Source organism: Lactuca serriola, chromosome 1, assembly GCF_051521515.1.
Source record: "Lactuca serriola cultivar US96UC23 chromosome 1, Lser_US96UC23_V15, whole genome shotgun sequence".
In the NCBI taxonomy this organism is placed as follows: domain Eukaryota; kingdom Viridiplantae; phylum Streptophyta; class Magnoliopsida; order Asterales; family Asteraceae; genus Lactuca; species Lactuca serriola.
This window is the reverse complement of record NC_136408.1, coordinates 114,747,178-115,035,535: the sequence shown is the minus strand read 5'-3', so window position 1 is coordinate 115,035,535 and position 288,358 is coordinate 114,747,178. Positions and strand designations below refer to the sequence as shown.

General features: G+C 37.4%; 6 protein-coding genes and 1 pseudogene across 16 annotated transcripts; 2 read left to right on the top strand and 5 right to left on the bottom strand.

Annotated features, from left to right (window-relative positions):
* Window positions 1–55,877: 55,877 nt before the first annotated feature.
* LOC145097620 (F-box/kelch-repeat protein At3g23880-like) lies at window positions 55,878–60,070 on the top strand. The gene is made up of 3 exons (XM_079035223.1): window positions 55,878–56,095; window positions 58,380–58,937; window positions 59,240–60,070. Exons 2-3 carry the CDS (start codon window positions 58,407–58,409, stop codon window positions 59,837–59,839), a joined length of 1,131 nt encoding a protein of 376 aa, XP_078891349.1. The 5' UTR covers window positions 55,878–56,095; window positions 58,380–58,406; the 3' UTR covers window positions 59,840–60,070.
* Window positions 60,071–76,891: 16,821 nt separating this feature from the next.
* On the bottom strand, window positions 76,892–210,039 carry LOC145097550 (putative receptor-like protein kinase At5g39000). 6 transcript variants are annotated; one of them, XM_079035134.1, is made up of 5 exons: window positions 209,058–210,039; window positions 206,553–207,485; window positions 206,391–206,459; window positions 205,815–206,092; window positions 200,452–200,916 (listed from the first exon to the last, which is right to left on the bottom strand). In XM_079035134.1, exons 1-3 carry the CDS (start codon window positions 210,000–210,002, stop codon window positions 206,406–206,408), a joined length of 1,932 nt encoding a protein of 643 aa, XP_078891260.1. In that variant the 5' UTR covers window positions 210,003–210,039; the 3' UTR covers window positions 200,452–200,916; window positions 205,815–206,092; window positions 206,391–206,405. The 6 variants fall into 6 exon arrangements, with proteins under 6 accessions (XP_078891287.1, XP_078891260.1, XP_078891253.1 ...); XM_079035127.1 differs by lacking the exon at window positions 200,452–200,916 and adding an exon at window positions 205,220–205,575 and having other exon boundaries at window positions 205,815–206,117; XM_079035122.1 differs by lacking the exon at window positions 200,452–200,916 and adding an exon at window positions 205,220–205,575.
* LOC145097583 (putative serine/threonine-protein kinase PBL28) lies at window positions 121,629–128,101 on the bottom strand. 3 transcript variants are annotated; one of them, XM_079035173.1, is made up of 11 exons: window positions 127,084–128,101; window positions 126,408–126,570; window positions 125,833–125,942; window positions 125,692–125,734; window positions 124,987–125,078; window positions 124,514–124,562; window positions 124,348–124,418; window positions 123,643–123,762; window positions 122,808–122,896; window positions 122,001–122,046; window positions 121,629–121,841 (listed from the first exon to the last, which is right to left on the bottom strand). In XM_079035173.1, exons 1-11 carry the CDS (start codon window positions 128,011–128,013, stop codon window positions 121,812–121,814), a joined length of 1,743 nt encoding a protein of 580 aa, XP_078891299.1. In that variant the 5' UTR covers window positions 128,014–128,101; the 3' UTR covers window positions 121,629–121,811. The 3 variants fall into 3 exon arrangements, with proteins under 3 accessions (XP_078891299.1, XP_078891306.1, XP_078891311.1); XM_079035180.1 differs by having other exon boundaries at window positions 125,833–125,939; XM_079035185.1 differs by lacking the exon at window positions 122,808–122,896.
* A 2,954-nt stretch (window positions 210,040–212,993) lies between the features above and the next one.
* On the bottom strand, window positions 212,994–225,942 carry LOC145097597 (uncharacterized). Of its 4 annotated transcripts, none has more exons than XM_079035214.1 (20): window positions 225,713–225,942; window positions 224,808–224,892; window positions 223,081–223,316; window positions 221,943–222,012; window positions 221,551–221,628; window positions 221,383–221,442; window positions 220,877–220,981; window positions 220,693–220,803; window positions 220,323–220,364; window positions 219,581–219,774; window positions 219,342–219,463; window positions 218,560–218,666; window positions 218,403–218,445; window positions 216,801–216,892; window positions 216,278–216,326; window positions 216,089–216,159; window positions 214,240–214,359; window positions 213,641–213,729; window positions 213,352–213,397; window positions 212,994–213,218 (listed from the first exon to the last, which is right to left on the bottom strand). In XM_079035214.1, the coding sequence occupies exons 3-20, from the start codon at window positions 223,194–223,196 to the stop codon at window positions 213,186–213,188; spliced, it is 1,548 nt and encodes a 515-aa protein (XP_078891340.1). In that variant the 5' UTR covers window positions 223,197–223,316; window positions 224,808–224,892; window positions 225,713–225,942; the 3' UTR covers window positions 212,994–213,185. The 4 variants fall into 4 exon arrangements, with proteins under 4 accessions (XP_078891340.1, XP_078891331.1, XP_078891314.1 ...); XM_079035205.1 differs by having other exon boundaries at window positions 218,560–218,669; window positions 224,798–224,892; window positions 225,713–225,941; XM_079035188.1 differs by having other exon boundaries at window positions 218,560–218,669; window positions 225,713–225,941.
* Window positions 225,943–227,502: 1,560 nt separating this feature from the next.
* Window positions 227,503–229,949, bottom strand: LOC145060345 (pentatricopeptide repeat-containing protein At2g17033-like; annotated as a pseudogene).
* A 36,370-nt stretch (window positions 229,950–266,319) lies between these two features.
* On the top strand, window positions 266,320–274,197 carry LOC145097539 (AMP-dependent synthetase and ligase family protein). Its single transcript, XM_079035117.1, has 16 exons — window positions 266,320–266,711; window positions 267,106–267,534; window positions 267,638–267,834; window positions 268,512–268,715; window positions 268,833–269,519; window positions 270,412–270,980; window positions 271,150–271,225; window positions 271,327–271,413; window positions 272,726–272,769; window positions 272,894–273,002; window positions 273,073–273,132; window positions 273,251–273,335; window positions 273,417–273,481; window positions 273,605–273,709; window positions 273,773–273,885; window positions 273,971–274,197. The coding sequence occupies exons 1-16, from the start codon at window positions 266,408–266,410 to the stop codon at window positions 274,158–274,160; spliced, it is 3,324 nt and encodes a 1,107-aa protein (XP_078891243.1). The 5' UTR covers window positions 266,320–266,407; the 3' UTR covers window positions 274,161–274,197.
* A 9,874-nt stretch (window positions 274,198–284,071) lies between these two features.
* On the bottom strand, window positions 284,072–286,699 carry LOC145070557 (epi-cedrol synthase-like). Its single transcript, XM_079017498.1, has 7 exons — window positions 286,579–286,699; window positions 286,113–286,389; window positions 285,638–286,019; window positions 285,287–285,505; window positions 285,068–285,206; window positions 284,540–284,788; window positions 284,072–284,380 (listed from the first exon to the last, which is right to left on the bottom strand). The coding sequence occupies exons 1-7, from the start codon at window positions 286,663–286,665 to the stop codon at window positions 284,087–284,089; spliced, it is 1,647 nt and encodes a 548-aa protein (XP_078873624.1). The 5' UTR covers window positions 286,666–286,699; the 3' UTR covers window positions 284,072–284,086.
* Between the last annotated feature and the right edge of the window lie 1,659 nt (window positions 286,700–288,358).

Sequence of the window (288,358 nt, the reverse complement as noted above, 5' to 3'; positions counted from 1 at the left end):
GTGACTTCTGATTCATTATTATATTGACCAAAAGCAGGTGTCAACATTAGTTGTTCAGAATCTTGTGAATCATAACCGAATTTTAAACTTTTTATACTTAAATCTTCAACTGCAACAATAATTTCCAATATTTCAAATTTTGACTTTCGAGAAACTTTAGCACTCCATCATCTATTTTTACAAACAATTCTTTTCTCAAATTCTCAAATTTGTGATACATATCAGAATTTTAGTTTCATATTCCTAAATAAGAAAAAGATACTTTAACATGAATACTTAATCATAAAAATGATGTATGAATACACTAATGAAATCATAAATGAATACACAAGAAAATTACCTCTATAGAACTAACTTTGTGAACATCAAATTCTTCTTCATCCTCATCAGATAATTCCTCATCGCCTTTAGATTCCTCCTTATAGACATCAGATTCTTCCTCATCATAGTTAGATTCTTGTCATTCTTCTTTAACATATGATTCGTTAATCTATCAACAACCAAATCCTCCATCTTCTTGTAAAACATCCTCAAAAAACCTGATCTTTTCTGACGTCCAATAAAAAATTATTCGACGTTTACACGTGACTAGCAAATGATCAAAATTAAAACTATCCACATACAACAACTACAAAAAACATATATGTCATATAAGTTAACTTTTTAAAAAGATATAGTTATATAGTCTAATATAGAATTAATCATAAATAGATGTGTAATCGTATATGATTAATTAAATATTACATTGCATAATCATATATGATTATTCATATGTATTTGTACAACGTAATATATCATTAATCATATATTAGTCTGTATAATCATATATATTATTTTAAAGTCTTCTATATGATTAATAATAAAAACAAAACATATATATTACAATTGAAAAAATATTTAATATTAAAAACTAGTTCACATACTATAAGATATGCTGATGGTCTATAAAAAAAGATGATTCTTTCTCTGGATTATAAACCTTCTTCATCCTTATCAAAAAATCGACAATAAAGTCGCACCAATCAATCAAACTAAAATATTTATCTATTCTGATTACATACAATGCACTCAAATTACATTTTCCCATTCTTGTAGACTCACAAAATGTATTAGTAAATAGAACCAAAGAAAAATAATAATAATTTATAATCTGTTACACTAGTCAAGACAAGTTCATTCTTTAGTTGCTTCAATTTAATTTATCAATATTTCCATACTATTTCTTCCACTAAAAAATACAACTCTCTTCATCATATTCTGAAATATAATCCAAACTTGAAAGTAATGTACCACCAAATAGTAATCGTAACATCTCAAGAATAAACTTGCAATTAACTCTCACTAGACAATTCTCAAACTCCAAATTTAAACTTTCAAAATTAAAATGATCAAGAACATAATAAACAATCTTCATTGGTACATGAATCATCTTCATCCGTAGCAAAATCCCAAATCCCATAGCCCTAACACACACCTTTTGTTCTCTACTTAAACCCTAAATAACAACCAACATTGACCCGTCTAAGCATATGTTCTTCAATGAAGGAAATTCTTTTATCATATCATTTTTTTTTCTTTCTTCACGACTTTAGCTTCTCTCTTTGGTTTCTTTGAAGATACAAGACAACTCTTAAAATCAGAAGCATATCAGATAGCTCAAGTTTCTTACTTTCGGTTTTAACCTTTTGCAAAACTAACTTCTTTCCCCAAACTGTCAGTTCCTCTTTTGGTTGTTCAATATTTCCTTTTACAGATTTCTTTGATCGGGTTTTTTTTTAAGATGATCTTGTCTGCCTTGAGCTTTCTATTGATACCTTTATTATCTTTTTCAACTACAAATATTTTTACACACATTGTGTTAGTAAAAATAATCACTTATGATTAAAAGACATACCCTTATCATTTTTAATCTTGGACTTTTTCTCTAAAATTTCTAGACCTTCATTTTTATCAATAGAAGGATTTACTAGAAACAAAAACAAACATAATTAGTTATTAATACCATATCACTAATGATTATATATATATATATATATATATATATATATATATATAAGTTCATAGAATAAAGTAAGATTTTAACACACACAATCACTAATGATTATAAAACATACATCATTATATTTAGAAATTCACAAAATCAATTATGATTACAACATATACCTTTATTATTTCTTTTCTTTGACCTTTTCTCTTTATCTTTAGAAGAAACATCTTCATATTAACATTGATTACATAGAAATACAAAATGACCAAAAACAAATTGACTAAAACATAACATAAACCTTTTGGAACATCAATTTTTTTCAACTGTATTTTTCCATACAACCCTACTTCTGCCGCCTTCGAGATTTTTTTTTGAACTTTTCCTAAACATATTTTGTTTTGAAATTCCTATGTGAGAATAAAAAAACAACTACTTATAAAAAAAATCACCATAAACATAAACACTACAAAACAGATGAACTGTAAAACGAATAGATCATCAAAATCAAGTAACAATGATGAAAAAACTACAAATCAAAACAAAAATCATTATTATAAACAAAAAAAAACTATAGTTAACTAGGTAAAACAAACATGCATTATAAATAAAATAAGAAAAAAATCGCATTCTAACCTTTCATTTCGATTAACGAAGACGTGATTTCCTTTTGATGTTCTTCTGAAAACATTACTGATATTTTGACTAATATGAACAACTAACAACCGATATCTGGGCTTAATGCGATAAACAAAGAAAAAAGGGTTCTCGTGTGATTTTTTGAACAAGACATGATGTAGAGGGTTTTACAGTGTAACGTCCAAAAAATCAAGACCAAAAATTTCATTTTCAAATCATACATCGAGCCATAATTATCAATCATAAACATAAGTAGTCATATCAAATCAGAGTAAACATCTAAGGCTAAAAATTCTTAGTGTGTGCGATGTAGTCAACCCGGGCTCCTCCCTCCGCTACCAGAAGTACCTGAAACAAAAACTGTCACACCCCGCTAAAGCGGAAATACGGGGCGTAACAGTACAAAGGGTTTCATAGCAAAAGATAAAGACAACACCAACCATAGTATTAAAAAAACATTACAAATTTACAATGGGTTTGAACAACTTTTAAAAGAAATTACAATGTAAATTGAAATACAAAACATGCGTATTCTCCTAAAACTGATGTGTCCCAAAGTGCCACTTACTCGATGATTCCTGAAAAAACATGTAAAACGAGCGCCAACTATAAAAATAGTTGGTGAGTACTCACATGTTTATAACATAATATAATTTGAAATCATGATAATCAGAATATTGATAACAGTTTCCATAAACAATGTTCATTTTTAAAATAAGTAAATAAGTTTTCATGAATAGACGTTCGTTGCTAAAGCGAGTAATAAAGTTTCCATAGATAGAAATATATTGCAAAAATGAGTAAATAAGTTTGCATAAACAAAGTTCGTTGTCATCATGAGAGATAAAGTTTGTTGCCAAAATGAGATGCAATGTTCATATTCTCATGGGAAATAGAGTTTCCATAAATAGATATATATTGCAAAAATGAGTAAATAAGTTTGCATAAACAAAGTTTGTTGTCATCATGAGAGATAAAGTATGTTGTCCAAATAAGATGCAACGTTCATATTCTCATGGGAAATAAAGTTTGTTACTAAAACGAGTAAACAAGTTTCATTGCTATAAAGAGCAACTAAGTTCGTTGCTATAAGGAGCAAACAAGTTTGTTACTATAAGGAGTAACCAAATTTGTTGCTAAAACAAGTAAATAAGTATCTAGTAACAAAATTTCGTTGTTATGATGAGATACAAAGTTTATTGCTATAATAAGTAATGATTTTGTATGCGTATGAGCAAACAATGAGTTCCCAACCAAGCCTATGACTGATGCCCTATTAAGATCGATGCTTATCATTCCATAGATTAATATGGTATCATGCACTCAAGCAATCGAGCGAGTTAGGAGTTGTCAATTCCTAATAGTGCTATCCATAATGACCATTGGATCAAAGAGTTAATGGTTGGAGTAAAGTGTAAGGGAAGGGACTTAAGATGATAAGGCCTCATGTTTCGTATTGCATAGACATACATAGAGAAATATAGCAATAAAGTAGCAATCAAGTTTGATACAAATCAATTTAAATACAACGAACAAATAATAGTTTTTCGGACATGCTTTTCCACCCCAATACATAAAAACCGAAAATAGGGGAGTCGTGAATACTCACATGCATTGAGATGATGCAAATGATGCCTTGATCTAAGTTCCACTTGTACCACTACTAAATCCTACAAAAATTGTATACACTAGTGAGTCTTTAATCGAAATCTAACACTAGTATCCCTACTACTACAATAGAATTATTCCAATATTGCGTCGAAATTTAATATTGTTAAGTTACAAACATTTTTCTGAAATGGTAAAACTTTATAATTCATGTGCTTAAGATAATTTTGGATATTATTTTCCAGATTTTTGTAATATTAATTGGGGGTATTTCAATACATTTAAATGTGTTTTAAACTCCTAAAATCCAAAAATATTATCAAACAGTTTCCAAAATTCATCAAATTTTACATTTTCGTTCCAATTACAGTAAAGGTCTTCCATAAATTTTCCCTTCAATTTTTGATGTGATTAACTATTTTTCCAAAATTTTAAGCCTTCATAACAATATAAATTCGTGAAAAATAGTATCTAATGATAAAAATTCCCAACCTTTTTATAATATTTCCATTAAACATACAAAGCTAGAAAAAATATAAAAATGGGTTTCTAAACAGTTTAACCTGATTTTATGATTTTTGTACATTTAATCTAACAAAAATAAAAATAAATAGAAGACAGTTTCCAAAATTTCCCAAAATTTTTGTAAGACCTTTATTATACATATAGAAGCTATGAGAAATATAAAAGATATTTTTCAATTAGTTTTGCTATTTTAATTTGTTTTATTCTCTTGAATAATCATTATTTGGTGAATAATTATCAAACAGTTAAAGTAAATTACCAAAAAAATTTTAAACTTCATTTACCCTGTACATAATCTAGGAAAAATACTAATGCTTATTTGTATATATTGTAATCCGATTTTATGGATTTAAGTGCATTTAATCTTAGAAAAATAGAAGAAAAATACAATACAGAAGATAAAAATCATCCAAATTTTTATTTAGCATCCTAGTATATCATAATATCTTCTGCTAAATTTTCATAAATTTAGGATGAGTAGAACTATTTTTCCCATTATTAGTCCATTATAAATACAAAAATCGGGGAAAAATATTTATGCATTATGAAAAATTCTGCAAATATTTTTCTAAGTATTCCACATGAGGTAGGATCTGCAAAAAATCTTAGATAGCCTTTTCAAATTCCCTAAATTGGTTGTATGATTTATTTCAATTAAATAAAAGGAAAATTCAAAACCATAACAACCAGTAACAAAAATCGATGAAACTCACTGAGATTTCATAATTTATTTTAGGAGTCATCCAAGAATTTACCTAGGATTTATAGACCTCGGAAATTATTTTAGATTATTTATTGCCATATTTTATTGCAATAATTATAATAATTCGATAAAAATGAATTAATTTCTAAAAATTTATAGACCATCTTATTTTGTTGGTGGAATTCTGGGAAAAATCGGATTTGATCAGAAAAGAAGTTTTAGATATTTATTTGCGAATAAATCCTTTATAAACCTATCTGAAAGCTTTTAACAATTAACTTTGATCATCTAGCATCTAAGCTTGAAGCTCTTCACATGCACGTTGGTTTTAAGACCATTCATGAGTTTGAAATGGTGAAAAATCGTTTTTGAAATAAAACTTAGGGTGCATGTGGTGATTTTCCCCCAAAACTTGTAGAAAAGTGCATTATGTTTATTTTGACTTAGGTTTTGATCCTTGGATTTCACCATTTACAAGATGCATGTTGTTTTTGGGTGAAATCCTACCACCACCATCATCAAAACCGTGAGTGTGAGCAAGTGTTCATGATTTTATAATAGAATTGAGTAGAAGAAGGAGAAAGTGCAAGAAAATAGCAAAACTTGAAGGAAAAGTGAAGTAAAATGAAAGAAAATTCATGATTACCTTCAAGATTACTTCAAATGATGAAGATTTAGAGTCTAATGAGTGTTTTTGGTTTCATTTTCTGGAAAAATTTCATGGTTATAGAGAGAGGAAGAGAGAAAATGGTGTTGGGGGAATTAAAGAGTGTGTGTGTGTGTGTGTGAGAGAGAGAGAGAGAGAGAGAGAGAGAAAAGTGAAGAAGATGGAGTGTGTAGGTTGGAAAATTGATTGTGTGTTGGGAGGAGGAGCAATATGGGGAGAGATCTGAAATTTTCAATGAGGAGAGAGACTCCCATCTCTTCCATTTATTTTATATAAATTTCCCTTAATTTTTATTAAACTTTCAATATTTTTATAAAAGTTGCATTTGTCTAGTTTTTGTTTATAAAAATCTTTGATTTTCTTTTTTGCCTTATAAATTAGGGATAAATGTTAATGTTATAAATTTTATTTTCCTTGAATGCATTTTCATAATTTTAATTATTATAGGATCATATTATAAGGTTCATAACTATTTTTATATAATTTTAAGGTTAAATTTCATAAATTTTGGTTCTTAGGGCATTTAGGATTTTTGAGAGTTTGTAAATCTTTGGATATCAAAATAAATTGAATCTTTGAGACTTCAAATTATCTTATGGTATTATAACTCTTTTATAATTATAAAGAATGTTTGTAATTCCTTTTTTTGGGTTTATTGGCATTTATATGTAGTGGTTCCGAGATTCAAGTGAACTTGAAGAACCAAGTATACTAGTCATAGTTTCAACTTTGACTTAAGTTCCACGAGACTCCGACCTAATTTCTACTACTTGGTCAAGTGCATAATGTGTGTATATGATTCATGAAAAGGTGTTCGAGTCAAAGAGTGACCCGAATATGGATAGTCTCTACAGTTAAGTAGTTGAACAATTCACATAACAATGTGAAATCTAAGTACACTGTCCATCGTTTCTTGTTGTTTCCAAGTTTCTAGTAGATTATAACTTAGCTTGTAGTTACTAAGTCTAGTATGTGTCGTGCCTATATGTGCAGCTAAGTTTAGTCAAATCTAAAACCGACTCAAATTTTGACAGTTGTCATAAAAACTGAAAACCGTAAGCACGAAGCTTACTGAGTTCCCCAATCTACCACATATCATACATATAACCACATATTGGGCCCCGCCCGCTGCATCAAGACTTGACCGGCATCGGACTCGCTTCGGCATCGGGCCCCACCCGACATCAGCCCCTGCCTGGCACAGAGCCCTGGTCGGTATACAGATCTGTCTCACATAGGCCCCACCTGTCTCTGGGCCTCGCCTACTATACACATGCAAACATATAACACACTAGCACATAAAGAAACATACTCTACTGTACTTCTTTTCGAAGGCCTAGCCTTACTTAGGCCCCACCCTTGGTCTACTACTGATGAGCTATGCAACCCTGTCCACACTCCTGTTGTCAGTGAGATACGGGCCCCCGCCCAAACTCACTACTCTCGGGCCTCGCTCCTACTCTGCCATTATTGAGATATGAAACCCCATCCATACTCCGCTAGTGATGAGATACGGGACCTCGCCCACACACACCTCCCTACTAGGCACATACAAGTATCACAAAGACAACAAGTATAATCTAACATGCCCATATAAATCTTCCTCGGGCGTGCCCCGACATCGGACCCTATTCCGGAACATACTACCATATAAACATACTTCAGGCTTGCCCCGACATCGGACCTTGGTCCGGAACCTATCGTACCAACACATGCAAGAATCACAAAGACCTCTAGCATACTAACATTCCTCGGGCCTTTCCCGACATCGGATCGTAATTCGGAACATATAACATACGGTGCCTAGGGCTAACCCCCGAGTCTTCCTACTATACAAATATAATGGGCCAACATTGTGGCCTTTGACCCATGCACACAGTGAGGAAACTCATGTTGCACTGTTGAAGTCCTACTGATAACCCTCTGGCTGCTATCTGACAATCCCCGAACTGCTGATTCCGTGGCTCCCCAAGCTACCAATACCAAAATATCACATAGACTGAATCAATAATCCTTCTTAGGGTAAAATGACCGTTCTACCCCCTAGTCCAACTTGGTCCATCACTAAGGCTCAAGGCATAATATGAAAAGGCCTAACACTAGGTAGGCTTCCCAAGCCCACTAATGGCCCAATTTGCTAAATTGGGCCCAATCCCTCCAACAGGACTTACCCTAAGCCCAAACATCTTCTTGGCCCACATTATCTAACTTTTGATAGCCCAAAAAGGCCCAAAGAACCAAATCCCCTTGCATGGCCCAAACTGAGGCCCAAACCCATATCTGATGAGTATGTTCGGCATACTCCTATGTACGTTAAGCATACAAGCTAAATGGTGCATACGTTGGGCGTACCTACATGTACGCTCAACGTACTCCCCTATTAAATCACTTTCCCATTAACTGCTTAACACTCTACTCCAGAAGCTACAAACATAGATCCAAGTCCTTTTCAACGTCTAAAACCATAAAGTCCCTCACTTGGTGGCTTACAACCCACCAATAGAGCCCAAACTTGAAATGTGACAACTAACTTCCATGGAAATGGTCTTAACTCATGCATGAACCTATTAAACAACCAATATGGCAACTTTCTGCCTTAGGGACTCATTTAGAACTGAGAGTAGCAACTCTAAGTCCTAGAAATTGGACTGGACCACAAAGCTTCAACCTTTGGACCAAAAATGGTCCAAAAACTCAATATAAGAGATCTAAGGAGATAATCACCAAGTTTAGATCTTTATACCTTGAAATGGTCAGAAATGGAACCCCAATCCTATATCTACTGCTTCCCCTTTGATCCACCACCTTGCTATATTCTTCACTTGCTTGAAAAATGGCTTCACAACCCCAAAATGCTCTCTAATGGCCTCCAAAGCTCCAAGAACAGTCATGTGAGGATTAGGGTTTCGTGGTGGCTGACCAAAAATGAGAAGGAGGCTGGTCCTTGAGGGTATAATATTCTTTATATTGTGACACACCCTAAAAATTAGGGTTTGGGAACTCTGAGCTTATGTTGGGGGTACGCCTCTTCGCACCCACGAACATGCATCCTTATACGATAGGCGTAACCTAGCTTACGATGGGCGTACCCAGCTAAACTCACACATGCATTCCTTGCATGCATGGGCTGCCTTGTCAAAAAACTCCATTAGGGGCTAAAATTGACAATAAAATTCAAAGTGCCATAACTCCTTTATTCTAAGTCCATTTCCGACGAACTTGATATCCATGAAAAGGTGGAGGGAAGCCCTACGCTCCTAGCCACACCCCCAAGCCTAAAACCTTCCAGATAAAACTTGAGACCCCATAAAATAGGGAATCGCTTATACCTTGCGCCTCCGAAACCACAACCGAAGTATTTTTCAAATGGGGTGTTACAACTCTCCCCACTTAAACTAAACTTTGTCCTCGAAGTCTCTCCTTACTAACACCCATCTCCCAAAAACTGATCTGAGGAACGCAACCAGTGATTCTACTCGTGAAACAATATTCCCAAGATGACCGAAAGCCAAAACGGTTTTCCATTCTGAAGAAAACGAACTTCAAACTTCCGCAAACCGCATTTGTCTTTCTAGAGTCCGAATCCGAAACTGGTCCGTCTCTCTGAATGACTACTCCTGCATAACCATCTACAGGTCAGTTATACTTGACAGAAGGCTCAGATAATCCTTCGAGTAGAAGATTCATCCCTGCAACAGTTTGACTCCGACAAGAGCTACGCAACAGGGTCGAATCCATTACTCTTAGATTATTTAATCCCGCTACAAGTGGCTTATCACTTCCGATCCACAAGCTACTTCGCACACAAGAACCCTCATGATAGACACTTTTGCTCGAACACCATGCTGCCTCTTGCCTTCTTTCCAAAAGAACTGCGACCTCCCAGGTCCGAACCTATCTGTCCATTATCCGGAATACCGAGGATTTCATCCGGTTACTGAACCCAAGCTCAAACTCTTAGTCACTCCCAGTGACTTCCGAAGAAACTTCGACTATCTAAAACTCCTTTATCTATCTTGCCACTCTGGCTCCCTAAGTCCTGGGATCCTCGATCCCCTATATTGACCCTAAGGTCTCTACCAGGTCCCACCTACGCTGCTATAATCACACGGGACTCGCCCATGGGTCTCACCCAAACTATATCTCGGAGTGGCCTCCCCCACAGATCCCACCTATCTAGGGCTATGCAAGACCAACTCCTTCCTGAAACTCAACGAAATATCCTTTCTCAATCTCTATCATGCTATCTAGGAGGACGGGCCTCGCCCACACTCCGCTAACTAGGAGATACGGGCCCTCGCCCACACTCCTTTAACTAGCTGCTAGCGAAATGCTATAGCTATCTCGCAACCTTACTACTCTTCCCGCTCTACCTAAATGTTGGGGAATGCTACGGCGACCATGTAGTCTTACATCCTAACTAAAGTCGCATCCTGCCGAGAAAATCCCCCACTTGGTTCCCAACCAGTTATCATCTACCGTGAATACACGAACTCAATGTTGGGAAGTTTCCCAAACTCCCAACTTGCACGCTCCTCTATCCAAACAGCAACTTGGGCTGCTTTCCTTCCCAACAAGGTTGCGAACTCATCCCACTTTTGCGCTTACTCCTGCTCCTAACCTCTGGGATAGTTCTCCCCCACTTTGATTCGACTATATCCCTACAGCTCCCAGCTTGGGAAGGATCCCCAATCCTTCTCTCCATCTAAAGGGTCGATCTGCTGACAACCAATGCTTACCACTGCTAGTGCTCAAAAAATAACCAATACAGAATCTGAACCACTCCTGAAGACTAACAGAACACCTCTGAAGCCCCACTCACACTTGCTACGGTGACTGCATCCTGAGAACCTGATTTTAAGGGAAACATCTTCGAACTACCCCTCTAACATCCATTATATGCAGATGAAATATAACATAATCAATCACAAATAAAAGCTGATAGGAAAGTTAAAGATACGCACCTGTCACATCAGGGGCTGCTTGCGTCTCCTCTACAACCAAATGGAATGCCTTCGAACTTGTGGGTTAGGGAGAAAAATTGGAGGAGGTGGAGGAAGCGAAGCATGATCTCTTATTCCTTGATCATATCGTGGAACATCATCTTCATTTAGAAAGCTTTTTCCATGGGATTTGGGAAGACCACGATTGTTAGAACTAGACATCTGCAAAACGGGAGAAAATTCAAGTTAAGTTGATTAGAATTCTTGATGTAACACCCAAATGAAACATCAAGGCTAGGATCCAACACAATACTCTACAACCTAGAAGAGGCATGCCGTAATCTAGTCGCAAAATATTTGAAGGTAGGTAAATGACGATTTACCAATTTCCACCATGAAAAACGAAAAGGAAGTTTAAGTTTTAAATGAATTGAAACTCCTAGATATTTTGAGATTCATTGAACTTTTCAACGACATGTTTAAATCTCGATTATTCCCTTCTATTTGTGACTGGGATGCCGAGGATCACAAATAAGGTGTGAATAACCATGCGAATCACGTGGTGCACTCAATGCTATTATCACCTAATTAGTGTGTCGGTTAGCCACACATGCTCCATTGATCTATGATAAACATCGAGCTACCCTTCGCTACCAATGCCAAACCCAAATTAGTGTGTCGGTTAACAACACACGCTCTACTAACGTCTCGGCAAGGGTTCAAAGTGTCATTCCATGGATTAGCATACAATTTCACATTTTGCCAAAAGTAACTATGATTTGGGAATTTGTAAAAGCATTTAGTTGCTTTGTACTTCATTATAATAATAATGGAGGGTTTCTGTCATATCCTACCCATTCGGCTAACGACCCTCCACTAGTCAAGAGTGCGGTGGGTAAGAGTTGATACCCATTCAATCGCCATTTTATAGGCAATTTCCGTAAACACCCCTTACAGACCAGCTTCGTGAATGAGGCCTACTAATGGTAAGACTGACTGTTTACTCATACATATATATATATATATATATATATATATATATATATATATATATATATATATATATATAATATTAGACTTTTAAAGTTATATATAGTATAGGGTGTATTTTACGCTTTTAAAGTACTAGGTGGTTTAATTTAATAAATTATACTTTTAATTTAATTAAATGTAAACCAAAACTTTATGGGTTTATTAAGTCTCTTTTAATTACACACTTTAATTAATTAATAAAACCATAAGGGTGTGATTTGAACTTTTCAAATTACTAGGGTTTTAGAATTTAAAATTTAAAATTAAGACTTTTAATTAATTTTAAAATCCAAAACTTGAGGGCCATTTTTGAAACTTTTCAAAACATTAGGGTTTAACTTATTTAAATTTCAAAAACAAAACTTTTAAGTTCAAATTTAAACTATAAAAGGGAGTAATTATAAATTTTTACAAACTCTATCAAGAACATTCTAGATCAAAAATCCAAATAAGGCAATTAACAACTAATTGGTGGTTATCTAATTTTGACCTAGTCCAATTTCTTCCAAGATAATTCACCAAATAATTCAAATAATTAAATTTAATCATATAAGGAAGTAATTATTCAATTAATATTAAGATATCTTTTATTCTGGCAAGGATAATCACCCAATATTATAAAATCTGATTTTTATCAATAAAAAACAGTTTGGTAACTATCGCACAGCCAAAGATGCACAAAATCCCGAAATTACCTCTTTCTGACCGGCTGACTCGTCGAGTCAAGCATGGACTCGTCGAGTTCACCATGGACTCGGCGAGACCATCCCCTAGAAACCCTAATTTTCGATTTTTTTAAAGCAAGAATAATCCATTAAGGCATCAAATACATCAAACAAACAGCCTTGGCGCTGATACCACTGATGGGTTTTGAGCAAAACATCATTCTTATGGTGTACATGCAAACCTTAATAGCTTTTGGATATAGTTTGTCTAATGAACATGCAATTGAATATCCAAAGCAATAAACCCTAGATCTAGCATACAATTAATCATATTAACATAAAATAGGGTTTAGATCTAACCTTTGATTGTTATATAGCAATAACAATCTAATCCTTGGCTTTAGAAAGCTTAGTGCCTCAAGTGTTGCACCTCTAATGGAGTCACAAACACCACTAATCAACTTGGATGAAGAGGGAAGAGAGGGGATGCACCAAAAACGGCTGGAAACCCTAAAGGAAGTGTTAGCCACGTTTTTGGTACCTAACGGCTCCTTATATACTTAGGCAATTAGGGTTATCTAACAAGGAAACCCTAATTTGACTGCTTAATCCCTAAGCAGCCCATGGACTCCTTCTTTAGAAGCCTTGGACGACTTCTAATGGGTTTCCCCCGTAGAATTCGTCAACTCCACCTTGTATGGAGACCATAAGCCCATCTATGTAATTATCTTATAATTACACAATAAGTCCGTTAAGTTTAATTAATCTCTTTTAGCCACATAATTAATTCTTAATTAATTCTTGACTAATACTAATTAAACATTATGATTTCTCCTTTAATATATTATTCTTGTAATATATTAATAAATCACAATTAAACCTTTCTCTCCTTAATTCATCCTACATATTGCTATGGTGAAGGTAACCCAAAAGGACCATGCTCATAATCGGGTCAAGTATATACCAAAATAGTAATGGACTTAGACACTAATCCAACAGTCTCCCACTTGGATAAGTCTAATAACTATTTTCCGTATGACTTCAGAACATGATCAGCAATCGTAGCTTTCAAAAGTCGTTGTCAACTCTGATCTTATCAGATACGCGTGTCCTTTAGATAAGGGATCATATATTCCTCCATTCTCAAGATATCGTATAGACATAATACATGAATTTCAATCATTCTCTCTATACTGTTTCTTGACTTCCGATTTATGACGACTGACAACAGACTACAATTGAACACATCAACTTAGTCCCGGCTTGGCCAAGCGCTTAGGTGTCATCACTAAATCATCGAGGGGTCCACAAATATCGCTTTTATCCCACTTTGGGCAAAAGGAATGGATAAAGTTTGACTCATATGCCTTCTGGCATTCACTGATCGAATCACACACAACAATAAGTTTTATAACAAAAAGTTACTAGTGCGTTTTCTTATTATCAATGTGCAACCGACCAACAAATAACAACTCACACGTCTCAGTTTCAAGAATATACAATATTATCGACTCACAATCACTCGTGATAAAATCCATGAAGTGATTCTTGTGAGTGCGGGTTTAATCCAATACTCTAATCTTATTAAAGCACTCATGAACTCTGCAGCAAACTTGTGCTATGTCTAAAGATTTCAGACAATCTACAGACAGATTCATGACAGTCTTCCTTCACACCTACTTCCAACGTATGACCGACTGTGGAGGTTCGAATAACCCAGTTATTCTGGAAGTCAGAACATGCAAAATTTAAACACAACAATAATACTTAATCCTATATGGCCCCAAACTTGTTAGAGTAAATAAAACACTTCTATTTAACCACCATATTGATTACTTATTATTTATCATTTAATGTTTCGGATAATCAACTCATTACTTGAATTACAACAACAATTGTCCCATGCTCCAAGCATGCACACTTTGTTTCCTATGGCCCATGCTTTGTGAAATAGATCAATTGAAAACTTTTCCAATGATGCTCATTTCACAATTCCGTATCCTTACCATTAGTGTAAGAATACAAATTTCTAACCACTATTAGAATATGTTAGATTCTAACATTTTATGCAACAATCCTTTCGTAAAGTCATAGCACAAAAGTCACCAAGACTTAGCCAATGAAATTACTAAGTACTCTATTAGAAATTGTTACAAAACAATTCTATAGACGTGATGTCTCTCACTCAAAGTACATTCCTTTGAACATCCTTTTTACATAAAATTTTCTAATCTAGACATAAATTCTTAATTTCCATCTCCCAATATGGAAACTTTTCCATATTTTCCATACGACAACTCATTCTTAATAGAATCTTATCTATTTACAATATTGTCGATATGGTCCATCCAACACTATACTTCCAACTACTCACAAGCAACAAATCCTTGGCGAACCTTAGATCGTCCTTTGATAGTTTTTTAATAATTTCAGTCAAAAACCGTTCTAGTCCCTTTTCTCTCTTAATGCGCTAAGCATTTGGAAAATTTTAGAACGATCTAACATTATAGCATATGCAATAAATCCTATACCCGAAGCGTATAGGACACGATTCATAATGTCTTACATAAAGACGTGATACTTTACCAGTCTTTTGCTACAAGATTTCTAATTGCCATGTTCTCACAATTTTGATTATGAAAAGGGATGCCGTAATCATAACCAAATTTTGAGAACGCAATTATCCTTATAGAATTTCCTCATGTTGAACCATTCCAATACAACATTCATATATATTTGACTAAATTTGATTAATATTCCACAATCTAAGCCTTTAGATTTGAAAGGAAGTATAATATTCTCTCCCTTAATTATAGCAAAACAACTTTTCAACCCTTGTGACTTTGCAAAGTATAACTCTTGTTTTCTATAATTAATATTGATAACTTGCAATACTTACCATAATAATCATGCTCCCACTAACATGATGATTATTTCCTTATTGGCATAACACTTATGCTCCCACTAGCTTTGACATGTTTTCTTAACTTCATACACTTTTGCCTTAGAAAGCTTACATGTGTGTCTAAACAAATTCAGAATTTATGTTACTAAGTCCCAAATGTTCAGACTAATTGCCAAATCTCACAATTCGAACTATGAAGAGGGATGTCGTAATCATAATCGAATTTGAGAATACAATTTACACAACTGCTATCTCCTTAAAATCTCTCTTAGTGAAATCATTTCCTCACAATCATTTTCATGAAGGAGGGAAACCTTATGTCACTTAGATTTTATAGTGTATGTGTTCCTATCCATGTAAATTTTTCATAACAACAATCATAAGACAATGTTTGTGACAAATCCAACTCATATGGATTGAACTTGTTCAATCTTAATTTCTTGCCTCATGGTAGCACAAGTGCCCACCATTGCTTCCAAGTAGTGGAGCAACTCATCCTTACATATCAATGTACCCTCCATTGATCAAGGTTCTTGCCTTTATACATACAAATGAGAGCTCATAGAACTCACATACATACTTAGCTCAACTGGAATGGCACAAAAACAAGAGTATGTAAGCTACGATAGGTTATAAACCTCAAGTCATGCACTAGTGATGATCAACCATGTTTATTCTTGATTTGTTCTTGAAACCTTTCAAGACCATTAAGGCTCCCACTTACTCCTTGAGATATAAGATTATCTTGTCAAGAAACTTTTCTTGACAAATAAATATTCAAGAGTTAGTGTAGCTTTTATCAAGACAAAACACTTCACATAGTTGGTCCTAGTTGGTTTTTGTCTTATCCAATACATCACAACTTACCAATTTCAAATGTGTAGGAATAAGAAGACCTTTTCCAATTCCACATTTGTTGAGTGTTTATACCTACTAAAAACGTGTCACTCAATTTACAATCTTGGAGTATAGCTCTAAGACTTGATATTGGAATGAAGTATGATTGACTTCTTGACTTAACCATTTCCACAATTCTTGATTCCTCTTCTTAGACATACAAATGCACTAAGACTCACTTAGAGGTTCAATTGAGATATGGTTCTTAATCATTAAGACTTATCATAAAACATAATAAAAGGTACTCTCCCTTCTTCTTAAAATAGAGAAACTTTTATCTTTCTGCCTACTTGATTCTTCATTATTCGTTCTGCTATTCATTGAAAATCGTTCAATTAACTCAGAATTACACTTAATCTTATAAGTACAATCATATTTACTAAACATTTACTAAATCATGACGAATATCTTATCTCTCTTTGTTGTGGACTTGATCAACGCACAACCTAGTGTACTCGATCTCCTAGTCCTTCACCTGACACTTTATCAAAGAATTAGTCTAATTTCCAAATATGAAAGTTTTCATTCATCACGCAACCAAGTTGCATGATTCCAAGTTTTGGTCTAATTGAAACTTGGGCGATGAGAAACTCTCCCTATTTGGTAAATTCTTGACATTTCACAAACAACATAATTAATAATCAAATCCATGTTTGCTAATAATAGAAACTTTCAAACATCAATTTTTTCATACACGCCATTGCAAGGATAAATAAATAAGATACAATCAAAAATTCATTTTATTGCAGAAAAACTTTGTCCTTACAATGCAAGCCAATTGAAAAACTATGTTATTACATATTTCTTACCAATCTATTCTAACTCCAAGTAGTAGCTCAAGAATCTAATCTTCAAGCAATACGATCAAAATCCATTTCTTCACGACTAGATTCAGCTCACTTCTTCCCTTAAGCTTCATCTGTTTTCTTCGATCCTACAAAACATCAAAATGTAATCTTATCATATCATGTATTAAGAATCTAGAATAGGAACTTAAAAGAGGTAGATAATGGATTTTACCTGAAGTAGAGCCATACGTCTTGACTCTCCCATCTCTCTGATCTTTCAGGTAAATAGGCCAGCTTCGTCTCCAATGCCCCTTCTCTTGGCAATAAGAGCAAATGGACTCTTTTGGAATGACACAAGGAACTATCTCAGAGTTTACCTTTTCTAGATCTTCAATGTCATCATTTTCAATGTCCATTGAAGTTTGGGAGTTTGATTCAACAGACAAATTTGCTTGACCAGCATGCCAAATCATTGCTGATTCAACAGCTATAAGCGAATATATGAGATCAATGAGGGTCACGTCATGATCCATCATATAGTACTCTCTAACGAACTCACTCTATGATTCAGGAAGTGACGGAAGAACCCAGTCAACAGCCAACTCCTTGGGGATGACAACACCCAACATACCCAACCTGTCAATGTGTGACTTCATCTCTAAGACATGTGCACACACAGGTTTCCCATCTTCGTGTTTACTTATCAAAAGGGCTTGAGTGAGCTTGAACTTTTCAAGCCTTCGAACTTGTGGGATAGGGAGAGCAATTGGAGGAGGTGGAGAAAGCAAAGCAAGATCTCTTGTTCCTTGATTATATCGTGGAACATCATCTTCATTTGGAAAGCTTGTTCCATAGGATTTGGGAAGACCACGATTGTCAGAACTAGACATCTACAAAACGGGAGAAAATTCAAGTTAAATTGATTAGAATTATTGATGTAACACCCAAATGAAACATCAAGGCTAGGATCCAACAAAATACTCTACAACCTAGAAGAGGGATGCTGTAATCTAGTCGTAAAATATTTGAAGGTAGGTAAATGATGATTTACCAATTTCCACCATGAAAAACGAAAAGGAAGTTTAAGTTTTAAATGAATTGAAACTCCTAGATCTTTTGAGATTCATTGAACTTTTCAACGGCATGTTTAAATCTCGATTATGCCCTTCTATTTGTGATTGGGATGCCGGGGATCACAAATAAGGTGTGAATAATCGTGCGAATCATGTGGTGCACTCAATGCTATTATCACCTAATCAATGTGCCGGTTAGCCATACACGCTCCATTGATCTATGATAAACATCGAGCTACCCTTCGCTACCAATTCCAAACCCAAATTAGTGTGTCGGTTAACCACACACGCTCTACTAACGTCTCGACAAGGGCACAAAGTGTCATTCCACGGATTAGCATACAATTTCACATTTTGCCTAAAGTAACTATGATTTCGGAATTTGTAAAAGCATTTAGTTGTTTTGTACTTCATTATAATAATAATGGAAGGTTTCTGTCGTATCCTATCCGTTCGGCTAACGACCCTCCCTTAGTCAAGAGTGCGGTGGGTAAGAGTGGATACCCATTCAATCAGCATTTTATAGGCAATTTCCTTAAACACCCCTTATAAACCAGCTTCATGAATGAGGCCTACTAACGGTAAGACTGACTGTTTACTCATATATATATATATATATATATATATATATATATATATATATATATATATAATATTAGACTTTTAAAGTTATATATAGTATAGGGTGTATTTTACACTTTTAAAGTACTAGGTGGTTTAATTTAATAAATTATACTTTTAATTTAATTAAATGTAAACCAAAACTTTATGGGTTTATTAAGTCTCTTTTAATTACACACTTTAATTAATTAATAAAACCATAAGGGTGTGATTTGAACTTTTCAAATTACTAGGGTTTTAGAATTTAAAATTTAAAATTAAGACTTTTAATTAATTTTAAAATCCAAAACTTGAGGGCCATTTTTGAAACTTTTCAAAACATTAGGGTTTAACTTATTTAAATTTCAAAAACAAAATTTTTAAGTTCAAATTTAAACTATAAAACCTAAATGGAGTAATTTGAAATTTTTTCAAACTCTATCAAGAACATTCTAGATCAAAAATTCAAATAAGGCAATTAACAACTAATTGGTGGTTATCTAATTTTGACCTAGTCCAATTTCTTCCAAGATAATTCACCAAATAGTTCAAATAATTAAATTTAATCATATAAGGAAGTCATTATTCAATTAATACGAAGATATCTTTTAATCTGGCAAGGATAATCACCCAATATTATAAAATCTAATTTTTTTATCAATAAAAACCGTTTTGGTAACTATCCTATAGCCAAAGATGCACAAAATCCCGAAATTAGCTCTTTCTGACTATGACATCCCCAAAATCTCGGCCAGAAAAGACCGTTTTCATTTATGCTTTTTAAAATAAGTTCAGAGTAAATCGTTTTGATTTTAAAAGAGATGCGGAATTTGTTCCCAAAAACAAAACATGATAAAATAGATCTTTTATCAAAACATTTCATAAAGAAATATAATTTCATTTCATAATCAAAATCGGGATGTCATGTTCCGATACAGACCATAAAGCATAAACGATAACATTACAAGTCATTCAACAAATATATACATATACAGTCTTGTAAACAAAACAAGTTGATGATTCATCCATATTTATGCTCTTGCGCCACTTCCTGTAATACAAATAAACTGAGTGGGTCAGGCTTGGGAGCCTGGTGGGCATATAGGATTTTCAACCCACAATAAATATTTATATTTAATTCAACAATCAACAATAACCCGGTTACCCATTCCCGTTATCCTCACTTTACGTCCCTAAAACAACATCTATTATAAGGGACCTAATCTAGGATTTTCATCGAGATGGACATTACTGTAAAGGGGCTTCCTTAGCAATAAATATCCTAAAGGCAACCATGAGGGGGATAGAGTACATCGGTGAACACATCGTTCACAACACCTACAGGTTATGAGCCTGCTAGTGTTCCACATGACCGTCTAGAAAGAGTCTGTGCTCGTCATTCATACTCTGCTGAATGACTAGATCAATGACAACAACATCGAGGCCTCTCATCTGTTTATTACACACCAACTATCTACCCATGTTCTACCCAACATATTAGTAGATAAAAATATACATTTTTATACATAGTTTAAAACCTGTATAGCATGCTCAATCAATACATTTTTCCACATAACAGATGAGGCACACACACATAACACGTATTTCATAGAGAATAAATCAGATCTATGAGATAGAAGAAAGTGAATATACATGCACACATATAATCAAAAAAGTATACACGTAACACGTATTTCGTATAAAATACTTCATAATAATGTGTTGGAAGAAAGTAACTACACACTCACTTCCCGTATTCTTAAATACGTTCAATGATTACTTGTATAATATCGCGTATTGAAAGGGACTATACACTCACACGATCCAAAGATGATCGGGCAGCACTACTGTAAAGCCCGAAAAATAGATCTACCAATGATCAAAGACGAATAACAGAAGCAAAGATGAAACAATAAGCAATATAACAAAACGAACCAAGCTTGCATACGCCTTAAAGCAATAAAACGTCATATACAACTTGGAGAAAACATGAAGGCATCAACAACGTTTAAAGTCTGACACAACGCCCTATTTATAGCCAAGACTTACAACCGCAAGGAGTTTACGGCCGTAAACACATACCAACCGTAAACTAGACAAAATTGACTTTCTACACAATCACTACCACTAATCAGTATACCTAGACCAAACCATTAGACAAGGTCTTTCAATATCCCCCTTGGTTTGGACTAGCTCGAGCCCATTCCTTTGTTGACAATCATCACGTCCATCTGGCCCATCGCTCCATTCCACATTCTCTTGCTTAAAATCTCCGCGATCATCGTTGTGTACACCTTGGCTCCTTCCTCGTAAATATCTTCAACAACTTTAATTTGAAAGTTGCTAAGATAGTGAATATCCCATTTCCTGAACTGCAGCAAGTCTCTGCGATCGTACAAACGAATACACCCATTCTTAAGCTTGATAACAGCTCCCGATGTGTTTTCATCATAGACCCAACATTCCAAAGAACTGAGAGATCCATCTTGAAAGCGTTGAAGTACAGGAAACTGCTTGACTTGTTTAGTTGCTGGCCACAGCACTACCTGCAACGGCTTGTCAGTAGACGGTTCCAAGACATCTGGGTGTTCAATTACAACTGACTCTGCTATCGGCATCGATGGAAATCCTTGCTTCACTTGATCATCCAGAAAGTGTTTAAACTGAGTAACCTGAGGAGTGTTAAAAAGATTGATAAACGGAGCTTGAGACAATTCCGTTAGATCAATTCTCGTGAATGACCTAAACGCATGAATATCCTTATACAATTCTGAATTACCACTCTTACGAATGACAATCCACATTCTGAGAGCATCATGAAATCCCAAGGCAGCCACTCCTGATCTGTCTCCAAATGTATCACGGAACCTAACAACCTCAAGATCAGTAACAATTATTAAGGGTTCACTCCGAAATGTATTCTGATTAACATTCCGTTTAAACAACAGTTGTCCTTTCTGAACATCATCTTCTTGATTACGACTAATAAGTTCTTGAATGTGTGGAGCCAATGGAGGTTCAACAACAACACGCTCAGCAGTACCAGAAGACTGACCGACTGGTAGGTCAACCGGAAAAGCTTGTACGTGAAGATTAATCCTTTGTTCTTCAATGGATGTCTGATATTTCTCACCAAAATCAGCTTCAAGTTTCTTCTTTAACTCAAAATAACTCGAAGTCAGCAGATTAAAATGATCTTGTAAATCGGATATCTGTTTGCTTTTCACCTTCTTATCCTTCTTAAGTCCAGCCAGTTGTCCACGAAGATCGATATTCTCGACACGAAGCTCTGCCACCTGAATATCAAGCTCAATATTTATCTGGCTGAGAATCGAAATTTCTTTCTGCAGACCAGCAAGAGTAAGATTGTCATCCCTCGAACCACCTTCTTCAATGGAAACTCCCTTTCCTCGAGGATCTGGCGATGCAATTTGTTCTTCAGCCATGTGCAACGCCAGCCTTTCAGAAGCAACATCTCGACGATATCTAGGGACTGAGAAACCAGGCGGTGCAGAAGAACCACCAACATCAAATGTTGAACTCGGACCAGTTGGAAACATCTTTGTAGTGGTTAGCCTTGTAGTAGTAGTAGTGAAAGGTGGGGTAGGAAGACCACTCACCAAACTTGTGATTAGTTCAGATTGTCTTGCATCAAGTCTTCTTCTTTTAGATTGTTGTTGGTCAGCTTCAGGAGAAAAAACACTCACAAACGGTTCGTGAGTAGGAGAAACAGACACAGGAGGGGAACATCCCATAACCATCTCCATAGGAATAGAAGTTGACACCATTTGCTTTGAAGTAGGAGTTCGCGCATCAAACGTCTCGCTCGATTTCCTTGTCTCAGTTGTGTGAAGACCAAAATCATCGACATTATAGAAAATTGTGTCAAGATTTTCATGAGACACACCATTAGCACTGCTTGCCAACGAAGCTGCAATATCATCACGATCAAAACCAGTCAAATCTAGATCATCAAACGAATCATTTCTCTCTTCACCAGTACTCATTTCTCCACCAACTTGATCATCACTTAACTCCTTTTCATGTTCTGAGACAGTTTGAACTTTTGGAGTTGGAGAATCTTCCTTTTCGGTTTCCTCATCTTCGGACACATCTATAACAATGTTGTTTGGCGTTGATTTTTCAGCAGATGTCTGCTCTGAGGAGCTTTGCTCAGACGACTCAATTGACTCAGGAGTCTCATCCAGTTCAGTGAATTTACCAAACTTTTCAAGAGGATATAGTCCTCGAAATATGACTTTTCCTTTTCGATTTTGTTTGATGAGTCCCACCGTGTGGGGACCTAAGGACTTCATATCCATTGTCTCTCCCGTCTTTCTCACGTTTGGAAATTGAATGTTGATGAACAATTGTATGAAGCGGGGATACAACAGAAAAGTATCCCAAGTAGAAGCTCTGATGTTAATAACAAACTCCTCAAGGATGAACTTTGAGAAATTGAATCGAAACCCAGCAGCAAGAGATACCAAAGCACCAGTTGTGCGCTGAGAGATCTCGTCTGCCCCAGACCTCCTTCCCGAGATGCAACTCACAAAAACATGGCCCAAGAACCTCCAGTATGGGTGTAGCAATTTTTTCAATGTTGGCGGAAAGGTTCCCTCGTAACTCATTCTTCGTAGAACCCTTTGAACGTCTTCGATTCCAATCTCAGTCGGGAAAATGGGTTGATCATCAATTAGCAGCGTCTCACGAATAAAGCCTTCATCAATGACGATTTCTCGATCCTGCACTTTCGCCTTCACAGTAAAATTGCCATCATCATCATCCATTTTTGTCTCTGCAGTCGCCCAAAACTCGCGTATCAGACTTTGATAAACGACCGGATTGATAGTGATTGCGGATGCTAAGCAGCATTCACGCAATCGATAAATCATCGAACGCATATCCGAGTGAGCAGCTGGAGGGTCCGCGAGTACAATCGCCAGGTTGGGCATATCTGCAAATTTTAGGTTCGCCATTTTCTGCACTCAAACACAACTGTAAGAAACCAAAAAAAAATAATTTTGACCAAAACAACATCTCATAACATTAAGTTTACTGCCAAAATGTTAAAGGAAATTGAGTGATAATGTGTTTACAGCCGACGATTGAAGAACCTGTTCTTGGGCCGTAAACTCGAGGTTTATGGTCTAAGAATTATTTTGAAAATCAACACACGATATTTCTTTAATTATTTTACTCGAAACGAAGGCAGTAAACACATTGTTCCTGGGCCGTAAACTCGGAGTTTACGGCCTAAGAACTCTCAGTGGAAAAACCCCAAAAATCGATTCTACACTTCGAATTAGCTCATAGGACTTGAAGATATGTGAATGTACACGACTATGGCACCAATATAAATTAAGAACAAGCCCAAAATTCAAGTGCTCGGAGTTTACGGCCTAAGCTTACGGCCGTAAGCTCCGTCGAATCGTTTTTTGCGATTTCCGGCATGATGACACGGTGAAACACAAAACAAATTACATATTTGTGATCTAGAGATGATTACCTTTGCGATGATGTAAGTGGTTTTTCGAAAATCAAAGAATTTTTTTTTTGCCTTTTTGAGAGGGTTTAGAGAGAGTTTGCGGCCGGAAACTCGTGAATGAGGAGATTCCGGCAGTGAACTCCTTTTTACCCCTTTTACCTTCACTTACCCTCTTACCTGATAATTACCCAGTATTTCCAAAAAAAACTTTGAGGATTAATTTAATTTTTGAAAAATAGAATAAAACAAAATAAAATAAAATAAAATAAATAAAAAAAAACGAAATAAAAATAAAATTAAAAATTGAGATAGCAAAAGCCACAAGAATAAAATTAGAAATTAAAAATTAAAGTTAAAATGAACATTTTTTCAAAAATAAAATAAAATAAAAATTAAGACAAAATTAAATTAAAAATAAAAAAAATAAAAATTGAGAGAAAAATATTTTAACTAAAATAATTTTTACACACCAAATTTAACCACTTTAACCTTTGTGATGCTTGGATCAAAGTTGTTGGACGGCCTTATTCCGCTTGTCGGTACCCTTATCTTCACATCTTCGTCTGACCGATTGCCAGTATTGTGGTCCACTTAAGCACGCAAGATTTGTGACATTTTTGGACATTTTACCATTGACATAATTCAGGCATATACCTAATTGTAAATTTCTGTAATTATGATAACTCCTAAATTTTAAATAAATTCACCTTATGACCATTTAACTGACTACAACCAGGGATATTGTTGTCCACCTAAATCGAGCAGCGAGATCTACAGACAATCTGTATGAGTTCAATTTTAAATGTACTGGAACGTGTTTCCCGCTTCCTGATATGCCCCAGCCATCAAGAACTTCCAAAGTACTCCTTACACCGGGTGAGCAGACAACCATTCAGAGAGAGAAGAGATTTAGAATTCTACTACTTCAGAGGGGTTGAGAAGAAGAAGGTTGTATATGCTGTGTACCAGGTCAGATTAGAAGTCGCGCAAAGGAGACAGCATATGGCTAACAGATGAGAAGTATTTCACACATACATTTCACACACACACACACACATATATATATATATATATATATATATATATATATATATATATATATATATATATATATCCTACAGAGAAATAGAGTCGCATATGTTGTGTACCAGGTCGGATTAGAAGTCGCGCAAAGGAGACAACATATGACTAACAGACGGAAAGAAAGAAAATGTTATTCTACAGACCTAATTTATCGGAATTTACCAGTCGCCCCATCCAACCGGAATTAAGGACAAAATCCGCACATCGAGGAAAAGTTAAGCCACGGTTCCAAGTATGGGTTCAATTAATGTGACGAGTAGATTCTCTTGTTTATCTCCCTGCTCAACCTATCCAAGCGTCGTGACATCAGGTTAAACAGATCTAACTAGGTCAAAGTTTGTCGAGTCCTCAAATTCATTAGGTTCAACTTTCCTAGTCAAGTCCATTTTAAAATCTTTCATGCCTACCAGCACATCGAGTACAGAGCGTAGACGATTCAACTTAGGTACGTTACGCCGATTCAGGTTGCCCTTTATCACTTGTTAATATCATTTCCCATCACAGTACTTACAACCGAGGTTGTCAACAATAATTTTTTTTTTAAAAATTGAACAGAAATGACACTATTTTTGGATTTTTGTAATTTTTGTTGTTTTTGGATTTTTATTTCTCCCCCTAAATTTGTGCATGGGTGAGAATACGAAACAAAATAATGCGCAAATTTTAAACCATCCTGAAACAGAAATTAAAAAAAAATAAACTAAGACAACCAAAAATAAATTGAGAAGAAAAAGAAAAGGAAAAAGAAAAAACTTTAAAAAAAACTTAATCCTCAAAACGTATCATTTTCAGAAATCCAACAAGCACATCGAAACGAGCTTTGTTAAAAGGCTTTGTGAACAAGTCCGCCACATTGTTCTCAGTGTGGACTTGTTCGATTCGAATTAAAGATCGTTCATAACAGTCTCTGATAAAGTGAATTTTAATGTCGATGTGCTTGGTTTTAGAGTGTTGGACTGGGTTTTTATCTATTTGAATTGTCGCTTCATTATCACAATAGATAGGGGTTTCTATGTAATTCAAACCGTAGTCCAACAGCTGATGTTGGATCCAGATAACTTGAGAGCAGCAAGCTGATGCAGCAACATATTCCGCCTCTGCCGTTGAAGTCGAGACAGTGTGCTGTTTCTTGCATTGCCATGAAACTAATCTGTCACCTAGGTATTGACATCCTCCTGAAGTTGATTTCCTGTCGAGCTCACATCCTCCATAATTACTGTCAGTAAAAGCATAAACATTAAATTCAGAATTCTTCGGATACCAAAGACCCAATTTAGGGCTTCCTTTGATGTACCGAAAAATTCTTTTAACAGCAATAAGATGAGAGAGTTTAGGATTAGCCTGATATCGAGCGCATTGACAAACTGCAAACATAATGTTAGGTCGACTTGCAGTAAGATACATCAGCGATCCGATCATCAATCGATAGAGAGTTTGATCTACGGGTTCGCCTTCTGGATCTGGAGTCAGGAGAGGTCGTTCAGCCATCGGTGTAGAAGCAGATTTAGCATCGTGAAGTGCGAACTTCTCAAGAATATCCTCCACATACTTGGCCTGATGTAGCAAGATTCCGGTTGAATTCTGTTTAACCTGAAGCCCCAGAAACATGGTCATTTCTCCCAACGAACTCATTTCAAATCTTTTCTTCATTACACTTTCGCACTCTTTGCAAAGCTTTTGGCTTGTTGATCCAAAGATTACGTCATCGACGTATATTTGTACGAGTATCTGGTCTTTGTCGACATGCTTTATGAACAATGTTTGATCAATAGTGTCGCGAGTGTAACCGTGTTCGAGCAGATGCTTTGTTAGGGTTGCATACCATGCTCTAGGAGCTTGATGCAACCCATATAACGCTTTGTCCAACTTGTAGACATGATTAGGATACTTTGAGTCGACAAACCCTGGAGGTTGATCAACGTAGATTTCTTCCTTCACCTTGCCATACAAGAAGGCAGTCTTGACATCCATTTGAAAGACAGTAAAGTTCATATACGAAGCATACGCTAGGAAGATACGAATGGCCTCCAAGCGAGCTACTGGAGCATAAACCTCAGTGTAGTCAAGACCCTCGACTTGTCGAAACCCACGTACTACCAGTCTGGCTTTGTTTCGCACAATAACCCCTGAATCGTCCTGTTTGTTGCGATAGACCCATCGTGTATCAAGAGACTACTTGCCCTTCGGTAACTCAACCAATTTCCAAACACCGAGCTTTTCAAATTGATGCAATTCTTCATGCATTGCATCCACCCAGCTAGGTTCATTTAGAGCCATTTCTATATTCTTGGGCTCAATTTGAGAGATAAAGCAAGAATACAGACATGTATTCACGTCTCCACTTTGACTTCTAGTTTTAACACCACCATCTAGCTGGCCGATAACGTTTTCGATTGGATGATCCCGTTGAACCCTAGAAGGTATTTCTTGGCTGATGTCATTGATAGAGACAGGTAGAGTGTGAATGTTAAGACCTCCTTCATTTGCTTGTTGAGTAGTACCAGTTGGTTCTGCAACATACTCATCTGCAATAAGGTCAGGAAAGAGTAATTCCATCAGGGTTGAAGAGACAGCGGAAGCACCATTTGGAATGAACTCTTTCTCTGAAGATATGTGAGGTCTCGATTCAGCATCAGAAGAATCAGTGTGGTTTGATTGAGGACTGTCATGTTCCAAGAACGGCCTCCCCTGAGGAGTAACAGAGGACTTTTCCGAAGATGTTGCAGAAGACTCCCCCTCAATTGCAGCAGAAGGCTCCCCCTTAGATGCAGCAGAAGGCTCCCCCTCAGATGCATCAGAAGATTCTCCCTTGCGCGAGTCAGAGGACTCCCATTCGGGTGAAGCTTTAGACTTTCCTTTCGATGAATTAGAAGGTTTAGATACAAGCTTGTATACGACTTCTTCGTCTTCATCTTCAGAGATACTCTTCCAATGCGAATCAGTTCTAGATACATCATTTGAATACACGTTTAAGGATTTGAAAAGTGATGTATAATCAAACAACCAGTCCGGACCCACTCTTGCGTCTATCTCATTCTCTTCCAACCAACGCACATCATAGGATTCCACAATCTGTTTGGTTTTCTTGTTATAGACTCTATAAGCGGTACATGCAGCATACCCAACAAAATAGCAGTCGTCGGCTTTGGCATTGAACTTCGGATTGGCATTTAGGTTAAGTAGGGTGCAAGGACAGCCAAATACTCGAAAATGACTGACAGATGGCTTGTGACCATAGTAAATTTCATACGGGGTTTTCATTTGAGCTTTGTTGATGAGCACTCGATTCTGAACATAACAAGCAGTATTTATCGTCTCCGCCCAAAAGAAAACAGGTAGCTTGGAGTCAGACAACATCGTTCTTGCAGCGTCTTTGAGTGTTCTGTTTTGCCTTTCAGCAACACCATTTTGTTGAGGTGTATGAGCTAAACTAAATTGATGCAGGATACCCTTTTCAGCACAGAAGTGATTGAGAACAGAATTCTTAAACTCTGTTCCATTGTCGGTACGAAGTGCCTTCACCCTTTGATTGGTCTGATTCTCAACAAGTATGATGAGCTTTTTGATCAATTCAGTGACGCCAGCTTTGTTGGATAGAAAGAAAACCCACGTGAATCGAGAGAAATCATCAATCACAACTAAACAATAAGAACTTCTGTTGATACTTAGCACGTTCACTGGACCAAATAAATCCATGTGAAGTAATTGGAGAACCTGACTGATTGAGTTAACCTGTTTTGGCAGGTGCGGCTTTCGATGGTGCTTTCCTTGAGCACATGACACACATTTTTCAAAAGTAAAGAAGTCCTTGACGGGCAATCCACGGACCATCTCATTTTTCGCAAGACGATTTAGATTCTTGGTGTTAGCATGACCTAATCTTCGGTGCCACATCATTGCAGTTTGCTCGGAGATCTTGGAGACTAGACAAGTAACTTGTTCTGGGAGATTGTTATTCATATCAATAATATAGGCGTTCCCATCCCTTTTTGATCTTACGAGAATCCATTCTTTAGGGATGAAAAAGCCTGGCTTTAAGACCATGCATTCCTTGTCAGTGAAATGCGTAGAATAGCCCTTGTCACAGATCTGAGAAACACTTAACAGACTGTGTTTCAACTCGGGAGCGAAATTTACATTTTCGAAACTTAGAACTCCATTTGACACGGTTCCCCTTTGAGTGATTTTCCCTCCATCTCCACCCGCAAAAGAGACATACCCCCCATTAAATGATTGAATGTTGCGCAGTTGGGTGATATCTCCCGTCATATGTCGGGAACAGCCACTGTCGACAAACCAGGGTCTGACGACATTTCCCCGCAACTGTCCCTGCAAAATGTGTGGGTTTAATTAGATTTGGGCACCCAGGTCATGATCTTCCTGGGTGATCCCGATTCCTTTTCACATTTATTGCACTTAAACTTCTCTGAGGATACAGATGATGTATTAGGAGCATATTTGGGCCTCCATTTATAATTAGGTTTTCTGAAAAATTCAGTCAACTTTGTCATTTTATGTTTAACAATCTGCTTAAAGCATGTGTTACTTCTACCAGAATTGGTTGAAGATCCACTATTGCTTTGGGATGAGCTTGACCTTGGCATGGCTATGCTCCTTTTTGGCAGACTGCTTGGGACAAGGTGATTAAAAACCTTTTTATGTCTGTGAAAAATATCCCTTTTTCTATTTCTTTCATCTGCCCAATCATCATTTCGAGAGCGACTTCTAGAGGAATTTCTTCTTAAAGACATTCCTCTGAACTCGTTCTCCCCTCTTGGAAAATTATGACTCACAAACATTCGATTAAGACAATTTTTTAGCAATATGACCACTAGTACCACAATTAAAACAAATCTGTTTGTTATTATTAGAACTTGTGCTACATTTATCAGATTCGTTTTCCCTACAAACACCCTTGCTTGTCTCACAGAAACATGCAACATTATTAGGTTGTGAGGCAAGTGAGGGTGCTATACTTATTGAGGGTTGTGAAACTAGTGGTGTCTCAACATTTTTATCACAAACATTCAAATTGTCAACCAAATTGTTCAAAATTTTATCAGACATATTAGAAGCACTCAAAACTGTATCAGAGGTAGCAGCTACTGTATCAGAATAATTAAAAACACCACAAGAAATATTGTCACTTAAAACATTTGAAAAAGAATTGTCTTTATTTAAAATGAAAGCTTCAGGTTTGGACTCGATTTTATTTTCAGAAACACATCCTTCAACTTTGTGCTTTGACTGATTCAAGGATTGATCTGCAGGAGAAGTAGAAATGTTAGTACTTTCAACATTAATAAATCATCCCGAAACAAAACCGGAGGGCTTGCCATAAATCATAAATGATTCATTGACAATCTCTTCTTTGGACAAAGGCTTGGACACATATGAATGATTGAAAGGAGGGGGTACATGATTATACCCTAGACCTTTTGATTGATTCCTTTTAAACTGCATACTTTGGTATATCATATTTGCAACCACCTCACTTGAGAAATCATATTTTCTAACATCAAGTTTGGCGGTCTCAAATTTTCCTTTCAAAGATTCAACTTTAGCCACTAGCTTAGCATTTTGTTTGACTACATAATCATAGTTTTCACATTTGTTACTGTAGTCTTCCTAGAGTCTCCTAAAGTCTTTAATTTTTTATTCTAGTTGAGCTTTAAGTGGTTTTTGTCCTTTTCGAAGTCGGTACCCTTCATATCTAAGGTCTTCTACGTCTCTTATTAATTTTTCATTGAGTTCACGAAGAATCCTAAGATTTTCTACTTCATTGCCTAATGTCTCAATTTTATCCTGTAAAGTTTTCACATAATCTATACAAGCCTTAGAGCATGATGGGAGACTTACCTTGGACGAATTAGGTTCATGGGAAGAGGATACCATCAAGCCAAATTATAGCTTCATCACACTGTCTTCAGCTGCTACAATCCCTGCTGGAGAGTCATCCCTTACTTGTGCTAGATGAGCATTTTCTGGTCCAGACAAATTGAGAGCTTGTATTTGATCATCCCAGTCGAAAGATTGTGCAACCATAGCCTTTTCATTGTTTGCTTGACCACTGCTTCGGTTGTTCCCAACTGCAACCATTGTTCTGTCATTATTAACCCTTATATCGGGGTGTGGGCAATCACGAGCAAAATGCCCTGGCTCGTGGCAATTGAAACACCGAAGCTTTCCTTTGTTGAATCCAACCTTCTTGTCAGCACTCATTCCCCAATTGTTCTTCCCTGTCTTTTTGGCAAACTGTTTTGCCCTAAATACAACAATGGCAATTTGCCATGTGATGTCCATTTCCTCAACGTCCTCCGGATGGATTTGATCAAGATCTGCAAATGACAATTGAGGCGGAAGTTCCCCAGCTACAAGAGCATTGTAGCAATTCACAAGCCCTGCTGCAAAGACAAGGTTTTCATCACCCTCCTTTCCTTTTGAAGAGGAAGCCACATTTGAGGATGGAGCAGTTTGGGTAGACACGAGAGGTTGACTTTGTGGGTAGGGAATGACCGGTGCAGAAGAAGATGAACCTGCAGGGGTATAAGAGAAAGAAGAAAGAGCACTATTAGTTGAAATGCCAAGATTGGCAGCTGAGTAGGAGTTCACATGATTGATCTCTCGCTGCTTGTCATCAATATCACACGCTTTGATGACAGCCATCACTTCAGCTAGAGAAAGGCTATTGAGATCCTTAGTCTTCTTAATCACAACTACATTCATGTCCCAAGATTTTGGGAGAGCATTTAGGAGCTTCTTATTAATTTCTGACTTTGTATAGAAGATCCCTGCCACAGTCATCTCTGTGTTGAGAGTTGTGAATCGCTGCAGTTGAGCTTCGAGAGTCTCTCCGGGAACATAATTAAACATGTTGAAGCATTGCCTCAACATATCTTGGCGGCTTTCTCGCATGTCTTCATTTCCCTCATATACTTCAATAAGGGCTTCCCACAGTGCTTTAGCAGAAGTATACTCTCTGAATCCTTGAGCAATGTCTGGAGATAAGGCCATAGTCAAAATGGACAATGCCTTTTCTTGTTCTTCTACACACTCAAAGTCTTCATCAGTGTAGTTTTCAATTTTCTTGTCAACCACCTGCCCCCCAACTGTAGTGGTGATTCTGATTGGATCCTTTATAACACATTTCCAAATCTTGAAGTCCTTCATCTTTATATATTTCTCAATTCTATATTTCCACTCAGGGAAACCATCAGCGGACATGAGTCTTGGAATACGCGTGGTTGTTCCCATCACAGCATCGAGTTCTTGATATTGATTAGGACTTTGTGATTCCATATTTAAAGTTAAATATTTATTTAATAAGACAAAAAATTTTAATTAATTAATTTACTATTATGAACTCCGAAAATTAATTAATTAAGATTTTAAAAAACGAGTTTACTGCCGAGAAAAGGTTTACTGTCGAGAACTGTTTATGGCCGTAAACTCCTTGTTTACGGCCCGTGAAAAATTTGAATTCTGGAACAAAGAAATTGATGATGCAATTTTTAAAATCGATTATCTGATAATCAATTTACGGCCAATGATTTTTTAAAGATCTCCGAGTTTACGGCCAATGATTACGGCCAATTATCTGTTAAAAATTTATTTTATTTGAAAATTTGAATGCAATGAAATATTATTCTGAAAGCCTTAAGTCAGGAACTCGATGTGCTGTAGAATAGATTCGATTGCGGTGTATGAACCTTGAATAGCTTGCGGCCGTGAACTTGGCGTTTACGGCCGTAAACTCGGACCGTGAACTCTTAAACACACGAAAATCGACCGGAATAAAACCCTTCTTTCGCTGCGAATATCGTTTTGAGCAAAAACGCAACTGTAGGACGTCTTTGACACTGGTCGTGCTCTGATACCAATTGTAAAGCCCGAAAAATAGATCTACCAATGATCAAAGACGAATAACAGAAGCAAAGATGAAACAATAAGCAATATTACAAAACGAACCAAGCTTGCATACGCCTTAAAGCAATAAAACGTCAGATACAACTTGGAGAAAACACGAAGGCATCAACAACGTTTAAAGTCTGACACAACGCCCTATTTATAGACAAGACTTACAACCGCAAGGAGTTTACGGCCGTAAGGAGTTTACGGCCGTAAACACATACCAACCGTAAACTAGACAAAATTGACTTTCTACACAATCACTACCACTAATCAGTATACCTAGACCAAACCATTAGACAGGGTCTTTCAACTACAGCTTGCAGAAGTAGTGTTTCTCCGTAGATCTGGAAGATCTTCAAAAAAACCAAGCTCCTCGCGGGCAGGGCTTCGGCTCGGAAATCTCACTTCTCGGGATCCTCGGGACTTCGGATCTTGCTTCGGGGCTCGAGAATGATACCGAGGCTTCAGGATATGATTGGCATGCAAATCGAGGAAAAAAGTAGAGAGAAGAAAGAGTTTGAACAAGAGAAAATGGTTGATCTCGGTTTCTATTTATAGGCTGTTGGGTCTGGGATTACGCTGGGCGTAAATTCCAAGTACGCTAGGCGTACTCAGTACGCTGGGCGTACTTTGACGTCACTGCATGCGTCAATTGGTGGCACTCGAGTACTAGTCAGGCAACTTGCACCCCTCTGAGTACGCTGGGCGTAATTTGACTCGTCAAACTTCTAAATTGTGTAACTTTCGCATACGAGCTCCGTTTTCGATGTTCTTTATATCCACGCATAGGTGAGACCATACTCTGCAACTTTCATTTAGACTCCATCGGCTAATTTTGACTTTTATTTTTATTATTTATTTTTAGTAGGCCGGGACAGGAAAATTTCGTTATAAATTCATAACTTCTTCGTCCGATGTCCGTTCTTGCCTAACTTTTCATCGTTTCGCTAGTAACAACGAGATCTTCGATTCTCGTTTAGATTGTTTTGGCTAAAAACCGCTCGATTTCAAATCGAGTATTCGGGCTGCATACTGCCAAGTCGAAACTTCAGAAAATCATAACTTCCTCATACGAAGTCAGATTTGGGCGTTCTATATATATTCGGAAATCTCGTTTCGGCCACTACAACTTTATGCAAAGATATCGAGTTTATTTTACACTTAAATTTTGATGCTCATTTTATTCTTAATTCATTAAATTATAATAATTAAGAAAATAAACACATGATTCACATAATTCACATAATTCACAAATAATACATTTTTATTATTTCAAATTGGGTTACAAAGGTTAACCTAGATTATTATATTGCTAAAAATGGCAAGCCCAGAAACACAGGCGTTACAATTCTCCCCACCTTAGAATGATTCCGTCCCCGGAATCACACATCAACAAACAACTGCGGGTAACGACTCATCATGTCACTCTCCGTTTCCAAGGTGAGATTCGGCCCATTCGTGTGTTTCCATCTGACAAGCATTAACTCAACCATCTAACATCGCAATTTCTTAGTCTTTCGGTCAACGATTGCCTCTGGTTCTTCAATCAATCTCTTATTTTCATCGATTCTCAACTCCGTAAGTGGAATCATGTCGGGAACTTCTCCCATGAATTTCCTCAAATAACACACATGAAAAATGTTATGAATTTCATTCAGTTCTTCTGGTAGTTCGAGCTTGTAAGCTTGGTTCCCAATTCTCTGAAGAACTTTAAACGGTCCAATAAACCTTGGACTTAACTTTCCCCTTTTACCAAATCTTATAAGTCCCTTCCACGGCGAGACTTTAAGCAAAACCGAATCTCCAACTTCAAAAGTCATTGGTCTTCGCTTTTTGTCAGCATAGCTCTTTTGACGATCCTGAGCTGCTAACATTCTCTCCCTAATTATTTTCAACTTTTCAGTGGTTTGATGGACTATCTCCGGTCCCATAAACTGCTTTTCCCTAGCCTCAAGCCAACAAGACGGCGTACGACACGTCTGTCCATACAAAGCTTGATAAGGTGCCATCTTTATGCTCGAGTGGAAACTATTATTGTAGGAAAATTCTACCAGTGGTAAATGTTCATCCCAATTACCTTGGAATTCTATGGTACATGCTCTAAGCATATCTTCAAGCGTTTGTATCGTTCGTTCGCTCTGACCATCAGCCTGTGGATGGTAAGCTGTACTCAAACACAACTTGGTACCCATCTCCTCTTGTAGACTTTTCCAAAACCTTGAAATGAAACGGCTGTCACGATCTGACACAATCGTTAACGGAACACTGTGAAGCCTCACAATTTCCTTCACATAAGAATTCGCAAGCTTTTCCATAGACCATTTCTCCTTGGCTGCCATGAAATGAGCACTCTTAGTTAATCGATCAACGACCACCCAAATCATGTCGTGACCACTTTTCGTTCTGGGCAGTTTAGTGACAAAATCCATAGCAATGTCTTCCCATTTACCCATAGGTACAAGCAAATGTTCTAAACTCCCGTATGGTTTCTGATGTTGTGTCTTTACTCTCGCACAAGTCACACATTCAGCCACATACTTTGTAACATTAAGCTTCATCGTCGGCCACCAGTAGTAGGGTTTCGGGTCCCGATACATTTTATTGCTACCGGGATGAATCGAGTACATGGTCTTATGAGCTTCTTCCATCAGAAGATCTCTGACTCCTCCTGTCTTAGGTATCCAAATCCAATCTTGGAACACCTTCAGTCCATGACTGTTCATAACGAACACCAACGTTTTGCCCAAACGTTCCTCCTTTCGGTCATTCTTCTCAGAAGCTTCCTCTTGAGCTTTCTTTATACTTTCCGTGATGGTCGAGACAACTTCAATTCTCAACGCCCTTGGCCTTTTCTTTTCGGGATTGACTTTCCGACTGAGAGCATCAGCAACAACGTTAGCTTTCCCGGGATGGTAAAGTATCTCACAGTCATAGTCTTTAAGTAATTCAGCCAGCGTTGTTGTCTCATATTCAATTCTTTCTGACTGAAGACATATTGGAGACTCTTATGATCAGTGAAAAGTTTCCACTTCGTGCCATAGAGGTAATGCCTCCATATTTTCAGAGCGAAAACTACCGCTTCCAACTCCAAATCATGAGTCAGGTAGTTCTTTTCGTGCTCTTTTAGCTGTCGAGATGCATACACAATCACCTTATCTCTTTGGGTCAAAACACAATCCAATCCAACCCCAGAAGCATCGCTATAAACAGCAAAGTCTTCAACTCCATCGGGTAGAGATAGAATTGGTACCTCACATAGCCTCTTCTTTAGCAACTTGAAAGCTTCTCTGTGCTTATCATTCCAAGCATAAACAACTCCTTTGTGGGTCAAAGCTGTTAATGGACTAGCGATCGAAGAAAAGCCCTGGATAAACCTTCGGTAATATCCGGCTAATCCCAAAAGATTCGGATCTCCGTGGGATTCTTCGGTTGCTCCCATTTTGTTACAGATTCAATCTTTGCTGGATTAACCATTATCCCTTCTTGGTTGACCACGTGACCCAAGAATTGGACTTCTCGAATCCAAATATCACATTTGGAGAACTTCGCATACAACTTCTCCTTCTTCAAGACTTCCAACACTTCTCGCAAGTGTCTGCCATGCTCTTCTTGGCTTTTTGAATAAATCAGAATGTCATCTATGAACACTATCATAGATTTATCAAGGAACGGGTTACACACTCTATTCATCAAACCCATCAATGTTGCTGGAGCATTAGTTAGTCCAAACAACATAACCAAGAACTCGTAGTGTCCATATCGCGTTCTGAATGCAGTCTTCTCTATATCCTGCTCTTTCACCTTCAGCTGATGATATCCTGACCTTAGGTCGATCTTTGAAAAATAACTTGAACCTTGTAGTTGATCGAACATGTCATCAATCCTCGGCAACGGATATCTATTCTTTATTGTTGCTTTATTCAGCTCTTTATAATCGATGCACATTCTTATACTTCCATCTTTCTTCTTCACGAATAACATCGGAGCTCCCCAGGGTGATGAATTAGGTCTAATGAAACCTTTGTCCAATAACTCCTGAAGTTGCATCATCAGCTCCTTCATCTCTGCCGGTGCTAGTCGGTAAGGTGCTTATGCAATCGGTGTTGTTTCGGGCAACAAGTCAATACGGAATTCTACTTGCTGATCGGGCGGTAATCCAGGAAGATCTTCGGGAAATACTTCCATATAATCACATACAACAGGGATATTCTGCATCACCTTCTTTTCCTTCTTAGCATCGATCACGAATGCTAAGTATGATGTACACCCCTTGGTCAAACATTTTCTGGCTTTCATTAAAGAAATGATTCCAGAATTTACTCTGCGTTTATCTCCATACACCATAAACGATTCCTTCCCAGGCGGGTTCACTTTCACTATTTTCTTCTTGCATAAAATTTCGACATCATTGGCGCTAAGCCAATCCATTCCCAAAATGATGTCGAAACCGTTAAGTTCTATAGGCAATAATTCCTCGTGGAACTTATTCCCATTCAGATCAATTAAGATGTTTTTCATACGATAGCTAACAGGTACAAACTTGCCACTAGCAACTTCGACTAATAAAGCATTATCTAGTCTAATAACAGGAAAAGCTAGTTTTCTACCAAATTCATGCAATATAAAGGAGTAGTTGGCTCCAGAATCAAATAAAATTTGGGCAGACAATTCATTTACAAGAAAGGTACCTGAAGCGACATTAACTTCTTCTTTGGCAGCTTCCAGTGTCATCTGGAATGTTCTCACCTTCAGCTTTGGCAGAATGTTGGGTTTTGCTGCCTCCTTCTTCTTTGGACAATCTCTCGAGATGTGCCTGTTGGATTAGTGTCTAAGCCCGTAACCATATTTGGTAAGTACTTGACCCGGTTGTGCATGGTCCTTTTGGGTTGCCTTCACCAAAGCAACTTGACTGGAGAAATTAAATAGAGAGAGAGAGGTTATTATGATTTATTAATATGTTATAAGAATAATATATTAAATGAAAAATCATATTTGTTTAATTAATATTGGTCAATAATTAATTAGGAATTAATTTTGTGATCAAGTGTAATTAATTAAACTAGAGGGGCTGAATTGTAATTATAAGATAGTTGCAAGATAGGGCAATAATTATCCTTATTAAAGGATGGACGAATTCAAGGATAAGGATATCCTTAAAATCGTCCAAGGTCCAAGAGATAAGGGTTTTTCAAGGCTTATCTTGTGGTTGCTTGGTGGGCAAGCAACTGGATAAGGATAAGGACTGAAACCCTAATCTAAACCCTATATAAAGACCCCTAGGCCTTGTGAATTCGGGTACATGCTTCTAAGGGGTCCCAAGGACGATTTCCACCTCCTCCCTTCTCTCTCTATAGCCTCTCCAATTGCTTGTGGTGTTTGTGAGCCATTAGAGGCATTACACTTGTGGTGCTTGCTTTCAAGACTTAGGGTTTGAAGATTTAAGTTGTTATTGCAATATAACAACAAGAGGTATGTAATCTAACCTTGTATATTAATTTCAAAAATAGCATTGTACTTCAGGGATTCATTCTTGTGTTCATAATGTTGTGTATCTAATAGCAAAACATAGATCCAAATCTAGGGTTGCATGCACACATAGAATTGTTTGTATAAAACCCATCAGTGGTATCAGAGACATTGCTTAAATTGTTTTCAATTAGCATTATACAATTGTATGAACTTGACAAATTAGGGTTTATAGCCAATAAACCCTAGGAGGTATGAAAATTTCAAGATTAGGGTTTCCTAACCCTAATTTGCGAAAATTGTAGAAAGGTTTTTTGAATCCTTGCTTTTAATCCAAGCTTTCGAGATCTAGGGTTTGCAAACCCTAAGATTTCGAGATTTGCCTCCTTCCCCAAGATAAGATCCTAAATTTTAGGGATTTGGATAATCCCATATCTTGTAATTATCCTTTAATAGTTAAATATGTTAATTAAAGATCTTGAATTATCCCATCCCTATTTTTCGAAATTAAGAAGGGATTTAAGGGATTAGGATAACTTAAATGTTTAAATGGTAATTATCCTTATGATTTAGATAATCCCTTATGATTTGATAATATAAATTAATAGTTTAATTTAAGATAATTATTAAATCAAAAGTTTTAATATTTAAAATTTTAATTTAAATGGTTTTAAATTTTGAAAATTTTAGTAGATTAAAACCCTAGTATTTTGAAGTGTTTAAAATACACCCTATACTTTTATATTATTAAAAGCTTAATAAATAAATAAATAAATAAATATATATATATATATATATATATATATATATATATATATGTATAATTAAAATGCTAGTCTTACCGTCAGTATGCCTCATTCACGAAGCCGGTCTATAAGGTGGGTATAAGGTTGCTGCCTATAAAATGGCGCTTAATGGGTGTACACTCACACCCACCGCTTGCTTGACTGGTGGAGGGTCGTTAGCCGAACGGGTAGGATAGGGCAACCTCATCTCCTCATTAAAAGTATAATATAAGAATACAAAGTAACTACATGTTTTTCAAAATTCCCAATCCTAGTTACTTTAGGAAAAGTGAATTGATGCAATCCCATGAAATTACACTTTGCACCCTTGCTAAGAAGTTAGTGGAGCGTGCGTGGTTTACTGGAACACTAATTGGTTCTAAGAAAAGGTGGTAAAGGGTGATTCATTGTTTATCATAGTTCGTTGGAGCGTGTGTGGTTTACCGGCACATCGAATAGGTGATTGTTACAATGAAGGCACCGTGTAGATTTGCATGGTTATTCACACCCACTTTGTGATCCTCGGTATCCCAGTCACAAACGAGAGGGGAATATCGAGATTTAATCATGCCATTGAAAAGTTCAATGAATCTCATCGTAACCTAGGAATTCTCAATACATTTAGAACTTAATGTTATGTTTTTCATGGTGGAGAATTAGTGAATCGTCATTCACTTACCTTCAAATTGTTTGCATGTTGGATTACGGCATCCCTTTTCTAATATGTAAATATTGTTGTTGGATCCTAGCCCTAATTTTCTTATTGGGTGATAATTAGGGATTCAAATTCTAATCTATCTTTGTCCTTTCTATTTGTAGATGTCGAACGCAAACAACGCTGCTGCTAGTTCATTCACATTGATGAGTCTTTGCCAAAAGGTGACTTTCGATGGAACGAACTTTAGCGAATGGATAAGATACATTCGCACAATTTCTCGATACGAGGACAAGGAGTATGTCCTTGATGAGAAGCTCGAGAAGATCAATCAAGAAATCGCTACTCCGGCTGAAATGACTGCTTTTGAGACTCATGAGCGTGATACGACGAAGGTTCATTGCATCATGATAGCCACAATGAACTCCGAATTCCAAAAGTCCTACGAGGACATGTATCCGTACGAAATGCACCAAGACTTATTGGAGAGATACCATCAAAACGCGAGGCAGGAACGTTATGAGATCTTCACTAACATGATCTCCGCTAAGATGGGTCATGGAGAATCTCTAACCGTGCACCTGCAAAAGATGCAAAGGTATGTCGATCGTCTTCGCAAGTTGAATGTCGAATTTGGGGAAGATTTGGCTATCGACATGGTGCTTCATTCCTTACCTCTGTGTTACAACCGATTTAGGATGACCTACCACATGAACAAGGAAGAGGTCACCCTAAGCAAACTCCAAGGTCTCCTAAGGGTTGCTGAGAGCAACCTCAAGGACAAGTCTATTGCACCAACTCCCAATCCACCCGTTGCTCTTGTTTTGGCCATTGAGCAAGGAAGAGGAAAGAAGAGGAAGGCTTCGTCTAAGAACCATCGCAAGGTTAAGTCCCGAGATGGTGCCTCTTCTAGTGGGACCAAAGTTGATCCTGCTAAACCCTGTCCTAACCCAAAGGAGGCAGAGTGCCACCATTACCACAAAATAGGGCATTAGAAGAGAAGTTGCCCAGAATACCTGCAAGCTATCAAGGAAGGAAAGATCAAGCCATCTTTCGCAAGTATTTATACAATTAAATCTAATGATTCATCTCATGCTATTTCTTGGGTTCTTGATATCGGGTGTGGTTACCACATTTGTTCTGAATTGCAGGGACTAAGAAGAAATAGGGATGTGGAGCATGGAAGAATAAATCTAATCATGGGGAACAGAAGATCGTCGCCTGTGACCAAGATTAGAGTGTATTCTTTAGTGCTTAGTAATGGTTTATGTTTAGATTTAAATAATTGTTGCTACTCACCAGAAATGGCAAGAAACATCATTTCGTTTCATAGTTTGTTTAGAAAAGGATTTAGATTTTCTTTTAATAATGAGAATGGTTCAATTTATGCTTATCTGAATGGTGTCTTATATTTTGAAGCAATGCCATGTAATGGAATTTATGAAACTGTTATGATTGTAGATAACCTAGGAAATGATGTTTTATGCATCGATTCATCCAAAAGTATGGATAAAGCATGTTTGTGGCATTGTCGTCTTGGACATGTCAACAAGAAGCGCATAGCCCAACTCCAAAAGGATGGAGTGTTGGAGTCATTCGACCTTAGGGAAGATGACACATGTGAGTCTTGTTTACTTGGAAAGATGACCAAGTCACCCTTCACTAGTTCTTGTGCAAGGGGTGAGGGTGTGTTGGATCTCATACATACTGATGTATGTGGACCCTTTAGATCCACCACAAAGGATGCAAACCGCTTCTATGTGACTTTCACCGATGATTATAGTAGATATGGATATATTTACTTAATCAAGCAAAAGTTAGAAACGTTTGAAAAGTTCAAAGAATTCAAACATGAAGTGGAGAATCAATTGGGCAGGAAAATCAAGATGCATCGATCCGATCGAGGAGGAGAGTACCTAAGTCTTGAATTCCACGATTATCTTAAAGAATGCGGAATCGTTTCGCAGTTGACGCCACCTAGGACACCGCAGTTGAATGGTGTGGCAGAAAGGCATAATCGAACCTTGTTGGACATGGTTCGTTCTATGATGATTCGTTCTTCACTACCTATCTCTTTCTGGGGGTATGCCTTAGAGACTTCCTCCCATATCCTTAACCTAGTCCCTACGAAGAAGGTTGCCAAAACACCTCACGAGATGTGGACAGGGAAAGCTCCCTCGTTGGCACATATCAAGGTTTGGGGTTGTGAGGCTTTCGTAAGACGAGATACTCACGACAAGCTCGAACCTCGTAGTGAGCAATGTATTTTCATCGGCTACCCGCAGAAATCCTTTGGATATCTCTTTTATAGACCGAGTGACAATGTTGTCTTCGTTGCAAGGAGAGGGGTTTTCCGAGAGCGAGAACTCATAAGCCAAGGAGACAGTGGGAGGCAGATCGAGCTTGAAGAGATTCAAGAGTCGAGTGATGAAGGAACCTCTACCGCTGGCACTCAACCCGAGGAGGAAACTCCGGTTGAACCAATTGACAAGTCCTTACCTCTAAGAAGTTCTGAAAGAGTTAGAGTTCAACCCCAGTTATATGGTTTTCATATTACTACCAAAGGGGACACGTATATTAGTGATGGTACACTAATAAATCTAGATGAACCTAAAAGCTATAAGGAAGCCATGGTAGGCCCGGAGTCTGAGAAATGTAAAGAGGCAATGGACAGCGAGATTCAATCCATGTATGATAACCAAGTTTGGAATTTGGTTGATAATGTGCCCGGACGTAAGACCGTTGGGTGCAAATGGATCTTCAAGAAGAAGACTGACGTTGATGGAAATGTACACACATATAAGGCGCGATTGGTTGCGAAGGGGTTTACTCAAACTCCTGGAGTTGACTATGATGAGACCTTCTCACCAGTTGCGAAAATAAAGTCTATTAGGGTGATGCTAGCCATTGCTGCATTTCATGATTATGAAATATGGTAGATGGATGTCAAGACCACTTTTCTTAATGGGAAGTTGGATGAGGATGTTTACATGGCTCAGCCAGAGGGTTTTGTCGATACGAAGCATCCGAATAGAGTGTGCAAGCTTGAGAAGTCCATTTATGGGCTTAAGCAAGCGTCTCGCAGATGGAATCTTTGTTTCGATGAGAAAGTCAAAGAGTTTGGATTTGTACGAAGCGAAGATGAATCATGTGTATATGTCAAAGCCAGTGGGAGTATAGTTTGCTTCCTCGTTTTGTATGTCGATGACATACTACTCATAGGAAACGACGTCCCGACACTACAGGAGGTTAAGTCTTGGCTCGGGAGGTGTTTCGCTATGAAGGACCTCGGAGAGGCTTCCTATATTTTGGGAATAAGGATAGTAAGAGAACGAAGTAAGAGACTAATAGGACTTAGTCAGAACACTTACTTAGATAAAGTACTAAAACGTTTTAGTATGGAAAATTCGAAGAAGGGAGAATTACTGATACAAAGTAATGCCAAGTTGAGTAAGACTCAAAGTCCGAGTACCGAAGTTGAGATAGCAGAAATGAGCCGAGTTCCATACGCTTCCGCAGTTGGCTCAATCATGTATGCTATGACTTGTACTCGCCCTGATGTAGCCTTTGCTTTGAGCATGGTCAGTAGATATCAAGGGAACCCTAGCAGAGCCCATTGGATTGCGGTCAAGAATATTCTTAAGTACCTTCGGAGGACAAAGGAATGGTTTTTAGTCCTCGGAGGGAGTGATGACTTGAAGGTGCGAGGGTATAGTGACACCAGCTTCCAGACCGACAGAGACAACTACCGTTCGCAGTCGGGATGGGTCTTTACCCTTAATGGAGGAGCAGTGACTTGGAAAAGTTCCAAGCAGGAAACCGTAGCTGATTCAACATGCGAATCAGAGTACATTGCAGCGAGCGAAGCGTCGAAGGAGGCAATATCATTGAAGAACTTCATCAGTGATCTTGGAGTTGTACCTGCCATACAGGAGACTATGGAAATTTTCTGTGATAATGAAGGAGCGGTTTCCTTGACAAAGGAACCGACGGATCATGGTAGATCTCGTCATATCGACAAGAAATATCACTTTATTAGACATCGTGTAGAAGAAGGACAACTCGTGGTTAAGAGGATAACATCAGAAGATAACCCAGCAGATCCGCTTACGAAGGGACTGAGCAGGGTTAAGCACTTGCAGCATGCTAGGAGTATTGGGCTGAAGGATGATATTAGTTTAGATTAGATAGTATTAGAAACGTGTAATAGATAAATGTAATTAACATTTGATGATTAAATAAAGGGGTATTATTTATGAGTATTGTTACTGTCTTATGTTAATTGTTTAGCTATTGTTTCACTTTGCATGTTTTGACTTCCAGAATAATTGAGTTTATTAAGAATAATCGAATTATTCAAACTGTCCACAATCGTTCATATGTTGGAAGTAGGTATGAATGAAGATTATTATGAATTGGTGTGTAGATTGTCTAAATGGTATTAGACATAGCAAAAGTTTGCTACAACGTTCATGAGTGCTTATGAAATAGTTTTAAGCATTGGAACAAACCCGCGCTTGTTGGGATCACCTTATGGAATGTGATAAAAGGGTGATCGCAAGACGATAATATCATATGGTATTAAAACCTAGATATATGGTTTGTTATTTGTTAATTGGTTGTACATTGATAATACGAAACCGCATCAGTAACTTGATGTTATAAAACGCATTGTTGTGTATAGTTGATTAATGAATAATTAAATGCATATAGGTCGAAGTTTATCTGTTACTTTTATCCTAAGAGGGTAAAATCGATATCTCGGCTGCTCGATGATTTGATTTGACTTATGTGTCGGGCCCAGTCAGAACTAAATTGATGTGTTCGATTACGTTCTATGTCGAATAAATCTGAGATCCAGAAACCAACTGTTGCACAAAAGATTCCATAGAATTGTCCGCATAATATCTAAACAGAGGACTATACGATCCCTTATCTAAAGGACAGGTTACTGATAAGATCAGAGTTTGACAGCGTCTTTGAGAGCTACGATTGCTAATCGAGTTGCACGTTACATTTGTGGTTACTAGACTTATCCAAGTAGGAGACTGTTGGATTAGTGTCTAAGCCTGTAACCATATTTGGTAAGTACTTGACCCGATTGTGCATGGTCCTTTTGAGTTGCCTTCACCAAAGCAACTTGACTGGAGAAATTAAATAGAAAGAGAGGTTATTATGATTTATTAATATGTTATAAGAATAATATATTAAATGAAAAATCATATTTGTTTAATTAATATTGGTCAATAATTAATTAGGAATTAATTTTGTGATCAAGTGTAATTAATTAAACTAGAGGGGTTGAACTGTAATTATAAGATAGTTGCAAGATAGGGCAATAATTATCCTTATTAAAGGATGGACGAATTCAAGGATAAGGATATCCTTAAAATCGTCCAAGGTCCAAGAGATAAGGGTTTTTCAAGGCTTATCTTGTGGTTGCTTGGTGGGTAAGCAACTGGATAAGGATAAGGACTGAAACCCTAATCTAAACCCTATATAAAGACCCCTAGGCCTTGGGAATTCGGGTACATGCTTCTAAGAGGTCCCAAGGACGATTTCCACCTCCTCCCTTCTCTCTCTATAGCCTCTCCAATTGCTTGTGATGTTTGTGAGCCATTAGAGGCATTACACTTGTGGTGCTTGCTTTCAAGACTTAGGGTTTGAAGATTTAAGTTGTTATTGCAATATAACAACAAGAGGTATGTAATCTAACCTTGTATATTAATTTCGAAAATAACATTGTACTTTAGGGATTTATTCTTGTGTTCATAATGTTGTGTATCTAATAGCAAAACATAGATCCAAATCTAGGGTTGCATGCACACATAGGATTGTTTGTATAAAACCCATCAGTGCCCTTCCTCACCACAACCATAACAAACTTAATGGTGAGGGTGCAGTCATTGGCATAATGCCCTGGCTTTCCACATTTGAAGCATGTGACCACTTCCCCGTCACATTTCCCATGATGCTTCTTCTTACACTTGTCACACCATTTCGCCTCTACCTTTCCTCCACTTCCTCTCGAACCAGATTTCGAGAATTTGCTTTTCTTGTTGGACCCTGAAGATCCCTCGAATTTCCTCTTTTCACCAACCTCTGACCTTTCCAGACCTTTTTCCCTGATCTGGGTCTCACCATTTCTAGCAGCCCAGATGGCGGCTTTCAATGTGGTTGCTTGCTTAACCATTGGACCATAGTCCGCTGGTAGTGCGTGGGCAAACTTGTTGACCTTAGAGAGTTCTGTTGGTACCAAATATGGGATAAACTTCAATTTTTCTATGAAACTTGCAGCGTATTCAGTAACGCTCAATTTCCCCTTCTTCAAATTCTGAAACTCATTACTGATTTGCAGAAGGTCCTGCTCGGAGCAGTATTGCACTTTTAGTTGTTCCACAAATTCTTCCCAAGACATTTTGCTTGCTTCTCCCTTGGGCATAGAGTCACTTAACAACTTCCACCAACTCAACACGCCAGATTTTAGCAGAGGGATAGCAAGAGCGGTCTTCTGCCGGTTGCTGCACTCGCAACTTTCAAACATTGTCTCCATTTCGGAGATCCAATTAATCACTTCCATTGCCGTCGGGATTCCAGATAGACATGGTGGTTTGGATGCCATGAAATCCTTGTACTTTCACCCACGACCATCATTACCTCTATCCTGGTTATTCTGCCTAACAATAGGTGGGTCGGCTTGACCGATAACCCCACTGAAATTCCCTCCTTCCGATGGTCCTCCATTTACTTCGGGTTCTTCCACGTGAATTGACAGTTCGTCACGATTTTTCCTAAGCAGACGTCTTGTTTCTTCCATCTGACGATCCAACATCGTTTGAATCATCAATTGCACACCAGCCATTGTTATCAGCTCAGGTGTTGCTGCTATTATAGGTACTCGCTCATTTGCTGGTGGTTGATTCCTATTTTCATCCGCATTTCCAACTCTGCTTCTTGATCTCACCATTTTTGATCTATACACCGAATAAGGCGAAATTAGATCCTCATTCACGATAGATATTCAAATCATCCTTATCACTCCGAAACATTTACATGCTAGATCTAATAACATAGACATATGCTTAAAATCCTACACACATAAGGTTTCCAGATCCGGTCGGCAACAGACCATAGATCCGAACAAATAATATCATATATGGCAACATATAACATTTAGCACATAAAAGCATTTTAGGCAACTTTCCTAAAATAAACAAGTGCTCGTGTCTGAAAGACAACAAGCATACATCTAACAACCTTTACTTAGCATTCTAAGTTTAAGTCTAGAAATCCTACAAATTCCTAGTTCGCTTAAACTAATGTTCTGATACCAACTGTGACATCCCCAAAATCTCAGCCAGAAAAGACCGTTTTCATTTATACTTTTTAAAATAAGTTCAGAGTAAATCGTTTTGATTTTAAAAGAGATGCGGAATTTTTTCCCAAAAACAAAACATGATAAAATAGATATTTTATCAAAACATTTCATAAAGAAATATAATTTCATTTCATAATCAAAATCGGGATGTCATGTTCCGATATAGACCATAAAGCATAAACGATAACATTACAAATCATTCAACAAATATATACATATACAGACTTGTAAACAAAACAAGTTGATGATTCATCCATCTTTATGCTCTTGCGCTACTTCCTATAATACAAATAAACTGAGTGGGTCAGGCTTGGGAGCCTGGTGAGCATATAGGGTTTTCAACCCACAATAAATATTTATATTTAATTCAACAATCAACAATAACCCGATTACCCATTCCCGTTATCCTCACTTTACGTCCCTAAAACAACATCTATTATAAGGGACCTAATCTAGGATTTTCATCGGGACGGACATTACTGCAAAGGGGCTTCCTTAGAAATAAATATCCTAAAGGCAACCATGAGGGGGATAGAGTACATCGGTGAACACATCGTTCACAACACCTACAGGTTATGTGCCTGCTAGTGTTCCACATGACCGTCTAGAAAGAATCTGTGGTCGTCATTCATACTTTGCTGAATGACTAGATCAATGACAACAACATCGAGGCCTCTCATCTGTTTATTACACACCAACTATCTACCCATGTTCTACCCAGCATATTAGTAGATAAAAATATACATTTTTATACATAGTTCAAAACCTGTATAGCATGCTCAATCAATACATTTTTCCACATAACAGATGAGGCACACACAGATAACACGTATTTCATAGAGAATAAATCCGATCTATGAGATAGAAGAAAGTGAATATACATTCAAACATATAATCAACAAAGTATACACATAACACGTATTTCGTATAAAATACTTCATAATAATGTGTTGGAAGAAAGTAACTACACACTCACTTCCCGTATTCTTAAATACGTTCAACGATTACTTGTATAATATCGCGTATTGAAAGGGACTATACACTCACATGATCCGAAGATGATCGGGCAGCACTACGGCTTGCAGAAGTAGTGTTTCTCCGTAGATCTGGAAGATCTTCACAAAAACCGGGCTCCTCGCGGGCAGGGCTTTGGCTCGGAAATCTCACTTCTCGGGATCCGCGGGGCTTCGGATCTTGCTTCGGGGCTCGGGAATGATACCGGGGCTTCAGGATATGATTGGCACACAAATCGAGGCAAAACTAGAGAGAAGAAAGAGTTTGAACAAGAGAAAATGGCTGATCTCGGTTTCTATTTATAGGCTGCTGGGTCTGGGATTACGCTGGGCGTAAATTCCAAGTACGCTGGGCGTAATTAGATTACACTGGGCGTACTTTGACGTCGTTGCATACGTCAATTGGTGGCACTCGAGTACTGGTCAGGCAACTTGCACCCCTCTGAGTACGTTGGGCGTACTCAAATTACGCTGGGCGTAATTTGACTCGTCAAACTTCTAAATTGCGTAACTTTCGCATACGAGCTCCGTTTTCGACATTCTTTATATACACGCGTAGGTGAGGCCATACTCTACAACTTTCATTTAGACTCAATTGGCTAATTTTGACTTTTATTTTTATTATTTATTTTTAGTAGGCCGGGACAGGAAAATTTCGTTATAAATTCATAACTTCTTCGTCCGATGTCCGTTCTTGCCTAACTTTTCATCGTTTCGCTACTAACAACGAGATCTTCGATTCTCATTTAGATTTTTTCGGATAAAAACCGTTTGATTTCAAATCGAGTATTCGGGCTACATACTGCCAAGTCGAAACTTCAGAAAATCATAACTTCCTCATATGAAGTCAGATTTGGGCGTTCTATATATATTCGGAAACCTCGTTTCGGCCACTACAACTTTATGCAAAGATATCGAGTTTATTTTACACTTAAATTTTGATGCTCATTTTATTCTTAATTCATTAAATTATAATAATTAAGAAAATAAACACATGATTCACATAATTCACATAATTCACAAATAATACATTTTTATTATTTCAAATTGGGTTACAAAGGTTAACCTAGACTATTATATTGCTAAAAATGGCAAGCCCAGAAACACAGGGGTTACACTGACCGGCTGACTCGTCGATTCAAGCATGGACTCGTCGAGTTCACCATGGACTCGACGAGTTCAGCTATGGACTCGACGAGGCCATCCACCACAAACCCTAATTTTCGATTTTTTTTAAGCAAGAATAATCCATTAAAGCATCAAATTCATCAAACAAACAACCTTGGCTCTGATACCATTGATGGGTTTTGAGCAAAACATCATTCCTATGGTGTACATGCAAACCCTAATAGCTTTTGGATCTAGTTTGTGTAAAGAACATGCAATTGAATATCCAAAGCTATAAACCCTAGATCTAGCATACAATTAATCATGTTAACATAAAATAGGGTTTAGATCTAACCTTTGATTGTTATATAGCAATAACAATCTAATCCTTGGCTTCAGAAAGCTTAGTTCCTCAAGTATTGCACCTCTAATGGAGTCACAAACACCACTAAGCAACTTGGATGAAGAGGGAAGAGAGGGGATGCACCAAAAATGGCTGGAAACCCTAAAGGAAGTGTTAGCCACGTTTTTGGTACCTCAGAGCTCCTTATATACTTAGGCAATTAGGGTTATCTAACAAGGAAACCCTAATTTGACTGCTTAAGCCCTAAGAAGCCCATGGACTCCTTCTTTAGAAGCCTTGGACGACTTCTAATGGGTTTCCCCCATAGAATTCGTCCACTCCACCTTCTATGGAGTCCATAAGCCCATCTATGTAATTATCTTATAATTACACAATAAGTCCCTTAAGTTTAATTAATCTCTTTTAGCTACATAATTAATTCTTGACTAATATTAATTAAACATTATGATTTCTCCTTTAATATATTATTCTTGTAATATATTAATAAGTCATAATTAAACCTTTCTCTCCTTAATCCATCCTACATATTGTTATGGTGAAGGCAACCCAAAAGGACCATGCTCATAATCGGGTCAAGTATATACCAAAATAGTTATGGACTTAGACACAAATCCAACAAATCTCCCTCTCCCTGGCTCGAGCAATCATATCCTCCAGCTTCTTGTAGCTAGACCTACTCACAAACTCCATGATGTCAGCCCTCAGCATCTCGTGATACCGAGCCTTCTTCATTTCCTCGTTCGCGACACATTGCAGAACAAGAAGATCCCTCTCCCTAAACTTGGCGGTAATCTTCGCCACAGTCTCAGTCACCTGCAGGAGGTCCTGAAAATCCCACGCTAGCTGCTTCACCTCAATCATCGGTGAAAACTCGGCCTTGAACCTGGCCGAGAAATCACTCTATTTCATTGCGTCCAACGCGACATTATCCATCATGGCATGTCCAACCTTCTCCTACCAATCCCGTGCTCTGTCCTTCAGAAGACAGGAGGCAAGTCGGACCTTGTCCACCTCGGGACACCGGCTCGTACGGAAAGCGTTGGCAACATTGGCCAACCACCTGCTGCTAGCGATGGGGTCCCGAGCCCCATGGTAATCTGGAGCTCCACAAGCTCTGAACTCTCGGAATGTCAGGGTACGTGCCCCCATCATGGCCATCATCTCAGTACAGAAAGCTCCCAGCTTCTCAGCGGAGTCTGGTCTAGAATACTACGCGTAACCTCTGCTGAAATAAACTCTCTCATCTGCTCCTCGGGCTGCTCGGCTCCTGAGCCTGAGTTCGATCCCTCACCGACGCCTAATCGCCAACTGGTCTACCCCGTAGCGTCACCATTCTGCAACATATCATAATAATCATCTGAAAACTTATCACTACTGAGGGATCACACACGCCTTACAAGTTCCTTGGTTTTATCTCAACCCTCTTTGATTCGAGTACAAATCCTCTGCTTTCAGTAGTATGGGCCCCTACTACCTTCCACATCTATCCATACTTTCCTCAAAGATTGCCTTGACTCCACCAAGTCCCTCGCACTACTACTATTGCTCCCAGCACTAATCTCATCCTAGGCTTACCCTAGGGAAATCTATAACCCAACCCAGTCCTTAGCTGCTGAAGGACTCTTCATAATGCGAATTAACCACTATGTGAATACCATCACATGTGACGAGGCTCAGATAATCCTTCGAGTAAAGGACTCATCCCTACAATGGTTGGACTAAAGAAAGAGTTGCGTAATAGGGTCAAATCCAATACTTTGAGATTATTCAACCCTAGTCACATGTGACTTAACGTATTCACCTAGCAGTTAACTCCCATCACTCAAAGTCCCACCAAGCACAGAGAAAGCATCATTCAGACCAACAGAAAATCTAGCCATGAACATAATCAAGCACTTCTGTCCACATATCAGGAATTTGTACTAGCATGCAACTCACAAAGCTCATACACATATAACGGGCACATAAGGCATCCTCCTAGATCCTCAATCCTAATCTAGCATGCAGTTCTTATAAGCATATCATATCTAAACAAACATGTATGGGTAATTTGGGGGAACTTACTTGAGCTCGGCTGATTGCATGCACCACACACTTTTTTTTTCCTTTTTCAAAGTTCTTTTCTCTTTTCAAAACTCTTTTCCTTTCCTCAAAACTCATTTTTATAAAAATGATTTTCTTTTGAAAATTTTCATACCAAGTCCTTAGTTTGAGTTCAGACACACCCGAGAGTGTGCCTGAATCCCTCAAACCAAGGCTTTGATACCAACTTGTAACGTCCTAAAAATCAAGACCAAAAATTTATTTTTCAAATCATACACCGAGCCATAATTATCAATCATAAACATAAGTAGTTATATCAAATCAGAGTATCATTTCAAAACATGTTCATTTTATCAAAGTAAACATCCCAGGCTAAAACTTCTTGGTGTATGCGATGAAGTCAACCCGAACTCCTCCCTCCACTACCGAAAGTACCTGAAACCAAAACTGAAAACCATAAACACGAAGCTTAGTGAGTTCCCCAATCTACCACATACCATACACATAACCACATACTGGGCCTCCTCCCGTTGCATTGGGACGTGCCCAAAATCGGACTCGCTCCGACATCAGGACCCGCCCGACATTAGGCCCCGCATGGCATCGAGCCCTGCTCGGTATACAGATATGTCTCACATAGGCCTCGCCTATCTCTGGGCCTCGCCTGCTATACACATGCAAACGTATAACACACTAGCACATAAAGAAACATACTCTACTGTACTTCTGTTCGAAGGCCTCTCCTAACTTAGGCCTCACCCCTAGTCTACTACTAATGAGCTATGGAGCCCCGTCTACACTCCTGCTGTCAGTGAGATACAGGCCCTCTCTCACACTCACTACTCCCGGTCCTCGCCCCTACTCTGCCAATATTGAGATATGGAACCCCATCCATACTCAGCTAGTGATGAGATACGGACCTCGCCCACACTTACCTCCCTACCAGGCACATACTAGTATCACAAAGACGACAATTATAATCTAACATACATATATAAATCTTCCTCGGGCTTGCCCCGACATCGGACCCTATTCCAGAACATACTACCATATAAACATACTTCAGGCTTGCCCCGACATCGGACCTTGGTCCGAAAACTATCGTACCGACACATACAAGAATCACAACTACCTCTAGCATGCTAACATTCCTCGGGCCTTGCCCGACATCGGATCGTAATCCGGAACATATAACATACGGTGCCTAGGGTTAACCCCCGAGTCTTTCTACTATAAAAATATAATGGGTCGGCATTGTGGCCTTCGACCCATGCACACAGTGAAGAAACTCACCTTGCACTGCTGAAATCCTACAGATAACCCTATGGCTGCTATCTGACAATCCCCAAATTGCTGATTCTGTGGCTCCCCGAGCTACCAATACCAAAATATCACATAGACTGAATCAATAATCCTTTTTAGGGTAAAATGACCGTTCTACCCTCTAGTCTAACTTGGTCCATCTCTAAGGCTCAAGGCATAATATGAGAAGGCCCAACACTAGGTAGGCTTCCCAAGCCCACTAGTGGCCCACTAATGGCACAATTTGCAAAATTGGGCCCAACCCCTCCAACGGTCCTTACCCTAAGCCAAAACAACTTTTTGGCCCACATTATCTTACTTATGATGGCCCACAAAGGCCCAAAGAACCAAATCCCCTTGCATGTCCAAATCAAGGCCCAAACCCGTATCTGATGAGTACGCTAGGCGTACTCCTATGTACGCTAAGCTTACAAGATAAATGGTGCGTACGTTGGGCGTACCTGCATGTACGCTCAACGTACTCCCCTGTTAAATCACTTTCCTATTAACAGCTTAACACTCTATTCCAGAAGCTACAAACACAGTCCAAGTCCTTTTCAACATCTTAAACCATAAAGTCCCTTACTTGGTGGCTTGCAACCCACCAATAGAGCCCAAACTTGAAATGTGACAACTAACTTCCATGGAAATGGTCTTAACTCATGCATGAACCCATTAGGACACCCAAGATGGCAACTTTCTGCCTTAGGGACTCATTTAGAACTAAGAGTAGCAACTCCAAGTCCTAGAAATCGGAGTGGACCACAAAGCTTCAACCTTTGGACCCAAAGTGGTCCAAAAACTCAATCGAAGAGATCTAAGGAGATAATCACCAAGTTTAGATCTTTATACCTTAAAATGGTCAAAAATGGAACCACAATCCTGGATCTACTGCTTCCCCTTTGATCCACCACCTTGCTATATTCTTCACTTGCTTGAAAAATGGCTTCACAACCCCAAAATGCTCTCTAATGGCCTCCAAAGCTCCAAGAACACTTAAGGGAGGATTAGGGTTTCGTGGTGGCTAACTAAAGATGAGAAGGAGGCTAGTCCTTGAGGGTATAATGTTCTTTATATAGTGACACACCCTAAAAATTAGGGTTTGGGGACTCTGAGCGTATGCTGGGTGTACGCCTCTCCGTACCTGCGAACATGCATCCTTATATGCTGGGAATACCCAGCTAAACTCACGCATGCATTCCTTGCATGCATGGTCTGCCTTGTCACAAAACTCCATTAGGGGCTAAAATTGACAATAACTTCAAAGAGCCATAACTGCTTTATTCTAAGTCCGTTTCCGACGAACTTGATATCCATGAAAAGGCGGCGGGAAGCCCTACGCTCCTAGCCATACCCCAAGTCTAAAACCTTCCGGATAAAACCCGAGACCTCATAAAAGACCGAATCACTTATACCATGGGCCTCCGAAACCACAACCGAAGTATTTTTCAAACGGGGTGTTACATATAGTATGATAGTACCCTTCATCATAATCTCTGCAAACACGATTTGATATGTGTAAAATGACGATAATAACCTAACGCTAACTGTAACGCCGTTAAAGTTATGAAATGATCTAATATTAGAATTATTTCATTGCATACATTTGTTCATTTAAAATCGGATAATCAAATGGCCATGTGACAATCTAAACATCTCTAATTATATTTTAATCTCAAATAAACCAATATATATATATATATATATATATATATATATATATATATATATATATATATATATATATATACTATTTGTAACGTTTTGAATTTTTTTTTTCAAAATTTAAGAATTGTTTGTCGGGTTTCAAATATATTTTTAGAAGTTTGAAATACATTTTCTGAAAATCATAAATATATTTTTCTATTAAAAAGTAGAAATTTATATGACATAAAGTTATTTTAAATATAAGAAAATAGACATGATGGTGTGATTTTGTAAATGACTCAAAAGGTTGTAACTTTGTTACCATGAACTTCATATAAGCCTAAATTTATAACTTAACATATCTTTTATTATATTTAAAAAGGTGCTTGAAAAAGTAAATAATAACGAGGTTATCTCCATATATTTATAAAATACATATTTTATGTATATAATAAACTTTAATAATATAATATGTTATAACAATTACTAAAATATTAATATAAGAGAAAAAATATATATAATAAACTCACATTGGATGAGGTTGATGATCTGTAATTATGGAACCTATCAAAGCCAGTTGGGTGAAGAAGAGATATATATATACACAATAACTAAGCACCTTTTCCAAAACACTAAAGCCGCTGCCCCCCAATAGACGCCTCCAAATCAAACGGCTGCCACTGTACTCACCTCCCCATTTCTCCGGCGACGGTGTTCATCACCGTCATCTCTATCCCCTCCCTCCTCCTCGCCGACCTTTCCCACCGACTTACTTCCAGTGAAACGAGTGGTTCAGTTCGTTTCCCATCCCCATATCATATCAGGTTCGATTTCTCATCACCATATCATATCTATTGTTGCTTGATAAAGTATATGATGAGTTGTTATCAGTTTCTTATTGTTTCTACTGAACGATAAATTCCCATTTGTAGTCTGGATTTCTGTTTATTTTTACATGTTGATTTTGCATAAATCCCCTAAAGAATATGAACACCCATTTGTGGTGATCGATTATAGTATATTTTACGAAAAGAAACACTTTTATTCGTATAAATGATAAACCTTTTGGTAATCTTTTTTACACCAACTGATATATAAAGAATACGTATGAGTATTTATATATGTTTTATCAATTACAACTGCTAATTACTAAATATTATTCCGACCGTTTTGTTTTTTGTTTTTTCTTAGATATTTTTTTTTAAATTATTCGGACGGTTTTGCCGGTTTTGGTTTGGTTTCAAGTCAAGTTAAAATGACCGATTAGTCCCTAAAGACTTTATTTTGGTTTCAAGTCAAGTTAAAATGACCAATTAGTCCCTGAAGACTTTATCTAGACTACCCCTGTTTGTTGGGGTTGTATGTGAGCCGCTCATTACTTTTATTTAAGAAAAAAAAGAAAATTTGATAAATGTTTATGACCCAAGCCACAAGCCACCCACACGACTTAACTTTCTGACTAGGTGACATGTGTATTTTTAAAAAGAAAAAAATAATATTTAGATTATATATTTAAAGAATCAAGTTTGTTTTTGGAAACTGTTAATATAGAAAAAATACTATAATTGGTAAAAAAAGTTGTAAAAAAAGTATAATACTAAGATCCTTTATATTTAATATTAACTGTTCATTTTTAATCCCTCTTGATTTCGTATCCAAATTTCACTTTATTTTATTTTATTTATTTTTTTGAAATCGAAAGGAGATCTAATTATCATCGTATAAGAAATCATGTAATATTTAATATAATTATTAAATAAATAATTGTATATACGTAACAATTGCCGCCAATTGCGATGAATTAGGGATGAGCATAGACAGGTACCCGCCTCATTTGGCGAGAATCGGAACCGGAATCGGAACCGACGGTTCCTAGAAAGTTAGAACCAGAACCGGAACCCGTGTAGACAGTTCTTAAATTTTTGGAACCAGTCCCGAAACCGGCGGTTCCGGTTCCCGGAGCGGGTAACCTGGTTACATCAACTTTATTAAAAAATTTCAATAAAACCACAATTTATTTCGGTCAGAATCGAATAAATTCGTATAAAAAAACGGACAAAATCAGACCAACATTTTCTAATTTGGTCAAATTAACACACACACACACACACACACACATATATATATATATATATATATATATATATATATATATATATATATATATATATATATATATATAACCGGTTCCGATGGGTACCCAACGGGTAGCGGTTCCTAAAAAATGAGAACCGGAACCGGAACCGGAACGGCTTAAGGTTGTTCCGTAACTTAGGGAACCGGAACCAGAACTGCTTAAGGCAGTTCCAGTTTTGGAACCGAAAGTTTCGAGACGGTTCCTGTTCTGAAAGCGGGTATCCAGTTCTAATGTTCATCCCTAGTGGAAGGGTGCTAAATGCCCAAACTAAACTGTTTACAAATATGGCACCTATATTATTTTTTATTTACAAAAATGGCCACTATATTATCTTTCCTTATTCATATACGATGTAAGTAACAAAATTGGTTCCCAAAATCTTCCTCTTTTTTCACAAACATACCCAACTTTCATTTTTTTTTTTTTTAAATTTGTTGTTTTAGAAAGCTACATGTTTAATCTCAAACTTTCATCATTTATATATATTTTAATTTTATTTAACTTATGGTTTTCTTTTAGCCTCTTATTTTAATATGTATAAAATAGAGTAAAAAACCATAAGCAACACACAAATATATATATATATATATATATATATATATATATATATATATATATATATATATATATACTCAATGAGTGAAAAATTAGTTTAAATTGGATTATATAGATAAAAGAGATAAATTAGTTTTCTAATAGAGTAAGGAAAATAGTCATTTCATGTCTTGCCTGAAGAAAAAAAAATACATAGAGATGGTCCAAGTGAATGAAACAGGAGATAGGGACAAAAGTAGTAGATCAGATCAAACCACATGGACGATTTATGAAAATTGCTCTAATATTAATTTCAAAACAAACACAAGTTCTATAAAAATATTTAATGTCTACTTTCTCATCTTCAATTTGATTGGTGTTGTTCTATACTTTTACATATATGAAACCATTTAATATGATGTTTTGTAACATGACAGCTACCACCTTCACTCTACACATAAAAAATGGCAAAGTACCTCCCTCCTGAACTCATCATCAACATCCTCTCAATGCTACCATCAAAATCACTTCTTCGTTTTCGATTAGTGTGCAAATCATGGCATTCTCTCATCTCTTCCCCCGAATTCAGCCAAACTCATCTTCACAATTTCAACAAATTAAACTCTCGCAATCTTGTTCGATGTTGTCTATGGACAGAAAAGAAGGAAGTATACACTATCCATCACAATGACCAACATCTCACTCTCGATGCCCCCATTGATTTCCCCTTCAATCTTCTCCGTGATGAATATGGAACCATATTTTATACACTCATCGCGAGTTGCAAAGGCGTTGTTTGCCTCTACAATGAAAGATCACCAAAAAATGAAATCCTACTATGGAATCCATCCATTAGGAAGAAAATTACCCTAACTCCTCCTTCATACATGCCAGAACTTACTCTCGTTTTCGGGTTTGGGTATTGTGAGAATTCTGATGATTATAAGGTAGTGAGACTTGCATATGATCGAAATAACTTGATCGATAGACCCGAGGTATGTTTTTATTCAACATATATAATATTATACGAATTAATCGATTGGAAGTGATTCGTATACAAAAGTTTTTCTCCATACACAACAATTTATGCTTAGTTGTACAATACAACATTTGAAAACATAAATTGTTGTGTACGAATCACTTCCTTAATCGATAACATTGTTAGTGATTAAGGTTTACGCCCAAGCCCTTTAGGGTTTAGATTAGGTCTCTTATTGGCTTGGGCCTAAACCCGAATCACTAACAAGCATGTCTTAAACTAATTATATTGCCACTTTTTTTTTTTATGTTATTTCAGGTTGAGATTTACACTGTGAAAACCGCGATTTGGAAACCGATCGTGTTCCCTCAAGATTTTCCTTGCTACCATATCCTTAGCGACTGCTCACAAGTGTTTTTCAATGGATCTGTTCATTGGTTAGCAGCTGATTTGGGAGTTTCACATTGCTCAATACTAACAATGGACATGAGTAAAAACGTTTTTGGAGAAATCCAATTGCCTGAGTATCTGGTGCATTATTCTTCAATGGGTTTAACATTAACGGTTGTTGGGGATTATTTGGGTGTGATTTATTCAAACCGTTGTACAGTTGTGGGTTCAAGCACTTACAAGATATGGGTTATGAAGGAGTACAAGAAACCGATTTCATGGACATTGATATATGATGTGCATTATCCGGATACGGATTTAGGGAGACCTTTGAAGTTGAGACATAATGGGGATTTGATAACTGAATCACGTAGATGCAATTTAACAATCTATAATCGTGAGGCAGGGTGTTATACTGTTGATGGATGTTGTAGCAAAGGTGTTGTATTATGGTCGTTTTCTATTGATAGATATGAAGAGAGCTTAGCATTGTTGGATGTTGAAAGTGATGGCAACAATGAAGAGTGATTGGTAAGGTTTGAAGTGATTGTATATTTTGTGTGTGTGTGTGTGTTTGCATATATGGTTATTATTATATTCTAATGATTGTGGAATGTAAGTAGGTAACATGGTTTGTTTGTGTAAGAAATTGAAGTCATTTGGCTAGTGTTTGAAGGTGGCTTGACTTTGTACATTACACATTTTTATGTATTATATCTGTGTATATATCATAAACAAATGGGATATTTTCTTTGTTGATGAGTTGATTGCATAATAGATGTTTTGATCGATACTGTTCTAAAGATGAAACATGTGAGGAAGGTACATTATTAAAGCCTCACAAACGATTAATGTATTTTTAGGATGAGGGTAGTTAACATTTATCTGATTAGTATATTGTGTGGAATCAGAAAATTTGAGTTGGAAAAGTAATAGGTAAATTGACTTTCATTAAAAATAAACTCTCTCTATAACGTATCTCAAAAACACTAACCGAAAAGGAAAAAAAAATATTAAAAAAAAAAAATACTTCATGGCACAACTCACGACCCAAGCTGGTTAGTTGCCAAAAATGTGGCCAAAATTTACATCAACTTAATGTAGGTTATACATGAAAAAAGTAAATAAAAAATTTGATTTTAGTATTGATTTTTAACTATTAGGTGTGAAATCCATGTATTACATAGGTTTATTTAAAAGAAATTAAATATAAAATTTTAACAATTTAAAAAATTTTGAATTTATAAGAAAAATGAAAAAAAATTTTAATTATTAAAATTAATGAAGCTTTAATGTATTGAATACATTACATATATAAACCATTTCTAATAAATACTTTACATATATATTACGTTACATATTAAATGTTGAATTTTAATTTAATAAAATGAAAAATACAATAAAATGACAAGTGGAAAATAGAAAAATTTAAAAATTCTAGAAAATGTCATGTGTCTAAATGAATGAGAAGAGGACATGTGGCAAAAAACATTCGTTTATTATAGTAGATTATTAAAGTTAGTTGGTATAGATAGATCTTTTATACTCATTTTATTTTAATAGTTTCCAATAGTTACATCAATTTATTATTTTTTTAATTATGTTCAAACTATTTTAATTTAAATTAATGATTACGGATTTAAAAATCCAACTATCTCTGAAAATAACCTACTGCAAATCGATGATTAGTTTTATGTTTTTTAAAGTTTCAATATTGTTTGACATTGTCAACTTATAACAAAAGAATAAATCTCAAACCACTATACACAAATTAATTTATTTGACTATCACTTGTATCATTTGTCCTCACATATGTAGGCACTAGAAAATCTGTTACTTGTTTTTGTCTAAGTCTCCTAATTAATCTTTAGTTGCCCATGTCCTCGTTGATTGTGGAAATATGTAGGCACTACAAAATCTGTTACTTGTTTTTGTCTTTTTATGGGAGAGTCGTGTATCTCTTGAAAAGTTAGAAATAACCAACATTTTCTAGATCTTCTATCAAGTTTGAATATCGTTCTTTGGCATCGGTTACATATGAAGGTAATAAATTGTGAAGAGACTTACATATTCACTATAATTTTAGCGGTTGATAATTTTTATGATAATATTTATGTTGTTTAGATTGATGTCAAAAATTCGGAGATAAGGTTTTGGATGGTTTTGTAAAGGTTTTGGAAACCCGTTCACAAGAGTATGTTGGCTATAATATTTTTATAAAATCCTTAATTATATGGAATGCAACAAGAATATTTTGAGTAAAAAGTTAAAGTTGTTGGACCTGTTCCAAGTTAAGATTGGGGGAGGGGGTAAAAATATATACCTTTGCTAAATCAATCTTAAATTTGAATATTAATCTATAAAATTAAAAGAATAATAACTTGTTCTAAATGTTGTAGTCAAATGTTGTACTTGTAATAAGTTGATTTTGGGCTAAACTAGATAATGGGCTAAAGAATTGTAGCGGACTTAGATATTGGGCTAAACTGTATCCCGTTGGACCTGGGATTGAAGTGAAAAACGGTCGAAAGTTAATGATATGTTTTTGTAAATATTGTCAAAAGAGTTGTTTTATCTCGTTGATCAGTCAGGGTTACAATTCACAGTGTTTATATTCAATGAGATACACGTCTCTAAAACAAAAAGTATTGAAACTGTTTTTTTTATTCAACATGTTTGCAGATTTTTATGCCAACTTTGAAACTGTTTTTTCTTGTTCAACATGACTTTTTTATTATTTATTGGATTTGTCTGATTTTTTTTTCCAACATCTAGTTCACAATTTAACATATTGTTTACATTTTTTGGTTGTATATTCAAACACATGCATTTTTTTTCCTAAATAAGGGGTGTTAAAGCTGTATTTTTTTTTTAATTTACACTAATTTCTTTTGTATTAGATCCTACATATGTTCGAGATGTTGTATCCCTCGTAGAAGAATATTTCAAAATTTGTAGAGCTATGGTTGGATTTCTCGAGAAATTCAAGGTAAAAACTGACATAATATCGACATCAACAAAACTTATGGCACATCGTTTTTTTACAAAAATATGCGATGTGTACAAACATATTATGGATTAGGTGTCAACTCCCCAATTTTTCTTGAATGGGAAGGATATGATTTAGAAATACGATAAGTATTGGGATGACCTTGAAAAATTAAACGCCTTTTTGTACTTTGTGGTCGTATTAGATCCACAGTTAATGTTTGAGTTTCTTCAACAAACCTTTGAGAAGCAGATTAAGTTAAAGAATATCGGAGAACCTCTCATATTCAACTAGGAAGTCACTTTGAAGGCTAAGACCTTAATACGAGATATTGAAAAAAGATTTGAGAAATTTTCTAATTTCTACAAAGGAAAGTTTGACAATATCGAGTTTTCGCAAAGTCAAACACGTGCTCATGAAGATGTCGTTATGGTTGATAACGAAAATGACTTAATGGGAGATTTAATAGTACAAGCAGATTACCCATCAACATAAACAGAAACAGAGTTGACATGATATCTAAACGAGCGGTCAATTAAATACAATAAAGATTTTGATATTCTACTTTGGTGGAAACAAATTGCATCTCTTTATCATATTCTATCTTGTATGGAGAAAGATATAACTTTATTTATTTGTATACTTTTTTCTAATTATATTTTAACACTTTGCTTGTTTATGTTGATAGATATTTTGGGACTACAAATTTCTACCGTTACGTCCGAGGCAGCTTTTAGTACAAAGTGGGCGGATATTAGATCCATACCGAACATATTTGTCCGCAAATATATTAAAGGCTTTGGTTTGCACCAAAAATTGGGTAAGGAAATCAAGAAATCCAATTATGGACAACATTGATGAAGTTCTGAAAGAAAATAACATCGCGAAAAAGTTGGAAAATGTGATAAACAATGAAGGTGGAAAAGAAAAACAACCAATTAATATTCTTGAGTAGTTAATTTGTATTTGTTCATTGTTATATTGGAAATAAAAACTTAAGATTAATATTTTAATTTGGATGTTTAATGCTTAATGTTTAAATATGAATTATGGATTTTTGGAATATGAATTATCAATGTTTAATATATATATATATATATATATATATATATATATATATATATATATATATATATATATATATATATATATATATATAGAACTACATATAGAATTTCCTTATTTTGGTTATTCAGGTCATTTTGGTTTATAGGTCATTTCGGTTCAAAAGCGTAGTGTACATGTTATTTTGGTCATTTCGGGTTAATAACAAAACCGAAACCTGTACCACCCAAACCGAACCGGTCCCGTATGTCACACCCCCAAACCAAGGATGATGGAAACGTCCGGGGGTGGAGGACTTCATGTATAGTATCACAACAACAAGTATAATAGTGCTCAAAGTAAATACAATCAATCATAAATATAATCAGAAACGAATTACATGGTTTCAAGTATTACATATTTCAATGATTGATCACGACATGATATAAAAATAGTTGTTAACGCCGTAGCGTTCCATCCTCAAAAGCTTGTGGTTACTTGGTTTCGTTGACTTCCTGAGAATATAAGTAGTTTTGAAAAGTGTCAACAATTAAGTTGGTGAGTTCATAAACTTTTTAGATAAAGAGTTTGGAAACCGTTCTTTGTAATGTGTTGTGTGTTACCAAGAAAAATCCAATATTTTCCTTATAAGAGTTATGTGGTCCTAAATCCCAGGACCAAGAATAAACATGTATTTTCCATACTTAAAGATATAAAAGTGGTTTTAAATCGGCATAAAACCCTTTTTGATTTGAGGAAAATCCCGTAATAAATGATGTGTAGTCTTAAATACCAAGACCGAAAGTGTACAGTAATATCCGTACTTATTGATATAAAAAGTGATTTTAAATTAACATAAAACCCCCTTTTGATTTATAAAAATCCCCATAAACTTTATGTGTTGTTAACTCCCTATGTGAGTCGCTATAACCATACTATGACTGAATGAACCTGCCACGACGTTTCTCAGGCGTCGAAAACTGATATGACACTTCTCACCCATAGACTTGCAGGTCCTACTGTAGCTAGCAGCAAGGTGTGGGATGTCAAACCCAATATAGATCTATACACAACTATAACGTTCTCCCTATAAGAGACTTTGGTTATAACTACCAGGAATTTTAACCCGTACTCTAGGAGTACTGAGAAGAATATCTCACAATTTAAGTTAACAAGTTTACGTGTAACGACCCGTCTCCGGTATGATAATTTCTTGGTATTTATTTTGAAGTTTTGCAAGAGGGACTCGGCGAGTTCATAGCCTGACTCGCCGAGTAGGGTCGGGATTTCGAGCACGTGATTAGCTGGCGACTCGGCGAGTCTGTCCGTCTGGGAGAAACCCTAAATCCCCGGGTTGCCCACTATTTAAGCCACCTTATAGCCCCCAATCTCGCCTCCTTCACCCTCTGAAGCTGTGAGAAAACCCTAATTCGATCTTGAGTGTTTGTTTTAGTGATCTTGTGTGCATTTGTGAAGGCTTGAAGAAGGAGAAGAAGAAAGGAGCAAGGAGAAGGACTGTAAAGCAGAGATTCAAGGGAAAGCAAGAGCTCTTTGAGGTATTCTTCCGTTTTCCTTCTCTTTTATGCCTTAAAACCCCTTTCTAGATCTTGTTAATGCCTCTCTCAAAGCTTTATGTTGATATGGAAGCTCTCTTAGGCCGAGATAACCTTAGATCTGTTCCTTTAGGAGTTGTAGAGCCCAGATCTATTGCCTTTATGGAGCTATTTTGCATATTAACCCTAGATCTACCCCTTTTAAGCATCTTTTAGCCTTTATTCCCTTGTTCATGCGTTTGTACACGTAAAGTTGGAAACTTTACGTGGTAAATCAGCTTATTGGACTCAGATCTATCATTTGGATGTATTGGATTCGAGCAGAATCGAGTGTAGAATAGTTGCATGGCGGTGACTCGGCGAGTCGGAAGAACGACTCGGCGAGTCTAGTCGCGAGTCCCCGATTTCTTCCTTTTGAGCGGTGTCGAGTGGGACCAGTGAGTAGTAGAGTGGACTCAGCGAGTTTGAGGGTAGACTCAGTAATGGAGGGACTCGGCGAGTTGTTCATACAACTCGGCGAGTCCAAGGCAATCTTCTTAAGCTCAAGAACAACTCGTCGAGTTGTTCATAGGACTCGGCGAGTCGGATGAAGATTGTCTGAATTCTTGGATCAGGAGAGTACTCGTCGAGTCGATGCCATACTCGACGAGTAGCAGCGAGTAGAGTCGAGGAGTGAGAATAAGGACTCGGCGAGTTGGCGGCCCAACTCGGCGAGTCAGGTCAACTGTGGGTTGACTTTGACTGAGAGTTGACCTTGACCGACAGTTGACTTTGACCAAGGGTAAAAGAGTCATTTTACCCAGTGCAGTGTTTAGTATTTGATTGAGTGTATTTATGGACTTGCAGCCGGGGAGATACCGGAGCAGCAGCAGTTAGCCCTCAGAGCTATTCACTCAGTAGCCAGTTTACGAGGTGAGTTTCTTTTCAGTAGGAACGGGTCTACGGTCGCTATGCCGGCCCGTTTAATTATCAGTAGTCCCGGACTTCGGTCTGATGCAGTAGCTAGAGTGCTTGATGTCTTTGTGATTCAAGCATGTTTGTGTTATGTGTTCCGGACTCTGTTCCGATGCAGTATGCAGTTTATGTGTTTATAATAGTTGTTATGTTTTATGCTATGCCATGATCAGTCAGTTCCGGACTTCGGTCCGATGCAGTTAGTTCCGGACTTCGGTCTGATGCAGTTAGTTCCGGACTTCGGTCCGATGCAGGGGACAAGGTCCCAGTCAGTTCCGGACTTCGGTCCGATGCAGCTAGTTCCAGACTTCGGTCTGATGCAGTGGGCAAGGCCCAGTATGTGCTTATGTGTATGGTATATGGTAGTTTGGGGGAAACTCACTAAGCTTCGTGCTTATAGTTTTAGTTTTGGTTTCAGGTACTTCCGCTAGCAGAGGGAAGAGCTCGGGATGATGGCATCGCACACACCACAGCTTCAGCTTTTAGCCTGGGAGTTGATTAGTTTTTGATTTTTATATGACATGGATATGATACAGTTTCACCACAGTGTTGTTTTTATTATGGTTGGGATACATCACTTATGGTTTTTATGATATGACACTCAGATTATGGTTTTGGTTATATTATAAAAATGAAATTTTTGGGTCGTATTTTTGGGTTGTTACAAGTTGGTATCAGAGCCCTGGTTTGAGGGATTCGGATGCACTTCCGGGTGTATCTGAACTCAAACTAAGGGAAGTAAAAAGATTTTCTAAAAAGGAAATGTTTTCTAAAAGAATTTTGAAAGCACTTAGAAAGAAAGAATTTTTTTTTAAAAAACAAGATAAGGGTGTGGTGCATGCGATCAGCCGAGCTCAAGTAAGTACTCCCAAATTACCAATACGAGTTTTATTATTATGATTAATTGTTCCAGCTTCAGTAGAACAGCATGCTAGTATAGGACTATGGATCTAGGAGGATGCCTTATGTGCCTGCTTTATGTGTTACAGCTTTATGAGTATTGCATGCTAGTATTGACCAGACAGCAGTAGGATAGCCTGTTTAGGTTATACCTGATAGTATGAGCTTAGCACTGTATGCTAGTACAGTTTCGCGTTATGAGGGTAGTTTTGCCTGAGTATGTTTCCCTTATCCGAATGATGCTTGCTTTGCGCTTTGTGGGACTCTGAATGATGGAAGTTAGCCATTAGGTGAACACGTCACACCACATGTGATCAGAGTTGAATAATCCCAGAGTGCTGGAACTGGCCCTATTGCGCAGCTCTTGTTTGAGTCCAACCGTTATAGGGACGGGTCTTTTACTTGAAGGATTATCTGATCCTCGTCACATGTGATGGTGTTCAGGTGGTGGCTAATTAGCATTATAAGGAGACCTTCAGCAGCTGAGGACTAGTTGAGTTGAGTTTGAGGTTTCCCTAGGGCAAGCCTAGGATGAGAGTAGCAGAGATTAGCAGTAGTAGAAGTAACTTGGTGGAGTCAAGGCGGTTCTTGAGGAAAGTACGGATAGATGTGGAAGGTAGTATGGGCCCGTACTACTGAAAGCAGAGGATCCGTACTCGAATCAAGGAAGGCCGAGACAAGGCCAAGAAGCTAGTAGTAGTATCAATGATCCCTTGAGATATTTCGGTTTTCTGATGTAGTTGTGATATGCTTTAGAATGGTGGTTTTACGTTCGAGACCAGCAGCCGGCAGTGGAGGTGCCGGGGAGGGATCAGGTTCAGGCTCGGGGGGTGAGCGCATCGATGAGCAGACCCGAGAGTTTCTTTCTTCGGAGATTACGCGCATCATTATAGAGCAGACTCCTGTGATCTTCGGTTCGATCAAGGAGGGGATTCTAGAGCTGATGGATGAGAGATTGGGCACCTTCCGCGCCGAGGTGGCGGCCATGATGGGGTCGCGCACCCTTACTTTCAGGGAGTTCAGGGCATGTGGAGCTCCGGACTATCATGGGGCGCGAGACCCCATAGCGAGCACCAGATGGTTGGCGGATGTGGCCAACGCTTTCCGCACTAGCAGATGTCCCGAGGGGGACAAGGTCAGATTGGCGTCCTGTCTTCTGAAGGACAGGGCATGGGATTGGTGGGAGGAGGTCGGACATGCCATTGGGGATGATGCAGCATTGGATGCCATGACCTGGGTTGATTTCTCTACCAGGTTTAGGGCGGAGTTTGCACCGGTCATTGAGGTGCAGCAGTTAGCTAGGGAGTTTCAGGACCTCACCCAGACTACAGAGACAGTGGCGGAGATCACCGCCAAGTTCAGGGAGAGGGCTCTTCTCGTTCCTCAGTACGTGGCTGATGAGGAAATGAAGAAGGCCCGTTATCATGAGATGTTGCGGAGCGATATCCGTCAGTTTGTGAGCCGATCCAGCTGTAAAACGCTGGAAGATATGATTGCTAGGGCTCGGGAGAGGGAGATTGATCTCGAGATGGAAAAGAAGAGGAAACTGGAGGCGGTTTCAGGTTCAGGCGGTTCGGGCAAAAAGCCCAGGGTTTCGGATCACAGATCTAGGAGTCAGCAGAGCCACGGTCGATGTGGCAAGTATGGGAGATTGCACGAGGGAGCGTGCAAGGCAGGGAGTTCCGGCTGCTACAAGTGCGGTCGGATTGAGCATTTGAGTAGGGATTGCACGGCCCCTGCTACTGCCGTCGCAGCATCAGATCTGATTTTCTTTCAGTGCAATCAGAGGGGACATAAAAAGTCCCAATGTCCGAGTTTAGCTACAGCAGGGAAGGTGGTTGCACCTGCCCCTGCTACCTTGAGGATTACAGATGGCCGGCAGGGCCGAGCCGAGACGCCAGTGGCGAAGAGCAGGGCGTTTCAGATGACAGCAGAGGAGGCACGAGCGACTCCTGATGTGGTGACGGGGTCGTTCTCTGTGAACGGCATTTTTGCTTTGGTATTATTCGATTCGGGGGCTACCCGATCATTCGTATCACTTGCGCTTAGCAAGAGATTTAGTAGAGCTCCAGGGGAGCTGGATTGTCCATTAGAGGTTGAGATAGCAGATGATAGGACCGTGAGGGTCGACAGAGTGCATAGAGGGTGTTCTCTTCAGTTATTTGATGAGCAGTTTTCAGTGGACCTGGTACCTATTCCCCTGCGAGGGAATAAGGTTATTGTGGGCATGGATTGGCTAAGCCCCAATGGGGCGGTGATTGATTGTGAGCTTCAGCTAGTGAGGGTCCGCACTCCCAGTGGGGGAAAGTTAGTGATTCAGGGCGAGAGGCCACAGCGGGGACCGACCTTTTGTTCCGCCGCAAGGGCGAGGCGCTATGTTCAGCAGGGTTGCGCCGGTTTTGTAGCTTACGTTTTGGATGCCCGGGAGAAGGGCAAGGCGACAATTGATGATGTTCCCATTGTTCGAGACTACCCGGACGTGTTTCCCGAGGATTTGCCGGGGATACCTCCTGAGAGACAGGTCGAGTTCAGGATCGACCTAATTCCTGGTGCGGCTCCGATAGCCAAAGCACCGTATCGACTAGCTCCCCCTGAGATGCAGGAGTTGTCTATACAGCTGCAGGAGCTGTTAGACAAGGGTTTCATTCGGCCGAGCAGTTCACCTTGGGGAGCGCCAATCCTGTTTGTGAGGAAGAAGGATGGGTCGCACCGTATGTGTATAGATTATCGGGAGTTGAATAAGGTAACGGTGAAGAACCGTTATCCACTTCCGAGGATAGATGATTTGTTTGATCGGCTTCAGGGAGCGTCTTGGTTCTCCAAGATCGATCTACGCTCCGGTTATCATCAGATGAGGGTTAGAGATGAGGATGTACAGAAGACTGCTTTCAGGACCAGGTATGGTCATTATGAGTTTGTGGTGATGCCATTTGGGCTCACCAATGCTCCAGCCGCGTTCATGGATCTCATGAATCGCGTGTGTAGACCGATGCTGGATCGGTCAGTGATAGTGTTCATAGATGATATCTTGGTATATTCCAAGACGCAGGAGCAGCACGAGGAGCACCTGTGGGAGGTGCTGGAGGTTTTGAGGAGGGAGAGACTTTTCGCAAAGTTCTCCAAATGTGAGTTCTGGTTGCGTGAGGTGCAGTTCCTTGGTCACCTCGTCAACCAGAAGGGTATTTTGGTAGATCCGGCCAAGATAGAGGTCGTGATGCAGTGGGAGGTCCCGAAGTCTCCATCTGAGATTCGGAGCTTCCTAGGGTTGGCAGGGTATTATCGGAGATTTATTCAGGATTTCTCCAAGATAGCAGTGCCGCTCACCCGACTGACCAAGAAGTCGGTGGTATTTCGTTGGGGGCCTGAGCAGCAGACAGCGTTCGAGACCCTCAGGCAGAGGTAGTGCGAGGCTCCGATCCTTACCTTGCCAGAAGGAGTAGAGGACTTCGTAGTCTATTGTGATGCCTCGATCACCGGTATGGGAGCAGTTTTGATGCAGCGAGGCTAATTATCCTACCCATGATTTGGAGCTGGGGGTAGTTGTGTTTGCCCTCAAGATTTGGAGGCATTACCTCTATGGGGTCCGTTGTACTATTTACACGGATCACAAGAGTTTGAGGTACCTTATGGATCAGCCGAGTCTGAACATGAGGCAGAGGAGGTGGTTGGATGTGCTAAAGGATTACGATTGTGAGATCCTTTACCATCTAGGGAAGGCCAACGTGGTGGCCGATGCCTTGAGCCGCAAAGTGTCGGCGGCCCCCATCAGAGATTTATGTTGAGGATGACAGTGATCACTCCGTTGTTGGAGCGGATCAAGGAGGCTCAGGTGGATGGCCTCAAGGAGGAGAGACAGAAGTGTGAGAGGATCGTGGGCCGAGTAGCCTCGTTTGATTATGATAGTCGTGGTTTGCTGACGCTTCACGGGAGAGTGTGGGTACCGTACTGGGGTGGAGTACGGCAAGTGTTGATGGATGAGGCTCATAAGTCTCGGTTTTCTATTCACCCGGGGGCGACGAAGATGTATCGAGATCTTCGATCTGATTATTGGTGGCCCTGCATGAAGCGGGACGTCGCCTGGTATGTTGAGAGATGCCTGACCTGCCGGAAGGTCAAGGCGGAGCACCAGAGGCCTCACGGCAAGATGCAGCCGCTAGACATTCCCGTGTGGAAATGGGAGGACATCACCATGGATTTTGTCACCAAGCTTCCCAGGACCACACGAGGAGTGGATTCGATATGGGTAGTAGTGGATCGGTTGACGAAGAGTGCCCATTTTATCCCGATCCAGGAGAGTATATCGGCGGAGAAGTTAGCCGATATCTATGTACGAGAGATTGTGGCACGTCATGGAGTGTCGGTATCGGTGGTGTCAGACCGAGATGTCCGTTTCACTTCCAGATTCTGGAAGCGGTTTCACGATGAGATGGGTACTCGTCTCCTTTTCAGCACCGCTTTCCACCCTCAGACAGACGGGCAGAGCGAGAGGACGATTCAGACTCTTGAGGAGATGATTAGGGCATGTGTTCTTGATTTCGGTGGCAGTTGGGATACGTATCTTCCGCTGGCGGAATTTTCGTATAACAACAGTTATCATGCGAGCATTGATCGACCTCCCTATGAGATGCTGTATGGGAGGAAGTGTAGGACCCCGATTTGTTGGGGCGAGGTCGGTCAGCGGGTCATCGGGAGCACGGAGGTGGTGCTCAAGACGACTGAGTTGATCCAGCAAGTCCGTAGTAGACTGCAGACTGCTCAGAGTCGGCAGAAAAGCTACGCCGATAGGAGGCGTTCGGACTTGGAGTTCCAGGTGGGGGATATGGTCCTTCTGAAGGTCTCACCTTGGAAGGGTGTCATCAGGTTCCGGAAGAGGGGCAAGTTGGGCCCCAGATTTATTGGTCCTTTCAGGGTTTTGGCCCGGGTGGGTCGGGTTACTTATCGGTTAGATCTTCCTGAGGAGCTTAGTCAGATCCACAACACCTTCCATGTGTCTCAGTTGAGGAAGTGTTTGGTGGATGAGTCAGCAGTCGTTCCCCTAGAGGATATTCAGGTTGATAGCAGCCTGAATTATATTGAGAGACCGGTCGCGATTCTAGACCGGAAGACCAAGACCTTGAGGAACAAGGAAATCCAGTTAGTGAAGGTGCAGTGGCAGCACCGGAAGGGGTCTGAGTGGACGTGGGAGGCGGAGGAGGAGATGAGGGAGCACTACCCAGAGATATTTGCAGATTCAGCCGTAGCAGACTTGGAGGACGAAGTCTGAGATAAGTGGGGGAGAATTGTAACGACCCGTCTCCGGTATGATAATTTCTTGGTATTTATTTTGAAGTTTTGCAAGAGGCACTCGGCGAGTTCATAGCCTGACTCGCCGAGTAGGGTCGGGATTTCGAGCACGTGATTAGCTGGCGACTCGGCGAGTCCATATTCTGGACTCGGCGAGTCTGTCCGTCTGGGAGAAACCCTAAATCCCCGGGTTGCCCACTATTTAAGCCACCTTATAGCCCCCAATCTCGCCTCCTTCACCCTCTGAAGCTGTGAGAAAACCCTAATTCGATCTTGAGTGTTTATTTTAGTGATCTTGTGTGCATTTGTGAAGGCTTGAAGAAGGAGAAGAAGAAAGGAGCAAGGAGAAGGACTGTAAAGCAGAGATTCAAGGGAAAGCAAGAGCTCTTTGAGGTATTCTTCCGTTTTCCTTCTCTTTTATGCCTTAAAACCCCTTTCTAGATCTTGTTAATGCCTCTCTCAAAGCTTTATGTTGATATGGAAGCTCTCTTAGGCCGAGATAACCTTAGATCTGTTCCTTTAGGAGTTGTAGAGCCCAGATCTATTGCCTTTATGGAGCTATTTTGCATATTAACCCTAGATCTACCCCTTTTAAGTATCTTTTAGCCCTTATTCCCTTGTTCATGCGTTTGTACACGTAAAGTTGGAAACTTTACGTGGTAAATCAGCTTATTGGACTCAGATCTATCATTTGGATGTATTGGATTCGAGCAGAATCGAGTGTAGAATAGTTGCATGGCGGTGACTCGGTGAGTAGAAGAACGACTCGACGAGTCTAGTCGCGAGTCCCCGATTTCTTCCTTTTGAGCGGTGTCGAGTGGGACCAGTGAGTAGTGGAGTGGACTCAGCGAGTTTGAGGGTAGACTCAGTAATGGAGGGACTTGGCGAGTTGTTCATACAACTCGACGAGTCCAAGGAAATCTTCTTAAGCTGAAGAACAACTCGTCGAGTTGTTCATAGGACTCGGCGAGTCGGATGAAGATTGTCTGAATTCTTGGATCAGGAGAGTACTCGTCGAGTCGATGCCATACTCGACGAGTAGCAGCGAGTAGAGTCGAGGAGTGAGAATAAGGACTCGGCGAGTTGGCGGCCCAACTCGGCGAGTCAGGTCAACTGTGGGTTGACTTTGACTGAGAGTTGACCTTGACCGACAGTTGACTTTGACCAAGGGTAAAAGAGTCATTTTACCCAGTGCAGTGTTTAGTATTTGATTGAGTGTATTTATGGACTTGCAGCCGGGGAGATACCGGAGCAGCAGCAGTTAGCCCTCAGAGCTATTCACTCAGTAGCCAGTTCACGAGGTGAGTTTCTTTTTAGTAGGAACGGGTCTACGGTCGCTATGCCGGCCCGTTTAATTATCAGTAGTCCCGGACTTCGGTCTGATACAGTAGCTAGAGTGCTTGATGTCTTTGTGATTCAAGCATGTTTGTGTTATGTGTTCCGGACTCTGTTCCGATGCAGTATGCAGTTTATGTGTTTATAATAGTTGTTATGTTTTATGCTATGCCATGATCAGTCAGTTCCGGACTTCGGTCCGATGCAGTTAGTTCCGGACTTCGGTCCGATGCAGGGGACAAGGTCCCAGTCAGTTCCGGACTTCGGTCCGATGCAGCTAGTTCCAGACTTCGGTCTGATGCAGTGGGCAAGGCCCAGTATGTGCTTATGTGTATGGTATGTGGTAGTTTGGGGGAAACTCACTAAGCTTCGTGCTTACAGTTTTAGTTTTGGTTTCAGGTACTTCCGCTAGCAGAGGGAAGAGCTCGGGATGATGGCATCGCACACACCACAGCTTCAGCTTTTAGCCTGGGAGTTGATTAGTTTTTGATTTTAATATGACGTGGATATGATACAGTTTCCGCACAGTGTTGTTTTTATTATGGTTGGGATACATCACTTATGGTTTTTATGATATGACACTCAGATTATGGTTTTGGTTATATTATAAAAATGAAATTTTTGGGTCGTATTTTTGGGTTGTTACATTACGTGTGGTGTGCGTGAGTGTAAGACCTTTTTCTGTGGGAATAAAACCTTCCGAAATGTGTTTGTTGTGTTAATGGAAACATAAACCATACCTATTATAGTTTATCAAAACGTTTAAATGTAATAGTTATAACTTTGTTTACTATGGTTAACTACTGTATTTGTGAAGGTAAAAACCCTTTTGTTTACCGATATGTATATATATACCTTTTTCTAAAGTGAAATAACATGCAATATAACAACTAATTGATTACCATACTTATGAAGGTAAAAATCCATTTGTTTTCTGATGTACGCCAATACACCAAGATGAAATGAAATGTAACGTAAAAACATATATTCACATAACGATACACACCTTGCTCAACAAGTTACAAGGTGTAAAAGAAATTGATAACATTTTTCTAGTATTAACATTTCTATTACTGTTCTTAGAAAATTTATAGAAAGATCATCAAAGGTCCAAATCAAAATCCGTAAATTCTGAGAGTTTGGGAAATGAGTCTAGTTTGTTCATAAATTTTTTTATAATTTTTAATGACCTCCCACTTGTGTGAAAAAGTCCATAATCACAGACTGATCCGAATTTGCTCTTGAAATGATAGACAGTTTTGTAAAAATCACCATAAATTGTAGAAAAATCGTATGGAGGTGTGCAAGTAGCCATTTTAAATCTAAGGACATGAACTAATTGCACCTTGTACAGTTTTGAAAACTAAAATGTTTAAGTTGTTCAAAACAGTCCGTGATTGAAGTCCAACTTTTCTGATGAAAGCTGTTGGAAAAGTTTAGTTGTGTTCTTGATGATTTAACTTGTATTCCCCCCCCCCCTCTTAAAACTTAAGAAAAATATGAAAAGATATGGGTATGAAGTCACCTTATATGATTTCAGTAGATGGATGATGGATAAAAGTAGTGTTCCACTCAAGAACACTAAGAAGATGCCTTGAAGGTTCGAAGATCTAACATGAATGTGATGATGTTTGTGTAAAATATCTATGATTTGAGTAGAAGGAAGTGAAATAATTATATGGAGGATGAATATACTTACCAAAAGTAGAAGGAAAGCCTTGGAAAATGCCTTGGAAATCTTGAAATTGAGAGAGAAGAGTTGAGAGAAAAGTGTTTGATCTTTTGGTGGAAATGAGAGAAAATGAGTGAAGTGAGGAGAGAGGGTGAGTTTTCCCAGCTCTAGAACGTGAGAATGGATGGAAATGATGATAAAGTAAAAGGATGTGACTAGGTATGGTGGGAGGAGTGTGGCTGGTCATGGAGTGGGTGTGGGGGTGGTTGCTTGTGTCATTAACTAAAGGAAAGTCAACACTCCACCTCTTGTACTTCACCCACTCTACTTGGATAAGGTTTATCCCCAAAAACGTGATTAATTAATAAATATGGGGCCTTATATGTTAATAAAGTTTTGGGTGAAAATCTCGCGTTAAAACAATTAAAAACGGGCCTAAAACGCAAAACTAGTCGAAAACCGGGTGAAAAAGGGCTTCCTGCGAGACCTCTTGGTACTGGGCCGAGGTTCGGTCCCTTCTACTGCTGGGCCGAAGGCGAAATGGAGCGAAAGGGGGGGTAGGAGGCGAAGGCGAAGGTAGGGTTCGGTCTATGCAAGGTTCGGTCCGAAGGGACCTTCGGGTTCGGTCTACTGAGCCTCGGTCCGAGATGGTGTATTTCGCTTCTGATGCCTTCGCTTCTGACACCTTCGCTTCTGACAAGTTTGGCTCCTTAAGAGGGTTCGACTCCTTAAGAGGGTTCAGCCCTATAGGGTGGGTTTCGGGTCCTTAAACCTATTTTACTCGTTTTTACCCCGTTTCAAGCCGTTTTTGACCTGGTTAAGGGTCAGAATGGCCCGAAAGACTATAAAAAGTTTAAGGAACTTTTGAGAGAGATTTCGGAGAGATTTCACATTCTTGGAGAGATTTCTCATACAAAGAGAGATTTGGGAGAGATTTCACATACTTAGAGAGATTTGGGAGAGATTTCACATACTTGGAGAGATTTGGGAGAGATTTCACATACTTGGAGAGATTTGACATACGAGGAGAGATTTGGGAGAGATTCTAAATAGAGAGAGATAGAGTGAAAACGATTGAGAGAGGTTTCGTGTGTGACATTTGTGAGTGTCCGGCTTTGCAACGCAAGGTCCGTAAACCCCGTTAAGCCATGTTTAAGGATCTTACACACTCCCGATGAGTATGCAACATTGTTTTATCGGTTTGGTTCATTAGTTAACGCCGTTTTAGGTTAATGAAATCGAGATATACGAACTTTTCAAATGATGATTTCTCATTATCATAGCGATTTGAATATTAGTTACCTAACGTAAACCCTAGTACCCAAGGGTTAATTGAGTCGACCGGTTTGACTTGTTGACTTTAGTTGACTTTGACTTGACCGGAAATTGACGGTTGTCACATTGTATTAGTATAATTGGTATGGGTTTCAGTTCCAACTTTTCATCCAATTCGACTTTCAGGTTATTCAGGTCCGGTCCGGTACGGGTCGGTTCCGGCCCGAAGCACATCCCTAATTTACACATTGTGGATCTCAGGATCTGCATTCATTAGAATTCTTATTTGTGTCATTGTAAATAGAGTGTTGAAGGGTGGCTACAAAATCCAGCCATAACTTCTTTGACATTGTAATTTTTTTTGGTTCCAAAAAAATAGCGTTGTAGTGTGTTTCATTTGTGTTAGAGATTTCGGTTTGTATAACTTTTGTAAATTAATCTTCAAATTAATCTTTGTTTTCTAGTTCAAACCTGATTTTGTTTATAGGTTTTGTTGTTTTTATAGCAACACAAATCAAAATGTAAACAATTATATATGTATAGGAAATACTCTTATAGAAAACATAAAGAACACACGTACAAAGCATGAACCTTCATCAACAACATTAACACCGGCTACAAGTTATCGACTCTTATTCTTTTACACTTCAATTCCCTGAAAAGAAACGAAACATGAATATATAGTGAAATTCATCTATAATCCCTTTAATTTCCATCCTTTTGTTTGCAAACAAAATTCTACAAAATAATTAAGTAAAATTACTTTCTTGAAAATCTGCTACAGGCAAAGATGACCTTTAATCCAATTTTTTTATGGTTTAGACTCTTTTTCTGAAAAAAAAAAATATACATCAAGGACCATTTTTGCAGTTTTTTCTTATAAATATTAGTCAGATATTTTTCTTTAAGGAAAATGACCTAAAAGCCCAACCAAGTTTTCAAATCTTTTAAAAAGCCCCAATATTGTTTTGGTTGTTTAAGAGAACCCAACAACGTAAGATTTCATTCAAAAAACAGCATCTAACTTCACTTTTTTTTCTTATCTAACTATGTGGTAACCTGAGGGCAACCGGAGGAATAATTGAATAGATGACTTGGCAGTATTTTGACATGTGGATTGCTTTGTTGGCTTAAAACATGACATGTAGGATATATTCATCGATATAACCCATCTTTACTAAAACAAATTAGGGCACACATCTCCTCCTTAACGGTTTTGTCCTTCTTCTCCCATGACTTCTTCTTCTTCCTCTAAATCTGTGATCTCCAAGTCAAGCACCAACATTTCAAAATCAAAGGGGACACTTGATGATGGGAAGCATTGCGATTGTGGGTACAGTGCTCAAATTTGGACATCAACCACCAAAGCTAATCCTAGAAAAAAGCTTATGAGTTGTCCCTGTTCTTTGGTAAGTCTATCTGAAAGCTGTTTATATCCATTTTGTAATAATTTCTTGGTTATGTGAGTTAATTTTTTCTGAACATGAAGGATCGAAATACGAAAGTTGTAACTTCTGGAAATAGGTTGATGCTGATGAACCAAAAAACAAGACTAGGATAAATGAAGAAGAACCAGAAGCAAGCTCAATGGAAGTGAAAATTTTAATATTGGAAATGATTTGAATTTTTACAATTTGAAGACAGTTGAGGATCCTATGCTTTTTAGAAAGAAATCCGATGAATTGACTAGGAAGAACAAACACCTTTGTGGTAGACATCAATGGTAAGGGAGTCACCAAGTCACATCTCTTGACATGGTTGTTGCACACTCTTTGAGTTCTGTTTCACCTTCTGTAAAAACAATTTCACCTTCTGTAAAAACGATTTTAATTTCACATTCACCTCCTTCCTTAAGCCACAGCCACAACGATTTCACCTAGTAAGAGCCCTAGATCGCATATGTTCCAATTTCACTGAAAGGTAAGTCTTTGTGATAGTGGGAGTCTTATTTCCAAGTAATAAACGATAATTAGCCATGTCATCTTTTCTTGTGGTTCACTTCCATTAGCCGGTAAACAAAGAGTTTTAACCCACAAATGGCGATTACCTTTAATGAGAAGCCTAAGTTAGTTTGACTTTTTTTAGAAAAATGTTTACTTCATTGGGTTTTCTTGAACATCCAAAACAATATTGATGTTTTTTGAACTATTTGAAAACTTTATTGGGCTTTTAGGTTATTTTCCCTTTTCTTAAAGACTAAACTGCAAATTTGGTCCTTGTCGTATGTAAAAAAAATGTGGATAGAGTCCAAAATGTTTTCAACTTGCACCACTGGTCCAAAATCAATTCTTTTTTGTGGTTTTGGTCCCTGAAAAAGTTGAAAAGACTGTTTTACCCTTTTAGCTTCTTTTTCTATTTTTTTTTATATTTTTCTTAATACTTAAATAGTTAAATAATAAAGAAAAGACTCAACCAACCCCCCCCCCCCTCTGAAAATAGGTATCAAGAAACAAATACGCCATCTTTTTCTCTCAACTTTGCATCTCTCTCCTAACTCCTCATTTTAGTGATCCCACCACCGCTGCTTGCCCGAAGTCTGTGTCACGACCCCCCAACGTTATGGAATTACAACGAGCAACAATTTCACTATAATTGCGATGTTTTTCTTTGATACTAGATTCAACCCGGTGGAATTCTCTGTCGTCCTCCTTCAACCCCCATCTGTTATCCTTTATTGAAAGAGGAAGTAATCGATTGTTAACTTGTTCATCTAATCTTTACTGTAAGCACATATGACTAACGAGAACATTGCAAAATTCTAGGGTTTATTTTCGGGCTAAGATTACTTTATGTGTTGATGCAATTGGAGTTTCTTTATTCCTACTATGGTTACCTCTTTATCTGCAACAACAGCGACGAAATCTTCCATTTTCTTCTACTTTTGTGGTTCAAGTTAGGTATGATTTTAATTTCGAGTGGGGCAGTCGTTGGTTAAAATTTACTCTGTTATTTGGTAGCAAACATGTAAATTTCATTCTTCGATTAAGTATCTGGATGTTAACAAATCATATGGTTCCGATGACATCAATTGGGATTGGGCTTTGGAGAATCATAACAAGTTCTAAAATAAATCCTCAAATTAATTTATCTGTTGTAAATTTTCTCTATCTGTTTTGTTTTTAACTTTTTAGAGAGTATGTGTGAGGCATGTGTTTGAGTTGTAGGTATCAACTGGTAATTATGTGCCTTTTCTAATTTCCAGTATGTAAGTAGTGTGAAGTATCTGTGGTTTGAGTTGTAGGAAGAATATAGGATGAAAAAGGTGATCAGATAGAGTAGGAAGGAGGGGAGGCGCATCAAACTCTTCGATTTTACTTGTAACTACTTTGGATCGTGTTTCACTTTGGTGAATTTGAAACCATCGGAGCTTCACCGCATATGTATGTCTGTATGAGATGTTTGATTTGCAGGTGAAAGGTGATGAAGAAGAACACTGGAGAGGGAGTCAAACTAAGAGAGAGGGAGTCAAAGAGAGAAAAAGAGGGTCAAAGAGAGAGGGAGAGAAAAGGGGGCAGTGGGGGTAAGGTGGGCGGGGTCTTTTCTTTATTTTTTTTACTATTCAAATATTAAGAAAAATAGAAAAAGAATCTAAAAGGGTAAAACAGTCTTTTTCAACTTTTTCAGGGACCAAAACCACAGAAAAGAATCGATTTTGGACCAGTGGTGCAAGTTGAAAACATTTTGAACTCCATCCACATTTTTTTTGCATACTACAGGGACCAAATTTGCAGTTTAGTCTTTCTTAAATGTTCTTGTCAACGTCAACCGACTCTATTCAACAAATATCTTTCCTGCTATTCTGTTCTTGCTTATCTGCGCCTCAACACTCCAATCATCTTTTCAATATTTAGTAATCTAATATGTCTCTTATTCAAGAACTCAACCACCTTAAAATTCAACTTGAAGCCATCAAATTAGCCACAGAAAACTTTTTCGACTGTAACGTCATCGGTCATGGTGGATTTGGGAGGGTGTACAAGGGTCAACTCCCAGTCGTCTCCGCCTCTTCCACCGGTCCATCCACCACCGTCGCTGTAAAAAGGTTGGACGTGAAGTGTGGGCAGGGAGAAAAAGAGTTCTTGATGGAGATCGTGATGCTCTCAAGTTACAAACACGAGAATCTCGTCTCTCTTGTTGGATTCTGTGATGAAGATGATGAAAAGATCATTGTGTATGAGCATGAGATTCATGGAAGCCTCGATAATCACTTAGCCACTAATCTTACATGGCTGCAAAGGATTCATATATGTCTTGGTGTTGCTTGAGGACTAAATTACCTGCATAACGATGTAGGAGAGGGGCATAGTGTCACGAGTCGGTGTTTTAGAATCCTCCAAACCGATCAAGATGATAGTAGAACAAGTAATAATCTACCATAAGTCCCTAGAACGATCTAGAATTCTCTAGGATACAAAAGTATAGAATAGAATTGTGTAGAACTTTGTATAGATAAAGATCTTGTAAGAACAATCTAGAATACTCGAGAATATATGAAATCTAGAAACTTCCCTTTGAGGAGGTGTAGGATGCCTATAAATAGGAGGAGGACTCATTTGTCCAAGGCATCCAAGAAGTTCTCTTGTAAAAAGTAAAGTTGTATAAAGAAGCTCTTTTCTTAGAAGTGTTCCTTGTCGTTTCTCTTGCTTCCTTTAATCGTTAATACATCTAAGCCATCGAAGTTGGCCTGACTTAGTCGAAGAAAGTACTAAGTGGCGCACGGTGATTAAAGCATCCCGTGACACGTGGTATCAGAGCCGGAGTTCGTACAAGCAAGAGATCATGACTATGGAAGCAGGAAGTAGTGAAGTCGCAAACGTGCCCCCTGTTGTCGAAGAGAAAGGAAGAAAGTTCAGGAAGAGGGACCAATCGATAGATGCCTTGGCAAGCTTAGAGAACAAGCTTACAATGACAGAGATTAATGTCGGTGAGATCCTTGAATGGAAGGATACCGTCGATCAGTTCGTTGCCGAGATAAGTGACACGAGCGATGGATTGAAGGAGACCATCGGTGTCATCAAGGAAGAAGTCCTTGGACTTATTAACACCCTGCGGAATGAGTTCCGTGAAAAGGTAGCTACTCTAGAAGCTGAAGTAAGCTTGTGCAAAGCCGCAATTGCTGGAGGAGCAAGTATAAAGATGACACCACATGTCGATGCACCTAAACCCCTGAAGTACGAAGGTAAGCGTGACCCTAAACTTCTTGAAGAATTTTTTTGGTCTATAGAATGTTATTTCAATGCAATCGGGGTAAAGGACGATAAGCCCAAAATAGACACGGCTGTCCTATACCTATGTGAGAACGCTGCCCTATGGTGGAGGCGGAAGCATAACGACATAGAAAAAGGGTTGTACACCATAGAGACCTGGGATGAGTTCAAAAGGCAACTCAAGAAGCAGTTTTGTCCCCATAACGCCGAAGATGTAGCAATGAAGAAGCTTCGGGGACTGAAACACGTTGGGTCGATTAAAGATTATGTGGCAGAATTTACTGCGTTAATGCTGGAGTTGCCTGAATTACAAGAAAAAGACAAGTTATTTTACTTCCAAGATGGACTACAATATTGGCCCTATAACGAACTCAAGCGAAGGAATGTCCAAGACGTTGACGAAGCTATTACTGTAGCGGAAGACCTTATGGACTTCCGAAGAGATGCACCGATTAGAAGGACTAGTGGGGGTGATAAAGCTGCACCAAGGCCGTCAACCAAGGGACGATAGTCCCGCTGTCAAACCCTCAACTTTCAAAGGAAAGGCGATCGAAGGAGGGACTCGTAAGGAGGTGAAGTGTTATTTTTGTGACGGTCCCCATCTAATAAGAGATTGTCCCAAGAAGAAAAGTTTCAACGCCATGGTCTTTGAAGATGAAAATGAAGAAAGGGACGAATAACAACTAAGCTCGATGCGTCTCCTCAACTCGGTGGCTAAGGAAGAGACAAAACCAAAGAAGGGAGGAGGTCTCATGTTCGTGAAGACTAAAATAAATGGAGAGACAACTAAAGCCCTAGTCGATACAGGTGCATCACATAACTTTCTTGCTGAAAATGAAGCCAAGAAAAGGAATATTCAATACACCAAGGAGATAGGTTGGCTGAAAGCAGTAAATTCCCCATCCGAACCCATCCTTGGTGTCGCCCACAATGTGCCCATCGAGATTGGAGGATGGACAGGAACCATAGACTTAACAGTAGTCCCTATGGATGATTACTGCATGGTGCTTGGGATGGAATTCCTAGACGAAGCCCGACCTTTTTCATTTGAAGATCAAACCATGCGCCTCACCAAGGGATCCACGATTCACATCGTTCCCTTAGAAAGAAGCAAGGTGAATTCCCGTATCATTTCAGCCATGCAACTTAGCAAAGCCCTTCGGAGGGGCGAGGTGACATTCCTAGCCACATTAAAAGAAGAATTCGATTTTCCGAAGATAGAGGTACCGAACAAAATCAAGAAGGTACTGGAGGAATTTAAAGAGGTAATGCCACCGGAGTTACCCAAGAAACTACCACCACGAAGAGAGGTAGATCATGAGATAGAATTAGAACCAGGAGCAAGGCCACCGGCGTTGGGACCGTGCCGAATGGCACCACTGGAATTAGAAGAGCTAAGAAAATAGTTGAAGGAGTTACTAGACGCTGGCTTCATCAGACCTTCCAAAGCTCCGTTTGGCGCCCCGGTAGTGTTCCTGTAACAGCCCGAAATCCAGGTATTCTTCTTTTGGCCTTACATCTTGGTTAAGTTGATGATTTAGGGTTTTCATGGTAGGCGAGTACGCTGGGCGTACAAGGTGTACGCTGCACGTACTCGCGCGCCTCATTTGGACGCGTTTCCCCTCAGGTACGCGGGGCGTACCCAAGGTTACGCCCGACGTAACTTATTCAGACCCAAACCCTAAATTCCTTTGATGGGGCTATAAAAGGAACATGTGGCTGGTCTTCTCAGCCACCATCCCTCAGAGTGAAACCCTAAAAAGAGTGTACCCTCGTTCTTAGGCCATTGTGTGTGTATTCTAAGCTTGGTGGTGTCATTTCAAGGTTGCAAAGGAGAAGAAGAGCTTGTTGGAGAGGCTAGAAGTGGTGCTCAAGTGTAGATCTGAACCTTGCAAGGGCTAAAGCTTCATTTCCAGGTATAAAGTTCGGATCTTGTCACTTGGTTCATGTTGTATGCTTAAAAGGTCATTTTTTAGGGTTTAAGTCCCAAAGGTGGAGACTTTTGTGCAAATGGCCTCCATAAGCTTAGATACTTCATATTTCTGATCTATTGGAGTTGTAGACTCATAAAAATGGCATCTTGGACGTGGGGTTTGCACCATGCATGAGATCTAGGTCCTTGAGTTTGAATAAAGGGTTGTTATGTGATGTTGGAGCCTTTACAGCCGTGCCAAGGCTTAAAGGTCTCGACTTTATGGGTTTAGACACACTAGAAGAGTCGGATCTAGAAGTGGAAGTAATGGCTTAACCGATTAAGACCAGAAATGGAGAGTGGCTGATTCTGGGGATTACGCTGGGCGTAACTTCCAGTACGCGCAGCGTACTGGGTGGAGACCCCGATTAGGGAAGGGTTGGCGACGTACGCCCTGCGTACATCTAGATTACGCCCCGCGTACTCTCAGGGTTTGACTTTTGTTGACTTTTAGGGTTTTGGTCAACTTGAGGACTTTAGGTCAAGGAAGGGTAAAATGGTCTTTTACCCTCTGAGGAATGATGATAAGGAGTAAAGTTCTAAGTGGTGGAAGTCCTTGTGTAATAAATGATATTTTTATGTTTAGGCGAGGTTGAGCCGTCGTTCGGGGTCGGTGTTAGCGAGGACACGAGATCTTAGACTTTCCACGAGGTGAGTCTTCTCACTATACTATACCCGGAAGGGTTTGACTGTGTGACCGGAAGGTCGGATATGGTATGAGATATATGTGTTGTGTGTGATAAGTAAATCGTTATATGTGCCATGTATGATATGCTTGATATGGGCCGGAAGGCATTATGTTATGGGCCGGAAGGCGAATACGTTATGGGCCGGAAGGCGTTGTAATGTGGACCGTAAGGTTGGCGTGGGTAGGACCGGAAGGTTTACCTAGTCGGGACGGAAGTCCCCGGAGACACATGGACCGGAAGGTCAGGGCCTGGAAAGGCGTATGTGCGTAGGTTGTATTTTGGGGAACTCACTAAGAATTTATGCTTACAGTTGTTGTGATATGTGTTTCAGGTACCAACGAGGACTGTGGGAAGGCGCCGGCGTGATCTGTACACACTGATGGAGGATTTATGATCTTGGGATTTATATGATTTGTATTATGACATGATACATTGGATCCTTATGATTTATTTTGGATGGAAATATATTTTTAAGAAATGAAAATTTTGTTTTAAAAATTTCCGTTGTTACAAGTTGGTATCAGAGCCTAGGTTTGAGGGATTCGGGTGCACCTTCGGGCGTAACTGAACTCAAACCGAGGATTTGAGGAAATCTTTCAAAAAACAAAAGCATAAAATTTTTATAAAGGATTTTGTGATAACCAAGGATGAAGCAGTGTGTACGATCAGCCAGTGCCCGAACGGTAAAAATCCCCAAAATACCCTTACAATATGTGTTATGAAATATGATATGATATGATACGCATGCTAGAAGACTAGGTATTCATATTAGGACTAGAGTGGCCTGATTTGTGATGCCTCAGTCTAGGGAAATCTGTTGCTATGAGGTGCTTTGAGAGCGAGTGGGTAGCTAGTGCATGGCAAGAATAGAGTACTCAGGATTCGAGGTGTGGGGAGGAGGACTTGGGGTGAATGCTGATGCGGTGTAGTCGGTAGTATTGGGCCCGTACTACCGAAGACACCGGGTCAGTGGCAACCCAAGTAAGAATCCCTGGGTATCGGAGACTGAGTAGGGTTGCGTTATCGAGTGCGATTATGCTCGATAGAGTCTCTGATATTTCTATGTTGTATTTCAAAGGCATCATGGTTGGACCACGCCACAGACCCAGTACGAGCAGTGTGAGTGACGAGGAGATTCGTCAGATGACTCATGAGGAGGTGGCTGCAGCGATCCGGGCTGAGAATCCGGAGATGTTTGGGCATATTAAGACCACATTGATGGAGACATTTGATGAGCGGTATGCCGCGTTGACTGAGGCTGCAGCCGCTGCAGCTACCGCAGCTGTGGCCGCTGCCAGACCACAGGGAGGTGACTCGTTGCTGTTCCGGGAGTTCAGCAACACGAAGCCACCTGAGTTTGACGGGACGCAGGATCCGATCGCTGCGATGAGATGGATTGCTAATATCGAGGGATGCTTCTACACTTGTTCATGTCCGGAGCATTTAAGGGTACGGTTCGCCTTAAACCAGCTCCGCCTGGGAGCCAAGGATTGGTGGAAGTTCGTGACGGCGAACTTCACTTTGGCAGAGGTTTCAGCTGTGACATGGGAGAGGTTTACCACTATGTTCAGAGATGAGTACGTTCCCCCGGTAGAGAGGGAACGGTTGGTTCAGGAGTTCTTATCCCTCAAGCAGGGTAATGATTCTGTCACAGTGATCACGCGGAAGTTTCATGAGAGGGCGATGTTCTGCCCCGAGCAGGTGTCCACGGAGCAGGCTCGGATGAGCCGGTATTTGGGTGTGCTGAGGAGGGATATCCGGGAGTTTGTATCGAACTCATCATACCAGACTTTTGCTGAGCTTCAGGCGAATGCCAGGAAGCGCGAGATCGAGTTGGAGACCTAGGCCAGGGAGGAGGCCGAGTCTCAACGGGTGGATCGGTGGCCGGCTCAGTCCCAGCCGGCAGCCAAGCGGACCAAGTCCGCCGATTCGAGGACGGGAGGTCAGAAGGGCCACACTTGCGGAAAGTGCGGCAAGGGTCACGAAGGGACATGTCGATCAGGTGCTTGCTACAAGTGTGGGAAGGAGGGGCACATTGCTAGGGATTGCCCCAAGGGGTTTATGGTTTACTTTCATTGCAATCAAACCGGCCATCGGAAGGCCGAGTGCCCTCAGCTTCTCCAGGGATCTGCACCTGCTGCCAGGGCTACTGAGACTCGACCAGTGAAGGCTGAGGCCCCGAGGGCTCGTGGGAGAGCTTTCCAGTTGACTGCGGAGGAGGTCCGCGCGGCGCCTGATGTTGTGGCTGGTATGTATTCTTTCATGTATTTATTGTTCTTTTATGAGATGTTGTGCTTATTTCATGATATGCGTAGGTACTTTTCTTGTGAACTCTGTACCTGCTTTAGTATTATTTGACTCGGGTGCGAGTCGGTCTTTCGTATCTCTGGCTTTTAGTCAGCACCTCGGTATTGATCGAGAAGTGATGAGTCGACCTCTAAGGGTTTCCATAGCTGATGAGAAAGTGATATATGCCGCAGACGTGATTCGAGGATGTGTGCTCGAGATTTTTGGTGTCAAATTCCCTATAGACTTGGTTCCTATAGCGATGGGGGATGTCTGCGTTATCGTGGGCATGGACTGGTTGAGTAAGTTTGGGGCAGTCATTGACTGCGAGAGACAGTTGGTGACGATTCGAGACCCTAGTGGGGGAGTGCTTACAGTGTATGGCGAGGGGACCCAGTGTGGGTCGGCGTTTTGTTCGGCTGCCAGGGCGAGGCAGAGTTTGCAGCAGGGCTGCAATGGATTCATAGCCTACGTAACGGATACTCGAGTGGCCGCGGGAAGGCCCAAATCAGTGGATGACGTTCCTGTTGTATGCGAGTTTTCGGATGTATTCCCCGAAGAGTTACCAGGTGTGCCTCCAGAAAGGCAAGTGGAGTTCTGTATCGATTTGGTTCCGGGAGCGGCGCCCATCGCCAAGGCGCCTTATCGTCTCGCTCCACCGGAAATGCAGGAGTTATCCTCGCAGCTTTAGGAGCTGTTGGGGAAGGGGTTTATTCGACCGAGTAGTTCACCTTGGGGAGCGCCGATTTTGTTCGTCAAGAAAAAGGATGGTTCACACCGGATGTGTATCGATTACCGGGAGTTGAACAAGTTGACGGTTAAGAACCGGTATCCGTTACCTAGGATCGACGATCTGTTCGATCAGTTGCAGGGGGCATCTTGGTTCTCCAAGATAGACTTGAGGTCGGGTTATCATCAGATGAGGGTTCGGGATGAAGATATTCAGAAGACTGCTTTCAGAACTCGTTATGGGCATTATGAGTTTGTGGTGATGCCTTTTAGGCTCAGCAATGCCCCAGCTGCGTTCATGGATCTCATGAGCAGGGTGTGCAGGCCGATGCTGGATCGGTCGGTGATCGTATTCATTGATGATATTCTGGTATATTCGAGGTCTAGGGAGCAGCACGAGGAGCATTTGAGGGAGATTCTTGGAGTTCTGAGGTCGGAGAGGCTGTATGCCAAATTCTCCAAGTGTGATTTCTGGTTACGAGAGGTCCAGTTCTTAGGGCACCTCGTTAACCAATTTTGGTCGATCCGGCCAAGATAGAGGCGGTGATGAGATGGGAAGTGCCGAGATCGCCCACAGAGATCAGGAGCTTTCTGGGTTTGGCTGGATATTATCGCAGGTTTATCAAGGATTTCTCCAAGATCGTCGTGCCACTTACTAGGATGACCCGAAAGGGTGTTGCATTTTCGTGGGGACCGGAGCAGCAGTCCTCATTCGAGACCCTTCGTCAGAAATTGTGCGAGGCCCCGGTGCTTGCACTCCCGGAAGGGATGGAGGATTTTGTGGTGTACTGTGATGCATCTATATCGGGTTTAGGGGCGATGCTTATGCAGAGGGGGCATGTGATAGCGTATGCTTCGAGGCAGTTGAAGCCTCATGAGTCGAGATATCCCACCCACGACCTGGAATTGGGGGCTGTGGTGTTTGCCCTCAAGATCTGGTGGCATTATCTTTATGGGGTTCGGTGTACCGTCTACACAGACCACAAGAGTCTGAAGTACTTGATGGATCAGCCAAACCTGAATATGCGACAGAGGAGATGCTTGGACGTGGTGAAGGATTACGATTGTGAGATCCTGTACCACCCGGGTAAGGCTAATGTGGTAGCCGACACGTTGAGCTGTAGGGCGGAAAGCGCCCCGATCCGAGATATTTGTATGAGGTTGACGGTGATGACCCCGATTTTAGATACCATTCGAGGAGCTCAGGCTGAGGCTGTGAAACCAGAAAACCAGAAGAGGGAGCGGGTTGTGGGTCAGGTATCAGGATTCGTTACGGATGGTCGAGGGCTTATGACTTTTCAGGGTCGGATTTGGGTACCGTTTGTGGGCGGTACGCGTACTATTTTGATGGAGGAAGTGCATCGATCGAAATTCTCGATTCATCCCGGGGCTACAAAAATGTATTTGGACCTAAGAAAGGAGTATTGGTGGCCCTGTATGAAAAGGGATGTTGCATGGTTTGTTGAGAGATGCCTGACTTGTCGGTAGGTTAAGGCCGAGCACCAGCGTCCGCACGGTAAGTTGTAGCCGCTAGAGATTCCCGAATGGAAGTGGGAACAGATTACCATGGATTTTATCACCAAATTGTCGCGGACTGGGAGGGGAGTCGACGCGATTTGGGTGATCGTGGATAGATTAACGAAGAGCGCTCATTTTCTAGCCATCAACGAGAGCTCTTCTGCGGAGAAGTTGGCGGAATTATACGTGAGGGAGGTGGTATCGCAGCATGGGGTTCCGATGTCGATTGTTTCAGATCGTGATGTGCGTTTTACTTCCAGGTTTTGGAAGAAGTTTCGTGAGGAGTTGGGTACGAGACTGCATTTCAGTACCGCATACCACCCGCAGACAGACGGACAGAGCGAGCGGACGATTCAGACGCTTGAGGATATGCTCCGTGCATGTGTTTTGGATTTTGGAGGGAGCTGGGACACCTATCTGCCTTTAGTAGAGTTTTCGTACAACAACAGCCATCATTCGAGCATTGGTATGCCACCCTTTGAGCTGTTATATGGTCGGAGGTGTCGCACCCCCATCTATTGGGGAGAAGTGGGGCAGAGGGTGATGGGTAGCACGGAGATTGTACTCCAGACGACCGAGCAGATTCAACAGGTCAGGCAGAGGTTGTTGACTGCGCAGAGTCGCCAGAAGAGTTATGCGGACAGGAGGCGGTCCGAGCTCGAGTTTCAGGTTGGCGACCTTGTGCTCCTAAAGGTCTCTCCTTGGAAAGGGGTGATACGATTTAGGAAAAGGGGCAAGTTGGGACCCCGGTATATTGGAACCTTCAGGGTAATTGCTAGGGTGGGCCGGGTAGCCTACCGGTTGGAGCTACCTGCTGAGTTGGGGCAGGTTCATGATACCTTTCATGTCTCGTAGTTGAGGAAATGTATTGCCGACGAGTCGGCAGTGGTGCCATTGGATGATATTCAGGTGGATGCAGGCCTGAACTATGTGGAGAGACCAGTAACGATTAGGGATCGGAAAGTTAAGGTTTTGAGGAACAAGGAAGTACCTCTGGTACAAGTGCAGTGGCAACATCGGAAGGGGTCCAAGCTGACATTCATACGAAGCTGGTCTCACCATGTATCATGGTTGATCTGAATGGTCCATTAGTGAAAACTAATTCCAATAGATATTCACATCACCCAGTGATGTGTTCATCATTTATCTTGATAAACAAGATTTTCATTTAACATAAGACTCGAGGTCGAATGATACAAAAAATCTGAACCAACTGGATATTTGATAATACATTTCTCATTTATGTATCCAAGACTATGATTCCACAATCGTCAATCTGAACGATCCATTAGTTGAACTAACACCAACAGATATTCATAATAATACACCTTATTCAAATGTTCGAATCAATTTTGAACTATTGCTACTATACTAGTTTCATAGATTTCATGACTTTCTTTTAACATGTTAAAAGGCTCCACATTTAAATAAGTTAGAATTATCTCATGAATCATAATATAAACAATTTCAATTATAATACCATAGACTAAACATTTGAAGAGAATTGTCCTTTGATCCTATGAATGTAGCAAGGGCTTGGCATTCATGATAAAATTATGTTCTCCATGTTTCAGTCTTCTTACTTCATTTTAGCAAATGTCACTTCTTAATCCTTAGTAAAATACTCAAGGTTTAGAAGTAATGTTTTGATGGCATTATAAATCCATATATTTGATTAAATACCAAACATGGAAGAACTAGTTTTCTTTTGATCCAATGGAAAGTAGCACGGGCTCATGATCCATGATCAAATTTAACTTCTTCATGTTTCACTCCTTTCACCTCAAATATACATCTGGGCAAGTTTAGTCCTTTTCTTGTTATGGAAACGAGCAACTATCAGAACATGTCTTAGAGTAAGCCTTCATTTGTCCTATGTATTAGGGCCTAGATTAGGTATACTAATCGCCTTTTAAACCATGGGTAATTGGCTTCATGATGTGTAAAGGGATGCTGTAAACACACCATAAATTTATTTAGGTAGGCAAAGCCCTTTGCCAATTTCGATCACCACGAAATTCCCAGATCTTTGAGATTCATTGACTATCAATGGCATGTTAATCTCGAATTATGTCCATCTCAAATTCAATGACGGGGTCGCCGCGGATCACTGAACAGATGGTGAAACGACCATACAAAATCGCATGGTCCCCGACTCAAGTTACGCTTGAGATTCGCGAGTTCCATGTCATTCTCTACCTACACTCTCAAATTGATGTGTCGGTTAACCATGCGAGCTCCATCAACAAGTTGTAAAGAGAATGTGCTAATTTTATGGATAACATAAGATTCACATTAAATAGATTGAGAATTAACCTTGCAAAATCGCATGGTCGCCGACTCAAGTTACGCTTGAGATTCGCGAGTTCCATATCATTCTCAACTATATTCTAGATTGATGTGTCGGTTAACCACACGAGCTCCACCAACAGAATATAAAGAGAATGTGCAATTTTCATGGATAATATAAACTCACATTCTATTAATAAAACAGGATTTTGTTTTATACTTGTATTTAGAATACTTTTAGATTGACAATTATCACTATCAAACCCTTTTGGTAACTCCATTCTCAAAATGCAATAGGGCGGTGAGGGTGGTAAGCACGAAACATATTAAAAACCGACCTCATTAGGAATCAAAGAGACCTCCTTAAACCCTTACATTAGAACGGGTGAGCCTAGTCGAGGTAAGACTGACAATGTCAATGTTTAAACACGCGAGGGCGCATGTTGTAACTTTCTTATACATATAGTAGACACAATTCTAATATATATATATATATATATATATATATATATATATATATATATATATATATATATATATATATATTTACAAGGGGTAAATTTAAAGCTCTTTAAATTTAGTTGTCTATTATTAATTCTAATTAGTTGCGAGGATGCAATGTAACAATTAATAAATCATGAGAGGTAATATTCAAATTTATAAATCAGTATTACAAATAATATTAAATATTTAAATTCACTATTTAAATAACAAATAAATATTCAAATTCAAATAAACACATTTAAATAATATATATCAATTAATAAATATTCAAATTCAAATAAACATATTTAAATAATATTTATTAATTTTGAGATTCAAAAACAATTTAAATTAGGTATTTATCCATATTTAATAAACCTTCATATTTGAAAAGCGGCAAAAATCCGAAAACCCTAATTATGCCGAGCTCACGTCATGACCCCCTTGTTCACGTCATGAGCTACGACTAGGGTTTTTATCGATTATGAATTTTTCATCTAATTTTCTTCCATTCAGTTTCAAACAAGTTTTTACAGAAAACATGGATCTAGGGTGAAAGTAACCATGAACCAAAGGCTCTGATACCACTTTTAGGTTTTCTACACATCAAATACACTCTAAAACTAGGCAGCGGAAAAATTGAAACAATGATATACCTAAGTGTACATGCATCCTATGCATATATGGTTTCATGCTAACTACATCAACCCAAACTAAAACATAGGTAAGAAAACATACCTCTTACGTAGCCCTTGATCTCCATGCTTGAGATCTTGAACCTCCATGAAGTTGCTTGGATGAAAGGATCCAAACCAGAATCCCTCTAATGGTATCACACCCAATGACACCAAAAAGTAGAATAAAAATAACTAGGAGAAGGGTCAATTTCACAAATATGAAGGGGTAAGAAATCGTCCCTAAGAGGGGAAGGAAGAAGGGTTGGCGAATACCTCAAGCCAAGGTGCCAGGAGGAATGAAATCCCTAAGGCCCTATTTATAGCCTTGGATGCCTCCTAGGGTTTTGTGCTCCTTTCCATGTGGGATGGAGGCATAACCACGAAATTTCACTCCTTTCCCATGTGGGATGGAGTGAATTTCATCCAACCCTAATTCCATAAGGGTTCTGGAACATTCCTAATTAACCAACTATCGATTAATGAACACTCAACCCTTTAATTAATTCCCATAATATATTTCCAAAATATAATTCTAATTAGTTTCTAATTAATTATTAACCATACTAATTAATAAACCAATTTCTCCTTTATTTATTCTACTCAATTTGGGTCTTGAGGGCAACCTAAAAGGACCATGATATTATTAGAAATATTACCAATAGTTAATGACCTTAGATGCTATTCCAACATAACCTAACTAACTTAACTAACTAAATTGCACCTAGGCAGTGTACCTAGTCAAATTATAGAATAGTCGGGTAAGTCAGGTGTCGATCACAGGGAACGATTTTGACTAATTAACCTATCTACTATTAAATTAACCTAATTTTCTAGCAAATATGGGGGTTTTATCTAATTTTGCAAGTTTAGATGAACTTAATCTCTTAACACAAAATTCAATCACTTACTAAAAACACTCCTGTTTAGTTCGAATCCACTTCTTCTTTATGGTTAGCTAACAATTATGGATTATCAAAGTTGGTTATCTATTATTATATTATATTAGTAATTTAAGTCCAAATTTACCAATATTTAACTAATTCAAGTAAAACTATGCATAGTCGCACACAATCAAACACAGAATCAGTTATGGATTATGAATGGGCTATGTAAGATTTATTATGCAAACATAATTATGGTCATAACTTATGTTCTCCAACACAGCTAAATTTAATTACTTCAATCACTTATCTAAGATTGGGTCGATCCTAGCTCTAGCAATTCAATATTCACTAAATCACTAGGTGTCAAGTTCATGTAATTTAATAATCACTAAGCTAAACAGAACATGAATTCAAGCAACTAACGAACCAAATATTAGCATGCTAGGTATTAACAATCAAACACAAGCACAATACCAACAAGTCAAATCCATAATAAATTAAACTAATCCATAAGTTGAAGCTTCATCTAACTAAATAGGAGTAACTGAATTCAGCTACTCATAGTAGAAATCAAACTCAAACAAATCATAATCATAAGCATGATTAAAATACCAAACTAGATTAAGCTAATATGAACTTCTTTTCTCTTTTGGTGTTGAAAGCAAATACCAGACCTCTTTTCCTTCAGAAATTCGTCTCCAGGAACTATCTCAATCAGCCAAAAGTCTCCAAAATTGTAATGAGCTAGAGTATATATAGTTTCTGATTTTTCCGCACTCACGTCGTGAATGGATGTGTCTCACGACATGAATATGAGATATACATGTTGGACAAGCACTCTTCTTCGCGTTGTTTATCTTTTGGAAGATTCGTGCTCACGTCGTGAATCTAGAAACCTCACGACGTGAATATAGCAGATTACATAAGCTTCCTTCTCTTTTATTCTCTAAGCCTCCAAAGTTCCATATTTTGTCAAATTTAGTCCTTTTCTCCAAAAAATGATTCTATTTGGCTGCAAAGTATAATTTAAGCTTATAAGTATCATTATTCAATGCAAATAACCAAAAGATTAATAAAAATGTAAATAAATATTGCCTAAAAACATGTATAAATATGTCAATATCAATAATATGGATTATTAATATATTATTAGAATAATATATTAAGGTAAAATCATATTAATTAATTAATATGTTGGTCAAGAATTAATTTAGTGATCAAAAGATATTAATTAAACTTAGGGGACTAGAATTAAAATTATAAGATAATTGAATTATGGGCTATGGATCTTAGGAATGGAGGTGGACGAAAGCTAGAGGGGAAGCCCACTTGAAATCGTCCATGAAGCCTTATTCTGGAAGGATCTATTGGACAGCTTAAGGCTTAAGCTATCCAATTAGGGTTTTGACTGAAACCCTAATAGGAAACCTATATAAAGAACCCTAGGGCTTAGAATTTCGGCTACCCTTGCTTCCCATAGATCACAAACCCAAAATTAAGCCTTCATATCCTCTCTCCAAGATCATTCAACTTGCTTTGGTGTTTGTAAGCCATTAGAGGTATTACACTTGTGATACTAAGGTCTAGAAGTTGAAGATTCCTACTACTTGGAAAAGGTAATCATCTAAATCTGATTTTAGTTGTTAGCTTCGAATCTTATTTGCTAAATCTAGGGTTTATAACTTTGGATGATTTGCATGTACAATAGAGAAACCTAGATCCAAAGTTTTAGGGTTTTGTATGCGCACATAGGATTGTTCTTATGCTCAAAACTTATCATCTCTCTCTTCTGCAGAAGTAGAATACATATCTATGCGACGAGTTTGTGTTGACTTAGCTTGTCTCTCAAGATTTCTACATGAGTTTCAAGTTTCAAACATAACTCCAATTCCTCTTAAATGGGATAACATGGCTGCTATCTATATTGACACAAATCCAGTCTTCCACGAAAGGACCAAACATATGATGGGTTTTGAGCATTCTAACACTTCCTAAGTGTACATGCAACCCTAATAACCTTGGATCTATGTTTGTCTAATTATCATGCTAAGTTGAATTCCAAGGCTATATTCCTATCTAGCATACATGGGGAACAATTTTAACTTGAATAATAGATAGAATAACTTACCTTGTTGTTGCTTGTGTTCCTTGAAACCTTGTGAGCCTAGCACCCCAAATGTGATGCCTCAAATGCTTCACACAACACCAAATGCTCTTGGAAAAACTTATGAGAGAACACACACTTCTTGAAATCGGCCAAGCCCTCTTGTTTTCTTAGTGTAGCCGATTTTGGTGGAGAATATGATTCTTATATAGTGTTGACACATCTAGGGTTACACCATGTAAACCCTAATGTGTCATGACTCTTCATTTCCATGACCCATGGGTTTGTAACTCCCATGGAGCATCCATGGAGCATCCTATGGGTAGAACCCAACTTGATAATCCATGGAGCCTCTTAGCCCACTATACAAGATATGGATGATTTACATAATCAACCCATATATTTAATTAGTTCTCTCTTGACCACTTAATTAATTCTAAATTAATTATTGATCAAACTAATCAAATAATATTATTAATATATTAGAACTTATAATATATTAATAATCTCCAAGTGTTATTTCTCTCATTTAGTCTATCCAATTGCATGGTGCCATGCAACCCAAATGGACCATGCCGGGTCGGGTCAAGTACATACCAGAAATAGTTATGGACTTAGACACCTTATCCAACAGTCTCCCACTTGGATAAGTCTAATAACTATTACTGCAAGTATGACTTCAGGAAGTGATCGGCAATCGTAGCTCTTTTCAAGGTTTCTCGGAACTGAGAAGATGATGGTACGCCATTTAAGATAAGTGATCATATAATCCTCCGTTCTAGATATCAGCTGGACAAATACATGGAACACTGTCTTGCTTATTGTCCAGCATTTGTTTCCCGATTTCCGATTTGTTTGACAAAGAACTTAATTGAACACATCAACTTAGTTCTGACTGGGCACGGTACATAGGTCAAAACAAAATCATCGAGGGGCCCAGATATCAGCTTCTAATCCAAGAAGGAACAGATAAACTTCGACTCATATGTTTGTTCTACCACTCATTGAATTACACACAAGATCACGATTTATAACATCGAGTTACCAATGCGTTTTCATACAATCAATGCATAACCAACTTGTAAGTAACAAATCATATCTCTAGGTTTGAAGACTTATACGATATTACCGTCTCACGATCACTCGAGATAAAATTCCATGAAGTGATTCCGGTGAGCGTGGGTTGAGTCCAATGCTCAGAACTTATGAGCACTCATGATTGTTGTAGCCTTGTCCAAGACCTCTACAACCAAACATGACAATCTTGATTCATACCTACTTCCGACATATGACTGACTGTGGAGGTTTGAATAATATGTTATACCAAACAAAATTATTCTGGAAGTCAAAACATGCAAAAGAAATATAGTAAACGATCGACAAGAGATAGCAACACCTTACTCATAAATAAAACAATTTTTATTCATCATCAAATGTCAATTACACTTTACAAATTTCGAGGTTATCTAACTACTAAATCTAATATCATCCTTCAGCCCTATGCTCCGAGCATGCTGAAGATGCTTAACCCGAGTCAGTCCCTTTGTGAGAGGATCTGCCGGATTCTCATCTGATGATACCCTCTTTGCCACGAGGAGTCCTTCTTCGATCCGATGTCTGATGAAATGGTATTTTTTGTCGATGTGTCTGGATCTCCCGTGATCCCTTGGTTCCTTGGCTAAGGCAACAACACTTTCACTATCACAGAAAATTTCCATTGGCTCTTTAATAGCTGGTACAACTCCAAGGTCTCCAATGAAGTTCTTCAGCCATATCGCCTCCTTTGCTGCCTCGCTAGCTGCAATATACTCTGATTCACAAGTAGAATCTGCCACTGTCTCTTGCTTGGAACTCTTCCAAGAAATTGCTCCTCCGTTTAGGGTAAAGACCCAGCCTGACTGAGAGCGGAAATTATCCCTATCAGTCTGGAAGCTAGCATCACTATACCCTACTACTCTCAAGTCATCACTCCCACCGAAGGTAAGGACCCAGTCCTTAGTCCTCCGTAGGTACTTGAGGATATTCTTTACCGCAGTCCAGTGTGCCTTGCCAGGGTTCGCCTGATACCTGCTAACCATGCTCAGGGCAAAGGCTACATCGGGTCGAGTACACGTCATAGCATACATGATCGATCCTACAGCCGAAGCATAAGGTGTTCGACTCATTTCTGCTATCTCAGCCTCAGTGCTAGGGCTTTGTGTCTTACTCAATCTGGTGTTACTCTGGATGGGTAACTCTCCTTTCTTGGAGTCCTGCATGCTGAATCTCTTCAGCACCTTATCCAAGTAGGTACTCTGACTAAGTCCAATTAGTCTTTTACTCCGATCTCTCAAGATCCTTATTCCTAAAATATAGGCAGCTTCACCAAGGTCCTTCATAGCGAAACACTTCCCAAGCCAGGACTTTACTTCCTGCAGGGTTGGAATGTCGTTTCCTATGAGTAGTATGTCATCCACATACAATACCAAAAAGCTAACTATACTCCCACTAGCCTTGACATACACACAAGATTCATCTTCACTCCTAGTAAAGCCAAATTCCTTGACCTTCTCATCAAATCAAAGATTCCATCTGCGAGGTGCTTGCTTTAATCCTTAGATGGATTTCTCAAGCTTACACACTCTATTAGGGTACTTGCTGCTGACAAAACCTTCTGGCTGACTCATGTAAACATCTTCAGCCAACTTTCCATTAAGGAAAGCGGTTTTGACATCCATCTGCCATATTTCATAGTCATGAAATGCAGCTATGGCTAACAGAACCCGAATAGACTTAATCTTGGCTACCGGAGAAAAGGTCTCATCATAATCCACTCCAGGAATTTGAGAGAAGCCCTTTGCAACCAGTCTAGCCTTATAAGTGTGTACTTTACCATCCATGTCGGTCTTCTTCTTGAAGACCCATTTGCACCCTACTGTCTTACGACCTGGTACATTTTCAACCAAGTTCCAAACTTGATTGTCATACATGGATTGTATCTCGCTATCCATAGCCTCTTTCCATTTAGCAGACTCGGGGCCTGCCATGGCTTCCTCGTAGCTGTTAGGGTCATCTTGACTTACTAGTGTCCCATCACTAATAAGTGTCTCACCTTCTGCAGTAATATGGAATCCATAGTAATGCTCAGGTGCACTCCTAACTCTCGTGGAACGCCTCAGAGGTACAGATTTGTCAATTGGCTCAACAGGAGTTTCCTCCTCAAGTTGAGGGCTAGAGTTTGAAGTTCCTTCACCACTTGATTCTTGAATTTCTTCAAGATCAATTTGCCTCCCACTGTCTCCTTGGCTTATAAACTCTCTTTCTCGAAAGACTCCTCTTCTTGCTACAAAGACCACATTGTCACTAGGTCTGTAGAAGAGGTAGCCAAAGGATTGTTGTGAATAACCGATGAAAATACACCTCTCGCTTCGAGGTTCGAGCTTATCATGATTCTCGTGTCTCACGAAAGCCTCGCAACCCCAAATCTTGATGTGGTCTAGTTTAGGTACCTTACCAGTCCACATCTCGTGAGGAGTTTTGGCAACTTTCTTTGTAGGGACTAGATTAAGGATATGGGCGGCAGTCTCTAAGGCATACCCCCAGAATGAGATTGGTAGCGTAGCTCGACTCATCATGGAACGAACCATATCTAACAAGGTTCGATTACGCCTCTCAGCCACACCATTCAACTGTGGTGTCCTGGGAGGTGTCAATTGTGAGACTATCCCACATTCCCTAAGATAGTCGAGGAACTCTGAACTAAGATACTCACCTCCTCGATCGGATCGAAGCATCTTAATATTCCTGCCCAATTGATTCTCGACTTCCTGTTTAAATTCCTTAAACCTCTCGAAAGTCTCTGACTTATGCTTGATCAAGTAGACATATCCATATCTACTGTAATCATCAGTAAAAGTCAAATAATAACGATTAGCATCCCTTATGGCATGTTTGAATGGTCCACACACATCCGTGTGTATAAGGTCCAACAAACCTTCACCCCTTTCACACAAGCCTGTGAAGGGTGACTTTGTCATTTTTCCAAGTAAGCATGATTCGCAACTATCATCTGACTTAAGGTCAAACGACTCCAAGACTCCATCCTTTTGGAGTTGGCCTATGCGTTTCTTGCTTATATGTCCAAGGCGACAATGCCATAATGATGCTTTATCCAAGTTATTATTAGTAGTAGAATCAATACACAAAACATTATTTCCTAAGTTATCTACAACAGACACAGCTTCATACACACCATCACAAGGTAATGCTTTAAAATAAAGAACATTATTAAAGAAAGCATCAATAGAACCAACTTCATTATTAAACGAAAAGGTAAACCCTTGTTTGTACAAAGCATGAAAGGAAATAATATTTCTTGCCATTCCTGGCGAGTAACAACATTTATTCAAATCTAAACTAAACCCACTACTTAACGATAAAGTATAAACTCCAATCTTGGTGACAGGTGAAGCTTTCCTATTCCCCATGATCAAGTTTATTCTTCCTTGCTCCACATCCTCACTTCTTCTTAGTCCCTGCAAGTCACAACAAATATGAATACCACAACCGGTATCAAGGACCCAAGAATTAGAATGGGGTGAGTTATTAGAAATGATAGTGTAAATACCTGCATGGTTGGGTTTGACTTTTCCATCCTTCACATCCTGCTGGTACTTTGGGCAGTTCCGCTTCCAATGAGCCTTTTCATGGCAATAGAAGCATTCAGCCTCTTTTGGGTCAGAAGAAGGAGTAATGAAACCTTTCTTGGTTCCACTTGAAGAAGAGCCATCAAGGGTCCGAGCCTTGGTACCCTTCGAAGATCTCTTTCTCTTCCTCCCTCGACTTTTCCCGATTGCCAAAACCGGAGTTGAGTTTGGAGTAGGAGTGATAGCAACCGACTTCCCCTTAAGACTTGATTCTGCGGTCTTGAGAAGTCCCTGAAGTTTGCTGAGGGTGACTTCTTCCTTGTTCATGTGATATGTCATGCGGAATTGATCATAGCACGATGGTAAGGAGTGCAAAATGATATCTGATGGGATTAAACAACTTTTAATCTATGAAGATCGATTAGATCTTGAACAAGTATATGTATAAGAAACAGTAAGAACGCAATAATAATATCAAACCAGAAAACAAAATTAAGAATGCAACAGCTTGAATCAATCGTGTTGAATGATTAAATAAAATCCTTAGAAGAGCTCGATTAAGAACATCAACTGTAAAGGATTGGAAGATTACAAGAGAGCAATATCGTAGAACTCTGGAATGTAAAAACTCAAATCTTGAATCTTAAATCTTGACCTAATATGCATGCAAGCATTAACTTATATACAATACATAAAAGGCTCTCGGTTGGACAGGCCCAAACCGGAGAATATAAGGCTAATCTATGAGCCCAAAAGACGCAACATAAAACAAAACTTCAGCCCAACAATCTCCCCCTTTGCGTCAATTTGGAGCGAGACCTTCACTTCGTACTTGGGCCGGCGGCTGAAGCTGGTACCTTCTTCTTCACGGTACTAAACAGACATTTGGTTATGGAAAGGATGGTCTGTCTAAACCGGATGTACCAATTGATCATATCTTCAAAATACTTGATGTCATCAGCCGAATTGTCCTTACACCGCTTGACGATTGATAGGACGTGTTCCAAGCAAGTTGTGGTGTAGAGGTGCTTGTCAGCTAAAGCGAACAGACATTTCTGTCCTTCGGCTCTGGTGAACATCATAGAGTTTCGCCTCGAATCTATCTTGCCCATTTTCATCGTGTTTAGATCACTGGCCGATCCCACAGGTTTGACTTTCGGTTTCTTCTTAAACACTGTGGCAACCTCCTGATCCATTAGGGCCACCTCCATGATATAGCATGCCAGCATCCTTTTGACATGGTCTAAGATGGGACCATATTCGGCTTCGTTTGTCAGCAAGATGTTGTACAAGACTATCCAATCATGAGGGTTCAGATTGGGCAGATCCGCCAGAGAGATCATGTGAGCAGTTCTTGTAGATCCTCGGATAAGCTTGAACTTGACGTTTGTGAATCTCCCCACGGCAAACGGCTTCAACACCCGAACATTGACAATTTTCTGGGCGCTCCATGTAAGGTATTGAGGGCGAGCGGCCTCCAGGTAGAAGTCAATGAGCTCCCTGTCAAGCTCATCGTTCGGATGCGGGACTTCGAAAATGTTGGAGAAGGCGTGGAAGATGAACGCCTTTCGAGTCAACGGCATATCAAATTGCGAATCGACCGAGTTGTTGCAGTCGAACGATATCACCGGCTCGAGCCATAGTATGCTTGGCGTCTCTATGGCCTCCTTTATCAAACGATCCCTGGTCCAGGCAGGGAAGAGCAGCTTTCAGCTCTCAAGGAGATCGTTGGCTTCTTTCTGTTTACGTTCGGCTTCTTCAGCTTCACGTGCCACACGACTGACATCGTCATCAGTATTGCGACTGTTCTTTCTCTTCAACATGTCCGCAATAGTCTCCTTGTCTTCATCTTCATCTTCATTGTCATCTCCTCCCTCTGCTATGTTTTTGCCTTTGTTCTTCACACCCGAACCCGAGGCATGACCAGTTGGGGGTGGTTCGGTTGTGTGAGTAGCTTTGGAGGAAGGAGGGGGTTTCGATCCTTTCTTCTCATCTCCCCCTTGTTTCGGAATGGACACGAAACTGGGTAGACCTTCAATTTTGCTTAAGAGGTCCATGGCCGGAGAGAGTTTCTCTGCGAGGGTACGCCTCACGGAGTGATTGAGGATGGGGTCGTGTGCTTCCAGGATGTTGGATAGAGCGGCGTGGACATCCGAAACACACGTCTTGATGACTTCCCTTTCGGATCGAAGAGCTTCCAATTGTTGTTCGGAGTTGGAAAGTTGGGTGCTCTTGACCTTGAGGGCAGTAGTCTTACTCGCCAGGACGTCCATCAGGGAATTTTCAGCCGCAAGATCTTCTTGTAGCTTTGCCAAGCGGGCATTGATGGAGGCATGGAGTGCCGAGTTGTCGTCGCTAAGGTTTTGTCTGAGGGTAGCGAACGAGGATAACTCCGTCTTTACAAATTGGGCCAATTGATTAACAAGTGGTTCCAGAGTTGTTTTGGTGGCTTCGGCGCTTTCCTGCATAGACTGCAGCAGGATAGAAGCGTCATGGAATAGTTTATCGACTTTTTCGGTCGCAGCCTCACAAGCTCGGGTGGAGGCGTCTATAGCAGCATTTGCTCAGGCCATTGAATCATGTTGCGCCTTGGAGAAGGCATCAACGATCTTTTTGAAGTGCGGCTTCAGATAAAGAAGACTGCTGGTTGGAAGAAGAGGCGAGAAGTTGATCAACCTTCACGTTAAGCTCACGAAGATGCTTCTTTGTCACTGGAGCATCATCCTCCTCATCACTTTGAACTTGAAACGGACTATAATAGACCGAATCATAGTTCATGTGATCACCACCAAGGTATTGATCATCGCCGTCGGAGGCGTCTTCTGGAGATTGAGGTAGTGGTGAAGCTGGGGGTGTTATTGGTTTAGTTGGTTCAGGTTGAGTGGGTGGGGGATTAGTTTCGGGTGTTGGTGGTGTATGGGTTTCGATTTGTGGAGGTTCGGTTACGGGTGGGGTTTCGGTAACAGGTGGTGTTTCGGTTGATGTGGTGAATATGGGTGGTGGTATAGGGAATGAGGTTGGTGTTATAGTAGGGTTTATGGTGGGAATGGAAATAGGTATTGTGGGTGGAGGGGAAGGAACTGGGGATTGGTGAAGTTCCATCTCCGGGGTTGGGGACCGAGGAGGTGTGTTGCCTCGTTGTGGAGATTCGTCTCCTTGTGATCCCTCAGAGTCCGAACTCCCACCTTCGGATTCACTTGATGAGGAGGGAAGGACTAGCTTTCGCTTGTGTTGGGTCTTCCTCCTTTTCGGTTTTGGTGACGAAGCAGCCTTCGGTTGTTTGCGCTTCTTGGGCGAAGGTTTTGGGGCTTTGGATGGTTTCTTCCCCTTGTCTGCCTTCTTACCCCTAGCCACAGGTTTGTCGGCATCATGGATTGAGCGTAGCATGTCCGGTGTCAGTTCCCTCGGACCAGATGGCCCTAACTCCTTGATCGCCTTGATCATACTGCTGTCTGATGGCACACTTCCATACATCGACTCCGGGATAGAGCCAATGAAGGAGAATTTCGATGCATCGGATACGATGATCTTCTTGGTGTGGAACGTACCCACAGAAGACATCGGTGCACCGTCAGCAGTTGGGACCTCAAACCTGTCCCTGGCCCATCTTGTGATCAGAATCCAGAACCGGGCCAACGACACTTCAGAGTGTCGAGAAGTGGAAGAAAGGCTCTGAATCAGCTGTTGCCAGAGGACAAACCCATAATCGAGGTTGATCCCGTTGTACACCCCATACATGATTGACAGGAAAAGACGGCTGGCCCCGTCCGATCCTGAGCTCCTCTCAGACAGTCCCTTAAAGAGAACTGTAAATAATCCATTCCACAGGGGCGGTAGGCATGACTTCTTGAACCTTGCGACGGAGGTAAGAACTTTCGTGTAGCCCATGTTGTAGAACATGCTGTATAACATGCCAACCGGAATCGTCTCCGGGTTAACATGTGATGGGTCTGCAGCAAACCCAAGCATGGTGCAGAAGCGGGGACGAGAAATCGACGTCTTGTGTTCCGCGACTTCGAAAAATATCCTGTCGACGCCCTTGTCGTAGTAGGCCGTCGCATAGACCTGAGATAGTGCCACCATTGGCACCGTTTCAATTCTGGACAGGGCCGGAGCAAGCTGGGAGAACTTGAGGCATTCGATAACCGGCGACATGTAGGGATCATAGGCTAGTGGGTTTAGATCAATGACAAGGCATTGTTGAGGTCTGATGGGAAGAATCTGGGAAGTGGCATGAACGGATGAAGATTCAGCCATTGTTGCAGGTGTGGAGAAGAAGATGACCGGGAGAGAGTTTTGGGAGTTATTTTGCTTTGGGAATTATGGGGGCAGTAAAGAGGTAAAAGGTGGTGTTGATGGCTTTTTATAGTAGGTGATAGGAGAGAGAAAGATCGTTTCAAATCTCTTATTGAAATACGGAAGGGTTTTTGTGTGACTGATTGGTGACAGTTGGGACGTGCGATGATCACGTAGGAGAGAGAGTGTCAGATTCCTAGGATCACGCCGCCCAATAAGCGTCGGTTCAGAGAGAAAAACCGTTTCCATTTCCACACGCGCCATTAATGCCGGATGGATGACGCTTCAATACTGCACACGCGTCCAATAAATGTCAGAAAAAGTGCGGCCTCTTCAAATTCACGCGCCCTCCTTTTGTACCGTCGTTTGAATATCTATCCTTTGAACTCCCGCCGCGTCAGCAACCTTTTGAACTTATCCCTTTTCTTTTAAACGCCACTTTTTGAATAAAATGCCCACGTGGATTATCGGCAACCACAACTTTATTATGAACCATCCATGATTCATCCAGCCTGTAAAATAATTAGTAACGGAATTTTGAAAATCGTGGATTTTCGTGCAAAGAGTGTAAAAGATAAAGAAATAAAGCAACTCTTTTTGGGATTATCTGTGATGTCAATGATGACATAAAACTGATGATCCCGGGCACGAATCTCTTCCTTCAAGGTCAAGAGAGACCTCAAAGTGTTAGTATGGAATCCCGTTGAATTACGATCAAACATTTATTAATAAATGTTGAAAGGCTTCTTTAAATTAGGCAAATTAAGGGTGGTTTCGCTTTAATTCAACAATGCAATTCCTGATATAAGAACGAACGTGAACAAAGTACTTGTGAGACCAGTGTAGTCTGTTGAACAAGTAGGTTGGAGTTAATTTTGTAGTGGCTTGGATTAATATGAAATCTCAGATGAAAATTTAAAACTGGATCCCTTGGGAAGAAATGTCATGGTGTGTAACAATTTCATTGGAACCACACAAAAAGAAAAAAATGAGATTTCATGAAGATACATTCGTTAATTCATTGGTGAAAACTTGATCAAGTTAATTGGTCACCGTCAATTCGTTGGTGTTGAATTTTGGGTTTCATTCAGCTCGTAGTGGCACGAAGCTAAGATCATAAACACAGATGTTGTGTAACCATAAACCTCAGTGGTAGTTGCTGAGAATCTCAAGGGTTACAGTGATGAAACGAATGTTATGGAGAAGTATAATGGGGATGGTGAAAGAAGACATAGTACCTCTGCTGCGAACATAAGGACCAAGCAGGAGACTCTGAACTCATGTGAGAAAAGAGTGAGGTAGCTCACGATTAGAATAAATGAGTTAGCCTTATTGGGAAGACAAGGTTTGTGTATACCAGGTCATGAAGGCTATTATTCAAAATCTTATGAGGCTTGGGACACATACAGCAGCATGCTTCTAGGGACACTTAAGTAAGTCATCAAATATATATCCCCATAGACGAATGAGCACACAAAAAAATCAAAATATTTTTGGAGTTTTTTTTGAAATTGAGAGAAAAAAAAATTAAAAGTAAAAAAAAATAAAAATAAGACAAAAAAAAATATTATAAAAGAGTTAAAAGGAAATAAAAATACGATAAAAAAAACTTTGGAGAAAAAATGAAAAACCGAACCCGAACGTTCGGTTGATTTGGGTTGGAAAAAGTTGAAAAACCGAACCCGAGCGTTCGGTTGGTTTCGGTTCAGAAAATTTTGGAAAACCGAACCCGAGCGTTCGGTTGGTTTCGGTTCAGGAAAATTTTGAAAAACCGAACCCGAGCGTTCGGTTGGTTTCGGTTCAGGAAAATTTTGAAAAACCGAACCCGAACCTTCTGGAGGTTTCGGTTTTGGAAAAATTTTTAAGAAACCAAGGAGTTTAGATAAGCAATAAAAAAAACTTTTTACATAAAGAAAAATAAATTTTTGCACCAGAAATATACAACTAGGAGAAACTACCTTTGAAGTAATGAGCGAGTGAAATGGTTGAACCGAACCCGAACGTTCGGTTGGATTCGCTTCTTACGTTTGAGATCGAGAGGTAGTGTGAGGTACTGACTCTGATTCCATCAAACCTAGCCCTTGCAAAATTTTATTGAATGATGCTTCTGGAAGAGCTTTGGTGAAGACGTCAGCCAGTTGATCAGTGGTTCTTACGAAGTGAACTTCGACATTTCCATCTTCCACATGATCTTTGATGAAGTGATACCTCAGTGCTATGTGTTTGGTTTTAGAGTGTTGCACCGGGTTATGACAGATCCTAATTGCGCTTTCAGAGTCACAATATAGAGGGATCTTCTTCATATTGAGTCCATAGTCTCGAAGTTGACTTTGGATCCAAATCACTTGTGATGTGCAGGATGCAGCGGCAATATATTCCGCTTCAGCAGTAGACAGCGACACACATGTTTGTTTCTTGGATTGCCAGCTGACCAATTTCCCATCAAGAAATTGACAGCCACCAGTTGTGCTTTTGCGATCGAGTCCACATCCTCCAAGGTCAGCATCAGAATAGGCTTGAACGAAGAAGCCAGAGTTGGATGGATACCATAGACCTAAGGAGGCGGTTCGCTTGAGATAGCGTAGGATGTTCTTCACAGCCAGCATGTGAGGTTCGCGCGGGTTAGCCTGAAATCGAGCACAATAACATACAGAAAACATGATATCAGGCCTGCTAGCAGTTAGATACATCAATGAGCCTATCATTCGACGATAGAGCGTGATGTCCACAGCCAGTTTATCCAGTGAAGGGGTAAGTTTGGTGCCGAATGCCATTGGGACTTTGACTTTTGAGTCTCCCATCATTCCAAACTTCGCTAGGAGAGTCTTCGTGTAAGCTTCCTGGTTGATAAAGATGCCTTCGGGTCCCTGTCTTATATTTAAACCAAGGAAAAAATTAATAGGACCCATTGAGCTCATTTCAAACTTAGTCTCCATCAACTTTCTGAATTCAGCTGTTAAGCTGGGATTCGTAGAGCCAAAGATGATGTCATCGACATAAATTTGAACTATCATAAGGTGGTTACCTTCCTTTTTGCGAAAGAAGGTTGGGTCAACCGAACCTTGTTTGAATTTGGACATCTTTAAAAATTTTGTAAGCGTTTCATACCAGGCTCTCGGAGCTTGTTTGAGGCCATACACGGCTTTATCCAGAATATAGCAATGATTTGGATATTTTTCGTTCACGAACCCAGGAGGTTGCTCCACATACACAGTTTCTTCAAGTTCTCCATTGAGAAATGCGCACTTGACATCCATTTGGAAGACCTCAAAGTTTTTGTGAGCAGCATATGCCAGAAATATTCTAACCGATTCTAGCCTAGCTACTGGAGCGAACGTCTCTTCGTAATCTATCCCTTCCTCCTGACAGTATCCTTTGACAACCAGACGTGCCTTGTTCCTTATGACATTACCTTCCTTGTCCATCTTGTTTCTAAAAACCCATTTGAGACCAACAATTGAAGCATCCGGAGGAGTTGGAATGAGGCGCCAGACTTTGTTTCTTTCAAACTCGTTTAGTTCGTCTTGCATTGCTTGAACCCAATCAGAGTGATCGAGGGCAGTGTTCACTGTCTTCGGTTCAACTTTTGATATAAATGAGTTAAACATACAAAACTCAACCTTTGAGAATAAGGATGTCTGTTTTGCCTTCAGTTGAGATCGGGTCAGAACCTTTTCAGATACATCACCAACTACTTGAGAGATAGGATGATCTCTGGTCCATTTTGTAAGAGGAGGGTAATTCGGATCGAAGGTTGGATCTAGTTCAGCGTTGATCATCTCTTCAGGCTCAGATTGGCTATTGAAATCAAGCATCATATCATCATGCTTCCCCTCAATTGATGAGTCTTGAGAAACATGAGGTTCAGGGGTTTCTTGTGGTGCTGAATTTTTAGGCATTGAAGCACCTTCGTTTGGAGGGGCACCTTCGGTTGGAGCGTTACCTTCGGTTGATGAAGGACCTTCGGTTGAAGTAGTAGAGCTTGGCTCCCCCTGGACATGTGAGCTTGGCTCCCCCTCGACTGAAGTATTGTTGTTTGGAGATTCATCAGCAGGTGATTCTCCTTCATGCATTCTTCTTGCAGCATCTTCGACAATCTGCTTTATATGATCTATTTTGTTGTCGGCTGCACCTGCTTCGGAGAGAGAAGCTTTTTCAGGTTCGTCAAATAGTTCCAGAAAATTTTCGTACAGATTGGCGATTGAGACAGTGACTTGGCCAGTTTGAGGAAAGATTTCACTGGCAGTGTCATCTATGGCCTGTAGCTTCTTGACATAGTTATCGTCGAAGGTCACATAGTATGTCTCTTCAATTCTTCTTGATCGTTTGTTTAGGACCCTGTACGCCTTTGAAGTGAGTGAGTAACCCAGAAAGATTCCCTCGTCGGCTTTGACATCAAACTTGTTGCGGTGTTCTTTAGAATTAAAGATGAAACACCTTGAGCCAAAAACGTGGAAAAATTTCACATTGGGCTTCCTGTTGTTTAATATCTCATATGGTGTGAGCGTGAATCGCTTGTTGAGATAGGACCTGTTTTGTGTATAACAAGCAGCAGAAATAGCGTCAGCCCAAAAATAAAGAGGTAAGGAAGCGAAACTTAACATAGTTCGGGCAGCTTCACACAGAGATCGGTTTCGTCTTTCGACTATTCCGTTCTGCTGTGGTGTGTAGGGAGCTAAGAAATTATGGCTAGTTCCCTTTTCTGCAAGAAACTCTTCAAACTCCCTGTTCTTGAATTCGAGACCATTGTCACTCCTGATGTTGCGAACGACCTTCTTGAGCTGAACTTCAATTTGCTTGATAAACGCTTTCAGCTTTTGAGTCGCTTCAGATTTGAGCTTTAGAAAGAACACCCATGTAAATCGAGAGAAGTCATCAACGATAACAAGAATGTACTTGCTACCACCGATGCTTTCAATAGATGAAGGACCACACAAATCAATATGAAGCAATTCGAGTGGTTCAACAACTTTTGTGTTAATTATGGATGGGTGACTTTGACGACTCTGCTTTCCCATTTCACATGCAGCACATAAATGCTCTCTGTCAAACTTGAGCAATGGAAGTCCCCTAACATGACCTCCAGTGACGAGTCGGTTGATATCTTTGAAATTGAGATGAGAGAGTCTTCTGTGCCACAACCAGCTTTCGTCGGATTGAGCTTTTGATAGCAGACATATTGCTGGATTTCCTTTGATGGGTTTCATGTTCAGCGGAAACATTTCACCCTTTCGCTCTGACTTCAGAATCACTTTCTTTGTCTTTTTCTCTATGATTTCAGAACCTTCATCATCGAATGAAACTTTAAGACCTGTACCTCCAATAAGCTGAGATACACTGATGAGGTTGTGTTGAAGTCCTTCCACATAGGCCACCTTCCTAATGGTAAAATCACCATTCGTTATCATCCCATATCCCTTTATGGTGCCGAAAGAGTTATTTCCAAACTTAACGTTGCCACCATTTGCTAGAGATCTGTATTCCCTGAGTTCCTCTTTTCTCCCTGTCATGTGACGCGAGCAGCCACTGTCGATGTACCATTCTTCGTCAAACTGCTCGTCACTTATAACCTGCAAAAATTAAGCAGATTTAGGAACCCAAAGTTTCTTGGGTCCATGTGAGGTTTTCATGGGAACAGGAATAGTTAGAGAGATGTCAACAAGATAGGTTCTTTTAATTAGAGTTGTTTCATCTTTCCTTTTAATGGTGAATACTTTTATTTTGTTAGGATTGGGTTGGTTTCCTGTGGGCTCTGGCTTGGATTCATCGACCTTTCGCTTTCCCTTCTGTTCAGCTGATGAATGAGATTTTTGAGGAACAGTGGGATTAGCTTTAGAGCAAGATGGAGATGAATGAGTAGAAGTAGAATGACGAGAAGAGTTAGAACGAGAGAATTTGGATGGGGAGGACTTTCTGGCTGATGACTCTAGGTGACCCTTTTGCTTTCGATCATTGGTGGGGTAAACCTTTGAGTCTTGTTCTCGTCTGACTTCAGAGCCGAACCTCTGAGTTCGGTTGGAGTTGTTCTTGGAACCGAACCTTTGGCTTCGGTTGAAATCCTTTTCAGAACCGAACCTTTGCTTTCGGTTGGTATCTTCTTGCGAACCGAACCTTGGCTTTCGGTTGGTATCTTCTTGCGAACCGAACCTTGGCTTTCGGTTGTTGGAATTATCAGGCTTTCTTACGGGATTGTTTTCATACTTCAGATTCTTGTCTTTGTGTGAATAGTATGCATTCTGGGAGTGCCAGAATTGTTTCCTTTCAGAAAGGTTTTTCCTGTATCTTAGGTTCCTTTCTATCTTTTTATCCCTCATCTGTTTAGGTTGATGATGAACGTTCGCTTTCGCCTTTGATATCACCTTGGCTTGTTCCTTTTGAACTTTAGAAGTTTTTCTTTGAGCCGAGGGAGCAGCTGGAATATCTGAAGAAGATTCAGTTTGCCCTGAGAAAGTGGAAGGAGTATCTGATGAAGTTTCACTTGGAGTTGTTGGCGTTGAAGGAATGTCTTCTTTTGCTGAACGATCAACCTCTTGAGGAGTATCTTTTGTACCACTTGTGCTTGGTTCACTGAAATTATCAGGCTTGTTCAAGGGTTCAGGTATGTATCTCCCTTTCTTCATCCAAGAGGTTCTTTCAGATAGGCCAACGGTTTCGTTTCCATTGTCAATAGGAGCTTCCCAGAAGAACTCATCACAGCCATCAGCATTGTCTTCGTTAACAATAGCCATGAGTTCAGCTGTTTGATGTTCGGTTACTCCAGTCACTTTGTATACCTGATTCGGAGTGGTTCTGACTCTTTGATACACAACAGCCTTTTCTACTAATTTCGGGGACTTTTGTTGGGACAATCTAGCGAATTCCACAGAATTTTTAGAAATGAGATTTTTGTGGTTTTTAGATTCGTTTTTAACAAATTCTGAGCAGTCAACCGTATCCTCTACAGAAATTTCACTCATGTTTTCGTCCTCGTTAAGCTCAGATGCATTTTCAACATCGATTTTATTTTCTGAGCTTACTTTGGCATTTAGAGAGTCAAACTTTTGTATGGTTTCGGTTCTCAGTTTAAGTCTGTCATTTTCGTCCAAAAGATTTTTGAGCATGTCCTTATGGTCTTTGGATTTAATGAAGGACTCAATTTTGTCCAGTCCAATCTGATAAGTTGGGTTGATATCATCAGACGAAATCACACTCTCACAATTGTAAGCTTCGGCATCGATTTCATCCTCCTTAAATTCTAGGAATGGTAAAATCATACGGTGGATCTTTTTGCCTATCTCACAGTCTAAGTGAAGCTGAGTAATATTGGAATATAAACGTTTAGCTATTAAACAAAAAACATTTCGTTGTTTTAACAATTTCAAATTGTCTCTCTGCAAATAAATATTTTCGTCTTTGACTTTAATTAATTCCGACTCTTTTAACTCAATCCACATACGCCGCTCCTCACTCTTCGACGCCACCCTGCTTAATTGATCAGTCAGGTTAGAATTGGTGACTCGAGTTTGAGTTAAGCTACTATCTAAATGAGAAATTCTTGTGTTAACGTTTTTTAATTCTTTCTCATATGAGGATGATGGTACTTTAGATGAAATAAAAACAGATTGTACCTTCTTTATCAGTTCATCAAGCTCATTGAACTGTTGGCTGAGTGGTTTGGCCGTGAAGCACATATCTTCCTGCACTTTCGGTCCATTGCTTCCTCCATCGGTATTGTATACCCTCATCTGAGATGCGCTTGACACCATGAAGCATTTTCCACCACTGCTTTCCTCCTTAGCCATATAAGCCTTTCCATGAGTAGGCTTCCTCACTTCTTCGTCTTCTGAGTCAGTAGACCAAACTTCGGTGCTACCGAACTCATCATCATTAACCGAACCCTGCACAATAAGAGCATTAATAGAAGGGTTAGCGGTAGACTTTTTCTTTCTCAACTCATCCAATCTCTTCTGCAGCACGGCTTCCTCATCCTTTCCGTCATCCTTTTCAGCCATCTTTTTAAGAACACAGTCCTTAGCATAGTGGTTCTTGCCGCCACAGTAAAAACAGCTTACTCCAGAGTCGCCATCTGCCTTTGGTTCCTTCTTGGACTCCTCAGCCTTCGGTTCATTGTTCGCCTTTTCAGAGCTGTAACTCCCCTGCCAGTTTCGGTTTTTGTTGTTGGGGAATTTCTTCTTTATGAACCTCTTAGGATTGGATACCATCATGGCATAATCCTCAGTTGATAGGTCATATTCTTCTAAATTGAGCTCTTCATCCTCCATCACAGCTTTACTTTTAGATAGGAGGGCCAACGAACCAAGACTAGAGACCACATTTTTCTCTTGAACCACAATTTTCTCTTGGGACTTTAAAATACCCACCAGTTTTGCCAAAGAGTATGATTTAAACTGTTCATGGGCTTTGACGGTGGAAACAACTGCTCTCCATTCAGATCGCAGTCCGTTCAAGAAAGTAACCTTTTGTTCGATGAGCTTCCTTTCAATGTCGTGTTTGATCATCTTGCTGAGAAGATGATTGAAGCGATCAAACGTCTGGGTCACAGTTTCTTCAGCCCCTTGCCTAAATTCTCCAAACTCAGATAGAAGCAAGGTTTGGATAGAATGTTCAAGATCTTCGTCTGTGGAATACAGTTCGCGAAGTCTATCCCACACTTCCTTCGCCGTAGTGCATGAGCTGACCAGTCTGAATGTGTCGGACTGAAGGGCGAATCTGATCAACCTTAGTGCCTTAATGTTGCACTGGAATTTGTCTTTTTCATCTTGCGCAATATTCGTCACGTCCTTAAGCAGATCGTTGTATTCTTTTTGCGTCTTAATAACTCTGGATGTTGCGGAATGAGAAAACGGTCCATTGATAATGGCTTCCCATATGAGAAAACCATTGTCCTCCGATCCAATCACGTAATCTTCAAAATGATGTGCCCATACTTCATAGTCATGGGTGTATAAGATTGGAATCTTTGTCGTCGAACCAATGCTGTTGGAGATATTAATAGGGTTTGATTGCGTCGCGTCCATTATGATCGTAATAACCTGTTCAAAGATCAGACTTGTAATAAAGCAGATTAGGGCAAAACAATAAATACTAAGATACGTCAATAATGATGACGGCTCAATAAATATCGATGATTGCGGAAAACCCTAATGGAAATCTTTTTCACAGAAAAGATGTGTATCGATTACACAGCCTCCTGCTCTGATACCAATTGATGGGATTAAACAACTTTTAATCTATGAAGATCGATTAGATCTTGAACAAGTATATGTATAAGAAACAGCAAGAACGCAATAATAATATCAAACCAGAAAACAAAATTAAGAATGCAACAGCTTGAATCAATCGTGTTGAATGACTAAATAAAATCCTTAGAAGAGCTCGATTAAGAACATCAACTGTAAAGGATTGGAAGATTACAAGAGAGCAATATCGTAGAACTCTGGAATGTAAAAACTCAAATCTTGAATCTTAAATCTTGACCTAATATGCATGCAAGCATTAACTTATATACAATACATAAAAGGCTCTCGGTTGGACAGGCCCAAACCGAAGAATATAAGGCTAATCTATGAGCCCAAAAGACGCAACATAAAACAAAACTTCAGCCCAACAATATCTATTGCAAGATCCTCCGGGAAGTTCACATTAAGCTTCAGCAAACAATCCACATACCTTTGCATTTTCTGCATGTGGCTCGTGACGGATTCCCCGTCCTTCATCATGGTTGTTATCATGGAGCAGATGATTTCATACCTCTCTTGTCTTGCACTTTGATGGTATCTTTCCATCAAATCTTGGTGCATTTCATAAGGGTAGAAATCCTCATAAGACTTTTGGAGTTCCGCTGTCATCATGGCCATCATGATGCAAGCTACTTTTGTAGCATCCCTTTCATGTGCCCGAAAGTCAGCGATCTCCTGAGGAGTTGCAGTGGTCTCATCAATCTCCTTAAGCTCCTTGTCAAGGACATATTCTTTGTCCTCGTAGCGGGTAATCATTCTGATGTTTCTGATCCATTCATTGAAGTTGGATCCATCAAAGGTGACTTTCCCACACAAGTTCATAAGGGTAAAGGAGCCATTAGGATTAGAGCCAGAAGCATTGTTGAAAGACATCTAAAGAGAAGAGAACAAGGTTAGTTTAGATATATAAGAGAGTCCTTAATAAAACACCCAAATGTAATATTAAGGCTAGGATCCAATCACAATATAATATAACTTAGAAGAGGTATGCCGTAATCTAAGCTATATCATATTTGAAAGGTAGGTGAATGACGATTCACCAATTTCCACCACGAAAACCGCAATATTTTAGTATTAGGTTTTTGAATGGTTCTTAGAAATTCCTAGATTCTTTGAGATTCAATGAACTTTTCAAAGGCATGTTTCAATCTCGAGTGTGCCCTCCAAGTTTTGTGACTGGGATACCGAGGATCACAAAACGAGGTGTGAAGTAACCATGCAAATCACTTGGTACCCTTAAAGTTTATCACTCAATCGATGTGCCGGTAAACCACACACGCTCCATCGATACTATAATAAACCCTAAGTCACCCTTTACCTACCTTGTTAAGTCCAAGTTAGTGTGCCGGTTAACCACACACGCTCCACCAACGACTTAATCAAAGTGTAAAGTGTAATTTCATGGAATAGCACCTTATTCACATTTTTCCTAAAGTAACTAAGATTGGGAATTTAATAAAACATTTAGTTACTTTATAATATTCATCATACTTTGAATGAGAATTTGTAAGTCCTTGTCTTACCCGTTCGGCTAACGAACCTCCACCGGTCAAGCAAGCGGTGGGTGAAAGTGGACACCCATTAAGTCACCATTTTATAGGCAACAACCTTATACCCACCTTATAGATCGGCTTCGTGAATGAGGCGTACTAGCGGTAAGACGACTTTGTTCTTATACATATATATATATATATATATATATATATATATATATATATAATTATTAAATCATAATAATATAAGTATAAGGGTTGAATTTTAACTTTTAAAATTCTAGGGGTTGGAACTAAAGTTTTAACTTAACTTTACTTGTTCCAAAACTTGAGGGCAAGTTTTGTAAACTTTCAAAACTTTTCATTTCTTGTAACTTATGAGTTTAATAGAGTAATAAAATGAGGACTTTTCATTTTTCCTAACTCTTGTGTTCTTTTAATGGTTTTTTAATCCAAGAGACTTTTGGTTTTCCATAACTTGAGGACAAGTTATGGACTCCATTAAAACACATTATGATCAAGAATTAAACTACCACATAGGTTACAAATAATTCCTATGATCATCTAAACATCATAAGAACAAGAATATGAATATGAACACCTTCAAGAATCAAAATCACATTAAACTTTGTAATTTTGATAACTAGTTGTTGTAAATGAGTTAGAAAAGACATTACACCTTCTAAAACAAGTTTTCAAGTACCAAAACAATTTAGGGTAATGTTTCTAATCCATTTCCAGCAACTAAAGTCGAAAACCTGCACTCTGTCGACCCTACTCGCCAAGTGCATAAATCTACTCGCCGAGTAGGTTGAAGATACAAGTGAACTCGACGAGTCCCCCCATGGACTCGACGAGTCCAGCAGTCAGACAGCAAGTTTTTCGACTTTCTTCAACTTTTAAGCACAAATAACAAACAAACAAGCCTAGGCTCTGATACCACTGATGGGTTTTGAGCATTCTAACACTTCCTAAGTGTACATGCAACCCTAATAACCTTGGATCTATGTTTGTCTAATTATCATGCTAAGTTGAATTCCAAGGCTATATTCCTATCTAGCATACATGGGGAACAATTTTAACTTGAATAATAGATAGAATAACTTACCTTGTTGTTGCTTGTGTTCCTTGAAACCTTGTGAGCCTAGCACCCCAAATGTGATGCCTCAAATGCTTCACACAACACCAAATGCTCTTGGAAAAACTTATGAGAGAACACACACTTCTTGAAATCGGCCAAGCCCTCTTGTTTTCTTAGTGTAGCCGATTTTGGTGGAGAATGTGATTCTTATATAGTGTTGACACATCTAGGGTTACACCATGTAAACCCTAATGTGTCATGACTCTTCATTTCCATGACCCATGGGTTTGTAACTCCTATGGAGCATCCATGGAGCATCCTATGGGTAGAACCCAACTTGATAATCCATGGAGCCTCTTAGCCCACTATACAAGATATGGATGATTTACATAATCAACCCATATATTTAATTAGTTCTCTCTTGACCACTTAATTAATTCTAAATTAATTATTGATCAAACTAATCAAATAATATTATTAATATATTAGAACTTATAATATATTAATAATCTCCAAGTGTTATTTCTCTCATTTAGTCTATCCAATTGCATGGTGCCATGCAACCCAAATGGACCATGCCGGGTCGGGTCAAGTACATACCAGAAATAGTTATGGACTTAGACACCTTATCCAACAACATATAGAATTAGACTGCCATTTTGTTTGAGAAAAGCTGCAAGAGGGATTGATTTCACTCATAATTGTTTCAACTCAATGTCAATAAGCAGATATTTTGACCAAAAATCTCTCCTCAACACAACATCAAATTGCAATTTCCAAGCTGCATCTCAATCCTTTCCCTCCAACTTGAGGGGGGGGGGGGGGTTAGCTATGGTTATTTCAGTTAGACAGTTAGAGGGGTATATTAGTCTTTTGTTTGAAAGTTTGTTAAATAGTTGTTAGTCTTAAATGATTGTTAAGCTTATATATATATATATATATATATATATATATATATATATATATATATATATATACACTCTCTGATCAATGAAATAAGTTTACACAGAATCACTTTAATCTCTCTTAATCTTCATCACAACATCTAGTATTGAAATCGCTCAAATTCAAAGTTAAGAATAAACCCAGAAGGCATTTGAAATAATCAGGATCATGTTTGAAAACCTTAAAAGAAAGATGTGGTGTTGAAATCATGACAAAAATAGAGATAATCAGAGTAAATTCATGTCTAGAAGACCCAAACATTAGTGCCTTTCTCTTTCTCAATTCACTAATTTACTCTCATGATCGAACATCGTTAGCACTTAGCAGCTTCTTATTTGTGTATGAAAAGGGCATGATTCGGCTGGAAGTTTAAACACAAACACACACAGCCGGTGGTCGAGTGATGAGAGTGACGGCGGATTCCAGCGAGAGAAGAGAGGAACGACAACGAGGGTGTCGATGATGAGAGAGTAGATGAGGTTAGGTACTTTTAAGAGTAAATTACACAAATCGTTTTTCGTGTAAGTGTTAAAAGATACGTTTAGTCCTTATTTTAAAAAATTAACACACACCTTCTCTCGTTTGTTTAAAACTTTCATGTTCTGTCCCTAACAGATATGAATGACCATATTACTCTTTTCTATTTCGTTTTTCATTTATTTTGTATTCATTTGTTATTTATAATTATTTATTGATTTGTTTATTAATAATAAAAATATTTACTACCTTCAAAAAAATGAGAATGATCCCCAAGCACAGGTAGTTAAGCACCTTCGTAAGTTCCCCCTTTTTCTTAAGTAAGCATCCTATTTAACATCACCACCCACACCGACGACCTGCATCTCTGCCGACTCCAGTACTCCCGCAACTCTAAGAAATCTCCGACCACTCCAAGAAATCTCCGACAACACCATCAAACCATCTCTCTCTCTCTCTCTCTCTCTCTCTCCCTCTCTCCCCCCCCCCCCAAGAAATCTGGTGCACCTGGACAAAAAGAAGAATAGATCGGTATACTTGGACATAAAAGACAATCGAAGAGGGGAAGGAGATGGTAACAGAAGGGGATGGGTAGACCCCAAACCCTAAATCTTCCGACATCTGAAGCGTCTAAATCGAAACGCTAGATCGACGACATATCCCCTCATCTTTTTTGCAATATGCATCTGGAAGAGTCATAGTCACCGGAAACCCCTCTTGACCGTATCCATCTTTATGTAGAACTCTCCAGAAACCACCTAACCACCTAACCCCCTCTGAGTACATCTCTATCAATGACTTAGATTCAAAGAACGATGACGACCTACGTAACAGATCCAGTGAAGCTTTTGATGGCAATAAAGATGGATATTTAGATGGTTTCTTTAGAGGTTTAGACAAAGACGTGAAATGGTGGTAGGTGATGGCGACACACCGGAGGAAGTGAAGATGTTTCCGGTTTAGATATCGGGCGGTGGTGATGCCTATTAGGGATGAGAATTTGGCCCAAAAACCCGAACCAAACCGAAAACGAACCAAACCAAACGGAATTAGACCTGAATAAGCAATTCGATTCGGTTTTCAGGTATCTAAGGCTTATTCGGTTTTCGGGTTATTTGGTCTGGGTTACCCAAATAAGGGCTTATTGGGTCCAAAAGGACCGAACCGAATATGAAAAGTCACATTTTTCCCCTTGCACGATTGCTTATTCGGTCTTGTGTTCTATTGATCGTTACCCAAAATACCCACGTAATGTTTAATGTTTAACTTATATACTTATAGATAGATTTTTGGGTGTTTTGGATGTTTAATGTTTAGTGTTTAATATGTTGCTTAATAACTATATCTTACGATTGTAGTGGTTGGATTTTACATTTTATATATCAAGAATAGTTAATCCGTCTTATCCGTGTTATTCGTGTTTATCATAAGCTACAAAAGTCATACAAAATAAAATATTTATAATCACATTGTAAATGTTATTTGTAAATGTTAATTGGGTTATTTGGGGTCGGGTTATTCGGCTCCTTAATCTTCCTGTACATGTTATTTGGGTTATCCGAGCCGGAACCGAACCGAATAATACCTGAACCGAACCGAACCCTTATTGCTTATTTGGTTCGGTTTTCGATTCATACAATTACCCTTATTCGGTTTTCGGTTTATTCGGGTTCGGGTCGGTTCGGTTCCGACCCGAATAACATCCCTAGTGCCTATTTCCGATGATTTCATAGAGAAAAAAGAGAGAGATAAACAGACAAAGAGACATTACGTGAACAACAAGGACATATTTCTTTTGTTTTTTAAAATTAATAATAACAATAATAATAACATTAAATTATTTGAAAAAAAAGTACACAAAGGCGTTATTGTCATATCAGATCTAGCATGGATTAAGATCGAAACAAATCAGGCACGAAGCCTGCAAGTTTTAAACAAATGAGGGACGGTCCGAATTAATTTTTAAAATAGAGACTGAAATGTTTATGATGATAACTAAAATGTTTATGATTTATTATTTATGTTTTATAAAAAAAAAATAACTATTAAAATAGGGACTGAACATTTGTTTTGGCATTTGAACAATGGACGTATAATTTACTCTAATTTAAAGATCCTCTTTTTTAGGTGGGGCAGGAGGAATTAATTAATCTAACCATTTTTAATGTGTATTTTTTAAAGAGAAATATCTCTTTTTTTTGCAAAAATAACCACTTTGACCGGAATGGGGTATTCCGGACCAAGAAAAAACATTTTTTTTACTAATTCTGTAATGACATTCCAGATTCTCGAATAATTTTTCGGATTTTGAAAAAAAAAAAAAAAAAAAAAAAAAAAAAAAAAAAAAAAAAAAAAAAAACTCTGGAATTTCAAGAACAAATCTGAATCCGAAGAATAATTCCGGAATTTCGCGAAAAAAAATCATTTTTTTACTTAAATTTAACAAAAAGTTAAAAAAAATATATTAATGTGAACTATATACGATATTAGTGCATAAAATTAGATATTTTATTGAGGAACGATGACATTAAATATTTTAAAATGCAGTATGTGAAATCACAAAATAAAATAAAAAATTTCTTTGAAAATTAAATTAAAAAAAATCCGGAATATGAACATTATTTCGGAATTAAGCATTCTAAAGAAAGTGATTATTTTTAGAAACTGAAAAAATATGGTTATTTTTCTTTGAAAACCTCATTTATAATGAATTTATAATGGTTAGGTTGCACAATTTCCCTTTTTTTGTATCGTGCTTGCTTTAAATAAAAAGTAAATTAGATTTTAGTCCCCAGGGTTAAGTCCTTTTAAAGATCCTATGAAGTTTTTTTTAGTTTTAACGTTCATCAGCCAAACAAAAGTTATTTGTCATGTTTTCGCTTCTTAGACCGTTAGACTTAACGAATCATTCATTTAATTTATGTTTTGTCTTTTTGTTCTTTTTCATCCACTTACCATGTTCAAGAACACTAAAATATCTAAACCATAAATCTTAAAGGCTTTAACATCTAAACCAAAAATCTACGAATTAATAATCATTATCACTACAAAAAAACTTGCAACATAAGTTTAGACGTTTCAACCTTATTTTTAGTAATACCATTTTATCATCAAGTATGTTATAATGTTAATAGGGTATTATGCGTCTATTGTGTAAGTTAAGGATTTTTGGAGTTGACCGAATGATAAAACGTACATAAGGTATGGCAGAAACTTTTAAGTATATTACTATTATAATTTGATAAAGTTGGTGTAATTGGGATAAAATTTTCACCTTTGATTTGAGAGAAAAGATTAAGGTGTAAGTTTTATAATTATTACAATTATTTGAATTTTTCTAATACAAAGTAACAACTAGGTAAAAGTATGTAAACCAAATTAAACTCTTAGTGGTTTCTTTAAGTTCGACCAAGAGAGAGGATGGGGGCAAGGGGCTGTTTGTTGCTTTCAAAGGAAGGTGTAAGAAATTTTGCAACAAATTATTTTTAGGGTGGGTTTGATGGAGAAAAGAAATTCTAACACCCCTCGCTATAGCCTCATTTAAAATTACATTATACTTTGAAACAAATTTTTTTTTCATAACTTCAACAAGAAATATCAAATAATGTAAAACATCTTCAATATTGTTGGGAAGATTAGGGTTTGTGGTGGAGATCTGGATACCAACTTGGATCGTAATATCACTTTCCGAACTGATATTTCTACCCTATGTCTGGGTTACAAGAAATTCAGTCTAGGATAATCCAAGTGGACACTTACGTTTCTAGGCACAGAAAACGTAAGCCAATATGCTAAAGGATTCTGTGAATGTGTGATGAAAAATGAGAGCTAAAGAACGTAACCCCTTCTGGAAAGGAAGAGTTGTTTATATATTAAACACGATTAGGGTTTCATTAGGGTTGGGCCGTCATTAGTTGCTTTGGAAGCAAGTAATATTAAACCGGATTAGGGTTACCAAAACTAACGAGTTTCGTTAGGTTTACCATAATCACCCTCAAGAAATTGAGTTTTCCATTATGTTCCCACATGCAAAATTCGATGAGGTTTTGGGAGCAAGCAGGACCCCAACCTGGGGCTCTGCCCCTTGGACCACGCTAGGGGCGCTACCCCTTTGGAAACCCCGGACCCAGGGGCGCTGCCCCCGGATCCCTGACTAGTCGTCGAACCGGCTTCTGACTCGATCTTATACATGTGTGCACTCCGCACAACCCCGTACATATATTAGAGTACAAATCATGAAGCCCCTTAGCTCAAATGTTAGTTCCAGTTAGTTAAAATGACATGGTGACACTAAAATCACCAACAAATATTTGGTCGGTTTGTTAATAATAACGCCAAAAGTAAGTATTTTATTAACTTTTAGATCAACACACCATTGTTTTCACTCTCACTCATTGATTACAATCTAAACCGCAAAACCTTCTAAAATTGTCTTCTTGTTCTTTACTTCATTTCTACAAAGAATATATAATACTTGTGTCTATATCGAAGAATAAAAGTTTCATGTTGCATTCCTTCTTTCATCCAATGCCTATTTCAGAAAAGAAAAAAAGAAAAAAAAAAAAAAAGAAGAAGAAGAAGAAGAGAAATGTGTTAAATAAATTTCCCTTTTTGGAAACTCAATATAGAACCATATAGAAATTGTCAAAATTTGGCAAAAATTTGAGAATGATAAGGACTTGTAAGATACCTTTCTTTGGAACATTCTCATTGTGAGCACCAATGTATCTCGCATTCTGAAAAATGAAAGAGTTAAATACAAGAAATAGCAATGTACTTTTATTGATTGATGTATTATAACATTTTACTTTCATTTCTTCCTATTATAGTTTTGTACTTTGAAAAAATATACTCAATATAGCAATTTCATCTAAATACAAAGCGCTTTTCACTGCTATAATTGAATAGATTTCTCAAAGTACAATGCCGTAATAAGGAAAAAAAAAGTACAATGTTATATTTGGGTAGATTTTTAAAAGTACAATACTTAATAAGATATAAGCTGAAAGTATAACACTATAATAGAAAGAAATGAAAGTAGGATGTGATAATATAAAAATAAATGTAAGTACGTTATTATTTCTTGCATTTAGCCCCAAAAAATACAATAGAATGATATCTTGTTGACAACAAAAAGATTGGTCCATTAACCAAATCACCCAACAAATCGTTGAATTTAGCAAGACCAAGTATTAAAGTTGAAGCGAAAAGATAGTACAGTTTGACTTTTGAGGTCAAAATGTATGTAACAATACTTCCAAATTCAAATTTTGACATGCATCTGTCACAAACTTGCATCAACATATTTTTTATTTGTAGTAGTTGTCATAAGGATTAGCGTAGGCATCAATTCTGTCTTGAGACTATAAAAAATGACATCAATTTTGAATCTGAAAAGAAGTTTGTTTGACCTGAAAAGTCAAAGAGTACTATCTCTTTGTAATATGTAAAAAAACTAACTCACTAAGTAAATAAGAACAAGAGGTAAATATTTTACCGAGCATCCTGGAAAGTATTAAAAGGATGTGAAGAACCATCCGAATATGTCAACACAAATTGTGTAGGAAGACCTGAAGGGATCTTTATCTACAAAATCATTATAAGAAAGAGATGACCATAATCAAAATTATAAAGAAGCTTTTTAAGGATTTTTTTCAATGATAATGGCTGACGGGCATTTACGTCCTTTGCACAAACAAGAAATTAAGATTGAGTCTCAATCCCCTTTTTTCCACCTTTTTGGGTGGGACAAAAATGTGCAATTTTTAATTTGCTTCAATCACAAGTTTTAAATTTAATACTCCATCTTTCCCATGAGAAGTGCAACAATCTCTATTTGTAGAAAGTTTCCAAAAAGTTACAAAAAATCAAGATTCCCTAGTTTTTTCATTGTTGAAGGGTAAGTCATTCGACTAATAATTAAGTAGGTATCCAAAAATTCAATTATTAAATTTATAAATGTATTTTTTTCAACAAGTTAAAAATTTAAATGCCATCAAAATCGCTTATTCAATTTCCCTTCAAGAAAGGATGATTTGCTTGCAAGTTGCAATTGAAACCAAATATGTTTAGGAAGTCAATATTAAAATACATCCCTAAATTTATATGCCAAATCAAACTCATATTCATGTCTATATAAAAAAAGAAAAATTAAATATCCTCCTACACATCTTAAATTGTGACATGTGTCAGACAAATGTATTAAAATATTATTATTTTCATTAAATATGACACATGTCATCATTTAAGATGGGTAGTAGGATATGTAGAAAGAAATTGTAGGAGGATATTTAGTTTCACATAAAAAAATATGAATGTTTTATTTCACATACCGATACATCATTGGTATATTCCCCTTGGATGAAAATTTCTTGTGTCCGATTGATCTTTACTTGGTAGTTTGATCGCCTTAAAGTGAAAGTTGTTTGCTCCCGATTCTCGGAAGAATCCATCTGCAAAAAACAGTCTCAAGTTTTATGAGCCTTAACAAAAAAAAAATTAAGGGTAAATTGGTCATATCATTCCAATTTCGCAAGTCAGAAACTCAGAATTGTCTTACAAACGTTCTGGTTCAAAAAATTATATGGATAAATGATTTATAAAAAGTATTTAAGAAAACAAGGTTAGGAAAAATATTATTGGTTAAATGCAAAAAATACTTTCATTTCTTCCTAACAAAACATTGTAGTTTGAAAAAATTACCAATTATAGCAATGCAATAAATATACAAAACATTTTTCAATGCTAAAATTGGGTAGATTTTAGAAAGTATAATCCCCTAATGAGAAATAAAAAAAAATGGAAGTAGAATGCTATGATTCTGTCGAATTTTTGACGTACAATAATACTCCTTGATAACAAAAAATGTGAAAATACAATATTGTAATGGAAATAAATGAAAGCAGGAATTTAGATATTATGATAACACAAATAAATAAAAGCACGTTATTTCTTGAATTAAGTCCAAAACTGAAATGAGGGCAAATTTGTAAAAAGTGAGGGGTTAATGTCAATAATAAAAAAGAAAATTAATTTACCAGAAGCAAAATACTAAATGATGCTTGACCAGCTGCCATATATTTGTCTATTTCTTCTTGCATTTCTGGATCTGTGAATTATCATATTTCAAAAGATTAAAAACTCCCTTTAAATAAATTATTCATGAAGATTACCAATTTAACCTTGTTAACAAGGTTAACTTACCACAGATTATCTTGTTTTGCTCATTGGCAAAAAGTCGGACTATTTCCCCCTGACAACAACAAAGTTTCTCAAAATTTTAGATTATCATATTGAAAATTTAATTTTTTAATAATATGTATTGTATTATTATTTATAAAAATTAAAACAGAATCAGCAAAAATGTATTGGGGCTCAAGCTCAACCCAAAACTCCAAAATAAAAAAGTACCATTGTATTAAAATATAAAGAATTAACAACTTAAATTACCATATCACATATATAACGTTGTATGTTGATTAAAATATCTAATTAAAAAGAAAACTTGATGATTATATCAACTTAATAGAAGGTTACTTTTTCATTTAGTTTTGTGCCATTGAAAATAATTTATTATTCTTTAACTATTTTATATCATATTATATATCCAGCTAAAAAAAATTAAAAGTTGGTATCGATTTTGAATTTAAAAATTATAGATTTGAATTTTTTTTTACCTGACGACCGTGATCATCCATTGGTATGCATTCAACAGCAATAAGTTTATCAACATCATCAGCTGTAACTACATACTCTGGATTTGTGGCTCCTGTAGAGAATTTGGAATGAATTACCTTTTTACCCTTTTGAGAAAAAGGATTAAATGCAAGAAGCAGAAATGTAATTTCATTGTTTCGTATGATAGCATCCTACTTTCATTTCTTTCTATTAAAAGTTGAAACATTGTACTTTAAAATTTGTAACGAATTATAACAATGTCATACATATACAACGCAATTTTCAAAGCTACAATTAGGTAGATTTTTATATGTACAATGTTGTAATGGAGAAGTAAGATACTATAATACATGAGAATTGAGCAATGAATTACCAATCATGCGTCAATGGGTGTGCATTAGAAATTTCTTACACTTTCAAAAATAGTTTAAATGCAATAGCAAAAAAATTGAGTATATTTTTTTTAAAGTATAATACCTTAATAAGAAAATAATTGATACAATGCTACACTTGCATAGATTCTTCGGAGTACAATAATGTAATAGAATAAATGCAAATATGTTGCTATTTCATGCGTTTAGCCTTTAGGAAAATACACACTTAGTGTAATAAATATGAATAATACATATATGGGTCCATCTCTCCTATTTTCCTTTACTATTTTTTGCATTTTTTGTCAAATAAAACTAGTTTTATATACTTACCCTCAATGTACTCCAAAGTAACATCTCGATGGTAATGAACCCACTGAAATACATGCAAATACATTATAAATATATACAAATATCAATCTCTTCATGGTTAACGTTATATTTTATATTCAAATTCTTGAAACTTATATATACCTGAAACATGCATTGTGAGGTCCCATGCAATGGAAATCCACACACTAGAAGTTTACCTCCAGGTTTAGCATCCCCAATTATTTGGAACTCTTTTATTCCCGGGCTATCTTCTATTGGAAAACATATATATATATATATATATATATATATATATATATATATATATATATATATATATATATATATATATATATATATAGTAATTTCATCAAGGTTTTAATGCAAGAAATAGCAATGCACTTTCATTGATATGTTTATTATAGCATCATATTTTCAATTCTTCCTATTATAGCAATGTGGTTTAAAAAATACATCCAACTATAGCAATGTCATCCAACTTCAAAGCAATTCTCACTGCTAGAATAAAAAAAAAAAAAAAAAAAAAAAAGAACATAAAGGTACAATGCCATAAATTTGGTAAATTTTCCTAAGTACAATACCTTAATATGAAAACTTTGAAATCACAATGTTGTATTGGAAAGATGAATTTAGGATGTTGTAATACACAAATATATGAAAGTACATTGCTATTTTAAATATCTTGCATTTAATGCTTTCATAATTGTGTTTGTTACCTTCTAAGTATGAATTACCTCGATCATTAGATCTATCACTATTCACCCTATTAGAGAACAAAAAGAGATTTTTCATTACAGAAAAAAATACTTTGGAAGTACGATGCATCAAGTTATTCTTTTCTCTATGGTCTCTTTCAGCTTGTGAAAATTGTTGCTGACCCTGCAAGAAAAAGAAATAAATAAATATTTTTTGCATAAACCTATAAATGAAATGATTGCAACTTAATGCCAAAAGAAATTCTCATGGCTATTAATTATAATATAGGGGGAGATGATAGTATAAGTTTAAACATAATCATGCCTAAACAAGCTAAATGAGTAAAAAGTTAAAGAGAATAATCCAAAATGCAAAAAAATGGCAACCTACTTTCATTTATATGTGTATCATAGCATCATAATTTTATTTCTTTCTCTTACAAACTATACTTCTAATCTTTTTCTAATCGAGGCATTGTATAATGAAATCTAAAAACTTATAACATTATACTTTTAACTTTCTTATGACAAATCTTTAACCTAATTTTCCAAGAACAACAACTTACGATTATACTTAACAATGCCTGAATGTTCATTCATTACAACATCATACTTCAAAATTCTACAAAATTATAACAATCACATTTTCTTTCTTAGAAAATATCTTCAACCTAAATTTCAGGGAACAATAACTTACGATTTGAAATTCCAACGAGATTTGTAGTTGTTTGATAACCACTGCCATTGTTGGACGTTGTTTCCGATCGATACTGAGGCACTGATAAGCAATCTTTCTGAATGTTTGCAATGAATTTGGTTTTGCTTGTTTCCGTATTTCAGGAAAAATGATTTCAGCTATCTTTCTTTCTTTATAACGAAGTTTGACCAAGTTAGATAAGAACCTACGTTCGTCATCATATTTTCTAATCATTGCTGGCCTTCCACATAACACTTCAAACAATATCACACCAAAAGAATACACATCAGATTCTTTTGTAAGTACTCCTGTTGATACATATAATGGATCAACATAACCTAATGTCCCAACTGCATTGGTGACAAGAAAAGTAAACTCCTGGTTTGTGGGGCCTATTTTAGACAACCCAAAATCAGAGATCTTTGCATTCCAATTCTCATCCAACAAAACATTTGAGCTCTTTATGTCGCGATGTAGCACCCTGTGCCCCTCTCCTACATCGTTATGCAGGTAATATAGTCCTCGAGCAGCACCAAGACATATATGAATCCTTTGCGCCCATGTAAGATGATCAGTGGCTAAGTGATTATCGAGGCTTCCATGAATCTCATGCTTATACACAATGATCTTTTCATCACCTTCATCACAGAATCCAACAAGAGAGACGAGATTCTCGTGTTTGTAACTTGAGAGCATCACGATCTCCATCAAAAACTCTTTTTCTCCCTGCCCGCACTTCACGTCCAACCTTTTTACAGCGACGGTGGTGGATGGACTGGTGGAAGAGGCGGAGACGACTGGGAGTTGACCCTTGTACACCCTCCCAAATCCACCATGACCGATGACGTTACAGTCGGAAAAGTTTTCTGTGGCTAATTTGATGGCTTCTAGTGGAATTTTAAGGTGGTTGAATTCCGGAATAAGAGACATACTAGATATTATTAAATATTGAGAAGATGATTGGAGTGTTGACACGCAGATAAGAAAGAACAGAACAGCAGGAAAGATATTTGTTGAATATGTTAAATGATTTTCTTTCGAGACATTCAGAACTAAAATTGACGAATAGAGTCGGTTGACGTTGACCAAAACATTTAAGAAAAATAAAGCCTCGAAAAGACCGTCCAAGTTCCAATCACATCGTCCCACAAGGAAAACAAGTCGGCCTTCAATTTTTTTTTTTTCTTCTAAATATCTGACTAATATTTATAAAGAGAATTAAAATTATTAAATTGTCTCCTGTCTACACAATAAAATCAACAGTCACCCTTCTTCCATCTCATTTTTATTTTAAATAATATATATAACTTGCAAATACAAATATTATATAATCTACTACTAAACTAACACCTAATATCACATATATTCACCACGGGACTTGAACCCTCAAACTTAAAGAGGGAAGACATCACCTGATACCGCTCGGTTTGGTGTGTGTGTGTGTCTATATATATATATATATATATATATATATATATATATATATATATATATATATATATATATATATATATTACTGAGGTACCCGCGCGATACAACAGTGCCGAATAGTTCCTTTTGGCGAATAGTTCTTGGGGCGATTACAAAGTTCAAGTCCGGACCTATTTTGTAGAAATTGGTGGACCTTGGACCAGACATGTTCAAGTGAAGGTCCAAATATTCACCCTAACCTAGACTTGGTCATAATATTTTTTATATCTTTTGATTTTTTTCATAATTTTTGATGTTTATTTTTATCAATGTTCATCCATTTATGTTTTTGTAATAAGTTAATATTTTATTTATCTTCTTTGTGTTATTTTTTTATATGTTAAAGTACATTATTATAAAGACATGGTCAAAAAATAATAACATAAAACATTAAACAAAACAAATTTTCTATTTTGATAATAATAAACAAAATCAAATTAAAAAATGAAATGTAGACTAATAATAATAATAATAATAATAATAAAAAAGTCAATGAAATATATATATATATATATATATATATATATATATATATATATATATATATATATATATATATAGCGAAAAGTGAATATACCCTTAAAGGTATATAAGCTTAAGTACCTAAACTCACCATAATACATCGTTTTGTTTGATATATTCATTATAATGTTCGTAAGCTTCAATCCCTAACTTGATTTACCTTCAAGATTTTTAAATTTTCATTATTATCTTCCCCTTACATCTCATCTTTTGTCGAACACCTACTAGGCTATATATATTATAGTTGAAAATAAAAATTATGTAAGAGGAAGATAAATATGAAAATTATAAAAATCTTGAAAGTAAATCAAGTTAGAAGTTGAGTTAGAAGAATTTTTGACAACTATAATGTATATATATGATACAAACGACTTAATATGGTAAATTTGGATACCTAAGCTTATATATCATTAAGGGTATATTGACAACTACAATGTATATATATCATTAAGGGTAAATTTGGGTATCTAAGCTTATATATATATATATATATATATATATATATATATATATATATATATATGCCTAGGTTATTCTATTTAAAGTAATCATTGTGTTATTGTATGCATAAATGCGGGCCAATCAAATTTAATTACTTTAAGAAAGTGATTAATATATATTATTGAATTAAATATAATTGAAAATATCATCTTAATTAATTACAAGGGTAATTTAGTAAATTAATATAGATTTAATAAAGGAAAATTACATTTTTTAAGGGATCATAGATTCTATTAATTTTAAAAATCCGATTTTACGTATTATAATTTTTTTAATTCGGACATTCCGACAGAATATGTTTATGAATATATTCAAAAATAAAAATATTCTTGAACCATAAATAATAAAAATATTCTTGAACCTATTTCTTGATCATGAATTTAAAACTTCTTGTAGAATTACAAATCCTTGAATAATCAATTGAAGAATAAAAATAAAAAACAGATTATTTCTTATAGAATATGGGTAACAATTGTTAAGAATTACATTTACTGTTAAGGAATAAAACTAAAAAAACAATCAAAACGGGAAAGAAAACATCAAAATCTAACAACGACTAATACATTCTAAGAGAATAATGTGGTCTATTTCAATCAAAAAGGGTCTTAAGGAAAGCAGTGATGTTGGCAGTGACAACATTGAGCTTCAAAGATTCAAAAACCTCACAAATCTAGACCATTGTGTCTCTTCTTTTCCTGCATTTCAAACTCACCAATGCTATCTTCTCTCCCACGTATGACACTTTTAACTGTTAATTAACAGTTTAACACAATCATCAATTTGAGATAAAATCATGAGAGTACGTAAAAACAGTTCAAGACTTTGACTTACTTCAATAATTTCAATCGGAAAGGCCCTTGAATCACTTGTATCTGGAGATTGTTGAATCCTTTTCTTCTTTGATTTTTCCGTTGACATAAACACTGTGTCCTGATCAAAATCGTAAACCCCAGATTCTGATTTTTGAGACTCTAGTTTCATTATCTCCTCTTGAATAATACTCCCTTGGAGGCCACCGACGACTTAGTTCCATCTGGTGAGCTTGAATCACAGTAGTCGAAAAATGTTTCCTCCAATCCGCCCCAACTGTATTTCAGAAATTGCAGAAGAAAATGATGGATTCAGGTTTAAACAACAAAGAGAAAAGGAGAAGATCATATGATTAGTTAATTAGTATGATTACCTATCGAATTCTTCGGTTTAGAGAAACATATTGGTCTCCCAATAGTTTTTATACCCACCTGTGCCGTTGCTTCGGTGCTCCTTGTCGAGAGCTCCGTTTCTAGGGTTTGTAATTCGAGAGCAGCTTGAGCTTCGTCGTCCGACTCCAAGCCGAAATCGGAACTTGATGCAGACCAAGGGGAAATCACGGCTGGAGGGACAAGGGTGGGAGTGTCGATTTGTTCAATTTAGGGTTTTCAGAAATCGCTTTTAGATAAAGAGGAGAAGGAGATTTAAACTGGAGAGATACCATGATTATAGGGATTATTTTTAGAAGTTATTATACAAATGACTAATTTACCCTTATTTATTTATTTAATTATTTAATTTTCTATTTAATTTTGATTGGCCTACATTTATGCATACGATAACACAATACTTAGTTTAAACAAATAAACCTAGCTCTCTCTCTCTCTCTCTCTCTATATATATATATATATATATATATATATATATATATATATATATATATATATATATATATATATATATATCAATGTTGTAAAAATCGTTTGACGGTAACTTGACGGTCGACTGGTGTTAAGGGATTAATCGCTCTTGATGGGGATTAATCGATGATTAATCGGGGACCATAAATTATTAATAAAATATTAAAATTAAATAAATATTAATATATCTTAAGAAAAAACAAGTACTTCAAAATTAGAAAATAAGAAAAATTGTAATTTGGAAATTTGGAAATACGAAAATGTGAACATGTTGGTATAATATTTGAAAATTTGAAAATTTGAAAATTTTGAAGTAAAAAAAGAAAGATGGTTTTTTGAATTTTTTTTAAAATTTTTTGACCCTTTTTTGACTTTTTTTTCGATTTTTTTTTTAACTTTTTTCAACTTTTTTGACTTTTGTTGACCGATTAATCCCGCCAAGGCCGATTAATCCCGTCAAACCCGATTAATCCTAAATTTCCGATTAATGTCCTAATCCTCGACAGTTGGAGGACGGCAAACAATTAATCCACGGTTAATCGCCGATTAATCCTGATTTCTGCAACCATGATATATATGTATATATATATATATATAACATTCAATCGAGAACATTTCTTATTGCAAGAACATTTGAGAACAAAAATCATTATTTAATTTGTAAGGTGACACTTTTGTAATTAAATAAAAAACTATCAAGTAATATTTATATAAATTAAAAAACAAGTTAAAAACAATTAAAAAAAACTCACTAACCTACTCCACTCATGTAACGTCTGCGTTTCCTGCTTGGCGTAATTATAAAATATGTATTTACGCCGATCGATGATTGTAACCTTTTTATAAATACGTTAAAGGGTGAACCCAAGTATTGAAATGGTATTTTGTGTTATACCCGTTTTACAACATTAGTTATTAATATTAAAATTAAAAATCGGTTGTAAAATATTATCTCTTATGTAATTGTAATATTTCGTATTTAGTTGTTATACTGATACGGAATTTATAAACTTATATTTTATAAGTTATAACTTATGGCGTTGGTAAGTTATAAGATTGCAATATATTAAATAAAATATATATTTAATATTGATTATATTAATCAAATAGTACATGTAACGTTTTAGTTTAAATTAATTAATACATTATAGATATGTATTTTAAAAAACGTATATATAAATTTGATTTATAAAGTAAACATATATTTAAAAAAAAAAAAAAAAAAAAAAAAAAAATTACATATGTAGATTTATAAGGTGACTCTATTGCCACACGAGACCAACGTGTGCAATATGTGTACATAACAAGGATAATAATTAAACATACAAACGTGTTTATTTTTTTTATTGGGTTAAATATGATACGCGTCAATTTGCATAACACATATTATATGAAGATACATCCACTTTTTCTTGGCCACTAAGCCATGCATTTTTTTTTACACGTAGCTTGCAAAGAGGCCTATAAATACGTTGGTTCTTTTTATAGTTTTATAATAAAAATAAGTACTTTCCAAATTATCTCTAAGTTATAGTCCGAAGATATATTCTCCGGAATATTCATATTATAAAAGCTTTTGAGATAATTTTTTTATATATTAGTTTGGTTATTGATATTTATATTTTTTTAATCACGAATTGAAGATGTTAGAATGTAAAGGTATTACATAATTAAAACATTACTAGTTATATTATAACTTATGTTTATCTGGTTGATAACTATTTTTATAGGACAAAAAAAGTTTATATAAAATAATTAACGAGACGTTATTATATAACTAAAATATTATTATTAGTTGTAGCCTATATTTATTTTGATTGGTAATCTTAGATACAATTTTTAACTGTTTAGATTGAGGAAAACATTCGAAAATACTTATAAATTGAGAGATACAAATGTTATATCAGGTGAGTGTATATATAGTCACTATCATCTTATACATAAAAATAAGGTATTTTCTATAAAATACGTGTTATGTGTATTTATATTGATTGTTTATTTGAGTTGGATTTTGAATGAATGTTTTATACATGTTTAAAATGATTTTAAATATGTATATATATTTTATCAACAAATATGTTGGGTATAACATGGGTAGATGAAATAAGTTGATGTGTGATAAAATGATGAGAGGCCTCGATGTTATTGTGATCCAGTCATCTAGCGGAGTATAGATGACGACCACGGACTTTTCTAGACAGTCCAATGGAATGTTGGCATGCTCGCAACCTGTAGGTATTAATGAGTTTGGTGTTCATTTATTGTACTTCATCCCCTACATGGTTGCCTTATTTGACATAAATTGCTTGGAAACCCCCAAAACAGTGTTGTCGGCCCGATGAAAATCCTTAGACTAGGTCCCTTGTGATAGTTGTTTTAGGGACGTAAGGTGAGGATAACGGGAATGGGTAATCGGGTTATTGTTGTTTGATGAAATTAATAAATTTATTTATTATGCGTTGAAAGCCTTATATGCTCACCAGACTTCCAAACCTGACCCACTCAGTTTTCTTTGTATTACAGGTAGTGGCAAAACAGCATAGTTGGACAATGACAAAGGATTTTGGATTATAGGCCTATAGTTGTAAATAACTGTTGTAAGGCTTATAATGTACTGTTTATGCTTTTGGTCTGTATCGGAACATGACATCCTAAAATTTTGTTATATAATGAAAATAAATTTCTTTAAGAAATGATTTGATAAATTTTTATCATATTTTGTTTTGGGAACAACAACTACAACTCTTTTAATCAAAGGATTACTCTGATTTTATTTTAAAAGCATAAATTAAATCGGTCTTTTCTAGCCATGAAATTAGGGATGTCATTGTTGGTATCAGAGCATTAGTTTAAGCGAACTAGGAATTTGTAGGATTTCTAGACTTAAACCTAGAATGTTAAGTGAAGATTGTGAGATGAGTGTTTATCATATTTTAGACACGAGCACTAGAATATTTTAGGAAAACGCTTAAAATGTTTTTATTTGCTAAATGTTATATGTTTGCCATATATGATATTATTTGTTCGGATTTATGGCCTGTTGTCGACCGGATCTGGAAACCATATGTATGTAGGATTATAAGCGTATGAGTACGATATTAGAACTAGCATGTAAACGTTTCAGAGTGATATAGATGATTTAAATATCTATCATGAATGAGGATCTAAATTCACCATTATTCGGTGTATAGATAAAAAATGGCAAGAACTACAAGCGGAGTTGGAAACGCAAACGGAAATAGGAATCAACAGCCTCAACCACCAGCGATTGAGCGGGTACCTGTTGTAGCAGCTGCACCTGGGCCAATGACAATGACTGGGGTACAAGCAATGATGCAGACAATGTTGGATCGTCAAATGGAAGAAACTAGATGTCTGCTTCAGTAGAATCGTGAAGAACTTACAATACCAATTGAATGACCCGAATTGAATGAAGGGTAATCGGAAGGAGGGAACTTCAGTGGGATTATTGGTTAAGGCAACCAACCTATAGTTAGACAAAACAACTAAGATAGAGGAAATGATGGACTTAGATGCAAGTACAAAGATTTTCTGACTTGCAAACCATCGACCTTCACTGGAAAAGAAGATCTGATCGGAGTTATGGATTGGATCTCAGAAATGGAGTTGGATTTCATGACATGTGGTTGCAAGGGAAAATTACAAATCACATATGCAGTACGTCAATTCAGAGGTGGCGTTGTTCGTTGGTGGAACACTCTAGGGAAGACCCTAAGCCCCAACGAGCCACTACAATTGTCATGGCCAGAGTTCTTAGTATACTTTAAACGCAAGTTCTGCTCGGCCCAAAATCTACTAGAGCTAGAGAACCAATTCCTGACGTTGAAGAAGGACAACATGTCCATTGATGAATACACCAATGCCTTTACAAACAAAATGGAGTTTGCTTTGCGCATCGTTCCAGACTAGCTGACAAAAGTTGACCAGTACGCAAAGGGACTTCAATGGGAGTACGTTGTGCCAGTGCGACAAGCACCTACTTTGGAGGCAGCTATTTGGGCTGCCAAGTCTGTTGAGGAAATGATTAAGGGGAGAACCGCCAGCAAGGTTGAAGTTGGCGAAAAGAGAAAGTCTGAAGAAACTTCAGGTTCTAGCAAGAAAAGCAAATTTTCGAAGTCTAATTCGAAGAAGTTTGGAGGAAGAGGAGGAGGCGAGGAAAAATGGTGTGATAAGTGCAAGAAAAAACACTTTGGGAAATATAGTGAGGAGGTAACTTTCTACAAATGTGGAAAGACTGGGGATTATGCCAATGAGTATCCGTCCAACAAGAGGGTATGCTTTGGATGTAACGAGGAAGGGCACATTTTGAAAGACTGTCCGAAAAGGAAGGAGGCAGCAAAACCCAACATTTCACCAAAACCGAAGGCGAGAGCCTTTCAGATGACACTTGAAGCTGCGAAGGAAGAAGTTGATGTCGCTTCAGGTACCTTTATTGTAAACGAATTGCCTGCCCAAATTTTGTTTGATTCTGGAGCCAACTACTCCTTTATTTCGCATGAATTTGTTAAAAAACTAGTTTTGTCTGTTGATAGACTAGTTAATGCTTTAATAGTCGAGGTTGCTAGTGGCAATTTTATACATGTTAGCCACGGCATGAAAAACATCTTCATTGACTTGAATGGGAATAAGTTCTATGGGGAATTATTGTCTATTGAGTTAAATGGTTTCGACATCGTACTGGGAATGGATTGGCTTAGCGCCAATGATGTCGAAATATTATGCAAGAAGAAGATAGTAAAAGTAAACCCACCAGGGAAAAAGTCATTTATGGTGTATGGGGATAAACGCAAAGTAAATTCTGAAATCATTTTCACAATGAAAGTCAGAAAGTGTTTGGCCAAGGGATGTACATCGTATCTGACATTCGTGATCGATGCAAAGAAGGAGAAAAGGGAGGTGTAGAGTATACTAGTGGTGTGTGATTATCCAGAAGTATTTCCCGGAGATCTCCCTGGATTACCTCCTGATCGACAAGTAGAATTCCATATCGACTTGTTTCTAGGAACTACACCAATAGTAAAAGCATCGTACCAATTAGCACCAACAGAGATGAAGGAGCTTATGACGCAACGTCATGAATTATTGGACAAATGTTTCATTAGACCTAGTTCATCACCCTGGGGAGCTCTGGTGTTATTCGTGAAGAAGAAAGATGTGAGTATGAGAATGTGTATTGACTAGAGAGAGCTGAATAAGGCAACAATAAAGAACAAGTATATGTTGCCAAGTATTGATGACTTGTTCGATTGGCTGCAAGGTTCAAGCTATTTCTCAAAGATCTATCTAAGGTCAGGATATCATCAGCTAAAGATGAGAGAGCAGGATGTTGAGAAAACTGCATTCAGAACAAGATATGGACACTACAAGTTTTTGGTTATGTCGTTTGGACTACCAATGCTCCAGCAGCGTTCATGGATTTAATGAACAGGGTTTGTAAACCATTACTTGATAAATCTGTGATAGTGTTTATAGATGACATTTTGATTTACTCGAAAAGCCAGGAGGAGCATGACAGACACTTGCGAGATGTGTTAAAAGTTTTAAAGAAGGAGAAGTTGTATGCAAAGTTCTCCAAATGTGATTTTTGGATTCAAGAAGTCTAATTTTTGGGTCATGTGGTCAACCGAGAAGGGATAATGGTTGATCCAACAAATATTGAAGCTGTAATGAAGTGGGAACAACCGAAAAGTCTCACGGAGATCCGAAGCTTTCTAGGATTAGCGGGATATTACCGAAGGTTTATCCAAGGCTTTTCTTCGATAGCTACTCCATTAATAGATTTGACCCACAAAGGATCTATTTATACTTAGAGTGATAAGCACAAAGAAGCATTCGAGTTGCTAAAGAAGAAATTATGTGAAGCACCGATTCTTTCTCTACCAAACGGAGTCGAAGACTTCGCTGTCTATAGCAATGCGTCTGGTGTTGGTTTGGGTTGTGTTTTGACCCAAAGAGAAAAGGTGATAGCGTATGCATCTCGACAGTTGAAGGAGCATGAAAAGAACTACCCCACTCATGATCTGGAGTTGGCAGTGGTAGTTTTCGCTCTAAAGATATGGAGACATTACCTCTATGGCACAAAGTGCAAACTTTTCACTGATCATAAGAGTCTCAAATATCTCTTTAATCGGAAGGAATTGAATATGAGGCAAAGATGTTGGCTAGAATTACTCAAGGACTACGACTGTGAAATACTTTACCACCCTGGTAAAGCCAATGTTGTCGCCGATGCTCTCAGTCGGAAGGTAAACCTTGAAAAGAAAATACCAAGAGCGTTGAGAATTGAAGTTGTTTCAACAATTATGGAGAGTATAATGAAAGCTCAGGAAGAAGCTTCAGAGAAGAATGACCAAAAGGGAGAACGTTTGGGCAAAACATTAGTGTTCGGTATAAGCAGTCAATGACTGAAGGTATTCCAAGATCGAATTTGGGTACCTAAGACAGGAGGAATAAGAGATCTTTTGATGGAAGAAGCTCACAAGACCATGTACTCGATTCATCCCAGCAACACGAAAATGTATAGGGACCTGAAACCCTATTACTGGTGGCCGACGATGAAGCTCGATGTTGCAAAGTATGTGGCCAAGTGTGTGACATGTGTGAGGGTTAAGGCATAACATCAGAAACCGTATGGGAGTTTAGAACCTTTACTTGTACCCATGGGTAAATGGGAAGACATCACTATGGATTTTGTGACTAAACTGCCCAGAACAAAGAGCGGTCACAACATGATTTGGGTGGTCGTTGATCAGTTTACGAAAAGTGCACACTTCATAGCAGCCAATGAGAAATGGTCTATGGATAAACCTGCTAATGCTTACGTGAGGTAGATAGTAAGACTTCACGGTGTGCCTTTAACTATTGTATCGGATTGTGATAGCCGTTTCGCGTCGAGGTTTTGGAAAAGTCTACAAGAGGAATTAGGTACGAAATTGTGTTTGAGTACAGCTTACCATCCGCAAACCGATGGTCAGAGAGAACGAACGATTCAAACACTGGAGGATATGTTGAGAGCATGTACCCTAGAATTCCAAGGTAATTGGGATGAACATTTACTTTTGGTAGAATTTTCCTACAATAACAGTTTCCACTCAAGAATTAAGATGGCACCTTATCAAGCTTTGTACGGACAGAAGTGTCATACACCATCTTGTTGGCTCGAAGCTGGAGAAAAGCAGTTTATGGGACCCGAGATAGTCCATCAAACTGCTGAAAAGCTGAAAATGATTATGGAAAGGATGTTAGCAGCTTAGGATCGTCAAAAGAGTTATGCTGACAAGAAAACAAAACTGATAACATTCGAAGTTGGTGATTCGGTTTTGCTTAAAGTCTCACCGTGGAAGAGACTTATTTACTAGAAAATACCCACCCAATACCATAAAGCCACCCACCAGCTGTCATCACCACCACCACCACCACCACCACTGCCAAATTACATAAATGGTCCATATGGTTTACCCGTCGTCACAAATTTAGTCCCTACTACCTTAAAAGATCAAATTACCCTCACATTAATAGACAAAGAACAACGGTCTATATTTTTCGGATTGGTTTTCCGGCCGCTGCCATACATGGCAATAAAGTTTAATTTGTGAGACAATTTCTTTATTTTTCTCATTTATTGCAAGAAATAATTATTTAGATTTCTTTATTTATGTAATTAGATGACATTGTTTATCTTTCTTTACTATATTATCTCAATGCAATTCAACATGTTACTTTACTTTACAAAACAATATCTTCCGACCCCGGCAACGCCGGAGAATCTTTTCTAGTTAATACATTATAGATATGTATTTAAAAAAAAACGTATATATAAATTTGATTTATAAAGTAAACATATATTTTAAAAAAAAAGTTACATATGTAGATTTATAAGGTGACTCTAGCCACATGAGACCAACGTGTGCAATATGTGTGCATAACAAGGATAATAATTAAAAATACAAACGTGTTTATCTTTTTTATTAGGTTAAATATGACATGGGTCAATTTGCATAACACATTATATGAAGATATATCCACTTTTTCTTGGCCACTAAGCCATGCATTTTTTTTTACACGTAGCTTGCAAGGAGGCCTATAAATACATTGGTTCTCTTTACAGTTTTATAATAAAAATAAGTACTCTACAAATTATCTCTAAGTTATAGTCCGAAGATATATTCTCCGGAATACTCATATTATAAAAGCTTTTAAGGTAATTTTTTTTATATATTAGTTAGGTTATTGATATTTATATTTTTATAATCACAAATTTAAGATGTTAGAATGTAAAGGTATTACATAATTAAAATATTACTAGTTATATTATAAATTATGTTTATCTGGTTGATAACTATTTATATAAGACAAATATATATATATATATATATATATATATATATATATATATATATAAAATAATTAACGAGACGTTGTTATATAACTAAAATATTATTATTAGTTGTAGCCTATATTAATTTTGATTGGTAATATTAGACACAATTTTTAACTATTTAGATTGAGGAAAAACATTTGAAACTACTCATAAATTAAGAGACACATTTGTTGTATCAGGTGAGTGTATAGTCACTTTCATCTTACACATAGATATTGTAACACCCGTAGATCCGGGCTAGTCAATTTAGAGGCAATAAGTGTCGAAAACGACTTTTCGACAAAAGATTATTTAGAATAAATAATTTGAACCAAGTTGTAGTATATGTCACAAGGTTTCCGTACATATAAAGAACGTCGAAATCTGAGTTATAACGAAGAAGTTATGACCCGTCGAAGTTTCGCGATGGAACCGGCACGATACCGGGAAGCGTAAATAGTGAATTTACGATAGAGCGAGTTTTAGCCTTAGTGATCTAAATGTAAGTTGTAGAATACATTAAACCGAGATAGTCCATAAAAAGAACGCCCAAATCTGACTTCGTATGAAGAAGTTATGATTTTTCGAAGTTTCGGCTTAACGGTGTACAGCCCGAAATTCGAATATTAGATCGAGCGGTTTTTAGCCAACACAACCTAAATGAGAATTGAAGATCTCGTTATTTGTAGCGTAACGATAAAAAGAAAGACGAAAACGGATGTCGGATGAAGAAATTATGAATTTTTAACGGACCAATCTTGTCCCGGCCTATTAAAAATATAAATTTAAAATAAAGTTAAAATTAGCCGATAGAGTCTAAACGAAAGTTGTAGAGTACGTTCCTGCCTTCGTGTCGATATAAAGTACGTCGAAAACGGAGCTTGTATGCGAAAGTTATGATTTTTCTAATTCGAGAGGGTGCTGTGCGAGTTTGGGTGACGTGGCGCGATCACAACTGTTGCTTCCTCCCCAAGGCTAGCCACCAGATGGTGACACGTGGCACATTGCGCCCTGCGTAATTTTGAGTACGCTCAGCATAACTATTACACTTAGCGTAATTTTTTAGTACGTTCGGTGTACTCGGTGCTGGCAGCCTAAAAATAAAGGCGCAAATCTCCCGTTTTCTTCACAACTCTCCACTTATTTCCTCCCAAATACCCCCAAACCTTCAAGGTTTTCCCCTATCACCTCCAAGTTGTTAGAAGCAAGTCCCGAAGCACCGGGAAGCTCCGAAAGGAGGAGCCTTTCGGCTCGGGAACGCTGCTCCAGCAAAGCCCGATTTTCGATAAAACCCACTGTAAGTGAGCTACGCCTACGCTATTTTTAATATAGCTTCTAACTAATTATAGTAACATTATTAGGACCTTAAAATAATTATTTGGGCTATTATTGTGAGTTATATAGTGTTGTTTAACGCTTATATAATAATAATAATAATAATAATAATAATAATAATAATAATAATAATAATAATAATAATAATAGCTAGACTATTAAATTAGTCCCGGTAAATACTAAACTAAACCCTAGTGGTAATGATACTAGGTTTTATCGAGGGAAATTGTTTTAAGAGTAACGAAGTGCTGTCCGAGTACCGAGTCACCACCATATCAGGTGAGTGCATAGTCCATTTCATCTTACACATAGATATGAAGTATTTTAATATAAATTACGTGCTATGTGTGCATATTGTCGGAATACTTGCTGTCTATGCTGGGTGAAAGATTTTTATACATGTTTTAAATGATTTAAACTATATATATATATATATATATATATATATATATATATATATATATATATATATATATATATATATATATATATATTTGTAAGTCCCTAATCTGCCCGTGTATCAATCAGATCCGTTTGATGGTGCGGAATCCCAATCAAACGGATGATGTCAGATCAAATTGAAGAGAAGAAGAAGAGGAATAATATGAATCTTTGTATGTATTGATATGAATGAAGATCCGGATACAAAGGATTCACACACACATAAAAGCTCCTATTTCTCTCTGGCCGTAAACTCCCTAGGGTTCATCAATCTATTCTCCTCACCCTAACACCTATATTTATACTTGGAGAATATGGTCTTGGTGGACATGGGCCGTAAATGGGTTTACGGCCGTAAACTCCAGAAATATTACAGAAAAATATAATTGCCCAGAAAAGCAAAGTATAAACCATATTTTTGACCCAACAATCTCCCCCTTGGTTTATAGCTTTCTTTTCTTAATTGACCCAACAAGCTCCCCCTAAAAAGTAGCTGGCTCTTCTTGTCAATCTTCAATGGGAGCTTGGCTTCAGCTTTAACCTTCGATTCCTTCACAGCATCAGGATGAACATATGAATCTTCAATGAATGACTTCATCTTGAGCACTTGAGCTTTTCTTCAAGATTTGACATTGAACGCACATTAGGTGAGAAGGCTTCTTGTACTGATTCTTGAAAGATAACGCTTTCAGCTTGAGAATCTTCAGAGAGAACATCAGAGAGAACTGAATCTTCTGGATCACTTCAGCAGGTTCATAGATAGCAGCAGACTGATTGAAGAGGCTTCAATGCAATCCGTCACATAATCTTCAATTTCAGCTTCACCTTGCTTCTGGGGTTGAAAGATTGAATGTTTGAAAGAATGATCTTCATTTCTTGTTCCTTCAAATGAGAATCCTTCGATGCTCACGAACGAAGCCTTGGCTCAGAAATCTTCAACACAAACTACATGAGTTTTACCTATACCTGAAATCACTTTTCGAAACAAAACAAAACTAAAAGAAAACTTAACACACAAATTAAAACAGAAACAAAAATATTTTTGGATTTTTTGATTTTTCTGAACAAGAAATAAAACAGAAATAACACTATTTTTGGATTTTTTTAATTTTTCTGATTTTTCTTTGATTTTATTATTATTTTTTATTTTCATTATTTTTAATTTTTAATTCTCCCCTAATATTTAAATTAGAAGAAACTATGACAAATTTAACAAAAATAAAATTGATATCTAACTTTAAGAGTGATTTGGGATCAAAGTTTTTAGACAGCCTTTATCCACTTGTCGGTACCTTCTATCTTCATGTCTTTGTCTGGTCGATTGCCGGTATTGTTGTCCACTTAAACACGAAAAATTGTGACTTATTTAGGACATACTATTTGATACAAGACAAAGTGAAGTTAAGTTCCTAAAAATTATATCTGATCCTAATTCCTTAGATACTATATCTTAAGGACCATTTATCTAACGACGACCAGGGATATTGTGGTCCACCAAAATTGAGCAGCGAGATCTACAGACAATCTGTATGAGTTCAATTTTAAGTGTACCGGAACGTGTTTCCCGCTTCCTGATATGCCCCAGCCATCAAGAACTTCCAGAGTACTCCTTACACCGGGTTAGCAGACAACCATTCAGAGAGAGAAGAGATTCAGAATTCTATTGCTAACTACTTCAGAGGGGTTGAGAAGAAGAAGGTTGCATATGCTGTGTACCAGGTCGGATTAGAAGTCGCGCAAAGGAGACAGCATGTGGCTAACAGATAAGAAGTTTTTCACACATTTATATATAGCCTACAGAGAAATAGAGTTGCATATGTTGTGTACCAGGTCGGATTGGAAGTCACGCAAAGGAGACAACATATGACTAACAGACGGAAAGAAAGAAAATGATATTCTACAGACCTAATTTATCGGAATTTACCAGTCGCCACATTCTACCGGAATTAAGGACAGAATTCGCACATCGAGGAAAAGTTAAACCACGGTTCCAAGTACGGGTTCATTTAATGTGACGAGTAGATTCCCATATATATCTCCCTGCTCAACCTATCCGAGCGTCGTATTGTTAGGCTGAACGGATCTAACTAGGTCAAGATTTGTCAAGTCTATAAATTTCCTAAGTTCAACTTTGCCTAGTCATGTCCATTTTAAAAATTTTTGTGCCTACCGATGCATCAAACCAGAGCATAGACCCTTCAACTTTAGGTAAGTTACGCAGACTCAGGTTGCCTGTTATCACTTGATAATATCACTTCTCAAAACATCTCCCTCAAACACATTTCATAACCAATATATTTTTTTTTATTTTCTGATTTTCTGATGTTTTTGGATTTTTTGAAAAATTTTCTAATTTTTGTTTTGTTTTTATTTCTCCCCCTAAATTTGTGCATAGGAGAGAAACGAAAGTAAATGCGCAAATTTAAACTATCCTAAAACAAAAATTAGTCTTTAAAGCGAATCAGGTTAAGAAAAACTTAGGAGTATTAGAGAAGAAAACGCAAACCGTAATACACCGATTGAATTTGCATCCAGAAGGTCTGAGAACATCACGCATAATCTCAGAACAGATCCGAAAATTCTTCATGTCATTAAGCACAAACCCCGTGAGTGATCCCTTCCTTTCTTCCCTTCCCGCAAAAGGACACATACTCTCAAGCAAAAGTCTGAATGTTGTACAGTTGAGAGATGTCCCTTATCATGTGCCAGGAGCAGCCACTACCAACAAACCGAAGTCTGATGATATGCCTCCATAGCTGCTTCGACACAGAGCGGGATCAGTTGGTCTTTGGAACCCAGTCCATTTTGAAACTGGGTCGACCTTTGTGATCTACGCACGATACTCTCTCCCATGACATATCCTGTTTATCACAAACAGAAGATGTAGAAACGTTAGAAGCATTAGGAGATTTGGGAGAGTGAGCCTTTGGAACCCATTTGTAGTTGGGTTTAACCCATTTCTTGTTCGATCCGATGGGTGCTTCGGCACTTGATTTAGAACTTGACGCCGATCTTCTAGATGACTTTGACCTGACTGGTCTTGGCTTCACAGGAGCACCTTTTAAGTTGGGCTTCTTGGCTGGCATTCCCTTCTTGCCCTTGGGATTTAGATTCTTGGCCTTGTGGGATTGATTCTTAGCCTTGGGAGTTGGATGCTTGGCCTTGGAAGTTTGATTCTTGGCCTTGTACGCGTTCCAGTCACCATTGTCTGAATGTGACCTGGAAGGATTTCTTTTGAAGTATCTCCCACTTGGCACGTTCTGCCAGCCTTGTGCATAGTAGGGAACATATGCGCGATTAGGACAATTTCTGGCAATGTGTCTTGGTGTTCCACAGTGAAAACAAGTATTTTTCTTCACTGTGAAGTTACCTCTTCCTGCCCCTGGTGGCGTATCCTTTCCTTGTCTCTTGTTGTTCCCACATGCACACTTGCCACAAGAACTCAGTTGCGTTGGAATTGGTGGCCTGTATTTCTCAATGGCAGGTTGATCAGAAGCAGTTGAGTTCGAAGCAACAGATTCAGAGTTCAAATAGATGTTGGTTTGTTCAGTAGTGTTCTCCTTGTTCTCATCTTCTGTTACTTTACCTGCACATGAAGTAACAACATTAGTATCTTCAATATTAATAACTCCTCCTGACACAAATCCAGCTCGTTTTCCATATCGAAGATGTGGCTCCCTGTCAGTTTTGTCCTGTGTCATAGGGATGGATGTGTAGTTATGATTATAAGGAGGAGGTACACTATCATACCCTAGACCCTTATTTTGATTTTCTTTGAATTTTAATTGGGTTTCATATAAGGACTCAACTGTCTGACTTGATGCAGTATAATTTTTGAAACTGACATCAGTTTTTCCACACTTGATTTTTAAAGCGTCAAGTTCTTCAGTTACAGCAACAAGTTGTCTCTTAACATAATCATAATTTTCACACTTGTTGCTGTACTCTTCCTGAAGTTTCCTAAAGTCCTTGGTTTTAGCTTCTAATTCAGCCTTTAGGGGTTTCTGTCATTTCCTGAGTTGATATCCTTCATATCTCAGGTCTTCAACTTCTCTTTTAAATATATCAATTTGATCCCGAAGAAACTTAATCGTATCTTCACATGATTGAGAACACGAAACTTCACATGAATGAGAACATGACACTTGATTGACCGGAAGGTTTACAGAACTCTTTAAAGCGTCAAGCTCTTCAATTACTTCAGCAATACTAAGACGATTGAGATCTTTTGTCTTCTTGATGACAGCTACATTCATATCCCACGATTTCGGAAGTGAATTTAGCAGCTTTTTGTTTATCTCGGACTTAGTCAAGAAGATCCCGACTATATTCATCTCAGTAGTGAGTGTAGTAAATCGCTGCAACTGAGTTTCGAGGGTTTCTCCAGAGATAAAATCGAAAAAATTGAAATTTTGTCTTAACGTCTCCTGACGACTCTCTTTCATGTTTTCAAATTCCTTGTAAACTTAAAAAAACTATTAAAAGCACAACTAGAAGTCAAACTTAAATTTAAAAATACCCTTTGACTATAAACCTCAAAAGTCAACCTTAAAAGTCAAATTTAAAAAGTCAAACTTGAAAAATCAAACTTAAAAGTCAAACCGAAAAGCTAAATTTGAAAATTTAAAAGTTAAACGAAAAAGTCAAAGTTTAAAGTCAAATGTCAAACTTGGAAGTCAAAGTCAAAATTTAAAGTCAAAAGTTAAAAATAAAAGAAAAAAAATTAAAATATAATTTTATTTATTAATTTTTATTTAATTTTTATTTTATTTATTTATTTATTTATTTTTTTTGTTTTTATTTTGGATGAAAATGTAATTTAAAAAGAAAAGAAAACTGATTTTTGGCTGAAAGTGTCAAATCCTAAAAGTAGGAACCGAGAAAGAAAACATTAAGAATTAAGAACGGAAGTAAGATATCATCTCGCAATGCAGTTGAGCTAGTAGTGCGCTTGGTTGTGTTGGCAGGAGACCCGGGTTCGATCCCTGGCACCTCCAACTTTGCTTCCCTTTTTACTGATACGAGGATGCTGAGTGCGAAGCCTGTCCGAAGTTGGAACCGATGCTGAGCCGTGAACGAGGTGAGGACCGAGCCGCAAGCTCGGAAACCCTAGCCGCAAACACAAACTCCGCCGCGGGCCGTGAACAGTTTCTGGCCGTAAACTCCGACCGTGAACTGTTTCCGGCAGTAAGCTCCGGCCAAAAACCCTTCAACGATTACGTGAAAAACATCGATTTTTCGACTTTGAAGCTCCAAAAATCGATCAAAAACCCTTTTTTTATGAAAAACACGAAGAACAAACCCCCCTTAATTTTGCGAGATCTATCCAAAAACGCAAAAATATTTCGAAAATAAGATCAAATAATGCTCCAAAATAGAGTTTACGGCCCAAGAATCTACACTTCACGGTTGAAGAATTTGACTAGTTTGTGGCCGTGAACTCAGTGTTTACGGCCGTAAGCTTGGACCGAGAACACAGAATCTTCGATTTTGGATGAAACAATAATTCCTTTTGACTGATACAACTTGGCTCTGATACCAATTGTAAGTCCCTAATCTGCCCGTGTATCAATCAGATCCGTTTGATGGTGCGGAATCCCAATCAAACGGATGATGTCAGATCAAATAGAAGAGAAGAAGAAGAGGAATAATATGAATCTTTGTATGTATTGATATACAAAGGATTCACACACACATAAAAGCTCCTGTTTCTCTCTGGCCGTAAACTCCCTAGGGTTCATCAATCTATTCTCCTCACCCTAACACCTATATTTATACTTGGAGAATATGGGCTTGGTGGACATGGGTCGTAAATGGGTTTACGGCCGTAAGGTGTTTACGAACGTAAACATGACCGTAAACTCCAAAAATATTATAGAAAAATATAATTGCTCAGAAAAGCAAAGTATAAACCATATTTTTGACCCAACAATTTTATATCTACAAAATGTGTTGGGTAAAACATGAGTAGATGAAATAGTTGTTGTGTGATAACACAATGAAAGAAATCAATGTTGACAGTGATCTAGTCATCTACTGGAGTATAGATAACGACCTTGGACGATACTAGACAGTCCAGTGGAACGCTAGCAGGCTCGTAACATGTAGGTGTTTTTGAACTAGGTGCTCATTAGGTATTTTTGAACTGAGTGTGTTCACTAGGTATTTTGAACTAAGTGTGCTCACTAGTTACTTTTGAACTAAGTGTTTACCAGATGTTTTGGACTACATGTTCACTAGTTATAATCTATAAGCCTTGGTAACGATGGACTTCGTGCCGATTCCTTAGGATGATCCTTAGGAATAAATAAATGAGGAATAGCTGATTCTTAGGGTAGATCCTTAAGACTAAAGAAGATAATGGGGATGGGTAATTGGGTTGATTGTTTGATTGTTTAAACATAATAATTATATTATTGTGGGTTGAAAACCCTATGTACTCACCAGGTTTCCCAACCTGACCCACTCAGTTTATTTATATCACATGTGTTGATATGAAGTCACATTACACTGAGAGATTAAAGAGATGTATATCACTACTGTAAATAAATGTAAGTTCCGTTTATGCTTATGTTTCTGTATTGACGATGACATTCCAAACGTTTTAAAATGAATAAAATACGTTTCTTCGAAAATGTTTTGATAACGTATTTATCGTTTTTTTGGAACAAATTCCGCAACATTTTTATGAAAAGAAGTACTCTGATTTTTTTTACAAAGCACAAACAAAATCGGTCTTTTCTGGCCGTGAAAAATGGGGATGTCACAATTGGTATCAGAGCATTAGTTTAAGCGAACTAGGAATATGGATTTATTTCTAGACTTAAACTTAGAATGCTAAGCGATGATTGTGAGGTGTGAGCACTAGCTTATTTTATGAATGATGCCTAAATTGCTTTTATGTGCTAAATGATTTGTTATGCTTTATGCTGTAGCTTGATCGGATCTATGGTCTATTGCCGACCGGATCTGGAAACCTTATATCTTTAGGATTCTAAGCGTTTAACTACGATATTAGAACTAGCATATAAACATTTCAGAGTGATAGGGATGATTTAAGACATCAATCCTAAATTAAGATCTAGATTCACCTTATTCGATGTATAGATCAAAATGGCAAGAACACGCAGTGGAGCTTGGAATGCAAATGGGAATAGGAATCAACCCCCAGTGATTCAGCAAATACCTGTTGTAGTAGAAGATGTACCCGAGCCAATCACCATGGCTGGAGTACAAGCCATGATTCAGACTATGTTGGCTGATCAAAGGGAAGAAATGAGGCGGATGTTGAATAGGGACGAACCTACTATGCCCATTGAGCAACCCAAGCTGATTCCCGAGCAATCGGAGGAAGGGAACTACAGCCGCCAAGTGAGTCAAGCGGGGACTCAAGGTGAACAAAGGGATGGCTCGGAGAGGAGAAACGACAAGGATGGGCGAATGTACAAGAATTTCTTGGGTGTGAAACCACCAAGTCTCTCAGGAAGCCTAAAGCCTGTTGAGATTATGGATTGGATCTCCAAGATGGAGATGGTTTTTGAGAGCTGCAACTGTAGCGAGAAATAGAAGACCATCTTCGTTGTAAGACAACTGAAAACTAGAGTCTTGAGCTGGTGGAAGCTATTGGCATATATGATGCCACGAGGAGAAGCCTTAAGGATGTCATGGGAAGAGTTTTTGGAACATTTGAAAATGCAGTTCTGCTCGGAGATAGATCTGATAGACCTGAACAACGAGTTTCAGAACCTGAAGAAAGGGAAGATGAGTGTTGATGAGTACGCCACCGCATTCACCGAGAGGATGAAGCTATTTCCTTACTTGGTTCCTACTGAACTCTCCAAGATTGATAGATTTGCTAACGGATTGCCCACTGACTTTGGCCCAATGGTCAAAATGGCAACTACCTTGAAAACGGTTGTTAGGGCAGCTAAGAACGTAGAGACCCAGATAAGAGAAAAGGGTCTAGAAAAAGATAAGGCAGGAGAGAAGCGGAAGTTTGAAGGATCTTCAAGGTCCAACAAGGAGAGCAAATTATCAAAGCTTGGAGGAGGAGAAGGACGTGAAGCAAGGTGGTGTGATAAATGCAAGAAGAAACACTTTGGAAAATGCGGCGAGGAGTTGACATGTTTCAAGTGTGGAAAGTCTGGGCATTACGCCAATGAGTGTACATCCAACAAGAGGTTGTGTTATGAATGTAAAGAAGGGGGGCATCTTTCAAAGAATTGCCCAAAGAAGAATGAAGTAGCAAGGCCAAACACACCACCAAGGCCAAGGGCATTCCACATGATCCTCGACGAAGCAGAAAACCATGCGAGGAATCAATGATGAGGACTTCATATCTGAAGATCAAGTTATGCAGTAGCCATAGTATCGTATGATGTAGCCTATTAGAGGCATAGTCTAGGGTGAACTTGAACACCTATGTAATAATTTTGAGAAATAATAAAGCCTTCGGTTTGTATCTGGTGTGTTAAACTGTTATGTGATTTTATTGCATGATGACTTGGAAAACTGTGAGACAATACTTGGGACGAGTATGAGTAGGTGTGAAAGGTAGTAGATGCATATACTATCGGAAGCACAGGACTCACGATTGGATCAGGGAAAGTCACAAGGTTACCAAGATGCTAGTAATTTATACCGTTTTATTCAATTATGTCGTTACCATCGTTTCGGTAATGACTAAAAATATTGTTGATATTCTGACCCGAGTGTTCATATCAAATTGAGTCCGACTACGATGAGTATGTTACGTGGTTCAGAGAACCAAGTTCAATGTAGCACCGACTTCAGCCGAAAGAATTAATCAAAGCGATCGGTAGAAGTATCGCGACGGTTGCTAAAAATGCTACCTTCTAAGATGTGATTAGAACATGAAGGAAGGTAAAGTCTGTTCCGGAATTTGACTCTAAACGACCCGAGTCCAAGCAATGCATCATAAGATGGTAAGTCATTAGAATATGACACATCGTTCCATTGTAGTAATAAAAGAACTTATCTTAAGTTCGTATCAACTGAGGATTGACATTGTGACTTGAAGGTCATAATTTGGAGTCTAACGTGAGATAGAGAGCGGATGCAAGATCGAGCACCGCTTGTAGTCAAGGAGTCTAAGAGTTAGATACTCGTTGGAAGAAACATCGAAGTTATTGTTGGATTAGTGTCTAAGTCCATAACTATTTTGGTATGTACTTGACCCGATGGTGCATGGTCCTTTTGGGTTGCCTTCACCAAAGCAACTTGATAGGATGAATTATGGAGAGAAAGGATTAAATATGATTTATTAATATATTATGGGAATAATATATTAAAGGAGAAATCATATTGTTTAATTAATATTAGTCAATAATTAATTGGTAATTAGTTTTGTGACTAAAAGAGATTAATTAAACTTAAGGGACTGAAATTGTAATTATAAGATAATTGCAATTTGGGCCATGGATTGCCTTTTATTATAAGGTGGACGAATTCTATGGGGGAAGCCCATATGAAATCGTCCAAGGCCTTATGGAAAGGGCTCCATGGGTTGCTTAGGGCTTAAGCATCCAAATTAGGGTTTCCTTGTTAGATAACCCTAATTGCCTCACTATATATAGATCCCTTATGCCTCAAAAACGTGGACATGACTCCTTCTAGGGTTTTCACACGGTTTTGGCAGCCTCCATCCTCTCTCCTCTTCATCCTCTTGCTTATGGTGTTTGTGAACCATTAGAGGAGTGACACTTGTGACTCTAAGCCTTCCAAAGTCAATTCAAGGAGGAATTGGAATTGTTATCGCTACATAACAATCAAGGTAATATCATAAACCTAATTATATGTTAATATTGATTTCCATATGCTAGAATTAGGGTTTATAGTCTTGGATTCAAAGCATGTACAATAGAGAAACCTAGATCCAAGCATTAGGGTTTGTATGAGCACATAGGATGTCTTATGACCAAAACCCATCAGTGGTATCAGAGCCTAGCTTGGTTTCAATTGTATTGATGCATTAGATATCTGGAAAATTCGTTTTTTGGGTTTCTGGAGGCTGGACTCGCCGAGTCCATAGCTGGACTCGCCGAGTCCATAGCTGAACTCGCCGAGTCCAAGGTGACTCGACGAGTCCAAGCCTGACTCGACGAGTCAACTCGTCAGACAGGCGGATTTTCGGGATTTTTACCTGTTATGACTTAGGATAATTGCCATAATTGTTTAAACTTAATAAAATTCGAATTTTGTTAATCCCTTATGATTATCCTTGTCAAAATAAAAGATTTTGGTCATCTAATTAGATAATTGTTACCTTATTTGATATATGTTAAGTTATGGAAATTATTTGATCATTATCTTGCAAGAATTTGAACTAGATCTAATTAGATAACCACCAATTATAGTTAATTGCCTTATTTGAATTATGTGATCTAGAATATTCTTGACAAAGTTTGGAATAGTTTCAAATTAATCCCTTTAGGTTTTATATTTTAAATTTGAACCCAAAAGTTTTGTTGTTTTGAAATTTAAATAGTTAAAACCCTAATGTTTTGAAAAAAGGTTTCAAAACTTGCCCTCAAGTTTTGGAATTTAAATTTTGATTAAATAGTTTAATTTTGATGTATATTTAAATTCTAAACCCTAATGTGTTGAAATGTTTCAAAACTTGCCCTCAAGTTTTGGAATTTAAAAGTTGATTAAAAGTTTAATTAGGAATGTTAAATTCTAAAACTCTAGTATAGTTTTGAAAAAGTTCAAATCACACCCTTACGGTTTTATTAATTAATTAAGGTGTATAATTAAAAGAGATTTAATAAATCCATAAAAGTTTAGGTTTACAATTTAATTGAATTAAAAGTATAATTGTTAAATTAGACCACATAGTATTTTAAAAGTGTTAAAATACACCCTATACTATATATATATAACATTAAAAGTCTAACATTATATATATGTATGAGTAAAAGTCAGTCTTAACGTTAGTAGGCCTCATTCACGAAGCTGGTCTATAAGGGGTGTTTAAGGAAATTGCCTATAAAATGGCGATTGAATGGGTATCCACTCTTACCCACCGCACTCTTGACTAGTGGAGGGTCGTTAGCCGAACGGGTAGCATAGGACGAAAGCTTCCATTATAAGTATAATGAATCACTAAAGTAACTAAATGTTTTTCAAAATTCCCAATCTTAGTTACTTAGGAAAAGTGAATTGATGCAATTCCATGAAATTATACTTTGTGCCCTTGCGAAGACGTTAGTGGAGCGTGTGTGGTTAACCGGCACACTAAATGGTTCTAAGCAAAGGTAGCAAAGGGTGACTCAATGTTTGTCATAGTTCGGTGGAGCGTGTGTGGTTAACCGGCACATCGAATAGGTGACTGTAACATGTGAGGGCACCATGTAGTTTGCATGGTTATTCACACCCGCTTTGTGATCCTCGGCATCCCAGTCACAAACTAGAGGGGCATATCGAGATTTAAACATGCCATTGAAAGTTCAATGAATCTCAAAGGATCTAGGAGTTTTCATAGATTTAAAACTTAAATTTCTTTTTCGTTTTTCATGGTGGAAATTAGTGAATCGTCATTCACTTACCTTCAAATATTTTGCAATTAGGGTTACGGCATCCCTCTCCCGAGTTGTAGAATATTGTGTTGGGTCCTAGCCTTAGTATCTCATTTGGGTGACTTACTAAGGACTCAATCAATCAACTAACTTGAATTCGTTTTCTCCCGTATTGTAGATGTCAAAGTTTGACAACTATGGTCTTCCCAAATCCCGTGGAACAAGCTTTCCACATGAAGATGATATTCCATGATTCGATCAAGGAACAAGAGATCATACTTCACTTCCTCCCCCTCCTCCGATTATTCTCCCTAACCCACAAGTTTGAAGGCTTGAAAAGATCACTCAAACCCTTTTGGCAAGTAAACATAAAGAAGGAAAGTCCGTGTGTGCACACGTCCTAGGGATGAAGTCACACATTGATAAGTTAAGAATGTTGGGATTCGTTGTCTGTGAGGAAGTGGCTGTTGATTGGGTTCTTCAGTCACTTCCCAACTCATATAGTGAGTTCGTAAGAGAGTACTATATGATGAACTACGACGTGACCCTTATAGATCTCACCTATATGCTTATTGCTGCTGAATCTGCAATGATTTGGCGCAATAGAAAAGCAAAGTTGATTGGTGAATCTACCTTCAAGACCTCTATGGATATAGACAATGGCAACGAAAGACATGCTATGATCGAAAAGTTTGATCATAAGAGAAAGGCGATGTCTGAAGTAGTTGCATGTCCTGTTCCAAAAGAGTCGATTTGCTTTTATTGCCAAGAGAAGGGGCATTGGAGACGAAGCTGCCCCATTTACCTAAGAGATCTAAGAGATGGGAGAGTCGAAACGTATGGCTCTAATATAGGTAAAATCCATTTACTAACTCTTTTAAGCTTTTATTCTAGATTCTTAATACATAATGTAATAAGATTACAATTGATGTTTTGTAGGATCGAAGAAAAGAAAGGGAGCTTAAGGGAAGAAGTGAGCAAAATCTAACCGTAAAGGAATGGATTTCGATCACATTTCTCGAAGATTAGATTCTTGAGCTACTACTTAGAGTTAGAATTAGATTGCTAAGAGAGATGTATTAGCATAAGTTTTCAAATGAGTTGCATTGTAAGGAGAAAATTTTTCCGCAATAAAATGAATTTTGATTTTAAATATTATTTATTTATCCTTACAATGGCGTGTATGAAAAATTGATGTTAAAATGTTTCTATTATTAGCAATAATGGATTTGGTTCTTATTATGTTATTTATGGAAAGTCGAGAATTTACCAAATAGGGAGAGTTTCTCATCGCCCAAGTTTCAATTGGACAGAAACTTAGAATTACGCAACTTGGTTGCACGATGAATGAAAAATTTCATATTTGGAAATTAGACTAATTCGTTGACAAGGTGTCAAGTGAAGGACTAGGAGATCGAGTACACAAAGTTGCGTGTTGATCAAGTTCACCATAAGAGTAACAAAGATATTCGTCATGATTTACTAAAGGTTTAGTAAATATGATTATACTTACAAGATTAAGTGTAATTCTGAATTAATTGAAAAAGTTTAAATCAATAGCAGAACGAATAAGAAGAATCAAGTAGGCAGAAAGATAAAAGTTTCTGCATTCTAAGAAGAAGGGAGAGTAGCTATTATGCTTTATGATAGGTCTTAATGATTAAGAACCATATCTCAATTGATCCTCTAAGTGAGTCTTAGTACAATTGTATGTTTAAGAAGAGGAATCAAGGATTGAAGAAATGGTTAAATCAATAAGTCAATCATACTTCGTTCCAAAACAAGTCTTAAAGTTAAGATTGTGACATTGAGTGAAAAAGTATTAAGAAGGTTTATAACATTCATCAAATGTGGAAAGTTGTGATGTCTTGGATAAGACAAAGACCAACTAAGACCAATTTATGAAGTGTTTTGATAAAAACTACACTAACTCTTGAATATTTGTTTGTCAAGAAATGTTTATTGACAAGAGAATCTTATATGTCATGGAGTCAGTGGGAGTCTTAAAGGTCTTGAAAGGTTTCAAGAACAAATCAAATAAGCCTTAACGATCATCACTAGCACACGAGTTGAGGTTTACAACCTATCGTGTTGACATTATTTTGTTTCTGTGCGGTTCCAGTTGAGTTAATTATGCATGTGAGTTCTATGAGTTCTCATTTTGAACGCATAAAAGGCAAAGCACCTTAATCAATGAAAGGTACATTGATAGGAAAAGGTGAGCTGCTTAACTACTTGGAAGACATGGTGGGCAGCTGTGTTACCATAAGGCAAGAAATCAAGATTAAGAAAGTTCAATCCATATGAGTTTAAATTTGTCGTAAACTTTGGTTTTAACAAATTCACATGGATAGGAACACATACACCATTTAAATCTAAGTGTCATAAGATTTCCTCCTTCATGAAAATGATTGTGAGCAAATGCTTTCACTAAGAAAGATTTTAAGAAGATAGTGATTGTAAAATTGCATTCTCGAATTCGATTATGGTTACGGTATCCCTTTCCATAATTTGAATTGTGAGGTTTGGCAATTAGTCTTAATTGTTTAGACACACATATGAACTATATATGGCAAAGGTGTATAAGTTCAAGAAGCCTTGATAAAAGATTATCAAAGCATTAAGTACTAGAAACATGGACTTAAGAAATTCAATAGGTATTGTTTTTCTGAAAGTTAGGCTGTTTCTAAATACATGTCGAAGCTAGTGAGAGCATAAGTGTTATGTTTTATAATAATCATCATGATAGTGGGAGCATAAATGTTATGATTGTATGATTATTAAGGCACGTATTGCAAGTTGGCAATATTAATTATAGAAAACAAGAGTTATACCTTGCAAAGTTGTAAGGGTTGTAAAGTTGTTTTTGCTATAATTAAGGGAGAGAATATTATGCTTCATTTCAAACCTAAAGGTTTAGGTTGAGAAACGTTAATAAATTTAGTCAAGGGTACATAGCGTGTTCTTAAAATTTCGATTATGATTACGGCATTCCTCTTCACAATTCGAATTTTGAGAACATAGCAAATAAAACATTATGCGTCGTGTCCCATACGCTTCGGGTATAGGATCGATTGCAAATGCTTTAATGTTGGACCATTCTAAAATTTTCCAAATGCCGAGCGCATTTAGAGGGAAAAGGGACTAGAATTGGTTTTGACTAAAACAATTAAACAACTATCAAAGGACAACCCAAAGTTCGACAAGGATTGGTCGCTTGTGAGTAGTTGGAAGTATAGTATTGGAAAATATGGAAATGTTTCCATATTGGATGGACCGTATCGACATCATTACAAATAGATAAGATTCTATTAAGAATGAGTTGTCATATGGAACATATGGAAGTGTGTCCATATTGGGAATTGAATATTGAGAAATCTATGACTAGATTAGAAACTTCTATGCAAAAGGATGTTCAAAGAATGTACTTTGAGTGAGAGACATCACGTCTATGGAATTGTCTTGTAACAATCTCCAATAGAGGACTTTGTAATATCATTGGCAATAGTCTTTGTGACTTTGGTGCAGTGACATTACGAAAGGATAGTTGCATAGAATGTTAGAATCTAGCATATTCTATAAGTAGCAAGAATTTGATATTCTTTGACTTATGAAAAACGGATTTGGAGTTGTGAAATGAGAAGGATTGGAAATGTATTCAATGAGATCTATTTCACAAAGTAAGAACCATAGGTAAACATTGTGTTCATGCTAGGAGCATGGGACAAGTGTTGGAATTCAAGTAAGAAGTTGATTACCCGAAACGACAAATAATGAGTAATCAATATGGTGATAAATAAAAGGCGTTTTATTTATACTCAAAGGTTTGAGGCCATATGGGATTAATATTATTCTTGTGTTTCACTTTGCATGTTTTGACTTCCAGAATAATTGAGTTTATTAAGAATAATCGAATTATTCAAACGAGCCACAGTCGTTCATATGTTGGAAGTAGATATGAATGAAGACTGTCGTGAATTGGTGTGTGGATTGTCTAAAAGAGTATTAGACATAAGCAAATGTTTGCTGCAACGTTCATGAGTGCTTATGAATGTGATTTGAGCATTGAATTAGACCCACGCTCACTTGGATCACTCCATGGATTGTATCACGAGTGATTGGTGAGACGATAACATCTTATATTCTTGAAACCGAGATGTGTGAGTTGTATCTTGCGAATCGGTTGCACATTGATAATATGTAAACGCACTAGTAACTTGGTGTTATTAAACATATTGTTGTGTGTGATTCGGTGAGTGAGTGCAAGCAAGCATTGTATCAAAGTTTATCCGTTCCTTTTATCCAAGGTAGGATAAAAGCGATATCTTTGGGCCCCTCGATGATTTTGTGATGACAAACGTAAATGCTCGGCCGGGCTAGGGCTAATTTGATTTGTTCAATTAGTCTGTCGTCATAAATCGGGAATCGAGATATAGTACACAGAGAATGATTTGAAATCATATCTCACATGATATCTATAATGGAGGAATATATGATACCTTATCTAAGGACACGCGTATCTGATAGGATCAGAGTTGATAGCAGCTTTGGAAAGCTACGATTGCAGATCAGGATCTGAAGTCATACGCAGAATAGTTATTAGACTTATCCAAGTGGGAGACTGTTGGATTAGTGTCTAAGTCCATAACTATTTTGGTATGTACTTGACCCGATGGTGCATGGTCCTTTTGGGTTGCCTTCACCAAAGCAACTTGATAGGATGAATTATGGAGAGAAAGGATTAAATATGATTTATTAATATATTATGGGAATAATATATTAAAGGAGAAATCATATTGTTTAATTAATATTAGTCAATAATTAATTGGTAATTAGTTTTGTGACTAAAAGAGATTAATTAAACTTAAGGGACTGAAATTGTAATTATAAGATAATTGCAATTTGGGCCATGGATTGCCTTTTATTATAAGGTGGACGAATTCTATGGGGGAAGCCCATATGAAATCGTCCAAGGCCTTATGGAAAGGGCTCCATGGGTTGCTTAGGGCTTAAGCATCCAAATTAGGGTTTCCTTGTTAGATAACCCTAATTGCCTCACTATATATAGATCCCTTATGCCTCAAAAACGTGGACATGACTCCTTCTAGGGTTTTCACATGGTTTTGGCAGCCTCCATCCTCTCTCCTCTTCATCCTCTTGCTTATGGTGTTTGTGAACCCTTAGAGGAGTGACACTTGTGACTCTAAGCCTTCCAAAGTCAATTCAAGGAGGAATTGGGATTGTTATTGCTACATAACAATCAAGGTAATATCATAAACCTAATTATATGTTAATATTGATTTCCATATGCTAGAATTAGGGTTTATAGTCTTGGATTCAAAGCATGTACAATAGAGAAACCTAGATCCAAGCATTAGGGTTTGTATGAGCACATAGGATGTCTTATGACCAAAACCCATCAGTTATGACTTAGGATGAAGAGATAACATATGGAGTATCATGTGAGCCGTGTTTCGTTGATGATTCCGGGACGTAATCATCCTAAGGGGGAGATAATTGTAACGCCCGTAGATCCGGGCTAGTCAATTTAGAGGCAATAAGTGTCGAAAATGACTTTTTGAAAAAAGATTATTTAGAATAAATAATTTGAACCAAGTTATAGTATATGTCACAAGGTTTCTGTACACATAAAGAATGCCGAAATTCGAGTTATAACGAAGAAGTTATGACCCGTCGAAGTTTCGCGACGGAACCGGCACGGCACCAGGAAGTGTAAATAGTGAATTTATGATAGAGCGAGTTTTAGCCTTAGTGATCTAAATTTAAGTTGTAAAATACGTTAAACCGAGAGCATCCATAAAAAGAATGCCTAAATCTGACTTCGTATGAAGAAGTTATGATTTTTCGAAGTTTCGGCTTAGCGGTGTACAACCCGAAATTCGAATATTAGATCGAGCGGTTTTTAGCCGACACAGCCTAAAAGAGAATTGAAGATCTCGTTATTTGTAGCGTAACGATAAAAAGACAGACGAAAACGGACGTCGGATGAAGAAATTATGAATTTTTAACGGACCAATCCTGTCCCGGCCTGTTAAAAATATAAAATTTAAAATAAAATCAAAATTAGCCGATGGAGTCTAAATGAAAGTTATAGAGTACATTCCCGCCTTCGTGTGGATATAAAGAACGTCGAAAACAGAGCTCGTATGCGAAAGTTATGATTTTTCTAAGTCGGGCGGGTGCTGTGCGAGTTTGGGTGACATGGCGCGATCACAGCCGTTGCTTCCTCCCCAAGGCTAGCCACCAGATGGTGACATGTGGCACATTATGCCCAGCGTAATTTTGAGTACGCTCAGCATAACTATTACGCTTAGCGTAATTTTTTAGTACGTTCGGTGTACTCAGCGCTGGCAGCCTATAAATAAAGGCGCATATCTCCCATTTTCTTCACAACTCTCCACTTCTTTCTTCCCAAATACCCCCAAACCTTCAAGGTTTTCCCCTATCACCTCCAAGTTGTTAGAAGCAAGTCCCGGAGCACCAGGAAGCTCCGAGAGGAGGAGCCTTTCGGCTCGGGAACGCTGCTCCAGCAAAGCCCGGTTTTCGATAAAACCCACTGTAAGTGAGCTACGCCTACGCTATTTTTAATATAGCTTCTAATTAATTATAGTAACATTATTAGGACCTTAAAATAATTATTTGGGCTATTATTATGAGTTATATGGTGTTGTTTAACGCTTATATAATAGTAATAACAGCTAGACTATTAAATTAGTCCCAGTAAATACTAAACTAAACCCTAGTGGTAATGATACTAGCTTTTGTCGAGGGAAATTGTTTTAAGAGAACGAAGTGCTGTCTGAGTACCGAGTCACCACCGTATCAGGTGAGTGCATAGTCCCTTTCATCTTACACATAGATATGAAGTATTTTAATATAAATTACGTGCTATGTGTGCATATTGTCTGAATACTTGCTGTCTATGCTGGGTGAAAGATTTTTATACATGTTTTAAATGATTTAAACTATATATATATATATATATATATATATATATATATATATATATAATATCTACAAAATGTGTTGGCTAAAACATGGGTAGATGAAATAGTTGTTGTGTGATAACACGATGAAAGACATTAATGTTGACAGTGATCCAGTCATCTAGTGGAGTATAGATGATGACCCTGGACGATACTAGACAGTCCAGTGGAACGCTAGCAGGCTCGTAACCTGTAGGTGTTTTTGAACTAGGTGCTCATTAGGTATATTTGAACTGAGTGTGTTCACTAGGTATTTTGAACTGAGTGTGTTCACTAGGTATCTTTGAGCTGAGTGTGTTCACTAGGTATTTTGAACTAAGTGTGTTCACTAGTTACTTTTGAACTAAGTGTTTACCAGATATTTTGGACTACGTGTTCACCAGTTATAATCTATAAGCCTTGGTAATGATGGACTTCGTTCCGATTCCTTAGGATGATCCTTAGGAATAAATAAACGAGGAATAGATGATTCTTATGGTAGATCCTTAAGACTAAAGAAGATAATGGGGATGGGTAATTGGGTTGATTGTTTGATTGTTTAAACATAATAATTATATTATTGTGGGTTGAAAACCCTATGTACTCACCAGGTTTCCCAACCTGACCCACTCAGTTTATTTATATCACAGGTGTTGATATGAAGTCACATTACACCGAGAGATTAAAGAGATGTAGATCACTAGTGTAAATAAATGTAAGTTCCGTTTATGCTTATGTTTCTGTATTGACGATGACATCCCAAACGTTTTAAAATGAATAAAATACGTTTCTTCGAAAATGTTCTGATAACGTATTTATCATTTTTTTTGGAACAAATTCCGCAACATTTTTATGAAAAGAAGTACTCTGATTTTTTTTACAAAGCATAAACAAAATCGATCTTTTCTAGCCGTGAAAAATGGGGATGTCACAGATATAAAGTATTTTCTATAAAATACGTGCTATGTGTATTTATATTGATTGTTTATTTGAGTTGGATTTTGAATGAATGATTTATACATATTTAAAATGATTTAAAATATCTATATATAATTTATCAAAAAATATGTTAGGTATAACATGGGTAGATGAAATAAGTTGATGTGTGATAAAATGATGAGAGGCCTCGATGTGATTGTGATTCAGTCATCTAGCAGAGTATAGATGACCACCACGGACTTTTCTAGATAGTCCAGTGGAACGCTGGCAGGCTCGCAACCTGTAGGTGTTAATGAGCTTGGTGTTCATCTGTTGTACTCCATCCCCCACATGGTTGCCTTATTTGACATAAATTGTTGGGAAACCCCTAAAACAGTGTTGTCGCCTCAATGAAAATCCTTAGACTAGGTCCCTTGTGATAGTTGTTTTAGGGACGTAAGGTGAGGATTACTGGAATGGGTAATCGGGTTATTGTTGTTTGATGAAATTAATAAATTTATTTATTATGGATTGAAAACCCTATATGCTCACCAGGCTCCCAAGCCTGACCCACTCAGTTTTCCTTGTGTTACTAGTAATGGCAAAACAGCATAGTTGGACAATGACAAGGGATTTTGGATTATAGGCCTATAGTTGTAAATAATTGTTGTAAGGCTTATAATATACTGTTTATGCTTTTGGTCTATATCGGAACATGACATCCCGAAATTTTGTTATATAATGAAAATACATTTCTTTAAGAAATGATTTGATAAATTTTTATCATATTTTGTTTTGGGAACAAATTCCGCAACTCTTTTAATCAAAGGATTACTCTGATTTTATTTTAAAAGCATAAATTAAATCAGTCTTTTTTGGCTGTGAAATTGGGGATATCACAACTCACCACCTAACCAACACCACTCAAGACCACTACCTACCCCCACCAACCACTCATCACTACCACCTACAACCCTCCAACCACCCATCACCACAACCAACAACCCACTACAACCACCCGTCATCACTATCCCACCCATCACCCATCAAAACCACCACCAACCACCAACACCACTACCCACCCACTACCATCCATCACCACCTTCCACCTCCACCACCCATCACCACCACCATCCATCACCTACCAATAATCCCTACCACCCGTCACCACCACCCATCAAAATCACCCACTTCCACCACCAATTACCACTACCCACCACCACTACCCGCCACAACCACCCACCAACCACCACTCATTACCACCGCCCACCCGACACTAACACCCCCACCACCACCACTAGTTACCCATCGCCTGCCTCCACCACCCATCACCATCACCCGTCACCACCATCACCGGGAACCGCCTCCACCACTCATCACCACCACCTTACCCACCACCCGTCTCCACTACCTATCATTACCACCCGCTACCACCTCCCCCCTCACCACCCACCACCATCACAACCACCTACCATCGCCACCAATCACTACCACCACTTGCCTCCACAACCATCCACCATCCACCATAACCACCCACTACCACCACCCCCACTACAAACCATCACCTACCGATATCATCACCATCTACCACCATTAACATTAAAACCACCAACCAACATCATCACCACCATCACCGGTAAAACCACCACCACCTATCACCACCATCCACCACTAGAAAATATCACTACATGTCGTCACTACCACCTGCCATCACCCACCCATCAACACCACAACCACCCACCACCCGACCTGTCACCCCTACTACCCTTCACCACCACCACCAAACACCTATAACCACCCACAAACACCACTAACCAATTATCACCCACGACCCTATCACCCACTACCTATGGTTGCATAAAACGGGATTAATCGGCGATTAATTGTGGATTAATCGTTTGGCGTTCTCCAACGGTCGAGGATTATGGTATTAATCGTAAATTTAGGGTTAATCGGGTTTGGCGGGATTAATCGGTCTTGGCGGGATTAATCGGTCAACAAAAGTCAAAAAATGCGAAAAAATGTCAAAAAATGTCAAAAAAAATTCAAAAACTCAACTCTTTTTTTTTACTCTAAAATTTTCAAATTTTCAAATATTACACCAAAATGTTCATATTTTGGTATTTTTCAAAATTAAAAATTAAAAATTTTCTTATTTTCTAATTTTGAAGTACTTGTTTTTCTTAAGATACATTTTAATTAATTTTAATATTTTATTAATAATCTATGGTCCCCGATTAATCTCCGATTAATCCCCGCCAAGACCGATTAATCCCTTAACACCAGTCGACCGTCGAGCGATTTTTACAACCTTGCTACTACCCATTACCATCACCACCAATGCCACCACCTACCACCGCCATCGCCACCTACCACCCCATCACTACCACTACCCACTACCCACCTCCACCACCCCGTCACCATCATCCCACCCACCACCACCTACCAACATCATCACTACTTACCACTATCACCCACTAAAACCACGACTACCACTCCCAACACCAGGCACTAATACCACCCTTCACCACCACCTATATCCACCACCCATCAATATCACTTCACCAACTAACCATCACCATCACCACCACCTATAACTACCACAAACCAACTATCACCCAAGACCCCTATACACCACCACCACCCCCATCTACCACCACTATCTGTCACCACCACCCACTATCCTGACAGCCGACCCCTACCTCCACCACCACCCATCTACACTACCACCACGAACTACGTACAACCATCAATACCATATGTGATTAAATACATATAATCATATAAATCATGTGTGATTGTTTGTATTTAATCACATAAATCACATGTGATTAATTACATATAATCACATGTGATTCTTTATATCTAATCACATATGACTTATATAAACAATATTTGTTTTCATGTTTTTCATTCAATAATTTTTCTCATGTATTTAATCTTATCTGGTTATATGTATTTTAATAACATCTGATAATGTGGACAAATATTTGGTTTCGTAGTTTTGATTCAATAGTTGTTCACTTGTATATAATCACATGTGATTATATATATATATATATATATATATATATATATATATATATATATATATATATCTAATCACATGTGATTTTATGTATCTAATCACATATGATTTATATAGAAAAAAAATCTTTTTTGTCCATATAAATCATATGCGGTTAGATACATATGATTTGTATGTATAAGATCTGTTTTTGCGTCCTTTGATTTAATAATTGTTTTCGTGTATATAATCACATGTGATTATATGTATCTAATCATTCATAGCTTATATAGACAAAATTGTTTTTTCGAAATAAAATCATATTTGATTAGATATATATATATATATATATATATATATATATATAATGACACTTGATTAAATATATTTAATCACATATTATTAAAGTGGATAAAGAACAATTATTGAATCAAGAACGCAAAAAATTTAATATTGTCCACATAAATCATATATGATTGGATACATATAATTACATGTGAATATATGTATTTAATAAAATATGATTTATGTGGACAATATTTATTTTCATGATTTTTTATTCTTTAATTAGTCTTGTGTATTTAATCACATGTGATTATATGTATTCAATCATGTTTGATTTATGTGGGAAAAATTCATTTTCATGTTTTTGATTCAATAATTGTTCTTGTATAATTAATCACATGTGCTTATTTGTATTCAGTCACATATAATTTTTATGGGCAGTATTCGTTTTCATGTTGTCGATTCTATAATTTTTTTCATGTATTTATGTTGGGTTTAAAATTATGGTTTATACTTTGCTTTTCTAGGCAACTGTATTTTTCTGTAGTGTAATAAGTGTTTGTGGCTGTGTTTATAGCCCTAGAGTTTACGGTCCAGCAACACCTCAGCCCATAGACTGTGACCTATACTTAAAAAAGTATAGTTTATACTTTGCTTTTTTAGGCAACTATATTTTTCTGTAGTGTAATAAGTGTTTGTGGTTGTGTTTACAGCCTCGGAGTTTACGGTCCAGCAACACCTCAGCCCATAGTTCGATCTCGATTCCTCTAATTCTTCAAATCGGCGCCGTACCAGTAGAGCTACAAAGCAATATGTTAAACATCTCACTTGTTTAAATCATATAGTGTTAACAGCAGCTTATTTACACTTAAAAAAGGGGGAAATGTTTTTGGAGGTGCCTGGATTCGAACCTGGGTCCTTAGTTCATCATTCCATCGCCCTTACCATCTGATCTAGCTTGCTAGATGCTCTTCTGCTTCCCAAATTAATTCAAAAGGAGTCCTTATTTCACACCCAATTTCACATTTTTAGCACTTTTAGCCCAAAATTCAAATTTCTTTTAATTTTAAATGCTATTTTCTTCCTAAATTTTAGCTTTTAACTTTTTAAATTTCTAAATTGACTTTTGACCTTAAAATTTGACTTTGACTTCCATGTTTGACCTTTGACTTTCTCGTTTAACCTTCAAAATTTCAAATTTAGCTTTACGGTTTGACTTTTAAGTTTGAATTTTCAAGTTTGACTTTTAAATTTGACTTTTAAGGTTGACTTTCTTGGTTTATAGTAAAAGGGCATTTTTGGTGAACAATGAGTTCTTCAAGTGTTCCAGTGAATGAAGTTTCATGTACTCTATCTTGTGAAACTACGATTAAGTTTCTTCGTGAACATAATGATTTGCTAAAAAGGGAAGTCGAAGACCTAAAATATGAGAGGTACACTATTGGGAAAGAACAGAAACCATTAAAGGCACAACTAGAAGCCAAAATCAAGGATTTCCAAAAACTTCAAGAAGAATATAGCAATAAATGTGAAAATTTTGACTATATTAAGAGACAACTTGCTTCTGTGTCTGCTGAGCTTGACACATTGAAAAACAAATTTGAAAATGCAGATTTTATTTTTAGAAAATATAATGTGTCAAGTGAGGTAGTTTCCTCAATGATTGAGAAGCAATTAAAATTCAAAGATAATCAAAACAAGGGTCTAGGGTATCACATTGTTCCACCGCCTTTTAATGATAAATATAAATTATCCTTTGAGACCAGTGAGGAAGAAATGTCTGCTCAGTATGGCCAAACCCCTATCCCAGCTTCAGTTAAGCCTGAACCATCTGGGTCTACTGAGGCTATTCAGGTGAACGTTTCTGATGCTTCTACTTCATATGCAGGTAAAGTAGTAGATGATGAGAACAAGGAGAACACTATTGAAAAATCTAATGACTCCTTGAACTCTGAATCTGTTGCTTCTAACTCAGTTACTTCTAATCAACCTACCGTTGAGAAATACAGGACACTAAATCAAGTGAAACAACCAGCCTACTACAAGTGTGCATGTGGGAATAACCAGGAACAAGGAAAGGATACACCACCAGCGTAGGAAGAAACAACTTCCCAGTGAAGAAAAAGACTTGATTTCACTATGGAACACCTGGACACATTGCCAGAAATTGTCCTAATCGAGCATACGTTCCCTACTATGCACAAGGTTGGCAAAACGCACAAAGTGGGAGATTCTACAAAAGAAATCAATCGAGGTCACAATCGCACAATGGTGACAGAAATGCGCAGAAGGCCAAGAATCAAACCGACAATGCCAAGAATCCAACTCCTAAGAACAAGAAGGGAAAGTCGGCCAAGAAACCAAATACAAGAAATGCTCCAACGAAACCAAAACCGGCTAGATCAAAGTCATCTCGACAGCAGACCTCAAGCACAAAAGCAAGTGCTGAGGCACCCATCCACTCGAACAAGAAATGGGTTAAACCCAACTACAAATGGGTACCAAAGGTTCAATCTCCCAAATCTCCTAATGCTACTAATATTTCTACATCTTCTTTTTGTGATAAGCAGGATATGTCATGGGAGAGAGTTCCTTGCGTGGATGAAAAAGGTCGACCTAGTTTCAAAATGGACTGGGTTCCAAAGACAAACTGATCCCGCTCTGTGTCGGAGCAGCTATGGAGGCATATCATCAGACTTCGGTTTATTGATAGTGGTTGTTCCGGGCACATGATAAGAGGCATCTCTCGACTGTACAACACTCAGAACATTGTTTGAGAGTATGTGTCCTTTGCGGGAAGGGAAGAAAGGAAGCGATCACTCATGGGTTTTGTGCTTAATGACATGAAGAATTTTCAGATCTGTTCTGAGATTATGCGTGCTGTTCTCGGACCTTCTTGATGCAAATTTAATCGGTGAATTATGTTTGAGTTTTCTTCTCTATACTCCTGAGCTTATCTTAAACTGATTCATTTTGAAGACATTTTTTTTTATTTCCTTAGATGTCTTTCTTAAGTAGGTTGTTTTGGGAAGTGATATCAAGAAAATGATAACGGGCAGTCTAAACATGTGTAAAGGACTGAATCTGAATTGTCTAGACTTTGTGATCAATGTGCTGGTAGGCATGAAGCATTTCACAGTGTGGATTTAGATAGGATTATTTAGACTGGCCATACGCCGCTCGGGTTGATTGAGCAGTGAGATAAACACAGGAACTTACAGGATACACTAAATTAATACGCATCTAGAACTGTGGCTTAACTTTTCCTTGATGTACGGACTTATGTCCTTAATTCTAGTTCTGATATGGCGACTGGGGGGTTCTGATAAAGTAGGTATGTAGAAATTATTTTCTTGCTCTCTATTTGTCAGTCATATGTTGCTTCCTCTGCATGATTGGAAGAGATCCATCCTAGATTGCAACATATGCAACTCTAATTCTACGCACCTCCTTATCTATGAAATTCTTTCTATTTGTTAGCCATATGATGTCCCCTCTACGTGATCGGAAGATTTGACCTAAGACACAGCATATGCAACATTCTACCTCCCAATCCCTCTATCTCTGTTAGTCATATGTTGTCCCCTCTGCGTGATTGAAAGAGATCCGACTTGGGACACAACATATGCACCTATTTCTAAATCTGACTTCCTCCTTAATAACTGTCTACTCACCTAAAGTAAGGAGTTCTTTGGAAGTTCTTGATAACCAGGGTATATCGGGAAGTGGGGAATACGTTCTAGTGCAACTAAAACTAAATCATTTAGAGGTTGTCTGTAGATCTCGCTACTTAATTTAAGTGAACAATAATACCTGTGGTCGTCGTCAGCTAAATGGTTTATTTAGAAAAGTTTGTCGATATCCTTCGTGCTTAAGTGGACCACAATACCGATAATTGACCAAAATTATTCATGAAGGTGAAGGTATTGATAAACAAACTTAAGACTGTCTCACAAATTTGATCCCAAATATTTTTGTTATTGTTAAATTTTTTTCATAGTTTTTTTCTTATGCACAAATTTAGGGGGAGAATTAAAAAAAATATATAAAAAAAATCAAATCAAACAAAAACCAGAAAAACCAAAAAGCCAAAAATAGCGTTATTTTTTCTTTATTTCTTTTCAGAAAAATCAAAAATCCAAAAATATTTTTCTTTCTGTTTTTCCAGAAAATATGAAAAATTAAAAAATATTGTGTGCTAAGTTTTCTTTTATTTTTTTTGTCTTGAAAAGTGAATTCAGGTGTAGATGAGACTCGTGGAGACAGTATCAAGAATATCTGAGCCAAGACTTCATCCGTGAGTGTCGAAGAATTTTCATTCGAAGGAGCAAGAAATGAAGATTATTCTTTCAACATTCAATCTTTCAACCCTAGTAGCAAGGTCAAGCAATTGAAGATTATGTGACAAATTGCATTGAAGCCTCCTCAATCAGTCTACTGCTATCTATAAACCTGCTGAATTGATCTAGAAGATTCATTCTCTCTGATATTCTCTTTGAGGATTCTCAAGCTGAAAGCGCTATCTTTCAGAATCTTTTCAAGAAGCCTCCTCACCCAATGTGCGTTCAATGTCAAATTCTGAAGAAAATCCCAACTGCTCAAGATGGATTCATTCATTGAAGATTTATCAAGTTCATCTTAAAGTTGTGAAGAATTTGAAGATTAATGGTGAAGCCAAGCTCCAAATGAAGATTGACAAGAAAAGCCAGCTATCTTTTTAGGAGGGGGGGGGGAGGGGTTGTTGAGCCAAGTAGAAAAGAAAGCTATAAACCAAGGGGGAGCTTGTTGGGTCTAAAATTATGGTTTATACTTTGCTTTTCTAGGCAACTGTATTTTTCTGTAGTGTAATATGTGTTTGCGGCTGTGTTCACGGCCAGGTTGGTGTGTACGGCCATAAACGGGTTTACGGCTGTAAACCCGTTCACGGCCATGAACACTGCCGGCGCGTTGGAGAGCCCAAACGGCATCCCCACGAACTCGTAATGACCATAACGGTCCGAAACGTGACCTTCTCCACGTCTTCGTCTCTCATCCTGACCCGGTATTATCCGGATCTCAAATCGATCTTGGAAAACCAAGATGCACCCTTCAACTGATCAAAAAGATCATCTATCCTTGGGGGTGGATAACAGTTCTTCACCGTTAACTTCTTCAACTTCCTATAATCAATGCACATCCGGTGCAAACCGTCCTTCTTCCTGAAAAAAAAAGGATCAGTGCTCCCCATGGCGAACTACTCGGACGAATAAACTGTTTACCCAGCAGCTCCTGCAACTGAGATGACAACTCCTGCATCTCTGGCGGTACCAAACGGTACGGCGCCATAGCAATAGGGGCCACACACGGCACTAGATCAATCCTGAACCCCACCTACCTCTCTAGAGGCACTCCAGGTAACTCCTCCGGAAACACTTCAGCAAACTCTCTAACCACCGGGACCTCTGAAACTGAAGTCTGATCCCTGACCCGTGTATCCACCATACACGCTAAATAACTGGTATATCCGTGCTGAATCTATTGCCGAGCCCTGGCTGCCGAACAAAACCCTGATCCTACTCTGGTGCCCTCACCATATACCACCAGTTCTCCCCCACTTGGGGTTCGAACTACCACTCGTTGTCCCTCACAATCGATCATGGCGCTAAATCGACTGAGCCAATCCATCCCCACGATCACACACACTTCCCCTATCGGAATAGGAATCAAATCTATCGGGAAGGATACCCCGAAAATCTCCAACTCACATCCCCGGTAGAACGAAGAAGCAGAAACCCCGTGTTCGTTGGTGATAGAAACTCACAACAGACAGTCTAGCTCATTTATCGGTACACAAAACCCCTTACTGAAAGTCTGAGATACAAACGACAGACTTGCCCCCGAGTTGAATAAAACTAATGCAGGCAAAGAGTTCACAAAAAATACCTAAACATAGGCACAACAGATAAGCTTAACACAGGTATGATAACTGAAATAGAGAATAGTAACATACCAGCAACCACATCCAGTGCTGCCTTGGTCTCCTCGGCCGTGAGCTGGAAGGCATGCCCCTGAGCCTTTGGAGGCTCCGTCTTGATTGGCCTCCCATTCGCAATCCTCAACGTAGCTGGTGTGGGAACCTGCCGCGACTTGACAATGAGCAGCGGACAGTTGGTCTTCACATGACCAACCTGATGACAGTGATAACATATCCTCATATCTGCCGGAGGGGTGGATTGGCGACAGTCCCTGCCATAGTGCCCTTTCTTGCCACATTTGTGGCACCCACCACCTGCTCGACAAACACCAGAATGATCCCTACCACACTTTCCACAAGTGCGGCTCTGCTGACCTCCGGTCCTAGTATCAGCGGTCTTAGATCGCTTAAGTGCCGGCTGAGACTGTATTGGAACCTAACGCTGCTCCTTCAGCTGCAACTCTATTTCCAACTCACGCCACCTCGCGGCTTCCTGAAGATCCAATAAAGTATCACAACGTTGCGTAGCAACAAACTTACAGATATCGGTCTTGAGCATACTCAGATAACGGGTCATTTGAGACTGCTCGGAAGCAAACTCTGAGAAAAAAATAGCCCTCTCTGTGAACATGCGGGTGATCTCCATCACCGACTCTCCATCCTGCCTTAATGTCAAAAACTCCTGAGCAAGCCGCTCCCGCTCCATGCATGGAACGTATCGGGTGCGGAACATATCCCTGAACGAATCCCAAGAAATAGCATCTCTCTGATCATCGGTGTATGGCCCAGTCGTCAGTCACCACCAATCCTTGGCCCCAAGCCTCAGCAGGTTCAGGGCACACCTAACCTTCTGGTCAGTAGGACACAAGCATGTGAAGAAACAACCCTCTACGTCAGATAACCACTTCATAGCCCTGTTCGCATCCTGTGTACCATCAAATGTCGGGGGCTTCTTATTATCGAAGTCCCAATACTGGAAATCCCGGCTGGCTCCTCCTTCACCTCCAGTCGTTGTTACAGCTGATGTGGCTGCCGTGGCACCCGTCTCTGCTAAGGCTGCATAACGCTCATCAAAGTACTCGACCATAGTGGTCTTGATCGACCCAAACATCTCTGGTAGTTGTGCTCAAAACACAACAGCAATCTCATCATGCAGGATCTCCCGAATCCTCGCATCCAACTCCTCTATCCCTATCTGCACCACAAGCTCAAGTGCAATAGGCACATCCGGGCCTCCGCCCACTGATCCTGATCTTGATCCAGTCATAAACCATCATGTCATCACCATACTAAAAATATACCCAAGACGTCAGATAAATAACATAATATCGGGAGACCAATTTCCACAAACACAAGAGGTTGTGACTTCCTTGCTACGCGTATGGGTCCTGTGCTTTCAGTGGTATGGGCCCATACTACCTGCCACACCTATCTATATTTGTCTCAAGTATCACCACAACACTCTAATAATAAACATCAACATAGCAAGCGCTCAATCTTCACTCCTAGAGGAAGATGAAACTACCTCACAACTGGCCTCACGGCTTCTCACGACCCATCCACTCATGAAACTTCCACCAAACCTGTAGTAGTAGCGTATGCTAGGCATACATAACGCTGGACCCGATAGACTTTCAAATATCCAATTCAACCGTAAGGTCGAATCAAACATTCTCAAGCTATAAGATCTTGATTATGCACAGCCGTGATGCATACACTAAACAACTATAGTAATGATGTCAATTCCATATAAATGAAACTCTATGTTAGTAAATGTAACATCCGGGTTCCCAGGTATATTATTTTTATTCATTTATTTTGGGGTTTGTGGAGGGACTCGGCGAGTTGGTGCTTAGACTTTCCGAGTAGGGTCACGAATTTTATCCGGATTAATGACCTTCGGCGAGTTCAGGGGTGGACTCGGCGAGTCCGCGCTGTTTATTGAAACCCTAATTTCTTGGGTTTGGGACCTATTTAAAGGCCCTAATGGCTGTCAATTGCGGCACCCAAACCCCAGAGAGAAACCCTAAGAGAGCTAGAGCATTTGTGAGGGAGAAGAGGCCATTTTGATCCTTGTGTTGGTGTTATTGCAAGAAGAAGGTGACCAGGTCAAGAGGGTGATATTCTATGAATTTCAGAGCCAGAGACATCATTCTTGAGGTATTGATTCGACCCTTCTTCAGTTTTGGTGATTATCTTTGGAGTTAGGGTTTTCTAGACCCTTTAGAGACTAGATTTGGTGAAAATTTGGCCCCTTCCAAGATCGGAACTTTACGTGATTAACATGCTTGGGAAGGCCAGATCTATAGATTGCAGGAACAGATCTGACCTAAGGAGGTCAATTTAGTTTGAGCAGGGCATGAACTCGTCAAGTCCAAGGGCAAACTCGACAAGTAGGGCTAGGGTTTTCCCGATAATCACACAGTTGGTGACTCGCTGAGTTGAGGAATGATTCAGTGGGTCGGAAGGGAACTAGAGGACTTGGTCCACGACTGGACTCGCCGAGTCAAGAGTCGGACTCGACGAGTTGGGACGAGTTGTCCCGCGATTCGCGATCTGTGTTGATTTGATGAGTGGATGGTTGACTCAGTGAGTCATGGGAGGACCATGAGTGTGAAGGACACGCATGGACTCGCCGAGTCACATTGGTACACTCAACGAGTGTGGTCAAGGTTGACAGTTGACTTCGTTGACTTTGAGGGTTTAGTCAATGATTGGACATTAGAGTCAGAGAGGGGTAAAATGGTCTTTTACCCTTCTGTGGGTGCCAAGAGAGGGTTGAGTCTAGTCTCGAGAGTTATATTCATGAGAGTATTTGCCTTATGTGTTAGGCAGTGGCGAGTTCGAGATTCAAGTGGGGGGATATCTGCTTTCTGCTTGCCAGGTGAGTCTTCTCACTATACTTTACCTAGAGTGGTAACAGAGTTATGTGACAGAGTTACTGTATGTTATCTATGTGATGTGTGGCACCGCATTATTTCTATGTGATTTATGCTGTGTGTATATCAGAGTTAGGACCAGAAAGTCCACAGAGCTAGGACCAGAGGGTCCGCAGAGTTAGGGCCCAAGGGCCCACAGAGTTATAGCCTCGAGTGGCTAATATATGTTATATGTGGTATTTTTAGAATAATGTGCCAGTGTATTTGTATGCTATTTATGTGTTGAGATTTATTGTGATATGTGATATGTATCATTCAGAGTTCTCAGTGTTAGGACCGTTGGGTCCATAGAGTTAGGGCCAGAGGGCCCACAGAGAGTTGGGACTGGAGGGTCCCACTGAGACACACTGACCAGAGGGTCAACAAAGATTATGGCCTCGAGTGGCTAATATGTGTTAGAGTGGTATTTTGGGGAACTCACCGAGCTTCGTGCTTACAGTGTTTTGTATTATGTGTTTTAGGTTTTCTCAGGATCACGGGACGGCACCGGCTCAATTGTACACACCAGAGGAAGCGTTAGTTTTTGGGGATCCTGGTTTATTAATTGATTGAACAAAAGAGTCATGTATTGTAATTTAAATAGAAAAATGAGATTTTTGTGAAAAGTGTTAAAGAGATAAGCGATTTTAAATGAAAATTTTGTTTCGAAAATTTAGGTGTTACAAGTTGGTATCAGAGCCTTGGTTTGAGGGATTCGGATGCACCTTCGGGTAAATCTGGACTCAAACTGAGGGAGTAAGAAGAGTTTTCAAAGAAATGATTTCCTAAAATTGAATAAGAGTTCAAAGAGAAAGCGAGAAAGAGCAGCGTGTACAATCAGCTAGAGCCCGAACGGTGATTTCCCAAAATACCCTTACTTTTGTGTTATGAGATATTTATGATGCACTTTATGAGATATTATACATGCTAGAGACAGGCTAGGTACTTAATATCTTAGGACTAGAGTGGCCTGATTTGTGATGCCTTAGCCTAGGAGTTGCTGTTATATGTGATGTGCTTTTGAGTATATGATGAGTGAGAATATTCAGTTGGAATCCTTTTAGGGGATTTTAGTAGAGGAGTAATCTAGGAGAGATGCCTAGTTGAGTATCGTGGTGCTTATCGAAAGAATAGTTAGAACCCGCGAGGGGTAGAGTTGCAGAGTTCGGTGGTACTTTCGAGGATGAGCAGAGCAAGCGGAGTTATCACCCAGAGTGAGTTCTATGTATTCTTCGATGCCCGAATGCTGCTTACTTCGTGCTTTGTGGAACTCTCGATGACGGGAGTCAACTACCAAGTGAATATGACGATATTCAGGAGGTAGATGGCTGGCATCATTAGGAGCTCTTTAGCAGCTGATGGCAGAGAAGTGGGAGGACCAAGGAAGAGCCTAGGGAGTAACCTTAGCCAGATGAGTACGTTGGCAGAGTAGAGAATTTCGCTGAGGAGCGAGCATGCGTGGAGGAATTAGTGAACGAGAAGGTTGAGCATCTACTTAGGAGCTCTGGGATGATCCGTGTGGAAAGTATGGGTAGATGTGGCAGGTAGTATGGGCCCGTACTACCGAAAGCAGAGGACCCATACTCGATACAAGGAGTATTCTGAAGGTTCTAAGTAGCAGATTAAGGAGTGATGTTATGGTTCAAGTACCATACATCGGAGCAGATTGAGGAGTGATGTTATGGTTCGAGTACCATACATCAGAGCAGATTGAGGAGTGATGTTATGGTTCGAGTACCATACATCGGAGCAGATTGAGGAGTGATGTTATGGTTTGAGTACCATACATCGGAGCAGATTGAGGAGTGATGTTATGGTTCGAGTACCATATATTGTAGCAGATGGAGAAGAGATGTCATGGGCTAGGTACCATGGCTCTTAGCAAATGGTGCTTGTGATTCTTGGGTTGTCCAGTCAGGATTGATTGCTGGAATTTGGATGCGATGGGGTTTTAGGCCTGAGGGCCACGATTGAGTCCAAAGAGGCATCCCTTGAGAGGGAGGTCGAGATTATTTCAGAGTATTTTGGTAAGATGTCAGATGTAGTCGCAAGACTCAGGCATTAGCAGAGAAGGCATTTATGGGGGATTGCGGTCTGAGTGAGCAATCAGCCGATGGAGGAGATGTCACCTTCTGTGACCTGATGGGTGCTATTTATATTTCCTATGGGAAGTAGGAGAGGCATGAGATTTCAGTTTTGGGTTTAGGAGTAAACCCTACGAGTTGGCATTGATGACGATTCTTCCACCAGAGTACCAGGCAGCATGTATGCCGTGAGGAAATGATCTACCATGAGCAGGTAGTCAGTGGGGACTGAGATGGTCAAGGACCCCATTACACCCTAACTAAGTATAGTAGGGCGTGTGGTAGCGGTGTCAGCGGGTAATCCAGTCAAGTATATCAGAGCGGTGGCTCTTCTCTCTATGATGAGTATTGAGTATGGTAGTGGAGTCCTTATTCTTGTGATGATTCATGTGTTGGAACGGGGGTTGAGAAGTCGAGGATGGGGAGTATGATGATTTATTGTTTCAGTTTAAGAGTCAGTGATAGTACTAGACAGTTGAGATGTTTGGTATTGGGATGGTATGAGACTTCGAATGCCTAGAGGCAGTCGTAATGAGGAGTTCCTGAGGATTTCATCGGAGATTTAGGGTAACTGAGGTTTCTTGATCTCTATGTGGGGAGATCATTGGGCGTTGTGTGGCACCTTCCAACCGTAGGTGCGACGTTTCTGGTGTAAACCATCTGTGGGGTAGATTGTTGATGCGTCAATTGGTGATGGTCCGAACCCTAAGCGAGGGAGAACCGGGTATTTTATTGAGGGAACCAGAGATTTGTGCAAGAGAGGTTAGGGGTTGGATACAGAAACCCGCAGCTCGAATTCATGAGACCGGGGTCATTGGTGATCAAGGAAAGGTGTACAGCGAGATAATGCATGTGGTATATGTCTGAGAAAGGGATGGGTGTCTCCACGGCAGGTGGCCAATGGTCAGGAATCTGGTGAAGGTCAGGGTCGTTTCAAGTGGAAGGCTCGTAATGATGGCATGGGCAGTTGAGAACTTCTGAGTCGAAGTATGGATTGTTTATGCCCCTTTTTGGGGTGGATAGAAGATTTTGAGCAGCCAACTCACGGGTCGGTATGTGTATTCTTGCTTGGATTTTGAGCAGTAGAGGAAAGGTTTTCGGAGGATCATCAGCGTGTTCTGAAGCGATAGCGCTTTCTCTGTATTCCAATTGAGTGTTTGGATACACCGAAGTTGCGCATTGGGTAAAATGAAGAATTAGTTATGGGGTTCGGAGGAAATGTATTGTTGTATCCGTATGGTGCTGGGAGTAAGAGATCAGTGGTTGAGGCAGGACATTGTGATGTTCTGTAATGGTGTTCCGTGGTACCCGGGTATAAGTCCCGATTTCGAAGTTATTTAGAATCTTGAGTTTGAGACGACTAATGGTGTATCATGTATCCACGGTTCCAGTGGGAGCCCTTCGAGTATTGACGTCAAGAGGGATTATTTAAGGAAGTGGATCTCCACAGAGGTAGGTACCTTGTTATAGTGGTTGCCGCCAGAGTCTGTGATGCATATTTGGGACAAGGGTATGTAGTTATCTATGATAGTCTACGAAGCATGAGTTAGTGGACGTAGTGTGGCGTTGTAATGAGAATGAGATTATGGGGTGAAGCTACGGGGAGCCGCAGTATTCACTAGTCAGAGGGTGTTGTGATGCTACGGGGAGCCGTAGTACTCACGAGTCAGAGAGAGAGAGAGAGAGAGTCGTGATACTACGAGGAGCCATAGTATTCACCAGTCAGAGGGTGTTGTGATACTACGGGGAGCCGTAGTACTCACAAGTCAGAGAGAGGGACTAGTGGTACTACAGGGAGCCGTAGTACTCACTAGTCAGTTGGTGTTGTGGTGCTACGGGGAGTCGTAGTACTCACTAGTCAGAGGTTGTCGTGATGTTGCGGGGAGCCATAGTACTCACTAGACGGCAAGAGAGTGTGATGATGGAGTATTCTTCGATCAGTGTATGATGCAGAAGAGTTTTAGGCTTGAGTAGCCCTAGTATTGAGTTTTGGAGCCTGGTGGTTGAACCAAGGGCGAGACTGGCGTCTCCATCTCTATCGGGAATCATTATACTTTGTTTTGAGTTGTGATTGTCGCAACAAGAGGGAATTGGGATAGTGGTCACGGGGAGGAAGTTAGTGATATATTTTGGATCATGTTATGGGTGACCTTTGGAGGTTCAACTATGGAGTCAAAAGCTGACTTAGTGCTCAGTATCGAATAGGGATATGAGAAATGAGCTAGAGCTTATCATGGTGATGTCTGAGGACACTTCAGAGCGAGCAAACGATTCAGACGCCCGAGGACATGATCCGGGCATGTGAATTAGATTTTGGAGGGATTTGGTACACGTACTTACCCTTGGCTGAGTTTTTCCTATGCAATAGCCATCATTCGAGCATTGGTATGTCACCCCTTTGAGCTGTTGTATGGGAGGAGGTGTCGGACACCCATTTGCTGGGGAGAGGTAGGGCAACGTGTGATGGGTAGTACAGAGATTGTGCTTCGGACGACCGAGCAGATTCAGCAGGTCAGACAGAGGTTGCTGACGGCCCAGAGCCGACAGAAGAGTTATGCGGATAGTCGACGGTCAGAGCTCGAGTTCCAGGTCGGTGACTTCGTACTCCTGAAGGTATCTCCTTGGAACGGAGTGATCCGATTCAGGAAGAGGGGCAAGCTAGGACCCCGATATATTGGCCCGCTCCGAGTGATTACAAGGGTAGGCAAGGTAGTCTACCGGTTGGAGTTACCTGCAGAGTTGGGCCAGATTCATGACACTTTCCACGTATCGCAGTTGAGGAAGTGTATAGCCGACGAGTCGGCAGTGGTACCATTAGAGGACATTCCAGTGGATGCGAGCATGATCTATGTTGAGAGACCAGTGGCGATTAGGGATCGGAAGATCATGGTTCTGAGGAACAAGGAAGTGCCCCTGGTGCAGGTCCGGTGGCAGCATCGGAAAGGGTCAGAGTTGACTTGGGAGCCGAAGCGATAGATGAGCGAGCAACATCCAGAGTTGTTTGCAGAGTAAGACTTCAAGGATGAAGTCTGATTCTAGTGGGGTAGAATTGTAACATCCGGTTTCCCAGGTATATTATTTTTATTCATTCATTTTGGGGTTTGTGGAGGGACTCGGCGAGTTGGTGCTTAGACTCGTCAAGTAGGGTCGTGAATTTTATCCGAATTAATGACCAGACTCGGCGAGTTCAAGGGTGGACTCGGCGAGTCCGCGTTGTTTATTGAAAACCTAATTTCTTGGGTTTGGGACCTATTTAATGGCCCTTATGGCTGTCAAATCGGCTACCAAACCCCAGAGAGAAACCCTAAGAGAGCTAGAGCATTTGTGAGTGAGAAGAGGCCATTTTGATCCTTGTGTTGGTGTTATTGCAAGAAGAAGGTACCAGGGCAAGAGGGAGCTGAATAGGGTGCTATTCTATGAAGTTCAGAGCTAGAGACATCATTCTTGAGGTATTGATTCGACCCTTCTTCAGTTTTGGTGATTATCTTTAGGGTTAGGGTTTTCTAGACCCTTTAGAGACTAGATTTGGTGAACATTTGGCCCCATTCCTGTGTTAAGGCTTTGGATCTGGATCCAAAGAGGTCCAGAGACCTTAACCCTCTGAGCTTTATGTGTAATATATTAGGGGTCATTTCTTTGAATAGAGTTCTTGAGCCCTTGCATGAGTACCAAGATCGGAACTTGACGTGATTAACATGCTTGGGAAGGCCAAATCTGTAGATTGGAGGAACGGATCTGACCTCAGGAGGTCAATTCAGTTTGAGTAGGGCATGAACTCATCGAGTCCAAGGGCAGACTCGACGAGTAGGGCGAGGGTTTTCCCGATAATCACACAATTGTTGACTCGCTGAGTTGAGGAACGATTCAGTGGGTCGGAAGGGAACTAGAGGACTTGGTCCACGACTGGACTCGCCGAGTCAAGAGTCGGACTCGACGAGTTGGGACGAGTTGTCCCGCGATTCACGATCAGTGTTGATTTGATGAGTGGAGGGTTGACTCAGTGAGTCATGGGAGGACCAGGAGTGTGAAGGACACGCATGGACTCGCCGAGTCACATTGGTGCACTCAACGAGTCTGGTCAAGGTTGACAGTTGACTTCGTTGACTTTGAGGGTTTAGTCAATGATTGGACATTAGAGTCAGAGAGGGGTAAAATGGTCTTTTACCCTTCTGTGGGTGCCAAGAGAGGGTTGAGTCTAGTCTCGAGAGTTATATTTATGAGAGTATTTGCCTTATGTGTTAGGCGGTGGCAAGTTCGAGATTCAAGTGGGGGAATATCTGCTTTCTGCTTGCCAGGTGAGTCTTCTCACTATACTTTACCTAGAGTGGTAACAGAGTTATGTGATAGAGTTATTGTATTATATCTGTGTGATGTGTGGCACTGCATTATTTCTATGTGATTTATGTTGTGTGTATATCAGAGTTAGGACCAGAAAGTCCACAGAGCTAGGACCAGAGGGTCCGCAGAGTTAGGGCCCAAGGGCCTACAGAGTTATAGCCTCGAGTGGCTAATATATGTTATATGTGGTATTTTTAGAATTATGTGCTAGTGTATTTGTATGCTATTTATGTGTTGAGATTTATTGTGATATGTGATATGTATGATTCAGAGTTCTTAGAGTTAGGACCTTTGGGTCCATAGAGTTAGGTCCAGAGGGCCCACAGAGAGTTGGGACTGGAGGGTCCCATTGAGACATACTGACTAGAGGGTCAACAGAGATTATGGCCTCGAGTGGCTAATATGTGTTAGAGTGGTATTTTGGGGAACTCACTAAGCTTCGTGCTTATAGTGTTTTGTGTTATGTGTTTCAGGTTTTCTCAGGATCACGGGACGGCACCGGCTCGATTGTACACGCCAAAGGAAGCGTTTGTTTTTGGGGATCCTGGTTTATTAATTGATTGAACAAAAGAGTCATGTATTGTAATTTAAATAGAAAAATGAGATTTTTGTGAAAAGTGTTAAAGAGACAAGCGAATTTTAATGAAAATTTTGTTTCGAAAATTTCGGTGTTACAGTAAGCATCTTATAATCAGGCAAGTCTATCATGCAATTCCTAAAGATCCCTAGCCTAGCACTAGCATGTTGTTCTAACATATCATAACATCAAATAACTGTATGGTATTTTCGGGTCTACTTACTGGATCCGGCTGATTGTACACTCCGTATCCTCCATCCCTTATTTTGAAAATCACTTTAAAACTTATTCTTAAATTTTCCTTGATTTGAGACTAGATTCACACGAGTGTTCTTCCAATTCACTCAAACCAAGGCTCTAATACCAACTTGTAACATACAAAAAATTTTAAGTCAAATTTAAAACTTTTTCAACCATGAACCAAATAGTGTATACAAAATGTTTTCAAAATATTATTCATCAGAGTGTCCCCGAAATATAGTCATATGGATGAGGAGCGGTACGGTCAAGCCTTCGCCTTGCCATGATCTCCCGAAGTACCTGAAACAATAAACTGAAACTGTAAGCCCGAGGGGTTAGTGAGCTACCCCCAATATAACAATACAACACCGATCATACCATATCAATAACAGATAATCAACAACATGCATATTGGGCCTTTGGCCTAACTGGACCGCCCTGCTGGGCCTACGGTCTATCTGGATCTATCCCAAGCCTTTGGTGTGACTGGACCGCCATACGGGCCTACTGTCTATCCAGATAGCTCATAGGGTATGTTGGCCTTCAGGACAAAGCAGGACCGCCTCAACCCAAACATCAAGCAAATAACCATGTGCGCATAACTAACATATACTGGCATAACAGATATCCGATATACCCATATCACAGATTATCGATCATAGCAATCTCTCATAACCAGAGCACCGACCTAACCAGGTCACTAACATATCAATCCTAACGGATCATAAGAGCATAACAATATACTGTCTACCCTAATACCGATCTAACTGATCATACCCATATGTAGCATACTATAACCAAGATAACAACTAAAAGGGCCGGCCTTGGTGCCTTAGACCCTATTGATATAGTGAGGATAACTCACCTTGCTAGTAGCTCGGAAATGATATTTCTCACACCTCCAGATATAGCTCCAACCACCTTGCCTGTACACATAGTGGTCCACTCAATAATCACTCAAAATACCAAAATGCCCTTAGGAGGTACATGACATCCCACAGTCAATTCAAGTCACTGGTCCATGTTGACCTATTTTCTGACTATAACTCTCTCTGCCTCGAGTCCCTCCTGATTCCAGAATTTCTCAACTCGACTCGCCGAGTCTCCAGAAGACTCGCCGAGTCGATATGCGACCAAGTGCATGGAATCCAAACTGACTCGCTGGGTCATCTCCCAGACCTCACCGAGTCCATGCGGAACTAATTCGGACAAAACCCTACCCGGCTCGCCGAGTCATCTCCCAGACTCGCCGAGTCCATACGCATACTCTCATGATCATGCGATTCTGAACTACCCCTTTGATCTAATCAGTAGATCTAGATCCCTAGAGTGCATTAGCAACGTAAAGTTGCTACCTTTACGTATTTGCATGACTCAAATTCCACATCTAAGCTTGAAATGGGACTTAACTCATAAAAACGGGTTCCTTAATGACCCTATTAAGAACTTTATGAACTTAGCGCTCAAAAGAGGTTCAGATCTGAAGTTTCAACTTCAGATCTAGCTCCCATACCATAATCCCTTCATGAATAGCTAAAGAAAGCCCTAAACTTCACATATGAAAGATTATAGAAGAAAAAAGGTCAAGGTAACAGCTTGTTACCTCCAAAACATGCCCAAACTGAAGTAGACTCACACCCACCGCTTGCTTGACTGGTGGAGGGTCGTTAGCCGAACGGGTAGGATAGGGCAATCCTCTCCTCATTAATAAGTATAATGAATCTATATAAAGTAACTAAATGTATTTCATAAAATTCTCAATCTTAGTTACTTTAGGAAAAGTGAATTGATGCAATCCCATGAAATTACACTTTGCACCCTTGTTAAGATATTAGTGGAGCATGTGTGGTTGACCGGCACACTAATTGTTCTAAGCAAAGGTGGAAAAGGGTGATTCATTGTTTGTCATAGTTCGATGGAGCATGTGTGCTTTACCGGCACATCGAATAGATGACTGTAACAATGAAGGCACCATGTAGATCTCAATGGTTATTCACACCCGCTTTGTGATCTTCAGCATCCCAGTCACAAACTAGAGGGGCATGTCGAGATTTAAACATGCCATTGAAGGGTTCAATGAATCTCAAAGAAACCTAGGAATTCTCAATACATTTAAAACTTAAGCTTTTGTTTTTCATGGTGAAGAATTAGTGAATCGTCATTCACTTACCTCCAAATTATTTGCATGTTGGATCACGGTATCCCTTTTCTAATGTGTAAATAATGTTGTTGGGTCCTAGCCCTAATTTTTCATTTTGAGTATTAATTATGTACTTAACTCTATCAAACTTTCTTCCTTTCTATTTGTAGATGTCTAACGCGAACATCGTTGCTGCTAGATCATTCACGCTAATGAGCCTTTGTCAAAAAGTGACTTTTGACGGATCGAACTTTAGCGAATGGATAAGATACATTCGCATGATCGCGTGTTACGAGGAGAAAGAGTATGTTCTCGATAAGAAGCTCGAGAAGATCAATCCAGAATTTGCTACTCCCGAAGAAATGGCTGTCTTTCAGACCCATGGGCATGATGCCACGAAAGTCCATTGCATCATGCTAGCCACGATGAACTCCGAATTCCAAAAGTCCTATGAGGACATGCATCCTTATGAGATGCATATAGACTTGATGGAGAGATACCACCAAAGCGTGAGGCAAGAGCGCTATGAGATCATAACGAATATGATCACTCCTAAAATAGGAAGTGGAGAGTCTCTAACCATGCACTTGCAAAAGATGCAAAGGTATGTTGATCGTCTTTGCAAGTTGAATGTCAACTGTGGGGAAGATTTGGCTATCGACATTGTTCTTCACTCCTTGCCCTCATGCTACAACCAATTAGGATGACCTACCACCTGAACAAGGAAGAGGTCACCCTAAGCAAACTCCAAGGGCTCCTAAGGACTGCTGAGAGCAACCTTAAGGACAAGTCTGTTGCACTAACTCCCAATCCACCCGCTGCTCTTGTTTTGGCTATTGGGCAGGGAAGGGGCAAGAAGAGGAAGGCTTCTTCAAATAACCACCGCAAGGGAAAGTCCCAAGATGGTTCCTCTTCTAGTGCGACCAAGGTTGATCCTGCTATGCCCAACCCAGACCCAAAGGAGGTAGAGTGCCATCATTGCCACAAAATAGGGCATTGGAAGAGAAGCTGCCCGGAATATCTGCAAGCCATCAAGGATGGGAAGATCAAGCCATCTTTCGCAGGTATTTACACAATTAAAATCTAATCATGGGGAACAGAAGATCATCGCATGTGACCAAGATTGGAGTGTATTCTCTAGTGCTTAGTAATGGATTGAATTTAGATTTAAATAATTGTTGCTACTCGCCAGATATGGCAAGAAACATCATTTCTTTTCATGGTTTATTTAGACAAGGATTTAGATATTCGTTTAATAATGAGAATGGTTTGATTTATGCTTATCTAAATGGTGTTTTATATTTTGAAGCAATGCCTTGTAATGGAATTTGTGAAACTGTTATGGTTGTACATAACCTAGGAAATAATGTGTTGTGTATGGATTCTTCCAATAGTATGGATAAAGCATCCTTGTGGAATTGTCATCTTGGACATGTCAACAGGAAGCACATAGCCCAACTCCAAATGGATGAAGTGTTGGAGTCATTCGACCTTAAGGAAGATGACATGTTCGAATCTTGTTTACTTGGAAAGATGACCAAGTCACCCTTCACTGGCACTTGTGAGAGGGGTGAGGGTTTATTGGATCTCATACACACCGACGTGTGTGGGCCCTTTAGATCCACCACAAAGGATGGGAACCGCTTCTACGTGACTTTCACCGATGATTATAGCAGATATGGGTATATTTACTTAATCAAGCATAAGTCGGAAACGTTTGAAAAGTTCAAAGAGTTCAAACATGAAGTGGAGAATCAATTGGGCAGGAAAATCAAGATGCTTCGATCCGATCGAGGGGGAGAGTACCTAAGTCTTGAATTCCACGACTATCTCAAGGAATGCGGAATAGTTTCGCAATTGACGCCACCTAGGACACCATAGTTGAATGGTGTGGCAGAAAGGCGTAATCGAACCCTGTTAGACATGGTTCGTTCTATGATGAGTCGTTCTTCACTACCTATCTCATTCTGGAGGTATGCCTTAGAGACTGTCGCCCATATCCTTAACCGAGTCCCTACAAAGAAGGTTGCCAAAACACCTCACGAGATGTGGACAGGGAAAGCTCCCTCGTTGGCACATATCAAGGTTTGGGGCTGTGAAGTTTTCGTAAGATGAGAAACTCACGACAAGCTCGAACCTCGTAGTGAGCGGTGTATTTTCATCGGCTACCCGCAGAAATCCTTTGGATATCTCTTCTATAGGCCGAGTGACAATGTTGTCTTTGTTGCAAGGAGAGGAGTTTTCCGAGAGCAATAACTCATAACCCAACGGGACAGTCGGAGGCAAATCGATCTTGAAGAGATTCAAGAGTCTAGCGATGAAGTAACCTCTAACGCTGGTGCTCAACCCGAGGAGGAAACTCCGGTTGAACCAATTGACGAGTCCTTACCTCTTAGACGTTCCGAAAGAGTTAGAGTTCAACCCTAGTTTTATGGCTTTCATATTACTACTGAAGGGGACACGTATATTAGTGATGGTACACTAATAAATCTAGATGAACCTAATAGCTATAAGGAAGCCATGGTAGGCCCAGAGTCTACGAAATGGAAAGAGGCAATGGACAGCAAGATTCAGTCCATGTATGACAACAAAGTTTGGAATTTGGTTGACAATGTGCCCGGACGTAAGACGGTTGGGTGCAAATGGATCTTCAAGAAGAAGACCGACGTGGATGGGGATGTACACACATATAAGGCACGATTGGTTGCGAAGGGCTTTACTCAAACTCCCGGAGTTGACTATGATGAGACCTTCTCGCCAGTTGCTAAGATAAATTCTATTATGGTGATGCTAGCCATTGCTGCATTTCATGATTATAAGATATGGAAGATGGATGTCAAGACCGCTTTCTTTAATGGGAAGTTGGCTGAGGATGTTTACATGGCTCAGCCAGAGGGTTTTGTCGATCCGAAGCATCCCAATAGAGTGTGCAAGCTTGAGAAGTCGATTTATGGACTTAAGCAAGCATCTCGCAGATGGAATCTTTGCTTCGATGAGAAAGTCAAAGAGTTTGGATTTGTACGAAATGAAGATGAATGATGTGTATATGTCAAGGCCAGTGGGAGTATAGTTAGCTTCCTCGTTTTGTATGTCGATGACATACTGCTCATAGGAAACGACATCCCGACTCTGCAGGAGGTTAAGTCCTGGCTCGGGAAGTGCTTCGCTATGAAGGATCTCGGAGAGGCTTCCTATATTTCGGTAATAAGGATAGTGAGAGAACAAAGTAAGAGACTAATAGGACTTAGTCAGAATACTTACTTGGATAAGGTACTAAAACGTTTTAGTATGGAAAAATCGAAGAAGGGAGAACTACTGATACAAAGAAATGCCAAATTGAGTAAGACTCAAAGTCCGAGTACAGAAGCCGAGATAGCTGAGATGAGTCGAGTAACCTACGCTTCTGCGGTTGGCTCAATAATGTATGCTATGACTTGTACTCACCATGATGTGGCCTTTGCCTTGATCATGGTTAGTAGATATCAAGGGAACCCTGGCAGAGCTCATTGGATTGCGGTTAAGAATATACTTAAGTACCTTCGGAGAACCAAAGAATGGTTTTTAGTCCTCGGAGGGAGTGATGACTTAAAGGTGCGAGGGTATAGTGATGCAAGCTTCTAGACCGACAGGGACAACTACCATTCGCAGTCGGGATGGGTCTTTACTTTTAATGGAGGAGCAGTGACTTGGAAAAGTTCCAAGCAAATGACCGTAGCTGATTCAACGTGCGAATCAGAGTATATTGCAGCAAGCAAAGCGTCAAAGGAGGCGATGTGGTTGAAGAACTTCATTGGTGACCTTAGAGTTGTGCCTGCCATAAAGGAGTCTATGGAAATCTTCTGTGATAATGAAGGAGCGGTTTCCTTGACCAAGGAACCAAGGGATTATGGTAGATCTCGACATATCGACAGAAAATATCACTTTATTAGACATCGAGTAGAAGAAGGACACCTCGTAGTAAAGAGGGTATCGTTAGAAGATAACCCAGCAGATCCGCTTACGAAGGGACTGAGTAGGGTTAAGCATTTACAGCACGCTAGGAGCATTGGGCTGAAAGACGATATTAGTTTAGATTAGATAGTTTTAGAAACATGTAATAGATAAATGTAATTGACATTTGATGATTAAATAAAGGATTATTATTTATAAGTAAAGCTACTATCTTATGTTAATTGTTTAACTATTGTTTCACTTTGCAAGTTTTGACTTCCTGAATAATTGAGTTATTAAGAATAATCGAATTATTCGAATGGTCCACAATCGTTCATATGTTGGAAGTAGGTATGAATGAAGATTGTCATGAATTGGTGTGTAGATTGTCTAAAAGGTATTAGACATAGCAAAGGTTTGCTGCAACGTTCATGAGTAAACAAGTTTTGAGCATTGGAATAAACCCGTGCTTGCTGGAATCACTATATGGAGCGTAACGCAAGTGATCGCAAGACGATAGTATCATATGGTCTTAAAATCAAGATATATGGTTTATTGTTTATTCATTGGTTGTGCATTGACAATGCGAAACCGCATCAGTAAATTGATGTCATAAAACGCATTGTTGTGTATAGTTGATTAGTAAATAGCAAATGCATATAAGTCAAAGTTTATCTGTTACTTTTATCCTCAGAGGGTAAAAGCGATATCAGGGCCCCTCGATGATTTGATTTGACTTATGTGTCGGGCCTGGTCGGGACTGAATTGATGTGTTTAATTAAGTTCTATGTCAAATGAATCTGAGATCGAAAAACCAACTGTTGGACAATAAGTTCCATGAGGTTGTCCACACAATATCTAAACAGAGGACTGTACGATCCCTTATCTAAAGGACAGGATACTGATAAGATCGGAGCTTGACAGCGTCTTTGAGAGCTACGATTGCTAATCGGATTGTGTTTGCATATATAGTTATTAGACTTATCTAAGTGGGAGACTGTTGGATTGGTGTCTAAGGGTGTAACTATATTTGGTAAGTACTTAACCCGGTTGTGCATGGTCCTTTTGGGTTGCCGTCACCAAAGCAACTTGACAAGATGATTTGTAAAGAGAGAAGAGATATTATTGTTAATATATTATGAGAGTAATATATTAAAGGAATAATAATATTATTTGATTGATATAAGTCATATATTAATTGGGAATTAATTTAGTGACTTAAAGAGGTTAATTGAATAAAGGGGCATAAACTGTCAAATGTGTGATAGTTGTGTTTTGGGATATGTATCCTTATGGATATTAGGGTGGACGGATTTTAGGGTTAGGATACCTTAAAATCGTCCAAGCCTCATATCTAGGAGGATCTTTGGATTGCTTAGGGTCTAAGTAATTCAATTAGGGTTAAGGGTGTAACCCTAGTATCTCATAGTATAAATAGACCCCTTGGGTGAGGGAAATCGACGATACTCTTGCAAGGAAGAACCCTAGAGCCGATTTCTCACCTCCTCTCTCTCTCTCTCTCTCTCTCAAGATCATCCTCTTGCTAGTTGGTGTTTGTAAGCCATTAGAGGAGTGACAATTGTGACTCTAAGCTCCAAGAACAAGAAGTTTCAAGCAAGCAACTTAAGGTATTCTTCTAGATCTGATTTCATATGATATGATTCAATTGTTTACACCATATCTTGAATTGTAAGCCTTGGATACATTGCATGTTCAATTAGAGAAACCTAGATCCAAGCATTAGGGTTTGCATTTGCACATAGGAAAGTTCTTATGGCTCAAACCCATCCGTGGTATCAAAGCTTTTATTGATTTCTATTGAATTGATGCTTTGGTTAACTGCTTGTTGCTTAAAAAATTAGATTTTTATGTTTCTGACTGGTGAACTCGGCGAGTTCCAATGTGGACTGAGTGAGTAGCTCCAACTCGGCGAGTTCACAGAGGAACTCGGCGAGTTCTAGCGCCAGAAAGAGTCAATTTCGGGATTTCTTGCTGTTTTGCTTGATGATACTTGCCTTAATTGTTTTGGATCATTAAAATCTGAATTTTATGATATATTGGAGTATATTCTTGACCAAATAAAAGATAATTACCATTTAATTGAATAATAATTTCCTTATATGATAATAATTGATTATTTGAATTAAACTGGTGAATTGTCTTGCAAATAATATTGATTAGATCAAATTTAAATAATCTAATTAGTTGATTGGTATTATTTGCTATTTGATCCTTATGTTTTGAAAAGTTTAAAACTTGTCCTCAACTTTTGAAATTTAAGTTTTGTGATTAAAAGTTTAATTTGAATAATTTAAATTTCAAACCCTAGAATTTTACAAGTTTAAAATTCAACACTATACTATCATATTATTACAAGCTTAATATATATATATATATATATATATATATATATATATGTATGTATGATTTAAAAGTGCTAGTCTTACCATTAGTAGGCATCATTCACGAAGCCAGTCTATAAGGTTGTTGCCTATAAAATGGCGCTGAATGGGTGTACACTCACACCCACCGCTTGCTTGACTGGTGGAGGGTCGTTAGCCGAACGGGTAGGATAGGGCAATCCTCTCCTCATTAATAAGTATAATGAATCTATATAAAGTAACTAAATGTATTTCATAAAATTCTCAATCTTAGTTACTTTAGGAAAAGTGAATTGATACAATCCCATGAAATTACACTTTGCACCCTCGTTAAGATATTAGTGGAGCGTGTGTGGTTGACCGGCACACTAATTGGTTCTAAGCAAAGGTGGAAAAGGGTGATTCATTGTTTGTCATAGTTCGATGGAGCGTGCGTGCTTTACCGGCACATCGAATAGATGACTGTAACAATGAAGGCACCATGTAGATTTCCATGGTTATTCACACCCGCTTTGTGATCCTCGGCATCCCAGTCACAAACTAGAGGGGCATATCGAGATTTAAACATGCGATTGAAGGGTTCAATGAATCTCAAAGAAACCTAGGAATTCTCAATACATTTAAAACTTAAGCTTTTGTTTTTCATGGTGAAGAATTAGTGAATCGTCATTCACTTACCTCCAAATTATTTGCATGTTGGATCACGACATCCCTTTTCTAATGTGTAAATAATGTTGTTGGGTCCTAGCCCTAATTTTTCATTTTGAGTATTAATTAGGGACTTAACTCTATCAAACTTTCTTCCTTTCTATTTGTAGATGTCTAACGCGAACATCGCTGCTGCTAGCTCATTCACGCTAATGAGCCTTTGTCAAAAAGTGACTTTTGACGGATCGAACTTTAGCGAATGGATAAGATACATTCGCATGATCGCGTGTTACGAGGAGAAAGAGTATGTTCTCGATAAGAAGCTCGAGAAGATCAATCCAGAAATTGCTACTCCCGAAGAAATAGCTGTCTTTCAGACCCATGGGCGTGATGCCACGAAAGTCCATTGCATCATGCTAGCCACGATGAACTCCGAATTCCAAAAGTCCTATGAGGACATGTATCCTTATGAGATGCATCTACACTTGATGGAGAGATACCACCAAAGCTTGAGGCAAGAGCGCTATGAGATCATAACGAATATGATCACTGCTAAAATAAGAAGTGGAGAGTCTCTAACCGTGCACTTGAAAAAGATGCAAAGGTATGTTGATCGTCTTTGCAAGTTGAATGTCAACTTTGGGGAAGATTTGGCTATCGACATTGTTCTTCACTCCTTGCCCTCATGCTACAACCAATTTAGGATGACCTACCACAAGAACAAGGAAGAGGTCACCCTAAGCAAACTCCAAGGGCTCCTAAGGACTGCTAAGAGCAACCTTAAGGACAAGTCTGTTGCACTAACTCCCAATCCACCCGCTACTCTTGTTTTGGCTATTGGGCAGGGAAGGGGCAAGAAGAGGAAGGCTTCTTCAAATAACCACCGCAAGGGAAAGTCCCAAGATGGTTCCTCTTCTAGTGCGACCAAGGTTGATCCTGCTATGCCCAACCCAAACCCAAAGGAGGTAGAGTGCCATCATTGCCACAAAATAGGGCATTGGAAGAGAAGCTGCCCGGAATATCTGCAAGCCATCAAGGATGGGAAGATCAAGCCATCTTTCGCAGGTATTTACACAATTAAAATCTAATCATGGGGAACAGAAGATCGTCGCATGTGACCAAGATTGGAGTGTATTCTCTAGTGCTTAGTAATGGATTGAATTTAGATTTAAATAATTGTTGCTACTCTCCAGATATGGCAAGAAACATCATTTCTTTTCATGGTTTATTTAGACAAGGATTTAGATATTCGTTTAATAATGAGAATGGTTTGATTTATGCTTATCTAAATGGTGTTTTATATTTTGAAGCAATGCCTTGTAATGGAATTTGTGAAACTGTTATGGTTGTAGATAACCTAGGAAATGATGTGTTGTGTATGGATTCTTCCAATAGTATGGATAAATCATCCTTGTGGAATTGTCATCTTGGACATGTCAACAAGAAGCGCATAGCCCAACTCCAAATGGATGAAGTGTTGGAGTCATTCGACCTTAAGGAAGATGACATGTGCGAATCTTGTTTACTTGGAAAGATGACCAAGTCACCCTTCACTGGCACTTGTGAGAGGGGTGAGGGTTTATTGGATCTCATACACACTGACATGTGTGGGCCCTTTAGATCCACCACAAAGGATGGGAACCGCTTCTACGTGACTTTCATCGATGATTATAGCAGATATGGGTATATTTACTTAATCAAGCATAAGTCGGAAACGTTTGAAAAGTTCAAAGAGTTCAAACATGAAGTGGAGAATCAATTGGGCAGGAAAATCAAGATGCTTCGATCCGATCGAGGGGGAGAGTACCTAAGTCTTGAATTCCACGACTATCTCAAGGAATGCGGAATAGTTTCGCAATTGACGCCACCTAGGACACCATAGTTGAATGGTGTGGCAGAAAGGCGTAATCGAACCCTGTTAGACATGGTTCGTTCTATGATGAGTCGTTCTTCACTACCTATCTCATTCTGGAGGTATGCCTTAGAGACTGACGCCCATATCCTTAACCGAGTCCCTACAAAGAAGGTTGCCAAAACACCTCACGAGATGTGGACAGGGAAAGCTCCCTCGTTGGCACATATCAAGGTTTGGGGCTGTGAAGTTTTCGTAAGATGAGAAACTCACGACAAGCTCGAACCTCGTAGTGAGCGGTGTATTTTCATCGGCTACCCGCAGAAATCCTTTGGATATCTCTTCTATAGGCCGAGTGACAATGTTGTCTTTGTTGCAAGGAGAGGAGTTTTCCGAGAGCAATAACTCATAACCCAACGGGACAGTCGGAGGCAAATCGATCTTGAAGAGATTCAAGAGTCTAGCGATGAAGTAACCTCTAACGCTGGTGCTCAACCCGAGGAGGAAACTCCGGTTGAACCAATTGACGAGTCCTTACCTCTTAGACGTTCCGAAAGAGTTAGAGTTCAACCCTAGTTTTATGGCTTTCATATTACTACTGAAGGGGACACGTATATTAGTGATGGTACACTAATAAATCTAGATGAACCTAATAGCTATAAGGAAGCCATGGTAGGCCCAGAGTCTACGAAATGGAAAGAGGCAATGGACAGCAAGATTCAGTCCATGTATGACAACAAAGTTTGGAATTTGGTTGACAATGTGCCCGGACGTAAGACGGTTGGGTGCAAATGGATCTTCAAGAAGAAGACCGACGTGGATGGGGATGTACACACATATAAGGCACGATTGGTTGCGAAGGGCTTTACTCAAACTCCCGGAGTTGACTATGATGAGACCTTCTCGCCAGTTGCTAAGATAAATTCTATTATGGTGATGCTAGCCATTGCTGCATTTCATGATTATAAGATATGGAAGATGGATGTCAAGACCGCTTTCTTTAATGGGAAGTTGGCTGAGGATGTTTACATGGCTCAGCCAGAGGGTTTTGTCGATCCGAAGCATCCCAATAGAGTGTGCAAGCTTGAGAAGTCGATTTATGGACTTAAGCAAGCATCTCGCAGATGGAATCTTTGCTTCGATGAGAAAGTCAAAGAGTTTGGATTTGTACGAAATGAAGATGAATGATGTGTATATGTCAAGGCCAGTGGGAGTATAGTTAGCTTCCTCGTTTTGTATGTCGATGACATACTGCTCATAGGAAACGACATCCCGACTCTGCAGGAGGTTAAGTCCTGGCTCGGGAAGTGCTTCGCTATGAAGGATCTCGGAGAGGCTTCCTATATTTCGGTAATAAGGATAATGAGAGAACAAAGTAAGAGACTAATAGGACTTAGTCAGAATACTTACTTGGATAAGGTACTAAAACGTTTTAGTATGGAAAAATCGAAGAAGGGAGAACTACTCATACAAAGCAATGCCAAATTGAGTAAGACTCAAAGTCCGAGTACAGACGCCGAGATAGCTGAGATGAGCCGAGTACCCTAAGCTTCCGCAGTTGGCTCAATCATGTATGCTATGACTTGTACTCGCCCTGATGTGGCCTTTGCCTTGAGCATGGTCAGTAGATATCAAGGGAACCCTGGCAGAGCTCATTGGATTGCGGTCAAGAATATACTCTAGTACCTTCGGAGAACCAAGGAATGGTTTTTAGTCCTCGGAGGGAGTGATGACTTAAAGGTGCAAGGGTATAGTGACGCAAGCTTCCAGACCGACAGGGACAACTACCATTCGCAGTCGGGATGGGTCTTTACCGTTAATGGAGGAGTAGTGACTTGGAAAAGTTCCAAAGAAGAGACCGTAGTTGATTCAACGTGCGAATCAGAGCATATTGCAGCAAGCGAAGTGTCAAAGGAGGCGATGTGGTTGAAGAACTTCATTGGTGACCTTGGAGTTGTGCTTGCCATAAAGGATCCTATGGAAATTTTCTATGATAATGAAGGAGTGGTTGCCTTGACCAAGGAACCAAGGGATCATGGTAGATCTCGACTTATCGACAGAAAATATCACTTTATTAGACATCGAGTAGAAGAAGGACGCCTCGTAGTAAAGAGGGTATTGTCAGAAGATAACCCAACAGATCCGCTTACGATGGGACTGAGTAGGGGTAAGCATTTGCAGCACGCTACGAGCATTGGACTGAAAGACGATATTAGTTTAGATTAGATAGTTTTAGAAACATGTAATAGATAAATGTAATTGACATTTGATGATTCAATAAAGGAGTATTATTTATAAGTAAAGCTATTGTCTTATGTTAATTGTTTAACTATTGTTTCACTTTGTATGTTTCCTGAATAATTGAGTTATTAAGAATAATCGCATTATTCGAATGGTCCACAATCGTTCATATGTTGGAAGTAGGTATGAATGAAGTTTGTCATGAATTGGTGTGTAGATTGTCTAAAAGGTATTAGACATAGCAAAGGTTTGCTGCAACGTTCATGAGTAAACAAGTTTTGAGCATTGGAATAAACCCGTGCTTGCTGGAATCACTATATGGAGCGTAATGCAAGTGATCGCAAGACGATAATATCATATGGTCTTAAAACCAAGATATATGGTTTATTGTTTATTCATTGGTTGTGCATTGAAAATGTGAAACCGCATCAGTAAATTGATGTCATAAAACGCATTGTTGTGTATAGTTGATTAGTAAATAGTAAATGCATATAAGTTGAAGTTTATCTGTTACTTTTATCCTAAGAGGGTAAAAGCGATATCAGGACCCCTCGATGATTTGATTTGACTTATGTGTCGGGCCCGGTCAGGACTGAATTGATGTGTTCAATTAAGTTCTATGTCAAATGAATCTGAGATCGAAAAACCAACTGTTGGACAATAAGTTCCATGAGATTTTCCACACAATATCTAAACAGAGGACTGTACGATCCCTTATCTAAAGGACAGGATACTGATAAGATCGGAGTTTGACAGCGTCTTTGAGAGCTACGATTGCTAATCGGATTGTGTTTGCATATATAGTTATTAGACTTATCTAAGTGGGAGACTGTTGGATTGGAGTCTAAGGGTGTAACTATATTTGGTAAGTACTTAACCCGGTTGTGCATGGTCCTTTTGGGTTGCCTCACCATAGCAACTTGACATGATGATTTGTAAAGAGAGAAGAGATATTATTGTTAATATATTATGAGAGTAATATATTAAAGGAATAATAATATTATTTGATTGATATAAGTCATATATTAATTGAGAATTAATTTAGTGACTTAAAGAGGTTAATTGAATAAAGGGGCATAAACTGTCAAATGTGTGATAGTTGTGTTTTGGGCTATGTATCCTTATGGATATTAGGGTGGACGGATTTTAGGGTTAGGATACCTTAAAATCGTCCAAGCCTCATATCTAGGAGGATCTTTGGATTGCTTAGGGCCTAAGTTATTCAAATAGGGTTAAGGGTGTAACCCTAGTATCTCATAGTATAAATAGGCCCCTTGGGTGAGGGAAATCGGCGATACTCTTGCAAGGAAGAACCCTAGAGCCGATTTCTCACCTCCTCTCTCTCTCTCTCAAGATCATCCTCTTGCTAGTTGGTGTTTGTAAGCCATTAGAGGAGTGACAATTGTGACTCTAAGCTCCAAGAACAAGAAGTTTCAAGCAAGCAACTTAAGGTATTCTTCTAGATCTGATTTCATATGATATGATTCAATTGTTTACACTAGATCTAGAATTGTAAGCCATGGATACATTGCATGTTCAATTAGAGAAACCTAGATCCAAGCATTAGGGTTTGCATGTGCACATAGGAAAGTTCTTATGGCTCAAACCCATCAGGTACATGTCATCCCATAGTCAAGTCATGTAGCTGGTCAATGGTCAACAGTCCATGTTGACCTATTTGTTGAATATAACTCACTCTGCCTTGAGTCCCTCCTGATTCCAGAATTTCTCGACTCGACTCGCCGAGTATTCAGAAGACTCGTCGAGTCAATACGCGACCTAATGCATGGAAACCAAACTGACTCGCCGAGTCATCTCCCAGACCTCGTCGAGTCCATGCGGGACTAATTTGGACAAAACCCTACCCGACTCGCTGAGTCATCTCCCAGACTCGCCGAGTCGATACGCATACTCTCAAGATCACATGATTCTGAACTACCCCTTTACTCCAACCAGTAGATCTAGGTCCCTAGAGTGCATTAGCAACGTAAAGTTGCTACCTTTACCTATTTGCATGACTCAAAATCCACATCTAAGCTTGAAATGGGACTTTACTCATAAACAAGGGTTCCTTCATGACCCTAATAATAACTTTATGAACTTAGGGATCAAAAGAGGTTCAGATCTGAAGTTTCAACTTCTGATCTAGCTCCCATACCATAATCCCTTCATGAATAGCTAAAGAAAGCCCTAAACTTCACATATGAAAGATTCTAGAAGAAAAGAGGTCAAGGTAACAACTTGTTACCTTCAAAACATGCCCAAACTGAAGTAGACTCTGGATCCACACGAAATCCTTGATGCTAGCCTCTTGATCCACAAGCTTCCTTCACAAAAATCCCTTTCTAAAGCTCCAAAACACTCACCAAGCTCACAGTCACAGAAAATAGGGTTTTTGGCTCTCAAGGGGTGATAGAGGACAGTGGGAGGCGCTAATGATCCAATATATAGGGTGCAAAACCCTGAAATTTAGGGTTTCCTCGGCCAGCTCTTACTCATTGAGTCCTCCATGCCTTTGAGTCACTCATTAGATGACGTGTCCTAACCTGCTGCTACTCGACGAGTCACAACGTCAACTCATCGAGTAGGCCTTAAAACATGAAATCTAATGGAATAATAATGATACCTTATGGTTGGGATCTTACATATGCGAGAACAAATATCTAATTGAGAAAAACGAAAACAAATTTTCCAGCATTATACTTTGATTAGATACATATGTGATTAGAAACATATAATCACACGTGATTATATGTATCTTATGTAGACAATATTTGTTTTCATGTTTTCAATTCAATTATTTTTCTCATCTATTTAATCACATGTGATTATATGTATTTAATCACATATGATTCAATACATATGATCACATTTGATTAAATATGTATAATAATATGTGATTAAATACATATAATCATATGAGATTAAATACATGAAAACAACTATTGAATCGAGAATGCGAAAATGAATGATGTCCATATATATCATATGTGATTAGATACATATAATCTTATATGACTAAATACACGAGACAAACTATTGAATCGAGAAAACAAATATAAATTTTGTCCACATAAATCATGTGATTAGACATATATAATAATATGTGATTTATGTGGACACCATTAAATTCTTGTCTTCAATTCCATAGTTGGTCTCATGTATTTAATCACATGTGATTGCATGTATTTAATCAAATATGATTTATATGGACAATATTTGTTTTGGAGTTTCAATTCAACAGTTGTACTCGTGTATTTAATCACATTTGATTATATGTATTTAAATCATATATGAATAAGAACTGATTATATGTATTTAATCACATATTATTAATGTAGACAAAATTATAAAATAAAATTTCATCTGATTATAACACAAATTTTTCTTGTATTTATTTTAGAACATGCTTAATTTGTCTTACAATAAATAAATACTAACATTATTCATTACCACATGTTAATAAAAAAATAACCTTATTCAATATTTATATAATTTCGTACTTATGGATGATATTCTTCTAATAATTTAAATACCATAATTACACAAATGAGCTTGAAATTTTTTTAGCATTAATTAAACTATATAACAACTATAAAAAGAATAATATTTTATTAAAATATATAAAAATTATAAAAGACATTATGTTTCATATAGAAGAAAAATTAATAAAATTTTGATAATAATGACTAGGTAAAAATCTACACACAAAATCCAATAAAAGATAGTCACAAAAGTTTTCAAGTTATAAATCTTTATACGACTAGTCTTGTACTTTTGTTCAATTTTCATAAGTAATTAATTTAATATTATTATTCTTACATTAAAAGCTAAAAAAATGTTAAACTTTTATATAAATGTGAACTCATATTAAATAAAAAAAAATTAAGATAGGTTTTCATGATCTGTGGTGAATTTGAATTTCGAAGGGATCTATAAAACTGTCATGTAAATGAATAAATCACTAACTCAGTAACCTCCAATACAATGATACGCACTAGTTGATAGCATAACAATAAATAATTAATTAATATTCTTCCCAATTGAGATGTATAAGTGTAAATATAATAAACAAATAAACAAGGAATTGAAATTCAAACACAATTAAAGTTATGTTGATATTCGAACACACACAGTGACAGCAGAGATTTTGAAATGGGTACAAACATTATCAATATATAGTCTATATAGTTATCATATCCCAGACATTAAAAAACATGGTACAATATCTAAAATTGGGGGTACAATAACATAGAACATGTTTACAAATAAATTTTTTATATACATAAAACAATTTTTTGGGGATGCTGTAGTACCCCCAACGTCCCATCTAGCTCCGCCACTGCACAGTGATCTAACATAACTAATTAGCTACATCAAATTGGAATTTTAATATGTACCTCATCAAATATCCTCCAATGGTCGGTTCACTAACCTAATAATCATTGTCATATTCGGTTGGCCACCACCATCATCGGAGCATCTGTAACGTCTGGTTCCTGGTATATATTTAAATTTATAATTTATCCAATTCTATAGAGAAACTCGACGAACTGGTAGCCCTAGACTCGTCGAGTAGAAATGTTATGAGTCGTGGATTTTAAAAAACCAACTCAACGAGTTAGAAGGTCTCAACTCAACGAGTTGGTTGAAGGAAATGAAACCCTAATTCTAGGGTTTTGTACCCTATTTAAACAACTTAAGCCTTTCATGTTGGCCTCATTTCCAACCTCCACTGTCCTAAACCACAACCACGAAACCCTAAGACCATTTTGAGTGTTTGTGAGCCATTTTAAGTGTTTTTGGTGTGTGTTAAAGCCATTAGAAGAAGGAGAAGCTTAGAGATACAAGAAGGAGCTATTAGATCCACAATCTTTGCCTTATTCTCGACATTTTTCCGGTATAAAGCCTAAACCTTGCGTTGTGGTTATTTAGATCTTAATCTAAGTGTTCTTTTGCTTGTTTTGTACAAATGAGATGGTCATTGAGGAGTTGGACGTCCCTTATGGGCTAACCCTTCAGATCTAGGGTCTCAAGGGGCTTGCATGGCATAAAGATGCCAACTTTATAGCCCTAAGAGCTCCATGCACCATCTAAGCCTTTGTTTTGGCCTTTTAAGTTTCATTTGGACATGCATGTGAGTAAAGTTGGGGACTTCACGTGTCCTTTTAGCACTTAAGGTTCAGATCTAAGTTTATGGGCTCTATCTTGAAGACATGGGGATTTTTTGGGCTGTGAAATAAGCCTTTTTTGGGCTAGGGTTTAAGTTTAATGCGTTTAGAATGGTTCTCAATGGGTAAAGTTGGAAACTTTACTCTTCTAGTTGTGTTTTCAACCTAGATCTAGAAAGATAGGGCTTTGGTTTGAAGATTAGTGGCTTAATGCATTAAGTGGGTTGGCAGACTGATGAACTCGACGAGTTCATAAGGGAACTCGGCAAGTTAGTTTGGGATTGTCCCGATTCTGTTGACAAAGGAGGAACTCGATGAGCTAAAGGGAAACTCAACAAGTTGATTTGATTCCGACGTTTATGGAAACTCGGTGAGTTGATGGATAACTTGACAAGTTAAGTCAACTCGGAGCGTTGACCGTGACTTTGACTTTGATGTTGACTTTGACCTTGACTCTGACTTTGACCAAAGTTGAGCTTTATAGGATTATGAGTATCGATTGGTATCTAAAAGGATGTTTTGGTTTAACGGTTTAGTAGAGTTGATTCTGGAGCGGAGATGTTTCAGCTATCATCCAACACTTGAGGTGAGTTTCCTCCTATTTTGAACGGGTCGAAGGCACCAATGTCGGCTCGTGTTTATGATTGTATGTTTCCGGACTAAGGTTTGATGTCGGGCAGTGCCTGATGAATATTTATATTCTTGCAGATTACGGTCCGATGTCGGGTGATGCCCGAGGAATAGTTGTATGCTTGATGTCTTCGTGATTCTTACATGTTCCTGTACTTGTATGTTTTCGGACTAAGTTGCGATGTCGGGCGGTGCCCGGTGAATATTATTATGCTTGTGTTTTAATATTGTTGTATGCATATTGTTGATATGTTTATATGCATATCGAGCTCAACTCGATGTCGGGTGGAGCCCGATGTTGGACAATGTCCGATGTCGGGCGGGGCTCGATGCCAAATATAATTCGATGTTAGGCGGGGCCTGATGACAGGGCGGGGCCCACTATATGTGATTATGTGTATGGCATGTGGTAGTTTGGGGAAATTCACTAAGCTTCGTGCTTATGATTTTCAGTTTTGGTTTCACGTACTTCCGGTAGTAAGGGAAAGAGCTCGAGATGACTACATTGCACACACTATAATGTTTTAGCCTTGGATGTCTACTCTGATTTGTATTGTTATGGATACTATGACTCACGTTTTGATGGAGTGTTTTGATAACTACTGTTTATTTAATAATTAAAATCGAAATTTTTGGGACCATATTTTATCTATGTTACAAGTTGGTATCAGAGCCTTGGTTTCATGGATTTAGGCACACTCTCGGGTGTGTCTGAACTCAAACTGAGGACTTGGTATGAAAATTTTCAAAAGAAAATCATTTTTTTAAAAAAAAGATTTTAAAAAGAGAAAAGGGTATGGTGCATGCAATCAATCGAGCTCAAGTAAGTTCTCCCAAATTACCCATACATGTTTCTATTATGATATGAACTGTGAATATGTGATCTGCATGCTAGCTTAGGGCTAAGGATCTAAGAAGGATGCCTTGTATGCCTACTGTACGAGCTTATTAAACTGCATGCTAGTACTGATTAGTTAGTGATATGATGGTCTGATTAGGATATCCCTGGTTTTGGTTACTCGATGCTCGAATGCTGTTTGCTTTGTGCTTTTAGGAGTTCTAGTTATCTTTAACTAACTAGTAAACAAATATGTTCAGTTACATATTACGAGGACTAAATAATTTTAGAAGGTTAGGACTACTGCACAACTCTTGTTTGAGTCCAACTGTTGTAAGGAGAGACCTCTCATTCGAAGAATTATCTAGTCTTAGTAATATGTAATGGTATTCGTGAGCTAGTTAGGGAGAGGTAGCTGGGACTTCTTATGCAGCTGATGGTAGAGAGTGGATTAGAGATTGCCCTAGGGTAAGCCTAGGATGAGATTAGCGCAGAGAGTAGTAGTAGTGAAACGGACTTGGTGAAGTCAAGGCACTCCTTGGGGAAAGTGCGGATAGATGTGGAAGGTAGTATGGACCCGTACTACTGAGAGCAAATGAAACATCCCAAAAATTTGAACCAAAACTTTCATTTTTAATTAGGTCATTTATAAAAACAGTAATCTGAAGACATCATCAGTGTTATCCAAATCATACTCAGAACCAAGTGTCAAAAACCATAACATGTCATAGTAAAACAATACCAGAGTACAATTCCAAAAGCTCACATATGCGGAAAATCATAGTGTGATGCGTTGCAATCAAGTCGGCTCCTTTCCTCTCGAAGAAGATGTACCTGAAACTAAAACTAAAAACCATAAGCACGAAGCTTAGTGAGTTTCCCCATCATACCACATACAAACATACTATCAGGCATATCTGGGTGCCTGACCTACCCTTTCAGATTATTCCTGCCGGATACTATCAAGCATATCTGGGTGCTCAACCTACCCCTTCGGATTATTCCTGGCGGATACTGTCAAGCATATCTGGGTGCTCGATCTACCCCTTCGGTCTTATCAACCTGATACTACCGAGCATATCTGAGTGCTAGCCTCCCCTTCGGTCTTATCAACCGGATACTGCCGAGCATATCTGGGTGTTGGCCTCCCTTTCGGTCGTATCAACCGGATACGGAGTTTATTTCGCCCCTACCACTACCACATAATATCATATCATACTAGCACATAAATTATAACAGATAGTCGCATACCAGACAATTATTACGAAGACAATAATCTAACTACAAACTACTACTAGTGGGTCGGCCTTGGTGCCTTAGACCCACTGCTACCAGGAAGGTAACTCGCCTTGATCACACGGAAATAGCTAAACAATCCCCGACTCTGAAACCAACCAACTCAATCCCTAAACATAGAAGATTTCCTTAAGTACCCTCTTATGCTCATAACCCCTTAAGGGACAATTTTGGTCAAAGTCAAAGTCAATACTCTGAGTTGACCTAGCTCGCCGAATTACCATTCAACTCATCGAGTTTCCATAACCAGCAGAATCGTGATATCCCAATCCAACTCGTCGATTCCCTCTTTAATTCGTCCAGACATTTCCAGAACAACTCGTCGAGTTCTTCATAGTTCTTAATCTATTAGGCCCTTTCCTCAGATATAAGGTTCCTAAACATAGATCTAGGTTGTTTCCGGCGTCTACGTTCATAAAGTTGACATCTTGATGGCTTTGCATGCCTCAATTAGACCTAAACTCAAAGTATAACAACATACTTCCATGGAAATGGCCTTTTCTTATGCATGGAAGGATTTCAATCCAAAACATGACCACTTTATGAACCAAGGGACCAAATAACACTGGAAATGGTGAACTTCCAGCATCACGACCATAAGACTTGTCATTTTTCATCAATGGGACCTAAAAGGGCCATTATTCCAAAACGAAGAGATCTAATCTATTAGGCACCAAGTTTGAGACTTTATACATCATAAAGTTGCCAAATATGGGTGAAATTCCAGATCTAGTGCCTCCACTCAAGCTCAATGACCTTCAAGCTCTTTCAAGTCCTTCACCAGGCGCAAAAACACACAAAAATCCACTCAAAACCTCAAGATTCCCAACAAGGAGCTCACAATAAAATTTAAGGTTTAGGGAGGCTGGTGAGGGGCTGGTTAGGGGATTTTATGTTCTTTAAATAGGGTGCAAAACCCTGTAAATTAGGGTTTCATTTCCTTCAGCCTACTTGTCGAGTTAAGGCCTCCCAACTCGTCGAGTAGGTTTTCTCCAAACTAGCGGTCCTCAACATCCCTACTCGACGAGTCTGAGGTATCCAACTCGTCGATTTGCCCTATAAAAACGAATAATTTATAAGTTAAACTCATACTAGGAACCAGGAGTTACAGCATAGGATCCGTATTCGAGTCAAGGAGAGCAGAGATAAAACCAGGGAACTTGTAGTGTGTGTGATCCCTCGATTTATGATGAGTATTTTGATGATTGTTATGTGTATTTTCAGTATGGTGACGCTATATGGTAGACCAGTTGGCAGTTCTGGAGCCAGCAAGGGATCAGGCTCGGGCCCTGGAGTTGGGTAGCTCGATGATCAGATGAGGGAGTTCATTTCATCTAAGATTACGCACAATATCATTGACCAGACTTATGTGATCTTCAGTTCGGTTAAGGATGGCATCTTAGAGACTCTTGATGAGAGGCTGAGCACATTCCACACTTAGATGGCGGCCATGATAGGGGGGCGCGCACGTTGACATTTCAGGAGTTTCGAGCTTGTGGAGCTCCAGACTATCATTGGGCTAGGGACCCTATTGCTAGCAGCAGGTGGTTGGTGGATGTCTGCAATGCGTTTATACCAGTCGTTGTCCCGAGGGATACAAGGTCCGACTTGCTTCCTACCTCCTGAAGGACAGGGTTCGTGATTGGTGGGAGGAGGTTGGGCGTGCTATTGGAGATGATACCGCTATTGATTAGATGACCTGGGGTGATTTCTTGACTAGGTTCAGCGCCAAGTTTGCACCCGTGATCGAGGTGCAGCAGCTAGCTCGGGGGTTCTAGGATCTCCAACAGACTACTAAGATGGTGGCTAAGATCACCGCCATGTTTAGGGAGAGGTCCCTTCTCGTTCCGCAGTATGTGGCGGACGAGGAGATGAAAAATGTCTGGTACCATGAGATACTGAGGAGTGATATCTAGCAGTTTGTTAGCCGGTCCAGCTACAAGATGTTGGAGGATATGATAGTGAGGGCTCGGGAGATGGAGCTAGATTTGGAGATGGAGAGGAAGAGGAAACCAGATGGGGTTCAGACAGGGAGTTTGGGCAAGAGCCTCAAGGTATCGGATCCCAGATTGAGGAGCCAGTATGGCCGCAGCCACTGTGACAAGTGCGGCAAGATGCACGAGGGGGCGTGGATGGTTGGTTGTTCAGGCTACTTTAAGTGCGGCCGGACTGGTCATATCAGCAGGGATTGTACTTTTACGTTATGTTGACATATTTAGTTTATTTAATACTTGTCGTTTTATTTTAAATTTACTAAAAACATTAACATAACATAAAAATATATTTTATTGTTATAACAACGTAATAATGTATTATACGGAAATGTCGTTTTTAATTACATAAAAAACATATTTTACATAAAATAAATACGTAAAAAAATTTACGTGAAAGAATATTTTTTATGAAAACATGAAAATATGTTTTAGAATCATAGCAATGTAATAATATATTATATAAAAATATATTTTAAAATAAATACTTTATGTAAAATAGATACGGAAACATATTTACATTTTCATAAAAAAATATTTTTTTTGCTTTCACGTAAAAGAAGTTAGGGGATAAAATAAAAATATATACCTTTGATAAATATTCAATCTTAAATTGGAATGTTAACCAATAAAATTAAAATGTTAGTAAATTATTTTCCCATGTCTCCTCATGCTAACAGCTAATGATCCATCTGCATTATGTTTCTTTTTAGACAACCAAATACAATTAACAACATTAGCAATTGGGGGCCGAGGCACAAGTATCCAAGTCCGATTAGAAATAAGAGCATTAAATTCTTCAGTCATAGCACGAAACCAATTAGGATCAAGAAAGTCTTGAGAGTCGTTTTTGGGAAGAGGTGAAGAGGAGAGATCAGTGTGAAGATTTAATTTATCAATGGGTTTGAAGATGTCGTGACGAGCACGAGTCTCCATATGATGAGTGCGAGATGAGGTAGAAGGAAGAGAATGAGTATTTAGAGAATGAGTAGGGGCTGAAGGAGGTTAATTTGTTTGAAAGGTGGATGGTTCGGAGGTGGAAGAGTGAGAGGAAGAAGGGTTATCGGCAGCAACAGGGGGAATGGGAGGAGTGTCAGGGTTGCTGCTGACAATCGGAATGGCGATGGTATGAGTTGTGGGGTTAGTTTCAGGAATCATAGGAGAGGGTTGAGGTGGACGAGTTGGATCATTGAAGTAGTATCTGTGATTTTCGATGTTAAGGAAGTCATAATCGAGAGCCTTATTTGGAGTTAAGGAACCGAATGAAAAGATGGATTCATCAAAGGTAACATGACGGGAAATGATATTTTGTATGGAGGTTAAGGCAACGATATCCTTTTTTATTAGATGGGTATCCAAGGAAGATGCAAGGAACGGAACGGGGTTGCAATTTGTTAATAGTGTTGAGATGGGGGTAGCAAAGAGAACCGAAAACACGAAGGTGTGTGTAGGGTAGGAGTTCGTTAAAGAGTTTGTGAAAAGGGGTGTCGTGTTGGAGAGTGGTAGATGGAAGAATATTGAGGAGATGGGTGGCCATATGAAGAGCTTCAACCCAATATGTGGGTGGAAGATGGGCTTGGAATAAGAGGGTTCGAATAGTATTGTTTATAGTACGAAGCATGCATTCTGATTTTCCATTTTGTTGAGATGTGTATGGATAGGAAAAATGCATGTGTATACCATTGGAGGCACATAGATGCTGAAATTGGATGTTATCAAATTCTTTGTCATTGTCACATTGGAAAATTTGAATATTGGTTTTGAATTGGTTGGTGACATATGCACGGAAGTGAAGAAACTTAGAAAAAAACATCAGATTTTTTTCATAATGGATATACCCAAACAAAGTGAGAATATTGATCGAGAAAAATGACATAATATTTGATTCCACTTTGGCTAAGTAAAGGAGAAGTCCAAACATCAGAATGTATAACTTGAAAAGGAGAGCTAACATTAGTTTGCGACAAATCAAACGATAAACGGACATGTTTGCGCAGTTGACAAGCATGACATAAGACATTAGGGTCTTTTTCTTACATGAGATGAATTTTTTTGATAATAAATGCTTGAAGACTTGGGATCCGGGATGACCAAGTCATTGATGCCAAGTGGATGAACTTGCAGCCAAAAAAACTTGAGGGAGTTGGTTGGTAAAAGGATAAAGGTCGTCCGTGCTGTCACATCGGATGAGAATTTGATTGGTGATGTAGTCCTTCACAGAAAAACCAAATTCGTCAAATCCAATAGAGCATTTATTGTCACGGGTAAATTGACGAACAGAGATAAGACTTTTAATAACTTGAGGAGTAATAAGGACATTTTTAAGAAATAATGTACGAAAAGGATGTTGACTAAGGGAAGTGCTACGAACATGAGTAACGGGAAGACGAGATCCATCACCAACTACAACTGAAATATTATTGCAATTATTTCTAATAGATTTTAGAATACCTGAGTCATGGTGGAGGTGAGCAGTTGCCCCTGTATCCATGTACCAATCTGTATTCCCGGGATCTTGAAGATTCATAGTACTAAATGCTTGAGGGAGAGTTGTGGGCTGATCAAAAACTTGGGCCTGCTGCCAATTAAATGGTTGCTGATTTGGAGGTCCAGCAAGGAGAGCATGGTGGGCCGGTTTCTGAGTGAGCCAAGGAAGCCGGTTGTCGAGAGTGGGCTTGTGGTGAATTGGACCAACGATTTTGCTGTGGAGAAGGGAGCAGCCCAGCAGCCTGTTGTTCGGCAGGAATAAAGACCCTAGTGTTAATCAGCCTAGTGTTACAATTCACACATTGTGGATTTGCATTCATTAATGTTCTTATTTCTGTAGTTTTTTATTTGTGTTAAGAGATTTGGATTTGTATTACTTTTAAAAATCTTCAAAGTTATCTTTGTTTTCAAGTTCAAACCTGATTTTCTTCGTATATTTATTTCTTTTTTTTTACCAGCAACATAAGTCAAAATGTAAACAATTATGTATAAGAAATATTCTTATAGAAAACATGAGGAACACATGTACAAAGCATGAACCTTCATTAACATCGGCTACAAGTCATCGGCTTTCATTCTTTTACACTTCAATTCCCTGAAGAAACAAAACTTGAATAAAGAAATTCATTTATAATCCATGCTAATTTCCATCCTTACGTTTGCAAACAAAATTATACAAAATAATCAAGTAAAAGGACTTACTTGAAAATCTGCTGCAGCCTCAAGCATCTCGATAATTGTCTCCATCGTAGGGCATCCTCCAAAACCATAGAAGGTTATGCACTCGTATGCAATTTCTGTAAAAGCTTCATAACAAGTGCTATTAATTTGATCTCTTATAAGGGGATCAATTAATCTATCGAGTTCACTATAGTTGCGTATGAATAGATCTCCTAAATATTGTGGCTTATCATCTCCCAAGCTACTAGGCTCATTAGCCAATCTTCCACTAAACATTTCAACCAATATCATACCCAATGAGTACACATCCGCTTCTTTATGGAAAATGCTTTCTTCAAATATGGGATTCATGTAGAATTCAATATCGACAGGTTTTTTATTGTGTCGGATACTTGGCTTATTTATGGGGCCTTGTATTGAAAAATGAAAATCACAAATTTTGGCTTCAAAATTTTTATCTAATAATACGTTTTCACTCTTGAAATTTCCATGTACAACATCGTTGTCCTCCCCAAGACCCGAGTGAAGGTACTCAAGTCCTCTTGCTGCCCCTATGCATATCTTCAACCGTTGTGCCCATGTAAGGGAACTCCTCTTATTAGGGTCTTTGATATGATCATTAACGCTTCCATTTGTAGCGTATTCATAAACTATAATCATTTCATTGCCTTCATCGCAATAACCGATGAAGGGAATGATGTTTTGATGGTGGAAACTCAAAATGATATGGAGCTCATTATGGAAGTACTCATGCTCGCCTTGCTTCAGGCGCTTGATGGCCACTAGTCGGTTTTCCCATTGGTTTGAGAGTTTCCCAATATACATTGCATAAAATCTACCACCTCCGATACATGTATTTGCTTTGAAGTTTTCAGTTGCCAAGTTGATCTTGTTTAGTGGAATTCGAAAACTTTCTAGATTTCGTGTGGTAATCGAAGAAGTTGCATAGTTGTTCTGTAAATATTAAAGAAAAAAAACCGAGTTTGCTTATATAGGTGTTGGCTTCTATGTGTAAGAAATTAAATTCACTTCTTCTCATACTATTATTTCTTTTTTCTATTTCCATATTGTTTAGTAGTTCGTATAAATTAAACATATTATGAAAGACTGAATCTTAATATCTATTAAAAGTTATAAAGTTACATGGACTATTTAAATAAATTTTGTTAATACAAAGGCATTAGGAAGGAAGGAGTTGTTCCCTCCCAATCCACCGAACCCACTGCTATATCAATTTTTGTCTCTTTTTTTTCATCTTTTCCAATCACAACACACGAAAATTCTATCTTTTTGAACCCACTCAACCTACTTAATTAAAAAAAAATACAAAACAACTAAGATACAAGTTTTAAAACACATGGTATAAGAGAAAATAAGAAAGAGAAACTAGAGAGATGATGAAGTGGATTAGTGAAACAATTAACCCACTTGTTGAATCGGAAGAGGTATCGCCGATAACTCTATTGATAATTAAGATTTTACCTTTGATTGTTTTGTATTTTTTTTTTTAATTGAGTGGGTTGAGTGGATTCAAAAAAAATAAGGTTTCCGTGTGTTGTGGGTTGGGAAAGATGAAGAAAAAAAAAATGATGTGGCAGTAGGTTCAGTAGGTTGGAAGGGAACAACTCCCTCCTCCCTTATATAATATAACTATTGTTCATAAGGTCAAATCGATTTTTTTTCTTCTTTTTTTTTTTAAATATGCAAAGTTACAAAAAGTATCCCTTAGAAAATAAAAATTATAGAAATGATATATTTAAAAGTAAAATTATAGAAATAATCCATACTTTATAGTGAATTTACAAATATATCCTTGCATAATAGCGATATTATGGAAATAGCCCTTGTGTAATAGCAAACTTATAAAAATTATCCTTGTATGATAATGAAATTGTTGAAATAGGCATCTATCAGACTTTGATTTTTTTTTTAATTATTTTGGTTTATACTGGTTTAATAAATTGCTACAACACATATGTATTTTCACTATTATATAACACCTAGGATGATCTTACCCTTTGCCGAAGGAGATCAAACCTAGTGAAATAAGAAGTTCTAGGGACCAACATGGCAATATACAAAATTTTTGTAGCTAAAGTTTGAAACCCAAAAAATATAAGGATCAAATATGACAATATACAAAAGTATAGGGACAAATCTGCTGATACATAAAAGTCTTCTGGTGAAAGACTGAAAGTATGAAATCCAAAAATAATAAGGACAAAACCAATATATAAAAATGTTTTAGCAAAAATATGAATCATAAAAATATACTATTCGTCTCTGAATTGAAATTAAATATATAATAATTATATTAATATGGGAGTCAAAGAAGTCGTGAAAAACGTTACTGACAAAAATAATATTCTAGGTTATCTTGATGTTAATTAGTCACTGACTTGTGGCACATGCTAACGCATTACATGATGAAATCAACAAGTTTATCTTATTATATAGTCTAACAATAATTTCATTCATTCTATAAAATTATGTTTTCTTTAAAATAATCAAAAATGAAAGACTTACTTGAAGATCCATTGCTTGCTCAATCTTCCGAATGATCCTCTCCATAGTAGGGCGTTCCTTTAAACTCAAGTTAACACACTCATAAGCAATTTCATTAAACATACGAAAAGACCTCATATCAACATGACCCTTTAGAATGGGATCAATCAACTTTTCTAGTTCATCATCTTTTTGGTCGTCTTCATAATAACTTCGTACTAAATCCATCAGATATTGTTCCTTAGTTTCTCTGAAGCACTTTGCATAAGCAAGCATCCCACTCGACATCTCAAACAATACAACTCCAAACGAATACACATCAGACTCTTTCCACAATCTACCTCTTTCATTATAAATGGGATCAATGTAAAACCTTGTACCCGAAGCCTTTGTAAGGAGTACTTCGGAATCTGTTTGGTTTCTTGGACCAAATCTTGACAAACCAAAATCACAAATTTTGGCATCAAGATTTTCATCTAGTAATATATTTGCACTCTTCATGTCTCTATGTATTACTCTCATGTGCTCCCCAAGACCCGAGTGAAGGTACTTAAGTCCTCTTGCTACTCCTAAGCAAATCTTCAGGCGTTGTGCCCATGTCATGCAATGTCTCTTATTAGGGTTTTGGAGGTGATGATCAAGGCTTCCATTTGCAGCATACTCATAAACTAAGATCATCTCATTAGCATCATTATAGTAACCGATAAAAGAGATGATGTTTGGATGATGGAAACTCGAAACCATTTCGAGTTCATGAAGAAACTCGTTGTTTCCTTGATAACCATCTTGATTAAGACGTTTGATGGCTACTATGTGGTTTTGCCAGTGTTTAGAGAGTTGACCTTTGTAGACCATACCGAATCCACCATCACCAATCAGAGTGTCGAAACTGAAGTTGTTTGTTGCGTGAATGATCTCCTCAAGTGGAATTCGATACTTTTCTAGGTTTACTTCTGAAGAAGACATTGTTTTTTGCTAATGTTCTTTTTGATATTGGTGATTATGTATGGTTATGGGTGGAAGCAACTTTGTTTTTTTGTTTATATATATACAAAATAAAACGGATATTCTTCTTGGAAACGTCGTGGCTTAAAGAGTTAAAAGAATATTATATATTATGGTTGACTACTGCAAATGATGCCGCAACGTGTTTACTTTACATTAGCAAGACATAAAATAAATGCAAGAGAGGGAATGAAAACGTATAATAATCAATTAATTATAATAAATTGGATGCTCTTTCGTGTTTATTTATCAAAATAAAGATGTAAGGGTCGTCTTTGGGGAAAATGTGTAATTCAAAAGTACTCCTTGTAATTTGAGATTTTGTTGCAATTATGTTACTAGGTTATAACGTATGTATTACACCGTAGAAAAGAAATTATAAATTATAAAAAAAAAAATAACAAGTAGCAAGTTTATCAATTTTTTTAATAGAAGAGAGAGATTGAATGTATGACATTCAAGTCTCAAACGATTAAATGGTACTTAATATATGCATATCCTCATAAATCAGTAAAAATTTTAAAAAAATAAAAATAAAAATAAAAATCCTAATAATAATAATAATAAATCAATTTGTTGTATTTTTTGGTCAGTTTAATTTGATATATTCTGGTTACACTATATGTTTCCTACTCATCATTCAATATCAATATCATTTTAACGTATTTTCATACATGGTTATTGTTGAGACATGTATTTAATTGCTTTTTCTGTCATTGTTGAAGTGTTTTAGCAAGTATAATTACTTATCTGATAATTAAAAACTTATAAACGAAAATATACTGTATAATGCTTTTGCAATATATGTCAATTTTCTTATTCATGAGAAAACTTTTGGTTGATTTATTTGTCAACTTGCAATTATTCATAAACAAATCAATGGTGGGTACCTACTAGATTATTGATCGATATTCTATATATTGTGAAATAATAAATGAACAAAATGATGAATTGATTGATCTAATAAAAAACCTATTAAGATGGTCGATTAAGTTGACTTTATAGAGATCTAAAATAAATATAGTTGTCTAGATCTAGTTCTACATTGCATTAGTTTAAACATTAAGGTGTTTGTTTTGCAAAGGTAAATGTTTGGAGTTCATAAATCATATATAGAAGAAAATATGGAAAACGTCTTTAGTCTGTAAAAAAACTGTTTGTTTTTTAAAGTTTGCAGATTATATAAATGATATTAAACCACATTGATCAGAAATGATAAAACAAACAAATCATATATACATACACACATTAACCACATTGATCTCTATATGATAGTTAAGGAAGATGGTTGTGGTGGTAGATGGTGACGACAGTGGTATGGTGAGGTGGTGGTGGTGGTTGATGTAGCAAAGGCAGTGGTGGTAGTGGTGATTGTAGTGGCGTAGGTGATGGTGGTGGAGGTAGGAGAGTTGGTGGTGGTGTCATAGATGGCAACAATGGTGGCGGTGATAATGGTGGAGGAGGTAGCAAGGGGCGGTGTTGGAAAAAGTGGTGGTGGTGGTGGTGGCGAATATGATGATGATGGTTGAGATGGCTAAGGCAGAGATGGTGAAGGTGGCGGAGGTGTTCGCGATAGGGGTGATAGAGGTTGAAAAAAAAAATTCTGAAAGAAAGCGTGAAAAATATGACTTTTTTAGAAGACTTTTTCAGTGTCTTCTACATGCAAACCTTTTTAAGCCTATAGTCTTCTAAAAACAAACACCATATTGGGCAACCCAATTTTTGGAGCCTAGTAGTAACTCCAAATATCAACTTTTCGCTAACCTTTTAGGCAAATTAAACTCAATTATTGAAGCCATATAGAACTCGCTTTAAACAATTGGTTTGGGGGCTTAATGTGTATGGTGTCAATCCATACACTCCCCAAGTTGGCAAAAAACCCTATCCAACCCAAAGACCTAGTAACCATGTCAAGCAAAGTAAACCGAGATTACCATCCCGACCTACAAAGGAATCCGCAATCCATACTCAAAATAAAATGCTTTCTTGGTACAAAAACGATATCCCATAAATCAGGGAAAAAGGCCCGGGATATATTATTTTATAAAAACATTAGTGACTACCAAAGGACAATGTCAATACTCGGATATATGAAACAACCAAAAGTCTTCCTAAAAGTATAAATACTCCTCCCCATTCATCAAGAATGTACACAACAAATAGATATATCAGTTCATTTCTATCACATACGTATTATGATCCCAAGTCCTAAGTTTGGCATCGAAAGAAAAGGATTTTTTGGTTCATTTTTCATCATTCATAGTTTATTACTCTACCGGTGTGTTTCATACACATTGTAATTGTAAGTATGTGAGAAGCTATGATCATGTTCAAATAGGAACATTATCTTCTTCAACAATAGACATTATGAATTATTTATCATGTTGGTTAGGCGACACATACGGGTGGTGTATATACCCATTAATTTTGTATGTACACTTTGGGATTTGGGGTGGGGGAGATTGAAGAAGGTGTTTATGTTTTAATTTCTAAAGTATGAAACATAATTCTTGTTGTGGAAAGCCGCAAAAATTAGGAAGAAAAAATCTAAAGCAGACAGTATAACCATGTACAACTAAAGGCATACGATCACAAAGGAAATAACATGAGTGTCACAACTCTGCTTAACTCGGGATGAACGGATGAAATGTTAATGCTCTATGAGACATATTGCAACCTATATTGTTTGTTTTCATGTTGAATGGATGAATATATGAAGCTCGACTAAATAAAGACTAAAGAGATGATATCGAATCGGGTTAACATCATAAGATCTTAGTCAAGATCCTAAGATCCTAGTATAGTTTAAGTATAAGTTTAAGTATAGTATAGATCTTGTTTCAAGATAGATCATGTATTCCATTAGTTCGCGTCACATTGACATATATTAATATTATATATGGGTTATAAAGACCTTCTTAGACGTATAGAGTCTTAATAGCCCGTTGACTCTTTACAGAAAGTCAAAATCAAATAGAAATAAGAACATTGTAAACCAACACACCCTTGTTTTCACTCACACTCGTTGATTCGAATCTAAACAACAAAACCTTCTACAATAGTCTTATTGTTCTTTACTTCATTTCTACAAAGAATGAGTATATATTTATATAATACTTGTATCTATATCGAAGAATAAAAGTTTCATGCTCTTGCATTTCTTCTTTCATCCAATGCCTATTTCATAAAAAAGAGAGAAATGTGTTCAAAAAGAAATTTCCCTTTTTGGAAAGGCAATATAAAACCTTATAGAAATTGTTAATAAATGAAATTGGTAAACAATTTAGAATGTTACGGACTTGAAAGATACCTTGCTTTGGAACATTCTCATGGTGAGCACCAATGTATCGCGCATTCTACAAAAATAGAAGAGTTAAATCCAAGAAATAGCAATGTACTTTTATTGATTCTTTGAATTATAACATTTTACTTTCATTTTTTTTTCCTATTATTCTTTTTGAAAAAATCTACCCAATATAGCAATGTCATCTAAATACAAAGCGTTTTTCACTGTTATAATTGAATAGAGTAGCATCTCTTTGTTTGTAATAAGTAAATAACACGAAGTAAAATAAGAACATAAAGTTGAAATATTTTACCTAACATCATGGAATGTATTAAAAGGGTGTGAAGATCCATCCGAATATGTCAACACAAATTGTGTAGTAAGCCCTGAAGGAATCTTTATCTGCAAAAACATTATAAGAGAGAGAGAGAGAGAGAGAGAGAGAGAGAGATATGACAATTTATCAAAATCATAAACAATCTGCAAAATCTCAAGCTTTCTAGGGCTATTTTCGATGATAATGGATGACAGGGGCATTTACGTCTTTTGCACAGACTAAAGATCAAGAGTGGATCACACATTTTTATTTTTGGAAACTTTCCAAGTTAAAATTTACCTATTCATACACCATAATCATTACGAAAGATCAAAGATTCCCCAACTTTTCTCATTGTTGAAGGGTATTTTGGACATTTGACTAAAAGTTAAGAAGGTGTCTACTTTTTAGGCCATTACATTACATTTTGAACATATTTTGTTCAAAATCGCTTGTTCAATTTCCTTTCAAGAAACGATGATTTGCTTGGAATAGGAAGTAGAAGCCAAATACATTTAGAAAGTCAAATAGTCAAATATTAAAATACATCTTTAAACTATATAAAAAAAAAATGAAAATATATTTAATTTACATACCGATACATCATTGGTATATTTGCCTTGGATGAAAATCTCTTGTGTTCGATTAATCTTTACTTGATAATTCGATCTCCTTAAAGTGAAAGTTGTTTGCTCCCAATTCTCAGAAGAATCCATCTGCAAAATTAGTCTCAAGTTTTATGACATGTTTGGATTAAAGAAAAACCTTAAATTTAACAAAACTTCCAAGGGCAAATTGGTTAATTTATTCTTTTTTGCAAGTCAAAAACTTCTAAGGGCAAATCGGTCAATATACTTTCAATATACTTCATCTGCAAAAACACTCTCAAGTTTTATGACATATGTGGGTTAAAAAAAAGTTTAAATTTAACTATGCTTCGAAGGGCAAATTGGTCAATTTATTCCAATTTTGCAAGTCAAAAAAATTGGTCAATATACTTTCAATGTACTTCATCTGCAAAATCACTCTCAAGTTTTATGACATATGTGGGCAAAAAAAAAGTTTAAATTTAACTATGCTTCGAAGGGCAAATTGGTCAATTTATTCTAATTTTGCAAGTCAAAAACTTCTAAGGGCAAATTGGTCAATATACTTTCAATGTACTTCATCTGCAAAATCACTCTCAAGTTTTATGACATATGTGGGTTAAAAAAAAAAGTTTAAATTTAACTATGCTTCGAAGGGCAAATTGGTCAATTTATTCCAATTTTGCAAGTCAAAAAAATTGGTCAATATACTTTCAATGTACTTCATCTGCAAAATCACTCTCAAGTTTTATGACATGATTGGGTTAAAAAAAACCTTAATTTTAAAAAATTTCTAATGGCAAATTGGTCAATTTATTCTAATTTTGCAAGTCAAAAACTTCTAAGGGCAAATTGGTCAATATACTTTCAATGTACTTCATCTGCAAAATCACTCTCAAGTTTTATGACATATGTGGGTTAAAAAAAAAAAGTTTAAATTTAACTATGCTTCGAAGGGCAAATTGGTCAATTTATTCTAATTTTGCAAGTCAAAAACTTCTAAGGGCAAATTGGTCAATATACTTTCAATGTACTTCATCTGCAAAATCACTCTCAAGTTTTATGACATATGTGGGTTAAAAAAAAAAAGTTTAAATTTAACTATGCTTCGAAGGGCAAATTGGTCAATTTATTCTAATTTTGCAAGTCAAAAACTTCTAAGGGCAAATTGGTCAATATACTTTCAATGTACTTCATCTGCAAAATCACTCTCAAGTTTTATGACATATGTGGGTTAAAAAAAAAAGTTTAAATTTAACTATGCTTCGAAGGGCAAATTGGTCAATTTATTCCAATTTTGCAAGTCAAAAAAATTGGTCAATATACTTTCAATGTACTTCATCTGCAAAAACACTCTCAAGTTTTATGACATGATTGGGTTAAAAAAAACCTTAATTTTAAAAAACTTCTAATGGCAAATTGGTCAATTTATTCTAATTTTGCAAGTCAAAAACTTCTAAGGGCAAATTGGTCAATATACTTTCATTTCTTGCTATTAGAACATTGTAGTTTCAAAAAATTACCAATTATAGCCAATGCAATCAAATATACAAAACATTTTTCAATGCTAAAATTGGGTAGATTTTAGAAAGTATAATCCCCTAATGAGAAATAAAAAAATGGAAGTAGAATGCTATGATTGTGTCAAATTTTTGAAGTACAATAATACCCCTTGATAACAAAAAATATGAAAGTAGAATATTGTAATGGAAATAAATGAAAGCAGGAATTTAGATATTATGATAACATATAATAAATAAAAGTACATTATTTCTTGAATTAAGTCCAAAACTAAATGAGGGCAAATTTGTAAAAAGTGAGGGGTTAATGTCAATAAGAAAAAAGAAAATTAATTTACCAGAAGCAAAATATTAAATGATGCTTGACCAGCTGCCATATATTTGTCTATTTCTTCTTGCATTTCTGGATCTGTGAATTATCATATTTCAAAAAATCAAAAAAAGATAAAAACACAAATTTTTAATTTTTGATAAATTATTCTTCAAAATTACCAATTTACCCTTGTTAATAAGGTTGGCTAACTTACCACACATTATCTTGTTCTGCTCATTGGCAAAAAGTCGGACTATTTCCCCCTGAAAACAACAAAGTTTCTCAAAGTTTTAGATTGTTACTTTGATAATATAGTTTTTTAATCATATTTAATGCATTATCATTATTTATTTAAAAAAAAAAGAATCAACAAAAAGGTGTTGTATTAAACTATGAAAAAGAATTAGTTTTCAAAAACAACAATTTAAATTACATGTGGATTAAAGCTATTCAATTAGGGAAAAAAAGTTGATGATTAATTGATTATATTATCTAAATAGAAGATTACTTTTCATATAGTTTTGTATATATATACTATTAAAAATTATCATATTCTTTAACGATTTTGTATGCAATATCACAAACTTATTACATACGATTCAGTAAATTTCACACTACATCCTACAATTTAGTAATAGACCATTATATTATTATATATAATATATCCAGCTAAGAATTTAAAATTTGATAATAGATTTTGAATTTAAAATTTATAGATTTGAATATATTTTTTTTACCTGTCGTCCATGATCATCCATTGGTATGCATTCAACAGCAATAAGTTTATCAACATCATCAGCTGTAACGACATACTCTGGATTTGTTGCTCCTGTAGAGAATTTGGAATGAATTACCTTTTTACCCTTTTGAGAAAAAGGATTAAATGCAAAAATAGAAATGTAATTTCATTGATTCTTTCTATTAAAACATTGTGCTTTGAAAAATCTACTTGATCATAGCAATTACAAGGCGATTTTCACAGCTATAATTTGGTAGATTTTCTAAGTAATCAAGTATAATTATCTAATAAGAAAAAAAAACATGCTAAAAATCGGTGGATTTTCCAAAGTATAATAGAAAATGTAAAATGCTATAATACATGAGAATTAAGGGTTAATCTCATAAATGACCTTAATATTTTGTGTTATTTTCTGGATTAAACATCAAATTTATTTTTTTCCTGAAAAAGACCTTGTATTTTTTCATTTTTTCCCGAAAAAGCCCTCAACTTTGTATTTTTTCCGAAGAAAAACCCTCAGCCTGCTTCAAAATAAACCCTCAACTTTTTTAGTTTTTCTCGAAAAAAACCCTCACGTTTTACATTTATTTTGGAAAAAAAAATAACTAAAAGGGCCGAATCAGAAAAAATGAAAAAATACAAAGTCTTTTATGAGATTAACCCGAGAATTAACCAATGAGTGTGCATTACAAATTCCATACCCTTTTAAAAAAGTGTTAAAAACAAAAAATAACAAAATATTTTCACTGATTTGTTCATTATAGCATCCTACGTTCATTTCTTCTTATTACAACATTATACTTTGAATAAGAAAATAATTAAAGTATAATTGGGTATATTTTTCAAAGTATAACTTTTGAATAAGAAAATAATTAAAAGTAAAATGCTACAATTGCACAGATTCTTCAAAGTACAGTATTGTAATAGAATAAAATGAAATTATAATGCTATAATACCCAAAATGGCCAAATTAATGCTATTTCTTGCATTTAGTGTCATAAATATGAATAATACATGTAAGGGTCCATCTTTATATACTTAAACATATCAATTTACTAAAGCACTGCTTATATCTTGGGGCATTTAAGTAAAGGGTTAATCTCAAAAAAGACCTTATATTTTGTTTTTTTATTTCAGATTAAACCTCAAAAATACTTTTTTGCTTGAAAAAGACCTTATATTTTTCCATTTTTCCCAAAGAAACCCTCAACTGTCTTTTTTCCGAAAAAACCCTCACATGTTACAACTTTACGACATTTTACTGTAAAATGTGTGGGTTTTTTTGAAAAAAACTAAAAAAGTTGAGGGTTTTTTCGGAAATGGTTTAAAGGTTGAGGGTTTTTTCGGAAAAAACTAAAAAAGTTAAGAGGGTTTTTTCGGAAATGGTTCGAAAGTTGAGGGTATTTTCCGAAAAAAAAAAAAAAAGACAAAGTTGAGGGTTTTCTCGGGTAAAATGAAAAAATATAAGGTCTTTTTCAGGCAAAAAAAAAAGTTGAGGTTTAATCCGAAAAAAACACAAAATTTAAGGTCTTTTTTTAGATTGACCCTTAAGTAAAAATGTATTGCATTTAGTCAAGTAATTTTAATTTTAAAAACTCACCCTCAATGTACTCCCTAGTCCCATCTGGAAGGTGACGAACCCACTGAAATAGAGGCAAATAAATAAATAAATATAATAATTAATAATATCAATCTCTTCGTTTTTTTATTTTATATACAAATTTTTAAAACTTCTAGAAGCTTTTATATATATATACCTGAAACATGCATAATGAGGTCCCACGCACTGGAAATCCACACCCTAAAAGTTTTCCTCCAGGTTTTGCTTCCCCAATTATTTGGAACCCTTCGATTCCCGGGCCATCTTCTATTAAAAAAAATAAAAAATAAATAAATAAATGAATGATTTTTTATGGGAGAATTAGAAATGAATAATACAATAAGGTTTAAGTGCAAGAAATAGCAATGTCCACTAATTACAAAACAGTTTTTTAACTGTTATGATAAGAAAGTAAAATGAAAGCACAATGTGTTAATAAGGAATTGAATGAATGAATGAATAATGTTGTAATAGAAAGAAAACTAAGGTAGAAGAATAGGATGCTATGATATGATAAATATAATTATATAAAAGTACATTGAATTTCTTCACTTTCATTTTACTTTCTTATACATAAATATAAGACAATAAAATGAAAGTAAAAATGCTATAACTAGGATGATATGCCAAAGTGCAATGTGTTAATAAAGAAATTGAATATATACATATATATATAATGGTGTAATAGAAAGAAAACATATAATATAAATATATGAAAGTAGATTGTATTTCTTGACTTGTTTATGATAGAATCCAACTTAGAAAATTATATCCAATTATAGAAATGTGAACTAGATACAAAGCAATTTTCACTCGTATAATAAGAGAAAAAAATTGAAAATTGGAAAGAAATGAAAGTAGGATGCTATAAATTTTAAAAACATAGAAATACATTGATATGTCTTGAATTTAAAATTTTTAATAAATATTTGTTTTTACCTTGTAAGTAAGAATCACCACCATCATTTACAGGTGGTGGTTGAAAATAACTGACATCAGTCGCCACACCTTCATATCTATTATTCATCTTATTAGAATCATAAACATGATCAACATCCTGACTGACAAAAAATAAAAAAATAAAAAATAAAAAAAAATGGTAAATTATTTGGGAGTGAATAATAATTTGATTATATGTATCTAATCACATATGATTTATATGGACAATATATTGAAACCTGAGAGGATTGGTTGCAAATCTTTGGCGATTATCGTTATCTAGTGATCGATTCATCTGACCATTATTGATAATCAAGCTATTTCTTTCTCTATGGTCTCTTTCAGGGGTATATTTGGAATTATCATAAAATGGTTCTAGATGTCCGCCACCTGTTGAATTGTCATAGGGTGAAGGTGAAAGTCGTTGTTGACCCTGCAAATAAAAAAGAAATTAATAAATAATTACATGCACAATAAACCCTTACACACACTCATTTATATAGAAAAATATATATGATTTTCAACGATTTTCTATAGTGATTAAACTATTACACTTTTTTTGAACGTTTAAAATGGGGTTAATCTCATAAAAGACCTTATATTTTGTGTTTTTTTTTCCAGATTAAACATCAACTTCTTTTTTTTCATGAAAAAGACCTTGAATTTTTCTCACATTTTACAATTTGTTTTGGCAAAAAATGACTAAAAGGGCTAGATCGGGAAAAAAAAATGAAAAAATGCAACGTCTTTTTCAAGCAAAAAATAAATTTAAGGTTTAATCCGGAAAAAACACAAAATATAAGGTCTTTTTTTGAGATTAACCCTGGTAATTAACTCCATTGTTGATAAAAAAAAATGGTAGTTGCTATAATAACTATGAAAGATGATCACTTTAGAATATATATTTGGAGCTAAAAAAGAAAGAAAAAATATCTGTCTATACAAAACTAAAAAATTAGGATTAAATTTCCAAAATCATACTTGTGATGCTCTAATCTTCTGTTGCATTTGATCATGTAAGTGCTGCAAGAAAAAAAAAATATGGAATATAAATATTATTAAAGTGCGGAGAAAAACTAGCACATAAGTCTTGATTAGTCAGTCATCAAAAGTTTTGGGCATCTGGACCAGAATGCCCTTGGACTATGAATTTTTTTCTAAGCAAACTTTTCACAAAATTATTCAAGGAAATGGAAAAATGAGTCGATTTCGATTATATATATATTTCATCTTTAAGAAGACACTGGTCAAACAGGTGAAACTTAGGTCAAAGTCACCTCCTAAATCATTTTATTAAATAAAATTATATTAATGTTGTTTATAATCATATTTAATACAATTCATATCATACCTTTACACTATCTGAAATAGCTGCAGCATTTGTAAAACGAGGCAAAATTCCATATTCAGCCAATAGCCCCACTAAAGATGACATGAAAATATACCTCTCATCCTCAGCAACCTAAAGGGTAAAATGGTCATTTACTCATGGGGGTTAATTTTAATCCAAAGGTTACAAAGGGCACATGACTTACCTTCAAGTCATGGGCTAATTTTAGATTTTCATCAAGAACACCTTTTCTACGTGCCAGTTCATTTGCAGCAGCTTCAATGGCTTCATTTTGCTTCTCATCCAGAGCCTATAATATTAAACAGTTATTTCATTATTCAACAAGGGTAAAATGGTCATTTACTCATATTCAGACAGTTTCACTCGGTCTATAAAAGAAACAGTCTTTGTATATGAAACATGTATGACATCATTCATCCATTCAGCACTTAATTGGAAAGGAAAAAAAAAAAAAAAAAACGGGTCCCAAGTATTTTCATAAAACAATCAACATAATCAAATAATTGTATCATTGTTCAAGAAGGGTAAAATGGTCATTTAGTCAAGTAAGACATTATTTATATATTCAGCACTTAATAGGAAGAAAAAAAAAGGCCCCAAATATTTCCACATAAAACAAATTAACAATCAACATAATCTAACATAAAAGAAAAGGATAAATTCATAAAATTAAGAGGAAATAGGACAAACCAATCGTAGCTCAGAAAATTTCTTTTCCAATGTATATTTTTCATTTAATAATTGTCGTTCCTGATATCAAACAAATCAAAGTATTGGTTTAAAATATTCATATATAAACACATTAAGTCAATAAAAAAAAAAAAAAAAAAAAAAAAAAAAAAGAGGGACAAAATATACCTTGACACTTGAAAAAGTAATTTGTTCTCTAAGATATTGTATTTCCTCCTTTTGTGCTTTAACACGTGCAAGGTGTTCCTATGAAAATATCAATTAGAAAAAATGTATAAAAATAGCATTGGTTCTTCATTCTTCAGTGCACAATTGGATTGAATGGAATTAGTTTTCACAAAAAAAAAATGGAATTAAGTTAATTAGACTCATCAAATTGTATCATTTTATCATTAAAAAAATGTGTTACAATGCAATTTTCATGAAGAAATGAAGAAAAAAGAATACCACCTCAAAGGAATGAAAGGAATAACATTCCTTCAAGAATGGTCAATTCCATTCCATCAAACAAAACAAACACTTCTTTGGAATTAACCATTCCATTCCATCATATTGTATACCTGTTCCTCAGAAGAATATTCGGTGTTATCATTTTCATTTGGAAAAGAAGAACTTGTTTGAGGATTATGCCTGTAGAAAGAAAGAAAGGTGATGAGAGGGATGAGAATATAGGGTTAAATACAAGAAATAACAATGTATTTCCATTGATTTGTTTATTATAGCATTCTACTTTCATTTGTTCCTATTACATCATTGTACTTTGACAAATATACCCAAATGGCAAATATAAATGAGCAAGATTTTCAGAGTAATAAAAAAAAATGAAAGTAAAATGCTATAATTGGGTAGATATTTCAAAGTATAATGTATTAATAAGAAAACGGTTGAAAGCATAATGATGTAAAAAAAACCTTATATTTTGTGTTTTTTTCCGGAATAAGCCTCAACGTATTTTTTGCCTGAAAAAGGCCTTGCATTTTTTCATTTTTTCCGAAAAAGCCCTCAACTTTATATTTTTTTCCGAAAAAACCCTCAACCTTCTAAATGCTTCCAAATATACCCTCAACTTTTTTAGCTTTTTCTCAAAAAACCCTCACATTTTACAAATTTTTTTGGGGTTAATCGCAAAAAAGACCTTATATTTTGTGTTTTTCCGGGACTAAACCTCAAAAAAAGTAAAAGACCTCGTGTTTTTTCATTTTTTCCGATCTAGCCCTTTAGTTATTTTTTCCAAAAGAAATTGTAAAATGTGAGGGCTTTTTTGAGAAAAACTAAAAAAGTTGAGGGTTTATTTAGAAGAAGTTAGAAGGTTGAGGCTTTTTTTGGAAAAAAAAAGTTGAGGGTTTATTCGGAAAAAATGAAAAAAATACAAGGTCTTTTTCTGGCAAAAAATAAATTTGAGATTTAATCCAGAAAAAACACAAAATATAAGGTCTTTTATGAGATTAACCCTTTTTTTTGGAAAAAAAAAGATGACTAAAAGGCCAGATCGGAAAAAACGAAAAAATACAAGGTCTTTTTCAGGCAAAAAATAATTTTGAGGTTCAATCCGGGAAAAACACAAAATATAAGGTCTTTTTTGAGATTAACCCAATTCAAGAAATGAAAGTAGAATGCTATAATACACAAATAAATGAAAGTACATTGCTATTTCTTGCATTTAGACATAATGGTATACATGATGCATGGTATTAGTACCTTGTTGAGGAATCGGAGGCTTGTGTGTGAATACCAATGGTGGTTTTGTTCTTATTCATTAGGCTCCTATCAGAAGACATTGAATTGAGATTTTCAAGTCCTCTAGAAGACCACATTTAATTGTAAAAGACAAATTTCCCATTCTTATTCGATGAATGGAGTAGCATTTTATCCAAATCTATTCTCATCATCCATTCTCACCAGATTTCAATCCATCATCTCATAAGTGGCCACACCTAACAATTATGAATATAGTAAGGGCAAAATGGTCAATTACTCGTTTATTCCATCAAGAAAAAGAAACGTTCTTTGTGTATACTCCACTTGCTTTGCATAAACATTTAAGTCCCTAACTTTCTACAAATTTTCCCTATGTGTGACATTGTTTTCTCATCAATTTTTTAACATCATTTATCTTGTTTGCATTGATTAACAAGTGATTCCCAAAAAATTATAGCATTTCTTTAATAGAATAATCGTTTCACATCAAAAATCAAGGCGAATGGAGCACAAATCATACACGAAAACTCAAGAACAATGACACCCACTAAAATTGGTAGGTAAATAAACATAACAAAGAAGAAAAACAATATAATTGATCGAATCTTGACATAAATACTCTACAATTGGAGTTTATCAACAAAACTATATGCACAATTGGAAATTAAAAGAGATACAAATCGGGTTTCTTTACCTAGGTATGTTTCGGAAGATCCAATTGGAAAATGGTGGATCTATCAATTATTGAGTGATAGATAGAGGAAGATATCGGTGTTTATGAGCTTTTGCGATAAATTTTGTAGAAATTTGTCAAATTTGAGGCGAGATTTTTTAGTTTTCACACACCGCTTGAAGTAAAGGGGAAGAAGATATGAACAAGAAAGTGATAGAGAAAGGAATAAAAACAAGATTTTTATATACAACTTGCGTGGAAGAGTGAAAGAAGCAAGAAGAAGAATGGCATTAAATTCGTTAGAAAGGTGATTGTTTTTTTAGTTTTTGACATTTTTTGGTTTTTTCAATAACAAAGTATTGACTTTGATATTTTAAATTAGAAAATGATTTACTTTTACAAAATGGTGAGCCAAAAATAGTATTTAACCATGACTTGACACTGCCTTTGGAAGTCTAATGCTTCCACTACTTTCTTTGTTATTATTTTAATTTGCCACCGACTTTTTTGTTTCTTATTACATAAGATGCATGTGATCACAAATTCATGATAGATATTCAAAGTCATCTTTCATTTACTATACCAATGATAAAAATTACAAAAATAATTTCCAACCATGTAAAGGAAAAGTCAACAAAAAAAGTTTCCAACCATGTAAAGGAAAAGTCAACCGTTTTCTTCTAAAATTGAAGTAAACAAATTCCAGTCAAAGAAGACCTCAATAAAGATATACACTTCATCATATATTTTAAACTTTAAAATTGAAGTAAGCCAAATTCAAAGTCAAAGATCCTACTCACCATGAACTTGTAACAACATTTCAATTTTCAAGTTTCTTTGCTATTTTTATACTTCTAAAACAATAGATTTAAGAAGCAAGCCTTGGATAAAATGGTAATTTAGTGATGTACGAGGTTTAGACTTACATGAGCCTAGAACAAACCCTACCTTCTTCACGTGTAAACCAAATTTAGGCTAATTTAGATCACTTACAAGACTAATCATATGTACTATTTTGCAAAATGCAAAGGAGAAGTTGCATACAAACACTTACCACCTTAACCCTTGTAGAGCCAAAGGAGTTGTTCCACTTTGTATGCTTTGCAAATCAAATGAACTTCAAACTTTTTGATTGTTCCCTACAATTAAAATATATTTCATCATGACTTAATGTCTATAAATCTCACAAGAATAGCCCTTTATATGTATAAGCTACATCTCATAGAAGATGATATGAATCCCATCAAATTCAAGATCAAACAAAACATATATCAATCGTGAAAGTAAACTACATATAAAGGTAAGCCTAAAATCCTATATACAAGTCTTTCTTAAAGGAAACAAAAGGCATGTTGGCTATAGAAGAAGTTAACAAAATTAAAAAATCCATGAAAAAAGTTTCAACTTTCAAGATTCCTTCTAAATGAGTTCTTATAAAAGTCAACTCATAAGTTTACAATGAAGTTTTATGCCACAAAGCACAAGTTGCATAAATATTCCCACACATAACACATAGTTAATCATATCAAAATGTAGTGATGCATCTACAGAAAGCAGAGTAATTCTTAACATATTCAATTATTAACTCCAAATGTCAAACCTGATACTTTCAATGCAAAATCGATACTAATTTTGTTGCAAATTTCAAACCTAAACGACCCTAACCTGGTACTTGTTGTTTTAGTTTAGTATAGTTAACAAGTTATTCCTCAAAATCTATACTGTTTCTACTAAAATTTCGTTTGACGTCAAAAATCAAAGTGAATGGAGCAGAAATCATTCGGAAAAGCTCAAGAACAATGTCACCCACTAAAACTGGAAGACGAATAAACATAACAATAGAAGCAAAAATGAAAAAAATTGATCGAATCTTGAGAAGGAAACTATACAATTGGGATTTATCAGCGAAACTATACGCACAATTGGAAACTAAAAGAGATACAAGTTGCGTTTCTTTACCTGGATATTTGTCGGAAAACCCAAATGGGAAAATGACAGATCTATCAATTATTGAATGACAGATAGAGGAAGATATCAGGGTTTATGAACGTCGGTAGTAATTTTTCAAGAAATTCGTAAAATTTGAATCAATATTTATTCGAAAACTGCTTGGAGTCAGAAGATATGAACAAGAAAGTGAAAGAAAATAATGGAAACAGGATTATATAGAAGAGAGAAAGAAGCAAAGAAGGAGACGCCCATGGAATTCTTTTGGAAAATGGTTTTTTTTTTATTTAATTTTGACAATTTTAGCTTTTTCCAACAATTAAATATTGATTTTTTTTAATAATTTAAATTAGAAAATGGTTTAATTTTCGGGAAATGATGAACCCAAAATTAGTATTGAACCTTGACTTGACATTGACTTTCGAAGTCTAATGCTTTCATTTCTTTCTTTGTTACTATTTTATTTCGTCAACATCATTTTGTTTTATATAATATAAAATAAACAAAATTTAATAGTATATATTTTTTGTCATATGAACAAGTTGAAAACTTTAAATGGTTGTCAGACCATATAACTCTCCATCACATAAATAACTTTATTTAAATGATCATTCAGAATCAACAACTTGTTGTTTTATTAAGATCTTAATCCAAATTCATTTATAAAATATTTATAGTTATTATAATATATTTAGTATATTGATTTTACTATGTAAGTTTTATTATATATGTAATGCTGCAAATATTTAATATTAATAAAGAAATCTTTAAAAAATAAATATTTCAAGTCAAAGATCATTTTTTTCTAGGAATCAATTGACTTTAATATAATATTTAGTATTTGATTATTTAAATATGTAACAGAGGTTAAAAATGGCTAAGTAGTAAATAATAACACCAACCGTTTCAAACTCAAGTCGCAAAGTTTATCAAGAAAATAACCACGCCTAGGGTTGAATTTTATTTGTTGGTTAGTTAATTATAATTCAAATATTTTTTAAATAATTTATTTATCTAAGGAATATTTCATAGTAAATCGAATCGAAATAGTTATAAAAGAAAGAAAGAAGTGAGATCGTGTTAGGAGGAACCAACGTTAGAGGCTTGGAGCAGCAGCCTTCCGAATTTAGAAAGTGATGGTTATATACTTATAGTATATATATATATATATATAAAGTACAATTATGTTCCTAGATCTTATGATGCAATGAAATTGATATTTCACGTTAAATTATTATATTATATATCACCAAATTGAATATTTGAGAACAAAATTTAATCAATATCAAAGTTGTTAAAATCAAATTTTTATTTAGACAAAACTTCAAAAATGGTCCCTATGGTTTTTAAAAATATCAAGTTTAGTCCCTAAATTCAAAAAACCTCTCAGATGGTCCTTGTGGTTTCAAAACTTTTAACAAATAGTCATTTTCGCTAACATCGTTAACATTTGACCGTTAAGTGAAGGGCATTTCAGTCATTTCACCACCAAGGGACCATTTATGAAGTTTGCCTTATTTTTTAAAAAAAAAAAGAAAAAAATTATAATTATTTAATATTAAAGGGCCCCACACCTCTCTCTCTCTCTCTCTCTCTCTCTCTCTCTCTCTCTCTCTCTCTCTCTCTCTCTCTCTCTCTCTCTCTCTCTCTCTCTCTCTCTCTCTCGTAAGATCAAAAAACCCACATACCCTATCATCTTCTTCCCATTCTTCACCTGCAACAATTCAAGTGGTGAACAGGTTATTTTTTCTTGACTCATGTCTACCTGTTAATAGCTTTTCTTATTTACCCTCCTTTAGACTTCATAGAATTTTGAATCCTTTTGGCTTCATCTCTTTTGGGTGTTCTACAATTGACATTATGGTAGGACAATGATTCAAAACCGAGTTATAAGTTCTAATGGAGAACAATATCTTTGATCTTTTCATTCTTTTCAGCCATGAGGCCATTTCCAGAAGCTCGTTGTGGAGCCCTAATGATGAAAGGACCATATTTGACATAATCAAATCTAACTCAAAACCTTCGTTTTCCATCATGGCTATGACTCTTTTCATATCTTCAAACAAGCCTAATCTTCCATATGCATAACTTATTGACTTATACTCAAAGATGGAAGATTTGAGTCCTTTGTTCTTCATCTCTACCATTAAACTCTCAGCTTGATTGGGTAGATTGATTACAGATAAACACCCGTTGATTGATTCGTAGGAGCGTTTTTTTAAGGTAAATAGATGAAGAATGTGAAGGAAGTTGTTTGATACGTTCATAGGAATCAAGTATTCCTTGCTTCGATTGGTGCTTCGAGTGAGAATCCATTAGGTTACAATAGAAGTTACAGATATTGCGTTCTTTACTCCCTAATTTTGTTTCCACTTCTGAAATTAGGGTTTGTGCTTCGTTAAATCGCTGATGATTGTAAAGTGAAGCAATCACATCGGCTATAAGCTTAGCGTTCCAATTGAACCATGATGCTTTATTAATCTCGTAGTATAACTACAAAATTACATATAACAATTCCGATTATGAATCCACCCTTTCAACTTTTTTGTTCGAATACGAATTGCAGAAAATTGACATCAAACTGTCACTGGATTGAGTAAATGAATAACATATCGATTGAGAGAGCAGACTAACAGGGAATGCGAGAGGAGAGAGACGAGAGAATGAGGTGTTGATTGGAGCAACGAGGTGAGAGATGGCGTCGAGAGCTACGGATTTAGAGGATGAAGCGATGAATTTCCGAATCAGCCGAGCGGTGGTTGCCGGATCGTCAGTTGTAGCGACTGATGTAAGAACCGGTGACCTTGTTTACTCAATGCTGCATAGATTGGAAGCCTCGTCGGTTGCTTAGTCCTTGAGGTAGTTTATGCATCACTTGAGAGAGAGAGAGAGAGAGAGAGGGGCGGGGCCCTTTAATATTAAATAATTATATTTTTTTCTTTTTTTTTAAATTAAGGCAAACTTCATAAATGGTCCCTGTGGTGGTAAAATGACTGAAATGCCCTTCACTTAACGGTTAAATGTTAACGGTGTTAGCGAAAAGGACCATTTGTTAAAAGTTTTGAAACCACAGGGACCATCTGTGAGGTTTTTTGAACTTAGGGACTAAACTTGATATTTTTGAAAACCACAGGGACCATTTTTGAAGTTTTGTCTTTTATTTATGATTGTTTTTAGGGTAAATGTCATTGTAACCCAACCAACTATCGGGTTTTGTTTTAAAAGGTCCCTAATATTATTTTTTTGTAGTTCAGAGGCATAAAGTCAAATTTTTACCTACTAAAAAGGGACCTTGACTTGTAATTGTCGGTTTCCTTCATGTTTTGACTTTTTTTCACTAAAAAGAAAAATTATATTAAAAATACACCTCATTATGTCACTCACGTCCTCACCCACCACAAACTTATGTTCATCTTCAAGAACACCCACCTTCCCTATTCTCAATCATAGACCTTTCCGATCAAGTTTCACTCTCTACTCGGTATCTTTGGTTAGAATTTCTTCTTCATTTCGATTTCCATGGATATACAAGTCGGTGAAGCAGCCCAACAAGGAATGTTTATTCAGTTTCTTCTTCATTTCGATTTCATTGGTTTGAATCTCTTCTTCATTTCGAGTTCCATGGTTCTACAAGTTGGAGGGCGTGAGTTTGAGCTACATGTGATTGTTGTGGGAGTTGGGAGGAAGATGATAAAAAGTGTAGTGTCACCAACTAAAATCGAAAATCAAAACCTGCATCGACTTGGCATTTGTTCGTGGAAGGGGCAAAATAATTAACCTGCATCGAAGATGAATACAAGTGCATATTTCACTTGTTTTTGTTTTTGTTCGTTGATAATCTTGCTTGGAAACCATCTGGAATCGTTTTGCCCAAACCTAGAATTATTTTTGTTCCAAATGTCTATGTTCTTACTTCCTTACCATCAATCGAAGAATGGGGTGGGAGACACACACAACAGCAAGAAATAGCCCTGTTCTTGACTCGAAGGGGAAGAGACCACCTAAACCCATGTATTTCGATTTCCAATTTCTTTTGGGGCCTACACATAGGATACACAGGTGGTTGAGAAAAGTTTGATATATTTTGGGATTGTCCATGACAGATCGTTGTGTTCAGTTCACATTCACAAACAAAGGGAGGTGGTAGAGATGATGAGAGATCGAGAGTGAGTGATGACATTGGAGGCTGATGGTAAGGCCTTCGGTGGTGGTCATTGGCGGAAAATAGTTGTGAATTAGGGATTTTCATCGGCGCTGACTAGGTGACCATCGATGATGGTCAACGTACCTGCGAGGGAGTAAGGGGCAAACGAAGGAGGTTTTGGCTCTTGCACTTCTGTAACTGCACTTCTAGAGCGACAATTTAACCGGAGGAAAAGAGCGACATCTTAACTGATGAAGGGGATGTGGCATCTTACTTGATGAGGTGGATTTGTGATTTGATGACATGGCTTTTAATTTGTGCTGACTATGCTTCTAACTTGTGTTGACTAGACTGTTAGCCGGTAGTAAGTCAAGGATTTCAAAAATAGTGACCTTTTAAAATTTAAAAGTGAAGTTTATACATCTACAATGCAAGAAAAAAAAGATAAGGGACATTTTAAAACAAAACCTGATAGTTGGTTGGGTTACAATGACATTTACCCTTGTTTTTAATTTATTTTGATTGTACAATTGGATCGAAATTGAAATATTTTATAAAATTATAGAATTGAAAATATTAGAAAATCTATAGTCATGAGTGTTTTAAAAATTGATTTGAACCGGGTGGTCAAACCGTTTGACCAGGATCCGATGAAAGGAACGGTTAAAATAGCATCGGTTTATATTTATCTCTTTTTGAACTAGAATAAATCGGTTAGTTTTCACAAAACTCAATTTAACCGGTTAAATTAAACCAATTGAACCGATTAAATTAAATAAAAATATATGAAAATGGAAATGAATCATTTTGCATAACAAATTTTAATGTTTTTTTTTATATTTCTTTAGATTTCTTTGAATAAAAACAAATGACAAATGTTATAAAGTTTTTAATCTTTTTGTATTCATCTAGAATTATATTTTGTTTCCGTATTATATTTTATTTTCTTTTTGATTTACGTAGAATGATGCAAAACTTATGGTTATGTAATTTTTCATGTATTTTGATTGATCTACAACTTATATTTATATGTATTTTTAATGTTTAAACTTGTGGATGTCCATGTATGTAGGAAAATAGGAAAAAGATTTAAAAAATTATAGAAACCGGTTAAACCGACGATCGAACATGTTGAACCGGGAACCCATTACCATATCGGTTCAACTAAAAAATCGGTTTTTAAAACACTGATAGTCCTTGATCTCATGGTTAGTGACTTATAAGGGTAGTAAGTTTTATAAGGGTAATAAATTTTGATCTCGTTAAATTATTTTATACCTACAACCTTTAAACTTTTTATTTTCTTAGGTTTTTAAATGCCTCGGGAACCCCCCCACCCACCCACCCACCCCCCGAGGTCTTTGCCTAGGATGTCGTGGAAACCCTCCAAGATCTTACACCTACGTGCCCCGGGAACCCCCCCGAAGTCTTTTTGATGGGTTTTACACAAAATAACATCCTATGTGCTCATGCTAACCCTAATGCTTGGATCCAGGCTTCTCTATTGTACATGCAATTCATCCAAGACTTGCAAACCCTAGATCTAGTGTATATAATTCGAAATTGACATAACAAAACAGATCTAGATGATTACCTTTTCTTGAAAGCTTGAATCTTCTTGTCCTTGGAGCTTAGAGTCACAAATGTCACTCCTCTAGTGGCTTACAAACACCACAAGCAAGAGGATGATCTTGGAGAGAGGTTGGAGGCTCTAGAATTCGGCTCCGGTACTCTTAGAAGTAGGGTTAACCGATTTCTGAAGCATAAGGGGTCTATTTATACTTGTGCTGCTAGGGTTTAAGTCAAAACCCTAATTTGATAGCTTAGGCCTTAAGCAGTCCAAAGAACCTTCTATAATAAAGGTCTTGGATGAAATTAGATGGACTCCCACTCTAATTTTCATCCACCCCTTAATTCCAAAGGATTCTCAGACCAAATCAACTATCACACAATTGACAGTTCCAATCCCCTTTATTTAATTAATCTATTTTAGCCACATAATTAATGCTCAATTAATTCTTGTCTAATATTAATTAAACTATATGATTTCTCTTTTAATATATTATTCATATAACATATTAATAAATCATAATAACCTCTTTATTCATAAATCATCCTATCATGTTCCTTTGGTGAAGGCAACCCAAAAAGACCATGCACAACCGGGTCAAATACTTACCAAATATAGTTACGGGATTAGACACTAATCCAATAGTCTTCCACTTGGATAAGTCTAGGAACTACAAATGTAAATACAATCTGATTAGCAATCGTAGCTCTCAAAGACGCTGTCGAACTCTGATCTTATCAGTAACCTGTCCTTTAGATAAGCGATCGTACAGTCCTCCGTTCTAGATATCGTGCGGACAATTACATGGAACATAGTCATACTTATTGTCCAGCAGTTTGTCTCTCGATCTCAGATTCGTTTGACATAGAACTTAATTGAACTCATCAATTCAGTCCTGACCGGGCCCGACACATAAGTCAAACCAGATCATCGAGGGGCCTTGATATCGCTTTTACCCTCTTAGGATAAAAAGAACAAATAAACTTCAACTTATATGCATTTACTATTGATTAATCAAATCATACACAACAATGTGTTTTATAACATCAAGTTACTGATGCGTTTATGCATTATCAATGCACAACTAATTAGCAAACAATAAACCATATATCTAGGTCTTAAGACCATATGATATTTGATGGGTTTCGAGCAATACATCATTCTTATGGTGTACATGCAAACCCTAATAGCTTTTGGATTTAGTTTGTCTAATGAACATGCAATTGAATATCCAAAGTTATAAACCCTAGATCTAGCATACAATTAATCATATTAACATAAAATAGGGTTTAGATCTAACCTTTGATTGTTATATAGCAATAACAATCTAATCCTTGGCTTCAGAAAGCTTAGTGCCTCAAGTGTTGCACCTCTAATAGAGTCACAAACACCACTAAGCAATTAGATGAAGGAGAGAACAGAGGGGAGGCACCAAAAACGGCTGGAAACCCTAAAGGAACACTTAGCCACGTTTTTGGGGCATAGGGGCCCTATATATACATGTAGCCTATTAGGGTTTGCAACCAGGAAACCCTAATCTGACTACTTAGGCCCTAAGCAGCCCATGGACTCCTTTAACATATCCGTTGGACGAATTCCTTATGCGCTTCCCATAGAATTCGTCCAACCTATATATTATTAGGTGATCCATAGCCCGATTGTAATTATCATATAATTACAACTCCAGTCCCTTAAGTTTAATTAATCTCTTTTAGCCATAAAATTAATTCTTGACTAATATTAATTAAACAATATGATTTCTCATTTAATATGTTATTCTTATAATATATTAATAAATCATAATTAAACCTTTCTCTCCTTAATTCATCCTACATATTGATATGGTGAAGGCAACCCAAAAGGACCATGCTCATAATCGGGTCAAGTACATACCAAAATAGTTTTGGACTTAGACACTAATCCAACAGTCTCCCACTTGGATAAGTCTAATAACTATTTTGCATAACTTCAGAACCTGATCGGCAATCGTAACTTTCAAAAACCGCTATCGACTCTGATCTTATCAGATACACGTGTCCTTTAGATAAGGGATCATATATTCCTCCATTCTCAAGATATCGTATAAACACAAGACATGAATTTTAATCATTCTCTCTATATTGTTTCCCGACTTCGGATTTATGACGACTGACAACATACTATAATTGAACACATCAACTTAGTCCTGGCTTGGCCAAGCGCTTAGGGTGTCATCACTAAATCATCGAGGGGCCCACATATATCACTTTTATCCCACTTTGGGTAAAAGGAATGGATAAACCTCGACTCAAATGCTCGCTTGAACTTACTCATCAAATCACACACAACAATAAGTTTTATAACATCAAGTTACTGGTGCGTTTACTTATCATCAATGTGTAACTGACCAGCAAATAACAACTCACACGTCTCGGTTTCTAGAATATACAATATTATCGTCTCACAATCACTCGTGATAAAATCTATTAAGTGATTAACGTGAGCGTGGGTTTAATCCAATACTCTAATCTTATTAAAGCCCTCATGAACTCTGAAACAAACTTGTGTTATATCTAAACACTTTAGACAATCTACAGACAGATTCATGACAGTCTTCCTTCACACCTACTTCCAACGTATGACCGACCGTGGAGGTTCGAATAACCCAGTTATTATGGAAGTCGAAACATGCAAAATTTAAACACAATAATAATATTTAATCCTATATGGCCCCAAAACTATTGAGTGTAAATAAAACACTTTTATTTAACCACCATATTGATTACTCATTATTAATCATCTAATCAACTTATTACTTGAATTACAACAATAGCTGTCCCATGCTCCGAGCATGCACACTATGTTTACCTATGGTCCATACTTTGTGAAATAGACTAATTGAAAACTTTTTCAATGATGCTCATTTCACAATTCCTTATCCTTATCATTAGTGTAAGAATACAAATTTCTTACCACTATTAGAATATGTTAGATTTTAACATTTTATGTAACGATCCTTTTTGTAAAGTCATAACATAAAAGTTACCAAGACTTGGCCAATGAAATTACAAGGTTCTCTATCAGAAATTGTTACAAAACAATTCTATAGACGTGATGTCTCTCACTCAATGTACATTCCTTTGAACATCCTTTTTGCATAAAATTTTCTAATCTAGACATAAATTCTTAATTTACAACTCCCAATATGGAAACATTTCCATATTTGCCATACGACAACTCATTATTAATAGAATCTTATCTATTCACAATAATGTCGATATGGTCCATCCAACACTATACTTCCAACTACTCACAAGCAACAAATCATTGGCGAACCTTAGATCGTCCTTTGGTAGTTGTTTAATAATTCCAGTCAAAAACCGTTCTAGTCCCTTTTCCCTCTTAATGCGCTAAGCATTTGGAAAATTTTAGAACGATCAAACATTATAGCGTATGCATTTGATCCTATACCCGAAGCGTATGGGACACGATTCATAATGTCTTACATAAAGACGTGATACTTTACCAGTCTTTTGCTATAATATTTCTAATTGAAATGTTCTCACAATTTTGATTACGAAAAGGGGTGTCGTAATCATAACCAAATTTTGAGAATGCAATTATCCTTTCCATATATAGAATTTCCTCATGTTGAACCATTCCAACACAACATTCATATATATTTGACTAAATTTGATTAAAATTCCACAATCTGAGCCTTTATATTTGAAATGAAGTATAGTATTCTCTCCCTTAATTATAGCAAAACAACTTTTCAACCCTTGCGACTTTGCAAAGTATAACTCTTATTTTCTATAATTAATATTGCTAACTTGCAATACTTACCATAATAATCATGCTCCCACTAACATGATGATTATTTCCTTATTGGCATAACACTTATGCTCCCACTAGCTTTGACATGTATTCAGAAAGCAGCTGAACTTCCAGAAAACAATGTTTATTGAATTCCTTAAGTTCATATTTCTAATACTAGATGCTCTGATAATCCTTTATCCAAGCTTCCTAAACTCATACACCTTTTCTTAGATAGCTTATGTGTGTCTAAAAAATTTTAGAACTCATGTTACTAAGTCTCAAAATGTTCAGACTAATTGCCAAATCTCACAATTCGAACTATGAAGAGGGATGTCGTAATCATAATCGAATTTGAGAATAAAATTTTCACAAATGCTATCTCCTTAAAATCTCTCTTAGTGAAAGCAATTCCTGACATCCATTTTCATGAAGGAGAGAAATCTTATGACACTTAGATTTTTATAGTGTATTTGTTCCTATCCATGCAAATTTGTCATAACAACAGTCATAAGACAATGTTTGTGACAAATCCAACTCATATGGACTAAACTTGTTCAATCTCAATTTCTTGCCTCATGGCAGCACGAGTTCCCACCATTGCTTCTAGGTTGTTAAGCAACTCACCCTTACATATCAATGTACTTTCCATTGATCAAGGTGCTCGCCTTTACGCATTCAAATGAGAACTCATAGAACTCACATACATAGTTAACTCAAATGGAATGGCACATAAACTAGAGTATGTCAGTCACGACAGATTATAAACCTCAAGTCGTGTGCTAGCGATGATCAACTAGGTTTATTCTTGAATTTGTTCTTGAAACTTTTCAAGACATTTAAGACTCCCACTGACTCTTTGACATATAAGGTTCTCTTGTCAAGAAACATTTCTTGACAAAACAAATATTCAAGAGTTAGTGTAGCTTCTTATCAAGTTTAACACTTCACTCAATCGGTCCTAGTTGGTCTTTGTCTTATCCAAGACATCACAACTTACCAATTTCAAATGTACAAGAATAAGAAACTTTCTTATTCTACATTTGATAAGTGTTACAAACCTACTTAAGACTGTCACTCAAGTCACAATCTTGACTCTAAGACTTGATATTGGAACGAAGTATGATTGACGTCTTGATTTAACCATTTCTATAATTCTCGATTCCTCTTCTTAGACATGCAATTGCACTAAGACTCGCTTAGAGGATCAATTGAGACATGGTTCTTAATCATTAAGACCTATCATAAAACACAATAAAAGTTACTCTCCCTTCTTCTTAGGATAGAGAAACTTTTACCTTCCTGCCTACTAGATTCTTCTTATGCGTTCTACTATTGATTGAAACTCTTTGAATCAACTCAGAATTATACTTCATCTTATAAGTATAACCATATTTACTAAACTTTAGTAAATCATGATGAATATCTTTTTCACTCTTGTGGTAGACTTTATCAACGTACGACCTAGTGTACTCGATCTCCTAGTCCTTCAATTGACACTTTGTCAAAGAATTAGTCTAATTTCCAAATACAAAAGTTTTTCATTCATCACACAATGCAAGTTGCATGATTCCAAGTTTCTGTCCAATTGAGACTTGGGCGATGAGAAAATCTGCATATTTGGTAAATTCTCGACATTTCCACAAATAACCTAATTAAGAATCAAATCCATCATTGCTAATAATAGAAACATTCAAAACATCAATTTTTCATACATGCCATCACAAGGATAAATAAATAAGACAAAATCAAAATTTGTTTTATTGCGGAAAAATTTGTCCTTACAATGCAATTCAACTGAAAACTATGCTATTACATATTTCTTAGCAATCTATTCTAACTCTAAAGTAGCAGCTCAAAATTCCGATCTTTGAATCCATGCGATCGAAATCCATTTCTTCATGATCAGATTTATCATGCTTCTTCCTTAAGTTTCCTCTCTTTTCTTCGATCCTGCAAAACATCAAAATATAATCTTATCACATCATGTATTAAGAACCAAAAATAGGAACTTAAAAGAGTTAGTTAATGGATTTTACCTAAAGTAGAGTCATACGTCTTGACTCTTCCATCTCTTAGATCTCTCATGTAAACAGGACAACTTCGTCTCCAATGCCCTTTCTCTTGGCAGTAAAAGCAAATGGACTCCTTTGGTACATAGCAAGGGACAATCTCAGCCTTTTCTGGACTTCCAATGTAGACAGTGTCCAATGAAGTATGGGAGTTTGATCAACCAATTAAGTTTGCTTGACCAGTGCGCCAAATCATCGCTGATTCAGCAACAATAAGCAAATAGGTCAAATCAATGAGGGTCACGTCGTGAACCATCGTATAGTACTCTCTTACGAACTCACTATACGAATCAGGAAGTGACTGAAGAACCCAGTCAACAGCCAACATCTCTGAGATATCGACACCCAACATCCTTAACCTGTCAATGTGTGACTTCATCTCTAAGACGTGTGCACACACAGGTTTCCCATCTTCGTGTTTACTTGCCAAAAGGGCTTGAGTGAGCTTGAACTTTTCAAGCCTTTGAACTTGTGGGTCAGGGAGAACAATTGGAGGAGGTGGAGGAAGTGAAGCATGACTCTCATTTCCTTGATTGTATCTTGGAACGTCATCTTCATTTGGAAAGCTTGTTCCAAAGGATTTGGGAAGACCATTGTAAGATTCAGACATCTATAAAACGGGAGAAAATTCAAGCCGAATGATAAGAATCCTTGATGTAACACTCAAAATGAAACAGCAAGGCTAGGATCCAACACAATATTCTACAACCTAGAAGAGGGATGTCGTAATCTAGTTGCAGAATATTTGAAGGTAGGTAAATGACGATTTACCAATTTCCACCATGAAAAACGAAAAAGAAGTTTAAGTTTTAAATAAATTGAAACTCCTAGATCTTTTGAGATTCATTGAACTTTTCAATGGCATGTTTAATCTCGATTATGCCCTTCAAGTTTGCGACTGGGATACCGAGGATCATAAACAATGTGTGAATAACCGTGCGAATCATGTGGTGCACTCAATGCTACTATCATCTAATCAATGTGCCGGTTAGCCACACATGCTCCATTGATCTATGATAAACATCGAGCCACCCTTCGCCACCAATATCAATCCAAAATTAGTGTGTCGGTTAACCACACATGCTCCACTAACGTTTGACCAGGGTACGAAGTGTAATTCCATGGATTAGCATACAATTTCACATTTTGCCTAAAGTAACTATGATTTGGGAATTTGCAAAATCATTTAGTTACTTTGTACTTCATTATACTTATAATGGAAGGTTTTGTCCTATCCTACCCGTTCGGCTAACGACCCTCCACTAGTCAAGACTGCGGCGGGTAAGAGTGGATACCCATTCAATCGCCATTCTATAGACAATTTCCTTAAACACCCCTTATAGATCAACTTCGTGAATGAGGCCTACTAACGATAAGACTGACTGTTTTTCTCATATATATATATATATATATATATATAATATTAGACTTTTAATATCATATATAGTATAGGGTGTATTTTACACTTTTAAAATCCTAGGTGGTTTAATTTAACAAATTACACTTTTAATTTAGAAGTAAACCAAAATTTATGGGTTTATTAAATCTGCTTTAATTATATATTTTAATTAATTAATAAACCCATACGGGTGTAATTAGAACTTTTCAAATCACTTGGGTTTTAGAATTTAAAATTTCAAAATAAAACTTTTAATTAAATTTTAAAATCCAAAACTTGAGGGAAAGTTTTGAAACTTTTTCAAACTTAGGGTTTAGAATTTAAATATTTCAAAATTAACCTTTTAATCAAAATTTAAATTCCAAAACTTGAGGACAAGTTTTGAAACTTTTCAAAACATTAGGGTTTAACTATTTAAATTTCAAAAACAAAACTTTTAAGTTCAAATTTAAACTATAAAACCTAAAGGGGGAAATTGAAACTTTTTCACAAGATAATTCAAATCTAAATTACAAATAATCAATCTTTATCTAATAAAACAAAAGATTATCTAAAATTTGACAATTATCTTCTATTTTGGAAAGGATAATCTCCAAATATTGATAAAAATCATTCTTTATTAATAAAAACCGTTTTAGGGAATTATCCACAGCCAAAACAGGTCAAAATCCCGAAATCAGCACCATCTGACTCTCTGACTCGTTGATTTCACTATGGACTCGACGAGTCACCCAGTTGACTCGACGAGTCACCCAGTTGACTCGACGAGTCAAGTCGAAAAACTCAAAAAATTCCGATTTTCAGCCAATTTTCGATCAAATAAGCATCAAATTCATTAACAAACAGCCCTAGGCTCTGATACCACAGATGGGTTTCGAGTAATACATCATTCCTATGGTGCACAGGCAAACCCTAATAGCTTTTGGATCTAGTATGTTTAAAGAACATGCAATTGAATATCCAAAGCTATAAACCCTAGATCTAGCATACAATTAATCATATTAACATAAAATAGGGTTTAGATCTAACCTTTGATTGTTATATAGCAATAACAATCTAATCCTTGGCTTCAGAAAGCTTAGTGCCTCAAGTGTTGCACCTCTAATGGAGTGACAAACACCACTAAGCAATTGAATGAAGGAGAGAACAGAGGGGAGGCACCAAAAACGGCTGGAAACCCTAAAGGAACACTTAGCCATGTTTTTGGGGCATAGGGGCCCTATATATACATGTAGCCTATTAGGGTTTGCAACGAGGAAACCCTAATCTAACTGCTTAGGCCCTAAGCACCCATGGACTCCTTTAGCATATCCCTTAGACGAATTCCTTATGGGCATCCCATAGAATTTGTCCAACCTATATATTATTAGGTGATCCATAGCCCAATTGTAATTATCTTATAATTACAACTCCAATCCCTTAAGTTTAAATTAATCTCTTTTAGCCACAAAATTAATTCTTAATTAATTCTTGACTAATATTAATTAACCAATATGATTTCTCCTTTAATATATTATTCTTATAATATATTAACAAATCATAATTAAACCTTTCTCTCTTTAATTCATCCTACATATTGATATGGTGAAGGCAACCCAAAAGGACCATGCTCATAATCGGGTCAAGTACATACCAAAATAGTTATGGACTTAGACACTAATCCAACAATATTATCATCTTGCAATCACTCATGATAAATTCCATGAAGTGATTCCAGCAAGCGTGGGTTTATTCCAATGCTCAAATCTAATTCATAAGAACTCGTGAACGTTGTAGCAAACCTTTGCTATGTCTAATACACTTTAGACAATCTACACACCAATTCATGACAATCTTCATTCATATCTACTTGCAATATATGAACGACTGTGGACGATTCGAATAAATTTATTATTCAGGAAGTCAAAACATGTAAAATGAAACAATAGGTAAACAATTAACATAAGACATTAACTTTACTAATAAATAATACCTATTTATTTAATCATCGAACGTTAATTACATTTTGTCTATTACACATTTCTAAACTATCTAATCTAAACTAATATCGTCCTTCAGCCTAATGCTCCTAGTGTGCTGCAAGTGCTTAACCCTACTCAGTCCCTTCGTAAGCGGATCTGCTGGGTTATCCTCCGACGATACCCTTTTCACTACGAGGAGTCCTTCTTCTACCCGATGTCGAATAAAGTTATATTTTCTGTCAATATGTCGAGATCTGCCATGATCTCTCGGTTTCTTGGTCAAGGCAACCATTCATTCGTTATCACCGAAAATTTCCACAGGTTCCTGTATGGCTGGCACAACTCCAAGGTCTCTAATGAAGTTCTTCAACCATATTGCCTCCTTTGATGTTGCGCTCACTGCAATGTACTCTGATTCGCACGTTAAATCAGCTATGGTCTCTTGCTTGGAACTTTTCCTAGTCGCTGCTCCTCCATTAAGGGTAAAGACCCGGCCCGACTACGAACAGTAGTTGTCCCTGTCGGTCTGAAAACTGATGTCACTGTACCCTCGCACCTTTAAGTCATCACTCCCACCGAGGACTAGAAACCATTCCTTAGTCCTCCGAAGGTACTTAAGAATATTCTTGATTGCGGTCTAATGTGCTTTGCCAGGGTTCCCTTGATATATGTTGACAATGCTTAAAGTGAAGGCCACATCAGGGCGAGTACAAGTCATAACATACATGATCGAGCCAACTACGGAAGCGTAAGGTGCTTGACTCATCTTTGCTATCGCGACTTCAGTACTCGGACTTTGAGTCTTACTCAACTTGGCATTACTTTGGATTGGTAACTCCCCTTTCTTGGAATTCTCCATACTAAAACGTTTTAGTACCTTGTCCAAGTAAGTATTATGACTAAGTCCTATTAGTCTTTTACTCCTGTTTCTCACTATCTTTATTCCCAAAATATAGGCAGCCTCTCCGAGGTCCTTCATACCGAAGCACTTCCCAAGCCAGGACTTTACTTCCTGCAGCGTCGGGATGTCATTTCCTATGAGTAGTATGTCATCGACATACAATACGAGGAAGCTTACTATACTCCCACTGGCTTTGACATATACACATGATTCATCCTCGCTTCGCAGAAAACCAAACTCATCGAAACAAAGATTCCATCCGTGAGACGCTTGTTTCAGTCCATAAATGGACTTCTCAAGCTTACACACTCTATTTGGATGCTTCGCATTGACAAAACCCTCTGGTTGGGCCATGTAAACATCCTCAACCAACTTTCCATTAAGGAAAGCAGTTTTGACATCCATCTGCCATATTTTATAGTCATGAAATGCAACAATGACTAGCATCACCCTAATAGACTTTATCTTCGCAACCGGTGAGAAGGTCTCATCATAGTCAACTCCGGGAGTTTGAGTAAAGCCCTTCGCAACCAATAGCGCCTTATAAGTGTGCACATTCCCATCCATGTCGGTCTTCTTCTTGAAGATCCACTTGCACCCGACCGACTTACAACCTGGAACATTGTCAACCAAATTCCAAACTTGGTTGTCATACATGGACTGAATCTCCCTGTCCATCGCCTCTTTCAACTTTGCAGACTTTGGGCCTGCCATGGCTTCCTTATAGTTGTTAGGTTCGTCCAGATTTATTAGTGTACTATCACTAATATACGTATCACCCTCACTTGTTATATGAAAACTATACAACACGGGTGGAGCACTAACTCTACTAGAATGTCTAAGAGGTAATGATTCAATCGGTTCAACCGGAGTTTCCTCCTCGGGTTGAGCGCCAACGTTAGAGGTTCCTTCATCGCTCGACTCTTGAAGCTCTTCAAGATCGATTTGCCTCCCACTGTCCCCTTGACTTATGAGTTCTCGTTCTCGGAAAACCCCTATTCTCACAACAAAGACAACATTGTCACTTGGTCTATAGAAGAGATATCTGAAGGACTTTTGCCGGTAGCCGATGAAAATACACCGCTCACTACGAGGTTCGAGCTTGTCATGAGTCTCTCGTCTCACAAAATCCTCACAACCCCATACTTTGATATGTGCCAACGAGGGAGCTTTCCTTGTCCACATCTCATGATGTGTCTTGGCAACCTTCTTTGTAGGGACTAAGTTAAGGATATGGGCGGTAGTCTCTAAGGCATACCCCTAGAATAAGATAGATAGTGAAGCACGACTCATCATGGAATGAACCATGTCCAAAAAGGTTCGATTACACCTCTCAGCTACACCATTCAACTGCGGTGTCCTAGGTGGCATCAATTGCGAAACGATTCCACATTCCTTGAGGTAGTCATGGAATTCAAGACTTAGGTACTCTCCTCCTTGATCGGATCGAAACATCTTGATTTTCCTGCCCAACTAATTCTCCACTTCTTGTTTAAATTATTTGAACTTTTCAAAGGTTTATGACTTGTGCTTGATTAAGTAGATATACCCATATCTGCTATAATCATCGGTGAAAGTCACATAGAAGTGGTTCACATCCATTATGGTGGATCTAAAGGGCCCACACACATCGGTGTGTATGAGATCCAATAAACCCTCACCCCTTTTCACAAGTGCTAGTGAAGGGTGACTTGGTCATCTTTCCAAGTAAACAAGACTCGCACACATCATCGTCCCTAAGGTCGAATGACTCCAATACTCCATCCTTTTGGAGTTGGGCTATGCGTTTCTTTTTGGCATGTCCAAGACGACAATGCCACAAGCATGCTTTATCCAAACTATTGGAAGAATCAATACACAACACATCATTTCCTAAGTTATCTACAACCATCAAAGTTTCATATATTCCATTACAAGGCAATGCTTCAAAATATAAAACACCATTAAAATAAGCATAAATAGAACCCTTTTCATTATCAAATGAATATCTAAATTCTTGTCTATATAAACCATGAAAAGAAATGATGTTTATTGCCATATCTGGCAAATAACAACAATTATTTAAATCTAAACCTAATCCATTACTAAGCACTAAGGAATATACACCAATCTTGGTGATAAGCGACGTTCTTCTGTTTCCCATGATTAGATTTATCTTCCCATGCTCCATATCCTTATTTCTTCTTAGTCCCTACAAATTAGAACATATGTGAAAACCACATCGTGTATCAAGAACCCAAGAAATAGCATGCGATGAATCATTAGATTTAATAGTGTAGATACCTGCGAAGGACGGCTTGATCTTCCCATCCTTGATAGCTTGCAGATTCTCTGGGTAGCTTCGTTTCCAATGCCCTATCTTGTGGCAGTGGTGGCACTCTGCATCCTTAGGGTTAGAGTTGGGTTTAGCAGAACCAGCGTTGGTTCCACTAGAAGAGGTACCATCTTGGGACTTTCCCTTGTGGTTGCTCTTTGAGGGAGCCTTCCTCTTCTTACCCTTCCCTTACCCTATTGCCAAGGCAGGGGCAGTAGTGGGGGCAGGAGTTGATGCAACAAACTTATCTTTGAGATTGCTTTTAGCAATCCTTAGCAAGCCTTGAAGCTTGCTCAAAGTGACCTCTTCCTTATTCATGTGGTAGGTCATGCAGAACTGGTTTTAGCATGGAGGTAAGGAGTGAAGGATGATGTTGATTGCCAGCTCTTCATCGAAGTTAACATTTAACTTCAGCAGGCGATCAACATATCTCTGCATCTTTTGCAGATGAGCGGTAAGGGACTCTCCATTACCCATTTTGGCAGTGATCATCGAAGTGATGATCTCGTACCTTTCTTGCCTACTTTGGTGGTACTAGTCCAACAAGTCTTAATGCATTTCATAGGGATACATGTCTTCATAGGACATTTGGAGTTCTGCAGTCATAGTCGCTAGCATGATGCCATGGACTTTCGTAGCATCACGCTCATGTGCCTCAAAGGCAGCGATCTCTTCAGCAGTAGCAGTGTTGAGGTTGATTTCCTTCAGCTTTTCATCAAGGACATACTCTTTGTCTTCATAACGAGTAACCATTAGGATGTTGTGGATCCAATCATTGAAATTGGACCAGTCAAAGATCATTCTCCCATTCAAGTTCATGTGTGAGAACGAGCCGGAGGAATTCGAGCCAGAAGCATTGTTGTTGACGTTCGACATCTGAAATAGAAAAGAGACAAAGTTTGATTAGAAATGAATCCACAATTAAACACCTAAATGAGAAAGTAGGGCTAGAATCCAACAACATTATTTACAAATTAGAAGAGGGAACCGTAATCTAACTTGCAAATAATTTGAAGATAAGTGAATGACGATTCACTAATTCTTCACCATGAAAAACGAAAAAGATATTAAGTTTTAAATGTATTGAATATATTCTTTTGAGATTCATTGAAGTTTTCAATGACATGTTTAAATCTCGATATGCCCCTCTAGTTTGTGATTGGGATGCCAAGGATCACAAAACGGGTGTGAATAACCATGCAAATGTACATGGTGCCCTCATTGTTATAGTCACCTATTCGATGTTCCGGTTATCCACACACGATCCATCTAACTATGACAAACAATGAGTCAACCTTTGCCACCTTTTCTTAGAGCCCAATTTGTGTGCCGGTTAACCACACACGCTCCACTAATGTCTTAGCAAGGGTACAAAGTGTAATTTCATGGAATTGCATCAATTTTACTTTTGCCTAAAGTAACTAAGATTGAGAATTTTTGAAAAAACATTTAGTTACTTTTATAATTCATTATACTTATTAATGAGGAAAGGGTTGCCTATCCTACCCATTCGGCTAACGACCCTCCACCAATCAAGGAAGCGGTGGGTGAGAGTGGACACCCATTAAACGACCATTTTATAGGCCATAACCTTATACCCCCTTATAGATTGGCTTCGTGAATGAGGCCTACTAACGGTAAGACTAGCATTTTAAGTTACTATATATATATATATGGGTAAAGTGAATATACCTAACAACCTTATATAAGCTTAGGTACCTAACCTCATCAAACTACGCCATTTTGCATTAAATTTTCATTGCAATCATCCAAGGTTCTTAAAGTTCATCCCTAAAGTTGATTTACTTCAGAAAAATTTGGAAATTCATCATTATATTTCTCCTACATCCTTTCATTTGTAGCGGTAGGATATGAAGCCCATCAGGTGGTATTCGATAGAAAGATGTGATGTAAAAGAAAGATATTGTTGAAAGTCCAAAGATTTTGGAAGTAATCAAGTTATGGGGTTGAAGTTTGAGAACCTTAGGCAATTACAATGTACTTATGATCCAAACCGATGTAGTATTATGGAGTTAGGTACCTAAGCTTATATAAGGTTGTTAGGTATATTCACTTTACCCTATATATATTAATCTTGTAATAATATAATAGTATAGGATGAATTTTAAACTTGTAAAATTCTAGGGTTTGAAATTTAAATAATTCAAATTAAACTTTCAGGCAAAAAATTTAAATTTCAAAACTCAAGGGCAAGTTTTGAACTTTTCAAAACACATAGGATCAAATAGCAAATAATTTAAAATTAAACATTTAATTTAATGATTATCTAAATTTGACCTAATCCGTTTTATTTACAAGAAAATTCATCAGATAATTTAAATAATCAAATATTATCATATAAGGAGTTTATTATTCAAATAAATGGTAATTATGTTTTGTTTTGGAAAGGATAAACATATAACAACAATAAATTCGGATTTTATTAGTCAAAAACGATTTTGGCAATTATCCTTAAGCAAAACAGCAAGAAATCCCGAAAATCCCTTTGTCTGATGCTCCGACTCGTCGAGTCCCCTTGTGGACTCGTCGTGTAACGACTCAAATTTCACATCCAAAAATTTTATTTTTGAATCAATACTTTAGAAAACGATTGTAATTAAAACACTGTCTGGTCAAACCATTTCATAACATACATCGCATCTGAAAAATGAAACATGAAAACAATCAAATATCAGAGTACAAAATCCCAGAATGACTCATGGTGCGGAAAACAAGGTGCGTGTATGATGTACCGCTACCGCGCCAACTCCTTCCCCCTTGAAGAAGAGGTACCTGAAAACAAAACTGTGAACCGTAAGCACGAAGCTTAGTGAGTTCCCCCATAATACCTCATACCATACAAACATACAATGAACAGCTAGGAGATACGGGCCTCGCCCACACTCATGAAGATACGGGCCTCGCCCACACTCCACTAGCTGGGAGATATGGGCCTCGCCCACACTCCGCTATCTGGGAGATACGGGCCTCGCCCACACTCTGCTATCTGAGAGATACGGGCCACGCCCACACTCTGCTATCAGAGAGATACGGGCCTTGCCCACATTCTGCTATCTGAGAGATACTAGCCTCGCCCACACTCCACTATCAGAGAGATACGGGCCTCGCCCACACTCAACTGCTCAACCATAACATACAAGTATCACACATACAACGAGTATAAACAATTCTATCATACTGGCATATATCATAATCCAACTCAACTATGAGATACGGGCTCCACCCACACTCCGACACTAACATATCGTCTATACGGGCCGACCTTGGTGCCTTAGACCCGTTGCTACTGGAAGGAAACTCACCTTGAAAAGTAGCTACCGAAATTCTAACTGCTAGACGTCTGGCTGCTGCACCGGCAATCCTCCGGCTACAAATCCATAAACATAGATTAGCCACTCATAAATACCCTTAGGAAAATTGACTGACCCACCCCTGGTCCAAGGTCAACTCCTTGGTCAAAGTCAACTTCCAGTTGACTGGACTCGCCGAGTCATGGCACAGACTCGCCGAGTCCTTCTCCTACTAACTCGGTCCTACTCGCCAAGTCCTTCTTCCCACTCACCGAGTCACCCTTTACTCACTACTCGGGACTATAGAACCGACTCGCGATCTGACTCGCCGAGTCCCCACGAGCAGATCTCTTACTCGCTTCCAAATCCTCACCAGAGCATCCCTTAAGAGGATTTGGGGTTCTGGGACTATTGCTACACGTTACATTGCTAATTCTGCGTGCAGATACGAAGGGTTGGACCTTCAACACTTAAACCCCTCTTACTCGGTGACAGTTCATATGACTCGCCGAGTTTGAAGAACCACTCGTCGAGTTCCAGGCAATCTTCATAGGACTCGCCGAGTTGTTCATCCAACTCGCCGAGTCTAAGACCATCTTCATAGAACTCGCCGAGTTCCACTTTGGGACTCGCCGAGTCCCTTCGACCCACTTCCCAAATAGACCAAATCTGAGACATGCAACGCTTCTAAACCATAAATCTATGCTCCTAGGGCATGCTTATCACGTAAAGTTGCAAACTTTACGTGCATGCATGGCCTTATAAGCTCAAGAAGGCAAGTCCAAGCTCTTTAAGAGGTCATATACTCAATAGGGACCCTAATAACTCCAACCATAGAGACTTTACACTTCTAAGATGTCCATAAGGTCCCAATCTGAAGTCCTTTCAGAACATAGAGCATAAATATATGGAGTTTGAGGTTTTAGGGCTTGAAAACCACTAGATTGGGACAAAAAGGGGATCTAATGAACTAGTGATCAAGGTAAGAACTTTTCTACTTGAATGGAAGCTTCCCACAGTGTAGATTCCGGATCTACCTCCCCTCCTTGTACACTTCAACCTCTTCCTTCTTCTTCTAAGCTCCAAACCTTCTTCACAAAGCCAAAATCACTCTCAAGAACAATATGGAGGCTAGGGTTTCTTTCTACAGCTCTCTGTAAGTGTTAGGGACAAAGGAGGCCAAGTTAGAGCGTTTAAATAGGGTGCAAACACCCAGATTAGGGTTTTTGCCGAAACAGGGTCTACTCGTCGAGTCCAAAGCTTAGACCCCGCGTCTCATCACGCTTCTAATCGGCGAGTTGGTCCTTCAACTCGCCGAGTCCAAGGCAAAATGTATAATCAAGAAATATTAATTCCAAGGATTACGTACCAGGAACCACGTGCTACACGTCGAGTCCGCCAGGCAGATGACCCAAAAACTTGATTTTCAAGCAAGAATGAAACACAAAGCATCAAATACAATAAAGATCAAGGCTCTGATACCACTGATGGGTTTTACACAAAATAACCTCCTTTGTGCTCATGCAAACCCTAATGCTTGGATCTAGGCTCCTCTATTGTACATTCAATTCATGCAAGACTTGTAAACCCTAGATCTAGTGTATATAATTCGAAATTGACATAACAAAACAAATCTAGATGATTAACTCTTCTTGAAAGCTTGAATCTTATTGTCCTTGGAGCTTAGAGTCACAAATGTCACTCCTCTAATGGCTTACAAACACCACAAGCAAGAGAATGATCTTGGAGATAGGTTGGAGGATCTAGAATTCGACTCCGGTACTCTTAGAAGTAGGGTTAACCAATTTCTGAAGCCTAAGGGGTCTATTTATACTTGTGCTGCTAGGGTTTAAGTCAAAACCCTAATTGGATAGCTTAGGCCTTAAGCAGTCCAAAGAACCTTCCAGAATAAAGGCCTTGGACGAAATTAGATGGACTCCCACTCTAATTTTCATCCACCCCTTAATTCCAAAGGATTCTCAGCCTGGTCAAAGTCCAAGTCAACAGTCCATGTTGACCCCAACTCTTCGGGTGTATCTAGCAACTCATCGAGTTCCTTCGGAGTCCAGAAAACTAAAATCCCAAGTTAACTCGTCGAGTTACATGAGTAACACGTCGAGTTCTTCAGCGTCCAAGGGCCAAAAACTCTAAACTGAAATCTCTAGACCAAAACCCATAACCAGCTCACCGAGATCACTCGTGATCCCGAAAAACGGGTGAACCTTATCCGTCTGGTCGAGTTGGCTAAGCAACTCGTCGAGTCCTTTCAACCTTTTTCATGTTCTGTCTTTTCCAATGGATTCCAAGGCTCCAAACTACAGACCCAGCCCCCTATGGTGTAGTTACCACGTAAAGTTGCCTACTTTACGTGCATGCAAGGCCTTAAGAGGCTAAAACACTTAAAGTTAAGGTTTATACAAAGTTTAGGGCATGGAGAAAAGCTAGGACTAGATAAAGTGAGTAACTTTATGTCATTGAAGACATAGAGATGTTCAGATCTAGAACCATATCCTCATGACAAGATCCAATTCAAGTATGACACCATTATGCACCAAAAGTTCCCATTTACTTTCATAAAATGAGCTATAAGATGCTAAATATCAAGATAGCCAACTTATACCTCAAGATGATCGCTAATACATAGTAGATGTCGGATCTACTGCTCTCTCTCTTTACTCCTCATTCTTCAAGCTTCAAAATCCTTCACAACCACACCAAAATCACTCTCCAAAGCTCTCTCACACACTCAAGAATGTAGAAGGCTCGAACTAGGGTTTCTCTGGGTTGTAAGGACGATGAGAGAGGCTACAATGAGCCATAAGTTCTTTAAATAGGGTACAAATCCCAGAATATTAGGGTTTTCTCTTTACAAAGTCTACTCGTCGATTTGGGCCATCTAACTCGTCGCGTAGATCCTAAGTCCCGCGTCAAAAAATGATTTCTACTCGACGAGTTGGAGCTCCCCAACTCGTCGAGCTTTAGTCTAAAACCCTAAATTACTTAGAAAATTAAATGATACCTGGAACAGGCGTTACATAAGGGTACATGCAACCTAAATTGGATCTATGAGTTTTCTCAATTAATAACAACATACTTATGAAACAAAACTCTAAAGCCTATGAGTCAAATTCATGAATAGAACCACATACCTTTTAGTTTAAGTCGAATTAAGCCAATCAGAAACCTTTGTAGCCTCCTTGAAAGACCAACTCCAAAAACTACGACAGCTTCTAATGGTTTACACCAAAAACTCAAGAAACCCCAGGATTAAAAGAGAGAGGGAGAGAAGGAGGATAATTTCATTCTCCAGCTTATAGGTATGGGAAGCCATAATAATTAGATGCCTAATGATCCTATTTATAGTTTAGGTATCTTGCAGATGAATCCTGATTTGAATTATTAAATAATAGATGTAATCCCTAATTTGAATATTTTTCTTATTTACTACCAAGAGGCTTTTGGAAACCCTAAATAGTCTCCCAAAACCATTCATCTCATGGAATCTTCTAGAGTTGTCTCTTTTGTTTAACTACTAAATAATTACAATTCACCCATTACACCTTTAATTAATTTCAATTAATCCTGAATTAATTCCATATTATTTTTTATTAATAATTAATCAACTCCAACTATCTTTAATTAATTCATAATTAGTTATTAACCACTTCTAATTAATATATTAATCATATAATATATTAACAAATCATTTATCTCTCTATTTTGATCAATCCAAGCCATTTCCTGGTTATGATGACAACTCATAAAGGACTTTACTTTTATTAATCATCATTATACCAATTTACTTAGGACCTTAAACACCTTAATCCAACAAGAAGATCCCTCCAAAGATTTTAAAGATGAATTCAATAAGTCAACTTGAGAAGTTTAAAGCTTTGACTAAGATAAGAAGTATGGATGTCAACGAGGGCAAATGGGACAGGGATTGCATCCGTCGCCCCCGCCCCAAAAAATTTCCCGCTCCCCCGTCCCCGCTCCAAAAGTCTCCATCCTTTCCACCCCCGCCCCCGCACCCGAATTGTAACATCCCAATTTTCAAGGCCAAAAATTTCATTTTTGAATTAAGTGGCTTATAAAAATAGTTTAACAAGAACAGTGCCGATATCATATCAATCCATCAAAACCAACATAACATGTCTCAAAACATAACATCAAATAGTAATAAAATCATAGTACAATCCTATGGATCACATAGTTCGAAATCTGGTGTGCGGGCGATGTGCTGCTACCGCGCCGAATTGTTCCCCTTCGCTGAGGAGGTACCTGAAACAAAATTGAAACTGTAAGCACAAAGCTTAGTGAGTTCCCCCATCATACCACATACCACATAATAGTGCCTATTCCTTGGTATTTTTTAATCGGTAGCCGGGAATTAACCTCCCCTTCAATATCTTTCAACCGGTAACTGTGAGCTACCCTCTCCTTCGGTATTTTTCAACCGGTAACTGGGAGCTAACCTCCCACTCGGTATCATTCAACCAGTTTTCGGAGACTAATTCACCCCTACCGCTATCACATAATAATGTAACATGATAATACTGCTAGGCATGCATGGGTACTATCCACCCCTTCAGTATCTTTCAACCGGTAACCGGGGACTATCCCACCCCTACCACTACTACAGATATATGATAGCATCCTAGCACATAATATAACAGATTCAACATACCAGACGATTATTACAAAGACAATCATCTTTACTATGTACCCCTGCTAATGGGCCGACCTTGGTGCCTTAGACCCATTTCTACTGGAATGTAAGTTACCTCGATGTCGGGTAGTGTCTGCACTATCCTCGGTATGGAAATCAACTCTTCTCAACTCCTCAATCCCTACACAACATCCTCTTTACATTACTATTTCATGCTCATAACCCTTACAAGGGTCACTCAAGTCCAAGTCAAAGTCAAGGTCAAGGTCAAAACCCTAGTCAAAGTCAACATTTGGTTAACTAGACTCACCGAGTTGGTTCACCTACTCTTCGAGTCCCCACGTCCACAAAATGCTACAACCCCGTCCCTACTCGTCGAGTCTAGCAAGAGCTCAAAGAGTTCGCCTTTAATAAAACATCGGGACCTTCTTCAATTGACTCACAGAGTTCATCCTTGAACTCATCGAGTTCATCTTCATCCGTATTAAGGTGTTTAGTCTATGACTCGCCGAGTTCATCTTCATGTGGTTGGGACATTGCCTTGAACTCACCGAGTTAGCTCATACACTCGTCGAGTTCTATGATTTCCAGGTCCCTAATGAGCCTAGACAACTGAGTGATCTTCAATCTTAGCATCTGGTCCATCACAAAAAGGATTTGATGGAAAATACGATACGACTCGCCGAGTCCCATGAACGACTCACCGAGTCCCTCTTTGTCCAAAACTATACAATCAATTTTAATCGGTCTTAATGCATCCAAACCATAGATCTGACGTCATAGGGTCCATGTTATACGTAAAGCTACAAACTTGATGTCCATGCATGGTGTTTTTGTCCCAAATAGATCTAGAATGAAGTCTACAAGATGCATGGGGTGCTTATGGCAATAAAGTTGACACCTTTATGCCATGTTGACACCTTTATGCCATAGGAACCCCCAATGGTTCCAGATCTGAAGCTATACCCTCAATGAACCACAAAATTCCGAGTATGACACCTCTAAGGCTTAGAAAATGAATGAACCCTAACTAGAGATCTAAGAGACAGATGGTCAAGGTTTCAGCTTTTGTTGGGTTTGAAATATTTGTTTATACTTTACTTTTCTAGGAAAATGTATTTTTTTTGTAATGTAATATGTGTTCGCTGTTGTGCTCACAGCTCAGGTGGGTGTTTATAGCCGTGAACTGGTTCACGACTGTTGTGACAACCCGAAGTTTCTATTTGTACGAACAATATCTATTCAATAAAAGCCAGTCCAGTTTCAGTGATTTTCAGACTTTTCCGAACAAGTTTGTGTACATTAGGGTTTACGTTTAAGGAGATATCAGGAGAGTGGATGCTCCTGGGTTTGTGAAACTTGAACATTCCAAGTTTCATAATGTTACAGTCCAAGTTCGAGAATAAAAATATTTCCTGTCAAAATATTTCAGGACTATAAATAGATTTCTGAATTAAATTAATTCATTATTCACAATTCCAACTAGAGAAAAGCCATTTTCTCTCTGACGGATCTTCGGGTTTTAATCCCAAATTGTGAGTACCCTTTTCTAGTAGTATTAGAATGCTTATTAGATGCTTATAAGATGATTTAGATGGCTAAATCATTAGATCTAGGAGTTTACACCCCAAGGTGTTCTTGGGCGGTAAACTCCTGAAACGAAGCCAAAACCGACACTTGTGTTATGATAAGGCCTTAGATGTTTATGTATGCATGTTAGGGACAAGAAAACAAGCAAAAATCCACCCAAGATTGGGAGTTTACGACCCAGAACTCTCATAGGCCGTAAACTCCATATTCACACCCTAAATGGTGTTTTAAGGCTCTAGGACTTTAAGGCTTGCATCTAGACTATTTTCCCAAGTAGTATAAGGTCTTAAACACATCAAATGACACAAACAAGGGTGAGTTTACGGCCCAAGTGAAGCTTAGGCCGTAAACTCCATTTAAATGGACAAAAGGGTGTTTTCATGACACCTAAAGCCCTAGGCCTTTACAAGAAATTGTTACACACTTAATGGAAGGACCAAACCACAACAAAATCACTTAACCAAGTGAGTTTACGGCCAAGACATGGTTCTTGGGCCTTAAACTCCTAAAAAGGTCACTAAGGTGTGCCTAATGCCTTCAAATGCTAGGAATAAAAGTCTAGAACATATCCCACAAGTGCAAGAGGCTTGAAAGCAACAAAAAGAACACCCCAAGGGAGTTTACGGCCGTAAACTCCAAGGGGAAATGTCCTTGAGGCCGTAAACTCCTATTTGGAGTACTTATAGACCTTAAACCCTTCCAAGAACTTAGCCACTAAGTTAGAATAATTCTAGAAAGCATTTGGGACTTCAAAACACACCAAACACACATGTTTGGGAGTTTACGGCCGTAAACTCAAGAGTTTACAACCGTAAACTCCATGTGTGATGGTTAATGGAGAGTAAACTCTCATATAGGGTCCTTTGGAAACCCTAAACACAAATACCCTGTTCCACAATAGCTTAGATGAAATCCTTTCGGCTTAAAACACGTATATAAAGTGTTAATTATGTCTAGGATGTCTTAAACATTATCAATTAGTCATTTGAGTCTAATTGAGTGCATATATGTGTGATTATATGTTTATTAGGATCGTAGTGTGTGCACAAGTCCTCTCTTGACACCTAGCCATCCTATACCGTTCAGTTCATTCCAATCTCCAACTGCAGGTGAGTTCATACCCCTTAATCAATGTTTTAAAGGATTTTAAATGCTTTAATGGGGGGGGGGGATACAAGTAGAAAACAATATGTTATTAAATCAATCTTATGTATTTTATAACTCTGTTTTCACTCAGTAGATTTCACATATTTCAAAAGGTGTCACATAAAATGGTTTCCTATCTTAAAATACTTGGATAACAGAAGTATTAGTTTTGAAATGTTTAATGACTTCAAGTCACTCTAAATTATTGTTCAAAACTCCTAGATATCTTGCAAAACCATTATTTTACTTCTTTTGAATCAAACTATACTTATGCGCATATGTTCATTTATATGTTAGAGATTATAGTTTTCATCTTTCGTTCAGTTTCCCGCACCCTGGCGTATCGAGGGTGCATAAATCTACTTGAACAACCACTTACTTTCCAGTTAATTATCATAGGGATAGTTAGAAGATATCAAATATTATTACTACTACAAGGAATCACACAAGAGTCAGTTCATTCATGAGTCTTTATTAGTACATTACCTGATACATGAGTACCTTTACATATGCTTACATGATACATGAACACGCTTACATGAACACGCTTACATGAACACATTACATGAATACTTTTACGTAGATACATCGACCTGTGTATACTTACATGAATATCTGAACCTCGGTTCGTTAGGATGAATTATTAGTACCTTCAGTAAATCGTCCTGCCCATCCCAGTTCAACGGGAGACAGTTACGGGACTAACCATTCCTGGAACCTATTGTTCGCTACAAAGGTTAATTGGACAATCTTCGGATGTTCATCAGGTTATCTATTTCGCTTATAGCAAGGTAGAGTCAGTTACGGGACTAACCATTCCTGGAACCTACTGTTCGCCACAGAGGTTAATTGGACAATCTTAGGATGTTCATTGGGTTGTCATTACATATATTAGGAGACAGTTACGGGACCAACCATTCTTGGAACCTACTGTTCGCCACAGAGGTTAATTGGACAATCTTAGGATGTTCATTGGGTTGTCATTACATATATTAGGAGACAGTTACGGGACTAACCATTCCTGGAACCTACTGTTCGCTACAGAGGTTAATTGAACAATCTTCGGATGTTTATTAGGTCATTTACTTCGACTACATCGATGTAAAGTCAGTTACGGAACTAACCATTCCTGGAATCTACTGTTCACCACAGAGGTTAAATTGAACAATCTTCGGATGTTCATTAGGTTATATCTTTCGCGTCAGCAACATTGTGTTACCCCCGGGTAACCCAAGAGTAATACTTTCATGGTTATATTTTCCTATTTACTTTATTTTGTGATACATTCACATAAACGATGAGTTAGACTAAGCACTTTTAGTACTAGTCATTACACAGGAAAAACTATCATTTTACTAATAGAACATTCGGGTCTTGGTAGAAGACTACATTTCATACTTATAGAGAATAAGGGTTTTCCTAGGGATTTCATACTTACCTCAACATTTTCATTTAAAGGTTTACATGGCTTTCAAAACAGATTTTCACAAACAAAGCAATGACACTTATATACTTATGAATTCACCAGCTTTAAAGCTGATACTCGCTTTCAAAATAACTTGTATTCTCAGGTCATCAGTAGACAGGTACGAAGGCCAGGTTTTGAGAAGACGGAGCAGACAAGTCTCGTCTTTTATTTTGATTGTATATTTTTGGTGTCTTATTTCAATGAAAGAACATACATGTATTAAACTTTACTTATAATGCAATGGATGATGTTGTTGCTTGTTTATTATATTACACTGTTGTGATACTGTACATGACGTCCTCCACCGCTGAACGTTTCCGCCGTTTGTGGTTTTGGGGTGTGACAGCTGTAAACCCATTCACGGCCCATGTCCACTATATATTGTATTAGTGGTGAGGAGTGCAGGGGTGAGAGAGTGTGCGGCTAGAGAGAGAGAGAAAGAGAAATGAGCATAAGTGTGTGTAAGTGTGTGAATCTTGTGTAAGGTAACTTCATTCTAATCAAATCATACAAGATTCATATTCTTCTTCTTCTCGTTCTCTTTTATTTTGATCTGGCATCATCCGCTTGATTGGGATTCCGCACCATCAAGAGGATTTGATTGATACACAAGCAAATTTGGGACTCTACAAGTGGTATCAAAGCTTAGATGGTATCAATCATTCTGGCCAGATCTGGAGCGTATTTGATCTTATTTTGAAGGATTTTTGCGTTTCTGGATAGATCTTTGAAAAATAGGGGGGGGGGGGTTGTTCTTCGTGTTTTTGATAAAAACGAGTTTTGGATCGAATTTTGGAGCAAAAGTGTGAAAAACGTCGTTTTTTTTGTAACTATTGAAGGGTTTACGGCCATTGAAGGGTTCTCGGCCGAAGAAACATTTGCGGCTAGAGTTTTTCGGCGGCGGCCGTAATCACGAATTAGGGGTTCTCGGACGTTTACGACTCAGTGTTCCTGGTCAGCCTTGTTTCTCGGCCCAGCAACACCTCGACCCAACGAGCCTTTGGTGCGGCCTATACTTAAAAAAAGAGGGGGATTTTGGGGGTGCCAGATTTCAGACCTGGGTCCCCTGCTTCATAATTCCAACACCTTACCATCTGATCTAGCTTGTTGGATGGTTTTTTACTTCCGAATTTAATTCAAAAGGCTTCTTATTTCGATCCAAGTTTCGCAATTTTGACAAATTTTGCCCAAAAATCAAATTTTCAAAATTTCAAAATCCATTTTCAACCAAAAACTTTAGTTTTTTTTAATTTTAATTTTTTACTTTTATTTTTGACTTTTGACCTTAAATTTTGACTTTGACTTTCAAGTTTGACCTTTGACTTTAAACTTTGACTTTCTCGTTTAACCTTCAAAATTTCAAATTTATTTTTTGGCTTGAATTTTAAGTTTGATTTTTTTAAATTTGACTTTTAAGGTTGACTTTTGAGTTTTTAAGTCAAAGGGTATTTTCGATAAAAATGAGTTCTGCATCCCTCCCGGTCAATGATGTTTCATGTACTCCATCTTGTGAAGCTACGATTAAATTTCTTCGCGAACATTATGGATTACTACGTAGAGAGAACGAGGAACTAAAATACGAAGGGTACCAACTTAGGAAAGGCCAGAAACCATTGAAAGATCAATTAGAGACCAAGACAAATGATTATAAGAAATTACAGGCAGAATACAATGACAAGTGTGTCCATTATAAGTATCTTAATAAAGATTTTGATGCTGTGACTACCGAACTTGATGCATTAAAAGCAAAATATAATGATGCTGAATTCAACTTTAAGAAATTTGATGTATCAAGTGAGGTAGTTGTGTCCATGATTGGCAATTGTTTAAAATTTAAAGATAACCAACAAAAGGGTCTGGGGTATGAAAGTATTCCTCCTCCTTTCAATGATACTTACACTTTCACCCCTTTAACTCAAGAAGAAATAAGAAATGAAGCACACCTTTAGTATGGCCAATCCCATGCTTCAACTTCAGTTAAGATTGAACAATCAGGGCCAATTGAGGGTGTTGAGATGAAAAATACTAATGTTTATACTTCCTGTGCAGGTAAAGTAGCGGAAGATGAGAACAAGGCGAACACTATTGATCAAACCAATGACTCCTTGAACTCAGAATATGTTGCTTATGATCAACCTGCTGTTGGTAAATACAGGCCACCAACACAAACGAAACAAAAATGCCTGCTGCAAGTGTGCTTGTGGGAACAATCAGAGACAAGACAAGAATACGCCACCAGGGGCAGGAAGAAACAACTTTCAAGTGAAGAAAAAGACTTGCTTTCACTGTGGAACACCTGGACACATTGCCATAAATTGTCCCAATCGCGCATACGTCCCCTACTACGCACAAGGCTGGCAGAACACGCCAAGAGGGAGATTTTCCAAAAGAAACCCTTCGAGGCCACTTTCAAACAATGACGACTGGAATGCCAAAAAGGGCAAGAATTTAAATTCCAAGGTCAAGAAGGGAATGCCGGATAAAAAGCCAAATCCAAGAGATGCTCCCGTGAGGCCAAAATCAAAGTCATATCGACGACCAGCTTCAAGTTCAAAAGCAAGAGACAAGGCACCCACCAGATCGAACAAGAAATGGGTTAAACCCGAATACAGATGGGCACCAAAGGTCCACTCTCCCAAATCTTCTAATGATTCTAATATTTCTACATCTTTTGTTTGTGATAAGCAGGACATGTCATGGGAGAGAGTACTTTGCAAATATAACAAAGGTCGACCCAGTTTCAAAATGGACTGGGTTCCAAAGAACAACTAATCCTGCTCTGTGTCAGAAAAACTATGGAGGCATATCATCAGAATTCGATTTGTTGATAGTGGTTGTTCTAGGCACATGATAGGAGGCATCTCTCAACTATGCAACACTCAGAACTTTGTTTGAGAGTATGTGTCCTTTGCGGGAAGGGAAGAAAGGAAGGGATCACACATGGGGTTAGTGCTTAACGACGTGAAGGATTTTTGGATCTGTTCTAAGATATGCGTGCTGTTCTCAGACCTTCTGGATGCAAATTCAATCGGTGACTTATGGTTTGAGTTTTTCTTCTCGATACTCCTGAGTTTCTCTTACATTGATTCATTTCAAAGATAATCTTTTATTTTCTTATAGTCTTTCGTTAGTTTTGTTAAATGGGAAGTGATATGAAGTCTAGTGCTAAAGGGCAATATAAAATTCGTGTAATGCACTAAAGCCGAATTGTCTAGACTCCGTGTTCAATGTGCTGGTAGGCACAAAGGATTCAAAAGGACTAGACTTAGATTGACAAATGAAAGGACCAGAAAATATGTACTTAGACAGTTTCATTTGGACTGACAATACAACGCTCAGGTAGATTGAGCAATAAGATAAACATGAGAACCTATAAGATACACTAAAAGTTAATTATCTAGAATTGTGGCTCAACATTTCCTTAATGTATGGACTCATGTCCTTAATTCCGATATTGATAGGGTAACTGGGGGGTTCTGATAAAATAGGTATGTAGGAAATTATTTTCTTGCTTTCTATCTGATATGTGTATTTTTATACATACTTTTATACGTTATATCTTTATATTTTAGCCTTTATTATTCTTATTTAGAACTAAAAGGTACTCATAATACTTTGAATTGTAATTTACAACTAATATAAGTTGCTGGAGCGGATATGGAGAAAAGGGCTTGAAAAACGGAGTTGGACTACAAATGAAAAGAAAATAGGCTGAAGGTGGGCCGAACGCCCTGTGTTCCTAGGAAGAACGCGCTGCATTCATGTCTTGGGGATTACGGGACCGCTTAAAGGAACGCCCTGCGTTCCTTGGACCTACGCGTCGCGTTCGTTTGGCGGTGTAAACTTACTATATATATATTGACATTTAATTCGTTCTAAGAGGGGATTCCGACTTCTAACCTATTTTAGTCGACAATTAACTTCTGTTAAGCCTTTTTGAGGGTCTAGGGAGCGGACAGAAGGCCGTTAAGCTGGCAGGAGCGAAAATCTGAAGGATTAGAGAGCGGATTCGTGTCAGTAATCATGTGGTTTGTTAACGTGACCATGCTTAGCATTCTGCTGTTATACTATTATGTTTTTGCTTTTTGATTTTTGTGTCAAAACCATTTACTTTGAGTTTATGATTAAATAAAACCTTGATTATTGGATTAATTTCTATATTGGATTGTTTGATTTATGTTTAATTTATCTTGCCAAGCTTGTTAAAAGATCCTTATGTGTTAATGACAATTATTTTCTGTTAATTGTCAAGTATATTGAGTTGTATGAACATCTGCTTGATTGCTTGTCTCCTATGATTTTGATGACCATCAAGATTATATGTCTAGGAATAACGAATGTGAAACTAGGATTAACTAGGAAATAAGTAAGTTAATGTGTGAGCCGTGTGTGATAAACCATAAACAAGAGGTTAAATTGAATTAGTAATTTGATTAACTATTATTACAAGTCTTGCTTGATACGAACTGAACACTAGGAAGCATGTTATTTTAATCAACTTATCACTGTTTGAATTGACTTGTTTGCTAAAGGATTAGTAATAGTGAATGTGAATCTAATCATTTTAGGAATCGGTGAACATGAATAAATTAATTTGTGTATGCAATTGTCTATGCTATAAGGTGTAATTTATCTAAACCAAAGTACCTGAAGAGATTTGTTTTCCTGTCAGTTTATCGAGATTTGCTAATTAGTTGTTTGTTTGAGATTTAATAAACCATTTCTTTACTGCTTTTATGTGTTTTGTGTAACCTATAATTATTTTAAAATATTTCACTACCGTTCCCTTTGTGTTCGACACCCTTGTTTATCAAAGCTATACTATACTCAATTGGGTTCACTGCCTGTAAGGTGTGGTTCAGACGCGATAAATTAGGAATTATAAATAAAAAACCAGTGCATTAAATATACACATCACTATCTGTACGTCATATGTTGCTTCCTTTGCGTGATTGGAACATATCCGACCTGGAATGCAACATATGAAACTCTATCTCTATGCATATCCATATTTATAAAATTCTTTCTATCTGTTAGTCATATGCTGTCCCCTCTGTGTGATCGGAAGATCCGACCTGGGACACAACATATGCACTCTACTACCTCTTTAACCCCTATCTATGTTAGTCATATGTTGTTCCTCTGTGTGATTGGAAGACATCCGACCTGGGATACAACATATGCACTTCTATATCCGACTTATTTCTTAATGATTGAATACTCACCTAAAGTAAAGAGTTCTTTTGAAGTTCTTGATTATCGAGGTATGTCAGGAAGTGGGAAACACGTTCTAGTACAACTAAAATTGAACCATTTACTAGGTTGTCTATAGATCTCACTGCTTAATTTAAGTGGACAACAATATCTTTGGTCGTCGTCATCTAAATGTCCATTTAAGAATATAGATCACACTATCTTGTCATTTATAACCTGTCCAATTTGTCAACATCCTTTGTGTTTAAGTGGATCACAATACCGGTGATTGACCAGATCTAAACATGCAGGTGTGTACGGATAAACGATATTGGATTGCCTGACAACTTTGATCCTAAATATTTTTGTTTTTATTAAATTTGTTCATAGTTATCCTCTATGCGCAAATTTAGGGGGAGAATTAAAATTTAAAAAATCAAACAAAAATCAAAAAAATCAAAAAGCCAAAATAGTGTTATTTATTATTATTATTATTATTTTTTGAAACGGCAAACTATCCTACTCCTAATCTAATCTTAAATACCACCTATGTCTCCTAGAGAGACTTGAACCCATGACCTCTCATTTGAGAGAGTCACTCCTTACCGCTAGACCAAAGGCCCTTTGGTGCCAAAATAGTGTTATTTCTGTTTTATTTTTCAGAAAATATGAAAATTCCAAAAATATTGTGTGCTAAGTTTTTTTTCTTTTAGTTTAGTTTTGTCTTGAAAAGTGAATTCCGATGTAGATGAGACTCATGGAGTCTGTATCGAGATTTTCTAAGCCAAGGCTTCATCCATGATCATCGAAGAATTCTCATTCGAAGGAGCAAGAAATGAAGATTATTCTTTCAACATTCAATCTTTCAACCCTAGAAGCAAGTTGAAGCTACAATTGAAGATTATGTGACAGATTGCATTGAAGCCTCCTCAATCACTTTGTTGCTATCTATGAACCTGCTGAAGCGATCCAGAAGATTCGTTCTCTCTAATGTTCTCTCTGAAGATTCTCAAGCTGAAAGCGCCATCTTTCAAGAATCTCTACATGATGCCTCCACACCCGACGTGTGTTCAAAGTCAAATTCTGAAGAAAATCCCAACTGCTCAAGATGAAGTCATTTATTGAAGATTTATCAAGTTCATCTTGAAGCTGTGAAGAAATCGAAGATAAACGCTGAAGCCAAGCTCCAAATGAAGGAGCAAGAAAATCCAACTACTTTTTAGGGGGAGTTTGTTGGGTCAATTAGAAAAGAAAGCTATAAACCAAAGGGGATATTGTTGGGTCTAAAATATTGGCTTATACTTTACTTTTCTAGAAAAGTGTATTTTTCTGTAATGTAATATGTGTTCGCTGTTGTGTTCACGACCCAGGTGGGTGTTTACGGCCGTGAACTGGTTCACGGCCGTAAACCCATTCATGACCCATGTCCACTATATATTGTATTAGTGGTGAGGAGTGCAGGTGTGTGTGTGTGTGTGAGAGAGAGAGAGAGAGAGGAGCATAAGTGTGGGAATCTTGTGTAAGAGAACTTCATTCTAATCAAATCATACAAGATTAATATTATTCTTCTTCTCCTTGTAACGGCGTAAACTTTCAAACAAAATTTTAAATTTTAAAACTCATAACCACATATAAATAATTCTCAAAATCACTAGTGTCGATGTCATAATATTTTCCAAAATAGTTTTCAAAAGTAATTATTCAAATCCAGGATCCTCGTTCATGACTATTTTCTCTTGTGTGTGTACAATCGAGCCGCCGCCTTCCCGCGATCCTGATAAGAACCTGAAACACATAACACATAACACGGTAAGCACGAAGCTTAGTAAGTTCCCCAAAATACCACATACAACAAATTCGCCACTCGAGGCTATACTCTGTAGGACCCTCCGACCCGTGTGTCTCAGTGGGACCCTCCAGTCCTGTAGCTCGTTGGACCCTCTGGTCCGGTCTGGTTGAGGACCATATGGCCTCATAAATCGTTGGACCCTTTGGTTCGGTCTGTAAAGCTCCGCATGACATAAATCACTAAGAAATAATGCACATCATAATACATAAGGCAGGATAACATAATACTTGATGTAAGCACATAAGACCTTCCGGTCACACATAAATACCACTCAAGGCAAAGTATAGTGAGAAGACTCACCTCAGATGATGAACAGTCCCTATAAACGCTGCTGCCACGCACCAACCTCGAACTCTGTGCCAAACCCACAATTATCCCAAATAGGAACTAATTCTCAACTCTCGCTCATTAGGTCTAAAGGTAGTCCACTAACCGACCCATCAATGACCTAAAACCTATTGGGCCCACCAAGGCCCAATAATAAATGGGCTCTCCTGAGGCCCAACTCTCTCACATCTAATGGCAAGTCCAACTTAAGGGCCCAAGACATACTTATAATATTTTTCTACTCATAGTCTCTAATACACAAGCACAAAGATTTAGGCTCAACCCTTAAGGCCCATAATAAAGTCTAGAACAAAAGCCCACAAAGAGGTTATGCGGGGCGTACCTCCATTGGTACGCTCAGCGTACCCAAGCATGTACGAATCTGATCGGGGGCCTCAACCAAGTATGCGGGGCGTACTGGAATTACGTTGGGAGTACGCTCAGTTTTGTTTAGTCCATTTTCTTGGTCTTAAACCGTTAAGACCTTAGCTTATTTCTCAGATCTGGGCTTCCTAGTAGCTCTTACTCCATAAAGTCAGGGACTTTAAGCCTTTGCATGGCTGATGTGGTCACAATCACACAAAACACTCATTCTCTTTTCTCATTAAGCTCTTATCTCATGCATGATTTGATTCTAACATCAAAGATCTCATTTTTATGAAAATACTCCATTAAAAACACTCAAAAGGACAGATAATGGGCTCTGGAGTTTATCAACTCATAAAGCTTCAAGCTTTGGGACCAAAAATCCTAAAATGAACCATACTATGCACAACTCAAAAAGGAATGTGAAATATTTGAGTTTTATACCTTTCAATGATGCTTCATCCCCATAAAAGCTCAGATCTAAAGCCTGGACTCCAACTCCTTTCCCTTCAAGGCTCCTTCTTCACTTCCAAGGACTCACAAGGTCACCCCAAGGGTTCTCATGCACTCACAAGCTTTTATGGACGAAGGTTTAGGGTTTTGGAGGGTTCGTTCTTTGAGAAAAATGGCCAGGAATGAGGCCATCTCATTCCTTATCTAGGGTCACTTAAAATATTAGGGTTTCTACACTGTGCCTAGTACGCCCAGTGTACCCTCTGGTACGCCCAACGTACTAGGTGGCTCTTGCTTTAGGATCATGCGTATTCGTACGCTAAGCGTACACATACGTACACCCAGCGTACTCCGCTGCCACATTTCTCAACTTAGGGGCTTATCTTGCCAAATCTTCAAACTTCCATAGCTTCTTTGATACAACTCTGATTCCAAAGGTCCTCATACCTATGGAAAGGTGATGAGATGCCCGATGCTTCTAGCAACTCGTCGCAACCCCGAGGTTTCCTCCTGCCCGGTTTGCAGCCCACGAACTCTGATCACAGACGATCCAGAACAGGATGTTACACTCCTTCTCTTTTATTTTGATCTGGCATCATCCGCTTGATTGGGATTCCGCACCATCAAGCGGATCAGATTGATACATAAGCAGATTTAGGACTCTACAACTTTATATCTCAAATGAGCTGGAAATGTGCCCAAACCTCTGGATCTTCTTGCTTTCTCTTGATCTCTCAAGCTTCCTTCTCTTCCTCAAACTTCAAACACACAAAAATGGCACCACAAAGCTTAAGAACACTCAATAAATGGCTAGGGTTTCAAGTTAGGGTCTTCTAGAAGTGAGAGGGACAATGGAGGCTAGTTTGGGACGAGATAAGTTGTTTAAATAGGGTGCAAACCTTAAATATTAGGGTTGTCATCCAGACTGCTTCTACTCGTCGAGTCGGTCCCACGACTCGTTGAGTAGGTCATTAAACCCCCCCGCATAATGTCGAGTCTACTCTACGAGTTGGGCCTCCAATTCGCCGAGTCCTAGAGAAAAATACAAAATTACTTGAATTTAAATACGTACCAAGAATCATATGTTACACGAATCCCCTTCTTACCCCTGCCCCCGCCCCTATTGATTTTGGGGTACCTTATTTGGGCTAAAAGAAATTCTTATTTGGGCTAAAAGAAACTATTTTTTGGTTAACAAATAGTTATTCATAGCATAATTTTACATGTTACAAACAACTTAAAAACATGTTTTTGTTGAATTTTTGTACGTGAAAATCATTTTATTGTTTATTATATTTATATAATTAATATATGTCAATATATATAATTTATTAACGCCCCCATGGGGGTTTCGGGGCGGGACTGCCAACTCTCGCCCCTGCTCCCGAAATTAAAACGGAGGTTAATCTTTCCCCTGCCCCCGCCTCCATCCCTGATTTTTTTCAACAAATTCCCCCATACGGGACGGGGCCCCCACGAGATCGAGGTCACACGAGACTTTTTGACATCCTTAATAAGAAGTGACCCATTAATGTACAAATTTTTCTAGAAAAATGAAGAAGGCAATAGAGAGGCTTGAGATGTTCATTGGATGCTGATTGATATTTTGGATTTATAAGTTTTTGTGTCTTCGATTGAGATGTATAGTAAGATTTTGAGTTATGTATTTTTTGGTAACAATATTAGGATATGTAATGAAGAAGGCGATAGATTGTTATGTTTCTTGGTAATATTATTAAGATACGTATTGACTGATTTTAAGTTATGAAGTATTTTGCATGATTTTCACATTATATCGACAAGAATACTAAATCAATTAATTAAAATTTTACTATTTTTATAATGACAGACAAAAAAAAATTTAATTCAAATTAAACATAACAGACAAAAAAATAATAATAATTATATCAATTTATATGAACTCCAATTCAATTTTCGTGACAACCAATCAACATATAAAATTCAAAATACCAGTGTCTTTTTTTATTTATTTATTTATTATTTTTTATTAATATTTATCAATTTCAATTGTAATTCCTAAATATTATTGGAATCTAACTATCCAAACTGCACCAAAACTTCCAAATTAACACCACAAAACCAATAGCCCAGCAGTTGTATTTCAATTGGTGCCATTCCCCCCTTGTCTCTCCCTCTCTATTGTCACAGTGAAGAAGAAATGGACCAGAAAAACCTCTCTTCACTTCGCAGCTGCTGTATTTCACACGAATTCTACAAATCGGCTTCCAAAAACCCTAATAAAATCGCAGTCATTCACTCTTCCCGTCGACACCATACCAAATCCACCACAGAAATTGACCATTTCATTGAAACATCACCATCGCATGACCATCATCCGGTGTACAAAGACGACGTATGCTTCACTTATTCGGAAATTCTAGAAGCGGTAGATTCTCTCAGCCGCCGTCTACGGTTCATCCTTGACGGTGGAGCTGATCCGTATCTTATCAGACCTTCCCCAGGTTTATTTCATTCTTCCATTCATGTTGCTATATGATGTATATGAAATTCTTATTTTGAATTCGAGTTTGAGTGATATAATATTCTTTTATACATGTATGAGTATGGTTTACAATTTTAACAAATCATGTTCGAATATTATATCTGTTAGTGTGCTTATTCAAAGTGAAAGCATCATATTTTATTTTGTATTTCTTTTAAACTAGTGAGCTTAGCAGTTTGACATTGCTAATGATTCTTTGATTAGTGAGATTCCATCATCCCATGATCTACAAATCTTTTACCCAAATAACACAATAAAAGCGGAAGTTATAATTTAAATGTTCAATTTGATCCAATGAAAGATTATATATTTGTTGAATATTAATCTACAAGACTACAACTTTCTCTTTTCAGGCTCTACTCCTATTGATCAATCCACAAACACTCCAAGAATTGTGGGGATATACATGGCTCCTTCTGTAGAATATATTATATCTATTCTTTCTATTTTGAGATGTGGGGAGGCTTTCATGCCACTAGACCCTTCATGGCCAAAAGAAAGAGTATTATCCGTTGTTTCTTCTTCAAATTCCAAACTCATTCTTTGTGGTTCTACTTCATTTGATGAAAACTACTCTCACCAAATCAACAAATATCGTTTTCTTGTTGATAATGTTGGTTGTCCTGTTTTAGTAATTTCCATGAAAACCAACCTTAACAACTACTTTTCTTCCCCTTCTTTGCTTTGGCCATGTGAAAATAAGACTCTGAGACCATTTTGTTACTTGATGTACACCTCTGGATCAACGGGAAAACCTAAAGGTGTTTGTGGCACTGAACAAGGTGAGTAAATATCAACTATAAATATTATTTGTTGATACTTGTTCATGTCATAGTATTTGTTGTGTAAGTTCTCATTCTCCCATGTGGAATTTGCGTCTTTTAGGTCTTCTTAATCGCTTCGTATGGATGCAAGACATGTATCCCTTATGTGGTGAGGAAACTTTGTTGTTCAAAACCTCCATTGGCTTTATTGATCATCTGCAAGAAATTTTGGGAGCTCTACTTACTACTTGTACCTTGGTTATTCCTCCTTTCAGTGTGCTAAAAGAAAATATACTTTCCATCACCGAGTATTTACAGGTACATTAACACAAAAGTCAAGTTTTAGACAAGTAATTTTAGCCGAATAGGCAAGAAGCTGATTTTATTTTACTAAAGCTGTGTTTGGCACGCCACAGCTAGATAAAAAGTATCTTATTTTTCGAGCTTTTTTAAGTTCTCAGGTTTGGCAAGCCAAAAAGTAGCTTATAAGCTAGCTTTCTGAAAAGTTACTTAGGCTATGTTTGGTAGACTAGCCGAAAAGATAGCTGGTAGTTGAAATATATAAAATGACATAAAAGGACATTTAAAAGAACGTTTTCCAAAATTAATTAAGGATATCTTCGTAACATTTTAAAAAAGCTTCTGAAAAGCTAGTCTAAGTAGCTTTTTAAAAAATCAGCTTATCAACTACTTTTTGGCTTGCCAAACATGTCAATTTAAAAAAACTCGAAAAATAAGTTAGCTGTGTTACGCCAAACAGAACCTTAGAGTAACTTTTGAGGAGCTTTTTAAATTTTTTTCCGAATATACCCTTAATTAATTACAAAACGCATTCTTCTGAATACCCTTTTATGTCATTTTATATCTTTCAACTAGCTTATCAGCTAGTTTTTACCAAACATCAGTTTTTATCAGCTAGCTTTTCAGCTAAAAACTAAATTTTCAGCTAGTATGCCAAACATAGCCTAAATTTGATCTTTTGGAACAATTGGCAGGACTATCCTATCAATAGGCTTGTTGCTATACCATCACTAATGAGGATGCTTCTTCCATCTCTTCAAAGTTCATATAGCACAACGATTAAAACCTCTTTAAAATTGTTAATACTAAGTGGAGAAATCCTTCATTTATCCCTATGGAGTTCTCTTATAAAGCTATTACCCAACACCACAATCTTGAATCTATATGGTAGCACAGAGGTGAGTCAAAGATTGTGCACTACATCCTAAAATCACCTTATATCATATATCATGTGTCTTCACTTGTTTATTTACTTATTAATCCTAATGGATTTAACTTTTAACTTTCACTCCAAGGTTTCAGGTGATTGTACATATTTTGACTGTAGAAAACTTCCATCTCTTTTGGAGACCGAGTCACTTACTACTGTTCCAATAGGAATGCCTCTTCCTAATTGTAATGTATCACTTCTTGGAGAAGAAATATATGTTTCTGGACTATGTACTTCAATCGGATACATAAATCATGACATTATGCCTCTTGATATTACAAATTCTCATCTGGGGTCTGCTTTTTTCTCTTCAATTGATGAAAAGGAAAGTGTAGTGTTGTTTAAGACAGGTGATTTTGCCAAACAACTTCCTAGTGGTGACTTGGTTTTTGTAGGGAGAAATGATCGAATTGTAAAGGTGAATGGTAATAGAATTGCATTAGAGGAGATTGAAAATACATTGAGATTACACAATGATGTGGATGATGTTGTTGTGACTTTTAAAAGAGTTGGAGAAGTTGCGTATATTGAAGCTTATGTAGTTGTGAAACATGGGAAAAGTTTGAGTTGTTGTATTAGAGGTTGGATGTTTGAGAAGCTTCCATTAGCAATGATTCCTAGAAGGTTTTTGTTTGTGGATTCGCTACCGATTTCTTCTTCTTCTGGGAAGGTGGATTATGGTTTGTTGGAGAGTTCAAGTTGTTTAGTGTCAGATATTTGTAGTGAAATGGATGAGGTTATTGATGCCAATCGTTTGCAGACAATAAAAGAGGTTTTTTTTTTTTTTTTTCCTTTATCCTCTTTAATTTTCCTTAATTGCTTCTTGCTTTTCCTCCATGACATCAATGTAAATAACTAAAACTTGTTGGATGAGAAAATAAGAATAAATAGAACAAGAAAAAGATAAAAAAGAAATTGGAAAGTTTGTAAATTTATCACTTTGGACCTTCTTGGGAAAATGTTAATTGTTACAGTAAATGAGGATACTAAATACTAACCTTTTTTGTTCCTTGGGCACTTTTATATATGTGTATATCTTATAGAAAAGGATGATATTTAATTTTTTCTTTTATATTGTTTGGTTGAGGGTATATCTTATATTTTATTTTAAAGATGGGTTAATCTCATAAAAAATCTTATATTTTGTGTTTTTTTGGGATTAAAACTCAAATTTATTTTGTGCCTGAAAAAGAAAGACCTTGTATTTTTTCATTTTTTCCAAAAAAGCCCTCAACTTTGTTTTTTTTTTTTTTTTTCCGAAAAAACCTTCAACTTTTTTAGTTTTTCTCAAAAAAACTAAAAGGGCAAATCGGAAAAAATGAAAAAATGCAAGGTCTTTTTCAGGCAATAAATAAATGTGAGGTTTAATCCGGAAAAAACACAAAATATGAGGTCTTTTATGAGATTAACCCTTTAAAGATTCAACCTTTTAAGATCAAATTTGTTGTTACTTAAACTTCATGCTTTTTCATTTTCCTATATTTTTATTCTGAAGTTAATCAAATATCATTATATTGTATTAACTTCCAAAACTCAACAGTTTCTTGTTTATTAAAATTCGTACCACTTTTATACAATCCAATCATTTTAGAGCAATTAGCACTAGAATATTTTTGTATTAACTTACGCAACTTCATGATTTCTTATTTATTAAATTTACACAGGCCTTTTGTGATGCTTTATTGGTGGAAAAACTCAACAACAATGATGATTTCTTTGACTTGGGTGGTGATTCAATTTCAGCAGCTCATGCTTCACATAAACTAGGAATCAATATGAAATTGTTGTATTCTTTTCCTTCTCCATTAAACCTCCTCATGGCTCTCATGGATCCTAATAATCATCCACTTCCTATTGTATCTAATGACACCCATCTGAAAACAAAAAAGCTACATACAAGGTTATCTAATGAGCTTGATGAATCTAGCTCTAATAATCATCCTCCTCACAAGGTTTTAAAAATGGAAGATGATAATTGGGACTCCATCTCAAATCACATGTGTTTTTGTGCAATTACTCGTTGTAACAAAGTAATGTTTGGGGAGAAATATGACAACATTAATACATCATTTCAAGCAACTATTTGTGAGAAAAAGGGTTTTATAAGAGAAGTGTGGAGAGTTAACATGGAGTCTTGTGTTGATGCATCACCACTTGTTGTTGTAAGAGAAGAGGGAGCTTTTTTGTACATTGGATCTCATTCAAGGAAATTTATCTGTGTTAAAGCCTCAAAGTAAGTGTTTAGTTTCTTAATTGTTTATGTTAAGTAAAAAAGAAATAGCAAAAGGATCTCTATTTGTTTATGTTAATAGTGACTCGAATCCAAGTTTAGCAGAAGGGTAGAATTGTACATTCACTTTTGAATCTGTTTAATAATTAATCACATGAATTGAATTGTACAGTGGTGTTATCCAGTGGGAGATTGAATTAGAAGGGAGAGTAGAGTGCTCAGCAACAATTTTGGGAGATTTTTCTCAGGTTAACTTATATTTCAACAATCATTAATTATAATTATATAATACCCTTTTATATTATATATAATATATACACATTATGACAAAGATCTTTTACATATTTAGGTTGTAGTTGGGTGTTACAAAGGGAACATATATTTTCTCAATTCCATGAATGGAAGCATCACTTGGACTTTCCACACAGGTGGTGAGGTACTTCTCCTCTCTTTATTGAACTCAGGTAGTATTGTGTTACACAGGGTCCATTTCTGTAATTTCTGTGAAATATGGGGACCATGTCGGTAATTTTGCAATTAATCAGGGACCGTTTCTGTAGTTTTTGTGAAACACAGGGACCATTTCTATCAATTTGTTATTAGGCAGAGGCCATTTCTGTAACTTTGTGAAACACAGAATATTTTTGCTAATCCCCTATTAGACAGGTTATTTCTGTGATTTTACGAAATACGTGGACCAATTCTGTAATAATTAAGTTAAGTAGGGACCATTATAGTAAGTTTGTGAAACGTAGGTACCATTTTCATAAGTTTGTGAAACGTAGGGACCATTATAGTAAGTTTGTGAAACGTAGGGACCATTTCTATAATTTTGTTAAATGGAGGGAGAATTTCTGTAAAGCCACTATTAGGCAGGGACAATCGATGTAACTTTGTGAAACCAAGGGACCATTTCTGTAAATTTCCTAAAAGGCATGGAGAAATTTTGTAGTTTTATGATACACAGGGATTGTTTCTGTTAGTCCCCTATTAGACAGAGGCTATTTCTGTGATTTTATGAAACACATTGACCAATTCTTTAATAGTTCAGTTAATTAGGGACCATTTCTGTAGCTCTGTGAAACGTAGGGACCATTTCTGTAATTTTGTGAAACGGAGGGACAATTTCTGTTAAGTCACTATTTGGCAGGGACAATCGCTGTAACTTTGTGAAACAAAGGGACCATTTCTGTAAATTTCCTAAAGGGCATGGAGAGATTCTGTAATTTTATGAACCGCAGGGATTGTTTCTGTTAACCCCCTATTAGACAGAGGCTATTTCCGTAATTTCATGAAACACATGGACCAATTCTGTGATAATTCAGTTAATTAGGGACCATTTCCGTAATTTTATCAAACGTAGGGACCATTTCTGTAACTTTGTGAAACGGAGGGACAATTTCTGTGAAGTCAATCTTGTGCATGGACCATCTATGTAACTTTGTGAAATACATGTACCATTTCTGTAAATCCCGTAAAAGGCAGGGACCAATTCTGTAATTTTTATGAAACACATGGACCATATCTGTAATTTTCCAGTTAAACAGCCACCATTTCTGCAAATATTGCATGGCTTGATTATATATATATTTGATAATTTTTACTTCCTTTCTTATCATCATCATCATCTTCAAATTTAATAATTTTCCATGAAGATTATTATTGTAGTTATTTATGTTTGAATATTCATACCCATTTTCTTTATTCAAATGTTTATCCCAAAGCAAGTTTTACATTTTTTTTTGAAGGTAAAGTCACAACCAGTGGTAGACAAGCAGAGGCATCTAGTATGGTAATATTCACTTTTCTTTCACACATTGACACATTTTTTTTTTTTTTTTTTTTTCAATAAATATTCATGTTTAAACTCCTATTTTTTTTTTTTTTTTTTTAATGTTGTATAAAATAATATACAGGTGTGGATCTTATGACCATAATCTATATGCCCTTGATTATCAGACTCATTCTTGTGTCTATAACCTAAATTGTGGTGGGAGCATATATGGCTCACCTGTAATCAATGAGGTGAATTTAATTAATCATAATCATCATATGCAAAGGGGTTATTTTATTTATTTATTTATTAATTTTGTAGGCTGATGAAACACTCTATTTTGCATCCACTAATGGCTCCATGACTGCATTGTCTTTAAAGGTATATACAACATTTAAAATTTGATTTTTCTATCTCACTAGAAACCTTTTAGGCCGACATTTTTTTTTTTAAATATATTTGATTTTAATTAAATTACAATTTTTTTTATTATAAGCAGGCTATACCATTCGGTGTGTTATGGGCTCAAGACATGGGAGCACCCATATTTGGCTCTCTCTCCATTGATCACATTAATGGGAATGGTATGTGTTTTTTTTTTTTTTTTTTTTTTTTTTTTTTTTTTTTTAAATAAATAAATATATAACCAAAAAGTACAATTGCAGTGATATGTTGCATGGTGAATGGACATGTAGTTGCTGTTAATGGAAATGGATCCATCATTTGGAGGGTAAGTTTAGCTTCTCCATATGTTAATAAATATTAAATAATAATATATCCATAAACTGTATAATTTCTACTTTGAAAAAGCCACATGTCTGATATCATATGTTAACATATTTTTATTAATTAGGGAATAACTGGGGGCCCGATCTTTGGTGGGCCCAGCATATCTCATGTCTTACATAACCAGGTGGTTATATGTTCCAGGGACGAAGGGGTCTATTCGTTTGGTTTGGTAAGAGTAAAAAATAATTTCTTGCAATAAATTATTTGGAAATGACCATTTTACCCCTGTTAGGAAAAAGGAAATCTACTGTGGAAGCACGATTTGGGGGAACCGATTGTTTCGTCTGCGTATGTAGATGAAAACTTACGGTTGATATCGGATTATTCACATGTCAAGGAGGACAGGTAATAATATAGAAACTCATTAAAAGAATTAAAGTGTTGTTATGATTATTTTTCGCACTGATTTTTGTCAAATGATTGTTTTCAGGTTAATTTGTGTGTGCACGAGTTCGGGAAGTATAGTTGTGCTAAGAATCAAGTTAGATTGTAATGAAGTGGAGGAATTTGGTAGGTTGGACATTGGTGGAGATATATTCTCTTCACCCGTGTTTATTTGTGGGAGGATTTTTGTTGGTTGTAGAGATGATTACTTATATTGTCTTGAGATTGAGGGATAAATAGATATTAATGGATGAAATATAGAATTTTTATGAAGTGATTGATCATTCGAATTGGGGTGTTCGCAGTGACTTTTTATGAAGTGATTGATCATTCGAATTGGGGTGTTCGCAGTGTGGTGTGGTGCAGTTTAGAGTCAAAACTGTAAACTGCACCGCATAAGCGGTTTGAGATTTTTGAAAACCTGCAAACTACACTGCGAAAGTTTCAAACTGTGTTAAACTGTAAACTGCACCGCATAAGCGGTTTGAGATTTTTGAAAACCTGCAAACTACACTGCGAAAGTTTCAAACTGTGTTATCTGGTGCAGTTTATAGTTTTTGTAGTTTAGGAAACAAGAATCGTTGTAACTTTAGAACCCTAAACTACGTGTGTGTGTGTGTGTCGATATATATATATATATATATATATATATATATATATATATATATATATATATATATATATATATATATATATATATATATATATATACTAGTCATTTACCCGCGTAAAGCAGCGGCGGCAAACAGTTCCTAATAGTGATTAATTCATTTTGGTGAATAGTTCGTTAAATAAAAATAGTTTATCTCTTGCTTAATGTTGGGCTAGTTCTTTTTTATGATTCTCGTCAAATACATAACACACGCATTAGGCCACTAACATTATTACCAATTTTTTTTGTAAGTTTTTTTGTTTGCACCGCCCTCCATTTACAATAAGTTCATGTAAAAACTCAAACTAACATCTTCTGTGTTTTATTTTCATGTACTCAAAATTTCAAATTATGTTGGTTTATGCATTGCAAGTATTTTCTAGGTTTGTGATGGTTTATGTATTGCAAATATTTACTTGAAGGAATGCTTTTTAAAGACTATAATTTTTATTATTTCTATTTGAGCCCTTTATGTTTTATACAATTCTTAACCCACAATAAACTCCCTTTCATATATTTCTAAGTTCAAACAATATTGGTATTATGTGTTACAAAGTAAATATCATGGTATGATTAAATTTAAGTAAAAAAATAAAATTAAAATAGGTTTTTTTATAGGTTGAACCGAAAACCGGTTTTTTTTTACCGATTTAACCAAAACCAAAACCTGTTTGAATAGTTTCATTTCGGCTATTAGTGTCATTTCTTAAATATGCCATTTAACATATAACATCAATAAAACATTATAATTAATGTAATTTTTTTTTTTGGTATGGAATATATTGGGTTAAAAATAAAATGTTGTTTTGAATTATACGTAAGAGTTTCCGCAAATAGTTTTCTATGGCCGACGATCAATATAAGGGACGGTGGATATTTTATTTTCCAAAAAAAGTTTCTTATCACGTTGATTTCAATTTTATGAAAAAGAAAAAGAGAAATTAAATATCCTCCTATCTTTTGTTCCTACTAATTCTCCTACACATTTAAATGATGACATGTGTCATATTACTATCCTAAAATATCATTAAATTTCATTAAGATCTTAAATGTGGTTACATGTTTTACAAGTAACTTGCTGATAATCTCATTCATGTTAAGACAATAAAACCAAATCCACTAATTATTTAGATTTTTGTTCATTTACCAAATTACTATTACTTTTTTTTTCAATTTCTGTTAATTGGTATCTACCATCAACCAAACGACTGATTTATAATTATTGTTGTCTTTTTAGTTCGTAGGAATAGACCAAATTTAAGAAATTTTTTAATGATATATCAAACCAATCCTTTACATCCTCAAATCTTTTCCATACTTACGTAATCATGTAATTTGATAACCAACTTGCTTTCTATGATTGCTAAATAAAACTTGTATTGTTGATCGATATGGACAATATATATTTGCGTGCCATTGGATTTAACCAAATTTTGACCTGGAGAAATTTTCACACACAAGGCATCCACAAGAGATTAGGATCATCAATGAGTAAATAATAGAATTCATGTGAGAAAAATAAGATGTTAATAATATTGTATAACAATCATAAGGTCATGCCTTAACCAACTTATAACACAGCTAAAACTCCCTGAAAAGATGGCTTCTTTCAGTGTGGGTAGCACTCCACAGTACATAACCTACTCACATTTTATGTTTCCATACACTGTTGTGGATCTGCTTTCCATATTTCACAACTCCATCTTCTTGTATCAAAGCATCAACAACTAACTACAAGAAAAAAATAAAGAAACCAACGAAAAGAATTATGGCAAAATACATACACATTCACTATTTCAGTTCCTCACACATCTCGAATTTTGTGGACTCTTCTTACCAGACCAGCAAACCTGCAGCTTCTTCTTTTACACGAGTCGAACCTCCAATATTTCAAATAACCACATGAGAATAATATATATATATATATATATATATATATATATATATATATATATATATATATATATATATATATATATTATGGATAATTATAATACAATTTTGTTATTCAATCTTTTTCAAATTACTAAAAATATAATTATTTATATCAAATGAAAAAACATTTAAGAGTACAAAAAGAGAACTTTGGAATCATAATTTGCCCTAGGGTAACCTCCAACCCGCACCCAATCCTCAGCTACAGAAGGCATCTTTATAATTCCAATTAGCCACTACCTGGATACCATCACATGTGACGAGGCTCAGATAATCCTTCGGTTAAAGGACTCGTCCCTACAACAGTTAGACTCATACAAGAGTTGCGAAATAGGGCCAAATCCAACACTCTGAGATTATTCAACCCTGATCACATGTGACTTGACGTATTCACCTAATGACTAACTCTCATCACTCAGAGTCCCACAAAGCACAAAGCAAGTAGCATTCAGAAAAAAGGGAAATCTAACCAGAACATAATCAAGCAATTCTATCCACACAACAAGAATATGTACTAGCATGCGATGCTAAGCTCATATAATCAGGCATAACCTAAACATGGTATCCTACCGTTGTCTAACCGACACTAGCATGCAGTTCACAAACCATATAATAGGCATATAAGGCATCCTCCTAGATCCTTAGCCCTAAATCTAACATGTTGATCACATAATCATATCATGACATAAACTTGTATTGGTATCTTGGAAAAACTTACTTGAGATCGGCTGATTGCACGCATCACACACTTTGTTCTTCTCAAAGTTCTTTTCTCTTTTCATATTCTTTTCAAACTCATTTTTATAAAATGGTTTCCTTTTGAAAATTTTCATACCAAACCCTTAGTTTGAGTTCAGACACACCTAAGAGTATGTCCGAATCCCTTAAACCAAGGCTCTGATACCAACTTGTAACATCCCAATTTTTAAGGCCAAAAATTTCATTTTTAAATAAGTTATTACATAAAACCATCAGTATAAAACCATTCATAATAATATCTCGTGTCGAACCAAAGTGCCAGTAATCAAAATATATTCTACTAAAACCATATCAGAGTGTAATCCCAAAGATATCATGTGCGGAAAACATAGCGTGATGCGCTGCGATCGAGCCAACTGCTTTCTTTGAAAACAAGGTACCTGAAACCAAAACTGAAAACCGTAAGCATGAAGCTTAGTGAGTTCCCCAGATACCACATACCATACAAACCAACCGATCCATACATGCCATACATAACCAAGAGCCATACATAACCAACATATCCATAATCAAGTAAGGTGCTATGTGCTAAGCATAGTCTTGCTAAGGTGCTATGTGCCAAACATAGTCTTGCGGTTATGCCACGGGCCGCACGTGGTCTTCCTGGTCAAGCCTGGGGCCACTCCCTAGGTCTTACAGACAAGTGCCAAGGGCTACCCCCTGGTCTTTCATGCAAGTATCACAAAGACAACTATACATACTACTCTACAAGGCTACTCCGCATATAGTGTGCCAGGAGCCACCTCCTGGTCTTTCATACACAATAGCATACAGTGTTCCAGGAGCCACCTCCTGGTCTTTCATACATATTGCCTAAGGCTAACCCCCGCGTCTACCTATCATACATAACATACTGTGTGCCTGGAGCCGCCCCCTGGTCTTTCATGCATAATGCCTAGGGCTAACCCCCGGGTCTTCCTTTCATACATAGACTAAATGGGCCGACATTGTGGCCGTAGACCCATACAAACAGTGAGGAGACTCAACTCGAACTGCTGAACTTTGCTGATAACCCTCTGGCTGCTATCCGACAACTCTCTGAACCGCTGCTCCACTAGCTCCCCGAGCTACTAATATCAATATAACACTTAGTTCCAAACTAAACTCTAGAAGTCAAACTAAGCCAACTCTGGTCAATGTCAAAGTCCTGGCCAAAGTCAGCCTTCCAGTTGACTCGACTCGCTGAGTCAACCCATAGACTCGCTGAGTTCAACGATCTCTGAGTCCCATCCTGTCCAACTCACTGAGTCGCCATTCAACTCACTGATATGAGTCTTAACCAGAAGAGGTTGGGGGGTTCTTCGACCTGACTCGTCGAGTCCAAGAACAGACTCGGCGAGTCCTTGGCAATCTTCAACAGACTCGACGAGTTGTTCTTCCAACTCGCCGAGTCCATGCACATGTTCATACAACTCGTCGAATACACCCATGTGACTCGCCGAGTCTCTCCAGTTCTCAATCCATATAGTGGCTTTTCGAGCCATGCACGGGCTCCAATCCATAGATCCACTCTTCTATAGTCTAACCCTCACATAAAGTTGCAAACTTTACGTGAAACCAAAGAGCTAAAGGCCCAAAACACTCTAGGGCTAAGGTTTAAGACAAAGAGGCTTCACCAATAACTCATTGACTGCTGCTTTAAGACATTCTGGACCATCACAACCCTAGATCTGAAGTAGCAACCTCAGATCTAAGCCCCAAACCCAAAATAGATCTCAATCTTCCCAAAATATCCGCAAAATCTCATTCAAGAATAGATCTAGATGCAAAAAGGATGAAGGTAACAACTTATTACCTCCAAGATGACCTCCCACTGAAGAATAATCCAAATCTCTATAAACCCCCTTGATCCAAGCTTCTTGATCTTCAAGATCTCTTCATAAAACCACTTATCTAAACTCCAAATTGCCTCCAAGGACTCTCACTCACGATTTAGGGTTTCTGGATCTCAAAATGGTGGTAAAGAGGCTGGGGAAGGGATGCAATGTTCTTTAAATAGGGCACAACCCCCAGGATTAGGGTATTTATTGTCCAGACCAGAATCGCCGAGTCCAATAGCCGACTCGCCGAGTCCAATAGCCGACTCGCCGAGTCGGTCACTTACTCTATGCTCCGGATCCCGCTCTGACTTGTCGAGTTCTTCCTTGGACTCGACGAGTTGACTCTTGACTTAGAACTTTTCCTTTCTTTTCTTGGTCTTTCTGATTCTAGGTGTTACAAGTAGGGACCTTCCGAGTTAAAAAAATAAATTAGGGACTAAACGCGCAAATTACCCCAAACCATTGGGACCATTCGTGTAATTTACTCAGTAGTTAAACAAGGAAAAATGGTAGAGTAGGTAAGGTAAGGTGAGGGGTGGGATGGGGTTGGGTGTGTGTTTATTTAAATAAATTAATAAATCAAGGTAAAAATAGTCTTTTTAGGTAAGACAAGGACTAAACGTGTAAAAAAACAAACAGTAGGGACCTTTCGAGTTAAAAAAATAAGTTAAGGATCAAACACGCAAATTACCCTAAACCATAGGGACCATTCGTGTAATTTACTCAACATGTTTTTATTGATTAGGGAATAACTGGGGCCCGATCTTTGTTGGGCGCAACATATCTCATATCTTACATAACCAGGTGGTTATATGTTGCGAGAGACGGAGGGGTCTATTCATTTGGTTTGGTAAAAGTAAAAATAATTTCTTGCAATAAATTATTTGGCAATTACCATTTTACCCTTGTTACTACAGGAAAAAGAAAATCTATTTTGGAAGCACGATTTGGGGGATCCAATTGTTTCGTCTGCTTACATATATAGATGAAAATTTACGGTTGAAATCGGATTATTCACATGCCAAGGAGGATAGGTAATAATAGAGAAACTCATTAAAGAATTAAAGTGTTCTTGTGATTATTTTTCACACTGATTTTTGTCAAACGATTATTTTCAGGTTAATTTGTGTGTGCAAGAGTTCGGGAATTATAGTTGTGCTAAGAATCAAGTTAGATTGTAATGAAGTGGAGGATTTTGGAAGGTTAGATATTGATGGAGATATATTCTCTTCACCCGTGTTTATTTGTGGGAGGATATTTGTTGGTTGTAGAGATGATTACGTATATTGTCTTGAGATTGAGGGATAAATAGATATACTAATGAATGACAAAAATAGCCTTTTTATGAAATGATTGATCATTGCAACAAGTATATTCTTTATGCTTTAGTGGATCTTGGAGCATAGGGTCAATTTGTTACTCAGGACATGAAAAGACAAGATAGATGCCTAATAGTATGACTTGAAAGTATTAATATAATAAAAGATATATTTTTTTCTGACTAAAGTGCAATGTCTTTTAAAATAAAGTAGCTAGTAGCTACCATTTAATAAAATTTTGTTCCTTTTTTATATCTAACGTAAGTTAATTTCCATTGATTTATTTATGTCAAGTTGGGAGTGTACCACGTAACTTATAAAATATTTGTGTTGGTTGAGACTTTTACCTCGTTCATACTAGGACAATGTTTGTGTCATACGAGTGATTTTTCTAAAAGATTGAATAAGAAATAATAAAATATGTACATGCATTTCTTTCTTCATCTTCGTCATCCATGATCAATCTATCATCATTTATAAACTAATAAAATCTACTTAAAATTAATTAATTTATCAATATTATAAATAGTAACAATTCAAAAAGTGTGAATGGTAAGGAAAATGAATGTTTAGCTTAAGCACTTCACAAAACCTGGGCTTGCTTAACCACCATCCTGCCAAAGATCCTAACCCAAGTACGCCACACTTAATTTTCTTTAATTAATTTTGTCCAAATTTTCATTTTTGGTTCAAACCAAGGTTGTCAAAATCGAAATCTTACTTAAACTCGTTTTATGTTTTGTAAAATTGTAATCGTAAGATCCTACCAAAATTATATCATATTGAAATTTGCTTGAAAGATGGTGTAATTAAGTTCAATTATTAAACATCACACATAATTTTTGTTGTTACAAACCGCAAACATTAAGAATAAAACATCTTAATTAGAAATATGATTATTTTGATCGTGTATAATTAAGACATAATATCACAAAAGGGATTATTATGGGTGTGTTTTGCCTAATACGAGGTGAGTTGATAAAATGGTTATGCTCTAGAACACTTTTGGCAATTTGTTCCTTTCTTATATCTAAGGTAAGTTAATTTCCATTGATTTATTTATGTCAATTTGGGAGTGTACCACGTAACTTATAAAATATTTGTTTTGGTTGCGACTTTTGCCTCGTTCATACTAGGACAATGTTTGTGTCGTATGAGTGATTTTTCTAAATGATTGCATAAGAAATAATAAAATATGGACAAACATTTCTTTCTTCATCTTCGTCATCCATGATCAATCTATCATCATTTATAAACTAATAAAATCTACTTAAAATTAATTAATCTATCAATATTATAAATAGTAACAATTCAAAAAGTGTGAATGGTAAGGAAAATGAATGTTTAGCTTAAGCACTTCACAAAACATGGGTATGCTTAACCACCATCCCGCCAAAGATCCTAACCCAAGTACTTGCCACTTAATTTTCTTTAATTATTTTTGTCCAAATTTTCATTTTTGGTTCAAACCATGGTTCTTGTTAGGGTTTCGGTTCTTATGGGAGGTTTCGGTCCTTAAGGGCTGTTTTTCCAGTTATCTTCCCGTTTTGAGTGATTTTTGACCAAGTTAAGGGTTGGGACGCCCCGAATGATTATAAAAAGTTGAAGGAGGTTATGAGAGAGATTTGGGAGAGATTTGAGAGAGATTTGAGATAGAGAGAGATAAAGCGAGAGAGATTGAGAGAGACTTTGTTTGTGATCTTTGCGAGTGTTTAACTTCGAAATGCAAGGTTTGTAAACCCCGTTAAGCCTCGTTATGAATGTTATATGCCCCCGAGGGGTATGAAATAACGTTTTATCGAGTAGTTCCATCACTTACCCCAATTAGGGTTTAGATTTTTTGAACACGTGAAGACTCGGAGTGATACTTTGCATAAAGATAGTGTGTTGTACTATAGTAAACACGATGTAAACCCTAATATACAAGGGTTAATTGAGTTGACCGGTTTGACTTGTTAACTTTATTTGACTTTGACTTGACCAGAAATTTACGGTTGTCACACAAATGATTTGATTTGCTAAAAAAATATGTTTGGGATTGTTAAATTGGAGTTTTAAACTTGATGTTTTGGTTAAGTAACATTTGGGATGTGACCTTTAAATAAAAATGAATATTTTAAAAAATCTAAAATTTATTGAAAATATTTGGATTAGACGTAAACTTATATTTTCCCTTCAAGTGTCACATTTTGATAAAATTAATAATATTTTAAGACAATTGTCATAATTTTACAATTTTGTAAAAGCAAACATGATATATGCAAGGACTAACACCATCATCCATATTTCTTATGAACGATACTTCCCTAGCTTCTCAGAGAGCTTACTTTAACTCATAAGGGACCAAGTATAACAAATGAGATTATTTTCCACGGTCAGGCAAAATGCTATTGGGAGGGCCTGGTTGTTCTCGTCTATATCAACCATTATGAACATTGTGTTTAGGTATTCTCTCTTAGACGGAAACTACCTATTAAGATGACAGACAACTAGAGCCTATGAATGCATGTAGCTGTGTCTTTTTTTTGGGAAAAACAATACAATTAGTTTAGATGTAGAAACATTATCAATTTCAAAAAACAATAGAAATATGAAAAAAAAATATATCACACATCCAATAGCCACAAAAAAAGCTTAGAAACGATCCATCACATCAGTTTTGATGTGAGTGTAAGTACGTAGGTTGATTCGCCTAAGGTTGTGTAGGTAAATAAACATGTTATTAAAGCTTTCTTCATGCTTACTCTTTGAGAAACTCATCTTGAAGTCGTTATAAGAGATAATCACACATAATCGGAAGTAAACGTCTAAGTACATGCGGACAAATATATATTTCGGGGACGGAGATTGAGTTTTTTAATCCGGAATAAATGTTCGGAAAGGGTATATGGAAAGTGTATCCGTGACTTCGTATTCTTACTTCAGAGTATGAGCATGACAATAGTACATAGATTCTTGTTTCTGGGAATGGTACTCCTAAATGTAAGTCCAGAATGTACGATGATTGTTATTTTGGACCAAAGCTTTGGAATGAGTATTCTTACTCCGGGATGCTCTATCCCGGATAAAGTTGTTAGCAGAGCTCCAAAATGAGTACATTGAATTCAGAATGCTCTATTTCGGAGAAGGTGATCTTTTTTTTTTTTTTGAAAAAAAAAAGATTTAGTTGGTTATTATTGTTAAAATACTCGATTATATGATTTTTTTTTTTGAAAAAATTAGTTGGTATTTATTATTAAAATACGCATTTATATGGGTCAATTATTCAATTTTCCTTATTTTTATTACCATAATCAAAGTTTTTTTTTTTTTTTTTTTTTTTTTTTTTTTTTTTTTTTTTAAGTTTCATTTTAAACCATTTAAAATTATATTTATTGCTTTTCAAGTTTTATCTTATTTTTATTTATATATTATATTAAAGTTTATGTATTATCTTTATCAAAATATACATATATATAAAAGGCCTATTAATATATTTTTATTGATGCAAATATTGAATATATTATAATATTACAAACTTATATATTAAACTAGTTGAAAAAAAATACATTATTAAACTAACACGAAATTAAAACAAAAATAAAACACAAAATTACATGAGAAATTAAATAAAAAACTACAAGAACGATGAAATATTATGTGGTTCATGTTGAATTATAACTACTGAGTATTGGAACTCATATGAAGATAGGGTCGACAAGAAGAGACTTGACATGACTTATGAGTTCTTCTCCAACATGTGTGAAATGGTCCTTATTCTTGTACAGGAGATCCATTATACGTGCTAAATTAATAACTCGTATATTTATTGTCATTTTAACATCTTTACATGTGATGGACTCTTTATTCATTTCTTTCCATGCATCTTCAACTTTCTCATTGAAAAAACCTGGTAAATGTTCCTTATTGACATCAAATTCCTTCGTGTAGCATTCGATGACAGAGGCAACATGCTTTCTTTCTTGTTCCCACTGCATTTTTTTTTTCAAATTAGCACCAGTTACTCACACATTATCCAAGATTAATTAATGAATATAAGCTTTTGGGACGGAGAGGTTAATTATTGTGGGTTGTTTTGAAGTTACATATACATCAGTTTCTAGCATCACAAAATTCATAGTTGATTGTACCTTGTGGGTGACAATATCATCCATCACCCTGCATACCCCACAACTTGCTTTGACAATAGGAGGATAGCTGAAAAGCCAGTGGAATAGCTCATCTGTTTTTACATTACCCTCAGCAGCAAAACTTGAAACAAGAAGAACCATATATGCGGTAGTGATATATGTAACATCTCTGTGCTCCTCCACTGTTGGAGTATAGTTTTCATGGTTCCATTTTGCTTCCACCATATAGCTTCTAATGTATTCTTTGATCTGCTCAGTCACATATTCCAAATCAATATGTTTCAAAAAAAGTCCAATAAAATAGGATTAATATTATTCTAAAAGTTCATTCTCCATATCTTCCACATTTTTCGAAACCCTAAATGTAATAGATTGTGCCGCCCAAATTTAAATCACAACAAAAAAGAAGTATTTTTAACGACAAAGAGATATGGGTACCATCATAAGCTAAAGGTCGAAGAGCCATATTCATTTTAGTTTTGTCAAAAATACAATTAAAATGATGAAAACATATTCAAACTTAATTACCGTCTCTTTGACATAATTAAGTTGATGGAGTTTTCCCATTCTTGCCAAGAATTCCTCCATTTCTTCATGAAGATCCATGAGTATTTGGTATAGAAGTTTCATGTATTCCGGAAGGTCTTCCACACATGTAATTGACCACCTATAGAAGTCATTAAGAACTAAATGTAACTCAAATATATGTTGTTTAAATTAACGACAAACGCATGTCCTTTTATGTACCTCTCAATGGCTTCTGTAAAGATCACAAGTTCTTCATATGTTCCGTAAGCATCATAGGTATCATCTATAAGTGTTCCTAACGCAAGAACTCTAGCTACCCACATTCTACCTACAGAATACTGAGGCTCGCTATGGGTCCCTAATGCCCAAAAGTAGCATTCAACCAACCTATCTCTTGCATATGGTACATTGGTTGGGATATCAAAGCGTTTCCACCACCTGTAGTAGTTTAATACACATATATTAGTCTATAAGGGAGATACTTTGGATCCACAATGTGTATACTCCTTATTTTAAGATATCACAAAAATTATCCTATTAAATGAAAGGAGGGGTTATATATATGTATACTTGGATATTTGGCAAACCTCCTTTTTATGGAGAGACTGAAGCAGGTTAAACCCTAACTTGGCAAGTTTTAGTAACGAGTGATTATGAAAGGTCTGGCGTTCGTAGAAAGGTATGTAACGTATTGCCTCGAGTCTTTGCAACCTTTTATGTAAAGGTTGCTTTAGTGCTTCATGTATTTCGTTAGAAAGAACATGGTTGCTTAAAAGATGATTCTTTGCCATGTCATCAAGACATTTTCTTGAAAAATCAAGAGCGTCATCTAGTATGACCTCACCAGGCATGCTCAGATACGATGCCTCATACAAATCAAGTAAACCTTCAAGATCACTTTTTAAGGACTCATTAAAACTTCCATCTTTATCCTTGTATGTCTTGAAAGTATCTGTTTCAGTTCATATAAGTTGACATCATTAGTTCCTTTTGAAACTAACATGATTGATTGAATAATGAATACAAATTGCATACATGCACTAACCACTTGAGACCAAGAAACCTTGTTGTCGCATGAGTCGAAACCACAAGGAGGTACCTGCACCATTCCAGTTATGATCGCCATATGCATCAAAGACTTGTTGCAAGGCTTGATTAATCTCCTTCTCAAAATAATATCCAATTCCAAGGCGTTGGGTAGCATCAACCAGCTTTAACAAATTCAAATGTTTAGTCGGATCATTCAAACTTGCCAATATTTCTTTCTTCACTTCTTCTTTCAAGTCATCAACCACTTTTTCTATCCCTTCTTCTACTTCTTGCTTCATTAGAAATAAGACGGTATTAAATTTGTTGAATTAATCTAAAAAAGGGAACACTAATTCATCATATATAATTAAATATACACATATGATCTTAACATTATATAGAAGCAGCATGAATATAAACATATTTTTTCAGAGACATGCAAATGTTGTAGTTTTCATGATGACTAGTAATACTTTGTGTACCTGTTCATAGGCCAAAAACACATCACCCCAAACGCTCGGCGGAAAATTTACCGTGGGTCGAATAACATCTTCTTGTTGAACGGACATGCTATATGTCTATATGACAGATTTGGTTCAATATATGTGAACAAGTTGCTTTGATTTGATGTTTAGAGAAAGGTATATATAGAGGTCGGTGAACGCATCCTTATCATATTTTCTGTGTTAAAAAGGTACCGGAAAATATATAAAATTAATGTGGCACATTGTCTGTTCAAACGCGTGACACCCCACTTGATCTAATATTCATTTTTCAAGTTGAATGCATTTTGTTTTTCTTGGCGGCGGGATCCAATTAAAAAAGGTTTTTGTTTAACATAGGAATAAATTCGTGTGATGACCGACCCTGAGAATATTGTCTTTTATTTACCTAATAATTGTATTTTTATAGAATAAAAACCTTAATCCTCGCCTCATTATACTCACGCTCTTCTAGTCCCCTTATAGCGTTTGACTCATTGTTGGATCGGCTTCTATATGATTTTCTTACTTTAAATATGATACAACGATTAGTCGATTACCTTCGTTCTTGGACTCGCCGTCACACTCACCAATATTGCCCTCGATCTCCATTGTTGGACTCGACGTTTCCACCACACACTACAAGAAATATTAGCAATAGCAGCGACACATTTAGCGGCGACGCCAAGCAACAACGGCGACATGTAATTGACGCGTTACATGTCAGCGCTATTGCTTGGAGTCGCCGCTATTGCTGACACGGTGGCGATCCGTGTGGAATAATCCCTGTCCGTTCGATCATTATTCAATCCTACGGTTGTAAACTCCTAAAACATGCACTTTCTTTTCCCTCTAGGGGTGTCGCCGTTAAAACCCTATGTCGCCGCTATTGAGTTGCGTCAGATAACCCCCCAGTCGACCCTTCTTTCCTTCTATCGTTGTATCTCTCAAAACTCCGACTACCTTCACCATCTGCACCCCATTACGATTCCGACCACGGGGAGCCACTTTACCGGCGACCGACCTTGTTTACTGGCGACCCACCCTCATTACCGGCGGCCATCGAGTTTATTGAGGGCAATTCCGACCACAACAACATTTCAGTGAAATTGAGTGATCTAAGGTCGAATTTCTTTCCCTAATTTCTATTCTTCTTTTGTTTTGATGTTAGTTTTATCATTCAAACCTGATTGTTTCATTGATTTCTATGTTTTCTAAGATTTTTTTGGTTAGTGATTTTGAGTGTCGACCAAGCCTCTTGTTTGACTGTAAATTGATGATTTTTGAGTAATTATGTATGTTTTATCATATTTTATGCAACCTATTGTATAATTGATTTGTGTTTATGCTCATTGTGGTGTATTGGCATGAAAATGGAATTACACATGGTTTGTGTGATTTTGTATTTAGGTGTATATTTTTCTATGAAATTGGTATTGGATGTCTAAAATGGTAGGATGGTATGAAATTAGATGTATTGCTTAATTATTTGAAATTGGAATTTGAATTGGATGTATTGTATGAAATTGGAATATGAAATTTGTATTGTATGTCTAAAATGAAATGAAAAAATGGAATTGAATCTATTGTATATATGTATGATTATGTGATATTTAGGTTTAATAGTTTGGTATATATAAGATGAAGTGATAAAGTTCATAATTGATAAGTCATAGTTTTTGTAGTAATTTTAATTTGTGCATGCAAATGTATTTAGATAGAATTTGTATGATTTTGTATTTAGAAGTATATTTTGGTATTATGATCAATTTCTTACAAT

Coding starts and splice junctions, on each gene's coding strand:
- LOC145097620 (XM_079035223.1), top strand. CDS start 58,407: ATGGCAAAGTACCTCCCTCCTGAACTCATCATCAACATCCTCTCAATG. Junction 58,938..59,239: donor ACTTGATCGATAGACCCGAG/GTATGTTTTTAT, acceptor ATGTTATTTCAG/GTTGAGATTTACACTGTGAA.
- LOC145097583 (XM_079035173.1), bottom strand. CDS start 128,013: ATGTCTCTTATTCCGGAATTCAACCACCTTAAAATTCCACTAGAAGCC. Junction 124,563..124,986: donor TGGATGATCACGGTCGTCAG/GTAAAAAAAAAT, acceptor TGTTGTTGTCAG/GGGGAAATAGTCCGACTTTT. Junction 123,763..124,347: donor CATTTAGTATTTTGCTTCTG/GTAAATTAATTT, acceptor TGTTTTTTGCAG/ATGGATTCTTCCGAGAATCG.
- LOC145097550 (XM_079035134.1), bottom strand. CDS start 210,002: ATGTCTTCTTCAGAAGTAAACCTAGAAAAGTATCGAATTCCACTTGAG. Junction 207,486..209,057: donor AGCAAGCAATGGATCTTCAA/GTAAGTCTTTCA, acceptor TAATATTTACAG/AACAACTATGCAACTTCTTC. Junction 206,460..206,552: donor AGGCTGCAGCAGATTTTCAA/GTAAGTCCTTTT, acceptor TCTTTATTCAAG/TTTTGTTTCTTCAGGGAATT.
- LOC145097597 (XM_079035205.1), bottom strand. CDS start 223,196: ATGTGGTCTTCTAGAGGACTTGAAAATCTCAATTCAATGTCTTCTGAT. Junction 220,982..221,382: donor AATTTTCTGAGCTACGATTG/GTTTGTCCTATT, acceptor TTAATATTATAG/GCTCTGGATGAGAAGCAAAA. Junction 216,160..216,277: donor GCAGAACAAGATAATGTGTG/GTAAGTTAGCCA, acceptor GATAATTCACAG/ATCCAGAAATGCAAGAAGAA.
- LOC145097539 (XM_079035117.1), top strand. CDS start 266,408: ATGGACCAGAAAAACCTCTCTTCACTTCGCAGCTGCTGTATTTCACAC. Junction 273,482..273,604: donor ATGGATCCATCATTTGGAGG/GTAAGTTTAGCT, acceptor TTTATTAATTAG/GGAATAACTGGGGGCCCGAT. Junction 273,886..273,970: donor TCACATGTCAAGGAGGACAG/GTAATAATATAG, acceptor GATTGTTTTCAG/GTTAATTTGTGTGTGCACGA.
- LOC145070557 (XM_079017498.1), bottom strand. CDS start 286,665: ATGTCCGTTCAACAAGAAGATGTTATTCGACCCACGGTAAATTTTCCG. Junction 286,020..286,112: donor AGGTTTCTTGGTCTCAAGTG/GTTAGTGCATGT, acceptor GAACTGAAACAG/ATACTTTCAAGACATACAAG. Junction 285,506..285,637: donor GAGGTTTGCCAAATATCCAA/GTATACATATAT, acceptor AAACTACTACAG/GTGGTGGAAACGCTTTGATA.